The sequence below is a fragment of the Pagrus major genome, chromosome 13, assembly GCF_040436345.1.
Source record: "Pagrus major chromosome 13, Pma_NU_1.0".
NCBI classification, from domain to species: Eukaryota; Metazoa; Chordata; class Actinopteri; order Spariformes; family Sparidae; genus Pagrus; species Pagrus major.
In genome coordinates this window covers 17,011,725-17,300,082 of record NC_133227.1, presented here as the reverse complement: position 1 = coordinate 17,300,082, position 288,358 = coordinate 17,011,725, and the positions used below count along the sequence as shown (strand labels likewise).

Sequence of the window (288,358 nt, the reverse complement as noted above, 5' to 3'; positions counted from 1 at the left end):
ATAACCATAAGTAAGAATTTTGAACAAACATTTCTGAAGTGATTGTATTGTTTTTGTTTATGTTTTTAAACCAAGACAAATGTTACTCAAAAGTACGATTGCAAAATGGTGGCTGGTAGAATTTAGAGCCCACCAGCCACTGGGGCTGGTGGAAGGAAAAATTAATTTCCAGCACTGGATCATCTTACTCTTTCACATCACATCACTCATTTTAACCATCACTCACATTACTGGCAATTTGCGCCATGTTATGTAGTCCCTAACCAAAATGAAGGAACAGAATACAATAGGCCTATATTTAGTTACCAATTGATCAAATTATTGTAATCGTCTCAAAAACCTTAGAAAAATATGGTAGGCTAATCTACTCTCTACAAAAATACATTTTAAATAAAACATTTTTAAAAAATGTAAAGGTGGGTCAACCAACTAAAAAGCACCTGTCGACCCCATTCCCACTTCCCGCAGGCAAGGCAGCCGTCTGTGATTTTTTATCTGAAGCGTTGGGTTGTACGTCACTGACATCACGTTTCACATCACAAATGCAATTTAGCATGTTCACCCAGGTCTTGCATTTGGATCAAAGCTGAGCCAAGGTGATAAAAACCCTGTGTCTACTGCAGAGTCAATTGACCCGGGTGTAAATGCAGAGTTTACATGTTCCCATTGCATACAAAAGCCTGATCTTAGCAGGTTTAAGTGGGATTTTTGACCAGTGGAAAAGGGGTATAGTACATTTTAACTACGGCTGTACGATATGGTGAAAAATTATCTTGCAATTATTTTGACAGATCTTGACGTATAATCCACGATCAGTGGGAAAGAATTTTTGCGGTATTTTTTTATTTTCACTGAAAAAACAATCAACAAGATCTGTAGACTAGATAATCTGTACAGCACTAGTACTTCATTATAATGCTGTTTTGTCACACATTTTACCTTTATCAAAACATTGACACCGCTATGATTTTGATATTGCACATCATAATTGCGATGTGCATCCATAACTTTAACTTTTTAACACCTTATGTAAATTAATTTTAACAGGAATGAAGGTGCAAATAAATGTTTTTCTCATTTAGATCACAGCACACTCAACAAGAAATAACATGACCTCAATTGTTTAATGTAATGTAAATAATGTTACAAGTGCTGATGTTAAAATAAATCAACCTCAAATAATCCTGATATATAAAAGTTTGAACGTAATGTTAAAACTATAAACTATAGCGTTGGCTCTAAATATTGAGGTTTGGGTGAGTAGTAATTAAATAATTTTATAATGTATTGTACTGCCGAGATCGATAGAAAGAGAGAAAGCAAGCTTGTGTGGATGGGTGAGAGAGAGGGAGTGCAATAAGTATGGACAGAAGTTTAGAAGTGTTACAAAAACTTTCTAAGCTCAGTGTCACTCCCAAATCCTCTGGTTGCTGTTAGTTAAGTGTCTAGTGTTTGAACTAGACTGCAGACTGGATTCTCCACCAGCAAACAGAATGACAGCTGATTCACATGAACGAGGGTTGGTCCACGTTATATAGCCCATATCTCCTGTATGATGACAGTATTCTAAATATCCTCCATAAACTATGATAATCTGGTCATGGGTCGCTTCTTAAGCCCTTGTCTGTGTGCCATCTCCCTCCTCTCCTCCCATGGCCCGCTACGGTACACATTACCAGAGAAAACTGCGTAATAGGCACCTCAGGACCAGGGGCAGGTGGAACAAGCACTGCAGTATTTTTCATGATGAATAATCAATGGAACAATTCAAAATGAAGAAAACTGTGTTTTTAAAATTGTGATGTCTCACAAATTATCTTGTTAAAGGGCAAAGAATGTGAATGTCTCACACATGCACACACACACGCACACGCACGCACACACACACACACACACACACACACACACACAGATATACACTGCACATGTGCAAGATGTACATGAAATCCTGCCATACCAACAACAACAACAACAACAACAATAATAATAATAATAATAATAATAATAATACATTTAATTTATATAGCGCCTTTCAGGGTACCCAAGGACCCTTAACAAAGTGGAACATACAAAACAAAGAATAGATGGATAAACAAAAATACATATAAGATAAAGAACTAGAAAAGTTGATTGTTGGGGCTGGACCTAAAGCTCATAGGCATTATTAAAGAGATAGGTTTTTAAGTCTTTTTTGAAGTTCTCCAGAGAAGTCCTCTTTGCGGATTTCAGCTGGGAGAGTGTTCCAGAGAGTGGGGGCTGTCACACAGAAGGCTCTGTCGCCGAGGGTTTGCAGTTTGGTGTGAGGGATGGAGAGCTGGTGTGTGCCTGATGAGCGCAGTTTCCGGGACTGGGTATAGGGGTGGAGGAGGTCAGACAGGTATTGGGGGGCGGGGGAATGGAGAGATTTATAGGTCAGAAGGAGAATTTTGTAAGTGATGCGTGATTTGACTGGAAACCAGTGAAGGCGGATGAGAGTGGGGGTGATGTGTTGCCAGGGCTTGGTGCAGGTGAGGACCCTGGCAGCGGAGTTCTGCACATACTGGAGCCTGTCCAGGGTTTTGGGAGGGAGCCCAGACAGGACTCCATTACAGTAGTCCAGGCGGGAGGTGATGAAGGCATGGATGAGGGTCTCTGCCACAGGTGATGGATTTTATGTGTGCTTGAAAGGATAGCGTGGAATCGAGGATGACACCCAGGTTGTGGACTTCCGTGGATGGGGAGATAGAGCAGCCATCCACGCCCAGGAGAAGATCTCCAACCATCTGGAGCAGCACCTTGGAGGCCACAACCATGAGCTCTGTTTTATTGGTGTTTAGTTTGAGTTGATTTGATGTCATCCAGAGTTTAATATCGTGCAGGCAGTTGACGAGTGACTGTGGGGGTAGCTGGGTGGATGGTTTGGTGCAGAGATATAATTGAGTGTCATCAGCTTAGGAGTGGAAGTTGAGACCGTGTTTGCGAATTATCTGACCAAGGGGGAGCATGTAGATGGTGAAGAGGAGGGGTCCAAGCACAGAGCTCCAGTCAACCAAGGCGTGCCGCCTTGGTTGACTGGAGCTGGGGGGGAACTGGAGTCTCCAATTGTGACAAACTGTTTTCTGTTTGTTAGATAAGACTGGAACCAAGAGAGTGCTGTACTGGTGAGGCCAAGGTAGTCAGATAGGCGGGTGAGGAGGATGGCGTGGGAGACTGTGTCGAATGCTGCACAGAGGTCCAGGAGGATCAGAATACTGATGCGGCCAGAATCGTCAGCGATGAGGAGCTCATTGGTGATCTTGATGAGGGCAGTTTCTGTGCTATGGCGTGCCCTGAAACCAGACTGAAGGGGTTCATAGAGCTCATGGTTGGACATGTGCTGATGGAGTTGGGCAGCAACTGCTCTTTCCAGGATTTTGCTTAAGAAAGGAAGGTTGGAGATCGGCTGGTAGTTATGTAAGTCATCTGGATCCAGACCTGGCTTCTTGAGGATGGGGGTGACTGAAGTCGTTTTGAAGATGGACGGTACCATGCCAGATTCTAGGGATGAGTTGATAATGCCCACCATGAGGGGGCAAAGGGCAAGCAGGCAAGACTTCACCAGAGTTGTTGGCATGGGGTCCAGAGAGCAGGTGGAGGCTTTGGCCTGGGAGACCAACTTAGCAACAGAAATAGTCCACAGGAGAGAAGGAGGAGAGAGAGCACTGGGGCAGGCGAACAGTGGGAGGATCAGCGATCTGTGTCAGAGGTGCATATGGTAGGGGGGTGGCAGACGCCAGGAGTTGCTGGTGAATGGTAGCCACCTTTTCCTGGAAGAAGTCCAGGAACTTGAAGCAGAGGTCAGGGGCACCAGAAAGGTGGGGGACACTGAGAGGGCTAAGGAGCCGGTTAATGGTGGAGAACAACATTCTGGGGTTATTTTGCTGGTCTCCAATAAGGGTGGTGTAGTAGTCTGTTTTGGCCTTGGAGAGAGCTTCTTTATAAGACCTCACATGGTCTTTGTAGGCTTCATGGTGGATGGTGAGACCAGATCTTTTATAGAGCCTCTCCAGGCGGCAACCAATGGTCTTTAGGGTACAGAGTTCAATGGTGAACCAGGGGGCAGGATGGGTAAAGGAGACAGTCCAGGTTTTAAGAGGGGCAAGGGAGTCAAGACCCCAGGAGATAGCAGCATTATAGTGGGCCACCAGCCCATCCAGTGAGGTGTCAAGGGGATCCGAGGCTAGGTGGGTTGTCAGAATGTTGGTCAGGGTCAGTGTGTTCACTGTCTTCATGTTCCTGTATGTGATGGTACGACTTATGTGCTGTTTGGGCACATGGACAGGAATAGTGAAGAGGATGGCATGGTGGTCTGAAACAGCGAGGTCCAGGCACTGCAGATGGGAGGGAGCTGTGCCAGTGGAGCACACCAGATCCAGCGTGTGGCCTTTGACATGGGTAGGACCTTCAACATGCTGTGTGATGTTGAAGCAGTCCAGGAGTGACAGGAATTCAGAGGCAAAGGGGCAGCTGGTGGAGTCCACATGGATGTTGAAATCACCAAGCAGGAGGGTAGATGCAGACATTGAGCAGATGGAGGTGAGAAGCTCAGACAGCTCAGACAGGAAGGTGGTGGAGGCTTTTGGAGGGCGGTAGATGAGGACAACCTGTAGCTGTGTATGCCCAGCCAGAGAGAAGGCTGCACACTCAAATGAGGTGAAATTAAGCACTGGAAGTTGTTTAACCAGGATGTCGGCTCGATGTATGACTGCCAGCCCACCACCACGGCCCTTGGAGCAGGGCTTCTGTATGTAAACATATCCTGGGGGAGTGGCTTGATTTAGAGTTAAGAAGTCCTGCTGATGCTGCCATGTCTCAGTTAGGCAAAGAAAGTCAATTTTCCTGTCTGTGATGATGTCATGGATGAGTAGTGCTTTGTTGTTTAGTGAACGAGGATTCAGCAGCATGAAAGTTCAGTGTTGTTCACAGATGCTGATGCAGGGGATGTGGAGGAAACAGTGCCATTCACACAAGCCAAGGGTCTCAGATTGCTCAGTGTGTGCCCCTTTGGTTGGTTTTGATGACGTTGTGGTGGTGCGATGGAGCAAGAGATTTCATCTCAGCGATGGAGTTTGGAGTGAAGTGACAGCAGAGGTCCAGGAGCTCCTGCGCTGAGTATTTGAAGATCATGCCAGCAGTGGCAGAGCAGCGACCATCCAACATCGCCGCGAGCCGGGGGAGACCACAGTAGGGCGATACAGGAGCCAGGCGGTGAATAATCCTGAGGTTGTGGTGGAGGCAGGACCAGCGGAGTAATGTTGGATAGCCCACAGAGTATTGAGTACGCCGGTTTGAAAGTTAGCGTTGCTAGGCTAACAGCTGATCGGTGGGGCTAACAGCTGATCAGCGGAGAAAGGTGAGTCCATGGAGCCAATTGTTCAGGTGTGCAGCCTTCAAGGTTTGTAGCACAACTTGGCTTTCTTTTTTCAACAGAAAAAGCAGTTTTGCTACAGATTGAGAAGCGGCGATATTCACACCAGCGTCCTCTTGCATCCGGGTCTCACATCCGAGTAGACACTTTTAGGACAAGATGATCAACAGAAAATATCCTTTGTTTAGAATCCTTTTAGACATTTTTTAATCTGATCTGCTGAATAATTGGTGCACCGGTTCAACCAATAAATATGTTTAGTCGCACAGATTTGGGTGCATGTGCAACCAAAATAGTGGCACCCTGGAGTCCCTTCATTTTACTTGCAGGCATCGTCATTAGAATGAGTTAGATAGTCAGTTCAGTTAGACTGTGCTCTGTTAGTGCTGGCCGATTAATCGGCTATTAGCTTCATTGTGCTCCAAACTATTGTTATCCTATTTACCTTTAAAAAGCCACTATTGGTCGATGACAATTGTAAACTGGAAAGTGCAGGCACTTTCAAATCATCTGTCACATCATTGGCTAACTTGAACCAATCAGATCAACAATAGGAGAGCTCTACCACTGGAGAAGTTTGGTAAATCAGTTTCTTGCTGACGCCAGTCAAGCAAAGAATGTAAAAATATTTCAGAGTGCAGTTTCTACTCAAGCTACTTCAAGATGTTTCCAGTGTCCAGTTCTCTAGAGGCAATAGTGCCTTCTGTACTGGAGGTTTTAAAATGCACAAACTACAAAAAACACACTTTGTTTTTTTATATGAAAAAGTGTATAGTTTTTTGTTTTTTTTGTTTTGTTTTTTAATCTATAGTAGTGACTACTGTGAATTTAACTCTGTGTCCCTCAGTTATGTTCGTAATATGCAGGATTTGGTGTTAAGTTAGTGATATGAGATCCACACATATGTTCTTTTCAGTCAGTAATGTGGAGTACTTGCTGAATTACGTTTTGGTTTCCGAGTGCTCTTCAGAAAATCTCAAAGTGAGGAATATATCTGTAGAAAAAAAACATGTTTATGTTTAGGTCAGTAAATATTTAAATAAAATGAACTAGTGCATACATTATACCTGGCTTGCATGCTTCCTGAAATGAGTCTCATCAGTAGTTGATATTGATGAAGACCTTATCTTATGTTCATATAGGTTCAGTGGAGTGTTAAACTAAATCCGAGAGCAGATCTCATGATTCTTAGTGGCTATGTCAGAAAGTGTCTTTGAAAGATGTGTTGGGGTCAGGTACAGGCTAGCTTCAAGGTCAAAGAGTAAAGCAGGCTTTTGAGTAAATCCATCTCCTAGTCTGTTAGCACTGTTGTTATTTACACAGACGAATCCAAGTTTGTCACACCTAGTCTGTATATACAGTACAGCCCGAACAAAGGGGGTTAAGACATTCCCTCTCTCTAATGCAATAAGTTGAAGCTGCCTGAGCCGCATCATCTGAAAAGATTAGCCCTGTTGCTCTGGCAGAGAGAGTCTGAGTCGGTGAATGTGTTCAGCAAGAACAACTAGAGTGGGAGTGCATGGGTGCTCCTTTGCCCACAAATGAAAGCAGTAATCAAGGTCAGATTCTGCAACACACCTCTTCAGCAGGATGGCTCCAGCAAACAGGTACAAGGACAGTTTAGGTGGGGGGAATGTGCTGTAGTTCAAAGGCTTATAGTGTAAAGAGGTGGAAGGTCTGAACATTGGAGTGGATATGTTTCCCTCGGAGCTGTGATCTTACTGAATGGCATAGCAGGTTATTGATTATTAAGATACAACACTGAGAGACTGAGCTAGAGCTTCTCAAAACACTAATAGAGCTGTATGATCTCCTTTATGTACTTCAGCACTGTAATGAAGTCTAATATAGTAGTAGTGTCCTTTCAGGATGGGTATGTGTATTCGGCATATGAAGAATATGGTTGAAAAGTCTTTTGATTATTTTGAAATAAAGCTGCATTTAATGCATTTTTGAAAACAAGCTAAGGCTCTCACTTACTGAGGGACAAACATTAGTACCTTTAAACTGTGAAGAACATATCCAGAACATTTAATTAATGACAAATCAAAGCTAAACACATCTGGTATTGATTGGCCTTAAAGGTGAGAATTTAATTATTAACTACTACTTAGGTGAATTACTAAAACTTTTGATTAATCCTTGGTTATATCAGGTGCTTTTATCAAGTGAAATCAATAGATTTTGTTATGAAGGTGTAGCCCCTGTTCAGATATATTAGTCAATATAAAAGTTTTGATGTTTGATGAATTACTATTCATTTGCTGCAACTGTCGCTATTTCCGGTGACCACTGACTAAGCTTGCCGCCAGCGCTTCACTGCAGCACTGTGAAATGAGTGTTCTGGAGAAGACTAATTGTTGTCAGACTAAAGGCTTTCCCTCAGTTTTTAAATTGTAGCATGCTTGAGTGGCCATTAAAGATTAGTGCATGCACCTAAACATTTGTCCATCCCACTATTTGAATTGTTCTAATTGGCATTTAAAAATTTTGCTGTCAGTTATTTGGCAAAAAACTAAAATACTTCAAAGTCCTGTTGCTGTTACATAAGTAGGTGGTCAGTAAAAAGTTGGTGGTTTTTGTTTCATTCTATCATTACTGTTATCATCAGGACTGCATTGCATTCTTTGTGTGTCTTTGGTACAGTACATCACAATGATGATAAGACAGATATGATGATGCAACAGTATTAAAATTAGCCACACACACACACACACATACACACACACACACACACTCACACACACACACAAAATGGACGGCAGTGTTGCCACTGCTCTGCAGGTGAAATGAAAGCCACTGTGTTATTATTAAGTTCCAGCAGTCTGCAACAGCAGCTAATAGCCAGTGAGAGACAGCGGATGGGAATCGAATTCATTCCGCTAAGCTGACGCTCGTGCCCTTCGCTCTCTTCCCTCCCCCTCTCTCTCATCCCATAACGCTGCCGAGCTGCTCAGCCTGGAGACAGGCGAGAGGAGGACAGGATGAACTGAAAACGAGAGACAGAGGATGAATGAGAGGGAGAGAAGCTAAGGAATGATTAGGGTTGTTGGAGGAAGACAGGCCAGCTGCTAAGCGTTTTTTAGTGTGCGTGTGTGTGTGTGTATTTTGACTGATGACGCATGCTCGGCTCTGAGATGGCGTTAAGAGACCTGATTGCCTTCAGCGCTGTGGAGGAGGCATCCCAATCCTCACAAGGGGCCCACATGCAGTAACGTCTCTCTGCCGTGGCTTCTCTCCCCTGCCAGCATGTGTGAGTGTGTTTATGTGAGCATGTGTGTGTGCGTGTATGTCTTCTTCTTCTTCTTCTTCTTCTTCTTCTTCTTCTTCTTCTTCTTCTTCTTCTTCCTTAGCAGCCCCTGCCTGTTTTTTTTATCATACTCCTTGCTTCTTCACACTGGTATCTTTTTTCTCCATCTTCCTGCTTTTTTCCTCCAGTGGTGATATCAGTGGTGATGAATTTGAGCATAGGTTGAGAGCTCCTTTTTTGTCGGGCCAGCATGGATTGTCTTTGCATTGTCACCACTAAGGTAAGAGACACAGCACGAGTGAATGATTCACTAGAGAGGAGATGAGGAGGAGACATGGACTGAACGCTGTGGGAGAGTGAGGCATGTAGTGAAACAGGAGGAAAGAAGCTCTGCTTATTTGTTATTTCTAAATGTTTGCCTGTGCACACGTGTTTTTGTCTTACCTCACCATCCTGATAGTCTTCATCACTTTCTTTGAAGTGAAAAGTCAAATGAATGATTTTTTATTGTTGCTGTAGGAGGCTTTCAGCATATATTAACTGTGGGTTATTATGGCTTGACAGAGTGAGTTGTCATATTTAGTTTGAGTGTGTATGTGTTTGAGAAAATGAGTCACGTCTTCCCACACAGCATGTGTGCCAGTCAGCAAACTAGAGAAAGCGAGGCTTCCTGTCTGTTGAGATATGGCAGCAGAAGTTGGGTTGAACTTCTGTCAGCTGGCTTTTGGCTTGTGGCTCTGCTGTGGCCCTCTGCTCACACAGAACATGAGCACTTCTGAAAGCTGTAGAGTCCACTTGGCTTAGGTTGTAAGCAAAAACATATTTGCATCATTTTGATACAAATCCAAATGCAGGCTGCAGAATTGCAGTAATTTATTTGAGAAATATACTGAGCATGTACTGTAGACCCCCCACTGTGTAAATGACCACTACATCACTGGAGTGGGCAATCCTTTCATCATAGCATAGCAATGTTTTACTCTTGTGCTTTGACGCTGTATCTTTCTCTTCTTCACTAATGTGAAGAACACATTTGTTTGTCTCAGTGTGCGTTACTACACCAGAAAGCATTGCTGTACTGGAAGTACCATAGTGTTTTCCATACAACACCATTATCAGGTCAAAATGTTCATTTGTCCAGTACTTTAGTTTATGACCTGCAAAACTAGTGACTTTCCCCTCAGCCTCAGCTGTATTTGTATTTGTGTTTAGTGCCAAATGCTAGCATGCTATATCACACAACTAAGATGTTGAAAATGGTAAACATTATGCCTGCTTAACATCGCATGTTGACATTGTTATTGTGAGCATGTTAGCCTACTGACCATAGCTCACAGTTAATAGTGTAAATTATTCAAACAAGTTTTTGAAATACTGAACAAAGCCTGAATCCACTGACATGATGTTGGTCCATCTGGAAAATGTTACTTAACAGGTGGAGTGAATGAATGAAGGAATGGAGCTAATATTAAAAAAGTAAAGTTTATCCTCTTTCTTCTTTTATATTTCCAGCAGATAAAATTCTTTACAGTGGACAAAACCACTTTGCGCATGTCAAAGTTATATTCTGATTTAATACTTTGGGCATATAAACACACATCTTATCTGATCACTTTATTTAGCGTCCATGTAAACAGTTCAGTTGCAATCACTAATCAGAATGATTTCAATCGGATTGAAGAAATATTGTGCATGTACTGCAACTGCAGCTAATGAGAACAACAGTGAAAAGGTTATTCCTTGCCTCCTTTTTACATTACACTAAGGTCACAGTGACTTCATGCATAGACCATTCCAAGTGAAACTGACAGAGCTCTCTTCTTCATTTAAGTGGAAAATTTCCATTGAGTGGTTTGCTGTATAGACAGTCTCCATCCAGCAAGAGAATATGCATACTGTACTGGCTGGAAATGTTAAGATGGACACATACATATCTCTTCCTTTCATGTTGTAGAACACATATGTAGCAGGAGCAGAGACCCCTTTGGTCATTTAGCATGTTGATATCCTGGAAGCCATGATCAAATATTTATACTGTCTTTTGCATGAAAGCCATTACCAAGCCAGGTTTAGTGTGCTGCCCCTCACTCAGCATGCACATTCAAAGTGGTTGCCTTCTGAGAGAAGAAAGTCTTATAACATTAGATTCAGTTTGTTGATGTAGGTCATGATTGCCTTTTTGAAAAATAGATTCTGAAGGTACTAACCAACATCAATTTCATCATCATCAATCTTTATTTGTATAGCACCAATTCACAACAAAAGTCATCTCATGACACTTTCCAAATTGAGCAGGTCTAAACCATACTCCTAATAATATAATATAATATAATATAATATAATATAATATAATATAATATAATATAATATAATATAATATAATTTAATATAATAATAATAATAATAATTTGGATCATTTGGATGATCATTTCTTTTACACACAAAAAAGTCATGTCTGCATGTGTGCCATAATAGACAAGAATAAAAACCTTTATAAACTTAGAGAGGTGTTACTTGCATTAGCTAGTGCTGAAACTGTTAATAAAGTTACTATTTACAGCTTCTGAAATATAAGATTTGAAATTATGTTGTGTATGTTACATAATTTAATACTAGAGATGGCTTTAACCTATCCAAACCTGGATCTGTTTTTTGATTTTTGAGAGGGGTAATGGGGATTGGGTAATGCTGCTCTTCCTGTTATGAAAATGTGCTTACTCAGAAAGACAGCATTGGACTTGAATACACAAACAGGTTAGACGGCACTGCATTTCTTTTTATTGTGCCACAGTTGCTATTAAACGTCCAAAAACATTCACACTGTGAGTGACTTGCTTGATGAGTAGCTCTGTGGTAACCCTGGTAACCTGACTGTAGGTAGCTAAAATTAAAAACAGACAGCATTTGAACCTTACTGTGCACTCATGGGAGACTGTGAAGTTTTAAATGGCTGTATTAAACATGTCACTTACCCTTTGCTGCATGTCATCCCCACTCTCTCATCCCGTTTCCTGTCACCTCTCAATGCTGTCCTATCAATAAAGCCATGAAAAGGCCAAAAACTGCGAGAGAACTGGAAGAAGAGAACCAGAAATCTAACTGTTACTCAGCATGTCTGCTAAAATCAGCTGAAACTTTACCATCCCGAGCAGGGGTGTCATTATTTTGATTTTAAATAGAAAATTGATTGAAATGAGCCGAAATCAAATGCAGTATTGACTATAACCCCACATCCGGACTGAACTGCAAGTCATTTCTCTTGATCAGTAAATTGTTAGTGATGTAGAATACACAGTACAGTTCAAGATGATTTACAGTGATCCCGTTCTCAGATGAATGCGGTTTTAATGTGGCTTACTTCCCTGTCATTGATATTGTGGTGACGTAAACTGCTCGGGAGAGTAGAGAGAGTATCATGTGTTGTTACTGCTGAGTTAATGCACGTTACACCAGAGAATCAGCTTCTAAGTTGCAGATACATAATGTGTCTCATTTTCTCCAGTACATGGTTTCTACAACTAGTGCAAATATAGTTGTATAATATGTCTGAGTCAGAAACAGAGTCCACCAAGTGGCAAATGTGGGCATGATTTTTCTTTATTTATTTTATTGGAGAAATAGCATAACAAAAAAAAAAGAGAGTGGTATTGTGTGTTTGTATGAGAGTCAGTGATATGTATCTGTGTTATGTATGTCACAGCATGAGTGACCCCCCATTAGACTGACGGTTTGTACTGAAAGTCATTTAGTAAAAAACTATGCTTGTAGCTATGTATCTATGCTTCTGTCCTCTGCTGTCTGCCTGTGCCTGAGTTTGACACACTCATAGGGACTTCAAGGTGCATTCAGGTGCACGTCTTAAACTCTGAAATCTGCATTTCATACGGCAAAGGATATGTGTGCTTACAGGGACCTCATGGTTTGTTCAAGTACACCTAAAACAAAATGTAAATGAGAGTTTTCAGGGCTTAACAGTCTAAGTCTAACAACAGCATGACCGTCAGTGCTGAAAAATCGTGGATTGGGGGAATTGTGACACCTCTAATCCTGAGCGTGTACACCACCCCAGCATAGGTTAGATCTGTTTTAAGTGAGACTGAAACTGTTAAGAAAAGCGAAAAACACAATCTTACTCAAATTGATAACAATAAAACTAAATTCAGTACACTTATGGTTACTGCCAGTGTTGGGGAAGCTACTTTGCAAGCGTAGCTTGTAAAACTACATGTAGTTCAGCCTGGCAGTAGTTTGAACAAACTACATTTCTACCCCTGGAGAAATGTAGTTTGTAAAACTACTGCTAAAAAAAGTAGCTTTAGCAACTACTAATACTCATTATACTCATTTAACTCAGCGTTAAATAAATCAACATATGGTGTATATGAAACAAAATATAATAGTTTACAAAAAATTCACATGCCAGCAGAAATATGCCTCTCAACTCAAGTTTTATTTTTTAAAGAACAAAAGCCGACATTTTTGGTCAACATCACAGGAACTTCAGAGGCACTAACACTTAGGCACTAGAACTAGATGCCAGGGCAGAATCACTTGTTGACACGACACATGAGCAGTCTCTCAAAGTTTTTATCAGACAGCCGGTTCCGTTTGGCACTAAAAACATCTTTACCAACACTAAAAAGCCGTCTATATCCAACATGTACATGCTCAAATATGGCCATGGTTGGGCTGGCGCGTTCAGGGGCGCATCGGGGGTAGCGGGAGGGGTGTCCATGACGTACTTGTGCCATATGAGCGCTGCCTTCTTTGGCATAAAGACCCACCCACTCTGTGAAGCAATTGAGTGCTGCCAGGGCAAGCCAATCAGAGGCTTAGCATGTCATGACATGTTTCATGCCTTTTTTCAAAGAAAAAAAAAAAAATTCTATTATATAGGTCTTTTTTTTTATAAAAAAAATATTTCATGTTATTGGCCAAAATTGTAGTTTGTAAATTGTGTAGTTAAACTACAAAAAATGACCCAAAAAGTAGTTGAAATACTTGATGCAGCACAAAATATGAATGTAGTTTAACTACCAGCAAGTTACAGCAAATTGTAGTTAAACTATGTAGTTCAACTACATGTAGTTTAAGTCTCCCCAACACTGGTTACTGCTACATTCTAGTTGGTCTGATATTACTGGTACAGTAGCTTATGGTGGCTAATGCTAGCAGCAAGATTGATGCTGCCTTACTGACTTTAATGAGTACATCCACTGATTGTGTGGCTCTTTTTTACTTGTGCTCTAGTTAAACTACATTTTAACATGCAACAGATCAAAGTGATAAAAGTAACTGATTTAAGAGATAGGCAATTTCAGTGCGCGAGTACCCTGTAATTATCACATGTTGCTACAGGTTGCTGCTATTCAGCATAAGTTACATAGTCTCTGGCAGATTTTTTTGAGTTGCCAAAAGTCTTATTTACCAAATCTTTTTTTGTGTAGTGGACACAGCTCAGCAAAGTTACATTCCACAACAAGGTCATCTAAGGTAGACTTAGGTCTGGTTTTAAACAAACTGATTCCTCCCCACTTAACAGCCACAAAACTATCATTAATGATGCAATCCAAACTGGAGAGTTTGCCCACTCCCAAGGAAGGACGAACATAACACCTCAAACTGATTTACAATAGAGGCCTGGTGATATTACTGGGGCCAAAAGGACAAATGACGGAGATGGGGTCTGTTCTACAGTTTGGGAATAATCAGACCTCATCTTTAATTGGTATTGACTGTTAGTTTAATGGCTGTGGACATCAACATCAGACGGAGCATAAGTAACACTACAGTGTGAAGCTCCCTTTCTGTAACAGCCCTGAAACACACATGGATTCTGAAAACCCCCTTTTTCGACTGGGAAGCCTGGCAGATAACAGCAGGGGTCATAAATCTGCCTGCATACTAGAGTTGGGTGGTGTCCAAATGTTGATACCGTCAAACCTCCTCCATATTTTACCGCTGTATATGGTATTACCGTGACTAATTAAAAATTATGACGTAAGGCTCAGACAGCGTCACCAAACTGTTGGCTTGTGCCTAAACCGTTCAGAAACTGAATACCAAACACTAATACTGAAACAATAACAACATAACATGCACAATATTAACAACTTTTATTAGCAACAAATAGCAGCTTATAAAAAAGTGCAAATACAACAGTCAAACAGAATTAAATTAACATAAACATCCAGAACAGTTTTCGCGCACACAAATCAATTAAATTAAATCACAGCCCGAACAACTTTTAATAACAACAAAGAGCAGCTTATAAAAAAAGTGCAAATAGGCCCACAACAGTCAACCAGAGTTGAATTAACATAAACATCCATATTATAACAAATCAATAGGCCTAAATTAAAACACAGTCCAGTATTCTTTCCAATATTTTTTTTAACGAAAACCAAATAAAAATACCTGAAACAATTAAATAAAAAAAATAATTAAAAAATACACACACACACACACAGTGCGAATAGGAACTGTGTGGCAAGTGGCAACAAATCTAATCAAGATTTTTCGCCAGAAAAAACAGCATGTTTACTTTTTCCGGCTTTAACAGGGCACGTTGTGGACTGACAACTTTACCTGCTGTGCTGAAAACCCACTCCGATGGTGAGCTTGTGGCACAGACGCATAGGTAGCCTACTTTCGGGCCACTCGCAACATCTGGGGAAAACGCCCGGCAGCACATTTCCACCAGAGAAGTGGGTCCTCGTCTCCTTGAATAACGGGCTCCAAACAGTAGGCTGTTTTTTCAGCTCCGGCTTGGTCCTCTACGGTGCCGCGGGACCAGGCAGCTCGTAGGCTACTGGGCATCTAGGACCTTTACCATGTCCTTAAAGGACTTTTTTTCCACCGTGTGGAAAGAGACCATTTCCTTCGTAAGTATTTTGTCACTGCATCAGTACAGGTTTTCCAACGGACACCGTCCCTTTTGTACTTTGTTGTTTTCCCAAAGGCCCCCATTATCGTCGGCTGCATAAAACTGGTGGTGGACCTAGTTGTTGTTGGTCCTGCATTGGTATCAGCGGGAGGCGTTGAAACTGTTGCACTGAGTGAACTCGGGGCCAAATGCATCCTCGCAGCAGTGAGTGGGTGGTTGTTTCGGAGATGCGTCCTTAGGTTAGAGGTGTTTCCATCTCTCGCGGTCACCTTTTTATTGCACAATTTACAAATTGCCTCGTCAGTATTTACCGCCTCTCCCTTCTCATTAGCTCGGAAGCCGAAATACTGCCAAACTGCAGAAGTCGTGTTCTTCTTTGAGACCAGGTCACTCGGTGCGCGACATGCCATCTTTCTCCCTCTCTCTCTCTGTCTCTCTCTCCTCCACGCTGTCACGTGATGACAACCACACATAAGTACTCCTGGACATAGAATCATTTTTAGGCATTAAATAAATTAGATTTAATATTTAATCCTTATCTCCTATATAAGTGCATTGCATTTTTTTTTAATGACGGTATTGAAACTGATACCGTTGCTATTTTTAAGACCCCGCGGTATACCGTATTACCGCCCAACCCTACTGCATACCAAGTTGAATGAACATTAAATGCTTCTACCTTTGCATCAGCCTTTAAGTATAAAGTATATCAGTATTAAGTAACTATTTCATTCATTTTCCATTATGCTCATCACATTCAGTCAAAATTCTTGTTCCTGATAAAGAAAATTCCAGTCTAATGTTCTAACAATTTCCAAGCCTGAGTTATTAATTTAAGATTTACATTGCATTTCTAACGTGTGAAAATACTTACTTCATGTATGGGTAATGGCTTCAACATTGATATGTATCTAGAGTAGTGAGTAACAAGGACAAATCGTATTACAGATAGTGAAGGAAATGTTGTAGTATCCCGATTGATTTAGCAATATAGTTAGGAATTATTGACTCAATTCAATTCAAAGGGGCTTTATTGGCATGAAAGTTTAACAACAATGTTGCCAAAGCATCTGTCCAAACACTCGGACAGAACACAACAAATAACAACATAAACACAACACCAAGATTGACTCTTTGTCTGACAGTTATTTGCATGAAGTTAACATTATTCCTGATAATTTGCCTGAAAGAGGAATTCACTCATGTAAATGTTTTTGTGTTCCTTTCTCTTTTTGTTTATATGCTTTTATATATATTGCTTATTTTTGATATTTTAATGGTTCATGGTGGATGATATATATGTATTTTTAGCACGCAAAACTTTGTGTCTTAAGAATTTACCGTCTCAAACAATGAAAGGAGAACAGAGACTCCTGATTGGTTGACCGACCGTAAACACACCCCGTTCCTCCAAATATAAAACCAAATGGAAACGTGTGTTTCGTGCTTTTTCTGCTTTTTCTACCTTTTTCTACCTTTCGTTTGCTTCTTTTTCTCGTCTTCTTTTTCTTGTTACCCTTTTTATTTTGACTTATTGTCTTACTCTCATTTGTTCTCATATACTTATTTTTGCCTCTTTGTTCTGTGCGCAAGTTTGTATTCTTAATTTGGCAGTCAAGTTTCAATGCCAACTGAGCCTACTATAACTTTGTTAAAAAGTTTATAAAACCTTGCATTTTTTTCCTGAAGATTTTGAAAGTTTTGTGTCGTTCGGCCAGCACAAAATCTTTCGGCAAAGTTATCCGGCAAAGCCAATAACACCAGAGCCACAGCCACAGCCACTAAGCTGCTTCTAGGGGGAAAGTCTGCTGGCAGACTTCTATCGCCGAACCACTGCAGAAGAGAGACTCGGAAGAACCCATCGGCCAGTAACCACATGTCGCCTCAGGGACAACACCACCCAGAGTCCGCTGTGAAGAGGTTTCCATCCACTGCATCCGGTGCTGTGGGTTCTGAACGAACTCAATTCCTGCCCGGCAAATTCATTGAGCTTCCACTTCATCACTTGTTCCCCAGTGTCTGTGGTATCCAAAAAGCTGCTCTAATCAGTATTAATATATGAACAATAGATGAAGTGACTATGGATAATGTGAAAGGTGTCGTAGTGATGAACCCACAGAAAATTATCACTGACTGCAGTTACCTGCAGTTCAACTGAGCGTCATTAGGCTTATTGTTTTGGTTTTATGGCTGACAACTTTCCTATTTTCACTCTCTCACAGTGTTGTTATCAGAGGACGCTGTTGTCAGCTAAGGAGATAAAGCCTATCACAGTTTGCATTGAGAAAGATACAAAGTATTGGTTACCGTTCTATCAGAGGGCTAACTCGAGAAAGCTCCTCCCAGAGACCAAACCGGTGGTGTGTTCAGGCGCTGTTGGTCTAGTTCAGTTTTATATTGTATGTGAGTGACCACTCAACCGAATGCTACCTGATATCATGTGACCATGTGATATTATGAGATGTTTTGAGTCTTTGTAGTGGCAGTGATCAATTTTGGGAATGACGATTTGTTTTCTTTAATTCGCTCAGACAGGAAAATCAAAAGAAGAACATGCATTCAACTATAAAACTATTCAGAAGTTCTGATTTGTGTCAACTGTGAGATACAATTATTTTTTTAAGCAGCTACTCTGCAGCTGTAATTTGGTATAATGCATACTATAGTGTGGAATAGGTCTGGAAGAGTATATATATAGACAGAAGTCTTAATATGCTTTATATAACTTCAGCCCACACAATGCAAAACCTAAGATTAGGTCTTTGAAACACTCCTCCTCAGTGATACAGGTTTCAGGAGACAGGACTACTGTGAAAACAATACTATTGTACTATTTGTGAAGCACTGTAGTGACAATTTGCCATCCTAACCTCACAGTGTTAATATTAACTAAGTCTCCTGATTCATAATGAATACATTAGAGCAGTCATACTGAGCTCTTTAGGAGCACCCTCTCTTAGTGCTCATGTCATGAGATCTTGCATGACACTGAAAATTATATTCAGCTCTCCATGATGAGTGTGCACAGCTTAATGGTATGCAGTTTTCATTCCATAGCCACATTATGTAATGCTTTGGGGCCATGATGAATGCTATGCTACAGGCCAGCATTAGAGGAAAATAGAGGGGATGAAAATAAAAACTTGATACTTGCCATTGTTGCTGTTTATAGATCATCTGTCTCATCTGGATTTTGACACCTTTTTGTTTAAAAAGTGACCATTGATTTCACTGACTATAATGACAACTGTTTCTGACATATTTACATTGTATAGCTGTGGTTATTTATATACCACATGTTAATTAGCCAAACAAAACAGGAAAAAAAAGAAAACTCAGCTGTTACCTGGATAAAATGACTTCTGGTTTCTGTGATGTTCATGCTTGCCAAAGATAGGAGAGAGGAAAACACCACTCTGTGGGCAGTGTTGGCTGTGCTCGTCAGTTTCAGAGAGATATCTGTAGTGTAGATGACAGACAGACAGACAGATGAATGAACGACTGGCAGTACGTAAGACTGGTGAACAGTAGCAAAGCAACATGCTACATTCCAGGGAAGATTTTTCATATAAATAGGTATACATGTACATGTGAATATGTATGTATACAGTGGGAGAAAGTAATTAATAGATAAAGTATTTAACACAAGTCGTCGATCGATATGAGTTTTTCATTGGCCGATGCTGATATTAAGAGAGCAGGTTGCCCTATGGACGATACATTTTGCATGTGATGAAATACAATTTATTAATAATACCAAATTAGACAACGATTGAACTTAAATTAACATTTATTTAACACTAACATTATTGTTTGTATTGTCTCTGTTCATTTAAGTTGATCTGCATTCCATCTGTTGTACACTTATTTTTTTTAACTAATTTTATTAAGAATCAAGGTAAAACATGCATCACATACAATCTTGAACCTTCCTTGACAACAAAGCTCCTCCAACATTTTCAGTTAGCCTAACAATCAGTTCTTCAGAAGGAAACATTTAAAAATAAATAAATAAATAGCACAAGCAAAAAGGGGCACAAATATTTCTCTTTTCAATTGTAATTGTGCAGTTATTTCTTCCATAATGTGCAGCTGTCTCAGTTTCTTGGTCCATTGTTGTGTTGGGACCCACAGATAAGTTGTTCATTGTGGATTCCAAAATGGACTCTGGACTCAGTTCCCCAGAATTCCCCAGTCTTCATGCCGAGGTGCAAAGACTGCCCAGAGACCCAGCTTTGAGCTATCATTGGTCAGGGTGACAGACCCCCCACTGACCAGGTAGTCAAAACTCTAGCTACTTCCTTTGTTCTGGCTCTTCTCCACCTCTTCCTTCTTTCCTCTACATATCTCTTCTCCAGCTCTACTCCCACTGGGCCATGCCCCCAGCCCTCTCCTGAGAGCTGCCAGCTGCAGTTCTAGCAGGGCCAAAGAACTTCTCCCCACAGCAGCGACGCAAGGTCCTGCTAGTATTCCACATCAGTTAGCAAGCAGTTGCAATGCAAAGCTTGCCAGCTAACTACACAATCCAAGGAACAGGAAGCAAGATCGCAACAAGCTGTTCTTCCTGCAAAAGAAAGGAGCGACCAGTTTCCTCCATCCACCTTGTTTCATTGGACATTGCATAGCAAGGATAGCACTGTTCAACATTGGGATTACAACCTTCCTCTGCTTGGCTCATCGGGAGCCACCACCATCTTTTCTTCAAAGAATGGTAATGTTGAACTGGGCCTAGATAGCACACAGCATAGCATAGCACGGCTAAGCACAGTTTAACTCTGGTTGATGTAATGCACATGTTATGAATGTATTTGGTCTATCCACTGTCTGGGTGTTATTATTGTGATCTCTGTGTAGTCAGGTTATTGGTAGTTTGCTTTGCTACACAGCTAATTTGACATTAGTTGAATTATGCTTCACACAGACTCAGGATCTTTGCATGCAACTAACCATCTTCTCTAACCTGGCACAACATCACACACACACACACACACACACACACACACACACACACACACACACACACACACACACACACGTATATAGTACATGTTAATTAGATTGTGTGTTTTCATTTTGTGTTAAATAAAAGACTTTTGAACCTTCATGCTGTCTATTTAATATTGACAGTTTAGTACCTTTTTATGGGACTGATTTAGTGAATTCATATCCCTTCTTCGAGGGTGGTGCTTCCGAGGCGATCTTGTGTGAATTAGATCCTATCATCTATCGTAATTAATAATTATCCCTGATAATCATTAATTATTATTGATAGCCAAATTTAAAACAAATTCCCTATTAATGTTACCTAAAAGCACAACAGTTGCACTGTGGGGGGTAGATTCTGCAACCATCAAATGATTTTTTCATTCATTTTTCGTGCAAGTTATCCCCATATAGTATTCCTTTCGGCATACGTCCCAAAATATAACACACCAGCAGTTTTGGACAGTCCCAAAAAATATGTGCATGATCCCCAATCATTCCACAGCCTCTCCAGCCTAATGGTGAGGACCCTCCAACAAATTCAACACCTGAGGGGTCCTAAAGTACCAAATCGTAACTTTCCAGTTGAATTCTTTTGACATTGAACAATTTCAGATCTTGTGACTACTTGTGTGGATTTCCTCCCATTCCTCATCCCCTATTATGAAATTAGCTTCCAAATGCCATTTTGCTGTAATATGAGATATGTCTCCTGAATGTTGTAAAGTTTTTATAAATGTTGGATGTATACCTTTTATCAATCAAATTATTTTCTTTCAAATTAATAGTATAAAAGAGTATTGGTCCACACCTGTTCTCCTAATTACTTCCCACTCGCTGTGAGCTGATATGTAATGCCTTTTTTGAAAGTATCGGAATAGGTCCTTAGAAGGCAACCCAAAGCAATGCTGAAGCTGTGCAAATGATATCAAACTAACTCCCACCATTAAGTGATTAATGGTAACCAGACCTGATTCTGCCCACCTTTTAAAGCCCCATCACACAAAGATGGATGAAAATCAGTATTACCTACTACCTGCATGGACCTTGATATTGAACTTCGTCCTCTCCCCTTCTTCCTTACATTTTCTCACACATTCAGTGTATTTTGTATCCAATTGTTTTTAATCATGCTTTTATTCCTAATGTGCTTTGCCCAACAATATTATTGATTGGAGAGGGCTCCCTGGAATTGAAATTTACCCATCCTGTCTCCACATCATTATTAATCCATTTCACGGATATACGTAGTTGGGCTGCCCAATAGTCGTTCTAAAGATTTGGCAAACACCTTTGTGTTTTGGTAGAAAGAGTGTTTTAAGGTCTAACTCTGGGTATTTTTTGCTGCCAGATGTATCTTGATTAAAGTTTATCTAACATCTTGAAGGTAGAAGCAGGTACTTGTACGGGCAAGGACTGAAAAAGAAATCTGGGTAGCACATTTATTCAAATTGATTCTATTTGTCCCAATAAAGAGAGAGGTAAAATTCTCCATCTAGTGATGTATGACTTGATTTGTAAAACCAGCTCCTCATAGTTAGCTATTTAGGAATTACTCTTACTCCCAGGAACAATCAGTTATATCAAGCTAAGACCTTCATTAGTCCAATGGAAGTGTGCTACACTATTCAAATGAGGAGGCCAGCTTCCAACTATCATCATGGCTTCTGATTAATTCTCATTCATCTTATAGCCTAATAATTCTCCTTAATTTTTTGAATCATTCATTATGACTGGAATTGAGTCTTCAGGGTTTGTTATAGAGAGTAAAATACCATCTGTGAGTAACACAATCTTATGTGTAATACCCATTTGGTCATCTATTCCTTGCATTTGGGGGTTTGATCTAATCATCTCTGCTAGCGGCTCTATGTTAATCGCAAATAGTGATGGAGACAAAACGTCCCCTTGACATGTCCCTCTCTGTATCTCAAAAAAATGAGAGCAGTGGCCGTTGACCCTGACTCTGGATTTAGGGTTTTTATATACCATTTTAATCCAATTAATAAATGTGGTGATAAATCCCATACATTTCAAATTAGTTCCAGGTACAGATGTTCATTTGTCAAGGAGTATTAAACACATAACAGAACAAACCTGAACCATTCCCAATTAACTTGTAAGGGAAAACATCGAACTTCCAATTCTCCAGCAGGCTGTCTGATGTAATAATCATTGCAACCTGCTCCTGGTGTCTTATTGGTAGAGAGGTGCAGCTATCACTCTCAGGGAGCATTGCACTAAGTGCAAGTAGAGCTAACCACATAAGTATCATCACCTTAAGGGTAAGCCTTTGCCTAGTTACACAGGCTATATGTGATCCACCTATGCCTCAGTCTCTGACCACAAAACCCATTGCATATGAAATCAAAAACAATCATAATATTTTTATTTACCAACACCTCAATATCTTACTAAGAATAAGTCACATTCAGCAGCTTAACACTTACTGAGTTACTTCTTATGTTTAACACACTGTAAACGTGACATGAGTCTGTAACTAACTAGTTTACTCATCTGCATCATTAGTGCTTTTCTGAATGCGCTTAGCCCCAGACTAAGGGAGCTGTTAGACCTGGGCTAAGGGAGCTGTTAGCCCTGGGCTAAGAGAGCTGTTAGCCCTGGGCTAAGGGAACTGTTAGCCCCTGACTAAGGGAGCTGTTAGCCCCTGACTAAGAAAGCGTTCACACTGGCACATTCCAAAGCGGGCTAACTCTAATTTTAGCCTAAGGCTTGCTGACCCCGGGCTAAGAATGTGCAGTGTGAAAAGCCCTATTCATGAGTGATCTCAAGTTTGTGGCAGATAGTGACCTCACCGCATGCCTCTTTCACTGGTCATGCCCATTTCCTTGTATTTTCCATCTGTCTCTCATCAGTTCTGTCTGTAGCCTCTCTTGCTCATTGATTTGGACATTCCCAGCGCTTTCAGTGTTGGAATTGCATCCACCAGGGTTTCAAATACCTTCTCTCCTGAATCTGTAGTCATCCTGAGTTGTGCTGGATAGGGACACTTTGCGCATATCTCCTCTCCCTTCAGCTGTTTAATGACCTGGCGCACTTGTCCTTTCTTCTTCTGTAGTTCTGGGGAGGAGTCGTGGTCAAAGAAGATCTGTATTCTTTGAAACATAACCTCTTGTTCCCATGCAAGCTGCAGTACATGTTCTTTGACAGTGAAGTCCAGATAGCGCACAATGACAGAGCGTGGGTAAGCGCTCCATTCCCTCGGTTAAGCCATCAGGCATCTATGCACACTCTTTTCTATCTTCATATCGAGTTCAGGTGACACTTGTTTTGCTCTTTCACAAACATTTAAGTATAGTGCACTTCTTGATTCTCTCTCCTGAGATCTTTTAACTCCTTTAAAATTGCAGAGTCTTCTCTCATGGCTTCCTCGTTGTAGTGAGAAGAGCTAGCTTTACTATTCTGAGCCACTAGTGTGGATTCTTTCTTTTCTTTTCCAGAGTTGGCTTTCAGTGCATTTTTGCTAGATCTTCCAGACGAACAAATCTTTAGGATTCTTACAGTCACACTCTTGTTCCATGCTGCTGAATAATTCTGTAGTTGTTGAACAATATCTCAGGGGTTTTGCAGAGCAGGAGACTTATGCTGACACCTTGTGCATTACACAACCGGTAGTCTCTGTGGACTTTTTTTTCAATAAAAAGAATATATCAACTAAATAAATGTCCACAGGTAATCAAATGAAGCAAAAACTAAAGGTATTAATGAAAAATGTGTGAACAACAGCGTTTATCAGCAGATAGCAGTATCTGTAGTATTCCTGAAAGGTAATAAAAAAAGTATAAACTTGGAAAAATAGAACAATTTTAATGCATACTGTAGCACCCAGCAGCGTCATTTTGTTTATGGTCCCAGTGAACATTTATCTAACACTAATGAATTCTTGAACATAGAAAAATATTCAACAACAAAAAAATGTGTATTCTCTCTGATTTTTTTTTAATCGACCTCATGAGTGCAGGCATTGTCTGATGAAGATTAGCTCAAAATGCAATCATCTACATTAGAAAGACTCATAATCAAGTTCCGCTTATTGACACATTCGGGTGATGCTGTTCTAAATTACATTTGAAGTGTGTTCTCAAACAATGTTGTCATACAGCTTGACATCACTCTTGGTTCATTTTTTTGATGAAAACTCATCCTAATTCTAATGCTCTTATAGCAGATCTAAATATCATGGAAGCATCCCCCAGCTCTGGTCTCTTATTTGTGTTTATCATTCAGGCACTGTATGAGCTTGTCTAACCTGGCTAATCAGGCTAAGTCAACTACCATACTGTAGCTAATAGACATCAACTGTTGCCAATATTTTTGGGGTAAAACTCATGCTCTAAAATTTCTGTTATGTTCTTGAGAGTAGTATAGATGAATGGATTATTTTTACAGTAACTGTTTAGATCACAGGGCATACTAGACTGAGGAAGTCAAGAATGAAAAGAAAAGAAAAGTGGAAAAAACCCCCCCAAAGAAACAAATGTTGAGTACCGAAAGGTTCGGGATGCACACGTGTACTGTTACACCCCAAGAACATTACCTCTAATTTTGTGAGATCAGCACAGTGCACTTTAGTTATACCTATGTGAAATTACCTTGCTTATAAACCATCTTGTGCACTGATTTTTATCCTTCCCCCCTTTAATCAGCTAGCAGCTTCCATCCCTTTGAAACCTGACGAGTGGCCACTGATCAGGTTACCACTTACAACTCAGTAAACAGGCAGGATGAGTAGCTCAGGGTGGGAAAAAAAAGTTCTTCTTGTTTGTTTTATGCAGTCGTGGGTGAAAGAAAAACAAGCATGTGAGGTATGCACACTATCTTTAGATTTTTTCAAGAACTTCATAATACAATCAGGTGACCCTCAACCCGAGAGGTTCAATAGAACTCTATTGAACATGCTAGTAACTCTTGAGCCCAGTCAGAAGTTGCACATGTGGTACACACATCCAACTGCATACCCAGTGAAGCTACCAGGGTTTCACCCTACTTTTTAATGTTTAGAAGGTAAGCCTGATTTCCTCTGGATGATTGCTTGGTGTGTCAGCTACTGGAACCTCTTCCTGCCTGTAATTTGTGTGCAAAATGAAGACAGAACTGCAAGCAGCCTATCAGTTATGACCAGAAAGTGCATTACCATCTTCATTTCATGTGTTAACACTACACCTGGCCTTCTAGTGGCTGGGGAATTTTGACAGTATTAATGAACAAAAAAATCAGAGAGCACAGGAGAGATCGGAGAGCAGTCGTTCCACGAGCCCAGAGAGCAGCCTGAGTGAGAGGAGAAGGGCTGGAGCTTGAATGCACAAAATCTGTGCAAGCAACAATCTATTTGAGTGCAAGCACACAGCATTTCTAAGGGTGTGAGGGCATGGTGTTGAGGGAAAATGTAACAAAAAGTCATTAAATCATGCTCTCAAATTGTTTAGTTTTGAGCATAAAATAACATTTTGAGAAAATATCAGTAAAAGAAACTACTAGTAATACATACACCAAAGGAGAACCAAGAATATAAGAAAATATGTTTATTTTTGTTATTCCTTTTACATGGTCAGATATGCATATTTTTATGTTCTAGTTTAATGATGACATCTACTGGTAAAGGGAGATTTAGCCAGCTCAACATCAACCACTAAGTACTCAGGATCCTGTTCAGAAAAAAAATTAAATAGTGGCCCAGTCTAATATCAAACACATCATCAGTAAAAAGGGGTTACATTATGAATTGTGGGAGTAATTAGAAATGATAAGAACTACTTAGAAGACCAGACACCACATTTATGTGCTGGTTTCTCATAACTCAGGAAATATGGAAAGTTAAATTAGAGTTAAAGTTAATGTATCTGTCTATCTATGACTATCTCAGTCTATGAATTGCATATTTTAACAGCTAATAATTCTTTTTAGAGCCTGGCCAACATATAAACCCCATCCCCTGCAACAATGATAAAACATTCCTCCCACTACAGGGCAGCCTGCTGGGTAGACTTGAGATCACTCGTGTTGCCTGGAAACAGCACTGCTTCTCTATAGGGGTGAAAAAGACAGACTTCTGTAAAGGGCAAATAGTCAGATGTCTAATGATTTTCTTTGCACTCTTTTCATTCTCATTAATGAGTTCAATAAAGTGGTTAAGTTGTCAGATGGTTAATTGTTCCAAATTGTACCTATTGATCAGAAATGAAGCATTGTTCTCCACTTACTGTATACATTAACATCAAGGTTTGGTGTTTCAAAGATTAGCTGTGGCTGCTGCTGCTTATGGCTGCTGCGCCACAAACTTCTGGATTGGAGTGTTGATCAGAATGTTTATACTCTCTGTGAGCTTTGAGGTTTTTAGTCGGACCCAAGATGCAGAGACTCAAGATACTAAAGAGATGAATTCAAAGGTGATTTATTAAGGTAAACAAATTGATGCTGGGAGTAAGGAGGGCAGGCAGGCAGGATGGACTGGTATGTAGGCAACGAGGAGGGAGTCCAGGCAGGTTGGTGAAGCTGCGAGCTGAGCAGAGAGATGCTGAGGATCTGCACACGTGGAGAGGGAAAGACACAGGGATGAGATGGCGTCTAGCCATAGAAAAACACTGGAGCACAAAACACGTAGTAAACAAAACACTAGATGACACTGAGATAATATACTGAGGTTTAGCAAGAGCACAGGTGTAATCGCCGAACGTGACAGAACAATCTGGCACTGGAGTGGTGAAGAGACCAGGATGTTATAGCCATGACATTCTCACCATAGTGTGACTGACTAAGTCAAACGTGTTCTTACTGCGACTGCATGCACCAAACTGTGACGTCCAACTTTGATGGTTTGGGATGAATACATCTACTACTAAATGACCTCATGGTGGGTTTAGGTTTAGTCTGATATTTGATCACTGAGAAAAGCAGGTGTGAAATCTGCAGCATTGTTTTATCAGGCATACATACAAGGAGAGACATGCAAATTGATGAATCAATTTAAAGATACTTTACATGAGTTCTCCACATAGTGCCACAACCCAGAGCAGAAATGCAACATCCTGTTATTTTTTAGGCAGTGTTGCCTTTTAGTTTCTCTGAGTGATTTTCCTGACATTTAATGGCTCCCAGCAGCTCCAGTCCATTGTCTTATGATTGAAGCAGCTAGTGATAATTCTAGACTCACAAAGGACTTTATTTCTGGTGGCAAAGAAAATAGCAAGGACATAATTTTAATAAACATGTTTGGTGCAGGAAAGTAAGGAAAGCTATATTAAAAGCTTGAATGATTTCCTCAGAAGCAGAATCAGAATCCTTTTATTGTCATTGCACAAGTGTACAACGAAATTTAGCAGCATGCGAGTATTTCACACACATAAATTAAAGTAAAAGTACAAGGTAAGTAAGTGAAAAAGTACAAAAGTACGGCAAATAGTACAATGTATAAAAATATAAATAAAAAATAAATATGTGCAGAGGTGCAGGTTGTAAATCGACTTATTGCACATTGTTCTTGGGTAGTGTGTGTGTGTGTGTGTGTGTGTGCGTGTGTGTGTGTGTGTCAGTGTCCATTTTTGTTCAGTACAGTGATGGCCTGTGGAAAGAAGCTGTTTCTGAGTCTGTTTGTCCTTGTTTTGATGGATCTGTAGTGCCTGCCAGAGGGTAACAGGTTGAACAGGTGATGTGCTGGATGGGTACTGTCTCTTGTGATTGCCTCAGCTCTGTTGAGGCAGCGGGATGTGTAAATGTCTTTGAGGGAAGGGAGGGGGCAACCGATGATCTTCTCTGCTGTCTTGACCACTCTCTGGAGCCTCTTCCTATCTGCCTCAGTGCAGTGGGAGAACCACACCGAGATGTAGTAGGTTAGGATGCTCTCAATGGTAGAGCGGTAGAAAGTCACCAGCAGCTTCTCACAGATGTTACTTTTCCTGAGCACTCTCAGGAAGTGCAGACACTGCTGTGCCTTCTTGATGACAGCTGAGGTGTTTGCAGACCAGGAAAGGATAGCAGAGATCACGGTGCCCAGGAAGGTGAAGGTGTGGGCCCTCTCCACGCAGTCGCCGTGTATGTAGAGGGGAGATGAATCTGTCTTGTGTTTCCTGAAGTCCAGGATGATTTCTTTGGTCTTTGTGGTGTTCAGAGACAGGTTGTTCGCTGAGCACCACTCAGACAATTTCAGGACCTCGTCCCTGTAGGCAGACTCATCTCCCCCCGTGATCAGTCCCACCACCGTTGTGTCGTCTGCGAACTTAACGATGGTGTTACTGGAGTGGGCGGGTCTACAGTCTGTGGTGTAGAGGGTGTAGAGCAGCGGGCTCAGCACACACCCTTGTGGGGAGCCTGTGCTCAGTGTTCGGGTGGAGGAGAGGTGGTGTCCCAGTTTGACTGTCTGGGGTCGGTTTGTGAGGAAGTCCTTAATCCAGGAGCAGGTGAGTGGGGGGAGTCCCAGGTCCGACAGTTTACTGACCAGGATGTCAGGGATGATAGTGTTGAAAGCTGAGCTGTAGTCAATGAAGAGCATCCTGACGTAGCTCTCCTGGTGTTCCAGGTGGCTCAGCGCGGTGTGGAGTGTGATGGCTATTGCGTCCTCTGTCGACCTGTTCGCTCTGTAAGCGAACTGGTGAGGGTCGAAGGAGGGAGGGAGGCAGGTCCTGATGTGGTTTAGGACCTGCCGTTCCAGGCACTTGGTGATGATGGGTGTGAGTGCAACTGGGCGGTAGTCCTTGTGGCTGACGGCGGTTGATTTCTTTGGTACTGGGATGATGGTGGCAGACTTCAGGCAAGCTGGGACGGTGGACTGTGTCAGGGAGAGGTTGAAGATTTTGGTGAAGACCTGCGAGAGTTGTGCAGCGCAGGCCCTGAGCACCTTCCCCGGAACACCGTCAGGTCCAGAAGCTTTCCTGGGGTTCACCCTGCTTAGCATCCGTTCCACCTCCTGTGCCTGCACAGTCAGTGGTTGGGAGCTGGAAGCTGGATGGGGCTGGGGTGTTGTGGCTGCAGACTGTTGGGCAGGGGTTTCGAAGCGTGCAAAGAAGGAGTTCAGCTCCTCCGCTAGTGTGATGCTCGAGTCCGCACCTGTGTTGGTCTGTCCCCTGAAGTTGGTGATCTGCTGGATTCCCTGCCACACCTGCCTTGGGTTGTTGTTGGAGAGGTGGTTTTCAATCCTCTGTCTGTGCTCTGCTTTTGCTTTCCTGATTCCTCTGTTCAGGTCGGCTCTGGCAGCACTGTATAGTTCTCTGTTTCCAGACCTGAAGGCGGTGTTGCGGTCTCTGAGGAGTGTCTTGACCTGGCTATTCATCCAGGGCTTCTGATTGGGGAACACACGGATGCGTTTATCCACTGTTACGTTCTCCATACAGAACTTGATGTAGGATAGTACAGCCTCTGTATGTACTTGTGTGGTTATCGCTGTCACCGGTGTTACATGGTTGTCAGGCATACACCTATAACATTGCTTCCCACCGCCCCCAATGTTGGCTTGCTTTTTTGTTCAAACTTAATTGGTTAATGCACACTACAAGTACAGTGTTGACCATTGTTTTGCTCAGAAGACTCAATTTTGATGAAAAATAGTGGTGCTACACTCACTGAACAATGCATATTATTTAACTAGCATACTTCAACATAAAAGTCAGCCTGTGTTTGGCCAGTTAAATGCTTTAATGTGAAGCTGCAACAGCAGGAAATGTTCGGTTTGAATCAGCAGTAATGGGACAATTATCCTTGTGTTAGGTTATTGCATTGTGTAGATCTGTGTAGTAGCACGCCTGCAGTTGTGAGGGATTCAGTGTCAGTAGTCCACCCTGGTGCTAACGAGCTCAGACAGATATACCCTCTGAGTTGTCCCTTCATACAGGGGAGGCTCTATCAGATACACCATGTTTTAGCCATCCTGTAGATTCAGCAGTGACTGTATTCAGGATGCCAACTTCAGTCATAAATGAACAGTTTCCTCCTCATTCCAACGCATCCACCTCCAAATTTCTTATTCCACCTTCCACCTCCTCATCCAAACCCACTCTTTCCTTCTCTTCCATCTTCAGGTCAGGTTCACACTCTGCAGAAGAAATAAATAAGTAAGAAATGTAGGGGGCGGGGATCTGTTTGGTCTCCGTTCACTAATGCTGCTGAATCGATGGATAGTTACCATGGTAACAGGGAGGCTGGAACCAAAAATACATTCTATACAACATCTTTAATACCTCCCCCTACATTCAGTTTGCCAACTGGTTCATCTTCCCACATACAGCATTGTGAAGTCACTTCCTAAAACAGGATGCATGTTGATGTTGTCTGGTGTAAACACCGTAACTCCGAAGGAGAAATGAAAACTACAGTACATATGGAAGTGTAAAACCTATAACTTACATGTAATATTAGCAGTAAAATTGTATAGGAGTCCTGTCATGTGTCTCTTTTAATGGGAATTAGGCCTGTCGCGATAATCAATAAATCAATTAATCTAACGATAACAAAAAATGAGGTCAATAAGATTTCTGGGGTCGATAATTTTCATTTATCAAAGACACTGGATGTCAAGAGAGTTAACTCCAGTGCATTGATCTTGACTGATTACTCGCGGTTGCTTACTCCTCCGTGGAGTGAACCGTCTTGTCAATCACTCACTCTTTGTCTGTGTGTGTGTGAGGGGGAGGGGCGGGTCTCCTGGCGTACACAGTGCAGCATGCGAGACAGGTGAGGAGTGGAGATGGAGAGAGAGAGATTTGGATGACAATATGGAGTTGGTTGCAAAGCCAAAATCAACGGCAGATGTGTGGGAGCACTTTGGATTCAAGCCGAATGACCGCGGTGAGCCACTAAACCTGAATGAGCCAGTATGTCGCATCTGCCACAAAACGGTGTTAACCAAGAGTGGTAACACAACTAATCTGAACCTGCATTTGAAGCACAACCATCCCATGCAGTATTCCCAGCTTGGAAAAAAAACTGCTACCAAAACTACAGAGAGGCAGTCTCCGTCTTGTCGACAGGCCACCATTAGTGGTGCGTTTGCTAAGCAAACAAAATATAAGCGCGACAGTGCTAAATGGTGCGCACTAACAGACAGTGTAGTTCGCTACATTGCACAAGAAATGCAGCCCTTTAATACCGTCGAAAAGCCGGCATTTCGGCAAATGTTGCAAGCATTTGACCGCCAGTACGAGTTGCCTGGGAAAACGTATGTGTCACAAACTGCAATTCCACAACTTTACAACAGCGTCAAAGACGACATACTTAAGGAGATCAAAGAAATTGCATTTTACTCTGCCACTACAGATATGTGGTTTTATATAACAATTACATTTTAATTTAAAAATAAATGTTCATTGATCTTTAAAAAGGGTGAATTTGCATTTTTATAGAATATCATTATATTTGAAAAATGGTACCTAAACGACAATATTATCGTTTATCGCAATAAATTTTGGGACAATTTATCGTCCAGCAAAATTTGTTATCGTGACAGACCTAATGGGAATGTTTCTTCTCCTGTGTTTAGAGCTTAGTCCTGTTAAAGATTCCAGGAATAGTGAAGACATAGGATCATAATATGCAAAGTGAACTTTCATAGTTTTCCATAAGCAATTGCTGTCAGCTGGATGGTAAGACACTAAAACAATTCCAGCCAACTAGTTTCTTACTGTTTTGCCTCACCTCTCTGTATATTTTAACCTGATGAAGGATTTTAGTCATCGGACATCTAAATCTCAAACTGGCAATGGACAACTTTTGCGCTCGTGAAACGTGAAAAAATAACCTCTTTAGTGGAGGTAATCATGTATATAAAGGAAATTGTTCCCTCTGGACCATCCACTGCAATTAGACAATACCAAAGTGTCTAATTCTTACTTTCAAGAAAGGTTTAGTGTTGAGGGATTGCTGCACAGTTGGAGGCTCAGTGGTGAATGTATTTGAACTCTTTCATGGCCAAACTGCTGCGCTCAGAATCAGCACAGTGATGCAAATCCCCTCGTCAAGTAATGCAAGTAGCAATATAGTGTACCATACCTACCATCACAGTAATCTTTAGGAAGAATAATTCCTCACAATAATGCATATGTCAAAATATATGACAAGCAGGGTTCCTTTGATCTATCTCTAAATACCATGTGACACAGCTTCATGAGCCTATTATTCCATTTCATTTTTACCATTTAGTAGGAAATAAACACTGCAGAATCTGGACATAAACTGTGCAACAAAATACAATACAAAGAATGCGCCATTACAATCTGAATTTTCAATTACTGCCATATAGCTAAATACATTGTGAAGAGAATTGTGAATCTTTGCTTTAACGTACCATTACCATAAAAATACTCCTTTAGGGGCCGATCACACAGAGACTTATTGCTACAGCCACAGCCACTTTAAAAATGCCTCGGAAAAGTGTGTTTTGGACAAAACTGGCAAGGTTTTGCTGGCGACGCATCTTTGTGTGATTGACCCCTTACTACCTTACACACTTCTCTCATGTGTATTTAAACACACACGCACACACTGTGTGTCAAATATTATTCACAACACATTTAAAAGTCTTTGTTTAGATGTACTCCAAGTTTGTCCTATTTTTCTCAGATCTTCCTTTAAATTACAAGTGATTGTTTTCTTGGTTTGCTTTCTTCAGCTGCAACTGAGACACACACAATTTCACTCCCCCCTCTCGACAGTTCAGTCCTGTCTGCTTGCCTGTGAGCCGTGATAGAACCTTGAATTGAATGAGAAGTCTTTTTATTAGTGTTTTGGCTTTGCCACTTTAGAGGAGTATTTCTCTCACTCAGGGATGCTACCACATCTGTCTCATCTGATTCCGCAGCACCTTTCTTTGCTTTTTGTTTCTTAATCCTTGAAAAAGATTTAGCGGTTATCCCCAGGCTTCCTTTATGTTACTACAAAACTGCCATGTTTCTTGCATGCTACTGTGCTCTGAGATCAGACATGCAGGTAAGGTACTGGTAAGAGACCAGGAGTGTGTGCATGTGTGCGTGAAGGGGGAAGTGGTATGGGGAGGATGTGCATGTGATTTCACATGAAGCCCAATGTGCAAGTGGAGCTCTCTTGTTATATGGCTTTTCTAAAAATGGGATGATGTGTGGGTACAACTGTCTAACATCAGAGCTTGTACAATAACAACTCATTTTTTAAACTTCTTTCCAAACTGATCATATTCATTTTAGTTACAACAGTCGTTCTTTAAGCCCGTCAGCACAAAGCCGTGCCCTGTCATCACCTCCACCTTCAACCTTGGCTGATATAGGAGTTAATGCAGCCTGCTAAGCAGGCTCAGTGTAAGCTTTGATCACTCACTACTGCAAAAGCTCAATGGAATTAGCTTCCAGCCTAACAACAGCTTGTGCATTTTATTATACCAATGGCAGGGGTGCATAGTTTCAGTCATAAAATAAAGATTCCTGCAAGGGTAACAGATGGATGTAGACATAAATGCATTAGATATTGTATACTGGTGCACAGCACATCATGTGTATTATCAGTCTCAGTGTGCTTTATATCAGCGCTGGCATGACTCATATCGCTGCTCATCTAGCCCACAAGACACCATCACAGAAAATCAATTTTTTTCCTCTGGCCCTATGCACTCATTAACTTGGAATTGGTTTCTAAAAAATAAAAAGTGAATAAACAGATTTTGTGTTCAAAAATATGTGGCAATCTGAGATTCAGGAGTGGCTCTGGCCTCTTCTGGCTTTGATTTCACAGAGCTTAATGATACTTGAGGAGAATAAACAAGCACCAACCAACATATAACATATGTTCCAAACCAGGTATGAAGAACCTTTTGAAGAAAGTTAAATCACAGTATTGCAGAAACATGATCTGTTTATGCAAACATGTGCCAAAATCTCTCAAGCGTCACATAACCTCTCCTCAAGGAATTACACCTGCACTAAAACACATCTTTTACAGAGAAGTAAATGTGACATTGAGGTTTTTTTTTGTTTTTTTTTTAAATCCGTATTATTCTGACATTTGTTTTTTTTTTAGTTTTACTCAAGTTTAAAAATCAAAATGCCAGTGCCTCTGTAGATCTTATGATTTGTCTGTGAAGAAGTGGCCTAAGTATTAATTTAAGTAAAATATATGCCAAAATAAATTCATAGCTTGAATTTTACAATAATTACAATTTGCACAGTAAACTGTAAGTAACATCAGCAAGCAATTGCATGGTTTAAAAAAAGTAATAAATTACAATAGTGAGTCCTTTGACTCTGTTGCATAAAGTATCCTAGTCGGTCCATCTGTTCACATTGTTTTATAATATCTGTAATTTTGCCACGTCTTGCTCACAAAGCACTGATAGGCTGTTGCTTCTCTTCCACAGTCAATTTCCTTTCCAATCCTTTCAGTTAAACCCCCTGCTTACTTATTTGCCCTTACAGGTAGGAGAAATAATTTCTGTAATTTCACCAACTGGCCTGGGAAAAGGAATCACCAGCCATGGCTTTGCAGATACTGTATCTTTTATCACTATTAAGTCTGTGACAATCAGAGGATGTGAGTGTTACATTCCTGGCAGCCCAACAAGACCTGACAAATACAAGTATCAGTGTAGCACTTGAACCTAATCTGGTTTAGTACTGCAGTGTTGGGTGATGAATCATCACATTTAACAAGTTCCCCATTCCTTTCCCTTTGTTGTCTGCCTTCCTCCTCAGCAGATGGGCCAGAGTCAGCAATGTTCCCATTCCTATTCCCTGCCTCCTTCACTTTCCAAACTGTCCCTCCATGAGCGTTCTCTGTCATCAATAATTGATTGATCCATTGGCACTGTTTTGTGGTGACTTCTGCTCAAACCCAGTTAACTATAGCAGACGTAAGTACTACATTACACATTTCAAAACTAGAATGGCACTTAGTGGAGTGCATACTTCTACCAAGGCCCAACAATCCCCTTTAAATCACTCAAGCCTAATCCAATATCAAACTCTGTTTCACTCTAAATTCTAAACCACCAATAACTGCTTCACCATGATCACTGGATGTAAGATCCACATTAAATTGTACTCAGTCATAGATACAAACCACCTAAATATGCCTGATTTTTATCATCAACATCCATGCATTATTCCCTGTGAAATTAACAAAAATGCCCCATTTCCCTATTTTTTCAGAAAGTAAGAAATATTTGCTGGATCTGTCCCTTTATCTGGATCTGCACCAAAAGTTAATGGGTTCTACTGTGGCCTGAGACCCATCCACCATCCAAGTTTCGTGGAATCTGCTCAGTAGTTTTTGTGTAATCCTGCTGAAAAACCAACCAACCAACCAACCAACCAACCAACCAACCAACAAACAAACAAACATAGGTGAAAAAATAACCTCTTTAGTGGAGGTAATCATGTATATAAAGGAAATTGTTCCCTCTGGACCATCCACTGCAATTAGACAATACTAAAAAGTCTAATTCTTACTTTCAAGAAAGGTTTAGTGTTGAGGGATTGCTGCACAGTTGGAGGCTCAGTGGTGAATGTCTTTGAACTCTTTTATGGCCAAACTGCTGCGCTCAGAATCAGCACAGTGATGCAAATCCCCTCGTCAAGTAATGCAAGTAGCAATATAGTGTACCATACCTACCATCACAGTAATCTTTAGGAAGAATAATTCCTCACAATAATGCATATGTCAAAATATATGACAAGCAGGGTTCCTTTGATCTATCTCTAAATACCATGTGACACAGCATCATGAGCCTATTATTCCATTTCATTTTTACCATTTAGTAGAAAATAAACACTGCAGAATCTGGACATAAACTGTGCAACAAAATACAATACAAAGAATGCGCCATTACAATCTGAATTTTCAATTACTGCCATATAGCTAAATACATTGTGAAGAGAATTGTGAATCTACCCAGATTACTTGTTTTATTATCATATGGTGGTTAAGCTAAGGAAACAAAACCCCTTAGTAAGGGACAGGTTGTAGTCTTGGTCAAGCATAGAAAAAGTCAATGCTAAAATGAAGCAAAAGAGCGGAAAACACTATAGCAGACGTAAGTACTACATTAAACCTAAACCTGTCAAACGTCGTAAAGAATTCAATCTTTTTCACAAATTAATTGTATGAATGTAATTAATGCTATTAAATAATGCTCACCACTTGGTATGCACTGAGATAAATAATACGCTCGTGGTCAAAAGTTCACTTGTAAAGAACATATCATGGCAGTCTTCAGTCCCAATGATTTCTACAGCTCTCATGATTCTGTGATGTAATGAGTGGAACACAAACTTCTTTGTCACAAAAACATTCATGAAGTTTGGTTCAGTAATGAATTTATTATAGGTCTTCTGAAAGTATGACCAACTCTGCTGGATCAAAAATATACATACAGCGACTTGAATGATCAATTTCGGTGATTACAGAAAGTTGTGTGAATTTGCATTGTAGCATGGCCTCTTCCTCTGAATCATAATGATTGATAACTGCTTTTCTGGGCCTATTTTAACAGGGCCTATTAGATACACCCATTAGACTCAGCCACAAACATTTATTTTTATTTTTCACACCTGCTGGAACAAAAGAAAACCCATTATTACCATATTCATCTGAATCTGTGCATTGTCATATACTGACATTTTTAAGTCTTTTCTTTTTATTGTTGCAGGTATACATGCTTTTTATATACATGTTTTCTTGATTAGAATCATTTTTGTTTTTAATGAGAAGGCACATCCCTGTAGCTACAGGCATTTATCATTCATTGGACTTAACTTAATATTCTGTTTTTATTGTATCTTTTCTTACTTACACCATGTTGGGGAAAAAAGCCATTATAAATGGTGTTTTTAAAATTTTCTTGTAATAAACCATGACCAGATCCATTTGTCAAATGATTATTTGAATACTGGTTTTCACTGCTAATCCACCACTTTCAGCCTGGATATCCCCACACAGCCAGAAATGTGACTGAAACAGTAATCTGGCCAGTCTTCTTCGTGTTGCTTCTTGCATGGTTTCACTGACTTGGCGGCAGTTTAGCGGCATTAGTGAACGTAGCCCTAAAGTGTGAAAATGTCATTTTAATCTATCTGCATATGGTATGTGAGTAGCCTGTGCTTTGTGGATGGGGTGCCTAAGCAGGGTGATGAGGCATTCTGGGGTTCGTGGATTTTTTAAAAATAAAAACGGATACAATACTAAAAGCAGTGCCTCCGTTTTTGAAGTGTCATTTTTATTGAGACTGTGTCGGATCGCTTTTGAGGTTGCAGGTTGTGTAGGTGGGGCACAAAACCGGCAGAAGGGGCAGCGTCAGTGAAGAGCTGAAATTTGCGTGGGTTCCATAGAAGAAGGTGATGCTATTCTAGTTTGCGAGAAGGCATTTCCAGTAGGGCTGTGCATCTCTCCCTTATAAGATGATTCGATACATATCTAGATACATGGGCTACGATACGATTCGATCCAGTTTAGGTACGATATGTTACTATCCGATACAATTCTTTGTTTCATGTAGACATTAATTTTCCATTATATAAGGAGCAGTTATTAATGGGAAGGTTAATGTGATCAAATTTCCTAGTGCTGATGGGCATTGAAGCGGATGTGGTTAATAAGTGGTTGGTTGGGTTGTGAAGACGGGCAGGTTGAAAGTGGCCACAGCCACAGAAGGAGCACACATGCAGGAATCTGCACTGAGGCATGCTGCAGCCGAATCTGTTATCAAGTTATTGCAGATGGATTGACTTCCTAATTGCAGCACTGATCTACCTTTTTGTCCATGCCTTGGGGTAAGGGTATGGAGGAGACAAAGCTTGTGGCTTTTGGAATAACATCTGGTGACGGAGAAGTAGAGGAGAGGCTTGTGAAGGAAGAACTTTGGCTCGAGTTTTTTTTTTTTGAGGGGATGGTTCATGCCTTGGCGACATGCAGGTGATCCACGTGTGGCAGATGAAACTTGAAAGAGCGAAGGTGCGACTGTGCAATTGTAGTTGCAGCACCCCGAGTAGGTGTCCTAAATTGCTGAAGCCGTGCTGCTGCATAGAAACTTGTGCCTCTGAAACGGAGGACCAGTTCAAGGACCAGAGTCAGGTAATCATCAAACTTTCACGAGCTGGGTAGAGAAACCCCTAAGACTGTGAGCTCTTTAGAACGAGTTGGGAATTTAGCATCCATGATGAGTATGTCTTTGTGGCTGTCAATTACTCTTGGTTGAGAAGTTTGGTCGAGGGAGGGAAGGAGTAGTTCAGCTAGGTCGATGTATTTACTGGTGAGGATTTGTTGTCAAAGGTATGCTGAGACAGGAGAGGGTTTAGGAGGAGTTTGCTAGAAGAATCTCTGAAGTAACAAGGAAAACCCAATGTTTCTTGTCAATGAGATAGGTGCGTATGAAGGAATTGAGATGGTGCAGCAAGGATGGCTGGAGAGATGAAGAGGATGGGAACTGGCAACTCTGTGCCAGTAGAGAGTGATAGAGGTTGCAACGGATGAGGCAGTGGTGAGAGGACCTGGCAACCTGGTGTCAGTAGACGTTAGTAGAGGTTGTTGCAAAGAGGTAGTGGGGGGAGGAACTGGCAACCCGGTGCCAGAAATGAGAGAATCCCTGCATTCCACTTTTCATACTACCATACTATTTAGTATGCCAGAGAATAGTTAGTATGTCCCAATACGAAGTATGTGAAATGCTGTATGCAAAAATACTATGATGTTCTACAACATCCGGTTTTGTTTTACAGTATGCAAGCCAGCGTGCTTTTCTGGCTATTGTGACCCACAGTCTTCTGTGCAGCGGAACATATGTCCCGTACATCATGGTGTGTCACGTAAATATAAACAAAACCGAGAGAGCACAAACATTTAACGGCTCCCTGACAGATGTCAGTTCATTCAACAGAATGACGGACAGCGAACGACAGATGCATTTAAGTGTCAGTACTTCGTTCTTTGTATTTCGTGCTAAGGCTGCAACGGATATAGGAGCGAGAGGGTCAAAGTTCAAGGCAGACTGTCATGACGAAGTATGTTTCAGTTGTATGCATGCTGCGTGCAACAGTATGTACATTGTAGGGGACACTGCATAGCGTACTAATAGTCAAAACAAAAGTATGCAATTCAGAAAACACCCAATGTCCCAATTGTATGCATACTGCATGCAACAGTTTGTACTTGTTGGGGCCACTGCATTATGTACTAATAGTAAAAAGAAAAGTTCGGATTCAGAAAATACCCTATGTCCAATTGTATGCATACTGCATGCAACAGTATATACTTGTAAGGGCGGCTGCAGTACATACTACTTCATGAAAGTGAAAAGTATACGATTTGGAAGAGGCAATGAAGGTTATTACGAAAAAGATAGGTAGTAGGGAGAGCAACTGGTAACCCGGTGCCATAAGCACCACATTTGATGTGGTGTGACTCGGAATAAGTTATTGGAGGGACTGGGGTATGGTATAGAGCAGAGCTGGCAACCCAGGAGACGCTACAGAGAGTGTGATGACATCACGCATGAGCGCACTCTTGCAGCATCTACCTGAGTGAGGATTGTTACGATTTATGACTTTGTTGTGTGGAAGAGTGAGTAAGGCGTTGGAAAAGTTCTGATTTGTTACCGGAGCGGTGGTGGATGATCCTTCTTTTAACACACTCAAGAAGAAGGTCAGTGAGGAAGGAAGGGTCCTGGTTATGAGGGGCTTTGTAGGTGAGAAGGACTTTGAATTGGATCAGTTGTGGGACAGGGAGCCAGTGGATCTTCTGGAGGACAGGGGATGATATGGTCATGGGAGTGGGAGTGGGTGAGCAGGCGAGCAGCAGAGTTCTAGATGTATCTAGATGGAGTTCAGTAAGGATTTTGGAGCTTCTTTGCAGCTGAACAATGATCTTGTTTTGTAACACGAGCGCTTTATGGGCATGTCTTTATTCCTTCCGTTTTCATTCATTTTAATGGTCATATACTTCTAAATTAGACTTCAATGTTACATATTTCCCATTTCTGAAGGTGTGGAAAGGTATTAGAGACATTACAAATCACAATACCTCAATGACCTTGGTAGAAAGTTATTCTGCATTGGATAATTTGGTAATAATTAATAATTATTCAATCCATATAATGTGCAACACAACATGACGACTGCTGCTCAGAGGATTGTGGGTCAAAATAGCCAGAGAAGCATGCCGGCTTGCATACTGCAAAATGCAACCAGGGGGCATTATTGTACAACACGCTGAGCAGAGGCAGAGTTTTTGAGGTAAAACCAACTGAACACCATTAAACAAGTTGTTTAATGCTACAGTGTGTGTTGGTCAGCTGGTCTTGTTTGTTACTGTGGATCACTGCCCCGCTCCATTAACATTAGTCCCCTGGGTGACAGCCTTTTCTTCGGCCTATTTGGACACACAAAGGTAATTAATCATTCATTAAGAGAAACACTAGGAACCGCTGCCTTTTTTGAAGATGAACTTCAAGCTAACTCTCTCTTTTTTTGCCCACCCCTACTGCATTTCACATACTTCCTATTGGGACATACTCAATCTTTTTCTGGCATGCTAAATAGTATGGTAGTATGGGTATTGGAACACAGGGTTATTTGTGCTTTGGTGTGTATGTCACCGCAGGAAGTGTCCGTGTTATAGCAGTGTCTGTCCAGCCTGTGGTTCCCTCTCTGCTGAACTCCCTACAGCCGGGCAGGGTGTGGGAGGGAACTTGTTTGCCGCAGTTACCGATGCAGCGATGGGGAAGCAATTCATTGCTGTTCCAAAAGATTTGCACACACACACACACAGACACATACACACACACACACACACACACACACACACACACACACACACAAGCAAACACACACCAGCACAATGAGCAGCCAGTTTGAGTGCTGACAGAGAGCAGGCAGTAGTTTGATGAGAGCCCTTCACAGCTAGAGAGATAGCAGGTTGAATCTCCACGCACACACATACACACACACACACACACACAAACACACACACACGTTCATACACAGGCATGCTGTAGGAGAAGGAAAGAAGCATGGAGGTAAGGAAAGACTTCAAGGCCGTTCACAGTTTAGTATTTACAAGTTATATGTTAGAGGGAGAAACAGTAGCTGTATGTAGTCATGTGCATGTGTGTGTTGGCATGTGTGTGTACATTTGCTGCCAGCTCACCCTGCAGTCCGGGGTGGTAAGGAGTAGGAACTCTGTTGCAGAAAACTGCAGCAATGTCTTTTTTTTTCTTCCAGTTCCGTCTTAGCCTCAGCAGCCTCCCTCTCTGCTGTACTTCTTGCTCTCACTCTCACTGACATCTCACCACAGTGAGGTCTGACTATACAGGCTTATAGCCCTCAGCCTCTGAATCATTCATATATGTAAATTGCCGTAATGGGGTTCTGTAGGTCTTTTTGTGTGCTAGAATGTGCTTTACGTGTGATACAGTTCAGTAATATCTGAAAATTTTCAAAACAGACAATGTCATAAGGAGGGATGTCATGCTGAAAACAATTTAATGTTTAATCTTTATAATTTACAATTTTGTTAATCTATTAATTGCTTAAGTCATTTATGATGTTAAACTACAGCTATAGTATGTATATAAAATATTATATATATAAAATATTATATAATATAATACAAGTATATTTTTTTCCCACTTTTTATTACTGTGAATCAAGTATTGAGTATTGTTTTGTTTGTATGTTTTTAAAGCATCCCGTAAAATCAGTTCTTTTAATTGTAGATGAAACTTTCTCTCTATTTTTGATGCTTTGTAAGCAAATGATCAATCAGTTAGTTGAGAAAAACACAATAGATAGATAATAATGGTAAGATGCAGCTACAGCTATAGAGGGATGCACAGCATGCACTGTATGTTTAAGGTAGTGAGCTCAATCTGTTGGATCAGGTAATGACACATGAAATTACATTGATGGAGAGAGACTTATCTCACATATTAAAGCAGCAACACACTGCATTAGTAGTGTTGGTGTCTACCTGCTCAGGAAGTATAGATGGAAGGTCGTAGCTAAATCAGGTATAAAGCATCGCATGTCTTATAATGAGAGGTACTGTACTGTACTTGGTACAACAAAACTGCAACAACATTTAGAACTGCACCGAGTGTAAACCATGACAGGCCTGCTTTAATTACAAGGAAAATATTGGTTCAGTAAAACCTGTTGAAAACATCCACAGTTTACAGACTGGTGCCCTGCTTCTTTTTAGCTTACCTTACTTAACTGTAGTTGTGTACACACACAGTTTCCTGTGCAATGACCATCATTTTGGGCTTTCTCACTTTCAGTTTGACCACCTAATAAAGTGGTTTATATAATCTCAACTCTTCTTGCCTGATCATTTGTCTACTTATGTTTCTTGAACTGTCAGGGAAAGTTGTCAGACCTCAGCACTTTAATTTGCACAGTGGTATCAGACAGAAATTATGGCCAAAACTGTGAAAATTAGCTATGTCACAAATAACAGAAATGATCGTTCAATAAAGGACCTGGTGGAATTTCTGGTGAGCTTAACTGGAATTTCCTTTCTCTTTATCTGTTGTAAATTATTTTCTCATGTGTGTCTTTGCTTGTTTAATCTGTAAATTCGGAAGAAGGTTATTGCACATGCAACATTATGATGCAAAACTACATAAAAACTCTTGAGCAGTATAGAAATTCTCCATGAAAAGGATTTTCTGAGCACCAACAAGACAATCACTTGTCAGTGTGTGATGTTGTTGAGGAGCATGCTGTTGTTTTGTTCTTTGGACAGACTTTACATTTGGGCCAGATGTATGAATTATACTGTAATTATGGATTACATGCCATTTCCCACACAGAAACTGATATTTAGATGAGAAGAATGTGCAGTGAGAATGTGTGCATACTTGTACGCATACTTGAAACCAGGGAACACACAGTTGTTTGGTTGCACATGATATAATATGGACATGGAATATAAGGTCAGAGATGTGACCTGTTGGCCAGTTTAACTGATTGAATTATTTTTTCAGTCAACAGTGTTCTGTAAAATGTTGTACAGACATTATTTAGACATACTAATTACTTTTTTTGTTTTATCTTAAAATTTGAAGCACTTTGTAAGTTCTATTTCTAGAGAACCTCACAGATGAAATATACAATCATTGAAATTGCACTTTTTCTTCTAATTCTCTAATTCTAATTAGATGTAATACTGTTGGAGTGGGCACAAGTATTGATAAAAAAATATATTAAGGGCATTTCAATATCCTTTTATAGCAATCTGTGGGACTGGAAATGGTACCTGTGCACATGTGCCTAGTTCCACAGTACTAACTTACACGCCTCCCGGGGCGTAGGCCATCAGAAGAGGACCTCCAGAGTTTTTGGTCTGTTCCACTGTGATTGAGATTTATTCGGGTTTGTTTAGGTGCTGGAAACCCTTGCTTCTGAATTTAATGGGTGTTTTCAAGGTTCAAAAATTGCCAATTGTCAAATCAAAGTGCTTGAAACTGAGATAGTTTGCTGGAACTGAAGCAGTTCTCTGAATAGATTAGATAAAGAAAGAAATAAGTCGGAGAGAGCATAATTGTTTCTACCTTTTGCACAAAATGAAGCCAACTCCACTTGAGCTTTGCTTGCCAGTCTGTGCATTTGTGATGTGTCTGTCCTTTTTGATATGTGCCATCTAATGGAACAGTGAGTGGGAAACCAAAAAAACGATAACATGACGCATTAAGTGTTGATTGTGGTTGTCATGGGGAAGTGTTTTGTTAAAATTTGTGTTATAGAGAGTGAAGAAGGAGGTTAAGGAGACAGTTACCTGGGGGCTCCAGTGCTACTCAAAAGCCTATCAGACCTGGAATTCTGGATCCTTAGATATGGAGGTCACCCCAAGGAAGTTGTCCATCACACATCCAAGAAGACATATTGTTGAGTTTCTGCCCATGTTAATATGTAGCTGAACAGTATTGACATAATAGTCATCATTACATTTCCAACCCCATGTATATAACATTCTAAAATTCTCACAACACAAAATGTAGAACTCCTGACAGTAAATTAACATAGCATTACATTACCCATCAAAACTATAACATTATCAGTTTTTTGTTCATTTATTTTTTATTGGTGATGAAGTTTACAAAACAACCCAGTGCAGACACAAAGCAAACAAACAAAACAAAAAAAATAATAATAAGCGAATAAACATTTCAGTGAGCTGCAGCAAAGGAATCTGACGGTCGCGCAAAGGAACGCCGTGTGGGAGAAAATTGGTGAAAAAGTTAATGCTGTTGGAAAAAACAGGCGAACAGTGGATGAAGTGAAAAGGAGATGCCAAGACATCAGAAGAAGAACAAAAGAAAAATTGGCGTATAATAAAAGGTCTGCAAATAAAACAGGCGGGGGCACCGTGGATGAGATGCCTCTGACCAGCGTTGAGGAGCAGGTGCAATACGCTCGGAGTTCCTCCAACAGCTCCAAAATGGCAAGGCTGGATAGGCGATATGTTCTAATGATAGTTTCCTCATTCATCCCAAAAGCAAAATTGCTTTCAGGTTTGATAAATCACTTTGTGTGTGCTAAATTAATATATTTACATTTTCTCCATCCAGAACACGCACAATTGCGTGTAAACGCCCCACATTGCATATTCATTGCTGCAAACGTACTAATTGGATGCAGACGCGCTATTTTGCACCTTTGACAGACGCAACCCTTTTTGCGCACTGTTAGTAAATCAGTTTGTACAATTTTTTGCGTGTGCAAGGAGTTTGCACACGTTTTAATACACGCAAACCTTTAGTAGATCCAGCCCTATGTGTTTAAGTATGTTTGGGTATTTGTATAAGTGACAGTCTCATGTATTAATGTGTGCAGTCGGGAGTATGGCTTCTGAGTGGTGGGAAGAGTAAAGGAGTAAAGGGATGAGAGAGAAAGAGAGAAGGAGCAAGAGAGGGGGCGAGAGGGAGTTCAACGTTACCAGTCTTTGAAGAAAAGGTGCTGGTGGTTCCTTAGCTGATGAGCCAAGCAGGAGAACGTTGTAATGTAAACAGTGCTGTCCTTGCTGTGCAATGTCCAATAAAAGAAGGTGGATGGAGGAAACTGGTCGCTCCTTTCCTTTACAGGAGTAGCAGCTCTGTACTAACTTGCTTCATGTTCCTTGGATTGTGGAGTTAGCTGCTGGGCCCAGACAAATCCAGGAGAAAAGCTGGGGGCAAGGCTGCCCTGTGGGGAAAGGGACAGAACAAAGGAAGGAGCTGGAGTTTTGACTACCTGGTCAGTGGGGGTTCTGTCACCCTGACCAATAATAGCTCAAAGCTGGTTCTCTTGGCAGTCTTTGCACTCTTGGTCAAGAATGTTTATAGTCAGGTTTTATTACATTTTCGATAAAGTTTGGTGCAAATGTTATTCCATTTTTAGGCATTATTTCTTTTCCAGGAACTTATTACATTATCGGCTGCAACATGGCTCCATATGTTTTTGTTCATCCTAAATCTGCCACTGCAGCCTAAGGCAACCATAGGCTCGTAAACTGTCTCTTGTACCACTTTTCCACCAAAATTGCTGGGTCTACACAGCGGGTCAACCCGCTAAAAATCGCCTGTCCACCCCATTTCCACTTCCCGCAGGCAAGGCAGCCTGCCTATGATTTTCTATCTGAAGCATTGTGTTGTACGTCACTGATGTCATGTTTCACATTACAAGTGCGCCGGAAACAGTTGTGACAGAAAAGAAAAAAACAATTGTGAAAGAAGCGTCTGTGAAATGGGGGATAAATTCTTTTGAGGGTCACAACCCCCGCAAAATGACTCGTTTCACTATCATAATTTGAGCCATTTGGTCCAATAACATTTGGAAAGTCAAGAAGAGCCGCACAATTAAATTATTTTATCCCCATTCAACTTAGCCAGCTGCTAAACGGGAAGTTAGCCGGCTCGGTCGGCAATCCAGGTATTTTCGTTGCCAGAAAGTCAAGCTTTTTCGTCTTCAAAACACCACTGAGCAGCTTTCATAGGAATTAATGGGGCTCCACCTCCAACGCTGAGTAATAAAACATCCTCAATAGACTGCATCCCAAATTCCTTCCTTATTTACGCGCCACCACCGGATGTTGATAACGTGGCGGAATTTAGCGTGTTCACCCAGGTCTTACATTTAGATCAAAGCCAAGCTGAGCCATGGTGATAAAAACTTGTGTCTACTGCAGAGTCAATTGACCCAGGTGTAAATGCAGAGCTTACACATTCCCATTGCACACAAAAGCCTGATCTTGGCAGATTTAAGTGGGATTTTTGACCAGTGGAAAAGGGGTATTAGAGGAAGATGAGGATGTACTGTGTAGGTGTAGGCTCTTCATGAACAGGTGTGTTTTATTCTGCTGGTAGTCTCCTTGTTCAGTGGCTTTAGTCATATTGTAGTTGAACAGCAGTAGCAGTTTTTGTTGTTATTGTTTTGGCACTTCAGACTGGATCATCTGCTGGCCATTATGAATGGTGTCCTGCCTTTAACTTTATGAGCAGTCTTTTTTATTAAAACAAACTGTCCTGTTCAGTGTTTAACAAAACATTGGCTTTCATTTTGATAATTCTGAATTATTTTGTTCTTTTACATGCCAGTTGGCTTTCTAATTTGTGTTAAGGAACTGTTTGCGATAATGAAATGAAAAGCATGTTGACTCCACTTGTTTTTGTCCCAGGGCCTCCCTTTGTAAGAGCCAATAAAGTGGCCTCTAGCCCATTCATGCTTTGTCTCTGTATTCCTCTCTGGCTGCCTCTCTGTCTTCCCTCTCTGGCTCATTCTTTCTCTTGTCAGAATGCAGGTATTGTTCACATGGGAAAGCCCCCTTGCCTTTTTGGACTGGACATAGGGGAATTCAATAGGTAGAAATGAGAGAGAGAGAGGAGGGTTAGGATCCCAACTGAAGGGAAGGAGAAAGAAACTATTCCCTCTGCCTTTGAGCTGTCTTTGTTTTTCACCCAGTTAGCATAATGAGGAATCAAATTGTGGCCTTCTATCATCTGGTATAACTAACTAATCTTCAGTTGGGATTGCTAGAGACGCAACCCTGATTTCTTTGTTTTTCTTTTGAAATAGTATTTTATTGTGAATCCCTGCACCATATCTCACCCATTACAATAACTTTTGTGGTTATTAAAGAAGATCTAAGAGAATTAGATATGCATTGAATCTTAATTGTATCCTAACTTAAAGCAGTTCAAGGAACTTCTATTTGTTGATTCTTGTGGCCCCTGTGTACAAAAGCAGTAATGAATTACCACCTCCTGTGGTAAAGATCTTGATCTGGCTAGTGTGTGCGTTTGTTTTGGGAGCGACTATTTTTTTAAGCACAACTGTTAGCAGGGTGCATAGCAATGAGGCTGTTAGTGGCTATGCAAGATTAATAACTGTAATATGACAACTGTGAAACAAAGTACACTTTGTTTTAGTGCTGTACTATACCACCAGACTACAGATCAGCTTCTTTCCTCAGGCTGTGAGACTCCTCAATTCATCCTCAGCCCTCTGACATAAATCCAACCCACATAAGTCCAACCTTGTGATAGGCATTAAGAATAACTATGTAGAAATAGCCAATCTTCTCAGTGATGGTCTTGTTTGCTTATGTGGATCATATAGAAGCATCAGTATTAAACTGAGACCGTTGTAGGGTTTTCAACCCTGCTTTAATTTGCATGTGACTAGAAAACCTCTGGTGGACCACTCCCTGAGAGTCACAAGGCGTTTTTACACTGGACAGCAAGCCGCCAATTTGGCTGTCTTTTTAGCGGCTAGGTCCGCGCATTTAGACAGAGCGCGGCATATTGGGGGTCTGTTTTGGTCCGCCAATATGACGCCTCAGAGGGTACACCTTTTGCCGCCTCCATTGCTATGTAAATCCAAGGCGTCAATGTGCCGGCAATTGCATGACATGGGCGGAGGTGTCGAAGACGTGCACTGTTGTGCGAGCCGCAGCCAGGAGTTTTAAAAGCAGGAAACAGCTGATCACAGCAGTCAGTTCATCACTTTATCCGCGGACGTCAAGATGAGCAACTGGAAAGCTGCTGAGATCCGGGAGATGCTAACCATCACAGCTAAGAGAATCATCAATAACCAGATCACGGGGACTGTGAAAGATGGCATTTTGTACAAAAAGGTCGCCGAGGAGCTTAGCCGACGTGGCTTTCGCCGGGAGAAGAAGCAGCCCAACTTCGTGCTTCACGTCACGTCACGTGTTTACGCATACCCCGTGCTGGCTTTTTTGAAAAGGAGGAATATTACGCCTCCGTTTCACAAAGACAAGGCGGCAAATTGCAGCCTTTACCTGGCCGCAAATGTCGCACATTTTCTATCTAAAAGGGGCTACAAAATTGCTCTCAACACCAGGACATGTCTCCAGGATATCAAAAGAACTCAAACTCCAAATGGCAAGACAGTTTACTGCAGCATAGGGCACCCACCTATCTGATAAACATCAGTCATCAATTCCATCTCTTCAGACATGGCCCATAGTTCACAAAAAAGTGTGAACTGCCCTCTCAGGACCTCGGACCCCGCGGTGCTGTGGCCTGTGTAGATGCTAATCTACATGCTTATGTGCTAACTCACTCTACAGTTCTGTTCATCCAAGAGCAGAAGGAACCATCCTGGGACAATAGTGTGTTATTTTTAATTCTAGGTTTCATTTCATTGTGCCCGTTCAAAGATATCAATGTATCAATACATCAATGTATGCAATGCTCATCAGTTGCCCCTCATAACATTTCATACTGAATTAATAATGTTTATCATGCATTTCTGAATATGTGATATTGTGTTAATTCATATATTTGATATTTGGTATCATTTAATCCTCCTCCCTCTTCATCCTCATCAGACGTACCATCTCCTCCTTCCCCTGCAGCTTCAGGTATACCAAACTTTCCAAGGTTCAACGAGTGTAGGCTAGGATAAGAAAACACTAAGCCCAAACTTAGATTCCCTGGTTTCTTTTTGGTTACTCTCAGTCTTCTCAGCTTTGAAAGATGCAAGCGCAGTCTGTTTTAAGGTTCCTCCATTCACGTTCTATTGTGTTGCTGAGCACAGCTCCATTTACACCTGGTCCAACCACCGAGCCGCTTTGTCTTTGTAATGTCTTGTCACCAGTTTGACTATAAAGTTGTTGTTTGTGGTTTCTGTACATTTTACAGTTCGGTCACTGAACGCATTCTGATTTTGCTTACGCTTTACTTAAATTACATTTCATTATGTCCCCTGAATTTATGTGTATTAATAGACCCACTGTTACCTGATCAGCAAGAGGTTTCACTGTGTTATTGTACTGACTATGAGGTCATCTCGCTGGTCAAGAGATGACCTCATAGTCAGTACAACAACAAACAATAGTCTGCATAATAACCTTTATTAATGCCATATTAAACTAATATTTTGAGCTACTTTGTGACCAGCAACATATTAAAGCAGGACACCATACCTGAGAGCAGTTTGCAAAATAAAGTGTTTATTTAAAAATATTACCCAAAATTAACCAAAACAGTTGTCTGGGCCAGCAACACAGTGGGCCATTGGACCCAGAACTTCCCTCCCTAAACTAAGGAAAAAACTACATAAGCTAAAATGATAAATAAAGCCAAGAAAACAGGACTACCAGGGCTCCATCCGAAAAAAAGGGAAAACAAAAGACAACGGAACTCTATGTGGGTCGCAGATGCTTTGCCTGGAGAAAGAGAGCAGCATATCATCCAGTCTCCCTCAAATGTGGGCTGGCCCGCCAATCAATCAGCCCAACAGAAGCACCTGATAGGAGAGAAAACACAGGAATGGGGGAAGGGCGTAACAAAATAACATAAAAACTTTGATCATGAAGTCTATTGTTACTCTACTGTTCTGTGGTTTATCAATCAAGCTTACAGTCCCCTCCAAAACTATTGGAACAGTAAGGCCAATTCCTTTATTTTGGCTGTACACTGAAAACATTTGGGTTTGACATCAAAGGATGAATATGAGACAAGAGATCAGCATTTCAGCTTTCATTTCCAGGTATTTACATCTAGATCTGTTACACAACTAAGAGGATAGCATCATTTGTAACAGAACACCAAATGTTTAGGTGAGCAAAAGTATAGGAACAGGTAGACTTCAAATAGATTAAAGTGAATAATACTTAATATTTAGTTGCAAATCCTTTGCTTGCATAACTGCATCAAGCCTGCGACCCACTGACATCACCAGACCTTTGCATTCTTCTTTTGCGATGCTTTTCCAGGCTTCAAGGCAGCCTCTTTCAGTTGTTGTTTGTTTCAGGGGGGTTCTCCCTTCAGTCTCCTCTTTAGCAGGTAAAATGCTCAACAGGGTTTAAGTCTGGAGATTGACTTCAGTCTAAAAACTTCCACTTCTTTTCCCTGATGAACTCCTTGGTTGTTTTGATGGTGTGTTTTGGGTCGTTGTCTTGCTGCATGATGAAGGATCTCCTGACCAGTTTGGTTCCATCTCTCTTTAAATGGCAGACAAAATGTTTCTGTAGACTTCTGAGTTTATTTTGCTGCTGCCATCATGTGTTACATCATCAATGAAGATCAACAAGCCCATCCCAGCAGAAGCCATGCAAGCGCAAGCCATGATATTACCTCCACTTTGTTTCACAGATGAGCTTGTGTGTTTGGGATCATGAGCAGATCTTTCTTTCTCCACACATTAGCATTTCCATCACTTTGGTAAAGGTTAATCTTTGTCTCATCAGTCCATACAACTTTGTCCCAGAGCTTTTGAGCCTCGTCTCTGTACTTTTTGGCAAATTCCAATCTGGCCTTCCTATTCTTATTGCTAATGAGTGTGTGCATCTTCTGGTGTGGCCTCTGTACTTTTGTTCCCGAAGTCTTCTGCAAATGGTGGATTGTGATACCTTCACTCCTGCCCTCTGCAGGTTGTTGGTGATGTCACTGATAGTTGTTTTAGGGTTTTTACAGCTCTCACAATGTTTTGTCATCAACTGCTGATGTTTTCCTTCGTCTACCAGTTTGACATCTGTTGCTGAGTACACCAGTGGTTTCTTTCTTCTTCAGGATATTCCAAATGGTTGTACTGGCTATGGCCAATGTTTGTGCAATGGCTCTGATTGATTTTCCATCTTCTCTCATCTTCAAAATTGCTTGCTTTTCTCCCATAGGCAGCTCTGGTCTTCATATTGGTTACACCTTTTTAACTATAAATGCAGTCTGCAAAGCTGAAACTGAGACATTCAGCGCTATTTATTCTTTGAATAATCAATGTGATAAGACACACCTGGGCAGCAAAAAACACCTGTCAGTCACATGTTCCAATAATTTTGCTCACTTGAAAAATGGGTGGGTTCAAACAAAAGGTCTATCAAAATCTATTAAAAAGTTGTGTAACAGATCTAGATGTAAATACCTGGAAATGAAAGCTGAAATGCTGATCTCTTGTCTCATATTCATCCTTTGATGTCAAAGATTATTGATTTCCTCCTAATATGACCTCTCGTCATTGTTTATAATGCGGCAGATGATGGTGGTGTCGTCCTCATACTTCACTATAGAGTTCTCTTGATGTCTGGGAGTGCAGTCATGGGTGTACAGTGTGAACAGGAGGGGGCTGAGCACACAGCCCTGGGGCGTTCAGGTGTTGAGCACTAATGTAGAGGAGGTGCGACTGCCAATCCGTACTCTCTGGGGTCTGCTTATGAGGAAGTCCAGTATCCGTGTTGTACTGTGAGTGTTTCATTTTCCAATCAGCTTCATGGGTGAGATTGTGTTAAAAGCTGAGCTGAAGTCAACAGGTATGAACCTGATGTAGCTGTTCTTATTTTCCAGGTACCTGAAGACTGAGTAAAGGGCAGTAGATATGGCATCCTTTGTGAATCTGTTGGTTTTTAAGCATACTGGTGAGGGTCCAGGCTGGCAGGGATGTTGTCTTTGATGTGCTGGAGAACCAGTTTCTCAAAGCACTTCATCAGGATGGGGGTGAGCGCCATAGGGTGGTAGTCATTAGCCCTTTTCACACAGAAGCCCTTTTCACACTTAGACTCCACATTATCTCCACAGCAAAGACTCGCCAATTCTCTGCATTTGTTTGTTCACACAGAACCAAGCAGCTCTGGCGTGAAGCCGCACCAGTGTGTCAATTCATACACACTGCACACTGGCGCTGCAGATCTAAAAAAGGCATGATGGTACACATCATGACGTTGACATCTGTGTACACACATGGTCCAGGATATTTCTTCCTCTGGTGGGGATCTGGACATGCTGGTGGAATTTAGTTAAAACAGTTCTGAGGATTGTTTGATTAAAATCACCAGCTACTATGACAATTCCATCTGGTTGTTTAGTCATGTTGCTGATGATGACATCATACAATTCCTGCAGTGCATTTTTTAGTTTGCATCTGGGGGAATGTACACAACAACAAGAAAAAAAACAAACTGTTGAATTCTCTGGGTAGACAATATGGTCGACATCTTAGCATCAGAAATTCAACATCTGGTGAACACTGTCCATCTACTCTGACAGTGTTTGAGCACCAAGCATTATTTATGTAGACACAGAGCCCTCCTCCTCTCCTTACACAGTCCTGTGTCCTGTCGACTCTGAACAAGGTCCATCCATCCAGTACAATAGCACAGCAGTCTCTGATTTCTCATTGCTGAGTGAGCCTCAGTCGCACGTACATCTGGGACACAGAGAAAGAACTTAATGTATAACATTTTGCTGAATTTACAGGAGGCCCAAATATATATCCACTTACACACAAGATTGAGTGATTTTATAGGGGAGTCAAGGTAATTTCTCACCCTCTTCATCTCCTTGACTGTTGTTGATGTGGCTGCTTGGACTATAGTATGTTAGTGTTCAGTTTGTCATCTGCTGTAGTGCAAAATTCAAATTGTTGTTAATAACTATTATTTGCAAGTTATCCTGGCCATTAAAATTATTACAAAAAAATGTTACCTTTCCGCACTGTTTACAGTGATGTCATTATAGGGTTGGGTGCTATGTTAAAATTTTCCAACCAGCCACCGTCAGCCCATCAATTGGCGATTGCCGATATAGTCACGCAGGTGTGCGCCAGCACTGCATGCATTTTCAGTGAATGCAATTATGGAGGAGCTAGTTGCAAAAAAGAAGACAAAATCACCAGTTTGGGAGATTTTATGTTTTAAACTGGACATTATCGGCAAGCCAAAGGACCTAACTGAAGCAATTTGCCGTGTGCTCATCAGCTCACAGGGATGAAGCATGTTGCACGTCTGAAGAAACATCAGACGTCTGAGTAAGCATCAGACTCCTGATGAAGCATCAGACGTCTGATGAGGCAATGCTACACATTTACTGGTCATCAACTTGCTCAGGCAACTTGCACACAAAGCCCCCAGGCGATCTGCCCGCATTTTTTTGCGCTGGTCAGTGGTGGTCCTCCTCGACTCCTTTCTAATCACAGTAAGAAAACCACTGATTTTGCCCATTCCTATTTTAGGCACTTACAGGTTAATCATTTATTGAGTGAAATTTTCCAGGAGGTGCCCCATTAATTTTGCAAAATAAAATGTCAAAAATAGACCAAAATGTCGGCTCCAACAAACCAACCGGCGATGGGTTGAGCTGAGCCTATCACTGATAGATGATATATTTGTCCAATCGCCCAACCCTATGTCTTTATATAGACTGATCAGGCACAGAAAATAACCATCCACAGTCAGTTTAATTTCAAATGACCTGTGTCCATATAGCATTTTTGGATAGTGGTGGCTTTCCTCACAAAAGCTGCAGCAGAGCAGATTATCTTTCCTATTGAACAGATAACATTACAATAATGCTAACACAGAGGAAAGCTGTCTGAAAGCTGTTATATAAATATATTTAAATATGTTATAAATTACAAATTAGGTTTTTTCCCCCGTTTTTGTGATTATATTTCTTGGGAAAGGGGGAATCCCATTAATGGGTATTTCCAGGAAAAGCCTACCATTTCCCAGATTTAAACCCTCATATGCATTGATATCTCATCCTTTATGGTCTTAATGATTCTTTTTACTATATGTCTACAAATGAGTGTGTAAGAGGTTCTGTTTTATTCTACATTGCTTTATCCTATTTTTGACCATGTATCACCTCACACGTGTTGAGAAAAAAACAGCTTGTTCATCATTGCAGTGTATTACCCCCCGGGCATGTAGCTACTAGTTTGCTGGCCAAAACTTAGCGTTAGACAACAAGATACTCACTCAGTGGCCATCATTCCTCTTGGCCCTACTTGTCTTGTTTTTTTCCTAGTTTATTTTTGGGATCCTGAAGAAGGTCTCTGGCACACCTCTACGCAATCCAGGGTGGTTGTCAGCCACAGTATGTAAGAAAAACTGCCCACACAAAAATGTATTGCAGCAGAAATATTCAGTTTCTTTGGCATCGGAGAGCGATATGAGCAAAGGCTTCAACAGTTGCTGTTTGTTGACCATATTCTCGAACACTAATTTAGCTGCGGCTTGGCTTCTCTCCGCTGGATTTCTTCAGCTTTAAACTGCCTGAATATACGAATCAGCCAAAACACTGTAAAAAGTCTCCCCCTCCATAAACTCTTCCTTTCTCATATTAAATGATTTCGCTTTTCACTTTTTTTTTTTTCCACTTGGAGGCCTTGGCAGAGTAGGAACCCTTCTGGAGGCCAAGCAGGAGGCCTTGGCGTCCTCTGAACTGATTGGATCAGAAGATTTATTAACAAAGAAAGGCAGCACTTCCGTGATATGGAAGTATTTCGGCTTTGAAGAGACAGACAAATTATGTATTTATTTTACACTATTATTACTTGATTGCAGAATGTGCAGTATTTAAATGCTGCTTCTGAGCCTGACACATTTCAGTGTCGAATTGTTGAACGCCTGGGCATTCAGTGGGGAACCAGAGGCTGATGTCAGCCAGACTGCCGACTGGGAACCAGAGGCTGGTGTCAGCCGGGCCAGTGAGAGGGAACCAAAGGCTCATTTCAGCCGGGCCACTGACAGGGTACTAGAGGCTGGACAGGTTTTGACCAAACCAGGGGCTGAAGAGCAGGAGGCTAGCTGGCTCAAGGCAGTAAGGCTGCAGGCTAACAAAACCAAGCCTAATACAATGGCAAGCAGGCTAGTTGCTAGCAGGGTTGGCTGGAGGCTGAGGTGCAGACTGAATGCAGGAAATCTGGGGCTGAACCTGGGCTGATAGCTGGGAACCTGGGGCTGAGGCTTGGCAGGCTCCATCCTAAACCCTGTGTAGCGGGTTAGTACACTCTCTCTTGCATTGTGTAGTTGCAATAATGGCGCGCGCACACAGTCACTGTCCAGCTTGACCAACCTTTATTTCTGATAGAAACATAGAAACAGCGTTCGTCACAGCCAGCTCTCTCACACTTCAAAGTACATCACACTGAAATAAAATGACATGAAATAAATTTATCTTGCTGCTCAAACAGTTACACCACAAAGATTAGCCACAACGACATTAAGCTAACAAAGCTATCGACAACATCATGCTAACAGAGTTACATGTACAACAACTTGCTCCACACACATCTCAATCATCCAACATCATCACAAACACTCGTTGTTGTCGTTGGGAACTTATCTCTACATGTACAACTAATAAAACACACTTTTGTCCGTAAAATTAATATTATTTTGGCGGAGCTCTGTAAAACACAACCTACCACAGGGTCCCGTATCAGCAGACTGTTGACTAACGGGGCGCACCAGTGAAGTCTGCAAGGGCCCGTCTAAGTGTGGCGTTCAAATGCTGTGGTAACTCTCAGTAGCATGATACAAAATAATGAAAACAATAATGGAGACAGCAAGACAGGTAGTATTTGGCAAGTGAGATCATTACCTATATTAACTCCGTTACACCTGCATGGGAGCCACTGGAGGAGTCCTGAATGGACAGCATAATCTCTCTAACATTAGCAGTCATGGAGCTTCCAATAACCTTGACTTAGAGAACATTGTTATTTCTATTTAATCAACAGACTTACATTTGTGTTCAGGATATTTAGTCTTCTTAACCTGTTCGGCTTAATACTGTAAGAAGCTAATATTTTGCAACACAAAAAATACTGTGGTCGCTCCTCATTACCCTCCCTTGTACTGGAGAAGCTGAGGGCAAGATATACCTTGTGTCAACACCGTTGCTGAAGGCATCATGTTGTATGGGTTGTCCATCAGTTCATTTGTCCGTCCATCCATCCGTCCCATCTCCTCTGGAGGTAGTATCAGAGCCGCAGCAGAGGCAAGACGCCGTCTGTGTGAATGGAAAAGCCGGAGGCGCGGAACAGGGTTGTGTCAGTCTGATGGTGTTCACAGTCTGACAGCTAAACAGATCCTTCACTCATCAAATAAAAGAGAAATTACCCACACTTCAACCCACAAAGCAAACTTTACAGGACCAAAAAACAGTAATGTGGTAACTGGTAGTGTCTTTGGCAAATTATATGAGGAAAAAATACTGCATCCATGCGTGGAAAAGTGTCTGTCATCCTGTCACCATTTCTGCGTCACATTTCTTCCTGAAAAACAGCATCATGTCTTTGTCTCTTTCCACTATTATGTTGTTGTAGTTACTGTCTCTGACAACTTGCATTGAAAATAAATCACTGCGATGGTCAGCTCTCCTGACTGAGACTTCAGTGAACTCTCCCCCAGAAAACAGCATCCCTCCCCGCGAGGGAGAGTCAGACAGGGTCCGCTATTTACTGAAGGCGATTATGTAATCATGTAATTTAGAGCAAAAAACATAACTTTGACACTCTCCAGGATGTATGGTGTGTCAGGATCTCAATCATAACACATTATAACTGCATCCACATAATTATAAACGGTCAGCCGATACATGTTTAGATTAACAGGAACACACAGACGTCATCATCATGGTGTGTACCGTCACGCCTCTTCTGGAGCCTCAGCACTGGCGTGCTGTATGAATTGACACACTGGTGCGGCTCTACGCTGGAGCTGCTTGGTTCAGTGTGAACAAACAAAGGTGGAGAAATGGCGAGCCTTGGCTGCGCCGATAATCAGAATCAGAATCAGAATCAGAATAATGCGGAGTCTCTGTGTGAAAAGGGCTATTCATTGGCAGCGGTCACAAGGTACCACCGCCTGCCTGTTTGGAGGAGGGGCAGGCACACTTTGGCCCTACTTCAAAGAAGGTCCGTCATGGCATGGCTTGGCTCAACTCGGCGCAGTAAAACTGGTGATGGAAATGCAAATCGGCGCAGCTCAGTTTGATTCGGTGCAGCCAAAAGCATTTAAAAGTTTTTTTAAATGTCCTGTCAAAGTGTTTCCTACAGGCTGCCTGATTTATCAATCCTCATTAACCTCAGTCACTGTTAACTGTAGTGGTCTGTAATTGGATGTTTAGTTACATCCTCTCTGTGCCATACTTGGAACAGTGTTCCAGTTCCATCTAGTGGTTAAGTGTAAAAAAAACACTGTACTTTACCATATACTGTAGATTTATACTATTGAATCAGGATGCAAGTTCACACCGTACCTGCAAATGTAATTGAAAAGAGCTAGATACTACCCACCCCCCACACAGACAAAAAAGAAAAAACATGTAAAATGTTTTATGTTATTTTTAAAAAGTAACTGTTTGTTATTTTCTTTTTTTCCCCATTTTAAACAACCTTACACAACACGGCTCCTGGCAATATATTGCACCCTGAACATAAATGCACAACCTCATATTGCACTGTATAATCACAGTATTGTACATAGTCCCTATCTACAGTACTGTATAGTCCTCATCTACAGTACTCTATAGTCCTACAGTACTGTATAATCATTATCTACAGTACTGTATAGTCCTTATCAACAGTACTGTACTGCAAGTACTCAGTGATTTGCCAGATTTTAATGATCTCATCCTCTGCAGCTCCCCTGCAGGCTGAGGACTAATGAATAGTCATGTAGGAGAGTAATTTGGCTGTAGAGAATTTCTTGAAGTTTGCACAGCATATGCTAACCAGTGTGTACAGATGCCACAGATACTAGAGCAGAAATCAAACCTGTAGTATCAACCATAAAGTTTTATAAACCACATGTCATATATCTTGTATGTAATATCTTGCCAGCAGAATCAAATTGTTATCAGGATATTCAACCTTCAATAGGGACAAGCAGCGGAATAAAACAAGAATAAACATTGGAGTTGACTTTCCAAGATGGAAATCTCTGATGATAGACAAATGTTTGCAGACAGGCGCTGAAGTGTCCTGCTTTCTGCTGGAAGATTACAACCGACCGTAATATATATTTCCCTCTGCTGGTACACAACCTAAATAATGTACAATGTATTAGTGGTACATTAGTTTCACTGAAAAGAAATACTGCCACGTATAACGTTAAATATTAGCACACCGTAGCCTCAGTTTGTGCCTCTCAGAGAGCTGTGGTAATGTAGCATTAGCAAGATTTATTTAGATTTATTCCTTGTCTGTTGCAGTGAGACAACACATGGAGTGATAACTAACTAAGACATTTAGGTCTGGGAGTGTGCTGAAGACAGTCAGAGTTTAGTGTGACAGATAAACTGAGGAGAAGTCCGCTCATCACCAAGTTAATAAATTCTGTGAATATTTTCACTGCTCCATAATTTCTTTGAATGATCCTATTTTTTTTTTTTTTTGAGTTACAACCTATAGTTTTATAGACTAAATAACTAGATACATCTTCACCTCATCACTTGAATTAGCAGAAACACTCAAAACTGGTGTGGACGAGTCCATATTTAAAAAATTAGTTTCTTGGGCCAATGTAGCTTCTGGAGCTTCTGGAGCTTCTCCACCATCTTCAGAAAAGGAGGGGTGAATGAGGGAGTATGTAGAACCTCACCACTAGATGCTGCTAAATACTTGATATATTGCACACTGTACCTTTAATGATACGCTCGTACCTCATGTGCAATCAACAGAGGCATCTCCACAGTCTCCCACACAAGCCTATACAAAGTTTAACAGCCCCTGCCTATTAATTTTAAAAGAGTAATGGCCAATGGGGAAACTCCAACATTTGTCTGGCCAATTGTCTAACATCACTCACTCAGTAAGGGCATTGTGACCCACATGTGAATCCGGACAAAAGACCATCACTTGCCTGGTTTCTGAATGTGGGCAGTGCAGGATGTTTGTTTGAGGAGTCAACCACAAGCACGTCTTCACTATTGGTTGAGGGTGTGACTTTGCAGGTCAAGTTCACCAAAGTTGAACTCCATGTAAAACCAGATATAAATTTTCTTTGCCACCAGATGTTAATGTGTCATTTGCCCATTCGCTTGCATAGAATGGAAGTGAATTCGCCACTGTTGATTTTGTGTATGTGTGCGTGTGCTGTAAGTCAGGGACAGTCTTTCATGTTTATAGGGCTGGCCCCGCTTGCTACGTTCCAGCCAATAACAACTTGTAGTTGCCAAGAATACCATATTCTTAAATCATGCATGCTTATGGTAGAAATCACTCTACAGTAGAGTCTACAGTATGGTGGAAGTCACAGCCGTCCAAGCAGACATTCAGGAGGCATTACATACTGACAGAGAGATAGAGACTGGCTGCTGCATCTACACGCCAGCAGGATGTAACATAATATTAACCTCCTGTGGTTTTGTAATTTTCACCTTGTACGCACACATTAGCACTTCAGCTGGGGCTGTCATCTCTTACCTGGGCCTAGTGCCAAATAAGATGATTGTGCAGTGATCAAGCTCTGCACACTGTAGTGGGTCTGCCAGTAGGCTGCTTGGCTAATTTTGGATGTGATTTTGTGCTGGTGAGGGATAGATCTGATGATGATTGGCATTAGCTGTGATTAAAATGTTTAATTCTAACTATATGAAAGAATGTACAGTAAGTAATTTTAACTTTTTTGTAGTTACAAATTCAAGTTGTAATATGGATGTCCTGAATGTAGAGACTATGCAAGAATGTTTATTTCAAAAGGACAGTATTATGGAAATCACAGACTGACTCATTCTCAATTATATTCTTAGGCTACATTTGAACAGTGTTTGACCTCCTGGAGGAGATTGTGTGATTAAAATATAGGCAGAGCATCTCTGATTATAAATTCCATCCAAATTGGCCCTGTCAGTAATTTCTAGTGCTAGTGCCCTAATTAAGACTCATGCATCTTGTACTGCAGAGTAAATACCGAATAAAAATAACCTCTGGTTATAGCAGCCCTGTGACAATTGCCATGATTTTTTGGCTGTTGCTTCCATAACTGTGAGTAAATATTGTAAATCTACTATGAGCTCTGGCTGTGACTATACCATTCGCCCACGGTTTGACATGTACCTCGGTTTTTGGATCACAGTTTTGGTTCGATACACATTTTCTGCGAGGAAAACTGAAACTGTACTGTCAAGTACATAAACATACTGAATAAAAATAAAAACAGTGTTGAATGTGAAAGGTGGCAAAAGTGCCTCTTGGCCTTGACTGCTGGTATAATAAAAAAGAAAAATAATTATCAACTATCTATGGTGATGTAGTGTAACATAACCATATAACCATAAATAAGTAGTTAGTGGTTAATGACAACTGGTAATAAGTACTGAGATATTAAAGAATCTAAAATGTGAATGAATCATAAATGAATGGTTAAAACATGTGTTGCTCTGCACTAGTTGATTGAACATGCACCTATGGATTGAATTGATGATTAAACTACTGAATTGTGTTAACTGGGAGTGAAATATAACCACAAATTTAAGAGTGAAATCATGTAACTAAATATACCACACTTTTTATTATTGCTGTTAAAAGAGATGCAGTCAGTAGGGCAGTAGAGCATATTATGGAGGAGAGACAGCCGCAGCACAGGGGAGGGAAGGCCACGAAGCAGATAAGACAGGCAGGGAAAGTCCGGGATAGGCTCGTGGCGATGTTGAATGGTCGCTGCTCCGCCGCTGCTGGCGTGATCTTCGGATGCTCAGCGCAGGAGCTCCTGGACCTCTGCTGTCGCTTCGCCCCGGGCTCCATCACTGGGATTGAATCTCTTGGTCTCCTGCGTCGCCCCCGCTGTGTGCACAGGGCCTCCAGACTCAAGTTTATTATTGTCTATTCTTTGTTTTGTATGTTCCACTTTGTTATTGCACTTTGTTGTTGCATCCTTGGGTACCCTGAAAGGCGCGATATAAATTAAATGTATTATTATTATTATGATTATTATTATTATTATTCTAAGAAAAGTTGCACACACAGAAAATGCACATAAAACAGATGCAAAAAACAGTACAAAGACAACATATATAATGTTTCACTTCATCACCTTCATCGCTTTTTGTAAATATATGGTCATTCTAAATTTGATGCCAGCAACACATTTCACACCAGTCTGGAGAAGGGCAGCAAAAGACTGGGAAAGTTGTGAAATGCTCCAAAAACACCTTTTTGGAACATTAAACAGTTAAACAGGTTCATTGGTAACTGGTAACAGGTGATAGTATCGGTATGAATGGGGCATCATTCACTAACAAGGATGGGGCAAGGTTTAACACTGTGTGATAAACTGCTCAGGCAAATAGTCCAAAAGTTTCAGAACAACTTTTCTCAAGGTATGTAGGGATTTCACCATCTACCATCAAAAATATCGACAAAAGATTCTGAGGGTCAAGAGCAGGGTTGGACAATTAATTTTCCCAAGGGGCCACATGAGAAAGGGATGTTGTGGAGGGCTGGACCAATAGGCTGAACTAAAGTAAATGATATGGTTTTGATAAGTTGCTACTTGTAAGAGTAGATGTTACGATTAGGCAATGAAAATGTGAAGTAGGCATGGTAAAAACAGCAACATTATATCACTATTTAATCAACACAAAACGTGCATGTGCATTTTTTCAGTGTTTCAAAGACCAGCATTCAAAGACCAGCATTACATACAGTGCTATTGCTATTTTGTTTTTTAGTCTTACCACCATTTAGTCTATTTGCTGTTTTTAGGTTCTTTTTTCTTATTCAGTGAGAGAAATCTAGGCTGTGTTGGGCTTGAACAGGTGTGCTGAAGTCAGGTTGAATGTCTGGGGTAGAAATGTGAAGGACAACTGACGGGTGATCATCATTGAGAGGTCTTCTGAAAATGTGACCAAACCTGCTGGCTCTAAAATATACACTGATCAGCCACAACATTAAAACCACTGACAGGTGACGTGAATAACATTGATCATTTCATCACAATGCGATGTTCTGCTGGGAAACCTTGGGTGCTGGCATTCATGTGAATGCCACTTGACACGCACCACTGTTGAGAATTGATGGTAGGGCAGGTGCGGTTATTAGAAATGAATAATTATTGATAATAATTATTAAAATTAGATAAATAAAAATTAATAAAATTAGTTTTCAAATTGTTAAAACGGGGCACCACCCTAGAATCAGGGACCAATAACTAGTGTTGCTTTCGTCAACGAAAATTATGACTAAATATCGTCGTCAATGAACCTTTATCACGTGATGGAAACGAGACGAGACGCAACATAAATGGTGGTCATGTGACGAAAACTATAATCAAATATATAATGCAATTATAATGCAATATCCACGCCCCCCACCTGAAGCCTTCTTCTTCTCCACCTACTCCTTCAGCACACAGTACTGTGTCTCTCACAAGCTCCCCCTGGAAACCAACCCAGGTACTGACACTCTCCATGGTTCAACGCCCCTACCACGGTCCACTGTCTACCACTGGCTGTCATAAAGCCACTTCCACTGCTGTGATTACCTGGACTCCAATTCCTGTTGTTATTTCACATCGCAAATCAATACACACACACAGGTGTAGTCGAACTATCAATCACAGTGTGCTTGTTAAACCAACCAGGTCAGCTAACACCAAACCTCCCACCAGCAATCTAACTTTTGGGTTATTTAACATCCGCTCACTGACCAACAAGAGACCTCTACACCATGATCTACTGAATGACCCCTTAATCTAACTATTCCTCCTGGATTTGTCTACTCATCACAACCCTGTACCTCTGGCAGAGGGGGTGGCCTGGCGATATTATACAATCAAAAATGGAAAGTGTTCTCCATTATAGTGCCTGTGTACCCCTCATTTGAGTCCATAGCTCTGCAAATCAAGGGCCCAACTCCTACTATTCTGGCCACTTTTTATCGACCACCCAAGGCGAATAATGCCTTCCTACAGGAATTCTCTGCCTTCTTAACAACCTTATGTTCTGTGTCCCCAAATTTAATATTATTGGGTGATTTTAATATCCACATGGATAGCATCAACAATGTTTTTACAAAGGATTTTACTTCTTGCCTAGACAGCTTTGGACTACAGCAATATATTGACTTTCCGACACACTCCAAAGGACACATTCTTGACCTACTCTGCTGTTCTGGTGTAACCCCTCAAAACTGTTGTGCCTCAGATTTGCCTATCTCAGACCACAAGCTAAAATCCTTTAATACCAATCTAAGATTATCCAAGACAAACATGCCTCGCTCTATCTCATTTCGAAACATCAAAAATATTGACCTGGCAGCCCTATCTAATGGAATTGATGACTTTCCCAGCAGAGACAACTTATCCACCACGGATGAACTGGTATCCCACTACAATATTGGACTTCATCGACTGCTAAATACTCTTGCACCTCTGAAAACAAGATCTGTTTCCTTTGCCCATTCCGCTCCTTGGTTTACACCAGCACTACGCCAGCTCAAAACTAAAGGCTGTCGTCTGGAACGCCTTTATGCCAAAACTGGCCTAGCAGTGCACAAAGAAATGTACCATGATCACATACTCCAATATAAGGATGCTCTTTCTTCAGCCAAAACCACTTACTACTCAACCTTAATCAGGACAGCGGATGGGAACACTAGAGCCCTATTCTCAACCATCAACAACATCCTGAAACCACCTGATGCTCTACCACCTCACTTACTCACAGTTACACAGTGTGATAAATGCATGACCTTCTTCAATGCCAAAATTGAAAACATCCACCAGACATTGACTGCTTCAAATAACTCTACATTCTCTCTGCACTCTCTGCCCACATTTTCCATCGGCTCTCCACTTGCCAGCTTTAAACTACCAACTGTCTCCGAAATAACCGGACTCATCCTTAAATCTACCTACCTGGTAAAAAGCTGTCTGCCTGCCTTGTCCTCTCTCATAACTGACATCATTCATTCCTCACTGACATCTGGTGTTGTTCCATCATCACTAAAGACTGCTGCAATCACTCCAACTATCAAGAAACCTGGTGCAGACCCAAATGACTTGAACAACTTTCGTCCCATCTCAAACCTGCCATTTCTCTCCAAAATACTCTAAAGAACTGTTGCAGCACAGCTAAATACACATCTGTCTCACTACAACCTCTTTCACAATTTCAGTCCGGCCTTCGTCCCCTCCATAGCACTGAAACAGCCCTGATGAAAATCACAAACGACCTCCTGATGGCATCCGACTCTGGCTTACTCTCCATCCTGGTTCTCCTCGACCTCAGCAAAGCCTTTGACACCGTCTCTCATGACATCCTCCTAGACGGACTGGCCTCCATTGGAGTCACTGACATCCCTCTGGCTTGGCTGAAATCCTACCTCACCAGTCAAACACAATTTGTTCAACTAAAGAACCTAAGATCCGGCTCCTCTCCAGTCTCCAGCGGTGTTCCCCAGGGCTCTGTCCTTGCCCCCCTCCTGTTCACTATTTATCTTCTGCCCCTTGGACACATTCTCAAGAAATGTCATATTCAATTCCACTGCTATGCTGACGATACCCAGCTCTATATTTCCACCAAGCCTACCTCCACTCTACCACCGACAGCTCTATCCAACTGCCTACTGGAAATTAAATCATGGTTCTCACTCAACTTCCTTAAACTGAACAGCGACAAAACTGAGGTCCTCCTCATTGGTACCAGATCCACCCTAGCAAAACACAACCCCTTCTCCATGTCCATCGACAATTCCACTGTCCCACCATCACCTCAGGTAAAGAGCCTGGGTGTCATCCTGGACGGCACCTTAACCTTTGAAGCCCACATCAATAATGTTACCCGGTCTGTATACTTCCATCTACGCAACATCAACCATCTCCGTCCCTCACTTACACCAACCTGCACTGCTATTCTCGTAAACACCCTGATTACATCCCGTCTGGACTACTGTAACTCTCTCCTCCATGGTCTTCCTCGGAAATCACTCCATAAACTCCAACTGGTCCAGAACGCAGCTGCTCGTATCATCACCAGAACTCCCTCCACTGAGCACATCACTCTGGCCCTGCAGCAACTCCATTGGCTCCCTATCAAATTCTGCATTGATTTTAAGATTCTACTCCTCACTTTCAAGATCCTTCACAACCTGCCACCATCATATCTCTGTGAACTTATCCATATCCACACACCTTCCCGCACTCTTCTACCATCCAGCTCTTTGCCCCATCTGCCAACCTAACCACCATGGGGTCTAGAGCTTTCAGCCGATCTGCCCCCACCCTCTCTCCCACCAGACATTCGCACTTCCGACACTGTCTCCACCTTTAAATCCCGCCTGAAAACGCACTTATTCCGAGTGGCTTATTCTGTATCAGACTAATCATACAACCACACCCATGCCTATTTTCTATTATTGCACTATGTAATCCCACATCCATATTTATTTATTTATTTACCTACCTTTCACAATTGCACTAAAATGTTTTCAGATTTTCTTTTTTGATGTATCGTTGTTGCTATGTGTGGTGACCTTGAGTGCTTTGAAAGGCGCCTTTAAATAAAATGCATTATTATTATTATTATCATTATTATTATTATTTTTGTTGATGAATAAAAACGGGACTAAATGTGGTTTACAAAATAAAAACTCTGCTAAAATATCTCTTCATTTTCGTTGACCAAAACAAGACGAGACGAAATGTTATAACGTTATTTCGTCTTGCTATTATTATTATTTTGCAATATTTCTTTTTCCTGAGTCTCAATTCAGGGGCTGCATCAGGTCGCACTGCGCAGACGCAGGCGACGTCGCTTCCTCAATCCCCACTCAACACAAAGTCTGACACAAAGAATTCAGTACTATCTGTTATTTGTTCTTTTCTGTCAACGAATTCCCATCTCATTATATCTCCCTAAGGTCCAAACCATTTGTAGTGTTATATCTTGTAATAGTTTTTATGATGCAAAATCTGACTTCAGTTTACAAGCAATACAAGTCACAGACACACACATTTTATTTGCATTTTTTTATTATGTTATTGTAGCTCAAGCATTCAAGCACCTTGTTTCTCTTTAAGTTAAGCTTGAATGTAATGTCAATTTTTTCTGGCATTGTCATTTGAAGCTATTTTATTTATTTATTTTATTTAAATTTATGTGTGTGTACTTCTTACATGTTTGATAGGTAAAATAAATATGTTGTAAATTCAAATCAGAGCGTTTTCCGTGTCTGGAATTGAATGTATTCTTGAGTCTATAAGGTAACAATAATATAATAATAAGATAACCTTGTTTGACTTGTGAAATGGGCGACTTAAAGAACATTTTGGTTTTGTCTATTCTATACTAGGTACTTGTACTATATTAACTGGGTTAAATATAATTGCATTACTAAAAAGAGACTAAAGTACAATTTTCATTGACTAAAACTAGACTAAAATGTCATCAGTTTTCGTCGACTAAAACTACGAAAATAGTCATGGGTAATTCTGACTAAAATAAGACTAAAATGCTCAGACTTTCAGTCGACTGAAACTTGACTAGACTAAAAAGAGTATAAACGTGACTAAAACTAATAAAAACTAAAATGACAATTTGACACAAAGACTAGACTAAAACTAAAATTAAAACAGGCCGCCAAAAACAACACTACCAATAACCAGACCAAAATTAGTCTCATAAGAAGGGTTCACTTTAAATGTAAATATTTGTAAAATATTGTGACAAGCTTGGTAGAAAGAAAGTCTCACAAGACTGATCTTTAAGTGCAACGCATATCCCGTGCCAGGACCGCTGATTTATTGACATTAGACACACCCCTTAGACACAAACATTTGATGAACGTCATTACCCGCTATATCATATTCGGCCATGGTGGCACAATGTAAAACTTATGTTTATGCTAATTTAACACACACATCCTTAGAACATAACAGGACACAACCACAACACTCGGAACATGTACAGAAAGTAATAAAACGAAACATATCTGAACAATGACAGTCTCATGAGTATTTGACATTACACTCCCATGAGTCATTGCGCCACCTAGCCCTCACTGTCCGTAACAAGTACTCCTCCAGTCACTACATAGCCCCCATCTGAGGGGTCAGTCATCCCCGACAACCCCATCACCCAACACAAAGTCCCTCAAATGTCCAGGACGCTGCCACTGGCGAACAGGCCGCCTGGGGCTCCCAGAAGGTGCATCCAGGGGAGGGTCACACCGGTCGGAGCATGGGTTGTTGCTGTTGCCCTCCTCTCTGTCAGCGGATGGGGCAAAAGGGTAGTAGGGCGAGAGTCTGTCTTGGTGCAGCACCACCACACATCCCCGGTCAGGCATGCGTACCCGCTACACCACCTCAGACAGCCGGTTCACAACTTCACCGGGCCCCTGCCAGTGGCTCTGAAGCTTTGGGGAGACTCCCTTCTTGCGGACAGGACAATAAATCCACACCTTGTCCCCTGGAGTGGAGGCCCGCCCCCGGCACCGTGTGTCATAGGCTCTCTTTTGCCGTACTCCAGAGTTGGCCTGAACTTGGCGAGTGTAGTCATGAGCTACCTGCAGGCGATCCCTCAGCCTGCAGAAGTAGTCCATCTCTTTTCCTCCAGGAATCTCAGGCTCAGGCGGAGCTCCAAACACTAGGTCCACCGGTGTTCGGATTTCTCGCCCGAACATGAGAACAGCAGGCGTGCACTGGCTGGACTCCTGGACCGCAGTATGGTAAGACCACAGGACCAGGGGCAAGTGGCGGTCCCAGTCCTGCTGGTGTTGGCTGGTGAGGATGGTGAGTTGGGTGGCCAGGGTGTGGTTGAACCACTCCACCAGCCCGTCACTTTGTAGATGGAGTGGTGTTGTTCTCGTCTTGCTCACCCCCAGCCGCCGACAGACCTCATAAAAGACCCGGGACTCGAAGCTCCATCCCCGGTCACTGTGGAGCTCAGTAGGTGCCCCAAAGCAGGAGAACATCTCCTCCACCAACTTTTCAGCCGTTGTAATGGCACTCTGGCCTCTGGCCACTTTGTGAAGTAATTCATAGCCATGAGGATGTAGCCCCCACCAAGTACTGCTGCAGTGGGGCGTGGGAGTGCTGGGTTGATCCCTTCTTAGCGGTGCAGGAGTCACAGTAGTGCACATGTAACTCCATGTCTCGTCTACAGCCAGGCCAGTAGAAACGCCCCCTGAGGCGGCGGAGGGTCTTGGAGTCGTGGCACCAATAGTTGCAAGCAATTGTTCCCCTGTCCAGGAACATGCCACCTCCGATACAACAACCAGTCATGGACCTCAAAGTTACCCCATTGGGAGTGGTAGGCTTTTATCTCAGGGCCTTGTGCAGATACCTCTGTCTGATGGCGGTTGTAGTCAAAGAGACAAGATGGCGGAGAGCCAAAATGGCGGTCACCCTCTCTTGGACGGTGACGTCACAGAGTGTTCCGTTGAAAGGACTACAAAAATGGCCGAACCGGAATTGGGGGACTCACGTTCGTTCAACTACAAAAATGGCTGAATCATGTGTCTAGAATTCCAGAAATGGCGGACATGAATACGCCACCTAAAGCTAGTCGAACGAATGCGTGAGATTTGAACAACGGCAATGGTTACACCACCGTTAGCTTCGTGTGTGCTTTGATTGCACATGAGATGAATTTGGAGGGACAGTGACCTACTGTTCCACAAAAGGTGGTCGTGCTACCATGAGGCGTCCGTCTCTGAAATCATAAAAGGGAGATATCACGAGACACACGTATCTTATGTTATAGCGAGGTCATCAACCATAAGTCTCCAACAGGTCGCCCATAAGATTACGTGTGTGCTTGCGTAACCCGTAATATGTGTGTACATGTACATGTGGGTTAGCTAGAGAGAGAAAGAGAGAGGAAGACAAAGGGCTAACGCCCTTAGCGGTGGCTAAGCTAACACTGCCGCTCCACAGAGTGGAGAGGCAGTCCTGCGTTGGCTGTTAACTCAAAACTCAACTCAAAATGTAATTATATAGCACATTTAAAAACAACCTTAGTTGCTCAAAGTGCTGCACAACATACATAGAGTCAAGTGCTAGCAATATAGATAAAATCAGCATAAGTCATCAACATAGAGTAACAATAAGACAGGGCAATAAGTACAATTACTAAGATAAGGTAAAACAAATAAAAGCTATACTAAAAGATGAAAATAACAGGTCAGGGTGTCAGGGTGAGTTGAAGGCCAGTGAGAAGAGGTGGGTCTTTAAAAGTGATTTAAAATGCTCCAGAGTTTCAGCTGCTCTAATATGGAGTGGTAGGTTGTTCCATAAATTAGGGGCCACAACTGAAAATGCTCTGTTGCCCTTGCTCTTTAGTTTCGATCTGGGGCAAACCAGCAGTAACTGGTTGCTTGACCTCAATGCTCTAGCTGGAGTGTGAGGCTTAATGAGGTCGGATAAATAAGGAGGGGCTAGACCATTCAGGCTTTTAAAAACAAACAATAAGATTTTGAACTTAACCCTAAACTGGACAGGGAGCCAGTGAAGAGAGGCAAGAATAGGGGATATGTGATCGCGTCGTTTTTTGCCTGTCAACAATTGGGCTGCTGCATTTTGGACAGCCTGTAGGCGGTTCAAAGACTGCTGGTCCAGTCCAACATAAAGAGAAATGCAATAATCAAGACGACAGGTGATAAATGCATGGATCGCCCTCTCAAAGTCAGGTAGGGGGAGATAGGGCTTCACCTTACTTAGTAGTCTTAGCTGGAAAAAGCTAGATTTGACAATTGAACTTATCTGTCTGTCAAATTTAAAAGCAGAATCAAAGATAACTCCTAGGTTCCTAGCAGTAGGGCGACAGTAGGAGGCTAGTGGACCAATAACACTGTTACAACCATCAAGAAGGTTGGAGTTCCCAAATAGAATTACTTCTGTTTTTGATTTGTTAATATTCAGGAAATTTAAAGCCATCCACATGTGAACATCATTTAGACAGTTCAGCAGAGCTTGGGTGGAGGCAGGGCTATTAGTTTGAATAGGCAGGTAGATCTGTAGATCATCAGCAAAACAATGAAATGATATATTGTGTTTTTTAAATATGGACCCCAGGGGAAGCATGTAAATTGAAAAAAGAATAGGGCCCAAGATGGACCCTTGAGGCACCCCACATTTAAGAGGGGATGTGGCAGAGTTATGTTCATCCATATGAACAGAAAAACACCTCTCTGATAAATACGATTTAAACCATGTGAGGGCTGTGCCTTTAAGGCCTACACACTGGTCGAGACGTGATAACAATATTTCGTGATCTACAGTGTCGAATGCAGAAGTTAGGTCCAGGAGCACTAGAGCAGCTGAGTTACCAGAGTCAAGAGTTAAAAGCAAGTCATTAAAAACTCTAAGGAGGGCTGTTTCTGTGCTGTGGCGTATTTTAAAACCAGATTGGAATTTTTCAGAAATGCCATGAAGGTCAAGGTGTGACTGGAGCTGTTCATAAACCACCTTTTCCAAAACTTTTGACAAAAAAGGAAGTTTAGAAATGGGTCTATAGTTCGACAGAACAGATGGGTCAAGCTTGCTCTTTTTGATAAGAGGCTGCACCACAGCATGTTTAAAAGCAGCTGGCACACAGCCAGACATCAAAGAGGAATTAATCAGGTCGACAATACAAGGCCCTAAGGTGCAAAAAGCATCCTTTAAAAAGCGGGGTGGGATGCTATCAAGGGGACAGGAAGATGGCCGTAGCTTCTGGACTATTTTGGTTAGAAGAGTGAGCGACACCTGCTCAAATGCCTCAAAACTAACAGGAAATAGGAGAAGCAGCAGGATCAGAGGTAAGAGGGGAGGGGATAGATCTGATAGCAGAGATCTTGTCATTAAAAAACTGAAGAAATTTCTCAGAGTGTGGGTGAAAATACAATGGAAGAAGAGTTACAGGTATTTAAAAGAGAATTCAGTGTATTAAAAAGAAACTGAGGTTTATGGCTATTGTTTGACACAACAGTGGAGAGAGTGGGTGGTGTCATTCAGTCATGGTTCTGTCAGCGGCTTAGAGCGTCCATTAAGTCACTACATGTAAAGTTAAAAAGAGCTATGAACTCGTTAACACTGAGATTACAGCGGTCCTCGCAGGCGAGGAGCCCAGAGGAATTAAATGCTTCAGAAAACTCAGACACTCTGGAAGAGTTAATAGTACGCACGCGGCGTGCTGGAGCGCATGGTTTGACATTAGAGGAAGGCACAGTAACAGTAAATAAACCAGCAAAATGATCGGACATATGAGTGTTACAAATGTCAGTGATGTGAATCTTTAGACCATGGGAAAGCACCAGGTCCAGTGTGTGTCCTTTTTCATGCGTCGGCCCAGCTACCGACTGGGTGAGATTAAACGAGTCAATAAGGTTCATAAAGTCTTTGGCCAAGGGCCTTGATTCACAACAGACATGTATATTAAAGTCACCAACAATTAAGAACCGATCATATCTCAGTGCTGTTTCTGCCACAAAGTCAGCAAAATCCTGTATGAAATCCTTGTTGAACTGAGGTGGGCAATAAATCAGCGTGCACAGAATCGGAGAAGTTAAGTTCAACACAAATGTCTGCAGTTGAAAGGTAGAAAAGGAGTCAGATGATGACTGCTGGCATTGGAAACCGGATTTATATACCGACGCTAGCCCCCCTCCTCTGCCAGTGGTCTGTGGGGAGCTGAGGAATAGACAGCCAGGAGGGAGAAGCTCAGAGAATGGGGCAAACTCACCAACAGCCACGTCTCCGTCAGGAACATAAAATCCAGTTCATGTGAGGTGATGAAATCATGTAGCAAGAACGTCTTGTTTGCAATCGATCTAGCATTAAGAAGAGCGAACTGGAGATCCATTTCCTCATGTCCATGTGGCGTGGCACGAGACAGCTGCCGGAGATTCGCGTGGTTCATGCCACCGTAGTGCGCTCGGCTCCGCCTCGGGTGAGGAGTTTCCACCAGTGTGCATGGTTGGTTCCCTGGCAAGTGACGGGGCACAATAGGCTGGATCCACCGGAGTCCCATTGGCCAGGATGCCGTAGAGAATTCCCTTGGGGGATGATGAGGATTGGTTTTTCGGCCAGTTCTCAGATAGGCCTTGATTCTTGACCGGGCCTCCAAATTCCCCAGATCCCAATCTGATCAAGCGTCTGTAAGACGTGCTGGAGCAGCTCTGATCCATGGAGGCCCCATCCCCCAACATACAGGACCCAGAGGATCCACTATAAAACGCCCTGGTGCCAGACACCACAGGACACCCTCAGAGGTCTTAAGTCCATGTTTTGACAGGTCAGAGCTGTTTTGGCTGCACAAGAGGAACCTTCATAATATTAGGCCGGTGGTCATAATATTATGCCTGATTGATGTACATACAGTATAATATATATAATACTGATTAAATGTCTCTTGGCCATTTTCACTTCAGTTACATGCTTTTGATATCCATCTACAAGCTTCTGGTTGTCCTCTGGCTAAATTTTTAACCACTCCTTTTGACAGAATCTGTAAAGTTCAACTAAATTTGTTGTCTTCCTGGCACAGACTTGTTTCTTCAGCACAGTCCACATGTTCTCCATGGGGTTCAAGTCAGGACTTTAGGAAGGCCGTTCCAAAATCTCAATTCTAGCCTGATTGATCCATTCCTTTACCACTTCTGATGTGTGCTTGGGATCATTGTCCTGTTGGAACACCCACCTGCACCAAAGACCCAATCTTCTGACTGATGATTTTAGGTTTTCCTGAAGAATTTGGAGATAATCCTCCTTCTTCATTATTCCATTTACTTTCTTTAGAGCAGCAGATTCACTGGCAGCAAAACAGCCCCACAGCAAAATACTACCAGCACCATGCCTGACAGTAGGTTTGGTGTTCTTGGGGCTAAAGGCCTCTCCTTCTCTCCTCCAGACATATTGCTGCTCATTGTGGTCAAACAACTCAGTTTTTGTTTCCTCTGACCACAGAGTTTTCCTCCAGAAGGTTTTTTCTTTGTCCATGTGATCAGCAGCAAACTTCAGTTGAGCTTTAAGGTGCCTCGTCTGGATCAAGAGCTTCTTTCTAACACAGCAGCCTCTCAGCCCATGTTGATGTAAAACACACCTGACTGTGGACACTGACACCTGTCTTCCAGCAGCTTCTAATTCATTGCAGACTTGCTTTTTGGTGGTTTTTGGTTGACTCTTGACCATCCTGGCCAGTTTTCTTTCAGCAACAGGTGATAGTTTGTATTTTCTTCCTGATCGTGGCAGTGACACAACTGTGCCATGCACTTTATACTTACAAACAGTTGTTTGTACAGTTGACTCTGGGACCTGTAACTGCTTTGAAATGGCTTTAAGTGACTTTCCTGACTTGAGCTGAGCTCCTTAGACTTTTCCAATGTAGTGTTTGTGGCTAATGGCTGTATCAAACAGGTCCTATTAAAATGGGCCCAGAAAAGTCACCAGCTGTTATCAATCAGAGTCACTCAGAAGAAGTTAAGATGCTACAAAGAAAATTTGATTCACACAACTTTCTATAATCACCTAAATTGATTGTTCAAGTTACTGTATGTATATTTTTGATCCAGCAGATTTGGTCACATTTTCAGAAGACCTATAATAAATTCATTACTGAACCAAATTTCAGTAGTATGTGTTCCACTCATTCATCACAGAAACATGAGAGCTGTAGAAATCAATGGAACTGAAGACTGCCATGATATACATGTTCTTTACCAGTGTATGTAAACTTTTGACAACAACAGTATTTAGGTAGATCTAAAGAGAACCAACATCTTCTGTCTCCTCTTTGAGAGAAGAACAAAAGTCCAGTTGACTTACTGACTGAAAGTGCCCTGCCAGTAGTGTATCAGACTGCAGGTCAATGAGTTTGAGCTGAACATCACTGGGTGCATTATTCACACTGCAAGTGAAGGGAGATGAAATCATGTGCATTTCACTCTGAACTGTTTTGAAGTCTTTAAATCACCTTGAAAACTCAGCATACAGTGCCCCTAACACGGATGAGTACCTGCGGAGGTTCAATGTTGGCATGTAGGCGAGAATGTTACCTTCCAATTGGCTTGAAAGAAACCACAAAATTCTCATGAAAGCCTTCACCAGGCTGCACATTTCATGTGCAAATAGGCCCTTGCCTTGCAGTCTGGTATTTAGTTAATTCATTAGTACAGTCACATCAACAACAAATGCAAGATCTGCAATCCATTCTGCATCTGAGAGCTCTGGGGTGTCCTTGCCTTTCTTCTTAAGAAAAATCTAAAATCTCTGCTCTCAGGTCCCATACTTTTGAGCACTTTGTCCAGGCTGAGCCATCTGACAGCTGTGTGGTAGCCTGTCGCCATGTTCAGTCTCATACTCCTCCAAAAGTGCAACAAACTTTCTGTAAATTAAATGCTCTAGCCCTGATGAAGTTAATTATTTTAGTTACAACATCAATAACATGATTAATTTTTAGCACTGACTTACACAACACCTCTTGATGTGTAATACAATGCAAATATACTAATTTCAGTTCTTGGTGCTTTTCAGTCACTGCTTCAAAAGTCCGACATTTTTCCCTGTCAGATTTGGACAAACATTGGTTGTAACACCTGCCAGTTCTTCCCATTTCAGTCCCAGCTTGTCCCATGAAAAAATCACTCCCCGTCGTGGTCCCTTTCATTGACCACATTGGTGCCAGCTCCTCCATAATCTCAAAGTATTTCCTTATTCCCCATATAAAGATGAGTAGCAGGGCTGTGTCGCAGGGACATCACAGCTCTGGTCCAGAGCCAAGGAGAAAATGTCGAAAGTGTCTGCTTTTTTTTGCAGCTGAAGCTCCAGATTTCCCATGATGTCCTCGATCCCTCTTGCCTGGAGAGAGGCACACTCTCAAATGCTTCTTATTTCTCAGGGCGCTTCAAACTTTCATCCAGTCCACCAAACACTATTTAATGAACTCCCCAGAAGAGAATGGCATACTGTTTTTTGTGATTTTGTGGGATATCACAAATCTGGTGTGTTTAGTCTTGTAAAGGCGATTCAAATTCTATATGGGCTTTAGGAACACTTTGGAAACCCATCAATGGTAAACACAGTTCATTGCTGCATCTATTAGTGCAAGTTAAGACTATACCAATGCGAAGTCAAAGCCATATATCAACAACATCCAGAAACATTGCCAACTTATCTGGTCCAGAGCTGATATGAGATGGACTGACGCAGAGTAGAAAAGTGTGTTGTGGTCCGACGAGTCCTTATTTAAATTTTAATTGGAAATCATGGACATCAGGTCCTCCTGACCAAAGCAGAAAAGGACCATCCAGATTGTTACCATGCACCAAGTTCAATAGCCAGAATCTGTGATGGTATGGGAATGTGGAGGTGGGGTTGTACTGACCAGTGTTCTTTTTCAATCAGCTAAGCACTAAGTTCTCTACATGGCCTATACTGTAGCTTGTGTACAGTACATAAATCTTACAACCACTTTAATTCATATTTGTATTCATATTCATAGTATATCGTTATTATTAGGACTGTCAAGTGATTCAAAAATTAATCAAATTAATTACAAGTTTTGTGATTAATTAATCAAAATTAATCGCATCAATCCCATATGCCAAATGTAAGCATTTAAGAATATTTCAATGCAAATGTATTTTGGTGAATCAATGAATAAATGGACATTCTAAACTCTAAAAGGAGGAGATATTTTTAGCTTATAGTTCTCCGATCGATACAAGATTCCTTGCTGCACAAGTTGCACAAACTGGTGCTCCTGTCAACAGTTCCATCTGGGTGTGTTTTGAATCCCCCTCCAATGTGTTTTGGTATTTTTAGGATCTTGCCTGTCAATGTGTTATAATTTTTGACGAATAACTTAACTTTTTTAATAAAAAAAAATTAAGCTGCCGCTAAAAGGAAATGGACTACAGTAGAATCTGGGCCTTTTGTGTCATCCACCAAGTTTGCCTTCTGGTGTCTAAAGAGTGGTGTAGCTCCTTTAAGAACAGGGACATTTGTAGTGAGTGGAGAGTGATGGTTGGTGGCTGAGCTCAGAGCCGACAGCTGTCACTGGAGCAGAAGGAACGTTAACAGTTAAGTTGTCTAGTGGCACTAAATGTACAGTACAGGTTACAGTTTGACCATGAATAAACTCTGTAACTCCTCAATACACAAGAACACCTCATGACTGAGTAACAACTATCACTATCCCTGCTAATATCCTTGCTATTTGTATCCCTGCTAATAACCAATGCTTTTGTTATCCATGCTACTGACGTTAATCATTCTGAAATGACAGCGTCTTGTAGCAATGATATAACATCCGACTATTATGGACTTTTCCATTCAGTATGCTCAGCAGCATTTAGTTATTGCCTCCATCATGTTTAAAAGCTGCTGTGGACGTAAGGTCAAGGGGTGTCATAGAGTGTGATTAATCTGCTTTTGGTGTCATTTTTTCTGTAATTTACATTTTTTGTAAGCAGTAGTAACCAGATAGTGATGGAAATATGTTTTTTTATATTCACATCAAAAGTTTGACATCTGTCAAAGACTGTCCATCCACTTTGACTGCGTTTGAGTCTATGTAACGATATATCTCCCACGCCTTGCTTGATCAGGGTCCTGTGCCCTGTTGGCTTGGAAAACAATTTTGCCCATTGAGTGCAACAGCTTGATCCAGGATGTTGTGGCAGAAACAGGTCTTTGCACAACAGTCTCTGATTTCCCATTGTTTCGTCCATTTCATTATCCTGAAACCAAACATCAGCCAGTTGCAGCATTAACTCCTAGATGGATTAGCATGGCTCCCATCTGTTACTTCTCCACCCGGGGGTGGTCCGGCTGAACTGTTGAAAGGTGTAGTGGGCAGTGATCATCTCAAAGTCTGCTTCTCTTAATCCAAAATCTTTGATGTGTTAATGTATTAGTACATCTCTCCAAACCTTCAAGCCCCATTCACACTGCCCTTTCAAGGCGGGAATTATGTACTCATACTCCGCCTCGTCGTCTATGTGAAAGTTACAGGGTCAGAGAGGGGGGGCAGTTTCATTCCGCCTCTGATCTGCCACCAGGGGTAGTATCAGAGCCACAGCAGATGCTGTCTGTGCAAATGGAAAAGCCGGAGGCGCGGATCAGGGTTGTGTCAATCTGATGGTGTTCACAGTCTGACAACTAAACAGATTCATCAAATACAAGAGAAATGACCCACAAAGCAACGTTACAGGACCAAACAACAGTAATGTGGTAATGTGTGTCTTCAGTATCTCACATTAGGAAAAAAAATACTGCAGTTATACATGGAGAAGCCTCTGTTATCCTGTCTGTCCCACTGATATTTCGTCACATTTCTTCCCGAAAAACAGCGTCTGTCCCCGGAAGCAGAGCTAGGCCGCTCCCTCTGTTGAATGATGGTGATGATGTGATGTGATTTAGAGGAAAAAACTTTAACTCACTATGTCTCTGTCTCTTTTTACTATTGTGTTGTTGTAGTTACTGTCTCTGACAACTTGTATTGAAAATAAATCACAGCAATGGTCAGCTCTCCTAACCAGAAAACAGCATCCCCCCCCACGAGTGAGAGAGTCAGACAGCATTCTGTTTACTGATGGCGATTATGTAATTATGTCATTTAGAGTGAAACACGTAACTTTGTCACTTTACACGACGCATGATGGGTCAGGATCTCAATCACGACACATTACAACTGCATCTATATGATAATAAATAGTCGGCTGACACATGTTTCAATTAACAGATGGAAACCGGGGGAAATTGGTTAAAAAAACAAAAACAAAACACGGATGTCAACGCTGTATGAAATGACACACATAAATGGCTTTATGCCGGCACTGCCTGGTTCAGTGTGAACAAATAAAGGCGCCGTAAAGGTGAGCCTTCGCTGTGGTGATAATGCAGAGACTCTAGCCCCTTTTAGTTAGAAATTGCGCCACATTTACAGCCAGGTAAAGGCTGCAATCTGCCGCCTTGTCTATGTAAAACGGAGGTGTAATATTCCTCCTTTGCAAAAAAGCCGCCACTGGGGTAGGCGTAAACACGTGACGTGATGTGAAGCACAAAGTTGGGCGTGAACAGTGACGAGTGATCTGGTTATTGACGATTGTCTCGGCTGTGATGGTTAGCATCTCCCGGATCTCAGCGGCTTTCCAGTTGCTCATCTTGACATCCGCGGACGAAGTGATGAACTGACTGCTGCGATCAGCTGTTTCCTGCTTTTAAAACTTCTGGCTGTGGGTCGCATAACAGTGCATGTCACGCAATTGCCGGCACATCAACGCCTTGGATTTAAATAGCAATGGAGGCGGCAAAAAGTGTACCCTCCAAGGCGTCATATTGGCGGACCAAAACAGACCCCCAATATGCCACGGTCTGTCTAAATTCGCGGACCTAGCCACAAAAAGGACAGCCAAATTGGCGGGTTGCTGTCCAGTATAAAATATGGCTTCTGTTTTAAAAGGGCTGTAGACTTAGTGTCTCACAAATATATAGTCTCATTTAAAAAAGTCTCTTGAATTTCCTGAAGAAGCTCCACAATAACTTTTGGACAGCAATGGGGCTCTATGGCACAGAGGAAAAAGATATATCAGGCTTCGGGTTGCACAAACAATGCTTAACAGGAGGATTCCTTCATGATAATGATTTGGGTTTGCGCATCAGATTTTACTAATTTACAATGAAATGTTTCCTTGAAAAGAATGTTCTGTTCACAACTTCTGATTTGGACACAGTTTTTCATGTTTATACAACTGCACATGAATCATCATTCTGGTATGCACCTTTCAATACATTTTGTTCATGGGAAACACTAAACTTTTTTTTTGGCCTGTATATGGGTTTATTGATAGAACAGCTGAAGACATGACAGGAAACAGGATGAGAGAGAGGGGAAGCGACACACAGCAAAGAGCCCCAGGCCGGGACTCGAACCTGGGGCCGCTGCAGCGAGGACAAAGCCTCTGTACATGGGATGCCAGCTCTACCAACTGAGCTAAATGGCACACTAAACTTAACATTATACATAGCTGCTTGTAGTTTTTATTTGTCAGGTGAAACCTTGGCCAGTTGGGGGCACCCTACAACATCAATTCTAAGACAGACTGCTTGGTTGACCTGCTACTACACGCACGGCAGCTATATACTAGGAGAAATATTGAACAAAAAAAGACCTATTTCCTAATTTGCACCACTTAAGGACAAGTGATATGGCAGATTATTCATGTAATGACGTAATCCTACAGGAGGATGGTTAGGGTGATCGAGGTAGGTAGAAAAGAAGAGAGACAGAGACAGTGGGCATTGCAGACAGAGAGAGAGAGGGCGGATGTATGGTGGGGACAGTGTGTGTGTGAGAGAGAGAGAGAGCAAAAGCCTGTATGTAGAACCTTGCTCTCATGAAGCGCAAACCCTCTCTCTAGCTTTCTTGTTTAGTGCGACCATAGCTTCTCATGTCTCTGCCTTGAAGCTCTGTGCTACAGCAGAGTCCGTCCAGCAGGAATGTCTCCTATAGTCAAAAGCCCAGAGTGCACCCCAATGCTGTGCCACTGCAAAGTTGCCTGTACCAACAACACTTTGTCGTTGATGTTTGGATGCAAGGTAGGTTGCAGACCACTCTATTTGCTTCAGAGGAACACCGGGACTTTGACAGTTGCTCAACTTGAGTAGTAGTAGATTTTTCAATCAGTGGCTGGCATTGAGTATTACTGTGGTGTCATCTGTATTATTTTGTGTTATACCTGATTGAAGTGAGAATCCTATAAGCTCCACTGGCTGTAGTTCTCTAAGATGAAAACTATTTTTGATTTTTGTCTGAAAGGCTGTGCGTTTTTTCCATCTGAAACCCTTGAAGCTGTATTATGCTTACTGGTGCTTAATGAGGGCATATTTAGAACTGCCGTAATGTTTCTGCATTCCTATACCGTCATCCTTCATTTATCATAGTTACAGGTCCAAATTACTCCTCTGCCTCTAATATGCTGTAAAGCAAGGTGAATACTCCTCCTCGTGCTGCTTTGTCTACCGTATTTCTCCAGGTTTTTGCCTTTAACAGTACACAGTTTGAGTGGATGGTCACTATTATTTAATGATTTAGATTAATGAGAGAGTGAGTGTTGACTTTTTCTTCAAAATGCACCTAACACTTTAAGGGAAGCCCAATTACAACTAATTTCTCATGGTACGAAGCAAGGATATAGAATTTTTCTTAATATTATTCTTTATTTATTTGCTGTGGTGAGCTAACATTGACACATAAAGCTACAGACGATAGTATGCCACTGCCTGCATGTGCTTTACAATAATGTAAAAGGAGTGGTAGGAATTTATTATGAAAGGATGGGTCCCGGCCCAGAATAGACACCATTTACTGTTGGTGCGGATCCAGACAAAGGCACGGATCCAGGAATTTATTTTTTTTTCACTTTCCTCAACATTGTGTGATGGGGCACTTTTCAATATTTTTGTTAATTTCACAGGGAATAATTTATGGGTCTTAATGAAAAAAATCTGGCATATTTAGGTTGTTGGTACCAATTTCCCCTTTCACACTGGACAAAACACCCACAAACACAACATCTGGCAATGTGCATGTGTATGTTTGGCATTAACTTGTGTCAAATTAATCTGCATTAGTCATATGTATTCAATCAACTGTGATGAAAACACAACACCAGGTTAAACATGCTCATATTTGCCCCTCTTCAGGCGCAATGCTACATGTGTGTTGAAGTTGAGGCCGTTAGCTTGTTAATACTGTTCTATCCATCTCTGCTCCGGTAAAAGATATTTAAAAAATAACCATTGTTAGTGGCTTCTGTGCTTGTCAGCTACCTGATAGGAACTGAAACTGCAACTGAAACTGCAACTCTCAACAGAGATGTGAAAGAAGTGTCACTACTTAACAACTTCCATTATCAGCTCCAGAATAAACAATGTGTTTAATTCAGAATTTTATTGATAAATACTTTTTAAAACACATTTTAACAGCTTCCATACTAGGAGTGGGACAAAATGTTGATACAGCAATATATAGTTGTCCTTCCTCGTGCGATAACCATATCGATACACTGGTGCCAAATATAGATATTTTAATTTAAAAAATAAGGCACTCTTAACATATTTCCCTGCCAATTTGACTCCCCAGCATTGCTACTTCATGGCTCCTCACAGTGGTGCTTATCACATGAATGAGGGAAACTTGAACCGAAGTTAGCTGGCCGAAGAAGAGGAAATAATGGCGGACAGCAATGTTAAGAAAGTTACATTAAGAGATGCCCCAGCCACGTTTAATAGGACAAACTAAATCGATAACTACTATGTGATATGTAAGAACTGTCTGGTAAAACTGAAGTAGACAGGCAACACCATGAACATACAAAGCCACTTGCAATGCCACCACCCTGATCTCCTCGCTAAGCGGCTAATGCTAATGTTGTAAGTCAACCTGCAGCAGTGAATGCAATGTTTAAAGTTAAGCTTCCTTTCTCGTCCCAGAGGGTTGCCAGTAATACGGAGTCCATCGCTGGGTTTATTAGCATGGACCTCCGCGCGTACAGTGTTTTTCAAAATAAAGGTTTTTGCCAAATGCAACAAATACCAAGCAGAAAATGTTTCACCGAAAAGGCTATTCCAGCTCTTTATGATGAGACGAGTGGAAAGGTGGAGGATGCACTCCCATCTGCAGAGAAAAATGTGCTCACCTGAGGTGGATGGACTTCACAGGCCAAGGAGTCCTACATGACAATTTTATTGATAACAAGTGGGAAAAGCACTCCTACATGCTACAAAGAGAGGGATGCACAAGACTCATACCGGTGCTAATCAGCACTCAGAGAAGTGCACTCACCTCTGTTAATGAAGAAGAACACGCATATTTGAGGATGAACTGAAATGTGCTCAGCTTTACAAAATACAAGTTACTTCAAAGCACAGAAATGTTGTCAGGTTTATGTAAAACAAGCTGGTAAACTCTGATATGTTCCAGGTTTATATAAAACAAGCTGATATGCAGTTAAATGTGTTCAGATATACACAAAAACAAGTTTGTCATGCTTTAAAAAGTTTAAGCACTGAAATGTGAACAGGATTACAATAAAGACAAGTTTGGTAAGCTTCTACAAAGTATACACATAAAATGTGTACAGGTTTACATACACAAGTTGGTTATGCTGGCAAAGCACTAAAATTTGTATTTTTATATGTGCCTTTTACAAAGAAATGTTTTTTTCCCCACTTATTTGTTTACATAGTTGTTCTATAGTTCTGTAAATTTAATATACAGACTGAAGAACAGAATCAGAAACAGAATTCCTTTATTTGTCCCGCAAATGGGGAAATTTCTTTGTTACAGCAGCCAACGGTCAGGAATATTACAATAGACAATAGTAAAAAATATAAATATAAAAATATAAAAACAATATAATAAAATAAAAAGATAAGAAATAGAATAGACTCATATAAACATAATATTTACAATATGAACAGTGTATATGTATATGGGTATTAAATTGTCCAGTTAGTGCAAACCAAAGTGAGGATGAGAATATGTGTAGAGTTTGAGTGCACATGTGAGGTCTACTGGGAGCAGTGCTGGTTGTACAGTCTAACAGCAGCAGGAAGGAAGGACCTGCGATACCTCTCCTTCACACACTTGGGGTGTATCAGCCTGTCGCTGAAGGAGCTGACCAGTGCGGTGATAGTGACCTGCAGGGGGTGGAAAGAGAGTGCAAAAAAGTAGTGTGTCTCCTTGGTGTTGCTTTAATCCAGGAGTTATTGGCATATGGGACAGTGTGTTGCTGCTCAGTGAACTAATGTTATGTCTCTATGTCCTGTTTATGTATTTTTTTAAACCTGCCCAGTAAGGTGAACCCAAGATGCTCGGTTACAATGTTGGCAGCAGTGTCTCTTTTCAGTTTCTCTCAACTGACTCAACTCAGCCTTTTAAATACAGCATAGGGATGTATGTCAGACTCTTGCCAGGCAGGAATGTGAGAAATAACGAGACTGAGTGTCTACAGTGGTGTGATACAGCCACTGTGACAGTAAACACAACCTTAAATTCACATTTCATATATTCATATATATTTTTCCCCCAACAATGATGTCATCGTCCATCGCAATGTTTCACTGTGGACATTGTCATATACAAGTTTAGTAGACATCGCCCAACCCTATTCCATAGAGAGACTACAGCTTTTACTTTTTTATTTTTTTAACTATGACCACTGGGTTGGTTGTTGGGGAGAGAACAGTTGAACACTTCTTTTCTTTCTTCTTCTTTTATTTTTTATTTTACAAACTGACAAGCATTTATAATGAGTTATCTGTGGCTCATACTATATATATCTCAGCTCTTAAAAATTTCGGACAACCTGCAGCTGATTTAATTGAAATTAGACAAAGGACTATGAAGTTTCTGTGGTTTGACTGTGGTTTCTGATTACAGCTTCATGTACTTGATAATCACTACACGTTCCTTCCAATCACTTCAAATGTGTGTGCTCATTTCGTTTGACTGTAATTCAGCTTAAAGAGTCAAATTGTTCATTGAGGTCACTCAGACCTCTACTTTGTTACTTTGCAGTGTCAGAATAAGAAATACAAGGCTAAGAGGATTTATGCATCTATTGCAAAAGTGCTTCTTCCCTTCTCTGTCTGTCATGTAATTTTAAAACGAATGAATGGTTTGTCTACATCAGTTTAAAGGGAAGTAATTGGAAAGTTTTCATGTTATCACTGTTTCTGTTTTTGAAGATCTGTCTTTAGATCACTTGAGTTGAATATTGCTTGAATGGCTCTGTAATTACATTTTCTGTTCTTGCTGTAATGTACACAAACAGACACTTATATACAGCACCTGATAAAATTTGATTTTCATTCTAGCCACACCGACTGCAACCAGTAGAGGCTTTCATTGTGCTTTCTCAACAGAAGGATTTATGTGCAGTACATAACTATAATATGAAAATAATCAAAAAATCAACAGACATCAACTAAAGTAGATATTAATCTGTTTAGACCCATAGGAATATTCCATATAATCCCATAAATAACAGTGAGGCATATTCACCATGGACTGGAAAAACAAAAATCCAACAAACAAAAAATCTAACATACTCCATCGCTCACCTAAAAAGAGCTCGACACATTGAACCTAAAAAACACTAGATGACAACAGAAATGTGTATGTTTGACTGTAAAAGCAAGAAAAGCAGGAGGCAGGTGCTCTCTTTTTCCCATAGCTCAGCTCTCCCTCCTTCTGTCTGTAGGAATTAGGACTGTAGCAGAGAATGGGGGAAGAGAGTCTAATAGTAGGTATATAAAGCCACAGAAAGAGGTCAGTGCACACAACCGCTAGGAGATTCCGAACTGAATCTACACAGAGGTTCTGAATGTGCCCTCGGCCATGCCACCCCACATTTCCATCTCATCTTAATTCTGCTGGTTAGGGCGGTAGTGAACATCAGAGAGGAGGGATCCTCTCAGTGGAGCATGACAACACCACACATGAGTGGTTACTCCTTGCACACAGCTCAGCCAGAGCAGCCCCCACAGCTAAAGCATATTATAAACCCTCACACTGAGAGGCATGGCACTACAGGAGGAGAAAATTAATAAACTGTTTCTGTTGATCACCAAGTAGTACAATAGCTAAATGACATAATGCTTATTCCATGGTCAGATCAGTGTTTTGTAGGTGATATCTATCATAAAACCATGTCAGAACTCTGGGCATGTTCAGGTCTCAAGAGAAGAGACTGTTATTGCTGTATAGCCAAACATAATTAACATTGGAGTACACCTGTTTGTTTTCTCCTAATTGGCCATAACTGAGGCATCCTGACAACAACGGACTGCTGTTATGACCCCCTTCAGGAGGTACACCAAAAGAAGTCTAACGTGAACAACCAAGTCAAGTTGCAGTTTAAAGAAGATTCATTTATTACATGAACAGCAACCCAGACAAAGGAGAGAAAAAAAACTCCCAAAACAATCAAACAAACAAACTGATGGGCCAGGCAGCCTCCCAGACCAACCCACCAGGGCTGTCGGAGCTGGGGACTAACACTCTACCCTAACACAAAGAAATAACTAAACCTAACAACAAAGCCACGAAAACAGAACTACCACACCCATCAGATAAACATAAAACAAAGCCAGCCAGCTTCTACCTCCTCTAATATCTCAACATAACAAAGGCCTGTTCATGGCTAACATAAAAAACTGTTTTAAATCCAAACAAAGAGCTATTAAATACAAGTTGTTACAGCCCCAAACGGGAACCTGTCCTGCCTGTCTCTCTGACATGCTAAGGAGAGGGGGAAAGCTGTGAGCAGCATCTCATTCTGTGGTGACAGTAGGTGGCCATGTGCAAACTATACTTTCACAATCAAAGAGTCCTGTGGTGTGCACATACATCAAGTAACACATTTGCTTGGGATGTGTAGCATTTAAAAATATTTCGATGTAAATGCATTTTGGTAGAAGAGTGAATCAATGAATAAAGAGACATTCTAACTTTAAAAGGAGGTGATGTTTCAGGCTTGATATACTCCAATTGTACAAAAATACACAGAATGGTGCTCCTGTCAGCAGTACCATCTGGGCATTTTTGAAGCCCCACTCCATCCTTTTGTCGTCCTTTTGCTTTTGCTCCTACCGTTTGAGTTTATTATATTAATTTATTTGTTTTGTTTATTTTACGTATATGATTTATTTCCATTTTTTAATTTAGCTTATTTTATACATTTTTATCATTACTTCTGTTCTTCAGTTATTTGTTTCAAATTGTTTAACTATAAATGTCATTTATTTCATTTGTCCTCTGCAATTTTGCTTTGTTTTGTGAAAGCACTTTGTAAACTGTGTTTTTAAAAAGTGCTATATGAATTAAGTTTATTATTATTATTCTTATATTATTGTTTTTTGGTATTTTTATATTTCATATTTTTCCAAGTAATTTCCTGACAATGTTGATGAGCCACACTGTTCACCAAATAATTTTGACAAATGACTGAACTTTGTGCTCTAATTAAAAAAAGAAAGAAATTCAGCTGGCGCTAAAATGGAATGGACTATAGTAGCAGAATCTGGTCATGTCATCCTCCAAGCTTGGCTTATACGGCATAAAAGAGTAGTGTCGCTGCTAGAAATGGGGCAAATAGCAAGCTACTGTGGCTGCACTCAAGGCAGACTGGTGTTGGAGCAGACGGAGAGTTTCCCAGTTAAGTTGTATAGTGGCAGTAAATGTACGGGTCGCTGCAAGTGCAGTCGACCGGTTAGCTCTTAGAGTAGTTGATTTGTACAGTTTTGTATATTTTGTGTAATATTCGTGAGTGTTTTCGTTCATCTGTGGACATGTTGTCTGCCACGCTAGACACCGACTGACTGGTTTAACTGGCTGCCTTTTTTTCCCCTTTCTTTTAAACTTTGAACTCGCATGAGTGTCTTCGCCGGCTCCACTATTGTTTGTTATTTGCCTACGTTTAAACCATTGGCTCTCTGGTCGCTGTTTCTACTGCTGGATTACTTCACGCTGCCCGGAAAATTACATCGACCTCAGCATGGACACCCGAGGGCCTTTCTGGACTGTTTTTTCTGCTTTTCTGGCTGTCTGTGGAGGTTATCTCAGCTGACTGCAGCGATCTCAATCTTCCAGATGGGCCGCGAGTCACCTACACCAGAGACTTTCTGCTGCGACTCGCTTCGCTTCACCCCCATCAAGGCACTGCTACAGACACGTTTCCTGAGAAAAAACAATGGGACAACTCTTTGGAAAAAGGGGACTCAAATAACAATACAAAGAAGGTAACCAGGAGAGGAAAGAAAAAGGGGGGAATTAGGGCCAGACTGAAGAGGGGGAAATGTAAACACCCGGCACTCCCCTCAGTCATCCTAGCTAACATGTGCTTGGTGATCATCACAACAATCATCATCATTGTTAGACGAGCTGCAAGCCAACGTCAACCACATGCACGAATACAGGACTGCCTCCATTCTTGCATTTATGGAGCCGTGGTAAAAAAAACACCGACAGTGCTGACATGTTGCACATTGATGGCTTTGCCCCCATCCTGGGAGACTTCAACCACTGCTCAGCTGACAAGTCACTGAAAGGATTTCACCAATATGTCACCTGCACCACCCGCTTGGGGAAGACGCTGTATAAATGCTATGGATACGTTCCAAATGCATATAGATCAGTTGCTCTTCCCCCCCTTAGCCTTGCTGACCACAAGCAGGTAAACAGAGAGGTAACGCGCCATAAAAAATGCCAAGCTGAAGTATAAGAACAAGGTGGAGGAACATTTTACACAAGGGAGCCTCCGCTCAGCTTGGCAGGGGATTAAGAACATGGCCGCTGTGAACACTGCTCCCTCCACCCACAGGACAATCCAGGTGATCGGCAGCAGCCCAGCATCCCTCCCCAACAACCTCAACCTCTTTTTTTTCAAGATTCGAGACGGACAACACCACCCGACTAGAAGCAATCATCTCCTCCCTCAAACCTGCAGCAGCTGAACTCTCCTTCAACACGGAGGAGGTGGTGAGAGCCCTCAGGAGAACCAAGGAGAACCCAGAACCTGGCCCAGACAATATCAGCAGCTGGGTCCTGCGGTGCTGTGCAGAGCAGCTGGGGGGCGTGTTTCAGCTACTGTTTCAAAGATCTGTGGTCATAAAGAGACACATCATCACAGTAACTGACCCACTGATGGACCCTCTCCAGTTCGCGTACCGTGCAGGCAGAGGGGTTGATGATGCAAAAACACTCACCTGGAACACCCCAACACCACAGCCAGACTCCTGTTCGCAGGGTTCTCCTCTGCATTCAACACCCTACAGCCACACATCCTAGAAGAGAAACTCTCCACCCGCTTCCACCTGGACGACCAGCTGATCCTGTGGATTACAGACTTCCTGACCAACAGATCACAGAGGGTGCTGGTCAATAACACCTTCTCCGACGTCTCGGTCACCTCTACAGGCTCCCCTCAGGGCTGCGTCCTCTCTCCTCTGCTCTTCATCCTTTACACCGATGACTGCAGGTCCACCCATCCAGACTGTCATCTGGTAAAGTACGCGGATGACACAGTTCTTCTGTCGCTGCTCTCAGGCCCCTCACATCACCACAGCTCAGTGCTTCATGAGTTTGTGGAGTGGTGTGATAAATTGGCCCTGGAGTTACACACAGAGAAGTCCAAAGAGATGGTGGTGACCTTTTCCAGCAAGCAGAGGGAGCTGGCTGCAGCTGCCATCAGCACAATCCACGGGCGGAATGTAGAGCTGGTGGAGGAGTACAAATACCTGGGCACAATTTTTGACAGTACTTTTAAATTTGCCTCCAACACTGAGGAGATCCTCGGGAAATGCCAGCAGCGGCAGTATCTCCTGAGGAAGCACAACACTTTTGAGGTCAATAAGAACATTCTTCAATATTATTACTCCTTCATAGAAAGTGTCATCACATTCTCCATCACCTGCTGGTTCCACTCCATAAGCCTGCAAAACAAGACACGCCTGCAGAGCACAGTCAAAGTCTGCTCTAAAATCATAGTGTAGGAGATACACCAGTAATAAATGTAATGTATTAATCACTGTATTAATAAAACACTTGTTAATGGGGCACCACCTCCGTTGTTTTATCTATTTGAATAATCCAGAGGTAATTAATCAAATTCGACTGGACAAGGTTAACTTGTATCAATTCTAAACAATTTCAGATCAATTTATTCAATCTCATAAATGAATTAGTGAATTCTACACAGATCCATCAGTTCTCCACATTAAAAAGAAACCTGCACATACAACGACATACGGTTAAATAGGTTTATTTACTATAAAATGGAATAAATGAAATGGCAATTTATATGAACAACAAAAGTTAACAGACAATGTGGAGACTATAATGATCAAATTAATGGGGTTATGTGAATATATACGATGGTGAAGTCGTGATTTGGGTGAGGTAATTAATCAAATATTACGAGAGTAATTTTTAATATTAACAAGACCTTAATTGAACTTCTCTTAAGCTAAAATTAAGAACCAGGAGCTAAAAATGACACCAACCATCTCATGTGTGCAACCAGTAGTGTACGGGTTAGCTTTGTCCTACTTTGTTTGGAGAGTGGAGGTCTGCGATTTTGGGTCTCTTCTCCGGTATTCGTAGCTTGACTGCGGGCTCGCAGTGTCGGTCCAATAGCCAGAGGGGAGCCGCTGTTCGTCCGATGTCACGGTGGGTGACGCCCTTGTTCCGATGTCGGATGAAGAGCGCAGTTCGTCCAGCACTCAGCTGATGGCAATCTTGGCTCAATGCCCAGCGGGATGGTAGCTACCGCTAGCGAGCGTGGGGGCAGAGCTGGTCTTAGCTTGGCACAAAGTCTTTCTGTCGTTGCAAACCGCTTGCACGGTTTGTTGAGGCAGCCAGTTACTGCAAGTCTTTATCACTGATGATGGTCTTAATAAAGATGTTCTTCTTCGTTGCAGAGTGGTGGTTCTTTAAGCTCTGATTCGTGAATTAATTCAATTACTTGAATAAAATAACTAAAGGATGACCGCTGACCGGGCAAATCTTCCATGGTTACTTAAGACAAGATAACTTAAACTGAATTCACTTCCACTGAATAAGGTCGTGATACTTAACGATATATTTAAAAGAATCAAAAATGAAAGCACTTAGAGAATGTGCATCAATAGACTACCGCAGGTTATAAAAATGAAAAAAGATCAACACGTGGTTGATTCTGCGGAGATCGCTGTCTTGGAGCGTGTCGCAAAGAAAAGAGTAAAGGGTTTAAAAATTAAAAGAAAAAAAATAAGAGCGTTACAAGAATAAGAAAGTTTCAAAAGAAGAAAAGCAAGAGCAAGAGAGTGAGCGGAGTGAGTGGTGTCTGCCTTTTTGTTGTCCCGTCTGGTAGGCGGAACCAAAGGGCGGGCAGACAGCGTTCACGCTTTAAATGATATTATAAGCCTAAACTCGCGGACTTAATTAAACTAAACTATTGTTTTTAATGTTTCAAGATCGTGTTTCACCTTTTACACAATTTCACCATGGCAAAATATGTGGATTTTGTCTAACAATGAAATAACATGACATGATTAAAATCACTGAACATTTAAAGGAATTAAAACTGGATCAAAAAGTAAAACACACTTGAATATACTGTAGAACTGGTAGAATTGATCACTTATACGTATTCCTCCTAGATCTAGCTTAATACTTGTTAAAAACAAAACATATCAGAGACATTTACTGGTGATAACAATAAACACATAAAACAGAATATTTCTTAAACAGCTCGTCCAACTGTACCAGGACTCACCGTCAGGAGGCGCTGTGGCTCCACCGAACACAGGCACATTAAACACAAAAATTGATTTCTCAGCAAAACTTCATCTTAGAAAGACCTGGGAAAAGTCATTTATATGACCTTCTTTCACTGATTCCAAATATGTTAAAATTAAACAGATTAAATCCTGGTTTAATGGTTAATTAGATCTGGTCTGAAATTTGGAAGAATACAGAGGCCATTTGAGTGGAATGTCCCACAGATAGTGAGACCAGATGTGTCGTAAATAACAAAAGAGAGCAAGAGCATAGAACAACAAATCAGGAGGTGTCTGGTGTCCTTTCACTCTGGAGAGTGTGTTTGTGGATCAGAAGTCAGAGAGACAGAGAGGGTGAGAGAGAGAGAGAGAGAGAGAGAGAGAGAGAGAGAGAGAGAGACATCAGACGTCGTTACCTAATTTGCAATTGCAAAGACATTTGAAATTAACACTTCCTTGTCACAAAATAGTTCCTGTCCCTCCTGATGTGGAGAGAGTAGATGTCTCCATGCTGGACTCAGAGTGACCTGTGAAAGAAGAATTTGTCTGTTTTGGAGGGGGAAGAAAGTCCAAATGGGAGTAAAGGTCGTAAATTAATTAAAAGGGTCATATCTGAAGGCTTTATGGTTAGAGAAAACACTGTCCTCTCTGCCAGGTGATAAGGTGGCAGACTGAAAGGCGCCTTCTTTCTGTGAATAGTCTTCTTGCAGATGGAAAGAGTTAACAAGAATAAACAGGGCCTCAATGCAATGCAGAGGCGATGGACATGTGTTCCTACAATAGTATAGTACATAAAGTGTCTTACCTGCCAAGATTAGATGCAGATGTTTGTGAAGGTAATCTTGTCAAATTTTACATTTGACAATAAACAATAACAGCAATAAATTCTTTGTTCAGGAGAAAGCAGCCACCCAGACTAAGGGTTGGGCACTGCTGACATTTGAACTGATACCAGTACCCAACAGTAGCTTGTAGGGGTACTTTAATCTCTCTGTAATGACAGAAATTGAATATCAGTTATTAAAGCAACACTAGGTAGTTTGGACTCATTACTACCCCCAGCTGGTTGAGAAGCGCAATTATCTGTTACCAGTGTCATAAATACTGTCGCTGTATGAGCATCCCTGGGGAAAATGAATACACGTGAATTTGTTGACGGAGCTGGCGAATCACAAAGCCTCGTTTGGAAACATCAAAAACATGAAACCTCAATCGAGTGCCAACAACAAGCTAGATTCAGAGATAGCAGTTGGTAATTTGTTAGCATATAGGCTACACAGCATATTATCATGCTAGAATTATTCTCATACCGAGTTGGTCTAGTGATTGCACCGACTAAGTTACTTCCAAAACACGACGCTTGGGCGTGAATGTGTTTAGTAACGTCTGAAAATATAACTATGTTTCCGGGAGTTACTAAATACAATCGCAAGTTGACGTTGTGTTTGGTACAACCAACTCGGTACGACAACAGTAAGTAGCATGCTAACGTTACCGATAACAACAATAGCCTAACGTTACCTCCCGACCACACTGTTCAACAATTATGTTGATTATCTGCATGAACTAAGGAATCTGCTACTTTTCAAGACAAGACGTTCATAGTGTTTTAGTAAGTTAGTCATCGTTTACAGTCGCTACATGAAAACGTGCAAGCTATCGAAACGGACAGCATTAGATTATCTCCCGGCTTTATTACGGTTATAAACTGTGGACAATAGTGCCCCAATGAACACCACATAACAACAAATCAACTCAAAGTAAAAGTCGGTAAGATAATAATATGTATATATGTAATATATGACTTAGAAATCCAGTAGTATCAAGGCTCAGTCTTGAAACCCATTTCTTCTCTCAGCTCACGCCACCGAGTGTAAGCTGGTCCAATATTTATCCGTGTCCGGGCTCGTGTCCGATCACTTTCTCTTTTTCTTTTCTTCGTCTCCTCAGACAAAACCTTTTTGGCTTTTTTAGCTGGCTCGGCCATGGCGTTGGTTTACGAAAAATCCAAGTAGCTGCTGGCTAAATCCACCAACGAATAAACATGTGACGTATGCCGTAAAGCAGGTCGCACTAGACGTCTTTACGTCAGGTAGGCTCCGACCCAATCTGGGAAGTTACACAGTGCGGTTGCTGCCGGTGCGACCCCCTCAGGCTGCAGAGACGTCACCATTCATCCTATTAACCATTTTTCTACCACTTAACTGAGTTTAGAAACATTATTTTAAGGTCAAAAAACTACCTAGTGTTGCTTTAAATATAAGATGCCAAATGAGGTGTAACACTAGCATTTCTTCAAAAGAGGAAGCAGTTTGAAAATCTGGAAGTGGCTGGACAAACTGCTGTTACTCTGTGCACTTTACTCAACCTGGATAACTGAATAGAAATGTAGAAACTGATGGAATATCGGCACAGTATTGAACTATATATAAAAAATATACATAACTGTCAAAAGGAACAGTAGTACAACAGTAGAAGGCAGCAATACGCTAATGCGGCATCTCATCAGCCTTTTCCAAAGTAGAAGAAGCAGCTCCGACATTGTCTGTTTTATTGTTGTTGTCCGTATTGCAGTGCTTGCACATTATAGTATTTGCCAGTAATTATTATGCAATTTACATACTACCGGCTTCATATCAAGGTTTCAGACATCGTAAAATAATCATTTTGCTTTTTGATAGCTTTGGAATGGAACCTTTCAGAGTTTAAAATGGCCCTCAGTGTTATTATTGTCAGCAAATTAGGGAAATTTTAGAAAGTAACAAATGAGAAATGAAAAATGAGTTTTGAAACACAAACTCCTGACCAAATATGACAAGCAAACTGATGGACATGAGGTTAACCCCAGAGTTCTGTTTATTGTTTCATTTAGCCAGCATTATTTGGGCTTTGTCAGTAATTTTAAGGACTCCTTTCATCATAAATCTTGGCTGCCTGATCTCAAAACTATTAAATCTCAGCAAACCAAGTAAGTTAAGCAATACAGTGGTTCAGTGAGCTCAGTGAACACCCAATGAAAAAAAAGTAAATGAAAAGAATAGAATTTATTTTCACTTCATGCACACCCAACAAATCCCCAGTAGTGCTCCACAGTCCTCTAATATGGTTGTGTAGGCAGACTCTGTGCTGTAGTGATTCTCTCACACAGTATATTGTTGGTCACTGGGCTTCTCTTAGGCTTGAGGTCATGGTCCCTATTGGACATGGTCCTGAGCTCCGAGCTTTTCTTTATCTTTTTTTAAATCTTATCTAATTTTCTTTATCCCACAGGAGAATTGTACAAAAGGGCAGTACGTAGTAAAAACATTTTACAGTGAATAAACTACATATTCAGCAAAACATACCTGACAGAATGAGTAACAAGCTCCTATACAAATAAATACAAATAAAATAAAGATAAAGATATCGACAAACCGGAAGTTAGTTCGGTTTGTCATAACTTCAAGCTAGCGGCTTTCAACTGTTAAAACTACTATTTTTAAATGCTACTCTGTTGGCATGTACACATTGTTAGGCAGGAACAGACATAATAATAACGTTGAGACCAGAAATACATAATAATAAACAAAGAGAAACATTAGGATGGTTTACGATTACAATGACACCCACCTCCCCCACAGGAGAATTGTACAAAAGGGCAGAGGTGGGGGACCCAGAAAACATTTATAGTAGGGACCACAGAAGAAGAAATTAAAGAGGAGGAGCTCCGTGCTACACACACAGTCTACACACATTGGATTTGGAGGCATTTTCTTGTCAGGCAGTAACAGATTTTGTGTAATTATATACACATTTGATTTAACACACAGGTTGACCTGGTTACATATACCTGCTCTCGTATGTGCTGTTTTGACATCTGTACATTTTAATATTTTGCTAATGTTTCTTTTATTGTTTTATTGTAAATAGTATAAGTAACAAATATTTGTTTTTTAATGCCTTTTCTATGTTTTTGTAGCAAATATTTTGCTAAATCTATGTTATTTGTTGTTTCTTGTGACATGTACAGCCATTTGAGGCATGCTTTGTGACATTGGGCTAAATTACACTTTGACTTGGCTTGATAAATCTCATAGGAATGTTAAATATTGGAATAACAAAACAGTGCAGGGTTTAGAAATCATTTATCATCAATTTTATGTGTTTATTTGACACATTATTTTCGCTGAAATCTGAATGAACATAAATTTGAAGTAGAACTTTGATATGTTGGTATAGGTAGAAGACTTATGGCCAAGTGTTGTACATCAGTACACCCTAGGCAACATCACACTGGAAAACATAGGTTGTTATTACCAGCACACCACAGATTCATGTTGTAGAGACAACTCTGAGCCTTAAATATATCATTGAGAAAGTTTATTGATAAATGGACATTTAAACTCATATGAAGCAACAGATAAGCCTTACAGGCTGGGCACACAGGATGTGTGTGCAGTGCTGCTGTGTGGTATTACCTCTCGCTTTTCAATTCGCCGTCCATGTTAACAGGTTGGACTGTTCACACTGGATGCCTTAGATGCACTTCTCACGCACGTGTCAAGCGTGGCTGCTGTGTCACGTCATCTAGAGATTTGGAGTCTTTCCTATTTCTACCGCCACACGCGTGCGGTTCTCGGCAAAAAGCGACCTGAAAACGACCTGTACACAGTCATATGGACATCATGCCAGCATTTTACTACAGTTTTAATGTCTGGTTGTGTAGAACATGCCATAGACATGAAGAGAATACACACAACAGTTGTGTGAGTGCACTCTCTTTCTTTCATTTTCACTTTCTCTCCCTCTCGTTCCTCCTCCGGCTTCTCGCTCTTTCAGCAGGGTAAAGGAAAATCACATCATCATAATTATCGATAATTATCAAAGTCAAACTCCATGTAAACACAAAGGGCAGGCAGGAGCCACACGCAGCCTATGTGAACGCAAATATGCAAGTGAGCCCCAGCAGCCACTCGGTAATGCAGCCACCACGCAATACACAGGCATCCAGTGTGCCCAGCCTTTAATTATTGTTCCATGTCTTCCTGCTGGGGTAGTTGAGACCTGCCAACCTGTATGCATTTTAACATCAAAGTACTCTGGTACGTTTAGTCACTCTAAAGTGGCAGCAGCAATAAACATGTAGCCTTCTGAAAATGAAGAAGTAGAAACATTTTTCTGTCTTGTTCTCCCTTCTCACTTCGGCTGGCTGTTTCCTCCACACAATACTGTACTCTGAACTCCTATGCAAAGGTAAGTGGATAGAGGTGTGTGGGGAAAGTTCAGTTAAGTTAATGAAGGGTTGGGGAACAAAACACGGTGTTAAATGGGCCTTGGGGATTTAACATTTTGTGGACTGTCGTCCCTGATGCAGACTTCTCTGGTCTCCCAGCCCTGTCTGTGTTGAGGAGAGCAGAAGAACCCCTCATACTGACGTCTATTACTGTAAGTGCAATAAAACCTTCATAAGTTAAAAGCCTTTACTTACTTTCCCTGTATCATTCCTGGTTTGTACAATTGCCTTTTGATTTGATACTTTACTTTGGTTTCTACTTTGTTTAGCTTTTGTGGCTCTCCTTTGTGTTTTGCATTTTGTATTTTTTGGATCTGGACTTCAGCTTTATTTTATTAAAGCACGCTTTTTGTTCCTCACCTGCCAGCTTGTGTGTCTTGCATTTGGGTCCCATTCTGTGTAACCTGACAAATCCAGCCTGTGACATCCTCCAAAAAATAAAACAATCTCCAAAAAAACAATAAGAGGCATTTCTGTCAGGATGCACAGAATGGGTCCTAAACACAAGACACAGGCAGACAAGTACTGAACCAGCGTTTAATAACAAAAAAGCAAGAATACCAAAATACAAAGACCAAACACAAAAGCTAAACCAAGTACAACCATGAAGCAAAGTATAAACCAAGAATGCATCAGCAAACAGAAACAAAAACCCAGGAACAAAAGCCAGAAATATACCACAGGGAGACTGACAAAGACAGCAGGGAGCACACAGACTAAATACACAAGGGCTGATTAACTAATAGGACACAGGTGAGCACAGAAAAAGGGCAGGAAATCACACAAAGGGAGGAAATCAAAAGCAAAACATGACACGTCAAAATAAAACAGGAAATAACAAAACCACAAACTCAAACTTTGACAAGGAGCAATAATAGAATGTATTAATATGGATTTTCCCTTGTTAGAACCATGGACTTTACAGAGCAAAATAGCCACATGATAGGTTGGTAGGTCACAGTCCAATGACGGTATTGCAGCATTTTTTTTATCGTGATATTGTGAAATTCAGTATATTGTTACATTTCTATTGACTGTGGATAAATTCATTTATATTATCAGCATTCAGACACACAAAAAAAACAGATACCGTTAATCGGAAAAATGGTGAATATTGCACTTGATAATCAGCCAGGCTGGCAATTGGTCCATCACTACCAGAGATGGCAGTTGTATGATATCGTATGATCACATATCCAACCCATTAACCCCAAAAGCCAATTGTCTGCTTTATCTCAATCTGACAGGGAAAATATCAGCCAATGGTGTTGTTGCACCAATGTGAGTGCACAGTTGAGAATTATTTTGATAGGGGCCAAGACATAATTCATTTTTATCCAGTGGTAGCTGTTTGTTGGTGTGCATTCTCATTGGCAGGTATAAAAAGTAAACAGGTAGAAGGGTCCTTCGGGAATCCCACAGCTTTTCACATTACATGGACTGGGCTTACCCGGCTGTCATGTTCCTTGAACTATTGACTACAAGAAAAGTACTATTTCAGCTATGGTGTGCTTGGAGTTTTTATATTTAGATCCTCTCCTCTTGCCCATTAATTTTGCTGTGGAAAGCTTGCTGCAGACACCTGCCTCCTTGCCCCTGTAGCAACACCCTAATGCAAACATCTGTGTTTGGGAAGTGCCTATACAGCCTGAAAGCAGACACTGCTCCAGGCCTCCTTGTGTCCATGTCTCTTGAGAGAACGGCAGAGAAAAGTTAGGTGCACTATGTTCTGTTTGTGTGGCGGCTGTGGCTCAGGGGGTAGAGCCAGCATCTTGTTATCAGAAGGTCGCTGGTTCAATTCCCCTGGTCTGCATGTCGAAGTGTCCTTGGGCAAGATACTGAACCCCAAACTGCTCCTGATGTGCTGGTTGGCACCTTGCATGGCAGCCACAAGTGTCTGCTAAAATGCCCTAAATGTAAGTATGTGTATGTGGTGTTGTAGCTGCTGTATGTTCAGAGGAATCAGTTTGACTTGGGAAATGTCATTGACTGCAATTAGATTGCTGGCCCTCACGTTGTCAGGAAGTTGATGTATAATTTTGATTTATGTTGCAGATAAAGTATGGTATCAAGATTAGGTTTAGGCTAAGGGTAGCCATGTAATGGTGTGAATGGACAGTGATGTAGTAAAGATGTGCACACAACCTGAGAAGAGGGTGTAGGAGATACACTACTAATACATGTAATTTATTAATCACTTGCGATTAATAAAGCACTCGTAAATAGGGACACCACCTCTGTTCTTTTATCTCTTTGACTAATCCGGAGGAAATTAATCAAATTCGACTAGACAAGGTTAACTTGAATCAATATCAATCAATTTATTCAATCTCATAACTGAAGCAGTGACTTCTACACACAGTTACCATTGGTTATCCACATTAAAACAAACCTGCACAGACAGCGACATACGGTTAAATATATTTATTAGCTAAATAATTCAGTAAATATATGAAATGGCAAATTAAACATATGTCAAGATTAACAGGTAACAGAAAGTCTGTAATGACTAATGTAATGAGTTTATGAGTGAAATATGTGTGGATGGTGAAATTACGGTTTGGGTGAAAGCATTCAAATATTAAGAGAATAATTTAATGCTAACGGAGCCCTGACCAAATTTCTCTTAAGCTCAAAGAATCTAAATCAAAGCCAAAGACACCAACTCATATTTCATACGTGTGAATCCAGCAGGAAGATGGATGTTTAGCCTACTTTGGTTTGAAGAGTTGCCTTGTGGAGTCAGCAGGCTGGCAGTCTCGGTCCAATGCCCAGCGGGATAGCACAGCTCGTCCGGTACCCAGCGGGTGATGGTCTCGGTCCAATGCCCAGCGGGATAGCACAGCTCGTCCGGTACCCAGCGGGTGATGGTCTCGGTCCAATGCCCAGCGGGATAGCACCGCTCGTGAGCATTGGGGGCAGCCAGTTCAGCTTGGCAAAAGAGTCTTTCTTTCGTTGGAAACCGTCTTCGTTAATGATGATGATCTTGATGAAGAGGATGGTCTTCTTCTGTTGCTTTGAGTGGTGGTTCTTAGGGTCTGACTGATAAACTAATTTAACTTCTTCGCTAAAATAACTGAAGGATGCTCCGGTGGCCTATTGAATAATCCTGAGTTACTTAATACGAGAGAATTTCAAATTAAAGTTCACTTCCTCTAAGTAGGGTTACGATACTTAACTGGATAAAACAAATTAAAACAGAACTTTGTTCTGGTGGAAACTTGACGAGAGTTCAAGGACTTAACAGAAATCGATCGCTATGGTGAAAATATGAACGTAAGAAAATTAACGCATGAGCAACTCTCATGAGAGTGCTGTCTTGAAGAGAGAAAAAGTAGAAGAGTGACAAGAGAGTTTCAAAAAAAAGAAGAGCTCGTAACAAGAGTAAGAGAGCGAGAGAGGGGGATGCCTCTCAGTTTTATTAACACTGATATCAGGCGTGACCCAAAGGGGCAGGGCTGCCAGTGTCTGCACTTTAGGCAAGATTATAAGTCTAAAACTCACAGAAACTAGTGGACTTCTTATTAACACAAATCACATGGCATCACTAAATCATTAACATTCAAAAGAAAATTAAAACTTGGTCAAAACATCTAAACACACTTGATTATACCGTAGAACTAATCACTTATACACATTTCTTTTAGTTCTAGCCTAATACTTATTATAACAGGGAATATTTTAAACATTGACTGGTAACAAACAAAAATGTGTTTGACAAAGTCTTTTGAAACTTGTCCAAATCATACCAGGACTCACCATTAGAGAGCACTGTGGCTCCAGGGAACACAGGACATTTTCACACATTTCACAAATTTATTTCAGTCAATTTTCATCGCAGAGAAATGAGAGTAGAATCCGTTTCATGAACTTATATGTATGTGTGTTTAAATCCAGAAGATTAGGTTCTGGCTTAATAGTTATTTTAACTTTGTTGAAATCTGGAAGAGTGTAGGGGCTTCCACATTGGAATGTAGGGAGTGTCGGGTCATAAAATCACTCTGGCCTGCATGTATTTCCTTATCAGGCGAAGGTGAGAGGATTAGAAAAGGGGGAAAGAAAGTTCACTCTTGAAATGTGTGTGTGTGTTAATTAGATACGAGAGAACACAGTAATATTTTTTAGTCTCATTTACAAATACAAAGACATTCAATTATAACATATAATTGTCACAATCTCTGATGCTTCACAAGCGTGGATTCAATTGTGATCAACTGAACCTAGCTTGACCCTTTAAGGCAGGGGTTCTCAAAGTTTTGATAGCTGAGGGCCAATTTAGGAACCCAACATTGGACTGAGGGCCGCCGAAGGAAAAAAAATGGAAAAAACAGAAAAAAATCCCATTTGTAATCATTTTAATGACCAGGTTGCATCTCTACAGTTTACATTTATTGGTCTGCATCCAATAATGTGCAATAAACACATTTTAATTAATAAATGAGGCTAAACCTGGCAAAACTTGAGAAACATTGTAATGCACACAAAATCCCTGGGGTTTTCTGCCCTCTACAGTCAAATTTGGGATATAACAGTCCTGTGTGCAGTCCATTTCAGAATATATGTCAAAACTTATTTAAAATAAACAGTCGGTCTCAGTGTGCCTTGCTTCCTGTCTTATCAGCATGGACCTTATTCAGAAGCAATTCCAGCTACCAAAGCACCTCAGGAAAACCTGCAGAGACAGACAGACAGACAGACACACACACACACACACACACACACACACACACACACACGGAGAGAGAGAGAGAGGGAGGGGCAGAAAGAGAGAGAGAGAGACTTTTAAAATACAAGCTTACCAAACAAGTCATCATCATCATCATCATTAATATTTATCATTGCCTGTCATCAATAAGCTTGTCATTAAGTCACATGAAATATTTGTTACTAGGTTAACATACCTTTTTTTATTGGCATGGGATTTGTGGTGCTGTTTTCGGTTGGCCACGATTCCTCTGATGTCCGGCTCCATCTCCGTCGTTGCGATACGCAGGACAGCATGTAGATGGCCATCTGTCAGCCTGGATCTCAGCTTGGATTTGTTGATGGCCATGGTGGAGACTGCATTTCTGCAGGCTCTTCCTCAGGGACACATGAGAAAGGATTTTGGAAGAGGTTGAATGACTTCTCGTGGTCCCTGAAGTCGGAGAAGCGGTGGTCGAATTCAAGTTTTTTTATGAGGTTTTGGTTCTTGTCTGAACGCAGGTGACGTAAAACGTGGCACCCATCTGTGTCTGTGTCATCTACGAGCGCCTTGCAGATAGGAAAATGGGTTAGATCTCCCTGTTTGAGCTGTCCCTGCAGAAGTTTTCACTGGAAAGCTTTGACGTATTCAGGTCAACAAGGAGCGCTAGGTCACAGAGCCATTTAGTGTCACTTAACTGTGTCACATCTTGTCCTTTTGACTCCATGAACTCTCTTATTTCTTTCCTCAGGTTAAAAAAACGCTTCAGTGTGGCATCTCTGCTCAGCCACCTGACGGCAGTGAAGTATATGACGTCACCAAAATCTGCCTCTGATTGCTCCAAAAAAGTCTTGAATTGGCGGTGATTCAGACCTCTGGACTTCAGGAAATTAACTGTCTTCACAACAATTTCCATGACATGCTTCATTTCAAGTGTTTGAGCAGTGAGGGCTGCTTGGTGTATTATGCAGTGATATTTGATTAGTTTCTCACCTCCGTTGTTGGCCTCTTTCTCAGAGAGCAGCGACACGGCACCTGTCTTTCTCCCGACCATTGCCGGTGCTCCATCTGTTGTGACACCGACCATAGACGGCAGCTTCACATTGTATGCATCGAGACTTCGACACACAGCATCACAAATGTCAACTCCCCTTGTTCTGTCTTTGATACTCTCCAAGCTTAGCAGCTCCTCGCCTATTTCAAAGTCCTCCGTGACTGTTCGGATGAAAATCAGCAATTGCGCTGTATCGGAAATGTCCGTGCTTTCATCCAGTGCGATGGAAAAGGCTCCCTTTCCCAGGCCCTCCACACATTGTCCCAGTTGCTCTTTGAGATCGGTGGCCAGATCTTCGATTCGACGTGTCACTGTGTCATTCAACAAACTTATGTCATACAATGTCGGCCACTTTCAAAATGCAGTCTCGCACAAATTCTCCATCACTGAACGGCTTGCTCCGCCTGGCTATTTCTTGAGCTACCACGTAGCTAGCCTGTGTTACAGCTTCACCAGATTTGGCCAGATTTGTGAAAACTGACTGCTGTGCAGTGCAGCCTCTTTTAAGTTGTTCAAGCTTACTGGTGCGCTCCTCACCGGTGAATTTGTCGTAGGTTTTATGATTGGTATCATAATGTTATGTTGAAGTCCTTGAGCATTGCATTAACCTGCTTGCAGATCAGGCACATGACTTTAACCGACCCGTGAGGTACGACAAAGTAAGCGTTTGTCCACTTATCTTGAAACCGCCTTTTCTCCTCACCGACACGTTTTTTTCTCGAGGGGCCTGGCTCCGGCTCCCGCTCCGACTCCATCTTCACAGCTGCGGTCACGGTCTCTTCCCCGAGGCAGAGTGAGGCGGGAGACGGAGTCAGCATCCCAGTGGTGAAAAAAAACATTGCACCGTGGACCTCTGGGAGTGAGGTCAAGTGAGGTCTAAACCACACCTGTAATTACCGCTTATCCCTATAGATGCCGCTAAAGACCACGAAACGGAGATTCATCCTTTCAAAGCAATGTACAGTTGGAGTAAAACTAACAACTGTAATTCATTGCGGGCCACCAGAAATGTTTCTGCGGGCCACCATTGGCCCGCGGGCCGCACTTTGAGAACCTATGCTTTAAGGAAAGGGTGTGAGTGTCTCTGGTTGAGCAGTGGTAAATTCAGTTTTACAACTTATGAAGCCCTCTGCAGATGAGTGCGATAGAGGAACCAGCCTACCATGTCTGTCAAGCATCCAAAGTGATGTCTTTATTCTTAAGAAAATAAAGTTCCTTTGTCCAGATAGAGGTAATCGGAGACTGGATGGAGGGACGAAGCCTCCTGGTACAAGGGGTCACAGGGTCAGTTAAGCAATAAAAGATGTTTACCTCCCAGAGAAACAAAGCCTCAATTAATAGTTCAGACGAGAGGCATGTGTCCCTACAAGAGTGAGTTTCATCAGCTGAGAATTAAAAACAATTCAGAGACACATGGTTTGCAGGCTGAGCAGGGGCTGGGGTGGGGGCACCATCACAATAAAACTGCATGTACATCTAGGTAAACCTATGTATGAGTTTGGTAACTACTACTAGAAACTGAAACAAGTCCAGTTGCCTACAATATAGATCTTAGAATTACTGCTAGAAACCACATTTACTCTGATTTAAGACAAGACAAAGATTTTTAAGAGTACAAAGTATTGAGTATTTTCTAAGTTCCAACTGGTACAGTAACATCTTATCTGCATAAGAAACACAAACAGGTCCACATGTGAACTTGTCTGTACACAAGATTGCAAAAGAAAACCAATGGAAACACTGTGTTCTTCTTGGTATCAGGTGTTTTTACTCAAACTATTGTTAGAGAGGGGTTTATTGATAAAAGGACAGGTTGCCCATCCTTCCTGCTGCATCCAAACCACCCTTTCATTGTCAGTGCAGTGCTTTATCTCCTGCTGCCATCTTTTGATTAGTCGTGTTAGAAGGAACTTGAATGAAGCTCTTACCTGTGCCCTGATAACCCCCTCCAAAATAGCAGCAACACAATGATGTCCAGTGTGCCCTGCATACAGACAACTTCACACTTCCTTCCTTCATCTTGACAATGGCTGAATGGAGCTGTCAACACCAAAAGCAGAGTGTTTAAGGTTTTGTTAGCTGAACACCTGAGCAATTATTTTTTTCCTCTTATTTACTTTTCATATTTTTTCACATTTCCAATATGTATTAATGAGCATTCCAGTGTTTTATTAAATTTGAAAGGTCTGTCTCTATATAAGGTAGGCTGTGACATCTTAGACTTGACAGTTGGCTTCCAAACAAACTTTTTAATCCAAGTAGCCACCAGATCTATAAATGTAAAACATTTTCACTGTAAATGTTGTAAATGGCACGTTTGCTGAGAATTGTGAGATGCAGGCACAAAACAAACTAGAATGACTTGTTTTGAGAAAAGTAAGTAAAGGTGGGAAATGGTGTCCCAAGAGGGGAACCTTCAGTGATCAGTTTGATGCTTAAAGAAAGGGGGGCAAAAACCCACAATGAGTCTTCTTCATTATTTTCATAATAGCTTGCTTATTCCATCCTGTTTTGGCACTGACACTTTGATATGAGGGAGGTTTTGTCATTGTACACTGCCAGCATCTGTGTTTTTTTTTTAATAACACATCTGGCATACTTCTACTTGTATTGCCCGGTTTATTTGAGCATTAAATCTGCCAATCAGCCTGTTGATGGTTTCGGACACACAATTCACTTCTCACTGCCTGTAGCGCTAACATTGTGTGGTCTGGGTTACTGTTAATACTGCTATTAGCTGTCATTTCTCAGTGGAATTCCATATGTCCTGTTAGCTAGCTAAAGCCGACAGATTTATATGATAATGAACACATAAGGCATGAAGTGCTACACACAAATTCACCTCTCAAGAGTCATTTTTTAGAGGTGTATGAGTTACTCTTTTTTGAAATGATGAAAACGTCTGTATATAAACTATCATGACACTGTGGCAATGTGATTTCAATGCCCGGCTGTAGCATCCTGGATTGTAAAAGAGAAAACTTCTTTATTGTTTCAGCCATCTGTACGGACTAAAGCACTGTTGCCTCATAGGAAGAAGGTCCTGGGTTTGAAACCTGACAGGGCCTTTCTGTGTGGTGCTTGCATTTTTTCAGTTTAGGTTAATTGGTCAGTCTAAATTGCCTGTAGGTGTGAATGTGAGTGTGAATGGTTTTTGTCTCTACTCTGTGATGAACTAGTGGCTTGTCAGGGTGTACCCCGCCGTTCGGCCGATGTCAGCTGAGAGGCAGCTCCAGCCCTCTGTCCCCTGACCCTGTAAAGGATATGCTGTTATTGACAATGAATGAATGTACTGACTTCTCCTGTGCAGGGTCACATTTAATTTTGCCGATTGTGTGTTTAAAATTACAACTGTAATAATGAATAGAAAATGACAATTCTTTTTTTTTTAAAACAGTTTCCTTTGGCACTTAACCCTTTATTTCTCTACATTTTACAGGATTATGCAGTAGATAATGTATGCACAAGAATACAGCTGAGCCATAAATTACAGAATGTAATGTACTTCTATTTTTAGTAGACCTGGTAGCTGATGTATCACCAGGCTCAAGCTTAGTCTTCTTAACATTTGAATGCATGTCTTTACGTTGCTGCCTTAAGGCATCATCAAAAATAGCTGTGACCACTGGAGTGCTCCAGTTGGTTTGCAACTCAGCTCATGTGAGCCTCTGACTTAAAAATGATACAACCATGTCGACTACTGTAGTGCTGCTGTAATAATCCTCTTATTTGGTTAAAATAGGAAATGCCAGTATGGCTGTTACTCCATTGTCTTTTCTAATAGAGAAATAGTAGAGACATTTGATTTGATACAAATTGTGTCTTGCTGTAGTTACTAAAATCTAAAAACAACTCAGTTTTATTCGTGTGTGTAAGCGTGTCATGGGATGACTGTTTCTCTGTGTTTGCATGTGTTTCAGTTTGTGCTCACCCTGACCACATCTGTCCTGCATGTACTGACATCTGTTGTGATAGTACACAATAATACAGCCACCTACAGCGCTGTATCTGCTTTTACCTCTGAATGAGCTTCTCAGCCTCCTGCTGGTTGTATGCTTGGGATCTCTGACATGATTGATTTTCTTATGGACTTAACTTTCAGTGACTCCTGTTGGTTTTGCTTGTAGTGGTTACATATGATCCTGTTGCTCTCTCCAGAACAGGCCACCAGCAGTACAGGGGTCACCCCACAACGGCCAGTCCCCACCCTGCATGAACCCTGCCTTGATGAACGCTCCCTGGGTGAGAGAGGGGAGGAGGGGGATCGTCATGATAAGTGACAAATTAATTTTAATTAGTTTTTTCATGACTCATGGTTAGAAGTTAAAAGGAGACTTCATCATGTTAAAGCATCGTAAAGCTCAGTCACTCCATCTTGTGTTCACTGGGTCACAACACACTTAAGAGCCATTGTCATGACCATCTTTTTTATTGCTATATCTATATTGTCCATTTTTTAAAACATGTTTTATGTTAACTCTTTACTTGTTAATCAGACCAAACCAAATCAAACCATTAATGAACCAAATCATGAATTTATCAAATTATCAGTCAAGTATCCAAAGATGTGACTTCTCGTTTAGATTGATCTCCGTTCTCCACTCCAAAGGTAACACATGACAACAACAGGGTCTAATTGAAAATATGTATTAACTGATTAAATACTAACCCACTAACTGAAATACTGAATTGGGATGCGAAATTTAGACCTTGAATTATTATCAACATATTGTTATTATTCTTGTTATTATTGTTGTTGTTGATGGTTGTTGTTATTATTATCATTGACATCAGCCCAGTCATGAGCAGTTATAGAAGATAGTTCATGCCTACTTTGAGCTACAAAGGCCGTTGCAGAAGATGAGCTTGGTTGGAATCAACAGTCCACAGACTCTGGATGGTGTTTTCCCTGGTGACTCCCTAACACACTGTTTATGCCGGGGGTCAGTGCCTTACAGAACGTTGTGTGCCTAATGCGTGTTTTCTTTAGCTTGCATTAGGTGTCTTGTCTCTTGTAACTTCAAACAAAGATGATTTTTATTTTTGATGATCACTGATGCTCCTGTCCCGTGTGAAACCGAGTGAAACCTGATTTATTAATTTAATCCAGACCATCATCATATTTACAGAACCTAACCCTGTAGTTTATTTCCTAAATCTAAAATGCCATTGATTTACAAAAAATTCATGTAAAATTCCTCTAGTGTGCAACATACCAAGCCATGTCAAGCCATCTAAGTCAACACAGTAAAATATATACCTATGAAATAAAATCATTGAATGTAATATATCAGTTTGTGAGAAGCATGAAAAATCAGCTCATTTCTCAGCTTATTGTTTTATGTGTTTTCAATCATTATTTAGATTTTCACATTTAAAAAGTTTCAAGGAAAATAAAATAATCCTTCTTGGGAAAATCTGCTGTCAAAATATCTTAAGAGTGTGTTGCTCAAAGGCAGTAATTAGCAGGATCTGTAACACTACCATCTGTGACACTGTTTTTCATGCAGGACCAAATAAAGCGAACATTAAAAACAAAGATATGAATATGAATTTAATATAATAGAGGTACATAGTTCATGAAAATTAATTGTTATTTGCCTTTTCTCTTGTCATTTCTGGGGACAGTAACATAATCCCCATACTTACTTTTCTTTGGATCACATCACTTTTCTTTGACTATGTATTTCTTTCTTTCAGTGTCCCCACCTTTACCTTTGTCTCTATTTCTGCACTCAGCAGTACCAGTACCAAGAGGATGACTCGCCAAACCTTGACCAGGGATTCCCGCAGCTCACCAATGAGGTGCGAGCCCCTGAGCTCGTGCACGTGTCCGAGAAGAACCTGTCTGAGATTGAGAATGTCCACGGCTACGTCTCCCATTCCCACATCTCTCCTCTCAAGGTTAGCACGCCAACCGATCCCCCATCATTCCAAGTATGCTTCTACACCTGGTGTAGAAAGCATGACTCTCTAACCTTCATCTCAAATCAGCTGCATGAACAACTGCCAACATGGCCTCTTTCTCCTTCTTGCTCCATGACCGCAGACTACTCAGTGTTTTTTTATTGCTCATTTTATATTCACTCATACTACTTTGGTGTTTTTTTAGGCCAATAAAATTGAATTACTAAAAGACTAGGATAAATTATAGCACACATATAGTTAACATTGTCCATTTTGCATAAATGGGTGTGTAGGAAGTAGATCATTGTTGAATTCAGGCCAGATTATACTTTTTTAATGCTTCTATTAGATCTGAATTATGCCAGTGTTTTCGCCTTCATTTTTTTTTTTTTTTTACTGTACCTTTCTTTTGATATGCTTTCCTGAGCCATATAAGCAAGAATTGGTGGTATTAATATGGTTGTCAGTTTGTAGGTTTTGTTTTTGTGTATCTGTAGAACAGGAAATTGTGAAATAGTGTCTTCACATCCCTTCTTCACTGTGCCTTTACCATTCTTTGCACACATTTTCCCTTTGCATCATCTTGATTCATAAAGTGCTAGTTTGTTTGTCCAAGCCTCTAACATCTCAGTGGCTCTCTCTGCCCACAAAAGAGCATGCCTCCATCTGGAGTCCAAAGTTGGAGAAAAAAGACATTCAAGCTGTGTTGAAAGGTCTTAGGTACATTATACAATCTATATTGTTGATCTCGGTCAATAATACAGTAAAAGCAGTTCAGCTTGCAGATGGAGTTTGTTGAGCAGTGGTTTTGTTTCTACTCAGGTTTGAGCCAGCAGAGGGCAGTGTTGGAAATTAGGGGAAGTGTTATTGTGTCAGCAGTTTATTCCAGGCACTGTTTGAACTGCTTGGCAAACCTAGTTTCAGTGAATGGAGAATGACTTTCCTTCATATTTCATATGCTTTGGTTTACAGATGCACAGGCAGAACATTGAGCAGCACTTGGAAAATGATTTCTAACTGAGATTTATAGTTCTTATATTTATAATTGTCAAAATGTAATGACTTGATGTTAAATTGATAAATGCAAGGATTTTGGATCTAGCCTTTTTTTTTTCGAGTTCTACAAATGTTTTTTATGTGAAATTTCGACTTGCCGTCTCTTGACCAAGGAGGCTTTTTAAAAAGTCAAGCCAGAATATATTTAGGAATGCCATAAATAGCTTTGCCATGACAGTGAGAAATAGGCATTCACTTGTTTTATTGGAGTAGAAATTTCAACCTTAACTAGAATCATACTCTTCAGTATTGGGAATTACAGTATGTGAAGACATCTCTTCTCTGGCCTAATTAACTTTAAAGCCTGTGGTTTACATTGTAATATATATATATATGTATATATATATGTATACATATTATATATTATTGCATAAATGATTGACTTCCCTCTGCTGTCAATTGGCTCGAAATGGTTATAAGATGTGATCATAATTAAAACAAATGTGTATTGAATTATGGGGTAACACTTTATAATAACTATCCTTGATAAATGGTAAATTTATAGTGATTAAACTTTAATTAACACTTATTTCACTGTTAATAAACAGTGAAATGCTTTATAAAACATGTATTAAGCAATTGTTTATCATAAAGTTGCAACTGATGTTTATAATACTTAAATAAAATGGTTAATAAATACTATGTAGTTCATCTATACACGTTGATGTTTAAAAGATTATAAACCCATTATAAACCTTTACAAATGCTTATTAAATTGTTAATAAAGCATCTATTGTTCTGTTAACAGTGAAATAACTATTTACTTTATTTAACTATAAATTTATAATTTATTGGTGATTGTTATTCAGAATGAATCCATGGCTGCTGCATAACAGCAGAAACTCAATATGATTAGATGTGATTTAACACAGTACTTATCCATCAGTATTGTTGTTAGATGATGATGTTAATGCTTTTGCCCTTGCATATATAAGCAAATCCCATAGTCCTCCATCCAGTTTTGACATGTAAGAAATGATTCACCGTCGCCATTAACTGTCAGGAGCTCCAAGAATCCTGTGTTGTGTCATTAAAGTGAAACTCTCGCTTTTTTTGTGAATGTGTTTGAGTCAAACCTTCATGTAAAAGCATAATTACGACGAAAAAGCCACTTTTAAGATTCACCGTAGTTTCGTTTCCGGGTGAAACTCATTTTCAATGGGTTTTTTTAAAATCGCTATTTTTAAAACACTAAGAAGACTCGACACAACATGACACTTTGCTCGTAGCACCACCAGGGTCTCTACACATGAACACGAGCATTGAGAACATCGTTTGTGTACACAAAGTTTGCTAAAAAGAAGGTTTTTGAACAACTCATGTTAGCAGTAGCTTGATCCGATCGTCGCCGTACTGCCAGTCTAGAAGAGTCGATCCCCGATCCCCGGTGTAATATGGCGCTTTTTCCTCCATGTTACGCCGCACTCGGGGATCGACACATCTCGACTGGCAGGACGACTGCTAACGTGAGTTGTTCAGAAACCTTCTTTTTAGTAAACTCTGTGTACACAAACAATGTTCTCAATGCTCGTGTTCATGTGTAGAGACCCTGGTGATGCTACGAGCAAAGTTTCATGTCATGTCGAGTCTTCTTAGTGTTTTAAAAATAGCGATTTCTATGCTACCGTAAAGCTGCCCCGAGCACGCCATTGAAAATGAGTTTCACCCAGAAACGAAACTACGGTGAATCTTAAAAGTGGCTTTTTCGTCGCAATTATGCTTTTACATGAAGGTTTTACTCAAACATATTCACAAAAAAAGCCTAGGTTGCATTTTGGCGAGAGTTTCACTTTAAGTAATACTTGTAGGAGCTGTGATGTAATCCAGCAGACTGTATGACAATAGGTCAGATGCCATTGACAGTGTCAATGGCATCTGACCTATTGTCATACATTGTAAAATGTAGGTAACAAACCGGGAGAGGCATGCCAAATGTCTCACTGATGGTCTTCATTGTAATGACTCAAAGTTAATGAGGTCATTGTTGATATAAATGTAACACCGAAAAGTGATACAGCCCAAACAACCTTAAACTAACCTTTGGGTTTGGCAACTATTAAGTTGCACTGTCATTTCTAAAAGAAAATTACCAGTTGGGGACTGATATTCAGCACCTTAATGGCAGTGGATTATCACAGGAGTGATATTTTCCAGTATGGGTGCAGTATTGTGAGTGTTGACAGTTGACATTCAGCCATTGTTGGTCTGTTTATTAACAAGCTGAGAACACAAAACTGTGTTTTCCTGTACTTATTTCTGCTTTAAAAACAGTTTTTTTCTTATTAGTGCAGTAGTGATCATTAGTGAATTTCACTTTGCACATGTCAGTCAATCTGTGATGGGAAAATTTCCCACTGGGTAAGAGGCTCTTCCTCATTGACAGAAATAATGCAGGAAGCCAGAGTCATCCTCATTCAATCTTTACCCCTTTGTACATTTCTCCCCTCTTCCACCTTCAACATGTGGCAGGGTAACCATTACTAATGCTTTTTATCCTGATGCATCAGGCTCCCTTCTTTCTCTCTCCCTACCCAAGTATTCTGGCTAGTGATCTTGTCTTTCGTTTCTTACCTGCAGCCTGCACTGGTTACCCGTTTTGATCTTGCATACCCAGGTGTGACCACAGCAAACTACATGGCAAGTTTTATTTAATTTTATTTTTATTTGACCTCTGGGGAAACTCAATCCCCTGTATTTTATTGTATTATTTTTTTTTAGTATTACCTTAAACTCCTCCCTTATTTCTGGGTCCTTCTATCCAGAAGATTGATGTCCCATCGGTGCTGCATGGACTTTGTTCTGTTGTTGCCCTTCTATACATTGCCTTAAGAAGCAGTCTTTCCATTACTTGTGGGTCGCTGCCCTTCTCTTGTCTTACCCATAATTTGTTAAAATAATTCCATGCGTCTTTGTGACCCATTTGCCTGCCAGCAAATCCCATGTGCTTGCTGTGGTGTTACTGTGGTTATCTGGTGTGAAGCCTGTCTCTGTTATCAATCATGTATTATTTGTTGAAGAGCTTACTGTACCCAGGTCATGTGTTTAGGATCCCCATACCTGATTTAACCTGCACTTAACAGAATAATGAAACATATGCAATAATATTCAAAGGCCAAGTTACTTTTAAGACACAATTACAGCATGCTCAACGGTGTACTGTCTTTATCACTTCTGGTGGTATTTTTTGAATTGATTATGCATTATTATTCAGAATCAGAATCAGAATTCCTTTATTTGTCCCGCAAATGGGGAAATTTCTTTGTCACAGCAGCCAAAGGACAGTAATTACAATAAACAATAAATAGAATTGACTCGTATATACATAATATTTACAATATGAACATTGTAGTAATATTTACAATATGAACAGTGTAATTATAAACAGTATTTTTATTTACAAATTATAAATATGAGGTATTAAAAATTGTCCAGTTAGTGCAAACCAAAATGTATATGGGATATGTGTAGAGTTTTTATGGCATAGTGCACATGTGAGGTCCACTGGGAGCAGTGCTGGTTGTACAGTCTAACAGCAGCAGGAAGGAAGGACCTGTGATACCTCTCCTTCACACACTTGGGGTGTATCAGTCTGTCGCTGAAGGAGCTGACCAGTGCGGTGATAGTGACCTGCAGGGGGTGGGACTCCTTCACCAGCAGCAATGACAGCTTATCCATCATCCTGCTCTCTCCCACCACCTGCACTGGGTCAAGCGGGCATCCCAGGATGGAGCTGGCCTTCTTGATAAGTTTGTCAAGTCTCCTCCTACCTGCTGCCGAGATGCTGCTGCTCCAGCAGACTACACCATAGAAAATGACTGGTGCCACCATAGAGTCATAGAAAGTTGTCAGGAGTGACCCCTGCACTCCAAAGGACCTGAGCTTCCTCAGCAGATGGAGTCTGTTCAATTAACAGTTTGGGTGTAAATTGCTGGGGTGGATGGGGGGATTCATGCTTTGCGGGGCCGAGGTGAAGTCTGAACAAGTGAGTCTTGAGTCTTTTGCGGAAGATGGCGAGTGATTCTGGTCATTCTGATTCTGATATTGGTCAGAAGTTCGTTCCACCACTGGGGCGCCAGAGCAGAGAAGAGTTGCGGCTTCGCTGAGCGGCCTTTGTTTGCTCTTAGCGATGGCGGTACCAGCTGGCCAGCTGATGTAGTAGAGCGAAGTGCTCACGCTGGGGCATGTGGTCTGACCAGTGTTTGGAGGTAGCTGGGTGGAGTTCTGTTGACGGCCTTGAAGGACAGCACCATCGTCTTGAATCTGATGTGGGCCGCAACAGGAAGCCAGTGGAGGTCACGGAGGACGGGGGTCACATGGGAGAATTTGGGTAGATTGAAAACGAGGCACACTGCAACGTTCTGGATACATTGCAACGGTTTAGTCACAGAGGCTGGGAATCCAGCCAAGAGCAAGTTGCAGTAGTCCAGGCGGGAGATGACCAGCGTTTGGACCAGGATATGCATTGCGTCCTTTGTGAGGAAAGACCGGATCCTATGGATGTTGTAGAGGGCAAATCTGCAGGATCGGGCCACCGCGGTGATGTTGGGGGTCCAGGATTGTCTGTTGTCGAGGATTACGCCCTGGTTCCTCGCAGTCAATGAAGGCGATACTGTGACATCCTCGACAGTGACTGACAGGTCCATGTGAGGGCAGTCTTTCCCCGGGATGAAGAGGAGTTCAGTTTTACTAAGGTTGAGCTTGAGATGATGCGCAGTTGTCCAAGCGGAGATGTCTGCCAGACATTCTGAGATGCGCGTTGCAACGTGGGTACTGGAGGATGGGGGAAAAGAGAGGAACAGTTGGGTGTCGTCAGCATAACAGTGGTAAGAAAATCCATGTGATGTGATTGCAGAGCCTAGTGATCTAGTGTATAGTTAAAACAGAAGTAGTCCTAGTACTGAGCCTTGAGGGATACCAGTTTCCAGAAAGCAGGGTTTAGACAAGGAGTCATTCCATGTGACCTGAAAAGTGCGATTTGTCAGGTATTATGTGAACCAGGTTAGAGCAGAGTCAGTGATGCCAAGTTTGGCCAGAGTGGAGAGGAGTATTTGGTGGTTGATAAGTCGAGGAGAATGACTGATGAGTGGGACGAGGCTCTGGTGGCACGGAGTGATTCAGTCACTGTCAGGAGGGCCGTCTCAGTGGAGTGAGCAGTCCTGAAGTCTGACTGATTAGGGTCAAAGAGGTCGTTTTGTGAAAGGTAGGAGGACAATTGGTTGTAGACAGCGCGTTCCAGGGTTTTCGAGAGGAATGAAAGAAGAGATACAGGTCTGTAGTTGCGGATGTCAGCTGAGTCTAGCTGAGATGATCGTGCTGGTCGGGAGGTGAGGGGACAGAGAGTGTTTAAAGAGGAGGAGAGGGAGGATAACAGAGTGGAGGAGGCTTTCCTCGGTGGACAGTAGAGATAATTGTTCTGTGGATGGTAGCGAGGAAAGAACAGTTGAGGAGAGAGTGGAGGGAGAGAGGGATTTCAGGTTGTGGCAGGTGGTGACTGTGCGAGGTGTAGGGGCGAGGAAAGTGGTGAACTTCAAGGGGAGAGAGAAAGCGACAAAGTGGTGGTCGGACACAGTGAGCAGGGTAACAGAGAGTGCCGAGGTACTACAGGACCTTGTGAAGACAAGGTCAAGTTGGTTCCCGGCCCGGTGGTTGGGTGGAGAGGGGGGGAATGTGAGGTCAAAAGTGGAGAAGAAGTTGATGAATTCAGATGAGTGCAGCTTCTCTGGGGGGATGTTGAAGTCACCCAGGACAACGAGTGGTGTGCCATCGTCAGGGGAGCAGCTTAGGAGGACGTCCATCTCATCAAAGAAGTCGCAGAGAGGACCGGGAGGGCAATAGATCACCACAATGTTGAGCTTGAAAGGAAGGGTGACAGAGACAGCGTGGAATTCAAATGCAGATCTGAGTAGGTGGTCGAGGGTAAGGACCTGGTAGGACCATGTGGGTGAGATAAGGAGTCCACTTCCTCCTCCACGACCTGTTTGTCTCGGGGAGTGTGAGAATGAGTAGTCAGTTGAGAGGGCAGCTGGAGTGGCAGTATTTTCTGGAGTGATCCAGGTCTCCGTAAGGGCCAGGAAGTGGAGAGTCTGCAGGGAGGCATAGGCTGAAATGGTGTCCACCTTCTTGACTGCAGACTGGCAGTTCCATAGCCCCCCTAGTACTTCAAGTTCAGTACCGGTGGAGAATGTAGGGTAACAGAGATTGGCTGGGTTACAGCCTTGAGCAATGGGTCTCCGGTGAAATCTTCTCCAGTTTGATGTCCTGACTGGGATTGGGTGGGACTCATGGCTGCAATCTGTGGTGGACAGTGGGTTACTTGGACTTCCTTGATGGACTCCCACAGAGAGACTCCCTAAGTCTTCATTCTGCTGTCCTGATGCTGCAGCTGATGCTGTAGCGACTATGTTCTAGATTTACCTCATGCAGGCTTAGCTCTGCCCTGCAATCAAGCCTATTCACCACACCTGACTTGGCCGAAACTCACTGATAGCTACTCAGCTTCAACAGTTTCACAAGAATTTACACAAAAAGTAACTAGACAAGATAACATATTTCAACTAACTCTCCTCACAGAATGCCTAAACACTGGATCTACAATTTCTCCTTACTCACCAGCAGTAGTTCACAGCTTCCTTCACCTGGACAAAATGTAACTAAACTCTCAAAGAGTTTTTCAAATTGACGTTCAGTTAAGTGTGTGATATAAGGTGTGTGGTTACCACAGGCTGAACATATTTACACATTTTGTTCTACCACATAAAATCCATCATTAAATGTCCCACAGTTCAATTATAAAGCTCTTCCGTGTGTTAAAATGGTTAGCAGTTGCTAACAAGTGTCTAAATGAGACTACAGAGATTGTCAGGGACATTAAACGTCATCACAGCGAACACGTAGACTAGTTACAAACTATTCTAACTCTGACTTTACAACTTGTACATTGATCAGTTTATAGAAAACCTGTATAGTAATTGTGTAGTAAGATGCTTAGTGGTGGTGACGTTGAAGTCATGTGACCGTGATGTCGTCTGTTTATAGCCTAACATTAGCTTTTTACTGCTACACATTTAATTTACGCTTCAAAAATCAGAAAGTGGTGTTCATCTGTGAAGATTATCTTGATGAACATAACCTGGAAGTGTCATAAACTTGTGTTTGCCATTGGGATTATTTTTGGCAATATTCCAAAATCCAGTGGAAAAATCCCATTGGTTTTTTGGTGAAGGAACTAGGACGATGCTAACTTTCAGGTTGTACTACAAAAAAACGTCATTGGTATAGCTCTCTATGGACCACAGTTCTCACAAGACCAGCCACGCTCCACCTGTAAAACTATTAACTCACACAGAAGTAATGTCTGCTCTTCTCACGGTCTGATACATCAGCCAAAAACACCAGCCCCTTCAGCCTCTGTGTTACGGCCCTAACGTAAACAAAAACAAAGACTCGAACACAACAGGGCCAGTAACATATAGAGGACGCCGACTCAGCACAGTCATTAACAAAAAGGTTTTTATTTAATGCAAACAAAAACAAACGAAGCCAAACACAACCAAACCCCGATAATTAAGCAACTCAGAACAAAACAAAAAGGGACAGGAGTTCCTGGCCAAAATGAACAAAAGGAGAGGAGACCCCAGACCAGCCTGCCACGACCGTCGTATCCGGGGTTCCTCCCGACTGAACTACCTAACCACAACTGATCTAATAAAGAGAAAACAAAGACACGAAAACAGGACTACCAGGAACTCAAACCCAAATGGAAAATAACAAAAACCCGGACACTCTAACAGGCCGGGGAACTGAAATCAAATGCAACTCAGGGGAAACCACAAAAGACTGCGCGGCCAGCGCCACCTCCCTCCTCCAGCACCACACCTGCAAAGTGAGAGAGAAAGAGAGAGAGCCGCCCCGCTGCTGTCTCCTTTTAACCTGCTCAGGTGATTGCCAGCACCTGAGCTCAGACAGAGCAGGGCGGAGACACACACACACACACACACCCAGGGTACTGCAGTTTTGGCCACACGTAACATCTGTCCCCACCCTCTGCTGCTCCTCTAGGCGTCACCCATCCTCTGGAGCTGCTCTTGGCTGCCAGAGTGTGTCTGGGCTCATTAGGTCAAGTGGACAGGAAAGAGCAGGTCAGCTTGCCAGTATGACTTTAATATGTATGAATTAAATTTTTTTTTTCATTGTTGTGTTAACATAATTAAAACCAGGAGCACCCCGGTAGCTCAGTTGGTAGAGCGCGCAACCCATGTGCAGAGGCTCTGTCCTTGCTGCAGCTGCCCAGGGTTTGAGTCTGACCTCTGGCCCTTTGCTGCATGTCAACCCCCCTCTCTGTCATCCCATTTCTTGTTATTTCTAAGCTGTCCTATCAAAATAAAGCCATAAAATACTTTAAAAAAAACCCAAACCAAACAAAACAAAAAAAACATAATTAGAACCAGTGTGCCTTGATAAAGTGGTTAAATTCAAAATAAAGAAGTTAAATTCGACCTTTTTCACCTGGTCTTTAAAAATGATAAAAAATAGGACAGGTCATTAAAAATGATCGATATTGGCCGATATGAAACATCACTATCATGAAAGAGTTTCGCCAAGGCCTACCCTCACCCAAGAGAGGGTCCATATGAAATCTGAAAGAAATCGCACATTGTTAACAGTATTTGATAGTAACGTTTAATTACTCACTTATCAAGGTCATTCTTTAATGTCAGCTGTTAGTAGCTAAAGAAAAGTGAGGCCTGTCAACTATTGTAGTTCCAAAAATACAGACTGTTTAATAAAGAACAGGAGTCATCACTAGAAATAGTAAGTAGAGATAATGTGTGTATGTTCACTAGGAATGCAATGATACAGTTCACCATGGTTTGATACGTACCTCAATTTTTTGATCACGGTTTTGGTTCAATACACATTTTCTGCGAGGAGGAAAAAAAGCTACATTACTATTCAAAATCTTCTATTTATTTTGCTTATTATATTTCTGGTGTATTGTACAATGTCAAATAAATAAAGTTATATAAAAATAAAAACACTTTCAAATGTGAAAAGTGCCAAAAACGCCTCTTGGCCTTGATTACTGCTATAATAAAAAGCTAAATAATAATCAACCATCTATGTTGAGTGCAAGGCTCTGTGTTTTAGCCAATTCGTATTCTATGACTTATACTGTTGGTGGTGACGTAGATGCTTGCTCATGTTTGAAGTGTTTCCATTCGTGTAGGTGACATGAGTCAAGCTGTGCTTGCAGACAATAAGTTTTCTGTCCACTGTTTTTGTTCCCTCATTGTTGCATTCAATACCAAAACCAAAATGACAGAAGATTTGAAAGAAGACGATGCTTCCTCAAACTGTTGTATCTCCTTTCACTATGCTGTCTGCAATGTTCACTATGATTTTATCCTACCTGGTGCCACCTCGAGTGTCATTATGTCATTTGCATACTAACAGTGATTGGCCATTAACTGGTGGAGAGGGGTATTCTCTGGTTACACACCAACCTGCTCTCACTGCAGGACACAGACACACACAGCCAATTTGGAGAGAAATGCATGGGAAGTAGTTATGCAAACATTTTTTTGCAAAAGCTTTCATAAGTTCTTTAATTATCTGCTGAAGGGCTGATAGAAAAAAATAATCAAACATGCTTTTTAATGCACGCTTGCACAACAACCACCTGACCTCTCCTGTTATGCATCAAATTCAACACCAATGCTGTCTAGCGCAGGGGTTCTTAACCTTTTTGACCTTGAGGCCCAATTTTTTCAGTGCAGAGTGGCCCGGGGCCCATTAAATATTAACACTGTATAGGTTTAATTGATCTCATTCTTGGTTTGATTTGTATTCAATAATAAACCAAATCCACTTACAGTTTAACAAGGTAAAACCATAATAAAATTTAATAAATAATAAAATGACATGTGATCACCATGAAGATTTTTATTAAACTTTTATTAACGTTTGCTGATAATTCATGGAATAAATCAAGCAAGAAAAAATGTAAAGGCTTAAGTCAGGCTTATTAATAAAAAAAAAGACCAATATTTAGATTTTACTTTTAACAAAAAAGGAGAGACTCAATAAAAATCAAACAATCAATCAATAAGAAAGATGTTGATAAAATAAATACATTCAAAATAATATATTTTTTAAATTAAATAAATAAACTGTAAATAAAATTGAAATAAAGTTCAAATGACACTATAGCCTTATAATCTGCAAATTAATTTAACAATTGCTTCAGCAGTCTTCTATTTTGCATGGCAGAACCAGATGTTGCTCTTTATATCTTTGACAAATGAACAATCAAATCAATGAACAGTCAAACAGTAAAATAGTTTTTTATCTTCACCTCTTAATGAGATACTTGCCTCTGAGACACAATCAGATCCAGTCTGGGTGGAATGGGGGAAAGGCTCACTGTGAGAGTAGCCTCCAGCCTTGCTCTGAGTCTGTTTCGGGCTTTGGTCTTAGTTGTGGCCACAATGGAGAATCCTGATTCACACAGGTATGTAGTCGTGAATGGGAGAAGGAGTTTCACAGCCCTCAGTGCAAGACATGGGCACTCCTTTGAGACAGCAATCCAGAAGGAGCCCAGGTCCAGTTTGCCACAGAAAATGGGTCCAAAATCCACGTGTCCCTCTCTGGGATCCTCAGGAAAGTATTCATCAAATTTCTCTGCCAGTTGTGAGAGGTGCTGAGAGACTGAGTCACTGATCTTCACCTGAGGGGAGTTTTCCAAAATGTCAGACAAAATTGGAAACATGTCCACCCTCTTTTCCTGGGCCCTCTTGGTCCACAAAGCAAGTTTCCTCTTGAAAGCTTGAACTTTGTCTGCAACAAAAAATATGTTGCTGTCTCTTCCTTGAAGAGAGATGTTCAGCTGGTTCAGTAGTGAAATAATGTCACAGAGGTAGACAAGTTTTGCTGTGAACTTTGTGTTGGCATAGTAATGTGCAAAAGGAGATTTTTTTTCTCAGTGAGAAAAGTGAAGACCTCATTCTTCAGTTCAAACAAACGCTTGAGGACCAGTCCTCTTGAGAGCCATCTCACTTCACTGTGATAGAGCAGCTGGACATGATCTGCTACTATGTCCTCACAAAGCTTGGCAAAACATCTGGAGTTCACAGCATTGTTTTTAATAAAGTTGATGGTTTTAACACTCACAGTCATCACCTCGTGGAACTCTGGTGACATCTTTTTAGCTGCAAGGCTTTCACGGTGGAGAAAAGAGTGTGTCCATTTAGCTTCTGGTGCACGATCAAGTATCTGTCTGATGACACCGTGATGCCTGCCAGTCATTGACGCTGCACCGTCACTGCACACCCCAACACACTTCTGCCAGTCCAGGCCGTTCTCAGTGAAGTAGTTATCCATGCAGCAGAAACATTCCTGAGCCGTAGCTCGTGTTGGTAGCTCTCCACAGAACAGTATGTCTTCGTGCAAACTACTGTCCCAGAGATAGCGAACAAAAACCAGCAGCAGTGCAGCATTCGTGACATCCGTGGACTCATCTATTTGCAAAGAGAAAAATGGACTCCTTTTTATTCTTTCAAGAAGTTGATGCTGTATGTCTGAGGCCATGTCTGCGATACGGTGACTCACAGTGTCGTTCGAGAGTGGGATGGTCAGCAGCTTCTTTGCAGTGGCCTCTCCAATCATCTCACAGCACATATCCACAGCATTAGGGAGAACCAACTCCTCCGCTATGATGAATGCTTTTTTACTCTGTGCCACACGTCTGGCTATGAGGTAGCTAGCTTTTAATGCACATTTAGAGTTGCCAGTCAGTGACACGATAGACCTTTTCTGCATCTGCAGCCCATTTTCTTTTCTCTCAAAAAATTCCACCGGCTTTCCCACGAGTGTTGGATGCTTGGTCTCTAGATGTCGCTGTAGTTTTGAGGGATTTAATGCTTCGTTAGATAGCGTCAGACCACACTCCACACACTGGGCTCTCGGCTCTGCCTCGCTACCTTCGTTTACAAAGCCGAACTTGATGAAGTCAGCATTGTACTTGCGTAAAATTTTAGTCTTTTCGGGGGGGGGGGGGGGGGTCGGCACCACTTTTGTCTTAATTTTTTCGTTTTAAAAACTTCTCCATCACTTTACGGCTAGCTCAATGTCTTCTTCTGTTCTTCTGTGAGCTTGTTAAACAACTTACTGATGCATTACCACCACCATGTGGTCGGAAGCTGCATTGTAACTGAGCGTCTCATGGATAACATAGCTTATCTCTGTTGTCTTCAGTTGATAACCTATGCAGTCCCGTGGCCCTCGCAGCCCAAAGGTGCAAAACTGAAAGTTTTTTGCGGCTCTCTAGGTGGCGCTTGCAGCCCAAGTTTGGGCCGCGGCCCTATGGTTAAGAATCACTGGTCTAGCAGATCTGCAGAGAGCCTCTTCAGCCTGGGAAGTCTTGTGCTGACTGCCAGTAAGAACAGACGATTTGAGAGACTTCTCCACATGAGATATAACCACTGCTTTAGTGACAAACAAGTCACATAAGTTGGACTAGTGAGCAAGTGACTCGGGTGTGTTTGTCTGAGTGTGTTTGACCTGTAAAATGCAGTTCATATGCCATTTAAAGAGCATAAATTACAAATGTAGACATATGTAATATTTAATGTTCGGCTATGTTTTTAACTGGCAGTTACATGAAATGCATGTCAGGCAATATTGCAGAGGAACACAAATGTAATGTAACGAGTAGTGAAATGCATTATGTTTCAAAAAAGTATTGAATAATTTGTATGTTACTTGTTTGAGTAATGGTCCCAACACTACTAATCAGTGAAAATAAACATTTAAAATGAGGACATACTGGTAAACACTCTTAAATTGCTCCTGTGATGTTTTACAAGATTCATCAGATACATGCTTAATTTACAAAGAGAAATAACTTTGATGAAGAAGAAATCTTTTTTTTCCAAGTTTGTCCTGTCCTCAGGACATGCACACTTAATTAAATTTTACATTTACATTAAGCAGACGCTTTTTGTCCAAAGTGACTTAGTTACATTACATTCATACATACATACACTGATGGTGGTGGCTGCCATGCAAGGTGCTGACCAGCACATCAGGAGCAGTTTGGGATTCAGTATCTTGCCCAAGGACACTTCGACATGCAGACCAGGGGAATCAAACCAGCGACCTTCCGATAACAAGACGCTGGCTCTACCCCTGAGCCACAGCCGCCCCATATGCATATGAGTTATGCTCCATAACGCAGATTTATTTAAGCATAGTTGATGAGATACCATGAAATTTGTTGTTCAGTTTTACAAGAGCTTTACAGGAACACATTGGAGAGGAGCCTTTTAGAGGACATATCTCTGTGTCAGATACTGACGATTTGTGTTTAAGTAGAGCTCATCATTTCCAAACAACCACTTAAAGCTGGGGTTGGTAATTCTGTTCAATAGCATTTTTGTATTACATTTGTATAAAATGTCTTAAGATCCAGACAGCATTCAAAATATAAAATGCTTTGGGAAAAAAAGGAAAAAAATCCATTGTCTGTGGCAGCGACAGGGCTGTAATAACTTCATCCAATCAATTTTAGCGGCCGAAGATATTGTATGGACAGCCTACCTATCTATCAATCTGTCCTTACCTGCCCACCCTGCGTTGACTCTGCCCATCACTCACTGCGCATGACCGGAGTCTACGCAGGGCACTGCTGGAGCTGTGGTGGAGTGAGCTCATTGTTTATGGACAAGAATGGCAGAGAAAGTACAGCTACACTTATCATTAGCAGCTGTACCTACAGCAGCTTGTACTGCCAAACAGAGCAAGAAAAGGAAGACCGAACTGGAGAAGGCTACAAACAAAAAGAAGTTGGATAGCTCAAGAGGTGAAACAAGAGGCAACATTGGAGTGGCTGTTCAACAATGGTGACAACTGATGGAGTTGAAGGCCTGAACATGGACGCCATGGTAGCTGTGTCTCTGTTGGACAGGTAATGAGCTGGTTTGTTTTGTTGGGGAAATGTATTATTACTCTGCATTATGTAGTCAACGTAGCTAACGTTAGCTCCTTATGTTGCTATCGTGTGTATTAGCCCAACACTAACATCGTTAGCATTGTTAGCTTGTAGCTAACGTTAGCTAGCTAGCTATGATAGACTACTCCCATATGAAACACATTTACATGTTACGTCACCGTTTACACACAGGCCATCTATATAGCAGTGTTCACACATGCACTGCTACCCTGGGCTGTTTGGACATTGGCCAGACAAGCTGTGTGTGAGAGGTGGACTAATTCTTGTGTGCTACACATGTGAAAGGCCAAGTCCACTGTTCAGAGGTCCTGGGAAGATTACATATATCTAGGGTTGGGTATCGTTTAGGTTTTATCCGGTGCCAAACCGGTACTTTTGAAACAGTGCCGGTGCTTAAACGGTGCCCGAACCGGTGCTTAAAGAATGGAAAACATACAAACTTTGTCCAAAAACAGTGCCTTTTTATTTTAAGGCATTTTGTGAAGTGCAAGTTGAACAGAATATTAATTTAAATCTCTACATAATATAAATACAACTAAGTGTAAGAAAGAAATTAACCAATATAAAATACAATTCACAACAAACTGTCATAATCATCATAATAAAAACAGCAGTGTATCAAAACCAGCAGCAATACAGAATACAGAACATACAGAACACAGAGAACATGCAAAAAAAATCACAAGATTTTACAGTACTTTCAATCAACTTTCAATTTTTAAGTGTTTCAAAATCACCTAGCAACTTTAAACTTTCAGCAGTTTTTCTGCAAAAAGATGACCATGTTAGCCTTTTCTGGTGATATGCAGCATCGCTCTTGGCTGATGGTATGTCCAGCACAAGAGAAAACCCTTTCGGAGGGCGTTGATGAGGCTGGGACACACAAGTACGTATCTGATAGGGCAGATAAATTGGGGAGAGTATCCCTCTTACCCCACCACCAGGCCACAGGGTCTTGTCCAGAGGGAACTGCAGGCAGACCTTTGTAGATGTCCAGCTCCTTCTGCACCTGCTCTGTGATGGAGGGGGCACTAAATGCTGTTTGAGAAGCTGCCTGGAGAAGCTCGCTGTCCTCATCCTCAAACAGCTGTTCCAAGGCTGACTTCCTCTGGACCTTTCTTGGCTGGAAAACAAAAAAGAAGTGTAAGGCTTATAAAAAAAGAGATCAGTTTTAGAATATAGTGGTACATGGTTCTTCTGATTGAAAAATTCTGAACTTACACATTTTTCTGGATTGTCCATCTCATCATCATCAACCTCAAAGTCTGCCTGAGGGCCCTCTATAGGAGGCTGTGGACACACAGATAGTAAAAGAGCATTCATTCAACACAGAAACTACAACATGATGCAAAAGAACAAAGATGTACACATGCAGTGAAATACCTGTGCAACTGCATTTGCCACTGCTGCCTTCTCCAACCTGTCCCAGACGTCAGCAGCCTCACCTACATCTAGCCTGCCTTTAAAACGTGGGTCCATCAGTGTGGCCTCCTTCAGAAACTTCTGAAGGTTTTCGACCTGGAGGGGAAACAAGATATAATACCTGATATTGAAAATGCTGTGGTTCCCCTCCTTTTTATGAGCATAGATATTGTCTGCAAATGGAAATACCTGGTGTCTGTTCTGCAGACTACCCCAGACCTTCCCTTTTATTGAGGAGGTGAAACCAGTGTCTTCATCACATTGCCTGAAGTGTGCCTCCAGCTTGGTCAGGATGGGGATGATTTGGCTGCATGTGGGAGACTTCTCACTTGACACACATAGGGTCGACGTGTACAGGACTTGCATGCAGTTAATAAACTCCTCTGCCTTCATTAAATCGGTCTGTGTGAGCCTTTCTAGCCTGTGATTAACAATGTTAAGCATAAATGATAAATTGACATTGTAATTTAGCTATAACAAGTGACCCTCTGGTCATTCACCTGTCCTTCTCCATTGACTTCCTCAGCCGTTGATCCAGAGCAGCTGCCTGGATTGCATCAAACTGCTCCATAAATCTCTCCACCATCAGGAAAAGAGAGTTCCAGCGCGTCTTAATGTCAAGAATGACATTATGCTCTGGCAAATCTAAAGCACAAACAGATATACACAAATATATTTTGAATTGCAATAAAAATGATAGAATTAAAAACAATGCTTCTTGATCTATAACTGCATATGCTACTTACTGAGGACTCGCTGCTTCTCTCTGAGCACAGTTTTGCTCAAGGATGAACACTTGAGCCACACCACAACTGCACAGATTTTGGCACACCAGTTGGAAACTGCAGGAATGTCATAAAACTTTTGTGCTGCTAGGTTGAGGGTGTGAGCAAAGCATCCCACTTTTAAAAAATCCAAACTTCTCAAAGCAACATCCATGTTGCTGGCGTTGTCGGGTCTACAGTGGCAGCAATTATTTTCTCCCATAAGTGAAATTGCTCCACAACGCTGGCTATTTCTTTGGCCATAACTGGTCCTGTTTGTGACTCATAAACCGCTTAAGTGCTCAGCGCATTCTGCTCCATTTTGCCTTTGTCGATGTAGTGGACAGTGACTGTGAGGAAGTGGTCCTGTGCAACACTGGTCCATCCATCACAGGTGATAGCTACCTTGTTAACCTGTGCCAACTTCTGGATGACGTTGCTTTTCTCTACGGAATACCATGCAGGTATAAATGTATTGGATAGGTCATCCCTGGATGGGGGTTGGTACCTAGGATTAAGGGCAGTGGTCATCTCCCTGTATTAAAAAAATTACATATGAATTGTCTTGATAGCATGTAGGTACAGTCTACACAACAAATACTATTTTTACATCATAGCAATGTAAAATTTTTTACCTGAATGATGGTGACTCCACCGTTGGATGGAGGTCTCTCACCACAAATTTTGTGACTGCCCTGTGAATTTCCCTCACCTTTTCTTTTGTCAATTGAGCCTTCTTGGCCAGGGTGAAGGGAGTCACTGCCATCAAACAACAAGAAGACCACTGCATGAGACAACTATGTCATGATTCTGTTTAAGTGCATACATTCTGCTGCCTAACCCTGGTGAAATAACTTAACGTCATTTTACTTTCAACTTGAACGTGGCACATAGTGTAGCCTATGGTGAAACACAAGGTAGGCTAGCCTATCCAGCCGACAGGTCTCATTTCTGATTGAATGCATAAATTACGTTTTTATGTATAAAACATGATGTTAAATGAAAGATCTGAAGTAAAAAATTTTGCGATCACACGCACTCAAACTTTTGCATTAAGCAGAGACAGCTGACATCCAGTAGGAATTTCGAACGTAACAGCAAATTGATACACAATGCTAGTGACGTTAGCTTGCCATCACAATGGTGTTTGCTAGTTCATCCTACATGCAAGTGCATGTAGGATGAATGTATCAGTGCATTAATTTAACAACATTAAGTTACTTACTCGACATAAATCACACATTAACAACATTAAGTTACTCACCCGAGGAAGAAAGGCTGCTGTCATCATCATCTGTGATGTCTACGGCACTGGCAGGGCTCGGACTCTCTTCTACAGGGATGCTAACTCTGCTGTCGGCGGCAGATGTGCTTGGCGTGGGGTCTCGCAGGCTATCAAAGATGGTGCATTTCTCGGCTTTTAAAAAAATGCCATGCGTCGTCAGATGTTTAATCAAATTTGGGGTGTTACCTCCCTTGCACAATATTGCCTTCAAGCACTTGTTGCAGGTAGCCGAGTCTGCATCTTTTGACGTGAAGTATAGCCAAACTTTTGAACGTTTCGCCCTAGGCATTTTGAAGGTACACTTCCATCCATGCAGGTGAAAAACTGACGTCACGTGTAGCGTCGGCACGGCAAATCGCTGTGCTGGCCCTACACGTGACGTCGGTCGGCAATAGCGATAAGGGGGCGGTAATTAAAGATTCAGTGGCACTGAAATAAAGCACCGAAATCTGCGTTGCTTTTCGGTCTGGTTACTACTGTTTACGTCAGCACCGGTGCCATTATGGTACCGAGTATTGGTACCCATCCCTACATATATCTGTGAATATGGTTTGCATTGTTTTTGTGAGCTGATGTCATTAGATGGTATTTATGTGACGTTCATTATAGTTATGAGAGGGACGCATCAACTTCCACACCTTCAAGGCGTCAGTTCACAGCAGAACCATGCCCCACTGTTTCCATGATTTCTGCTGAGTCTCTCTCTGACAGGTGAGTGTAACTTGATGCTGACAGCATGGATCAGACCACTGTTATTCATGTAATATGTAGCTTTGATGGATACATCCCATACAGTACCAGTCAAAAGTTTGGGCACACCTTCTCATTCATGGTTTTTCTTTATTTTTATTATTTTCGACATTGTAGATCAATGCTGATCCAACTAATCAATCAATCAATCAATCAATCAACTAAGAAAGAACACATATGGAATTATGTAGTAAACAAAAATCCGGAAAATTTCAAGAACTTTATATGTATCCTCAAGTGCAGTCGCAAAAACCATCAAACGCATGATGAAACTGGCTCTTATGTGGACCGCCCCAGGAAAGGAAGACCAAGAGTTACCTCCGCTGCAGAGGATAAATTCATTAGAGTTACCAGCCTCAGAGACTGCAAACTAACAGCACCTCAGATTAGAGCCCACATAAATTCTTCACAGAGTTCAAGTAGCAGACACATCTCATCATCAACTGATCAGAGGAGACTGCGTGAATCAGGCCTTCATGGTTGAATTGCTGCAAAGAAGCCACTACTGAGGAAAAACAAGAAGAAGAAGACAGGTGTTTGGGCCAAAAACTCAAGGAATGGACATTAGAACAGTGGAAATCTGTACTTTGGTCTGATGTGTCCAGATTTAAGATTTTTGGTTCCACCCACCATGTCTTTGTGAGACGCAGAAAAGGTGAGCGGATGGTTTCTACATGTGTGGTTCCCACCGTGAAGCATGGAGGAGGAGGTGATGACACTGTTGGTGATTTATTCAAAATTCAAGGCACATTTAACCAGCATGGCTACCACAGCATTCTGCAGCAATATGCCATCCCATCTGGTTTGCACTGAGTGGGACCGTCATTTGTTTTTCAATAGGACAACGACCCCAAACACACCTCCAGGCTTTGTAATGGCTATCTGACCAAGAAGGAGAGTGAAGGAGTGCTGCGTCAGATGACCTGGCCTCCACAATCACCCAACCTAATACCAATTGAAATGGTTTGGGATCAGTTGGACCACAGAGTGAAGGCAAAGCAGCCAACAAGTGCTCAGCACCTCTGGGTACTCCTTCAAGGCTGTTGGAAAACCATTCCAGGTGACTACCTCATGAATCTGATTGAGAGAATGCCAGAAGTGTGCAAAGCTGTCATCAAAGCAAAAGGTGGCTACTTTGAAGAATATAAAATATTAATCATATTCTGGTTTGTTTAACACTTTTTGGTTTACTACATAATTCCATATGTGTTCCTTCATAGTTAGATGTCTTCAGTATTGATCTACAATGTAGGAATTAATACAAATAAAGAAAAACCATTTAATAAGAAGGTGTATCCAAACTTCTGACTGGTACTGTATATGCATGAGTCCTTCTTTCATATCAAGTTTGTTTGTTGATGAAGGTTGTCAGTCATCCAGTTCATGGTAATTCTAAGTGCTGTATCGTAGTCAACTGGACTTGTTTCAGTTTATTGAAGATGTTTCACCTCTCATCCAAGAGGCTTCTTTAGTTCTAGTTAGTAGAGGATTGCGACAGCACCAACATCAGCAGCCTCATCTGTTGGCCAACACTGGCCTGTGTTTATAATCAGTCAAGAAACCTCTGGATGTCCTTCCTGTATATAGTTGTTTATGCTAATTGTACTGTATATTGTCTAAATGATAAAAGGTATACTATTTTTGTAATTTTATTTTTTTACATGTGTTCTAAAAGATTCAATAAACAAGAGTCTTGCCTAATTCAGTTGTTATTATTAGTGCATCACGTAAAGTGAAAGAACTGTAATGGGATGGTTGTTTATGCTGGAAGTGTAAAGAAAAGGCATTTATCATTTTCAAGACTTTATTCAAACAAGTTAGAGATAATGCACAACAAGGAGTAAATACATAACGACAAATACATAGGTGTCAGGCAGAGTTCCAGCACTTGATGTGATTACTCCACACTAGTCCTTTAATTCTGGCCTGTAAAGCAACAGATGAGCAACACGATTTAGATATTTTAATGGAACAGAGCTCGACTGTCCTCAGCATACTGTGAACATACACTTTCAATGGTCAATACTTTAGACATTCCTGGACAAAACTGTACAGATGTCCCAGTTTATATAACATTGTTTTGAAGTACCAGCCCTTTATCTTTCTTTACATTTTTCTACTTACTGTGTTTATTGTTATGCACCAAAACACAAATTCAAATGGTGGAAAACTGCTTGGCAAAAAATGTGATTCTGATTAGGGCACTTTAGTTGTAGATGGTGTTTATCAGAAAAAAAGCACAAGTAATGTTCTACTTTAGATACTTGCTCATGTGCAATCTTTTGAGCTTGAAGATCTTCTACTGTATGTCATCATTTCTGAGAACATCTGCTCCTTGACCTGTCGCCCTCCCACGTCCATGGCCTCTGCCTCCACTTCGCTCTGGCGTGTCCTCGTCATCAGAGTCAACTATGTTCTCATCGTGGAAGCTCTAACATTAAAGCACAGTATCATCATGAGTCCAATACAATATTCACGTTCGTCTGTGAATCACTGAATCACACCACTAATCTTGTTGTCTTAGCTTTGCCATGAGGTAGCTAGTTGTAGTTAGATGTTGTGATGAAAACGATGCGCAGATACACTCTCCTCCCCACCACTTGTGAGGACTCGGACTCCGTCGGCGGTATTCAGCAGTTGTCGGACAGTGCGTGTTCATGGTTTGGGGGGAGTGGCTTTGGAGAGAGGCCTGAGTGCAGGGGGCAGGATTTACTGGCTGGATACTTTCAAACTATAACCTGGGCTTGACGGTTTCTCCATTTTACCAACCCTAACTTTAATTAAAACAAAAAGATCAGTTTAAGCTTAGTTGTAATGTCCTCTCACTCATAAGAGAGTTGCTTGCTTGTCCCAGTTTCATATCATTATAAATGTAATACTTCTGGTTTTTAGCTTTTGTAACTTTTCTAGCAATTCTAACACATGACTTTGTGCTGTGGACATTTGTCATTATTCTCAACATTTTGTCAATTAAATAAAAATCAATGGTAGTCTTGGTATGATAAGGAGTTAGTTTCACTTTTACTTTCCTATTTTGTCCTCAACATTGTCACACATTAACATCTGCTTAGATTACTATTGACTTTCTGCAGGTGTAATTTCCTTGTGGGCTGGTTCCCTCATGACATAGAGTCGGACCTGACCTGATCCTTAATGTGAGTATGGGAAAGGCAGAGGGGGAGAGACAAGTGTGTAAGGTAGTTGTGAACAGGCCCAAGATCAGGAGTTCTGTGCTCAGGCATTTTTTTTCCTCTCAGCCTTGGGACTTTTGAATGAAAAATTGCTTTAATACAGCCGGTGTAATTGTAAAGGCAGCGGGGAGGTAAGAATCATGGTTTGTCTGTGAGCAGAGAAAGTGTAACCCCTCCCTTGCTTGTCAAATGGAGCACCACTGGTTGGAGAGCGTGACTCCGGGAAGACATGATTGATCCTATGTACTGTGATGTTTTATCGATCACCAGCCTCTTTTCATGGTTATATCAGCCTGTAAAAATACATGATTTTTTAAAAATCAATTACTTCTTAGTTAATCAGGCAGGGTGAAGTTTGTGAGGAACAAATAGCAGTTTAATGGTTTATGCTTGGCGAGGGGTATCAGAGGTCAGAACAGTGCAACAAACTTTCATCCCATGGGGAAAAAGATCGCTTTCTCTCATACACATCCCTGTTTTCATTATGTGAGGCCATGATTGCCCCATGACAACTGTTAGATGGCAAATTGGCTTTTGAAGCCACTGTGGGTTAGTGTGGACCAGGGATGGAAATTAACTTTTTTGTCCACCTGCCACTGTGGCTGGTAAATTCTAAAATCTACCAGCCACTCAACATTTTTACCAGCCACTTTTATATTTAAGCGTTGATGTGTACAGTACAATGCCTAGAAAAATATTTTTCTTGTACAAGACATGCACATAGTATTTCCCAATCAGTACTTGTTACCAGAGTTGATTATTCAGTAATTATGTGATACCAATGAATGATTACAGGGGTAAAACTGTCCAAGGGTCATCTACTAGGTCGTGAAATAACAGGAAATGAAGTCTGAATAGACAAAGTGGTTCAAAATGAAGGTTAGATGGTTAGAAATCTACATCAATATCTCCCTGCAACTACAGGAATTTACAGTAAGCCTACTTCAACTTATTTCATATGTTCAACTGCACTGGACCCACACAAAGGAAGTGGAAATTGCATCATTAGGTGATTAGAAGGTTAGTAATATATAGCAATATCTACTTGCAACTATAGAATTTACTGTACTTCATTATTCCCTATGTTTAACCATACTGGACCCACACAAAGGAAGTGGAAATTGTTATAGAAAAGTCTGCCAAAAGTAAGGAGAGAAGTTACCACAGTTCAGCTATTAGACACCAAGTCCTTACCACAGTACAGAACAATTACCGATTAACCTCAATGTCCCAATTCCAAATGTTGCACTATAACTGCCAGTGATAAAACTGTTCGATTTTTGAGTGTCCGATGCATGTTGACAACAAACCGAGCAGTACATCAGTTGACTTTCCTCCTCATACACAAGCCAATACCGGCGTTCTCCACCCTCTGCTGTTCTCCATTTTTCATTAAAAAATCTCTTCTTGACCTTTACCTCGCTTGGCTCCCCTTTCTCCTTCACACTCTCCTCAGCGGTTCTTTTAACTCCCGCGATGTAACGCCACAATTTAATTTACTTCAGTTCTTGTAAACTCCGACAGAAAAGTAGCTCCCGCTTACCTTTAGTCGTGCGCCACAATAAATAGTTCCAACTTAGAGTCGATGGTTGCCAAACAATGGGGTAGCCGGCTCCATAGACATATATACGGCCAGCTCTGTTGACCGGAGCACAGAGTAATAATTAGTAGCAGTGAAGAGTCCAAGTGAAGGCTTGCTAGTGAAGTCCAACTGACACTTTGGTCCAATCAGAAACATATAATTTGACACTGTTATGCCTTAACCAAGATATCGATCATTAAGATTAATTGGATCAGATCTGACTGGAATGAACCTGCCACAGTGGCTGGTAAACTGATTCAATTCACCCGCCAGCACACAAATTCACCCGCATTTGGTGGGTGGCGGGTGCTAATTTCCATCCCTGGTGTGGACTAGGAAAACAACAGTGCCACCAACAGTGCAACCACGAGGACAGGAGAATTATTTTTTCAGTCAGACACTGCACAAATGCACTTCATGATGACATTTGTGGATAGTTGGTAAAGCCAAAGACTTTTTTCAGAATCACATCTTTTTAGGGCAGTTTTATCTGTACTCGTGGCAGTCACCTTACAAACATGGAGGCAATTCAAAGTGCCAAAGGAAAATATGACACACTGACTTTTTTTTTTACAAACAAACCAGAGGAGTAAACATGAAGTTTTACAGAATGAACAGGTAACTCTTGATTGGACAGTTTTGACGATTGTAATCCTGCATCATTAGCACTTACAAGCAACTTACAGTAATTCATACACTGATGGCGGTGGCCACTATGCAATGTGCCAACCAGCACATCAGGAGCAGTTTGGGGTTCAGTATGTTGCCCAAGGACACTTCGACATGCAGACCAGGGGAATCGAACCATCGACCTTCCGATAACAGGATGCTGGCTCCACCCCTGAGCCACAGCTCACAGTCCCTTTGGAATCAGAGTGTTGAGGAAGCGTATCCAATAGGCTTCTCTCTGGAGCAGGATTCTGTCCCTGTTGCCACCTCTCTGTGGCATTCTCACTGTCTCAATGCCCATATAATGTAGTTCACTCAAACTGTGGTTATGACTGTTGAAGTGCCTGGCTACTGATGATTTAACATCAAAGTTACAAATAGAACATTTATGCTCACAGATTCTGGTTTTTAGCTCCTGTTTTGTTTTGCCTACATAATACATATTACATGGACATTTTAACAGGTAAACCACATATTTAGTGTTACATGTAATTCCCCCTTGACCTTAATGTCGACACCTGTCTTTGGATGGGTAAAATGATTCCCCTTGATCATAGATTAACAGTGTACACAGTTATGACAAGGGAAATTACCACTGGGGATCTGAGACAAAAAATGATGAGTAGGCCTCTTAGGCAAATCTGACTTGACTAAATAGTGCTTCAAGTTTGAAGACCATTTATAAAAATATCTAGGCAGAGCTTGAAATGAGCTGGTAATGTAATGTGCCAATGTCAACTCACTACAACAAACTTGTATATAGGACTGTAGGTGGATACAGATGTAGGACCCTGAGAAGATGTGTCTCTTGACCTAGATTCGAGTAAATCAGACTGTTGAACTTGGCGTACTCTGTTTCAGATGGTTCTTCAACGAGTTTTTACCCATAACCTCTCATCTTAAAATTTTTACAAAGATCTTTAGCATGCTGCTCAAAAGATTAATCAGAATTGCAAATGCGTCTTAACCTTAGTAGCTGATTATATGGAAGTCTTCTCCTTAAAGGGATAGTTCGGATTTTTTGACATGAAGTTGTATGACATCCTCACCATCAGTGTCGTGCATCAGCAGTGACTTTTCCCCCACTGCGTCCTGTGAGCCGAGGTCTGTCCCGCTGTTGTTGCTGAAGAAAGTAGTTACGGCTAGTTTGCGGGGTCACGAAGATAAAGCGTTTTGCTTCAAAAAACAATATCCGTTCAAAGGAGTAAAACATTTGCATCACAAAATCGTTTACGACAAAAAAGTCAGACCTCACGATCACCTGGCACTATTTCCCCTCCCTTCGTATCACTGCGCGCTTCCGCCTGTTGACACACGGCACCGCTCCGTCAGCTGTTTCACGATGTTTACATGCTCGGATGGTAAACGTAAATATGTCTGACTACGAAACGAGTGATGAAGACATTCCTTTTACCACAGAGCCAAAGGGATATCTTTATGAACCCGAATACACAGACACCGAGCTTTGTCAAATGGAGTTAGAACGGGCAGAGAGAGGAGAGAGACAGAGAAGCGGTCCAAGTTGCTGACAATAATAATAACAGTCATCATATAAAAAGGCACCATCTTTAGCTTTTAGATAGTTGTTCTTACCTGGGGTCGTGGCACAGCAGCGCTCTTCAAAACATGTTTCTTCCTCTTTCCTGGGCGTGTAGGAACATAATCGTCCTTGCTGAAGTGTGCACTACACACACGAAGCTTTTTCACCCTTGGCAGTCTCGCTTCAATGTTCAAGCCTATGGCAAGAAGCCAAAGTTGCCTAATAGCACTGTCCGTGACAGGAAAGCGGTGAAATATATACGGCGACTTGGTGTGATCTTTGTTGTTGCAACCCGGATAATAACCAATCCGCACCATTTTCATATATCCTCTTGTCTAATAATCTCGCTAGTACTCATGTTAGCTCTCTCGCACATCCGAGCATGTAAACACCGTGAAACAGCTGACGGAGCGGTGCGGTGTGTCAACAGGCGGAAGCGCGCAGTGATACGAAGGGAGGGGAAATAGTGCCAGGTGATCGTGAGGTCTGACTTTTTTGTCGTAAACGATTTTGTGATGCAAATGTTTTACTCTTTTGAACGGATATTGTTTTTTGAAGCAAAATGCTTTATCTTCGTGACCCCGCAAACTAGCCGTAACTACTTTCTTCAGCAACAACAGCGGGACAGACCTCGGCTCACAGGATGCAGTGGGGGAAAAGTCACTGCTGATGCACGACACTGATGGTGAGGATGTCATACAACTTCATGTCATAAAATCCGAACTATCCCTTTAAAGCCGGTGGATGGTAACTACCAAACTGAAGGAAAGTATTTCTGTCAGTCTCTTTTTTATACACTTAAGTCTGAAAACAATTCATGTCTTTTTTCAACAAAACATCCAAAAATGAAATACGCTCAAGATCATAACACAATGTGAATTTTATAGACTCCATTCTTGAATTAATGAAAGTATGGAACTCATTTAAATCTTTCGTATTTCCACTCCAAATGAAAAATAAGTCGTCTATGTATTTCCAATAGCTTTTATTAAACTTTGAATAGGGATTGTTGTTGTAAATAAAGTCCAACTCAAATTTCCCCATAAACAAATTAGAGTAATTTGGAGCTACTGGTGATCCCATAGCAGAGCCTCGAAGTTGAAGATAGTATTGATGAACATAAAATATTTTTTTGTCAACACCTCATTAGTTAAAGATAACAAAAACTCAGTTGAGGGATGTGATTCCACTCTTTGATTCAAGAAATTTTTGAGAGGTATACTAGGGCACAGGCTGGACACGTCCATAGTACATAGAAGGTTATTAGAGTTCACATGACAGTCTTTCAACTTGTTCAAAAAGTCTGTAGTGTCTTTGAGGTAAGAGGGTAATGTATATATCAAGTCTTTGATGTGAGAGTCCACATACTCGGAGAGTGGCTCTGTAAAAGATCCATTGCCAGAAACAATCAGCCGTCCTGGAGGATGTAGCAAGTCCTTGCTTTCAGAGCACAGACAAACCACACCAGAGTCTGCTTGGAAGCAGACCGATACCCACCTTTTAAGCAGTATCAGTCCGGTTATTTGGTCCACACCAGGGTTCGATTGATTCATTATTAGTCTATATACAGTAAACCTAACCCAGGCTGCAGCAAAGTAAATGTTTGTTGTCAATATTTGAATTTAATGTGACTTTATATACGGAAGACTTAAAACACCGAAGAGCAAACCTTTAAAATGGAGTAAGGCAACATGTTGCATCTGTTTAGTTATACTTCTCTGCTGTACAGTTTAACCCTTAGATGCATGAGTGATTGGACTCTACACTCTTGCATAAGACGGTCAATAATGACCGTATTAGAATCAATGGGTTTTTATGCCATTTTTGTCAGTTATGTTGAGAATAATCATTAAATTATATTTTGTTTTGTACTTTGGTCCATACAAGAATGATTTCATTTTTGAATTCTTTTTTTTATATTATTATTTTTTATTTTTCACTGTTTAACATTTTGAAATTTTGAAAGCATGTTAAAAACATTTTCATGATGAAAGCAAAGAACATTTATTGTACGGAACACAGCAATAGAAACATATCAACATCCATTCTGTGTGTGTGTGTGTGTGTGTGTGTGTGTGTGTGTGTGTGTGTGTGTGTGTGTGTGTGTGTGTATCTGGCAGGCCTTATTATAAAATTGCCAAAATTTGTTGATACATGATAAGAACACATACTCTTTCACATAATAGTCATGAATGACACACACCCACACACACACAGAGTACAGCAATGTTAGCTACCTAAAGTAGCTAGCTAATGTTAGCGAACTATAAAGTAGGCTAATTTGTTGATAAATAATAATAACACATAACGCTTTTCTTCATAATAATAATAATAATAATTATAATAATAATACATTTATTTTGTATAGCCCTTTTCATGGTACACAAAGGCAGCTACTGAGAAGGGGGGGGGCCTGGTTGTGGAGGGCTTTGTGAGTGAGGAGGAGTATTTTAAATTATTTTTTTTTTTTGGCCTTTTCATGGCTTTATTGACAGAACGGCTGAAGAGAGACAGGAATCAGGATGAGAGAGAGAGGGGGAGTGACATGCAGCAAAGAGCCCCAGGCCGGGACTCGAACCCAGGGCTGCTGCAACGAGGGCAAAGCCTCTGTACATGGGACGCCTGCTCTACCAACTGAGCTAAACAGCGCCGAGGAGGAGTATTTTGAATTGAATCCGTTGTGGGATAGGGAGCCAGTGGAGTTTCTGGAGGACGGGGGTGATGTGGTCACGGGTGCGGGTGTGGGTGAGTAGGCGAGCAGCAGAGTTCTGGACGTATTGGAGTTTATTTAGGAATTTGGATGGTGTGCCATAGAGGATGCTGTTGCAGTAGTCAAGTCTGGAGGTGATGAAGGTGTTGATCAGGGTTTCTGCAGCAGAGAAGGAGAGTGATGGGCAGAGACGGGCCATGTTTTTGAGGTGGAAGAAGGCAGTTTTGGTGATTTGATTTATGTGCTTTTGAAAGGAGAGGTTGTTGTCAAAGATGACTCTGAGGTTGCGACTGTGGGGAGGGAGAGAGGGTGGAGTTGTCCAGGGTGAGGTGGGATTTGGGGCCGATGATGACCAAGTCCGATTTGTCACAGTTTAGTTGGAGGAAGTTTGTTTGCATCCAGGACTTGATTTCAGTGAGGCAGTTGGTGAGAGTGTGGAGTGGGTGGCAGTGGTGATGGATTTTGTGGAGATGTAGATTTGGACGTTGTCAGCGTAGCAGTGGAAACGGAGACCATGACGGAGTATGATGTTGCCAAGGGGGAGCATGTATAGGATGAAGAGGAGTGGACCAAGCACCGAACCCTGGGGACAGAGGAGCAATGGAAGAGGTGCAGTTGTTGATGTGGACGAACTGTTGTCTGTTTGTGAGATATGATTTTAACCAGGAGAGGGCAGTGCCGGTGATGTTGAGGGAGGATTCTAGGCAGGAGAGAAGAATGGAGTGGTTGATGGTGTCAAAAGCTGCAGTGAGGTCCAGGAGGATGAGGATGCTGAGGTGGCTCTCCGCCCTCCTAGTGTTTCCCTATGGTATTACTGTTGGCGCTGCTGCCATAGACACAGCATTAGCAACATGGTTATCACTAGCAGCCTGGCTACTGTCCTATGCTGTTTTTACACCAGCACTTTTGGCCGTGCCGAGTCAAACCGAGCCACGCTGATTTGCTTTTCCATCACCAGTTTTACTGAGCTGAGTTGAGCCTCACTGCACCCATGATGGACCTGTTCCAGTGTAAGGCCAAGCCGCGCCTGCCCCGCCACCAAGCTGGCAGGAGTGACGTCTCGCGACTGCGGCCAACCCGTGACAAGCACCCGTCTCCCTCCCAGACAAGTGTGTGTTGCACACTTGTCTGGGAGGGACAAGTGTCCCTTGGATTTAACTATTTAAGTCAATGATGAGTTAATCAAAGGAAGATAATTAACAAAGCCAAAAGTTGGGTTTTTTTGTTGTTATTTTTTTTGCAAAATATCTGCTGGTTTGAGATGAAAGTGATATAAAGCAGATGATCATGTCCAGTTGGACTGGGGTTGCTTAGAATAAATGAAGATTGTAGCATTTTAGAGTTAGAACTGAGTTACAAGCATGGTGATGGAGTCAATTTAACCTTAACAAACATGTTCTTATGGCAATGCAAATATCTCCAAGTAGCAATGGTGAAAGGAGAATCTCTTAGGAATGAGGTCTGAGTGGATTAATGGGTGTACTGTACAAAGCGTGTGTCTTCCACACTAGACAATATAGATGTTGATCGATTGCATCCTGTCTCCTATACCAGCACTCAACATCTTGTTTCTGCAAACCTAATCTTACAGAATTGTTTCACTTTGTTGCAAAATGGATATAACCATGGCACTAGCAAAACTAAAGCTAAAGAATAACTTAGATAGTGTTAAGTCCTTTGGTTTCAAATATATTATTGTCACGTTATAAAAACTACCATGCACTAGCTGAGATTTGCATACCCTATAACATCATATTTTTTTTAATTGTGTCATAAGTTGTCTATAAATGAAGACGCATCAGTTATAGTGCTGCAATATTAAGGGACAATGCGCCTGCATTAAGACCATGGGAAACTTGCTCATAAAAGGTTTTTAGAGAACAACAAACTGAACAATGGCTAAGATGGGCAAGATTTGGGTGAAGAAGCTTCACTTAAAGTAAATAATCATCTAAAGGATACACAGTTCCATTCATCATAGCAAGAGCATGGATATTCATTACACAGTTGTTAAAGCAGCACTTTTTAGTCTCTTTAATCAGGTCAGAGGAACTGTCTAGTCTCTTAAAAATGTCTCCTGTCGATAGACTGTTATTAAAGTGCCCATCTGCTTCAGTCTAATTTGGACAGTTCTTGAAATTCTGCCCAAGCTTGTTGTCTTACAGCCTTCTCAAGGAAAGGGAGTCTCTATCATCAGAATTATCTCTCTGTGATAACCTGAGATGAGCACTTAAAGGTTTTAGGGGGCCAAATGAAGTGAAATCATTTATTGCAACATCGTAGAGTTGGGTTCTGTTCTGTTATCAGAATGCAAGCCACTTGCAAATGAAGCATGGTCAGTCCCAAAGGGCAAGCATTCATGTAGCAGCAGTCCTCTGCTGGCATTGGAAAGGACAAAGACATATTTGTAGTTGAACATAAGAAATGCTTACAGTCCAAACCTTGTCAAAAACTGTACAGAAGAATCCTGCAGGAACACACTTAGTAGCAGTCAACTCCAGAAACTCAAAACCTCTTTGACTTTAAACGGTTATTCTTATAGTATTAGTAGTATTATAGTAGTATACTAAAGTCGTAGGCAGTAGTTGTAATGCTTTATTTCTGTTGGATTTGATAGCTGTGACTGAAGGTGGTAAACAGTTGACTTGGTACCTTCGTTCTTTGAGCACACATTCGTGGATGGCCCTTGTATTTGGGCATGTGTGGTCCATATGGTGACAAAATAAAAAAGTCGGAACTGAACTGCGAGGGTAGTGTAGCATTACATTTATCTTGGAAGTTCATCTTCAAAAAAGGCAGCGGTTGCGAGTATTTCAGTTAATGAATGATTAATTACCTTTGCGAGACGAACGTGAAGTAGGCCATATGTTTGTGAATATTTTTTATGCCGTCATTTAGGGCCTAACATTAACAGAGCGGAGTGGCTGACCAACACACACCGCAGCATTAAACAACTTAGTAAAACTTTGAGGTGAAGAAAATAACGAGGCGTTCAGTCAGTTTTACCTCAATAACTCTGCTTCTGCTCAGCATCTTGTTCAACGATGGTCCCCCCGGAGCTAACAGTGCAGCAGAGAGGCTGCTCTCACTGCTGGACTTATAACGTTAATAACACCGCAGAGCACAGCCCCTATTTTGTTATCACATACAGGCATACATGTTTTAAAGTTATTCATTAATTAATGCTGATAACTTTGTAAGATGAAAAAGGCTGCCGATTATGGGGAGTTTTTCCTCACTCGAATTGAGGGTCTTAAGACAGAGGATGTCATTCACTGTACAGATTGTAAAGCCCACTGAAGCAATGCTGATTGTGATTTTGGGCTATATTAATAAAATTAGTTTGATTTGCAGCAAAGGGGATTGCAAAAATAGAGATAATCATCAGTAAAAAAACAAACAGTGAGAAGAATATAAACAAAAAACAAACTCAGTATACTACATAATAATAACATAATACTGTATGTCTTAATATTGCCTCTTGCTATTCTCTGTCCAAGCTCTCTCACACTAAAGGGCTTTGATTGTACTCTCTCAGCTGCAAATACTAGCTGATAACATTATTTTTTTCCGTTGCTTTGTTATTATTCTAATGACAACAAGCAACTATACTGTCTAATCAAATGCTAAACAGCTTTACAAGATTAACTGACTGGCAAGGCAACATTCAGTCAGAGACGGTCTTCAGAGTAATCCATCTCGAGGAAGAAAAAAAACAAAGGGGTGTGATCTTCTAAAATAAAGTAAAAAGGATCTCTTACAGGGGATACCAGTCAGACGCTGGCATGCTGGTTACTCGAGTGCTCACTATCTCAACCCCTTTCCTCAGTGAAATGAAAGTTATTACATCAACTCTAAAAGCAGTAAAAGCAGTTTTTATCAGTTTACAGTTTACACTGCGGCAGATATGACTTGTTCCCCACACACTGTGTGTGATACATTTCATTCAACGTCACTACTAAATAATACGAGCTGAAATACCTGATATCTGGGGATAATGCTGTTATCTCCATGTTTATATACACTATGTAGGCCTAGACAAATGGCAGCTTAATCATGTTGAAGGATATCTGACATTACTCACTCATATTGCTGTTATTATCTGCTCCAGCCTCCCGGTAGTTCTAACACTAGGCAAAACAGGTGAACAACTTTACTGGGAGATAAATCTAGGTGGATGAATCTAGATCTATAGACACAAGGGCAGTTACAAATAATACAGAGTAGTATTTGGAAGAGATGGGGATAATGGATATATTGTGAAACCTACATCCTTTGGAAAAAGATGTGGTGATAGCCACAGCGTGAAGGAATGCAGGATTGGAGGGTCAGATGTGTCAGACCATAATCCATAATCCACAATAAAAATATGCCTAAATAACAGGAAAGGACAAACTGTGTGGTAGATTGAATGTTGACTAATGAACAAAGAAAAGAGAGAGTAAAAGCAGAAATGAAGAGATTTATTGAGGAAAAAAACAATGGAGGAATAGATCCAATTGATGCATTTTAGTTCATCTGATTAACCCAGGTGAGAAAAGAGATTTAGGAGATGTGATGCCTTACATTGAAGTATTTAATGAAGCTCAATCGAGGAGAACATAGCGGAACAGTACGTGTAGAGACACAATGCAATGCTGCCAGTCCTGAAGGACACTTACTGGTATGTGATATGAGATAGTTTACCTATGTCACGTTAAGATTCTGGAGGAACAGAATGTGACCTTGGTTGTCTGGAAGGCAGCATCTTATCTATACAGCTGCTCACTGTGATCCAGAGCGTGACCTCAGGGCAACTTTACCTCCTGGGTGAGCAGAGTATATAGACAAATTAATGACTATGGCCCTATAAGACTTAACATATGGAAATTCCATAACAGATCCAACAATATTCTGGGATCAGAATCAGAATCAGAATCAGAAATCCTTTATTTGTCCCGCAAATGGGGAAATTCCTTAGTCACAGCAGCCAAAGGACAGTATCACACTTAAACAATAATAAAAAGTAAAAAATAAACAATATAATAGAGATAAGAAATAGAATTAACTCGTATATACATAGTATTTACAATATGAACTTGGTATTTACAATATGACATAGTATTTATAATATGAACAGTGTAAGTATAAGCAGTTTTGTATTTTATTTACAAACATTAAGCATTCATGGGATGCCATGAAGGTGGTCATTCGGGGAAAATTGATAGCTGAAACTGAACATGCAAAAAGGGTTACTACAGTCTAGGGTAACTACAGTCATATACAACATGTTGCGAGAGATTGGGGGAATTAGAGCGAGATCATCAAAATACAAAGGATCCAAATATATATCAACAAATCAAGGTCATGAAAACAGATAAATGACATACTAGTTGACAAAAAAATACATTTCTGAAACAAAATGATTGTGAAGCAGGCTCAAGGGCCACTACATTGTTAGCAAAATGTATACCTCAACAACATGTATTCATTAATATACATAAGATCAGGGACACTCGTACTTGACATACAGTATATACCAGAGAACATCGAGAAAATATTTCAGGGATACAGCGAGGAATTATATACTGTACACAACTGGCATCCGCAGATGAATGGAAAATGAGAGCATTTCTAAATTCACAGAATTTGTTATTAATTGGTTGTATAAAAAATGAGACGCTAAAAGCCGATATCACAATGGAGGAGATAAAATGTGAAATAAACACCTCCTCTACATTAGTGCTCAACATCGGAGCCCCCCAGGGCTGTGTGCTCAGCCCCCTCATGTTCACACTGTACACCCATGACTGCACTCCCAGACATCAAGAGAACTCTATAGTGAAGAATGAGGATGACACCACTATCATTAACAGTTATAGGTTCCTCGGAATTACCATCACTGAGAACCTATCTTGGTCACCATACATCACCACCCTGGTTAAAAAAGCACAGAAAAGTCTCTTAAGGAAATTTAGGAGGAATTCAACTCAAAATGTTTCTAAAATAGGTGTAGCACAAAGGACTCAAACATTTTTTCATTTGTTTTTAAATGACAATAAATTAACCTTGTAACATTGTAACCTTGTATTATAAGAATATTATAAGTAGCTCATAATCATTAACCCCATAATCTAAAATGTATGTCAACAAGAAAAGTGCTGATATGAAATTTAAGTACAGTTATTAGGGCTAAATTTATGTTACAGTATCTCAATAATTGGTAGAAAATCAGTCTTTTATTAACGACTAATAAATGTTGTCTAAACAAAGCATTGATGATCAGAGATGTGTTGTTATGTTTGGTGTTTTGATGCTCTTTTGAAAGCATTTCAAGACGTTATAATGGTTTTCCTTTTGTACCATTTTGGAATGGTTGAAGTATCAGTGTACTTCAAAGTATGCAATAATGACTGTAATGCCAACTGTAACTACAGTGTAATCCCTTGGTGAGAATATAAATCTGGTAGTTACTGACCTGTGTGTCTATAGCCCCATTCACACTGCCCTTCCAGTGCGGGAATCATGCGCCAATTCTCCGCATCGCTGTCGTGTGAAAGTTTCAGATGCAGAGAGGGGGGACAGTTTGACTGTGGCTCTGATCCGCCTCCAGAGCTGCTTGGTTCAGTGTGAACAAACAAAGGGGGAGAAATGGCGAGCCTTAGCTGCGGCGATAATGCGGAGTCTCTGTGTGAAAAGGGCTTATCTGCGTTTCTTTGTCTATGTGCTGTAATGTGTGCTTGCCTATGGCACATCATCCAAAGCAAGTCAAGGTCAATGGCTTGGTTCAGTATGTCAATCTCGGTCAGCTGCTAGCTCTAAAAGTGTGTGTGTGTGCTTGAAGTCTTTCTAGCATCCATGGGAGTAAAGCATGTACTTGCTCATTTGTATGTTTTGCAATGAAAAAGCTCATCAATTTGACTGGATTGACTGGATGCATGATACCGAGTGATTAAAGTTACATTTTTTCTGCCCTTTGTTAAGGATGCAGGATTTTTGATAAAAAAAATGGGAACCACAATACCACTTAAAACTTAGAGCATATTTTTATCTCCAAATTCTCAAAGAAACAGTTCATCAAAACATGAAAATTGATTTATAATCTACCCACCCATAAAGTGATGGAAAGCTGGGGAAAGTGTTTTAGGTTGTTTTTAACGTTTAAAAGTCCCATCTACTTCAGTTGTTTAGGAGAATGCTGCAACACTGTTTTGCTGTGAAGCTCAACAATGTTTTGTGGACTATGACATTTCATCTGACCCTCCATTGACATGGGGGTGAGTAGATAATGACAAAATTTTCATTTTGGTGTGAACTGTTCCTTACAGGAAACTATTTCAATAAACTAGGCACTAGCTACAGTGCTGCTCTGTGTCATGATCAGTTTCTTGTGACACAACAAAGGACAGGTAGACACGGGTAGGATAATTCAATAACTAAAAGATAAATACATTTTTACAAAAACATAATAGAAAAACAAAAATAAAATGAGATGCGGTAGCCAGTATACTCAGTAGTGAAGGTGTGTGTGCGTGTGTGCGTGTGTGCGTGTGTGCGTGTGCGTACATTTGGGTGGGTGGGCATGTGTGTGTGTGGGTGTGTGCACATGCTTTGTAGTATTGTATTTGGTGGCGATGTATCAGGTTGGTTATTTTCTTTTAATCCAATCCAAAAAAAGAACAAACCGTACCACACAACAGAACATTACCAGAACATTAACAGCACCATGTTATTGTCAAAATTGGCAGAAGATACATTTATTTCCTCTTTTTCACCATGATAGGTGAGGTCTTGATTTTTTCTTCACAGGGTTATTTTCTTCCATTGTTACTCAAAACCGAAACACAAAATTGATTTTCTTTGCCTTCTCCGACTCTGTAAGCTTCTGTTCATGTGGGTTGAGGCTGTCTTGACATCTGTTGATGTTGTCATGTTAAAATGAGAATGCTGAAAGGTGTGGATTTGATAGAATTTATCACCCCTCATGAGCTATGCTCCGTTTCTGTCTTACTCTCTATTGGTATTAATAACAGAGCCAGAGCACTCAGCTGGAAGTTCTTAGCTTTACTCAGATACGCAGGTAGATTGTTTTATTATTCTAGCTTTTGGGGATATTATGAATGATACTGCTACTCTGGGAAAATAATAATCAGCCACTGTTAGGGATATAAATGCACTATAATACTTGTTTTGAAGACAATTATTTCTCACTTTTTTTTTTTTCTCAACGTTTTATGATCTGATCTAAGAAGTACATTGCCATATTAGAGCATGTCCCTTTCTAAACATTACACATAAATACACCCTTGTCAAAATGACTTCAGATTTGGGACTTAACATACTTTTAATAACAATTTGCTGTGTGGATGTTTTAATCATGCTTTACAAGCCCAACCAAGGACAGAGGTGATAATTAGCAATAGCTCTAAGCTCTCTGTGCAGCACATCGGTTGCATTCTCTGTATTCAATCAATTAATCAATCAAGCAATCAGTCTTTATTTATATAGCGCCGCATCACGACAAAAGTTGTCTCATGACACTTTCCATTTGAGCAGATCTAGACCATACTCTTGAATTAATTCATTTACAGACATTCAACTTTTCCCCCATGAGTAAGATGCACAGAAGCCACAACAATAATGTAATAATTGAAATATGAATATGATAATTAATGTTAATGTTAATAATAACAATACTATTACTACTACTACTACTAATAATAATAATAATAATAGTAATAATAATGGTGATGATAGTAGTAGTTGAGCAGGGCCGCAGCAGCAGGGCCAACCATGATACCTGGGAACCTGGGAGATGAGAGAACACAGAGACTCTGGGCGCAGTGTTCGAGTGGGGTAATAGGGTTAGGGGTTATGGAGCTATGAGTTCTTTAAGATATGCAGGTGCCTGGCCATTAAGGGTTTTGGATGTGAGGAGGAGGATTTAAAATTCTATTATAGATTTTACAGGAAGCTAGTGCAGAGAGGTTAATATGGGAGGCATAATCTTTATTATTGTATTAATAGTATTGAAACTATATTAAACTTAATAGTTGTTTCTGCTTCTCCTTGCTCTTAATGCATTTCTAAAATCCAGATAATACTGTATACAAAAATATCATATCTCAATTATCTGTTTTGCAATAAAACATACACCGATCAGCCACAACATTAAAACCACTGACAGGTGACGTGAATAACATTGATCATCTCATCACAATGCGATGTTCTGCTGGGAAACCTTGGGTGCTGGCATTCATGTGAAATGCCACTTGACACGCACCACCCATCCAAACACTGTTGTGGACTAAGTATACCCCCTCATCACAACAACACTACCCGATGGCAGTGGCCCCCCAGCAGGACAATGTGCCCTGACACACCGCAAACACTGCTCAGGAACAGCTCGAGAAACACAATAAAGGGCCGAAGGTGTTGACCGGGCCTCCAAATTCCCCAGATCCCAATCTGATTGAGCATCTGTAAGAAGTGCTGGAGCAGGTCTGATCCATGGAGGCCCCACCCCCCAACATACAGGACCCAGAGGATCCACTATAAAACGCCCTGCTGCCAGACACCACAGGACACCCTCAGAGGTCTCAAGTCCAGTAGGCGATTTGAGGGGGGATGCCGTCCCCCTTGTTAGCAAAATTACCAAGAAGCATCCCCCTTGTTAACCTGCCATCACTCTCCATCCCCTAGTAGCAGAAAGTGTGTTACAAATCACAAGCGGCTGCGATCAGCTCCGGCGCACAGTGGGGTCAAGCCGTGCACGGCTGCTTTGCGTTCCGGCTGCCTGGTCGATTTTTGACGGAAGCCACAACAAGCTGCACAGAGCAGATTGCGCCGGCAGGAAGTCAGAGACACAGGAACAACATAGAGCATCCGGTCAATTTTCAAAATAAAACACCCTGTGCAGACTCCCGATTGTATAAAAACGAAAAATGACCAGATCAACAAAATCTGAGCAAGTCAACAAAATCGGCCAGGCCAAAGGCTCGGCTTCTGAAACGTTCCCACTGGGTTCTCTTTATACATTCATGGTATGATGCCGTGCGGAGGGCGGAACAAAACCTGTAGCAGACGCAACGTCATAGAGCAGCGTCCGGTGGATTCCCAGCGCGTCTCTCGTGTAGAGGAGGAGCACAACAAGTTTGCTTGTTGTAAAACTAAAATGTTACTTTTTGTAAGTGTTTTTAATGTGTCTGTTCAGAACACGGTGGCCTATGTTATGTTGGTCATTTTTGTGCTGGTTTATAGTTTAACCATTAGTGAGGTAGCTGTTACATTTCCTGACACCAGCTGTTTTATCCCCCGTTGAAGCGCACTCTGCTGGACAAACTATGTCATTACACCAATTTTATATTACCCCAAGCATGTTTTTCTCCATTATAGTTTTTAAATATAAGGTTTTCATATCGGTGCATATCGGACAATATATACGCCGAAACCGATATATCTGTGAGAGGCTAATATCGGCCGATAAATCGCTCAGGCTCTACTATTTTGCACAATGTTCATTGTGTGTCCTTCAAGGAATTTAGATGGTAAGGGGTCATGTGGGTCATGTAACTTAAAATGACCCTGCTTGTAGTGTATTGTGAGAAACGTGAGAAAACCCTGCCTGAATAAACTCAGTCCACTGCCTACAATTTAATGGTGTATTTACTTTACTTTAATACAGTTATAATAAAAAGACAATTGTAGTAGGGAGAGAAGGAAGATAACTGGATAAAATGGAATTGGAGAATTAGAAAATGTCACAGTTATGGTTAAGGCGTCCTGCAACAGTGTCCTTTGGGAGGTGTACATAGGTGTGTCGGGGCAGGGTGGTGCTCCCATTGTGCCATCCCCTCTGTTAAAAATTAACAAATCACCTACTGCTTAAGTCCACATCTTCTATGCCTGATCGGTGTATACAATGTCTTGCCATAGTATTCTCCAAAGTATGGCCCCTGGAAATTTTGTCTTGTTTTTGGAGAGTAAGAGAATGCAAATGCAGGCTGCCGACCTACTTGAAAAGGCCACGGGTGGCCTGTCGACCTAATCCTTGCTGGGTTCTCCTCCCCACCATATAGACCTTTTTCTCATACACACAAACTTGTTTGTGTACATACACACCAGGCAGAATGTTACATTCCTCCTGCACACAAATATAACTTGAGTGCAACCCTGGGGACACCAGGACCCTCCGCTCCAGATGGCCAAGGCCACTCCAGCCTTTCACAATCCTCCACAGTTAGTGAGGATCCAGCCACCCTGGACTAACCAACCTTGACATGCCAAGCTCTCAGTAGTAGACACATAAAAATACAGCTCTGTACCAGACCGAAAAAGAAGTAACAAAATATTCTGTGATCCCAGCATGTTATGTGCTCCCTTGACTGCTACACACACTGATGTGTTCATTTGTTTCACAATAACAATGTATTTATAGACTTACATGTATTAAAATATCTTTATTTAAGTTTGAATTTAGATGATTAAATGATTAAAAAATATGTATGCCATACTACGTTATAAAACAGGTGGGGTTCATTCTTAAATTCTTTCTTATAATATTTCACGACTATTAAACGACTATAACTTTGTTATATATTTTGTTGAGTTGTTTACTTACATTATCCCGAATGTTTCCAATAATTTTTACTAAGAAAACAGAGAAATCTGTAAATTTCTTCAAGGTAACAGTGCCTTTGTTGTAGTCGTTTGTCATTACAAAGAGAGTCAGAGAGTGAGGAGGGAAGGCAGCGAACATGACTAAAACGTAAAGTAAATGTAGACAGTTTCATGAGCAATGGTGGTTGTTTTACAATAAAAACTCCCATGATTCACGCTACTTATGTCTTATGTTTTGATTGAGGGATCCCACACGACAGAAATTGCACACTGTACTATGTTAAAGCAGCTACAGTGAACTTTAATTGTCAGTTGATTCTGGCTCAGTAATAGAAATCTTGTCGGGAAAGCTAAAGTTAGCAACAATCCCTACTAATGCTATGTCTTCATAATAATAAGCCAACAACAAGATATAGCTCAGCTAGGCAAACATACAATGTAACATTAAAACATCAGTTGTATTACAGTAATATCCACTGTGGCCTATACCAACAAGAATTCATATATTGCTGTAAAACCATGTCTGGCAGTAGGGAAACGTATCATATCCAAATTCCACAAAGTGTGAATTTCCCCACCAGAGGAAACAATGTACTAGACCGGGTTTACACAAATATTGAAGGAGCATTCAAAGCAGCTCCATCTCCATACCTCGGACAGTCTGACCATATTTCCCTCACTCTCACCCCAGCTTACAGACCCCGGATCTGTAGAATTAAACCATCTATCAAGACAGTACAGGTGCGGTCTGAGGAAACCACCTCAATGCTGCAGGACTGTTTTGAGAGCACAGACTGGGATATGTTTGCACAGGGAGCAGACCTTGAGGAACACACTGTATCTGTGCTGGGGTACATAAACGTCTGCACAGAGACTGTAACCGCACAAAGGACAGCCCTGGATTAACAGCACGGTAAGGGCACTGCTCAAGGACAGAGATGCAGCATTCATTTCTCATGACAGACAGGCCTACAGTGATGCACGGGGGAAGTTAAAAAGAGGCATTAGGGATGGCAAGCGCCAATACAAACAGCGCATTGAAGAACAGTTTAACAACAACAACCCCCGTAGCATGTGGGAAGGTATCAAGGCTCTGACGGACCACAGAGGGAATATTTTGTGCCCAGTGAAGACTTCAACCTGCCTGATGTCCAGTGTTGTACCTGAACGCGTTCAGTGAACGACCGTTCATTAACTCGTTCATATTTTGGGCAAACGTGAACTGAACGTACTGTATTTCTGCCTGATGAACGTTATTGTGAACGCGTTCATTCTGGCATTTGTGAACGGCGCTCTCTCAGTTTAACTTCGTTCAAGAAAGTGCCAGATTTTGATAGAGCCTTCCAGGCGAAAACCCAGCTAAAACACACCGTAAACAGGCCTCAATATGTAGCAGAAAAACACCCAATCTGGCAACACCAGCCACCACAGAGTCGCACCGCCTCATGCGTCATCAAAATGCGAAGCATGGAGGCAAACGCAAATGAAGACAGCAGCACTACCTCAGACTCTGCCTCCACCATTAATACGACATATTTGTATGATTACTTAAAACAATCTTATGAAAAGGTCAGTGATGATCCAGGTGGGAGAAATCTTAACTTTTTGTGTAAACTTTGCCCGCCGGGTTTCGAGAAGCAACTCTGTACATCAACAACGTCAACAGCAAACCTGAAACGGCACATTGAATTAAAGCACCTGGCTAGCCTTTCAAGGTATGTGTGAGTGAATAAAAAATCAAAAGACACGGCAACGGCGAGCCAAACAGATCCTCTACCACCCTAATCGCATTAACGGTGTACAGTAGCGTCTCCGTTGTCTTCATCTCCCAGCCGCAGCTGGACAACCTGGTTTTGCAGTATATTGTCGGAGACCTGCAGTTTCAGTGTTAGAACTGATAAAATAATTGCTGTCTGTGGTTCTATATGGGCTGTGGCAATAATTTTGAAAAATAATAGCTCGCAGCAACATATTGAAAAAAAAAGAACTACGAACTAGTTCATTTTTGGAACTGTGAACTTAGTTCAAAATTTTGAATTATGAACTATGAACTTAACTAGTTCATTTTAAAATTTGTGAACTGAACTTTGAACTAGTTCATGTAGAAAGTGAACTTTCCCAACACTGCTGATGTCCTCAACCAATTCTTTGCTCACTTTGACACGCAGAGAGAGGTGACTGCCCCACTCATCAGCCCATCAGCTGGAGAGTCTAACCTGGTTCTCCAGCACCACCAGGTGAGAGCGATGTTTAAGAAGGTTAATGGGAATAAGGCAGCAGGCCCGGACTGTGTACCAGGCTGGGTACTGAAGACATGCGCTGAGCAGCTGACAGAGGTGTTTACGAAAATATTCAACCTCTCCCTACAACATGCCACTGTTCCAATGTGCCTGAAATCTTCCACCATCATTCCTGTGTCTAAGAAATCACCTGCAAAGTGCCTGAATGACTACCGCCCGGTGGCTCTAACACCTGTAGTCATGTGGTGCTTTGAGAGGCTGGTGCTCTCACACATCAGGAGCATCATTCCACCGGACCTGGACCCACACCAGTTTGCCTACTGGGGAAACCGCTCCACTGAGGACGCTGTCAGCACAACTCTGCACAGCGCCCTGACACATCTGGAGAAACCAAACTGCTATGTGAGGATGCTATTTGTGGACTTCAGCTCCGCTTTTAACTCCGTCATCCCTCACAAGCTGGTCAATAAACTCGAGACCCTGGGCTTTGGTTCACAACTGTGTTCATGGATCATGGACTTTCTCTCACATCGTCCACAGCAAGTGAGAATTGGAAACAACACCTCCTCCATCCTCATCCTAAACACAGGCACCCCACAAGGCTGTGAGCTGAGCCCAATGCTCTTCACACTCTTCACACATGACTGCACCCCCATCTACACCTCAAACTCCATCATAGAATTTGCTGACGACACAACTGTGATGGGCCTGATTGCAGACAATGAGGAGACAGCATACAGGCTTGAGGTGAACCGTCTTGCGAGATGGTGTGAGGACAACAACCTGGTCCTTAACACCTCCAAGACAAAGGAGCTGATTATTGACTTCAGGAGAACTAAAGAAAGAGACCACCTGCCCCTCCACACACACTATATTGCCAAAAGTATTCACTCGCCCATCCAAATAATTGAAATCAGGTGTTCCAATCACTTCCATGGCCACAGGTGTATAAAATCAAGCACCAAGGCATGCAGACTGTTTCTACAAACATATGTGAAAGAATGGGTCGCTCTCAGGAGCTCAGTGAATTCCAGCGTGGTACTGTGATAGGATGAAACCTGTGCAACAAGTCCAGTCGTGAAATTTCCTCGCTCCTAAATATTCCACAGTCAACTGTCAGTGGTATTATAACAAAGTGGAAGCGATTGGGAATGACAGCAACTCAGCCACGAAGTGGTAGGCCACGTAAAATGACAGAGCGGGGTCAGTGGATGCTGAGGCGCATAGTGCGCAGAGGTCGCCAACTTTCTGCAGAGTCAATCGCTACAGACCTCCAAACTTCATGTGGCCTTCAGATTAGCTCAAGAACAGTGCGTAAAGAGCTTCATGGAATGGGTTTCCATGGCCGAGCAGCTGCATCCATGCCATACATCACCAAGTGCAATGCAAAGCGTCGGATGCAGTGGTGTAAAGCACGCCGCCACTGGACACTAGAGCAGTGGAGACGCGTTCTCTGGAGTGACGAATCACGCTTCACCATCTGGCGATCTGATGGACGAGTCTGGGTTTGGCGGTTGCCAAGAGAACGGTACTTGTCTGACTGCATTGTGCCAAGTGTGAAGTTTGGTGGAGGGGGGATTATGGTGTTGGGTTGTTTTTCAGGAGCTGGGCTTGGCCCCTTAGTTCCAGCGAAAGGAACTCTGAATGCTTCAGCATACCAAGAGATTATGGACAATTCCATGGTCCCAACTTTGTGGGAACAGTTTGGGGATGGCCCCTTCCTGTTCCAACATGACTGTGCACCAGTGCACAAAGCAAGGTCCATAAAGACATGGATGAGAGAGTTTGGTGTGGATGAACTTGACTGGCCTGCACAGAGTCCTGACCTCAACCCGATAGAGCACCTTTAGGATGAATTAGAGCGGAGACTGAGAGCCAGGCCTTCTCATCCAACATCTGTGTGTGGCCTCACAAATACGCTTCTGGAAGAATGGTCAAAAATTCCCATAAACACACTCCTAAACCTTGTGGAAAGCCTTCCCAGAAGAGTTGAAGCTGTTATAGCTGCAAAGGGTGGACCAAAATCATATTAAACCCTATGGATTAAGAATGGGATGTCACTTAAGCTCATATGCGAGTCAAGGCAGGTGAGCCAATACTTTTGGCAATATAGTGTACATGGTAATGAGGTTTTTACTATATATTTTATTTGGTATAGTTTACCTTTCTTACTTTGCACTATTTGTTTCTATTGACCTGAAGAGGAAGTCACGCACAATTTCATTGTACATGTGTATAGTGACAATAAAGACTATTCTATTCTATTCTATTCTATTCTATTCTATTCAGAAATAAAATAGACATATTACATACCTGTCTCAGAGGCAGAGGGCCAATTCAGGATCAGTTTTGAATCCTTTCAAAGCTTGCTTAATCATGCACTAAGGTTGACTTGTGCTTTTGTCTTGCTCACTCTTATAGGTCCAAGCTAGGTTAGCTTAGCTACCGGCTCTCCTTCTCTCCCGTGGGCAGTGATCTTTTCAGAATCCTCTGCACTTAATGAAATCCCTGTGCTTCCTTTTCCAATGTTGATGCGTGTACTATATAGTTGTCATTGCCTACTAGGGCTGTTCAGGCTCCTTGGCCCAATTTAATCCCTGATCCTGTCCCATTATCAGCCATAATCACATAATCTAATATCAAAGATATATTTTCCAATGAAAAACCTCTCACGGAGAGCCTAAAAAGGGGTGATGAGCAAAAGTGTAGTGACAGGAAAATAACCCAAAGGGGCAGGAGTATGAACACGTTTAATAGTCTAGGGGGCTTGTTTTGGAAGAAAGGAGATCCTTGGTGCTCTTTTACTGATTACTAATACATTCCTTTGTGTGGAAAGAGAACTGGCCTCATCTTAAAGGGGATCAATTACATTTCTAGATAATATTTGAATTACACGCGGTTGTTAATTAGAAACTTGCTCATTCTGTTGTCAGTATATGTAACATGTCATAAGAACCAATGGAGGCACTCAGAGCTTGTAAGATGAATACATGAAATAACACAGAGTAACAAGTAAAATATCAAATAAAATGTTCTTATCTGTATCTTAGATTATGTAACAGTGAGGCACATCTAATATAATAAATGATAACAGAAGTGATTGCATAAGTAAATCATACTGGTCATTATCAGATACACTCATGAGGTATTGGCATTTCCTGATATCATTGTGTTAAAAGTTATTACCAAACTCATTAGATAGCAAAGTGGAATCCTGTAAATTAGCAGATTTTGAAGCAGAGTTAGAATTGTTCTGAAACTCAAGAGAAATATATTTACACATCCAAGTAGATAGTTCTGACCATTTCAGACACTTAGGGTGAAAAGAAGGCGAAGAAAGGGAGAGGAGCCAATTTAGTGAGGAATGTGGTCTAATTATGACTCTTGATAGGTTTAAGACACAAGGATGAGGATGCAAAGTCTGCGTTGGTGGAACGAGGCATGTCTTCTCAGTTCTGTTCCTTGTCTTTCTTGACATCCTTCCTCCTTGAGGTCAGAGGTCATTGGGTCTGTGTGTGTGTCTGTGCACTACAACACAGGCACAAAGAGCCTTTCGATTAATCATCAAAATGTTTATGGAAGAATTTAGTTTTTTCATATATTCCTGTATTCGATCCGCTACACTTCTGTGTTGGACTTAACTGAAATGTACTGTATAACTGAGTGTATGTACTGTGTAACAATAAAAAACATTTGCATGTGGTTTAGGATGCCCAATAAAAAGCATCCAGCAAGTACAAAATCAGCGCTTAAAACTCTGAGATGCATCATAAATAATCAGTGAAACAGAGGAAATGTAATCAGCAATGCTTCCTAAACGCTCAGTTTTGCTGGGTAAATGTCAAATCTAACAACCTTTTCACATCAGGTTCAAAAGGTATCAGCAGCATTTTACATTTTAATAATCAGCACAATCTCCTGATTGAGAGCTGACCTTAGATCAGCCAAAATATATACTGAAATCTGAAATCACCATTCATCAAAAGATGATTAGCATTATCTATTTTCCTTATCAGCAGGTCTTGCCTGAATGCCATGTTTTTAGATAAAATGTTAGATCTCATAGTCTGGAAGATGGTGAAGTCAGCTACAACTAAAAGCAAATCATCTCCTACTGCCCCCACTGTTACATTGCCAGTGATATCTACAGGACTGACAAACATTCATTTATTCTGTTATATTCAAAGAGCACAGTATTAGCACTGAAGTTATTGTTACAGATCTGATCCCATTTGTTCTTTCAATAACAAAATGTTTGATTTTTCTCGCTGCTACCACCAGTTTAATGCATAACGAACAAGTGAGAAGTTCTTTATAATTTAAAGTAGGCTTGGTTTTGTAGGGTTATTGTCCTGGAAGCTCCCACCCTTATTTGTGTGGAGAAACAATAACAAAGGTTTTGTGTGTGTATCCTTTTGCAGGTAGAAAGAAGCTGAGATGTGCTGAGCTGCCAATACCAGCCACCTGATTGTTCATTTGTTTTTCAAAACAGTTTATTCTGCTTTTTCAGTCAGTGAAAGATATGCAAAAGATGTGTATACTGTACGTATATACTGTAAAACATTATTGATCGCAACCATCTGCAGTGATTGCAAACAGAAAACTCTTTTATAGGTCAAACCTGCACAGGATGAACCAGGCTGAGGCTCTTGGAGGCCATGTCATCCTCCTCATCCTGTAGTTTATCATTGTTCAGCTGTGTGGTGTCATCTTTCCTGGTAATTAGCCTGCATCTCTTTAGTGATGAAGGGGAAGTCGTGTTATTATAGGAGGTTGGTCCGGAATACGTTGTCAACACACATGCTCTAATGTGATATTCTTCATGGTCCTGGAACTATTTGAATGCAAAGCAAGATATCCAATTGATCAGAGAGGAATTCTAAATTGAAGCCCAGAAGTAAAAGGCAGAAAGCCTGCATTCTGCATTCTCCTTTTTTCCTAAGGAGCACATGTGCAAAAAATGTAGTGCCTGATGCCTGGTGAGTAAGTTTTTTTTATCATATGTGTCTTGTTCCATACATCACACCAGTATCAGGCCAAACAGTGGCAAAAAAGCCATTTTGAAGGTGTTTTTACTGGTATTTTAGAGTTTGTAACTTAATGGAGAATCATAAAAATTGGTAATCATTCATCCTGCACTCAGGGGCATATATTAATTATTTGTCCAATGAACGCTTTCTTTATTTTTATGACGTTGCCATGGATGTTTAAAAAGAAGAATGACGTGTTGCTATGGTCCAGATCTCACAGAGAACACAACTCTATAACTAGAAAAAGAAATCACAATGTCAGATCTTGGTTTGAACTGGGACATGTCTTAGGGAGAAAATACTGTCTGGCTTTCACTTTAATGCTCCCAGGCCGCTCTGCCTAGAGAAACTCTGGACAAATAGCTGTACTTGTTGCTAAAGTAAGTGCTAACAAACATACTGATAACCAGCATTTTCTTAATGAACACCTCCAGACTGGGGCTGTACGTAGCCTCTGACAGCACGGACGGAGGTCACTTACACTTCCGTGGTAATTTATGGAGTTTCCTGGTAGACAGATACCAGTAGCTTTGTTGCTGAAGTAGGTGCTGATTGCTACTAAATGTAGTAAGCTGCAATTCGCTCGGTAGGCAGTCCTAACTAACTCCACCTCCACATTTTACGCTATTGGCTGCTGCCTGTTTTTACAGGAAGCATGTAACTATGGCGAAACAAATAGCATTCTATTAGCTGTTACATGGGGATTTTAATAGAGATAGCCGTGCCACGTTGGTTTATAAGCTACACACTGTGTGTCAGTAAGAGAGAGGGCTATCAAACTGACCATTTTGGCTAGCAAAGTCCAAACTCTGGTGACAAATTTAAACTTTGAATCACTTTTCTATATTAAGGTATGGTGAGGCAACAAGGCCTAAAAGAGGGGTGGGTTTGAGCTAATTTCACAATGATTTTCTATTATACCTAATGGGAAATTTTATTATAGGAAATACCTCCAAAACACCTGTTTGTATACCTGCTATTGGCAAAGTTATTGAACGCATTGATGTCAATTTTCTTTTTGTAGATCCAAAGATGAGGGAATGACAGTGAGTTAGAAAATTTGTACTGTCAGCATTTCTCCAGAAAAAAGTTTCGGAAAAAGTTCCAAATGTTTTCCCGCTCTTCTCCACTCTAGCTCCTGCAATACACACACATTAGCCTGAAACTAAAACTGTGATATTCAAAAACTGTAAAAGATTTTCAAAAGCTGAATACAGGGTAAATATTTGAAAGTCTTGTGACTTCTTGAAACTTTCAATTTAAACTGTAGGTTGTAGCAGACTGGACTGCTTCTTTCCTCTCCCTCACAGCAATCTGTGAGGGAGAGGAGGGGCTGTGAAAGTGTGGGTGTGGCTAAAGTGATATAATGAGTGCACACCTGTGGGTGAGAGGACAACAGGAGAGTGTGTGGCTGTGTCCAAATTCAGGGGCTGCATCCTTCGAAGGGCACATTTGAAGGCCAGGAAAAGCAGAGACTGGGAAAGGGGGGGGGGGGGGGGGGCTGAAGCATTTCAAAGTAGCATGGTTTGAAGAGGATTCGAAGATGCTGACTCAGCATTCAAACTAATAAGTATGACCAATAATGTATAGTGTAAGATGTACTTTGTACAACAGACACTAAATTGTGTAAAGATTTAAACTTTTTAAACTTTTATACTACATTTTTTTATACTACATTTTCAAAAGTAAATTCAAGCACTTTTCAAGCATTTTCAAAGTGTATTTCAAAGCTTCTCCAGCACCTTACAGCTGTGACAAATAACATATTATATAGAGACAAAATTATTATTTGACTTTCATCACATTAAAATCAGATGTTTTTGTGCTGTAAACAACCTAAATTATCTTTTGACACAAAAGTACAACAAAAGGGTGACAGATTTAAGGGAAAATAAAAGTTTCATTTTTCTAAACGTGTCACCTGGCATCTTAAATAACCTGACTGAAACTGTATGAAAAAATCTGGTTACCTTCATCTGACATGGAGTTTGGTAAAATGATGTGAAGTGTTTGTAACTGCAACCTCAAAGTACTTTTACAAGCCAAATTTCAGTACATGTATTAAGTTTAAACTCATGTTGTTGCATTAATCTGCAGTTGCAGGACAGGAAGCAGGGCAACGCCTCATGTTCCTCTGAACAGAAACTCTCTGTCCTGCAGTGTGTTTAACATTAGCTCTCAGGGCTGCCAACTGTTCAGAAAACCTTGGAGTGAGAAAGGGAGAAGTTGGGCACGCATGTGGGGGGGGTCGTCTCCTGCCTGTCCTAAACTATATAGTAAGTCCAGAGTCCAAATACATTTATACATACCAATATCATGAGTATAGTCAGAGTCATCAGAGTTATTCTGAACAGGAATACATTGACAATTTCCGCAAAAAACTCTTAATGATTCATTTTGAGTCCATTGCTGGCTATGAATATAATATCTTGCTCATTAAAGATACTTTTTTTCACCCACCAATACCCCATTCCCTATTAATCATGCATGAAAGAGTTTTATGACCTGTTTTTTGACAGTTTTTATGACCTGTCCTGCTGATTAGTGGATCCGCACATCACATTACGCAGTGCAACGGTCCTCCTCCTACAGCTAAATAGAGCATTTTACTCATACTCAGTCAAACAGAGTTGTTGTCATAATCTTTATTGATTATTGATCACTATCAAAGGCAAAATCCATGTCGAAAGATAGGAATGCGAGTACCTGCACTTGAAAGCTATCCATGGTGCCTCCAGCTGATCAATGAAAAATACGTAACCTGAAATCCCTCTCTCCCTCCACTCTCTCCTCAACTGTTCTTTTCTCTTTTCTCTATTCTCTTTTCGCCTCCTCCACTCTGTTATCCTCCCTCTCCTCCTCTTTAAACACTCTCTGTCCCCTCACCTCCCGACCAGCTGTAAACCAACAGATCGGTGAGAAAATGGAAAAAATCACGTCATCCTGATGACCTTGCTCACTACCACCATCTCCTGTCCGACTTCTTATCAGCAGCCAAATCTGCCTTCTACCTGTCAAAGATCAACTCCTCTGCCTCTAACCCCAAAAACTATTCTCCATGTTCTCTTCCCTCCTCACCCTTCCTACCCCTCCCCCTCCCTCCTCCCTCATTGTTGATGACTCCCCCAACCCTCACCTATGACAGCCTTACCTGCTTCACCCTTCTCCTCTGAAGATGTTCACACACTAGTAACGTCTAACCGTGCCACCACCTGTTCCCTCAACTCGATTCCCTCCTCTCTTCTCCAAAACATCTCACACGACTTCTTGCCTTTCCTTACCGCCCTGATCAACTCCTCCCTCACTTCAGGCCGTATTCCAGCTCATTTCAAGACAGCTACAGAACTGTCCTCCTACCTTTCACAAAATGACCTCCTTGACCCTAATCAGTCAGGCTTCAGGACTGCTCACTCCACTGAGACGGCCCTCCTCACAGTGACTGAGTCGCTCCGTGCCACCAGAGCCTCGTCCCACTCGTCAGTCAACTTATCCTCTGCGTTTGACACAGTCAACCACCAAGATCCTCCTCTCTACTCTGGCTGAACTTGGCATCGCTGACTCTGCTCTAACCTGGTTCACATCATACCTGACAAATCGCACTTTTCAGGTCACGTGAAATGGCTCCTTGTCCAAACCCTGCTCCCTGGAAACTGGTGTCCCTCAAGGCTCAGTACTAGGACCACTTCTGTTTTAACTATACACTAGATCACTAGGCTATGCAATCACATAACATGGATTCTCTTACCACTGTTATGCTGATGACACCCAACTGTTCCTCTCCTTTCCCCCATCCTCCAATACCCATGGTGCCATGCGCATCTCGGAATGTCTGGCAGACATCTCTGCTTGGACAACTGCACATCATCTCAAGCTCAACCTTAGTAAAACTGAACTCCTCTTCATCCTGGGGAAAGACTGCCCTCACATGGACCTGTCAGTCACTGTCAAGGACGTCACAGTATTGCCTTCATCGACTGCGAGGAACCTGGGTGGTAATCCTTGACGACGGACTATCCTGCACCCCCAACATCACCACAGTGGCCAAATCCTGCAGATTTGCCCTCTATAACATCCGCAGGATCCGGTCTTTCCTCGCAAAGGACGCGACGCAACTCCTGGTCCAATCACTGGTCATCTCCCGCCTGGACTACTCGCTCTTGGCTGGACTCCCAGCCTCTGCGACTAAACCGCTGCAACGTATCCAGAACGCTGCAGTGCGCCTTGTTTTCAATTTACCCAAATTCTCCCATGTGACCCCCCTCCTCTGTGACCTCCACTGGCTTCCTGTTGCGGCCCGCATCAGATTCAAGTCCTGGCCTTCAAGGCCGTCAATGGAACTGCACCCATCTACGTCCAAACACTGGTCAGACCACACGCCCCAGCGCGAGCACTTCGCTCTATTACATCAGCTGGCCGGCTGGTACTGCCATCGCGAAGAGCAAACAAAACCCGCTCAGCGAAGTCGCAACGCTTCTCTGTTCTGGCGCCCCAGTGGTGGAACGAACTCCCAACCAATGTCAGGACAGCAGAATCACTCGCCATCTTCCTCAAAAGACTCAAGACTCACTTGTTCAGACTTCACCTCCCCAGCATGACTAGCATGACTCCCTCCCCACCCCCCCACCCCCCCAAAAAATAAATGTATATGCACTTGTATGTTCTTACCCTTAGCACTTACATCATAGCACCCTTTTTTACCTAAGGTATCCTTGATAAATAGCAGCTACTTTGCTCGGATGAGGGCTTGAGAATTGTTTCTATTTTTTCTTTTCTACTTTATCGACGATGATATGTTGTGGTTTCTTTCTTGTGACAAATGTACTTATTGTAAGTCGCTTTGGACAAAAGCGTCTGCTAAATGAACTAAATGGAAATGGAAAATGACACTAGCTCCAGAGAGAGGAGGACTGATTCTGTCCTCTGTACAGCCCCACGCATTTTAAAATCCTCCTTACTGTACACATACTGATTGCAATGTCATCCACCGTGCTCAATAACAGCAAAATCTCACCCTGTCTCACCCAAGCATGAAGTAGAACATAATCATATTGTGTAAATGAGACACTATAACAATATAAATATATTGTGTATATATATATAATATATACTTTAACGTGTAACTGTTCACGTTATTACAATAAAATGTTAAAACATGATAGTGTGTTTCGATACGATTCAGTACTTTTATCCTGTTATTATATGCAATCAAAAAATATACTTCTTCATTTTCATTTGTAGAGGTATAGGAGGTATGACGTGAGAGCATGTGAAGAGAGTAATTTGTGTGTGTTGGCAGCTCTGGCTCTGCTGTAAGCTATTTGCTTCGTTAGCTGTTAACCCCACAAAGCTAATGGAGCTAACCAGCTCACCTCCTGTTGATTCCAGTACAGATTTTCAGTGGCCTCTTGGTTTAATCAGTGCAACATATTTGCAATTCTCATAACATTAGATCTTGGGCTGAGTGGCCAAACAGTGATTATAACTAGCGCTGACAGAGCGCTGTGGAGAGAGATATTACCATGGTAACAGCATGAGAAGACGTGCTCCGTTGCAGTGAGCGTAGTCAGCTCAGTTTGTCATTTGATAAACAAAAGTCTGTTTGTCCCAAACACATGTTCTGTATAGCTGCCGCTCTGTGGTACTGGTGCCTGGAGAGCTTTTCACGCTGATGAGTAGATCCTGTGACTTCTTCAACAGACATCGATGGTTCTTCTTCTTCTTGTTTTGTTGCGGATTGGACAGCATTGGTCCAGCGTCATGACGCTATTATATTCATTGTTGTTTGATGCATGTTTGACTGCTTAGGCTGAATTTTTTATTCACACACGTTCCTAATTATATTTACAGTTTGCACATATCTATTTTTAGTTGCAAATGCAAGTGAAATGCTCGCACTGTCAAGCCCTCAAATGTATGCTCAAAGTTGATAGATGGGAGAGAGAAAGAGGAAGGTGATTAAACATTAATTTTGGATGGATGAGGGGTCATAATAGGCCCCATAAACTTTTGGTGCAGATCTAGATAAAGGGATAGATCCTGGATTTTATCAACTATCTTTAGGGCGCCCTGGTAGCTCACCTGGTGGGGCATGCACCCCATATTTGGAGGCTGTAATCCTCAGCAGCAGCCCAGGTACTGTTACAGCGCACTCACGCTCTTGGCTGTTCTATGTCAATAAAGGCTAAAAGTAACAAATAATCTTTAAAAATATTTTGAATGCTGACTCAGCATTCACAACCAATAAATAAATAAACTATATTACTTCAGAATCACATTAAGAGTTTGCCTACATTATAGTGTTGCTGTAATTGTCCACCTTAATGCACATGCACTGGCTTTCTTCATCAGCAGTATGTTTTATTAAGTCATCGAAAAAACACACCCTGCATTTTAGGCTTTTTTAACCTGCAACTCCATCGCCATGATGGCAGTTGAGCCTGGTGTAACACTTACAAGTTTGTACTAGACAACAGCATAAACAGGCCTATATTAGATAGAAGAGGTCGCATCACAATCATTGCGTTTACAGGAGGGATGTAGCCAAATACCAGAGAGCATCTCTATGTCTGCAGAGGGGTATGATTCTCAGTCAAGAGAGGTCCCATGAGGGGTCCCGGGTTCAGATCCCGGACGAGCCCCCACTTTGTCATGAACCAGCTCTGGTTCGGACAAAATATGGGAGACCACACCAAGATTGCAGTTACTTAACAAAAGAATTTATTGTTTTAACTGAACAACTATATAAAAAATAAAGTAAAGTATGTACGTCAGTATTATCAGTGGTGTCTGAAGTGTATGGGTGTGTGTGTGTAAGTGTAACGTAGTTTACAAAATAAATCTTACCCAAACATAACCCAAACAAAAGCCCTGCATGCTGGGAAGGAGAGAGAGCCAGAGATGACTTGATTGCCCAAACTGACACAAACTGGACAGGGTCATCACAGTGATTGACAGTAGATGGGAGGGGAAGAGCAAAGGCAGATTGTCCGCTAGTTAATCCATCATGGATGCCGTCGTTCTCTTGGAAAAAAAAACAAAAAGTCTTTAAAAAGCTAAAATGGGTCGACAAATATACTTGGGCAGCCGTGTACCGTTGGTACATGTGTAGAATCTGTAGCTACGCCGTTATGCTTTGTAATTACATGTGACGTACGGTAGTAATGGAGAGAGACCAATAGGGAATACAAGAATTGTGATCAACCATGTGTATCAACCACTGGGGGCAGCAAACACCTTGAGCAGCTGATCCGTCAGAATTGTGATATAAGAAAGCAGCTGGTGTATCTGTTTTAAGTGCAGCCAAACAAACTATCTGCTGAGATTCTTCATCAGCTCATATTTTGAATTTGAAGACTTAAGTAGACTTTAAACAGTGTCATACCAAGCTTATGATTCAATCCATATTTTGTGAAATGTGTGTATGCAGTAGGTTTTGTAATACATATCATGTCCAAAATGGGCATGCATTATGCAAGTTGATCCCATTCAAGACAGGCAAATTATGTCAGTAACAGTGAAAAGTACGACAGTGTATAGATGCAGTTAGAAGATGCAAATATGTTGAATGGCGAATGCTGTAGAAATGTTGTACATGAATATTAAAATTGGAAGAGTAAAATCTTAACAATTATAACTTCAAAAAATAAGACTTCCATCTGTGAAAAACATTATTTTTCATCGTAAAAATATGATGTTTTTCCTCTTTGTTGTTTATCGGTGGTTTTCGGATGATGAGTGGCTGTTGCCATAGGTAGTGAAAGCAGAGCATCACCCACTCCCTTCCACCCCCACCTCTGGAAACTGGGAGCTGCCGACAACCTCTTAGCAGGTTTCAATTGGTGCTTAAGATGCTGTTTCCACGTGGAAAGCAGTGGTCCCTCCTCCCTTTCTCTCCCTCAACCTCTCTTTCCCTCTGTCTCTGTCTTCCTGCCTCCCTCCCCTTGCTTTTGTGGCTGACGAAGACCTGACTTTGCTGTGCAGACGCTTTCCATCCCTCAGCATCATCCCGTCTTTCCTCCCTCCCTCTCTTTTTTTGCTCTCGCCTGTGCGCTACAGTCTGCTGATAAGGAGCACTCAGTCCAGATGGGCAGCAGCTAGAGCCATTTGGGCTGTCAATGCAGACCTGAGAACATTATTTCACCTGTCGTTATGTTTGCCTCTATTTGGTATGCCAAGAAGCTAGGGAGGCGACTTGTACAGAATAGCCGGAAAGCTAAAATGCTGAAAGACAAGGTAGGTTCAACACTGTGTCTGCTTTACTGATGTAGTTGGGTTGACAACAGAGGTGGAGAATGCAATTTCATGGCAGATCTGTATGTAAGACACTTCTGCTGAGGTCAGCCTTGCTATGGCAATTTTCATGAATGGTGTTGCTTTTTATAGTCAAGATGTCCAATTTCGATTGTGCTGCAGCAGATAGTGCTACTTCAGTTCACCTGTTGATTAATCATTTTGTTGACGTCGGTGTTAGTGCTTGACTTTAGGGGTAAATTATTTGACTTTGCTCAATTGCGTCCTTTCTGCCTCATTTGCGTGGGAGAGTGAGTAATGAGGGACAGACCCTGCTGCCAGGAAATCGAAATCCTGTATTTTGACCCTGCCCACATACAGGGGAACTCAGCTCAGTCTATGTCAGCTCATTCAGCAAAAGCAGATCGCCTATCCCAGTCATTTTGTCCCTGAGTACCAGTTTTCTTTACAACATATTTCAAGTTATCTGCCTTTAGCATGTTTTGACACTACTCTCACAAGCAAATTCTCCTGCTGGTGTCATAAGATGGATGAACTTGACTGCACATTTACTATACTGACAGGACAGAGCGCTTTTCTCTGATGCCTATGGATACTCAATTTTCAATGCTGTTTACAATCTTGAGCAGAGTGTTGCCTGGGGGCTACAGATATAATGTGGCCGAATGTAAAATGTGTACACTTAATCAGACTTTTGCACTGCAAGGGGCCTGGCCTAAGGCTGGTGATAATGTGCAGTACTCAACAACTGTCGGACCAATTTTCTTGAAATTTACTGTAGATTCCTGATCCTCTATTTAGCACCACCATCAGGTCAAAATGTCCCATATTTACTCAAGTACTGTACTTAAGTACAATTTTGAGGTACTTGTACTTAATTTCAGTATTTTCATCTTCTGCTCTTTTATACTTCCACTTCACCACATTTTGGAGGCAAATATTGTTTTTTTCCTCAAAAATGTATTTGATAACTTAAGTTACCAGTTATTCTGCAAATTACAGTACATGCTGCATCTGAACCCACTTTTGTCATCACAAGTGTGATCCCACTACTTCCAATGTGGTCTGGCTCACCAGTAATTGTAACATCAGTCCTACTGATTATACTTTAGCTACACATGTAATCTGTGACCCCCTGAAGTGTGTGCTTCAAGGCCACATTCACATGAACAAAATGCAGTGCGCTGCTTAGCAACAAACGTGTGCGTGCATGCGTGTGCATGTCATATGGAAAGGATGTGGTTGAGGCTAAGTGCTGAAGTAGTCTCTTTTTTTTTTTTTTTCACCTAAAGGCCTAGGGTGAGGGGGTGGAGGGGACCGGTAATGGACATAATGCATTGAGATGATAAATTTGCAGACAACAGACAACATAACTTGCTGTACAACAGGAGACTATTGAGATCATTAGTGTCCTTGATGTTATCCAGACACTATATTTAAGCAATAAAACTGATAATATCAGTTGATATATCAGAAATCATTATTTCCAATATAGACTATAACCCTTGTACTTGATTTTCAATACACAAGAGCATCCACAGAAAGTTAATCATTTTAGAGTTTCTCTCTTTTTACCCATTAAAGTGTGTTTGTAGATCTTGGTGAGTACTGCTACATACTACTGTGAAAAAGTAGTATAAAGCCTTTTGTGGCTTTCAGGGGTGCTGAACATAATCTGATATATTCCCATCAGTGATGTCACACAATGGCTTAGTTGTATCGTGGGTAACGTAGGCCCCAGGCTTTCTACTACCTTTTTCACATATGCAGTAGTACTTCCTAAGACTTTAATGTAGAAAATTGGTGGAGTTACCCTACCCTAGAAGAGAAGCTTACAAGAGTGGGCCATAAGTAAAGTTACTGTTTAGCAGGATGTCCATGCTGTCCTACTCTTTGATTGTCTAGATTTTATCCTAATAACAATAAAAATAACAAGAATAATAATAATAATAATAATAATGAACTTTTTTTATAGAGCACCATTAAAAACAGTGTTAACAAAGTGCTTTGACAGTCAAAGCAAAAAGCAGGACCCCCCCAGGAAGATAATACTGTATAATAGGATAAGTGAGTCAAACCGAACACGTGGAAGCCAGATTAAGGAGAATATCTCTGCTTTCAGTCTGCACAATTAATGTGTAGTGCTAGTGTTTTGGTAACAAAAGGGCAACGCAATGGAAAGAAAGAAAGAAAATGAAGGGCTATATATAAAATTGGACTACAGATCAGGTTATATTATGGTCAGTGAGATGAGCAAAGCACTGCTAGTGAGGTAGGGAATGAGTCAACAGCTGACATGAAGGAAAGAATGCGTTTTGCCCGACATGATCAGGTTCTACAGTATGATGTTGGCCCTTGTTGTATCCACATCCTTAAAAGCTCTTTCAGGTTCATAGCTGGAGAGGAGGTCAGGAGTAGTCCCCTCCAAAACTATTGGAACAGTGAGGCCAATTCCTTTATTTTGGCTGTACACTGAAAACATTTGAGTTTGACATCAAAGGATGAATATGAGACAAGAGATCAGCATTTCAGCTTTCATTTCCAGGTATTTACATCTAGATCTGTTACACAACTAAGAGGATAGAATCATTTGTAATGGAACACCACATTTTTAGGTGAGCAAAAGTATAGGAACAGGTAGACTTCAAATAGATTAAAGTGAATAATACTTAATATTTAGTTGCAAATCCTTTTCCTGTGTACCCCTCATTTGAGTCCATTGCTCTGCAAATCAAGGGCCCAACTCCTACTATTCTGGCCACTATTTATCGACCACCCAAGCCAAATAATGCCTTCCTACAGGAATTCTCTGCCTTCTTAACAACCTTATGTTGTGTCCCCAAATTAAATATTGCTGGGTGATTTTAATATCCACTTGGATAGCATCAACAATGTTTTTACAAAGGACTTTACTTCATGCCTTGACAGCTTTGGACTGCAGCAATATATTAACTTTCCCACACACTCCAAGGGACACATTCTTGACCAAATCTGCTGTTCTGGTGTAACCCCTCAAAACTGTTGTGCCTCAGATTTGCCTATCTCAGACCACAAGTTAATATCCTTCAATGTCAATCTAAGATTATCCAAGACTAACATGCCTCGCTCTATCACATTTCGAAACATCAAAAATAATGACTTGTCGGCCCTCTCTAATGGAATTGATGACTTTCCTAACAGAGACAACTTATCCACCACGGATGAACTGGTATCCCACTACAATATTGGACTTCATCGACTGCTAAATACTCTTGCACCTCTGAAAACAAGATCTGTTTCCTTTGCCCATTCCGCTCCTTGGTTTACACCAGCACTACGCCAGCTCAAAACTAAAGGCCGTCATCTGGAACACCTTTATGTCAAAACTGGCCTAGCAGTGCACAAAGAAATGTATCATAATCACACACTCCAATACAAGGATGCTTTTTCTTCAGCCAAAACCAGATACTACTCAACCTTAATCAGGACAGCTGATGGGAACACTAGAGCCCTATTCTCAACCATCAACAATATCCTGAAACCACCTGATGCTCTACCACCTCACTTACTCACAGTTACACAGTGCAATAACTTCATGACCTTCTTCAATGCCAAAATTGAAAACATCCACCAGCCATTGATTGCTTCAAATAACTCGACATCCTCTCTGCACTCTCTGCCCACATTTTCCATCAGCTCTCCACTTGCCAGCTTCAAACTGCCAACTGTCTCTGAAATAACCGGACTCATCCTTAAATCCAAATCATCCACCTGCAAGTTAGACCCCCTACCTACCTACCTGGTAAAAGTCTGCCTGCCTGCCCTGTCTTCTCTAATAACTGACATCATTCATTCCTCACTGACTTCTGGTGTTGTCCCATCATCACTAAAGACTGCTGCAATTACTCCAACTATCAAGAAACCTGGTGCAAACTCGAATGATTTGAACAACTTTCATCCTATCTCAAATTTGCCATTTCTCTCCAAAATACTAGAAAGAACTGTTGCAGCACAGCTAAACACCCATCCGTCTCACTACAACCTCTTTGAACAATTTCAGTCTGACTTTCGTCCCCTTCATAGCACTGAGACAGCCCTGGTGAAAATCACAAATGACCTCTTGATGACATCTGACTCTGGTTTACTCTCCATCCTGGTTCTCCTCGACCTCAGCGCAGCCTTTGACACCGTCTCTCATGACATCCTCTTGGACAGGTTAGCTTCCATTGGAATCACTGACATCCCTCTGGCTTGGCTGAAATCTTATCTCACTGGTCGCACACAACTTGTTCAACTCAAGAACCGAAGATCCGGCTCCTCCCCAGTCTCCGGCGGTGTTCCCCAGGGCTCTGTCCTTGGCCCCCTCCTGTTCACTATTTACCTTCTGCCCCTTGGACACATTCTCAGGAAATTTCATATTCAATTCCACTGCTATGCTGACGATACCCAGCTCTATATTTCCACTAAGTCTACTTCCACTCTGCCACCCACAGCTCTATCCAACTGCCTACTGGAAATTAAATCATGGTTCTCACTCAACTTCCTTAAACTGAACAGCGACAAAACTGAGGTCCTCCTCATTGGAACCAGATCCACCCTAGCAAAACACAACACTTTCTCCATGTCCATCGACAGTTCCACTGTCCCAACATCACCTCAGGTAAAGAGCCTGGGTGTCATCCTGGACAGCACCTTAACCTTCGAAGCCCACATCAATAATGTTACCCGGTCTGCATACTTCCATCTACGCAACATCAATCGTCTCAGTCCCTCACTTACACCAACCTGCACTGCTAACCTGATTACATCCCGTCTGGACTATTGTAATTCTCTCCTCCATGGTCTTCCTCAGAAATCTCTTCATAAACTCCAACTGGTCCAGAACGCAGCTGCTCGTATCATCACCAGAACTCCCTCTATTGAACACATCACTCCGGCCCTGGAGCAACTCCATTGGCTCCCTATCAAATCCCGCATTGATTTTAAGATTCTACTCCTCACTTTCAAGATCCTTCACAACCTGCCACCATCATATCTCTGTGAACTTATCCATATCCACACACCTTCCCGCACTCTTCTACCATCCAGCTCTTTGCCCCATCTGCCAACCTAACTACCATGGGGTCAAGAGCTTTCAGCCGATCTGCCCCCAGCCTTTGGAACTCTCTCCCACCAGACATTTGCACTTCTGACACTGTCTCCACCTTTAAATCCCGCCTGAAAACACACTTATTCCGAGTGGCTTACTCTGTCTCAAACTAATCATGCAATCACACTCTTGCCTATTCTGTATTATTGCACTATGTAATTGCATGTTCATATTTATTTATTTATTTATCTTCGCATAATTGCACTAAAATGTTTCCTGATTTTATTGTTTGATGTACTGTTGTTGTTATGTGTGGTGTCCTTGAGTGCTTTGAAAGGCGCCTTTAAATAAAATGCATTATAACTGCATCAAGCCTGCGACCCACTGACATCACCAGACCTTTGCATTCTTCTTTTGCGATGCTTTTCCAGGCTTCAACGCAGCCTCTTTCAGTTGTTGTTTGTTTCAGGGGGGTTCTCCCTTCAGTCTCCTCTTTAGCAGGTAAAATGCTCAACAGGGTTTAAGTCTGGAGATTGACTTCAGTCTAAAAACTTCCACTTCTTTTCCCTGATGAACTCCTTGGTTGTTTTGATGGTGTGTTTTGGGTCGTTGTCTTGCTGCATGATGAAGGATCTCCTGACCAGTTTGGTTCCATCTCTCTTTAAATGGCAGACAAAATGTTTCTGTAGACTTCTGAGTTTATTTTGCTGCTGCCATCATGTGTTACATCATCAATGAAGATCAACAAGCCCATCCCAGCAGAAGCCATGCAAGCCCAAGCCATGATATTACCTCCACTTTGTTTCACAGATGAGCTTGTGTGTTTGAGATCATGAGCAGATCTTTCTTTCTCCACACATTAGCATTTCCATCACTTTGGTAAAGGTTAATCTTTGTCTCATCAGTCCATACAACTTTGTCCCAGAACTTTTGAGCCTCGTCTCTGTACTTTTTGGCAAATTCCAATCTGGCCTTCCTATTCTTATTGCTAATGAGTGGTTTGCATCTTCTGGTGTGGCCTCTGTACTTTTGTTCCCGAAGTCTTCTGCAAATGGTGGATCGTGATACCTTCACTCCTGCCCTCTGCAGGTTGTTGGTGATGTCACTGATAGTTGTTTTAGGGTTTTTACAGCTCTCACAATGTTTTGTCATCAACTGCTGATGTTTTCCTTCGTCTACCAATTTGACATCTGTTGCTGAGTACACCAGTGGTTTCTTTCTTCTTCAGGATATTCCAAATGGTTGTACTGGCTATGGCCAATGTTTGTGCAATGGCTCTGATTGATTTTCCATCTTCTCTCATCTTCAAAATTGCTTGCTTTTCTCCCATAGGCAGCTCTCTGGTCTTCATGTTGGTTACACCGTTTGCAGTCTGCAAAGGCAAAACCCAAAGCTGAAACCGAGACATTCAGCGCTATTTTGTGGGAATAATCAATGTGATAGGACACACCTGGGCAGCAAAAGCACCTGTCAGTCACATGTTCCAATAATTTTGCCCACTTGAAAAAGGGGTGGGTTCAAACAAATGATGCTATCTTCCAAGTTTTTTAACAGATCTAGAAGTAAATACCTGGAAATTAAAGCTGAAATGCTGAGCTCTTGTCGAGTGTGAGTGCGAGCTATTGAGGGCTACCTGGCTGTCCACTTCAAATGGTTGCCTGCTCTGCAAACACCCCAAATTAATCTGTCTCTACAGCTGTCCACAGCAAACTCTGCCTTATTTCAAAGGATTCAGCCTGGATCACAGCAACCCCTGCAGCCGTTGGATGGCTGTCTGCTGTCGGAGATAGTGTAAATACAAAATTAAGCCAACATAAATACGCCAACAAAGTAGTACATAAATATGACAGGTGAGGGCTTTGGATAATACTGGAGCTGCAGAGTCCTAACACTTGCATCAGTTTACAAATTAATTACCTAAAAACAACAACAACAGGAAGTCCTTGAAGGTCCTACATGCCAAAATTGAGACTCGCAAAATCACAAGTCCAAATGTATGATGGGCACCTGAAGATGCCATTGTGCTGCATCATTCGCTGAGCATGGACATAGGAGAGCTGCCATATCTTAACACTCCTACAGTCTGCTTATTCTTTGCACAGCCATTGCCGCTGAATGGAACAAGTCATGTTTAGATCGCATTCACTGTCAGCATCACCTGAATATGTTATTCAGGTGATGCTTGTCCTTGAGCTTCTTCAAACACACTCACCCACTCATCACCATGAACCATCCTGTTCCCTCCTAGTCTTTGTTAGCATTGTGTCTGAACTGAACAGTAATTGTTGTCTTGCCCATTTCATAGTTGGGCTGCACATTAACTCTAGATTTTAACAAAATCACAGTTTGGAAAAGTGCCATTATCCAAATTGCGGAAGCTGACATTTTTAGATAAAGTTAAAATATGTGACAAGACAGCATTATAATGAAGTACTGTAGTGCTGCAGAGGTGTCCTAGCCTACCTATTAATTTCTACAGATGTAAGAAAACATGTTTACAGTACAGTCACCAACAAATGTCACGTCATCAGGACTTTTATGAAAATGTAATTGTGAGGCAAATTCATTCCCACCAATGATGAGTCATATCACAATTATAATATATGTAAAAAAAAATCACAATATGATTTTTTTTATCATATTGTGCAACCCTCGTTTTCAGTGAACTGAACCCTTAAAGAAAGCATTCATTTTCTTTTGTTTTTGTCAAACAGGTGATGGACAGCTGAGTACTGAAAAATAAGTTTATTTGAAAGACAATCAGTTTAAATTTTAATAATAGTTTTACTTACCTATCTGGAAAAAAACATTAAAGCTGTGCTTGTTGTTGCTCCACAAATAATAATAATAATAATAATAATAATAATAATAATAATAATAATAATAATACATTTAATTCATATTGCACCTTTATAACCACAGGTTTTATAAACAATAAAGTGTAAAACAAAATGAGAAAGTAAATAATATAAATATCAAACCTTTGGGCTCTGCTCTTGACATTGTAGACACATCTTTTCTCTCCTCTTCTGCCTCTCACCTGCATTCTCATGGATTCATTCCCCCCCCCCGAACTGGTCATTTAAGAATAAATAACAATAATGATAACAATAATAACTGTCTCTCTCTCACTCGCTCTCTCTCTCACCCTCTCTCTCTCACCCTCTCTCTCGCGTCCTCTCTCTCTCTCGCCCCCCTCTCTCTCTATCTCTCTCTCACTCTCTCTCTCTCTCTCACTTGCTCACTCTCCTGTGGTTGTTACACTCACCATGTCGTGGTGGCAGGGCAGCCATTTGTTGTGTTGGAACTAGCCGTTTTTGATAATGAATGTGCACCAAATGGTTCTTTGAGATGACTAATGGTGAGCATCTGGAGAACCGAGTGACATAGAAACATGGCGGTGTGTGGTCAGGTTTTCTATTAGAATCTTTCTTATATTTTTAAGTAGTTCAACATGTCTGCTGTGAGCAGAGTGCAGTTTTCACACACAGCTTACCCTCTACCTTGTTTTTTGTATACCTGCAAGTTGTTATCAGTGTCACACCAGGCACATCTAATCCTGCAGTCATCCAGCACTGAAGCAGGGAGCGTTGCTGCTTCCAGGCAGCTTGGGCCTGAGGCCTGAGTTGTTCCAACATCCACACATCCTCCTGCAGCCTGATCCATCAGAAGACAGGCAGAGAGAAAATGAGAAAGACACATGAGAGGCCAGTGTGTGGGAGGGAGATGGTCATTGGCTGCAAGCAAGGGAAGAGGTCATTGTCAAATAAACAAATGAAAGAGACTAAGAACACAATAGGAGACATAGAACAATACAAGGAGACAGACAAGTAGATGAAGCCACTCATCTCCCTCTTTTCTGGCTGAACCTCTTGTTTCTGATTGCTCCAATTACCAAAGAGTAAGATAAAAGGTTAAAGCTTCTCTATTCTGAGAATTTCAATTAGCCTCAAGCCAGTGTCCAGCATTGTATTTGATTTAGCCCACTGCAGCTACTGTGTTGTTGTTTCCATTTGTTTTTTTTTGGCTCATTTGGTGTGTTTGGATTGGTGTTGGATGTTTGTTTGGCATGGGCCACTGTGACTCCACCTCTTTTCCTGACGTGCTCCATCGATCTGTCTCTAATCTCGTTTTGGCTTCCTGACAGAGCTCACTTCCCTCAGGCATTAATTATGCCTCCATGTGATTTATATCAGTGGGCTCCAGCACCCAGCACTCTTCCCTGTCTAATCCAATCGGATCCACGTCTGTGGCCCAGCCACTGCAGCTCTCACCCAATCAGATATATTGAGTATGTGTCGCAAGTGTTTCCCCTTGCTTACACCCCCCTAGAGCAATATCACCCATCAGTCCTCAACAGCTCCACTGCATCCATTGTTCTAAAGTCCTCCTGTGTAAAGAATGCATTGTGTTGCACCAGAACACAGCTGTGAAGAGGGCAGATGTGTTCAGTGCAGAGCCTCTAATCCACACACACTCCAGCTCATGGATGAAAAGTTGATTTTAGAAACAGGATAAACTGGTATCTAGAGGTACAGCTGATCCATGGATTATTTTACTTCTGAAGATGCTGATGCAGGAAATTACTGAACTTTTTTCTTCAATGGAATATAAAACTGAAACAGGATGACTGGTTGGATGTAGAAGCTGTCTAACCTGCTTGGTGACCTCTGTCAGTCAGGATATATTTGGATGTACAAAACCAGGTTCAAAATGAGCTTTATAGGCAAGCGACGTTGGGACAGCATGATTAACAACTCATCTCTGGGCTATACTCTACATGGAGGAAGTGTCCCGAACCTACTGTCCCCTCCACGTTCCGAGGGCCTGGGTACCCTCAAGAAGAGACTGTCCATGGACATCTTGCGGAGCTGGGCACCGGACCTGGGGAGCCTCAGTATGGGGCTCAATCTCAATTTGAGCCCAGTAAAATGGCCCTCACTAGTTACTGTGTGCAAGTGGAAACAGACCTTAACAGAGAAGCTAAAGAAGAGACACTGTGGCACTGTTGACAAATCACAGGTTAGAAAGCTCACACTTGCTAGATGCCTGGACCGTGTGTTGGAATGTTTTAATTGTTTACTTTTAGAATGTTTAGGCCTTTTTTGCACCTTTCTTTCAGACCCTATAGCTAATTAATTTCACTGATTGACCATGCCTTAAATGTATCTATAAAAGCACACAGATTTTACCTCTTGAACTTTTATTTAACTGTATTTGAATCCCACTTAGATTTAGACTCCTCTTCAAAGGCAAGCTGGCCAAGAAAGCAGCATCAAGATAAACAAGATGCAGACAAACAAAAAATACAAATTAATGTCAGTTAAAAAGAGCAAAAGGCAGCAGGCTCATAGTGCAATGCTATTTTAATCCTGACTTAACAAAGATAGCACCTTAATGACTCTGCCAAAAAGTCCCTCATTGTTACTGTAGGTTTAAACACAGTGAGAGAGCAGCTACATATAATGAAACCATCCAGTACTGACGTTTCAGCCTGCTCCATTTGTTATATGTAGCGTACTTAGAAATGTAGCTTTCACACAAGTTCCTTAAATGTTTGGAATTCATTAGGTAGAAGATATTTTCTATTAGACTTAACATGTATCAGTTAATAGAATAGCTGACTGGTGAGCTGTCACATCAACTTCCATTGGTTTTCTGCAGGTTTCACAGAGTTGATTTCCACTGCTGGGTTGTGTCATTAATGACATAATACTCATAATGTTTTAATGTTTTCAGTATCTTCCACTATACTTTGGAGGTTAGGGTATAGAGTATAAAGAGAGAATGAGGAATTATGTTTTAAATGACATTTTCTTTCACTCTTGAATTGACTTTGTAGAGTCCCCCAGTGTGCAGTACATGCTTAAGAACAGTTCATTTTAGAAGGAGATGTTTTAGCTGGTGAAGCTGTTGGATTGTAAGGATGGTCGGTCCTTCGGGTGCTCTTTTGGTTGAATCCATTTTGATTTGGTTGGATGTGAGCAGGGAGCACAGCCTCTAGCTGTTAATGGGACATTTAGTCTTTTTTTTCCTATGTGAAATGGCTTTTCATGGCAATGTTCGCTCATGATAGAGCTCCTAAAAGCTGGTATTCATCAGGGTAATATGATATTGTTGTTAATGTAACTTATTATCTATTAGTATTATTATTTTGCATTATGTTTTTTGTAAATTATTTGTTGTAGTAGTCGTTATACTTCACTTATTTTGTGGAAGGGTAATCTAAATATATTTAGAATAATTATGACAATGAATAGATTTAATACTAAGAATATGGAAGACTTTTAACATGTCACTGGTCACTGTTACATCTTCGAAAAACTTTGAGAGAAAAGATTTGAGGTTTATAATAATAATGATTCATTTAAAAGAGCACTTTTCAAAATAATCAAAGATGCTTTAATTAATTAATGAAATAAACCTAGAAAACACAATACAGGCACAAAAAGGCAACAGATATTGAATAAAACAGTTTTAAAAAGGTTAGTTTTGTGTAATTCAGATGTGTTTGTGAAGAGAGTTCCAGAGGGGTTAGCTGTATAATCTAAATATATTGTTTGGTCCTGAATGATGTGCGATGTTTTCCACAGGTGGAGAATTGTGGTGGTGGGTGGCTTGGCTTTGCGTGGCATACCGTGACATGGCGTGGCATAGCAATCACTTCTGGGTAGAAAAACCCTGCATCACGCATTAGCTTAAATAAAATTTTACGGTCTCCTTTTAATGATGCTATTTCCATGTTCAATCCAAACTGGCAGTTAGACTGAGAAGCACTACTGTGTAGATATCAAAGATGCTAGCAATGTCACTCAGTACATGAAATAAGTACAGCAGAAATGTTAGATAGGTCGTACCACTTTGTTTAACTATATATCTTTAAATGTTACAGCTACGACTGATAAAAACAACAGAATTCTAGTTCTATGACAGCTGGTTGCTCTGTTCATCAATCAATGCTAATTGTATTAGCTGCTTAGGCCTATTCACTTGCCCTAGCTAGCTTAGCCTCTTGGTGCTGTATTCATTTTTGTATTTTTGCTGCAACTCACCAAACCAGGAGTTCCTCTGCCACTTAGCAGGTTTTAGTGAACAGGGCCTCTCTCACACACATGCTCTCACACACACACATGCTCTCTCACACTCACTCACACACACACACACACACACACACACACACACACACACACACACACACACACACACATGCACGCACACACTGTCACTGTCACCATTCTGGTTTGGTAACATTTATATTCCTCCCCATACAGTGATACCCAGCATGTGATAAATGCTCTGACATAAACACCCATCAACACACCCTTCATTTGACTAACTAACTAACTTTGATTGTGTACATTGAAATTACATTGTCTTGATTGAAAAAAAAAGAAAAGTTTTGAGATTTAAAACTAGGCAGATTATAATCTAACTGGCCAGGCTGACCAATTACAGCCTATGGACACATAGGTGGGAACAGGAGGTTGGTGTCAGGATTGGAGGCTTGGAGGAGGCCTGCTTATGGAGGGCTTTGTATGTGAAGTGAGTAAGTTTGAATTTAATCCATTACGGGACAGGGAGCCAGTGGAGTTTCAGCAGTGGAAAGGAAAAGGATGGACGGAGACAAGTTTTAATGATGAGAGCTGCATGGTGTTCTCATAAGAAGAGTCAAAGATTACTTTAAATTTGTGGATGTGCCGATGCTGCTGAGGCAAAAGTTTGGCAAGAACTTAGGGACTAATGATGATCGTTTGGGATTTTTCACTGTCCAGTTTGAGAAAGTTTGCTTACATCAAGGATTTAATTTCAGTAGGCATTTGGTCACAGTGGAGTGAGTTGCTGTGGAAGTTAACACTGTGTCAGTGGGTGATGTTAAAATCTGTTTTTGTTTGTAATCCACCTTTCACAAATTTACAAGTAAAAAAGCTGTGATGGCCTGAAGCTCTTGTTCTGTCTCTCAATATAAAGTGCAGTTTGTAAGTATTTAAACTCTGAAACAAGTTTTCTTGATGAAAACTTTTTGGTTTTAAAGAACACTGCAGAACACAAAGCTTGGGGTGATTTGTCATTTTAGACAATAAAGTGTATTGTTAAACTGTAAGATATTCTGACTCCTTTATATATTTTTTGTCACAAGTGTTTTATAACAACAGTTGAGGGATCATTGCAAAAACTGTGTGTATATCGGCCGATCTATCGATATCGTAATTTTCTACTCTCTAATATTAGAATCAGTATTGGCGCCAAAAAGTGCATATCGGTCTGGCTCTACTCAATTTGGGAAACCCATATTCCTTTATTTGAATCTACGGCAGCATCAGTGGTTGATGCTCTCCTTGCTATAGGTGTAACCAGGTTGCCTTGGGCCTTAATTTATATTGTTTGTGTACTTCCAATTTTGTGAGCAGTCACATTGGTCTAGCTCTCTACTGATTTGAATAGAGAACCTCTATTATTGTACAAAAATGTTTTTCATAACCATTCAACTAGAGTTGGTTATTTTGGGATATTTTTTTGGACCAATATCCAGAAATATGTCAATACTGGTATGTAATCATTTAAACAAGTTTCATCTCGTTTCCTCACAGGTGATATTTTAAAAAAAAATCATTATAGTCAATAATTTGATTAGATATTCGTTTTTATTGTGTGACCGGAAACAGACCAAACATGTCTTTGCAGCAGAATGCCATTAGCTAGAAGGCTGCCAGATTAAATATATAGATTTTCCAAATTTAGATTCTGACACAATGTGGTGTCAGTCCTGTGTGTTTTTGTGTGTGTGCATGCATGCTTTAATGGATATGTGTATCAGATTTAATTTAATTTTCAAACTTTTATTTAAACTTGAAGAACCATTGAGGTTGCCTCGAGGATAAGCCAGTCAGTTGTGCGAGTTCGATAAGTTCCAAAGTTCCAGTTCAGCGTCATTGATAGGTATGGTGGTAGCTTTTCAACAAGGGCTTTATAGATAAATAAATACTGATTATTACGCCTCTCTGTAAGTGAACACCAACCCAATTTTTTGAACAGTATACAATGGTAAGTACCATAACTATCAAGAGATAAGAGCAGCAGTACAGAGGGAAATAAGTAGCAGCACAAGAGTAAGTCTCAAAAAATAGAGACAATAATAAGGAGAGAATAAAATAAAAATTTCAATAAAAATATAATAAAAACTATTAGAATAAAGATAAACATACTATATACAGTAACTGTCCTTGTGTGTACATGATGTGTGCATTACATTATAAATGTGCCTTTGCAATATGTGCAATGTGCAGGGTTCCTGAGATAATAAATAACAACAGAACAAAAAACAGTCAGTCTTTAAGTGAGTCTTTCAGCTCGGCGTAGAGAGGGTGAGAGGGATTGTCCATTATAGCTTGCAGCTTCAGTAATAATTCTGAGAGCAGAATGATAGACAGAGTCGAGGGGTTTAAGAGTGGTAGATTACAAGATCATTTGGAATTTGGTCCTTAATCATCTAGGTCATCTCTGTCTCCTCCTTTATCTAAAGGGGTTAAATGAGCCAACTTCCAAACAAAAGAGAAGATGCTTGTTGTGATAAAAAGATTCAATATATGTGCTAATGGCTCTGTGATAAGTGGTGCAACAGTCTTCAAAAAAGAAAAGGATCTAAATTGTCCTCTGCAATTGAACTCCTGGAGGCGATGGCTTGCAATGATTAGGAGAGACCGGCTGTAAGGTAAACTGAATATCGTGGTTCATGGTATATACACGATCATTTTTAATGCTGGCAGGCCCTGTGTAAACCTTTTCAAATAAATGCCCAGCATCAGCAAAGGGTTTATTGATAGCAAGGCAAACCTCTCTCTGCTCAGAAATCAGATGGTCACCATGTTTAATATTGAAAGGTAGAGATTTCGTGGTTATGTTTTTGTTTGAGATAACTGCTTCCCAATAGTTTGCAGGGTTTGAATAGCAGCTGGTCATTAGGTCTGTATAATTATTACATTTGGCAGCTCTCACAGATGATGTGCATTTAATTCTAGGCTGTCTGAATGATAACCAGAGTGTTGGATCTCTGGAGGGTCTGGCAAGTGACCACACACTGTTTCAATAAAGCTGATAATTCAGGTGAAAACCAACCAAAACTGGAACTGCATCTAACTTTGCATGCAAACTATGTACAAATGCCTGTGTATAATGCCTCCACTAAACAAAACATACACATATACATATAGTATGACCAACGCACATGGGTGCATGAATGCCCACCCGTATAAGTATCACCACTGAGTTCATAATGAACAAGCCGTAAAAGGAAAACAATCCATTATGCTGACTGTACCATAATGTCAGTCTGTTAAATTGATCACCAATCCCTGAGACAGATTAAACTTTGCAGTTTTTTGTTTTGTTAACAGTGAACAACGTTCTGTTCATAATGTTTTCAAAATTAGAATTTGATTTGTTTGAATCGTTGTGTACACCGTTCACCAGGCAGTGGCTGAGAGGAACATCCCTGCTCAGAGAACAGACAGGTGAAAACAACATCGATATGTATTTTACGTTTGCATTCGGGTCAGTAATAAAAGGCTGCTGCATTTCTAAAAATAAAATCCTTTTATTCCCTTCCTTGGAAAGACTGTATGACTGAAAAGAGCAGCAGATTTTCCTCCAGCATACTCCTTAAGTGCTTCTCGTTAGTCAGGCCTACAGCTTGAGGATGATCTGTAAGTGCCCTCGTGTGGCAAGATCGATGTATTGCATAAAATGCAAAAATATTACTGTACTAAAATTACTGTTTCATATACAAGGTTTCAATCCACCTTCAGTTCATAGGCAGTTAAAGGGTTCTTTTCTTTGTTTGTATGTCAGAGTCAAGGTGTACTTCCTCTTACAATTGATGCATATAATGGCATTTACATTTTGTTGTGAATGTAGGCCATATACACCTGAAAGTTTGACCAGAGAGGTTGTTTGCATCACCAGATCATTGTGCATTTACTCTGTTTGCACATGGATTTGATACTTTTTCTTCAATGTACATATGTTTTTCTTTGTATATATTTTGATCTCAGGTAGAAATGTCACCATACCTCCATAAAACCAATGTTTCTGGCATCACTGCTTGCACACTTGAGTGAAGCATTTTGTTGCACATTTTGATTGAAATGCTCTGTAAAAAAATAGCTGGGATTGGGGGCCTTAACTGGTAAATCATTCTTTTGTGTCCTGTAATCCTACTTCATGAATGAAAAGCAGGTCACACATCAATGTCACAGGAGGGAAAAATGGCCAATTACAGCAATTCAGCTTTCCCACGACCAGTTCTCGTACTCAGTGTAGAGAAGATTGTCTTCCTTAGCGCCAGCGGCCAGAGTGGCTGAGTGCTGTTCAATCAAGTGGCACTGACACACTAAATGACCTGTCAGATTTTGATTGGCTCCTCCCGAGTTTGTGTCAAGGGTCAAATGGTATCTGAGTGGAGCGTCGATGGGTACGTCCCATTTCACCTAAATATCATCCACGTTTCCCTAATTTGTGTCTTTTCCTTGGGTATCATTCCCTCCTACTGATGAAATGAGATGTCCTTTCCTCTGAAGTGTCACATGAAGCGATCCATTATCTATATATATTTAAATTATAACACAGAACTAAAACTTGTCGAGAGATTTAACTAATCAATAAGTTAAACTCTGTATAATTACTGTGTGTAATTACGCAGAGCTCTGTTAACGTAGAGACGCACTTCTATCGTTTCTTATAGTGCAGGTAATGTGATGTTTTCCTCATTAATGACATGTATTATTTCACCCACCAGCAGCCCATCTGATATTAATCACAATGTTTAGTTTTATGACCTGGACTGCCCAACACAGATTTCCCGCACTGTCCATGGATATAGGCCTACCTGTGATCCATCACCACTGTGATAAAATCAAACGTGTGTCTGCACTTTAAGTGTAATCAGTTCAGATACTTACATGATTAAAGTTATAGTGAATATAAGTTAGACCTACACTTGGAAATAAGACTGTGATGAACTTGATTCACAGATGTCTTAAAATAAAGCTGTTATTTCTTTTGCAGTTAGCACTCTGCATTATTTCAGCTGCTGTCTGTGCCCTACATTATTACCAATCCTGTCCTTTATACCTGTTTAAATATCTTTGAAGCGGACGGCAGTTCTCTTTAGTTTTTCAAAGGAAACTAACAGCTGGATCTGCATCTGCTTTGCTGTCTGGTTTTGTGGTTTGTTCGAGTTCAGTTCCTGTTTCATTCTCACAGTTTTATCACTCACTGGACATGTTGGGATGTGATGCTCCTGCTGATATCCTGATTATTCATTTTCATACAAACGAAGCTTCTGTAAACACAGTAAACTTCTTCTGGATTTTCTTTGTGAACCCACAACCTTAAAGTTCAAACTGCAGTCTGTATTTATACTGTGTACTGTATATTTATACTGTGTACTGTGTATTTATACTGTGTACTGTGTATTTATACTGTGTACTGTGTATTTATGCTGTGTACTATGTCCTGCTCAGAGGCACAGGCACCATTTCAACTCGCACATGTGTTTATATATTTATTCATTATTTTCCTGTATTCAGTGATATTCTGATTGTGAAATAATCATGGAGCGTTGAAAGTCAGCGCCCAGTGGGCTCCTATCTCTTGTATTACAGCGAGTGAAGTGCGCATGTACATCTTAGAACGAGGAGCTATGGCCAAATATTTTTGCGCCCGGGGCTGGAAATACATCGCCTCTCAGTAACTTTGCACAATGTAGAACATTTTGAATCTATGTTTTTATTGCAGATTATACATGTTACTCACTAGGTTGCTCATTTAAACTTATACAATGAAGGTCTATCTGATTCTTCTTCATGTGGGACAGGTGGGGCGGTGCCCTAGCGCCCCCTATTGACAAGCCACCACTGATGCTGATGTTCTTCACAAACACCCTACCCCTGTTGTCTCATAGTAGACAGAGTACAATTTCTCTCATTTGTGGCTGATCAAGGATTTATATTTTTTAACAATCCAATTTACTGCCATAAAGTACTTATAAAGTACAGTATATCACCTGCTCTTCTAAATCAATCAAATTGCAGTCATCTTTATTTACTAAAAGACCACAAGTAAAATGGAAGAAAAGCAGCCCTGCTGAAAATTGCGTGTTTCATGCAGTATGGTTTAAGGTGCAAAATATGGTAGGAGAAAATGGAAATTCATTTTAACAACCACTACATCCGATTATCACTCCTGACTGACCACTGCCGCAGAAGAAACTGTGTCTGAAATTTTACATCTAGAAACCCAAGTGTAAATGCTGCAGCACTTTTTTTAAATCAAAAACAGAGGGAGAAAAGAAAACAGTGATACAATATCCTAATAGTTAAGAGGATGAAAACCTTCCAGTTTCAGCAGTAAGAATATTGAAGTAAATGAAAAGATGCATCATAATGTTTCTTTCCAGCAGCTCTAATATTCAGATTGTAGTTATCTTTAATAACACAAATTCCTGGTGTGGTATTATAAAGGATCTACTACTATTTAACCTATTAACCGTTTCTGTTTTTAAAAAAAGTAGAAAAATGGAAATAGGAAAATGTCACCATAACAGATTTTCTTCATCAAGACATCCTAATAGATTTTATCACTGATGACTTTGTGTACTGACATAATCTCGCAATATCTTATGGTTCAAGATTTATTTTGCAATTCAGAAAAAAATGCCCCTGTAAATTCAGCAGTGTCTCTCAAGTCAAGGCAAGTATATTAGTGCCGTGAGCTATATATAGAAAACATCAGATTCTATGTTACATGCAAAGGATTTAGAGGCTTAAACTGATTGGTCCCTGATGCAGGTCAAGCACTCTTAGAAGTAAAAACTTAATTTAAAAACTCAAGAAAAGCTCATTCAAACACAAGAGTCGCTTCTCAGAGAGCTGAATTACTGGGTCAGAATTTGTCACATAGCTGGTATATAGTTAAAAGTAATCATTTCAAAATGAAACACAATAAGGAAGTGATCATCGGTGTGGCAGGATTTTAAGGTAGTAATACTCACTCACACACAAGACCTGTGAGTTGAGTTACTGCATCAGTGAGAGCAGGAAAAGTCTTTTTGAGGGGATGTGACAACATCTTTGTGGGCTGTAGCTTTTGGAGAGGTAGGGATTAAAATGTGGCATTATTATAGGTCTCACTTTGTTGGAGTGTAGTTACCATCTAACGCAATATAACACATCTGATATCAACAATCTACAGAGAGGAGGATTAGAAGTGTAAAGAAGCGTCATAGATTTCTGTACAAGTCACTAAAAGCAGGCCTGACTCTACACTGGCATGTGTGCATATTGTAGACTTTAATGGAAGCAAATAATTTAATGTAAGAGATGAGTCAATTAATATGTTTATGAATTTGTTCCATAGACTATAAATAGAAGCACGCCACAACATGAAGGGACAAACACAAGCCTGCACTAAATACCAAACCTTGAGCATCAAGATCAACATCCACCAGCTAATTATCTGTTTTTTGTGTTTCCATAGCCTTAATCTTTAATTATATAAATGTGTATTTATGTGCTTTAGATTTTAATTTGGGGCTCCCATTGGAAGGGAAGTAATGTCGTGCAGTATGTGACAATTGCATGAAGTATAACAAATTATAAAGCAATTTTCACTCAGGTTGTGAAAAGTTTGGAATTCGTATATGATCATTCCACCTGATTAATATGTCTGCAGGGAGCCAATATTAATGTTACAGCGGGTCAAATTTAAATGTTTTCATTGAAGTGGCATTGACTCTCCTTCGTCACCAAAAAACAATAGGTGTGTTGATGACTGTGGCTTATTACTGAGACTCAGACTTTGATCCTTTGATGCATGAATTATTAAATCACAAAGAAATAATTGTTTTTAGTACAGTATAAAAAGTGATTCTGAAATAACTGTTAAATCCTTTTATTCTCAGAAAACCAGACAGGTAAAATCAATATTTTCAACTAAATAAGATGTGAGAATTTAACCAGATTTTAATAATAATTTTATCGTATATCTTTTTTCTGTGACTGAATCTATATCTGTCTACTCCAATGGACGTTATTCACCAAAGGGTATTTTCTGCCTACTGGGTTTACATTTAGATAAAACGGGCCTATCTGTTGAAGAGTATTAGATATTGCTGTTAAATGTAACTATTCAAGTGTAAATTACATCATAATTTTAAATAAAACATGCAAAATAAGGCAGATATGTAAATGTATAGATATGTAAATAGGCAGAATGTACCCTTTGGCACATAATGTCCACTGGAGTGGGTAGATGTAAAAGAAAACATGATATATGATTACACCTTATTTAGTTTTTTTTATTTCCCTGTCTGGTTTTCCGAGAATAAGAGTATTTCTCCCAGTGGTACTTGGTACTACTTTAACCCTCTTAATATGACAAAGAGATGCAAAGACAATAATCAGATGGAATTGTGGACAAGGCTTCGGGGCCTTCTGCCACCCGGGGGTTGAACATGGTTCTCCAACTTAGATGGTTTCCAAAATATCTGTCCACTGTAGTGGGCACCATACATGAAAGATATACAAATTATATTTCTGGCTTGTCTTGTGTAGGTTTCCTCGATGTCTGATAATGCTGTAAATATAAAATCTAAAGGTCATACTGTATCTTGATAGTTGGTTATGATTCAGCCTCTAATGCTGACCATCCTCTATCTTCAAATAGGGTTGTGTTCAAGAACACAGAAATGCAGGAAAGCAACAACATCCAATATTAATAAAATTAGGCACATGAACAAACCTGTAAACAAATGGAAGAGTGAAGAAGGGATGTCAGAAATGGCAACTGAACTGAGAGGTCTGCGCTTGTTCATTTGTGCATCTTTTTCTAACTGACCAATCATCCATTCAACCATGCCCCCTGCTACCCACACACACTCTAAATCTCTCATTGCAATAAAACACACACACACACGCGCGCACACACACACACGCACACTCAGGCTACCCACTGATGCGCTCTCTCCTACGAGGGCATGCTGTTTGCTGCCTCAGTCAGCTCTGATGAGATATTATTCTCCATCACTGACTGTTTTGTGGCTGTCGCCTCTGGTAGACAGAATGGGTAATGATAACGCCCACATACATACTACAGCATCACGTAACAGGATACAAAAACCAGGTATCTCTCCATAGCTAAACCTTTTTTTGTTGTATCACAGTGTGGAAAGCTGTCATGTTGACATCATCACCACATGAGAATTCAAAATAAACACAGTGTGTGTTTGTGTGTTTCAAACATCGTGAGGCACACAGCTTGTTTCCTGTTCTCACATACGGACGACGTTGATGCTAAAGCAGGCGGATGTTTAGGCATCATTTGCTCTCAAGTAAAAGCCCTGTGACCCTGGTTCCATCTGACAAAAGAAGTGGGGGAGGTCAGGGTCAAGAAATGCAGTTTCTGATGACACTGAATTAGCATGCTTTCAGTCTTTTATGACAAAATATAAGTCCAGTGTTCACCCATTCTTTTAGCTCTTCTTTCTGTCTCTACCAACTCCTATATCTGTCTTTTGTTTGGTGCTGGGATAGAAGGCATGTTATACTGTGTTCACCAGAGACTTTCACTGAAAAAAGATGCCTGCTGCTAGTGGAAGGCTGATGATAAATTTCTTTGCAGGCTTTAAAACAAAAACTGAGCAAAATGAGGCCAAATAGCCCAGTATAGCTGAGGGAAATTAATCGTTTGTGGGTTTGTTACAATGGGTAGGACAAAATATTGATTTGCCAATATATGGTATCGTTTCCTCTTACAATATGACTATGTATACACTGGTGACAAATATTGATATTTTTATGAAACATGCAGGTGCTGTAAACAGATTCCCCTGACAATTTTCCTTAGGCACCACTCCATAACTCCTTGTGGTTTCAACTTCTGTAAACTGAATTTACACAGATTGAAGAGAATTTAATGAGCCAAACTTTTTTCCTTTGTTTAAACATTTTAACTCCAGAGCTGTTCTCCTTTCCGGCAGTTCAGCCTTTTGCTAGTTTATGGCTGTTTTACAGTTGAATGATGGCACACATGGCCAAATGAAATTCTGTGAAACTGACACCATAATGCAGAGAACAAATACATAATTCCTGCATTTTGTATTCTTCAGTTTGACAGATATTATGATGTATCATTTGATGATTGTCTTGCAATGTATTGATTACAGCAGAATCGCTGAATCGTAATGCAATCGTTATCGTGGACAACATTTTATGAATGCTATCGTATTGTTAGTTACTCTGTGATTCCCTTTTCTATTGCCTTGTTCTGACAAATGTCTTAGGTAGCCATTATAGTTGCTATGTATTTAAACATCAAGCAGACACAGAGGAGCATTAGCATTGATTAGTGCTAATGTTTTTATTAATGCTAAGGCTAATGCTTTTATTTGTCTTGTGCCACGGCTCAGATTGCTGTGAGCTAGACACATGAAACTTGGCCTAATAACTGGAAATGGTTTGCAAATGCTTCCCAAGAAATATGAGCCTAATCGGCCGTATGACGATGCTATAACAAATGCAATTTTGGAAAGGTCACCCCCCAAAGACAGTCAGTCCAGTTGAAATTGGACACGCAAGTCCAGCTCAAGTGCTCAACAAAAAAGCATCCTGGTCCATACAGGTCTGCGATGATGGATTTTGTGCTGTGCTGTGACTAAGACACACACTATTCCAAATGAGCAAGATTAGTCAATAAAAAAATGGCCACTATCAATCAAAATATCTTTGCAAAGGGCTGGGCTTTGAATAAATTGGCCATAACTCACTAACCATAGGTCCAATACCAGTCAGCATTAAAGGTGGATATATTCATAATCATACACGAGTTGTCCTTGAAATATTTGATGACACTTCATTTGTTATGATGATCTTCTTTTGGATTTCTTTAGAGCTCAATTCAGTTGAGCATTCCTTTATATTCAAAACTCAGAAACACTTTGGTTTGGTCATTCTTCTGTAATGCGGTCAGAATGATTTATAATGACATTATAAAACCAGGCAAATATAAACACAAACATGTATAAACACAAATACCAGAGACTCTTACTGAAAACAGATGCCTACTCCTAGTGGAAGGCTGATGATTGTGGCTTTAAAACAAACACTGAGCAAAATTTAGTCCAAATAGCTTTGTAGAGCTGAGGGGAACAAAAAGTTTGTGGGTTTGTTACTACAGACAACACCTAAAAATATGCAGCTTTAGATACAGAACTGGTGTCACCAAGCTTTATTTCCAAAAAATAAAATCAGAATGTTCAACTCTTCTTTAGCTTTTTGTCTGTGATCCTTCACATCTAGCCATTCCCACAAAGGCAGTCTCGGGATTTGTATTCCATGCTCTGGTTGCCCCCAATTCCCAGCAGCAAGACCATCAATTGTTTCTGCCTGGAGGTGCGGATGCTGTCAAGCAGCACTGCCAGTTGAGTCATTTATTGACAGAGGGCTGGCAGCTACAGACAACTCTCTCTCTCTATCTCATGCTGTTCTTATCTGCCTTTCTCCTTCCCATCATTTTCTCTTATTCATCTCCCTCTTTCTTCCCCTCGATCACCCCCATTCCTCTTTCACTCAGCTCTCCTCCCTCCATCTCACTCTGTTTTCCTCTTGAGTATCTCGCTCCATCCTTCTCTATCTCTCTCTCCCCTCTTCCTCCCTCCCCTTTCTCTCTCTCTCATTTATCGTTCTCACACTCCAGAAGCTCTGACACACACACACCCTATGTAGCCTGTACAGCTACAGCAGCCAGCCACTCGATTCATTCATCATTCATTTTGCCAGAGCAAGCGACTCATACATCAGGCAGGATCGTGTCTTGTGTTTGATGACTGTAACAGTAACCTACAGAGGAGGAGCAAAAAGAAGCAAAAGACAAAGTGTTGAAGTGAGCAGAGGTTAGTGTTGCATGGCAGCAGCATGACTGCTTACCTGAGCAAACAGCAGAGTTGCTTTGCGGACCTGGATGGAGGGGGGGGCTGCGGGGAGGCGCCATGTTCATTCAGCTGGCATCATCAGCACACCAACAATCAACTACATCATCAACACCGTCAACTGTGCCAGCGGTACCAATATGGATCTGTCCTTGGTGGTGCCACCCTTCCCCGAAGGGGGGGCCAAATGACTGCCTGGCACTTGGACAGCACGTCCAGGAGCCCCAGACGACTGGCAGCAGTAAGAGCTAAGGGGGGGAGCTGTGACCTGTGGCCCTCTGATTGTAGCTGCATCCAGAGCTGGCAGGATCCCTACCAGGTAGAACTTTGCTATTATCAGGGTACATCAGCAGTGTCCATGTGGACCAGTGAGCTGTTGGGCAGATTTGGACTCTGTTTGAGAGTTCTGTAGTGTTAATGAAGAATATGTTAGATGATGTACTATTTTGTTGCTGCACTTTTTCATGAAGGGAACAAATGTTGCATCACTTTCTGAATGTGTTGACTTCTATCATTGAAATATGATGGAGATTCTTCCTTTCCTTATAAGTGGCTCAACAGGGGTCTGTCTGTAAAATTTTCATTTCATTTTTGATTCAGTTTGACTAATCCTAATCCTAATCTCATTAGATTCAGTTTCAGTGGAGACTGGAACAAAGTGCAGTTTTTCAAGGGTTTCCACCCTGAAACAAAACTGAATGCTTGTCTTTTTTCTGGCAATAAACAGATGTGTATCACTCATATTGTCCAGCCACAGAGGAGAAACAGCCAGTATAGTTTGGTTTCCTGTTGAAGTGTGATCTGAAAGATGCCAGACCCTCCTGTTCAGGTTTTTTAAAAGGCTGTAGAGCTGTTTGATTGACTTGATAGTAGGTTTCATCCAAGCTAGGCTTCTAGATACTGTATTTGTTTTATATGTGTTGTGTTAGTACTACCGAAGTCCACCTCACTCCACCTGACATATGCTGAAACAGATATAGCTGTGATAATCTTATCGGTCTACAGTAGTTCAAAAGTCAAATTAACTACAGTGATCTCTTGGACGTGCAGCAGAAAAGAGTTCATCACCATTGACTGATGGATGCATAAAAATAATTAAGGATACAGTCAAAACATGATGGTGGCCTCTCCCATACATTTTTAATTTCTAAAGATACTATTGCATAGGAGTTCGCAGCTCTAATGGCAGCCATGATGCCACAGTCTTCCCCTTTATAATAACTGTGAAACCTGTGAGACCTGGCCATGAACCTGTGTAGCCATCTGTTGGTGGTATGAAATGAAGAGGTGCCATGCAGTGACTGATGTACATGTTTTCCACATGTGCTGCACATGTTATAGCCTGTGATAACATGTTTTCCACATGTGCTGCACATGTTATAGCCTGTGATAACATGTTTTCCATATGTGATTTAAATGGTACCTCATGTTACGACATGTGGAACCATAATTACCACATGTGGCAACATGTGATCACGTGTTCCACATGTTACCCCATGTTGCATCATGTGTTAACTTGTGGAAAACATGGGAAACTCATGTAGGGTCAGTTTCTCATAAGCTTACAAACAATCAGACTTGTTGAAACCAGTGGAGTTTTCCCCTGCAGGTCATAAGAAGGAATGCAGGTTTAAGGCACTTATGCAGCGGCTTCACTTTTCAGACCGGAAAGCTCTGTCCAGATTTTATACAGTCACTTTAATTACCTGCCATTAACCTTCCATGTTTGGTAGAGGGTCATTGGCTGTTTCTCTTTTGTGTGATTGTTATTAGCAGAGCAAAATGAAGCTTTATTTTTAGATGAGATGAAATTGCTGAGTTAACAGGGGCTTGCTGATCAATAAATGTGATCCTGTATGAATTACACATAATTTGTATGTGTGTAACCGATGGACTGTGAAAGCAAATCATGATTGTGGATTTAATTATTGTAATATGTGGTGTTTGTGCAACCATAGCACAAGAGAAATTACCTCAGGGAAGGCCAAAGGGTACTGGGAGTCCATCCATCATGTAGCTAAGGGAAAAGCAAGTCAGGGAGATTGCAAAGGGGTGGGGGTGTAGCCAGCATTAGCTGCTCTCTATCCCTTTGAAATGGGTTGAGCTGGACAATGAGTATAGGCTGAAGCCCAGGAACCCATGAGGACATACTGAAAGCAGACATGTAGTGGTTGTAGTAGTGATGAACTGTAAACTGTAAGATTTGACAATTTAAATCACTTTGACAAACTGAACAGGACCTGTGTTCACCTGTCTTGTTAATATCTGTCAACCAAAATTGGTGTTCTTCATTATTACTTTCCTTTGCTAAAACTGAAGTGATACATTAAGATTCATTATTTCCAATTAGACTCAATATTATCTCTGCCGGCCGGAAATTAGGACGGACGACCCCCTAGTTTGAACATAGGTCCAATCACCTCTTAAGTTTCCTTAAATGTCTAGCTGAGCTTATCTGTCCATTCCCAGCACACTCCTCTGTTTTCTTCTTCCCCCTCACTTCTAAACTACTTCTAAAGCATTCACATTTCACATTGTGTTGTTGACTATTTTTTACACGAGATGTCAATGAATAATTTATACACTCCCCAGTTTTCATGAGCCACTATACATAGAGGTGCCACTGAATTATTGAGCAAAACTAAATTAGAGCAGAAGTCTCATCTAGGATATACAAGCAACACATGCTGTAACATCTTAAGTATTTGATACTGCATCGTCACTCTCTGCAGCTTGATGACAGTTTTCACTATAGGAGCAAGGGTTTTACACCTTTCTCATCATCCAGTTATGTTTTAGCCGATGAATGTGTTGTTTCTGTTTTTTTAGCACAATATCCGAGTGTAAGCTCATGAGAGAAGACAAAATACACACTCAGAGGGTTCAGTTCACAGGTTTTAGTTGAATGTTGCTGAATAATACACACAAGGAATTAGGAGGGCATCCGGACTGACATCACCACAAGCTGACCTGATTAATACAACACTCTGCATTCAGCCTTCAGTTAGACTATACAGCATTCAACTGTGAATGTATTTTTTCTGTGCTATATAATTCATGATTCAGTATTATTAGAGCATGATATCATCACTACAGTTTATAGCTCCATTAAAGCCCCTTAACATATCAGGCACAGGCTTAATAAGTTGTTGGAGGCAGTTGATCACGTGCCAGTGTTAGGATGCATGAACAAGAAGAGAAATGAGCCTAAGTGCAGTTAAGCATGCCATTTATTTGCACAGTTGAATAGCCATTACCTCTTGGGCTCTGTGTGAGTGCATACATGGGGATTCATAGTGGCAGTGGTAGCCACGTGATGTTGGATTGGGTACTGAGTCGTAGAATGGTGCAAAGAAATGAAAATGTATAATTTTAGATTTAAGGAATAATATTATTTCAGTATCCAGTAACAGAAATAAGATGAATAACAGATCCTAAATATATAGGCGTTTACATTACACTTACAGAACATGTACTGTATATCATGGCAGTCGTGAGTTCCAGTGGTTTCTGCATCTCATTTTTCTGTGGTGTAATGAGTGGAACACAAACTACTTTGTCACAAAAACATTCATGAAGTTTTGTTCAGTGATGAATTTATTATAGGTCTTCTGAAAATGTGACCAAATCTGCTGGATCAAAAATATACATACAGTAATTCTAATATTTGGTTAAATGTCTCTTGGCCATTTTCACCTCAGTTAGGTGCTTTTGATAGCCATCCAATTTTTAACCACTCCTTTTGACAGAATCCGCGAAGTTCAACTAAATTTGTTGTCTTCCTGGCACAGACTTGTTTCTTCAGCACAGTCCACATGTTCTCCATGGGGTTCATGTCAGGACTTTAGGAAGGCCATTCTAAAATCTCAGTTCTAGCCTGATTGATCCATTCCTTTACCACTTCTGATGTGTGTTTGGGATCATTGTCCTGGTGGAATGCCCACTGCACCAAAGACCCAATCTTCTGACTGATGATTTTAGGTTTTCCTGAAGAATTTGGAGATAATCCTCCTTCTTCATTATTCCATTTACTTTCTTTAGAGCAGCAGATTCACTGGCAGCAAAACAGCCCCACAGCAAAATACTACCAGCACCATGCCTGACAGTAGGTTTGGTGTTCTTGGGGTTAAAGGCCTCTCCTTCTCTCCTCCAGACATATTGCTGCTCATTGTGGTCAAACAACTCAGTTTTTGTTTCCTTTGACCACAGAGTTTTCCTCCAGAAGGTCTTGTCTTTGTCCATGTGATCAGCAGCAAACTTCAGTTGAGCTTTAAGGTGCCTCGTCTGGATCAAGAGCTTCTTTCTAACACAGCAGCCTCTCAGCCCATGTTGATGTAAAACACACCTGACTGTGGACACTGACACCTGTCTTCCAGCAGCTTCTAATTCATTGCAGACTTGCTTTTTGGTGGTTTTTGGTTGACTGTTGACCATCCTGACCAGTTTTCTCTCAGCAGCAGGTGATAGTTTGTGTTTTCTTCCTGATGGTGGCAGTGACACAACTGTGCCATGCACTTTATACTTACAAACAGTTGTTTGTACAGTTGATCTTGGGACCTGTAACTGCTTTGACTTTCCTGACTTGTACTCCTGCAGATCAACGCTGAGCTCCTTAGACTTTTCCATTGTAGCGTTTGTGGCTGAGTCTAATGTCTGTATCAAACAGGTCCACCAGCTGTTATCAATCAGAATCACTCGGAAGAAGTTAAGATGCTACAAAGAAAATTTGATTCACACAAATTTCTATAATCACCTAAATTGATCATTCAAGTTACTGTAGGTATATTTTTGATCCAGCAGAGTTGGTCACATTTTCAGACCTATAATAAATTCATCACTGAACCAAACTTCATGAATGTTTTTGTGACAAAGTTTGTGTTCCACTCATTCCATCACAGAAACATGAGAGCTGTAGAAATCAATGGGACTGAAGACTGCCATGAAATAAATGTTCTTTACAAGTGTAATATAACCTTGTTACCATGACCGTATGTTTTATATGTGTGTGTGTGTGTGTGTGTGCACGTGTGTGTGTGTGTGTGTGTGCTTGTGCATGCGTGTGTGTGTGTATATATAACATAAAAGATCTTCCTCCATGGAGCCACAGGTGCTCAGTGATGCAATTGTAGAGAAATAATAAGAAATAGAGCGATTAAAGGCTTAATTTACTCTTGAAGAAATGATTACCTATTTTTTTTTTCAAATAAAAATGTGAATACTCACCTAGCAGTAATATAAAGAGCAAGCCAATCCTGTACAGTATAGTGAGGTCATGTAAGCAGTAGTTTTAGCTGTATGATGATGTGATGGAGACATGAGTGGACAGGAGGAGTCTCTTGACATGATGACTTGTGCTGTCACTGGACTGATGACCGAGCAAACTGCCCCATCTTTCACAGCATTGTGTCAGTCAGACAGTGGGTACACAATCTGTAAGGTGCCCTCAAACTACACAATAGCAGTGACATAAATCTGTGTGTGAGTGTAGAAACTGCATACACTGTGATATGCCAACAAACGGAGGATTTGTGAAAGAATGAGTTAATTCAAAAATGTTTAATTATAGTGGTGCTCTCATGTTTTACACAAAAGTATATACTATTTGATATGCATAGCATTCCTTTTTATTCTAATTATTCACAGGAGAATGATTAGACCTTTCTTTGCGTATTGCCCTTGAGTTCTATTCATCTTGTGGGGACATAATCAAAGGACAAATGTCAAAGAAATCTCCAGATACATTCTTGAGTATCATCTTCTGAAGTGCATCTCATATGTCAGGCTTGTTGTGTTACCAAATTGTTCACATTTAGTGTTACCAAATGTGAACATTTACATTTACCAGGCATTCTTGGCACATTTTAACACAAGCTGCGCTGCTGTACAAATCATGGATTGGGCAAACATAATGCTCTGTTGTCTTTGTTATCAGTAAGGTGCCAAAATTGCATATCTGCAACTTGACATTTACTCCATCCACTCATTTCCTGCCAGTGTTTCTGCTGTCATCTAGCAAATGGAAGTCTGTTAAATTGTTGATGATGCAGAGATCCACAAGCCTGTCCCCTTGGATACATTTATGGAAATGGACAGTGGTGAGCCCAGGCATCTCTCTATTACTAAAACCTTAGTCTCACCCTTTTCTCCCCTTTCTCTGTCTCTCTTACAGGCCAGCCCTGCTCCGATAATCGTCAACACAGACACTTTGGATTCAGTTCCTTATGTGAGTTTGACATTTTGTCTTTTTTAATGCACCATTTAGTGTTTTAGAGTGGACAGTCCATTCCTCTTACAGCACACTTGAGTAGCCGCACATTAAAAGGAAGAATCATTCCTTCCCTTTCTGCTTGACTACTGAGTTTGAGGTGAGATTGTATGTGTGTTGTATACTACTTTTTGATTATGTCACTTAGTAAAACCACTGCAGTGCAGTGGTCTTTTACCTCACAGCAAGAGGGTCCTTGGTTCACGACCTGGCTGGGGCAGGCAGGGCCTTTCTGTGTGGAGTTTGCATTTTCTCCCTGTGTCTGCGTGGGTTCTCTCTGGGTACCCCGGCTTCCTCCAACAATCCAAAAACATGCACGTTAGGTTAATTGGTCACTGTAAATTGCCCATAGGTGAGAATGTTATTGGTTGTTTGTCTCTATATGTCTTGTCTTGATTTGTGATGAACTAGTGACTTGTCCAGGGTGTACCCTGCCGCTCGCCAAATGTCAGCTGGGATCGGCTCCAGCACCACAACTCATTTACACACTTTTGGATCGTGTGACTTTTGACCATAAACTAAACAGTCAAAATCAAATTGTAACATCAGATAACCCATGCCTCTTTCACTTCTGTTGCTTGTTCAGTCGTCAGGTCTTTCTTGCTTCTACAATTATATGAAGTTCCAATAATATCTGATGCTATTTAGACATGATGTCCAACTGGGAATATAATATGCAGCATCTCATATGCTCGTGTGCTATTCCTGTATGAATGCATAATGACGGAAGCGCTCGCTGCTAATTAATCATCTCAGTGAGATACAGGATGAGACTGACTCCTCTGTAGCCAACCTCCATGTTGCAGAAATAGCAAATGTTTATTAACCATCACTTTAAATTGTTTTCCTTGAGATAGGGCCACTTTTAAGTATAAGTGGCAGTCGCCTTAAATTTAAGTATGTAGAGTGTTCCGTTTGTATGGAGCCAATGTATGACATCATCCTATATGAATATAATTCACAATAATTGTCAAGCGGTTGTGGCATGTATTTTCATTTCAAGTGAAGGTCATAGCTCAATCTGTTGTCTGTTTCCTCAGGTCAACGGCACAGAAATTGAATATGAGTTTGAGGAAATCACTCTAGAGCGGGTGAGTATCTCAGATCCCACAGCTATGTTTAACCTCAGAAAATCTATGAGAACATGCCTCAGCACAATGGTACAGTGAGATGGTCTCCTGAAGGCTTTATATTACATGCAAGACGGTGATATACATCCCTGCTGCCTCAAGAGAGGGTTTGCACTCACACACTGTGTGTGGTTCTATGTATATGTAATGAACTTCTATCTAAAATGGATGAGAGAGGTCCTTTCTATTAGTGGTGCCCTGAATGGCCATATGTTGGGTTGGATGTGTAAGCTTAATGCTACATCTGGTAGGCATGTTACCCAACTTTTCCCTGTTTCCTCCATAGCCTTCCTTAGTTTTGCTTTAATAGTTCCATTGTTTCTTTCCACCAGTCCTGCTGACTGTGGATGATAGCTATAGTGGAACCTGAGTTGGATTGAAAATATGACCAGTTTGGACTTATGTACCCAGACTAGTGTTTTTCTTTAGTTTTAGTTTTTTTCTTTACCACCACATCAACGCAATAACAATGTAGGATCTAACTCACATTGAGATTTGTCTACTGGCATTCTACACCAGTAGCCTTTGTAACATTAAATTAGCTCAATATGTGAATATTAATATGATGTTTGTAAGACTAAAATTATTGCTCAAAACATGTATGACATTAATAAAGGTTATTATGCAGACTATTGTTCATCTCTTGACCAGCGAGATGACCTCATAGTCAGTACAATAACAAAGTGAAACCTCTTGCTGATCAGGTAACAGTGGGTCTATTAATACACATAAATTCAGGGGACATAATGAAATGTAATTTAAGTAAAGCGTAAGCAAAATCAGAATGCGTTCAGTGACCGAACTGTAAAATGTACAGAAACCACAAACAACAACTTTATAGTCAAACTGGTGACAAGACATTACAAAGACAAAGCGGCTCGGTGGTTGGACCAGGTGTAAATGGAGCTGTGCTCAGCAACACAATAGAACGTGAATGGAGGAACCTTAAAACAGACTGCGCTTGCATCTTTCAAAGCTGAGAAGACTGAGAGTAACCAAAAAGAAACCAGGGAATCTAAGTTTGGGCTTAGTGTTTTCTTATCCTAGCCTACACTCGTTGAACCTTGGAAAGTTTGGTATACCTGAAGCTGCAGGGGAAGGAGGAGATGGTACGTCTGATGAGGATGAAGAGGGAGGAGGATTAAATGATACCAAATATCAAATATATGAATTAACACAATATCACATATTCAGAAATGCATGATAAACATTATTAATTCAGTATGAAATGTTATGAGGGGCAACTGATGAGCATTGCATACACTGATGTATTGATACATTGATATCTTTGAACGGGCACAATGAAATGAAACCTAGAATTAAAAATAACACACTATTGTCCCAGGATGGTTCCTTCTGCTCTTGGATGAACAGAACTGTAGAGTGAGTTAGCACATAAGCATGTAGATTAGCATCTACACAGGCCACAGCACCGCGGGGTCCGAGGTCCTGAGAGGGCAGTTCACACTTTTTTGTGAACTATGGGCCATGTCTGAAGAGATGGAATTGATGACTGATGTTTATCAGATAGGTGGGTGCCCGATCGTGCAATAACCTGTCTTGCCATTTGGAGTTTGAGTTCTTTTGATGTCCTGGAGACATGTCCTGGTGTTGAGAGCAATTTCATGAGTCTCGGGGGTGTCCTGAAGACCCCGGGGTGGCTGGGAGATTTCCCAGTCACAAGCAACTGAAAGCAGGGTTGATGATCCTACATGTTAATACAAGTTATACAGACTCCTGTTAACTCGGCCAGTGATATGACCTCATACTCAGCAGAATAACACTGTGAAACGTCTTGCTTATCAGGAAAGAGTGAGTCTATTAACACACTTATTAACTCAGGGGAAATTAACTGTAATTCAAATAAAGCAAAAGCAAATTCGACCGAAATGTAAAATGTACAGAAACCAAACAACAACTTAATAGTCAAACATTTACTACTACAGAGACATGAGACAACAACAAACACAAAACTAAGCTATGACAAAACAATGAACAAAGAGGTGTATTACACTTCACTATAAGCTCAAATACGGAAGTGCAAGTACACGAGTAACACTGCTGGTTTGAATGTTTATGAAAACGTGCTCACAAAACTTTTCTCATGAGCGTTTTCATAAACCTCGTATTTGTAATAGCCTCGTATTTGCGCTTATAGTGAAGTGTTATAATTATTTCATAAACACCTTTCAGTTGTAAAAATATCAGCCAACACAAATCTTAAATCAATATTTCCCCATTGAGCGCTGTGCCATCGTCACATTCCCTGTCCTGGAGTGCAGCGGAGAGGGCCGGACTCTTTGGTAACTAACTGGAATAATTATTACACTTCACTATGAGCGCAAATACGAGGCTATTACAAATACGAGGCTATTACAAATACGAGGTTTATGAAATCGCTCACGAGAAAAGTTTCCTGAGCATTTTCATAAACATTCAAACCAGCAGTGTTACTGGTGTACTTGCACTTCCGTATTTGCAAGTGCAGCGTAGAGGGCTCTTTGATAACTAACTGATCCAGTAATCATAATCGATGGTAGTAATCCAAGATTAAATCACAAAGCATTAAAGAATGAATAGCCTACTGTTCATGTTTCACCAAATATGTGTTTTCATGTAGTTTGTGTGTGAAATTGCTGCAGTGGACAGACTGTCAGGTGCACTCGGTGCGCTCTGCCGCACAGAGCGCACTGGAGACACAGAATCGTTACACTCCATATCCTCATTGTGAGTCCTAATCATGATGCAGTCCGAGTTCACCGTAACTACACTTCAATGAATAAATAGTGTTCACGTATCAAACTACCATTTACAAACGATATCCCAGGCTGAGGGATACCACTGATTGTCGCGCATGATTTGGGCACGTGAAGAAAAAAAACTTAAATGTTATAAGTCCCTTTAGGGGCTCCGTAGATTGCTCACTACAGCTGAAAGATATACATGAAGAAAGTGACGGCCAGAGATGGTAATACTTTAAATCTACCATCTCAGAATCATTTATAAATGCACTGGTGGGTCGGCTATGCAGACTGAGCAGGCTGCCTCTCCATACAATCTGAATCAGAATCAGAATTCCTTTATTTGTCCCGCAAATGGGGAAATTTCTCTGTCACAGCAGCCAAAGGACAGTAATTACAATAAACAATAATAAAAAGTAAAAAATAAACAATATAATAAGAAGATAAGAAATAGAATTGACTTGTATAGACATAGTATTTACAATATGAACAGTGTAATTATAAACAGTGTGGTATCTTTATTTACAAATAATAAATATGGATATTAAAAATTGTCCACCGAATTAGAGTGACTCGGTTTCGGCAAGGTGCATGTGCCATTTGCCTTTCTGCTCTCTCTCGCCCAGAGGTAGACTACTCCGGCAGCAAAAATGGCTCGGCAAGGAAGTATAACCCAAGAGGGGCAGGAGGGACTGCAACAGCCGAAAGGGGTGGTGTGTTTACTAGAGAAAGTGCATATTACAACCGTCGCTCTGCACCGGAGAAAAAACCGAAAATGCTCCCTTCTGATGTGATACGCTGGTATGAGCGCTTCTAAATAGTCTTTTTTGAGAGGTAATTTACTTGATTCAAAAAGTTCGGTCATGTCTGTTATAGCATCTTCAAACACACAGACAGTGGTGCTGCTGGACACACACTCTTAAGGCATCTATCGCATGCTTACATTGCGCTGCAGAATTTGTTCATTTTGGAAATGCACACCATTGCAATCTTGGAAAATATCCCAGGATAAAATATTATCTTATTACCACCTAACCCTACAGAAGAGTATTAGGGCCAGGGGTGAGGAAAAAAAATGTCAGGAGGAAGTTTTTTTTATTTTCATTATGCACTTCAAGAAAAATGTCCAGAATAAAGTAGAAATGTCGAAAATAAAGTTGACATTTCACGATTAAAGTTGACCTTGTGAGACCACATCAAACAGCACGTGACTGCCTCAACAAAATGCCTTGTGTAGATCAACTGGTGAAACTGGACTTCAGAATCGGCTTTAGTAACAAAGAAATGACTTCTCTTTTAGCTCATAAACACAGTGTAGTTGTCAGTATTAGACTTTGAAGAGAATGTGCCGAAAACCTTTTCTGTTCAGAAGGAAAAAACACAGAAGCATAGAAGAGGTGGCCAGTCACTCCCCTAACTGGATTTGAGGGACCAGAAGAGTTTACTTTATTCTCGACATTTCGACTTTATTCACAAAATTATATTTCAACTTTATTCTCGACATTTCGTTTTATTCGTGAAGTGCATAATGAAAAAAAAACAAATTCCCTCATCCTTGGCCCTAATACTTTTCCGTACAACCCTCATATGGAGCGGGTGTTAAACGGAGAAGGAAGAGTAGGAAGTTTAAACCCTGCATCCCTGCAGTTATTACGGGAAATGTAAGGTCCCTGGCTAACAAGATGGACGAACTGGAAGCGCTCGCCAGGACGCAGAGGGAGTACAGAGAGTCCAGTATTATGTGTTTCACGGAAACGTGGCTACACGAGCAGATACTGGACTCCAACGCCACCACCCCCAGCTTCCACACGGTCCGAGCGGACAGAGACACCACCGCGAGCGGCAAGAAGAAAGGAGGAGGGCTCGCCGTGCTCGTTACAACAGGTGGTGTCACCCCGGCACATCTCTGTGACAGAGCGTCTGCAGCCCGGACACCGAGCTCATCGCCATCGGACTGCGTCCATATTATTTGCCATGAAAGTTTACCAGTGTCATCACCATCACTGTTTACATTCCGCCATCTGGGAATGCAGAAGCATCGTGTGACGTCATCCACGCTGTGACCGCGGGACTTCAGACAAAATACCCCGGAGCCTTCATCATCATCATCATCATCACAGGCGACTTCAACCACATTACTCTCTCATCCACACTCCCAACGTTTCGCCAGTTTGTTAAATACACTACAGGGGAAAACAAGACAATAGATCTGCTGTATGCAAATGTTAAAGATAAAAATATCGCAGTTACGTGGAGAAGTGTCTGTCAGCCTGTCGGTCCTACCGACTCTACGTCACATTTCTGCCCGAAAAACAGCGTCTGTCCCCGGCAAAAAACTTTAACTCACCAACTGTTTGTCGCGATGTCCCGCTGCTCCTCTGAGCAACCACTCCAGGACACAGCCCACACAGCCCCACACCAACCCCCCCCAGCAGACACCAGCTATCACCAGGAGTTCTTCAGAGAGTGTCAGTGCTTTGGAAAACATCCTGCCTCGTTCCAGTGCCCAAAAAAGGACGGCCTGTGGCACTGGATGACTACAGGCCGATTGCACTGGTTCTAGCACACCTCAGACCCATAGTGTGCCCATCACAGGACCCTGATAACCTGCTATGATAACCTAATTCCTAAGATCTCTCTCACTCTCTCTCTCTCTCTCACACACACACACACACACACACATCCTCGGATAAGCCATGCATTTCCAAGCCGATGTCCAGCACATTATTATTGTCTTCATTGTGAGTGGCCAGTTTTTGCTGCGGCTGGCTAGCACTATCAGAGGGCTCCAGCTGAAGATCAGCTAACCCATCAACAAGCTCCATGTGGTTAGCCCAGTTACCAGTGAGGACTTTGACCAGAAGCTTTTCCCCGTCAGGTCCCTCAACTCAGAGAGGAGGGGGTCATGCCATACTACACTAGTCTTTCCCAGCACTTTCTCTACAAACAGGGTTTACCTCTCTTGGGTCGAGCACTGAAGCTGGCAACAAATGCAGCTCCTGCTCTGGGAGACATGGTGTGGTCCTGCTGCCTTATAAATACAATATTTCATTGTAAAGTCATGATAATAAGGAGCCAGGAGAGAGGATGTGACCTGCACTTACAGCAGGAAACCACAGTAATTTGGTAATGGCAAATCATGCATCAATATTTGATTGACTCTTAAAGAATGCTTACTTGTGCTTTCTAACGGAATTAAAAGTCTTTCTAAACATTTAGAAGAGGAATGTCTACTAAATGCATACCTAAAAGCCAATGAGAATGCTTGAAAAGGACATTCTTTGATTGTTTTCACAGTGCTTTTAGATGCACAAGATTTAAACTATCCTGCGTGTCAGTGATTTCAAAGCAGTGATACTTGTACCTTCTGTTATAAATCACCAGTTGCTAGGGGATATTTAGAAAGATTGTCTCACACGAAAAAATGGAAATTATATAACTGAAAAATTTCATCCACATGTTTGTGTTAAGGGATAAAATAAACTCACAAATAATATTGCAAAGTGGTGAGCACTGTGGATCAGTGGTTAGCGCCTAACTGGGTTCAGTTCCTGGCTGGGGGAGAGCCTTTCAGCGAGGAGTGTGCATGTTCTCCCTGTGTGTTGGTTGGAGGGAATCAACACACAGGGAGGGAGGTGCGGTTTCCCCCGCCATCAAAATATGTATATTAGGTTAATTCTCCTGTCAGCGCCCATGACCAAGGGGCTGGTATAGAACTAGAACTGGTCCCAGGGCGCCATACAGTGGCTGCCCACTGCTCCTCAGGGATGGGTTCAATGCAGAGATGATTGTCAATATTATATGACAATCATCATGTGGTTTTACAATCATGTGACCTATAAAGATTCTTCAAACAATGACAATGGGCATTCAAACAATGACAACGGTCACACCTCCAACCAACCTGAGTCAGCTGTAACACCTGAACACCATTAACAAAAATTGAAACACAGCAGCAGGTCATGTTTCCTCTGTTACATCTGCAGTTGAACTGTTTCTATAATAAGGATGCTTAACTCAGCCTGCTAAAGGCAGTTGTCATCAAACTGTGTTGGAAACATGCAGCTGATGTGTTAGCATTTTGGAAACCTACACAGAGACTAAGTTCTGCCTGCTAAGTTTTTCTTGCCACTGACTGCTTTCCATGGCTGCAGGGTAACTCAGGGTTGGGCTTTAGCATTGCCGGAGGGACAGATAACCCACACATTGGTGATGACCCCGGCATCTTCATCACCAAGATCATCCCTGGAGGAGCTGCAGCAGAGGATGGACGCCTGAGGTCAGTCACTTACTCATAATTTTTATGAAAAACTAACTGAAAATCTTCTGACCTGACAGGAAAAAATGTTTTGAACATGCAAAAAAAAACCTCAGACAAGCAATCTCCTTAAAGAGGATGATTTAAAGATAATCTTTCTCACCACTCACTGGAGACTGGATATATCAGTGCTTACTCCAACTACTTCACTGGATTACCACAGTGTAACTTTTTTGTGTATCTCATGCATTTTGAAGTGTTTTAAAGAAATTAATCCTGCAAATTCACCTTATCTATAATAAACAATCCATATGAACATGGATTAAATTCTGTTTGTTTAATCTAACAAAGCACTAGCCATTTATTTTGGCAGCTCTGTGGGGTTTTTTTCCAATTAAAACATACCACAATGAACCTTTAGTACTCTGCAGCATCAGCACTCACTGAACTCTGATGGTCTACACACTAAAATAGTAGTTTAGGTAGTGGTGGTATACATTATTTAGGGTGACCCACCATCTGTAACAGTCCTATTAAATGAACAGAGGGTGTGTAAATACAGTTCATCAGATCGTTTTCTATAATGGTCTATCAAGGAGGCTAAGGCAACCTGGGCCCACTCATCACTTTACTGGAGTGAAAGGCATACTGGAGACACAACACTGCTGACACTGACTGTACCTGACACCTTGGATCATGCCGAGTGAAGTAACTAAACAGTTACCTTAAGTATGAAACTAGAGAGCCACAGCTTCATTTGACATCAGTTTGGCCTTTCAGGACATTTGTTGGTGGTTTTCTGGTATAATGCAAAGGTGTAAACGTACTTGATTGCATCTCAACATCCCTGACTGTGACACCACAACAGGTCTTCCATGAAGTTGTCATTCAAGAAGCACCATCAGAATGTCCCTGTGTAATTTCAGTGAACTGTAACAAGTGTGTTGTGGAAATCTGTTCTTCACATTTAATCCCTGTACCCGCAGCTGTGTAGCGTTACTGTCAGATTACAGATGCTGGCGTAACACATTCACAGAATCAATCACAAGCTCTCAGAAGAAGCAGGCTGGGCATAATCACATTTAATTGATGGTCACCGTCTCCATGGTGGGCAGCAAGATTAATGCATTATGGATGGAAGGGAAGTCTAATCTCTGAGGAAGGATCTCTGATAGGACTGTGGTTCTCTATGACATTATAGAAGCCAGACACACTTCCTGTCACTGTTCTGGGACACTGTGGCAGAGCACTAAGCATACTTAATGCACCAGCTCCACTTAAGAGACTGCTTAGAGCATTCCAGCTGTCTCTCATGAACTCTGTTTTTTTGGAGGTAAAATTATGGATGTAGTCGGGACTGAACCCGCAGTAATATAGTAGTAGTAGTAGTAGTATGTCTCTGAAAGATTCTATAAAACTATCCAATAGAAATTGTCAATTTATATTTCCATTTGTCTCAGTTTTTCATTATCACCAACAGGAGTTCTTTGTTTACCTACTTAAAAGAAAAGTTCAACCAAAATGTCTACAGAGTTCTGCCATTTAATTTAACAACCCCCCCCCCCCCCCCCCCCCCCCATAACATCCAGAAATGACGATTGCAATAGCATTCTTTATAGTACATCATCCAAAGTAAATAAACTCCAATACATCCAAAACTCTGCTGCTTGCATGCTCAGCTACTCCTGCTCCTGAGATCACCCTGTCCTCCAGAAGCTCCACTGGCTCCCTGTCCCACACCACATCCAATTCGAAGTCCTTCTCCTCATCTACAAAGCCCTCCATAACCAGGCCCCTCCCTACCTCATCGACCTGCTCCACCACCACACTCCCTCCAGCAGCCTCCACTCCTCTGATGCCAACCTCCTGTCTTCACCTCTCAGGACCAAGCACCAAACCTTGGGCGACAGAGCCTTCTCCATTGATGCCTCCTCCCTCTGGAACTTTCTCCCCAAATGCATCCTGCACCGACCCATCAATGTTTGAAATCACTGATCAAAACCCACCTTTTCAGAATGGCTTTTAATCTCTTCTGATGTTTTTCTATATTTTTTTTAATATGTTCGTTTTATCTCTGATGATGCTGTTTCTGTTTTCGAGTGGTTCTTAATGTGTTGTTCCTTTTATAATGTGATGTAAAGTGTCTTTGAGTATCATGAAAAGTGCTAAATAAATAAATTAAATGTATTATCATTATTACCAACGTTGCAGCATTCTCCTACACAACTGAAGTAGATGGGGACTTGTTTTGAAATATAAATAGATAATAATAAGAAACTACAAAGAGACTACAAAACGTCACCCAACTGTCCATTTGCATGGGGGTGAGATAATTGTGGGTAAAATTTCATTTTTGGGTTAACTGTTTAAATACTGACTACATAATAATCATATACAGTAGTTATACTACCTCACCGAATTAAATTATAGATTATAATAATATTTAATGTTTTTATGGCAGCAGACATTTCTTCGCTCTGCTTCAGACTGGTGGAAATGGGTGTGTATGTATGCAGAGATGTAATGTGTGTGTCTGTGAGTTGGATCCCAGGTGGTGCAGCCTTTCTCTTAATTATTAGCAGTAATTATCCTCAATAATCCACACTGTACCTCTTCCAGAGTAAACGACTGCATCCTGCGGGTGAACGATTCAGACGTGTCTGAAGTTTCTCACAGTAAGGCAGTTGAAGCCCTGAAGGTTGCAGGCTCTATTGTCCGGCTGTATGTGCGGCGCCGCAGGCCAATGCTGGAGACCATCATTGAGATCAAACTCATCAAAGGACCAAAAGGTGGGCTCAGTCACACACACTTACAGTCATGCTAAGTCAGTAATATAAGTTAAGTTAATAATATTCATGTCTGTTCTGTGGTTGATGCTCACCGTCATGGTTTTAGATTGATTTCACTGGTCACTGTTACTGCAGCATGTTGTGTATAAGGAGTGTAAATCAGAAGCTTCATCATAATACCATTTATTATCGATACTTTGAAGAAGAATAATCTTTATTTTTTGAGATGATATGAGATGATATCATCTACCCATTCAGCACAATCCTTTACAGAATAAGCTGCCACCACGTTCTTTTCTGCTTTTGGTCTTAAAAGAGAAAAACAACATATAAATAGTTGTAAATCATTTACTTCAAATCGACCTCAGTAGCACACGTGTTTCATATTAAGTGGCAAGGACAAAAAACAATTGTTTCTTTCTAGTCGCCATTATTAACTGAGGTCTATGGTAATGTTAATTGTATAAATTAGCTCTCTGGAGGCTGGGCAGGAGGCCGGCTAAGAAGGCACAGGTCCTCTGGAGGCCTAATGGGAAGCCGGCAGGGAAGGCAGAAACCCTCTTGAGGATGGCTGGGAGGCTGGGAACTACTGGCAGATGTCGGCCAGTCGGCCAGACAGAGAAACAGGAGCTGGAGTCAGCCAGGCCGCCAACACAGAACCAGAGTCTGACGTCAACCTGGCCGCCGACCGAGGAACAGGAACAGGAGTTGGCCAGGCTGCTGACCTGGAACCAGAGTCTGATGGGACATTGGCCAACCCAGGAAGAGGTTCAGGGTCACAAGTTGCATCAGCTAATCCAGAGACTGACATCCGCCGGGACCCCCGACGCCGGAACTGGGACACTGGGAAGGCTTGGCTCTGGGGCACTGGGCAGGCTTGGCTCTGGGGCACTGGGCAGGCTTGGCTCTGGGGCACTGGGCAGGCTTGGCTCTGGGACACTGGGCAGCGGCGAAGATGAGCACCTGGGCAGCAGGGAAGGCAGGCAGCTGGGCACTGGAGAGCCACGCTTTCTCGTGGGGCAAGTCCCCCAGACTTCAACGAGCTCTGAAACAGTCGCTGGCTGGAAGCTAGCCAGCCAGTGGCTAGCTGACAGAGGAGCTGGAGAAAGGGTAGCATGCTGGTGGCTAGCAGATGCATGAGCTGGCTGGAGGCTGACAAAACCCACCTGGAGAGAAGGGACTGAGAAGCACAGGCTTGCTAACAGGCCAGGGTTCTTGCACCATTTTAAAAGTCAAATTTAATGATTTTTAAGACCTCAACAAATATAATTTAAGACCCAAAAATGTCATAACAATTTCTTTGGTAGAAAATACTCAATTTATTTTATTGTAAACACAATCAAAGCTCACAGTTGGCATTTTCATTTTTTTTTCAATTTTGTTCCATTGTGATGCAGAACAGAGCCAACATAACATACATAAGTTGCATTACGTTAAACAACACACTGCATTGCATGTAGGAACCATACAGAATAATAAAATAATAACACTTAAAGCAGTCTCCATCATGGCTCACTAGGAGCCATTTGTTAATCCTGCAAAAAGACTTTTTCGTTAGGAACCTTTTTTTTTTCCAAATAAGGAGACAGAATCTACACAGACAAGGAGACAGAATAATAACACTTCCAACACTTAAAGCAGTCTCAATTGTAAATACGCTCAATAATGAAAGTCCTCAAAACAGCCTGTCCCAAGCCAAAAGGTTGAAAAATAATGTACATAACTGTTTGCAAAACAACACAAATGTTATCACGACTCTTAACGAGAGAAACCAATGAACAGAGCGGTCCATTGTTTTGCAACATCCCAAATTCTCCTCAAGACATGTGGCGTAGCTCTGCCGCTCTCTTCTCAATTTCACAGTCTAGGTCAGGGGTACTCAATTAGAAACTCAAAAGGTCCACTCACCAAATTTCCAATCTGTCCAGGGTCTGGAACAGTGACGGTGTAATTCCAAAATAAGAACTCCGAACAAAAAAAGGCAGTAAATCCACAAAGAACACTTGAACTATGCACAAAGGATGATGTGTTCTGTCCACATCAGTGTGAAAAGTGACACTTTTTTTGTGCCACCAGTTCTTTAAACTTGGGCACAAAAGGTGTGAAGGCCAGGCGTAGACACTGGTGTAAGTGTTCATTAGTGAGTGTACTCCTGTATTTGTTCTTCACTGTAGTCATTGTTGAAAAGGCTGACTCACAAGAGTATGTTGAAGGGAAGATGGTGAGAATGTTCAGGGCCATTTTCTGCAAGACGGGGACACCTGCTGCAGGGACCATCTTCGTCCAAAGGGTTGCAGGGTCACAAAGAGATTCCTGCAGTGCAAGGTTTTCCTGAAGTTCGATCAGCTCTGATTGAAGAGAAGCAGCACTAGCCCATGGGCAGACCTTCAGGGCTTCAATCGAGAATTCTGTGATATTTTTCACCAGGAATGGATTTTCAATGCACAGTAAGACCTGTTTTCCCAGAGGGAACTCTCCAAACCGGGTTTCAAAATTTTCAATCAATTTGTCCAGGAATTCCACATAACTGTGATGCTGTGTTCCTGAAGCTTGACTTTTCAGTTTTGGGAAGTGAAGCAGGCCCTTCTCCTGTATGTCACTTTTGAATATTTCCAGTTTCCTTTGAAAGGCACGGATAGCTGACATGAGGTTACACACTGTTATTTTTGCCCTGAAGTTTCAAATTCAGATCATTGAGGTGGCAAGTAATGTCTGATAGAAATGCAGCAATTTCCATTTTTTCCTTGTTTTGCAGGAATTCCAGAAATGGTTTTGCTTTTGGACTCTTCTGATTCAACAGAAATGTTTCTAGGTCTTTCCGTAGTGTCCAAAATTGCTCCAGTACTTTGCCTTTACTGAGCCACCTGACTTGTGTAGAAGCAAATCATCAAATTCTGCATCAACCTCTGTGAGGAATGTGCGCAGCAAGCGATGCTGCAGAGCAGATGATGCCCTCAAAAAATTGACGAGTCTCGTTACTGTTGTCATGATTTCTGAGTACTCCTTTCCAAGGCTGGCACACAAAACCATCTGATGAATGACACAGTGGCATGCTATGAGGTCAGGGTGATGAACCTTTAAGCGGGACACTAATCCCCTCTCTCTCCCAGTCATACTTGGGGCTCCATCAGTAGCAATGGAAACAACATGCTTCAGGTCTATCTCTCGGTCTCTCAACATCTCCATCACTGCTTCATAAATGTCATCCCCTCTTGTATGCCCATGAAGGTTTGTGAGGCCTTACACATCTTCGAAGAATTCCCCCTTCTCTTCATCAAAAAATCTGACATCAACCAGAAGTTGGGCATTATCTGTGTTGTCTGTGGATTCATCCAAAGCCAATGAAATGCATTTAGCCTTTTTAACAGCAGATTTCATTTGGTCCAATAAATCATCAGCAAGGATTTCAGTTCGTCTTACTGCAATGGTATCAGAGAGGGGTATTTGATTTATTTTTTGTATGATGTCATCTTTTTGAGTTCCCTCAAACAGAGCGATTGCTATTTCATTCATGCACTCCGTCACGATTTCCGCATCAGTGAATGGTTTTTTGTGCTTGCCCAAGACCCATGCCACTCGCAGTGAGGCTTCAGTTCCACGCTCCTGTTGTGTGGCTGACCTGACTATCATAGTGCGTGTTGCTTGCTATGATGCTTGCGTTTGGCTTATTTTTCTGGTCCTTACCTCGGAGTTTTGTGGGTAATTCTGCTTGAAGTGGCCATGCTTTGTTTCATAATGACGTTTTACGTTTCCACTTTTGACAAGGGCAACTGTCTCATTACAGATTAAACACATTGGTTTCGTGCTCCCCGCAGGCAGCACAAATGCATATTTGTCGGTCCACTCTGTCTTAAATTCACGATTTTCGGAATCCACCTTTCGCTTTTTGTCAAGTTTGGAGCACGCCATGATTTTTGCTTTACTAAAGAAACAGGTACCGTTCGCAAATCTGACCGCGTTGTTGTAGCTAATGATGACCTGTGTGACCAAGGTGAAGTTAGTTTTAAGTTGGATATTCGATAGGTTTACCCGGAGCGAAGAAGAGCGAATGTCTGTCAAATATCCAACTTAAAACTAACTTCACTGCGGTACTGCGCAGGGCTATAAATTTCATGGTAAATTTTTCAAATTAGACTAATTATTTTCTATAGGTTTACTAACTGGTAAAATCATGTATTCTGTGCTAAAATACAACATATCTAATCTGTATTTACAACATAGCTTGATTCTGCATCTCTATTTACAGCTCATTAGCCCTTACGTGAAAGTTTACTGTTGCTATGGCAACAAGTGACAGCCGACATTAAAAGCTGTTAGCTAGATGTGCCCAACCATCCGAACAACAGCAACCCATAAAATCACAAATCGGCATATTTAGACACAATCAACTACAACTACCAACAGTTACACCCCTTAAACTCTGAGATAATGTTTTGTTACCTGATAGATTGTCAAAGTGAACATAGACTGTGACGTGAATAGAATAATAGTATGCGATTTCAAACACAATCATAACGTTACTTACACTGAAATGACCCAGCATGTCCTCGGCTCTGGAGTGACCCATGAACTCCGACCCATAGTAGCGGGAGATGACATGGTGTGTGCCCGTCTCATCATCAGTAATCCAGAACCGCAAATGAAGGTCCATTTGTTTGCTCTTTGTCGTTTTATTCATGCTTTCGTCAAACATGATAACATATGGCTTCTCACTAATGCTGTGCAATAGCTCCTTCTTGATGAAAGAAGCGATGCAATATTTGGCGACATATGCCATTTTATTTTCACCACAGGTGAATGACTTTGCAAGCTGGGAATCGGGGAACATGGCAGCAAAGACGTCATTTATGTCCTCGTTAGATTTAAATGAATTGTGCCTCATCACAGTATGGAGAACCCACAGTACCTCTGCCTTTTGGGTCTCTGGCGGTGAAATGAAGCTTTTCATAGCCGACTGAGAGGTGCATCTAAACTTGTAACATTAGGTCGTGCTGCAAACAATGCAGGGATTAGCCTGGCCCTGCTATGGCTAGCTGCTGCCATGTACCGCTGGTGCTTTCCTCCTTTCATATGCGACACGACGGCTTTGAGCCCCATGGTCCCTAACGAAAATGTCTTTTTGCAGAATTTGCACATTGCCTCATTGTTGTTGTCAGCCGGCACCAACCACCTCCTAAATACATCCTCTTCCATCCATATGTCATTAAATTTGCACTTCCCCATCTTTGCATGTTTAACCGCTCACCTCGACAACCGTGTAATGGCGACACGCAGCCTGACACTGACGTACCGTAAAACGGTGGAGTTAATCGCTCAGTTAGTCTCATTTACTACACGGTCTTTGTACTAAGTTAATCAAACAAATACACACTATTAGATGTTTTATGGTGGGCCACTGTGCTTTCCCATCGGCATTAAATGACTGTCTGGAAATATAATACCTACATCAAATTTACAGTAAATTTAATACAATTTAAGACCTTAATTACCCGGATTTTAATTTAAGACATTTTAAGACTTTTTTAAAAAGGACCCACGGGAACCCTGCAAGCTTGGTTGAAGGCTGAAGCTTGGGCTGAGAGCTGGGTGCCCGGGACTGTCTTTAGCCCACTCAATTAGAAAATTCTGCAGCAAAGATTTAGAAGAACACCTGCATGCCATATTAAGGGTTTCCTGTCTATATTCCCTGGACAGGGCCCTTCTCCAATAACTTTGGATGCACAGGAGGGTATAAGACAGATCATAAAGTTCTTCTTTAAACAGCGTCCGCTGGGTCCCCGACTGGACAGATTGTACTGTAATGTGTAAAGTAAGGACCCAAATGCAGCATGTGGGTAACCAGGAGTAGTTGATATGCAGTTTTAATGATCAGACTCAGCAGGATCAGAGCAAGGTGATCAAATTACAGAAATGTCTCTTAACAAAGTCTCTGATGGATTCACTGATATGGCAGACGGAATCAGGAAGGATATTTGCCAGGTGCACAGTGCATTTAGCCCAAACACACTTGCAGTACAGAAGAACGAGGGTTAAATTTACCCGGCAGAGGCAGACAGGTGACAGGCTCTTGAAGGCGGAAGCCAGCAGGTGAATATGCACACCGTGTACACACAACAGCAAATGAAGCAACACAGTAAGAGTCTCTGCTCCACAGGAAGTCACATAGAAGCCGAATGGAGAACTCACTCTGTAGCGTAGCAGTGGAGAGTTTACGCTGGGCAGTCACAGATAGAACAGTATCCAAGGAAGTAACAGGAACTCTCAAAGCCGGGGACAGAAGGCAGGTGAGTTTACTGGGGATCAGACGAGATGAGTTGGTCAGAGGCATTCAGGGTTGGCAGCAGGAAAAATGAGTCCGGAGAAAAGTGCTGGAGAGTCTTGTCATGAATGACAAAGAATAATCTGGCAATGAGTGTCTGTGAGGCTGGAGTATATATACCGGGTTGATTGGTGATGAGGAGCAGCTGTGAGAACAGGAGAGTGGAGTTGGCTGATTAGGTGAGAATGGCTGGTGACAGGGCAGGCAGAAATGAGCAAGTGACCAGCTATGCCAAACTGTGACAGTTAAAAGAGATTAACAAAAAACTAAATAGGATAAAGAATTTGGGAAAAATATCAGTCTCTCAGTCTCAGTTGTCTCAGTCTTTACACAGAGGTCTTTGTGCCCTGAAGCCACTACTCCCCCACCTGGTCACTGCTTGTACCAGGTTACTTTAATTGCTGACACAAGTTTGATAAAAATGTACACTGATGTGAAGTGTCTGTAACTCCAAACTCAAAGTACTTTCACCTACAAACTACTTAAAATACTTCAGTACATTTACTTAGTGTAAACTAAACCCTAACCACCGACGGAGAAACAGGAGCTGGGCATGTGACAGCACCTTGTTGTGTTATCACATGAAACTGCAGTTTACTTAACAGAAACTCTCGTGCTGCAGGGCTCAAAACAAATGGTGTTGCATCGTCCTCCTCCTCTGGATTGACAGAAAATGTACTTATTGAGAACAGACAATCCCAAATGATAATTTCAATTGACTATGACAGAGCACGTTTTCTCAAATCAAATCAAATCAATTTTAATTATATAGCCCAAAATCACAATCACATCGCCTCAATGGGCTTTTGCAATCTGTACAGTGAACGACATCCTCTGTCCTTAGACCAGAGCCGGCCCTTGGCATAGGCTGTATAGCCATCATCTACGGGGGGCGCTGCAAACGGGGGGAGAGAAAAAACAAAAACTATTTTTTTTACCAGTGCTATTACTAATACTATGTCAAAATATTATATAAGCCCACAGCAACATAACTTCATAGCAAAGCCTATTAAATAATGGAGAGGCCTTTTTTCTGGGTTCCTGGCTGGCTCGTTGCACTGTACCTGCTCTCTGTCTGTGAGGGTGGGGGGCGGGGTCGAGAGGCGAGTTGCATGAATCTGACCGGACCGTGACATTTAGAGACATTTATTGATACTGTACGGAACTACAATGTCCAGAAGATTGAAACCATCCGCGACCAGGGAAGAAAAAGGAGGAAAGAGGAAGAAAAACATGAAAAAGAAAGAGGTACAGTAACGTCAATGTGATGAAGTGAATGAAACTAATATGCATCGTAGTTACCGTTGTTGGAGCAGAGTGTTAACTTGCTAGCTTACTTTGGACGATAGTAGCATTGTTTAATAATCAGTAAATAGCTGAGTCGACGTAAGTTAATGTTACTCCCACCTTAAATTCATCAGGGACATTTGGAAAGTTAACGTCAGGCCTGTTCAGGTGTTTTTTAAAATATTTCAAAACTACCTCCAGTGACAGAGCATCAGGTGCTCCTGTCCCCTCTACCTCAGCACAGCAGCGTGACAATATTCTTTAATATGTAATGTTATATGCAATACCTTATTTATATTGTATTTTTAATTCATTTTATGTCACTTGTTTTCGTGTTGACTGTTTTTATTTTGTATGTAAATAGAATATTCTTTAATATGTTTGTGCAATGCCTTATTTATATTGTATTTTTCATTTGTTTGGTGTGATATTTTTGACTTAAAAGAAATAAAATCTTGAATACATACATGCAGTTTCTGTGTGAGTGTATGAAAATTGATTGTGAAAATGACTGCAATGCAAGGGGGCGCCAGCCAAAATCTTGCCTGGGGCACCAAATTGGTCAGGGCTGGCACTGCCTTAGACCATCGATTCGAGTGAGGAAAAACTTGCCATGTTGATGGAAAAAAAAACCCTTTTAACAGGGAAAAAAAGAAGATGGAAGAAACCTCAGGAAGAGCCACAGAGGAGGGATCCCTCTCCCAGGACAGACAGACATGCAATAGATGTCGCATGTACAGAACAGAACAACAAAATCACAGTTTACAAGTTGCAATGACAGAATATCTGATACAAATTATAATATATGTAAAGTTTGTTGATCCAGGAGACGACTGAGCAGGCCGAGGCATCGCCAAGTGGTGTTGGAGCCACACGACCTCCTCTCCACCATGGTGACCTGGAAGAGGGCAGGACACACAGGATAATTAGCAGTAAAACAGAAAAGATCAGAGTGAAGAGGCATCAGCTGTTACAGAAATACAGATATAAGGAGATAAAACAGGAGAGCAATGATCCAGCAGAGCGGACAATGTGAATTCTAATACTATAGGTAACTCATTGAGATTGAGACCAACCCAGCGACGAAGGCTAAGTCAAAGAAGTGAGTTTTGAGTTTAGATTTAATGGCGTCAATAGAGCCAGATTGTCTGATGTCAGCTGGGAGGTTATTCCAGAGGAAGGGGGCCCAATAGGAAAGAGCCCTGCAGCAAGCTGACTTCTTCTTAACATTTGGGACCGTCAGGAGCCCTGAATTTTTCTCGTAATGCACGAGTTGGAATATATGGTATAATGAGATCGGACATGTACGACGGGGCAAGGCCGTGTACAGTTTTGTATGTCATCAGCAGCACTTAAAGTCTGATCTTATATGTATTGGGAGCCAGTGCAGTGAGGCTAGGATTGGTGTAATAGGATCAAATTTTCTTGTACGTGTTAAGACTCCAGCTGCAGCATTCTGAGCCATCTGAAGACCTTTAGTGTTCTCACGCCGAAGACACGAAAATAAGGCATTGCAATAATCCAGCCTAGACAAAACAAAGGCATGAATCAGGATCTCTCTATCAGCCGTGGACAGGAAGGACCTAATTTTAGCTATGTTGCGCAGGTGGTTAAATACGATCTGGGTAATTTCTTTAATGTGGTGATCGAAAGAGAGGGTAGAATCAAATGTAACACCAAGATTCTTGACAGTTGAACTTTGAGAAATAACACAATTGTCAAGAATTACAGTCACCTGATCAAAGTGGTGTCTCTGTTGGCCAGGGGAAATGACCAGCACCTCAGTTTTATCCGAATTCAGAAGTAGGAAGTTTTCTGACATCCATTTTTTCACTGCATACAAGCAGGTCTCTAATCTCGTGATTTGAGATTTATCATCAGCTTTTATGGGCACATACAGCTGAGTGTCGTCCGCATAGCAGTGGAAATGTATTCCATAACTCCGAATAATTTGGCCAAGAGGTGAAATATATAAAGAGAAGAGCAAAGGGCCCAGAACAAAGCCCTGGGGAACTCCATACTTCACATCAGTAAATATTGATGTAGTACTATTGTAAGAAACACATTGTGTTCTTTCGGACAGGTAAGATTTTAGCCAAGCGAGAGCCAGGCCAGAGATGCCAAATTGACTTTAGTCGGTCTGACAATATGCCATGATCTATGGTATCAAATGCAGCACTGAGATCCAGTAAAAGAAGCACTGAGGTAGAGTTTGAGTCTAAAGTAAGTAGAATGTCATTTACCACTTTAGTAAGGGCAGTTTCGCTGGAATGACAGGCTCTGAAAACTGATTGAAAAGGTTCCAGGAGATTATTATTAAGAAGGTAGCCTGAAAGTTGCTGGGACACAACTCTTTCAAAGACTTAAGAGAAGAAGGGAAGGTTGGATACTGGTCTATAATTATTTAGAGATCCTGGGTAGAGGCTTAACCGCAGCAGACTTAAAACTAGCAGGGACAACATTGTTCATGAGTGATAAATTAACAATAATTAACATTGTAGGTCCCAGTGCTGGCCATAGATCCTTAAACAGTTTTGCCGGAAGGGGGTCCAGGATGCAGGTAGTTGGTTTTGAGGATGAAACAATCTTATCAATATCTCAAGGGAGATATTTTCAAAAGTGTTCAGAGCTGAGACTACCTGAGAATCAGCAGAAGGATGTTTTATAATCAACTTTGACGAGGAAGCCAGAGATGATGAGTTAATTTTGGTTCTAATCTCATCAATTTTATTGCAAAAGAAATCTAAGAAATCATTTGCATTAAAGGGTGCACAGCTCACAGACTGTGGTTTTTGAGTTTAGCCACAGTGTTGAAGAGAAATCTAGGATTGTGTTGTTTATTAGGCCGGAGAAATATGCTGTTCTAGCAGCATTAAGAGCACGCTTGTAATTAAGTACACTATCATGCCAAGCAAGATAAAACGCGTCCCATTTTCCTGCAGGCCTGCTTGAGATCTCGGGTTTCATCAGTAAACCAGGGAGTAGATTTCTTTGGTCGTCTTGTCTTGGTATAGAGTTAGTATAATATAATAATATAAGAGTTAGTTGGTATAAGTGCCACAGAATCAAGGAGAGATTCTCATGTTGTTATCATAGTTACCTCTCTCTCCGCAGCACTATTCAGCACCTATAGACCGTCATATGGACATCATAACAGCATTTTACTACAGTTTTAATGTCTGTATGTGTTGAATATGTCACAGACATGAAGAGAATACACAAAACAGTTGAAGGGCAGTTTTGCTTCCTGTGTACTCCTGTGTATTTTTCTTTCTCTCCCTCCCTCACTCTTTCCCCCTCCCACTTTCTCACTCTTTCAGTGGGGTAAAGGAAAATCACATATCACACATAATTTGATAATTATCAAATGTAAACTTCATTTAAACAGATAGAGCAGGCAAGAGCCACGCTGCAGCAGCTCCAGCTGCCTATGTGAACTCAAACACGTGAGTGAGCAGCAGCAGCAGTTCAGCAATTGGGCTTTGGGCTTTATAGAGACCACCGATCAAACTTTTTACAACTTATAGCGGGCAATAATGATTAGTGTCTGATCAATTGGAGCACCCTTATCAAATACTTCAATACATATACTGTATATTATGATACACATCATCATATGGTGGTGGTATTGTCTGTTGCCTTGCATAAATCTGTCATACACACACAAACTTGAAACTAACCTTCTACTTTCATATACACACACACACAGGGCTTGGCTTCAGTATTGCGGGTGGAATTGGAAACCAGCACATCCCTGGTGACAACAGCATATACGTCACTAAGATCATTGACGGCGGGGCAGCACAAAAGGATAGCCGGCTACATGTTGGAGACAGGTTGCTAATGGTGAGTAAAGATGAGTTCGATTTTAAAAAGAGTACATTTCATTTTGCAGATGTTTGACTGATACTTCTAGTATATTTTTAATAATATAGATTATTGCACATGAAAATACAACAATAATCTCAATGACCCTCAGTCAGGTAGTAAACATGAACTTTCTCGAAACTTCCAACTGTTGTTGGCACTTTGTCTGGGAGATGTTTATTCAACTCTCTGGTCATTTTGAGGCTGTAGTGCTGTTGTGGAATTGGATTAAACATTCTATACAATCACACAGGTGTTTTAGGTCACTTAGTGTGCATAAAAATGCATACAAAGATTCATTCATCTATTCAAAATTCATAATACTCTTGTATTATTTAGGTCAATAGCAATAATATGCAGGTGCACAGCGGTGCGATGTATTTACAAATGCCCCATGTGTTCTATAATGGAAAACAGTCAAATGACTTTAATGTTTATATACACCCATGTTGCTTAAAATTGTTTTCCTTTTAAGTATATTTATAGTATAACATTTTGCTTTTGATGTGCTCACAAATGGTCACAATGGGATGGTGATTCTCACCCAGCAAATAGTCAGAATAATTTATGATGCCCATGTAGCCCAGTGACATCACACTGATCCTGCTGGTGAGTTTTACGAATGACAGATTTCTAATAAACTAATAATGATTCCATGAACCAGATTACATTACATTAACCAGCAGTGAATTAATAACTGTGCTTGGAGCGGATAACATTCTTCCTGCATCTTAAGTCTAAAATATAAGTGAATAAATGAGTCTTAGGCAACCATTTTGAAAGCAAGACAACCTACTGGCTCAGTAGTGTAACAGCAAGCTTTTTCTTGAGGAAGGAATCCCTCTTGCTTAACCAGAGCTTAATTTAATTACCTTGCTACTGTTGGGTTCTCACCCGAGCACCATCTGTCATAATCCAGTCTCCTGGAGGCAGGGAACATGCTGGACTAATCTAAACAGTCTGTAAAACTCATGATTGAATAAACAGGGACTGTATCTGTGCCTGGACAGGTGAACAACTACAGTCTGGAGGAAGTGTCTCATGAAGAAGCTGTTGCCATTTTGAAGAACACATCAGATGTGGTGTACCTAAAGGTGGGAAAACCCACCAATGTCTACCTATCAGATCCCTATGGGCCTCCTGACATCACACACTGTAAGTCCTCACCTCTTGGATTTGAACTGTTTAGTCATCAGTTGACTCGTCATCTGTTTGTTAGAAAAGTTTAACCAGACTGCGGAGAGCAACATTTATTAAATGTAAGAGATAAGTGTGTCATGTGTCACCTACCGATTTTTGCACATGAGATTTGCATGCACTAAATTCCTACAAGACTGTGAATTATGTATAACATATTAGCAAACAATTGCTTACTTGGGTGTCCAGCTGAAACAGAAACATTAACATTAATTTGAGGTCATGTTTTTGTCCACCACTTTAGTCTGACACTCATATTTACTCTCCTTTTGGCTCCGGTTGGCTTCATTAACTACTACCTAAAGTATCTGGCTCTTCAGCTGCTAAATGCTCCACTAGCTTCAAATTTTGTCTGTTGTCAATTTGGTACTAGGCAGGTAGCGTACTGTGGATTGATCAGAGCTTCCTTTGCTAAAAGGAACAGCTGAACAATACAGTAAGTGTTATGTTAAATCAAAATAAAAAGCTAAAGGAGCCAAAAAAGCGCCAATTAACTGCACAATTGGGTGATAATTCGCTAAACCCAACCTCAACTTCACCCTCTGGGCTATGAACATTGGTGTCAGCATTTCATAACATAGGAAAGTGATTTTTTGAAGCAGTACATTTGACCTGTTGCTTGCACACTGTATTTTGCATAGTCATAGAGAGACTCTTTGTATGCCGATATGAAACTTTTTTTTTTCATTTGGTTGGGGTGTGTTTTAAAGAGATGAGCAGAAGGAGATGCTTGGGGTTCACAGTTGGCTTATCAAGGTTCACAAGGTTAATGTTTCAGTGCACCAACGTAATTTTAGAGACAATGGAATTTATTGTTAAATTTGAAAATATCTTGCCTCCATTATATACGAATCTTCGTCACAAGTGTTTAATCATGGTAAAACATGTGTATTTAAATGTATATGTAAAAGAATATCGGCTGATGTATCGATATCAGAATTTTTTACTCCCTAAATTGGTATCTGCATCTGCCCCAAAATTCTTCTTTTAAACAGTATAATTTTATGTTACGAGAAACTGGTTTTATTGATTTTATCAGTTTTGAGTCCACCTCCCCAGATAAAAATAAAGCCCTTTTGTCAGATTTTAACACCAAATCACTGTATTTTGAAATTAAATTGGAATACAAAACATTGAAAAAAATCAGAAAGTGTGCAGTAAAAACTTTCTTGGCATCATGGAATTGTGTCAGCTATTTTGCCTGTTGCCTATATGCAGCTGCCAATGTACTCTCTTCTTCTTCTTTTCATCCACAGCTTTCTCTCCAGCAATGGAAAATCATATCTCTTCCCCCATCAACAGTGGCACTCTGGAGTATAAGTCTGGTCTCCCCCCTATCTCCCCCACGAGTTATTCCCCCCTCCATAAGCACTTACTGGGAGAAGAGGATATAAACAGGTTGGATGGTTTTTCCTTCTTACGGTAATTACCTCCCTTCTGACACGCCTACTAGAACCACAGGTAGAAACTCTGTCCACCCCACTCTGCCTGTGTCGCCCTCACTAATGTGTGTCTGCGCTGGTGTTTGGAAAATAACTAATCCCAAATTCTGTATCCAGTCTGTTTCCGTGCAGTGTTTTTCAAAGATAGCTTCAAGACAAGAGATCTTGGATGATAAAGTGGATCTACATCATTATTCTGATCACATTTACTAAAACAAATATTTAAATAATTCTAATGAAATAGAGGATCCCCAGAAACAGCATTTTGAAAACCACTGATCAGTCCTGCATTTCTGTTGCACTGTGTTGTGTTTGTGGCTGAATGTCTCTTTTTATGATCTCTATCTGGACACCGTGCTGTTTTGGGCCATTGTGCTGTATACCATGAAACCATTGGCGCATCAATTAATTGCTTTATTATAAAACACAACAGTGCCATGATACTTATATTTTGTTTTGGTGTTGGCAGCGGTACAAGCAGTTGTTTAGAAAGGTTTTGGTAATATTGGTTATCAGAGGAAATATTGCCTCAGGTCAAGCAGCAGTATAATGACAGTTACACAATGACACGTTGAGATGTTTTGATAGAAAACCGTAACCGCCTGTCTTGCCTGTTTCTGTGTTATTGATGCGGCAGCAGTGGTAGATAGAGACAGATGTTGTTCTGCTGTTTCATCAGTGCCTTGTTGTACTTTTCCCTGGGATCAGTTGAGTGTTGTTAAAAAAAGCATAACATAAAACAGGTTATATATATTATATCTTCTGCTGTGTTTGCACTCTCTGTCTTTTTCTCTTCTTCATGTGGTTTTCTACATTTAGTTTTTTCAGTCAATCCTTTCTAACAGCTGCTCCCATTTCAAACAGAACTAAGCTTAAGATCTCTTACTGGAGTGAGTCACAGCCAAACATTACCAGCTCCCCACCTCAGCTGCCCCAATACCTAATCCCAAAGCAAGCTGCCATACGGCTCTGGACCAAACGGGCCAAATTTTATATCAAGTCAAATCTAAGAACGAAGCTTATGTCTTTTTGTTTTGCAATTTTTTTCCGATGGATGTTCCACTTGCTGCTTGTCAAACACGAGGCTTGGTTGGTGAGTGCCAGCCTCAGCTGGTCGATTTATTGCTCAGTTATATCAGATATTTGAGGGCACATTTGTAGGCAGCACAACAAGGACAAGTGGTGGATATCACAATGAACAAATTAATGCATACACTCCATATTGTTGCATGCTGTTGTTTTGTCATATTCCATTTGCAAAAGTAAAGACCGGTGGAGGAATATTGCAGCAGAGTGATAACAAATACTTATTAGAGAAGATAACTGAAGGACCCCTGTGTTCAGCTTTCTTGAGTTAAGGATTTGTCCTCCGTTCACTTTGGAGTTAAGAGGTTTACTGTTTGCTCTTGGTCCAGGTGCATCCCTAATAGCTTTTGAGATTACTGTGCTGACCTAAAGTGTAGCACTCTGACAGTAGCTTGTGTTACTCTTGTTCACTGTGTTCTACACACACAGTTAGAACAAACTGTGTGGATTCTACAGATCCAAGTGGATCCTCAGTTTCGGTAATAACTGACATTGTATATCCAGTATAGCTTCATTTATTTTAGTACTGGAAGTGTAAAGAGTCAAAATGTTCCTAATTTAATAAGCTTAATTCTTAATATCAGAATTTTGAACATTGATGTTTCTCTTGAGGATGAGTTCACCAAAAAAAAAAGATTCAGTCATTAACTACTCAGCCCCATGTCGGGTGAAATTTCATAGTTCACAAAACATTTCTGGTTTTGCTTCACAACAAAACAGAGTTGCAGCATTCTCCTAAACAACTAAAGTAGCTGGGGACTTGTTTTAAAACGGAAAAACAACCAAAGAAACATAATATGGCTCCTTTAAGCTCATCTGGTGTAATCAAAGTCTCTGGAAGCCCAGAGATCCCAAATTGATTTGAAAAGACATCCTTTACACCTTATTTGAAGCCAAAATCTTCACTGTAGCCAGTCACTACGATAAAAGCGTTGGAATGCACCCCGCCTTCCCCTGGCTCATGGAGAAATGGATTAGGCTGGACTAGCTGTGTGCAGCCATATTATGTTTTATTGGTAATTTTTTTACATTTTAAAACAACATCCATACCAACTCACCCCAAATCCAGAAGTTTTAATTTAAATGTTTTAATTTAAGTTTAAATTTCACCATTTTTGTGATTCTGTGTATGTGTATGTGTCACTGGATTCGTTTGAAATGTGTCCTGAACATCCAAGACACCATAAGGAAACTTGGCACATGTATTCATAAATAGTAGTCAAATTAATAACAGGAAATCATTTATTCATTCAAAAATTCATATCTTCACTAGTTTTCTTTTTCTTGCATCAAACTTTTTATAAACGATTGAGTAATACAACATCTTTGAATTTTTGATATAGATAGTATGCCATGAATATTAACACATACAAAAGTTTCAAGGAAATTAAAATAATCCTTCTTGGAAAAATCTACAGTCAAAATATCCCAAAAAGTTATGTGTCTTTTCAGCTCTGAAGCTTTATTTAGCTAGATCTGTGGCTATACATTTTTTATGCAGGACTAAAAAGATGTGACAGAGCTACATTAATACTACACAGAACCAAAGTTTGATTGCACTACAAAGGCATCATGGACAACAAAACTTCGCCTGACTTTTCATTGGCATGCGGGTGAGTAGATTATGACTGAATTTAAATTTTTGGGTCAACATGCCCTTCAACCCAAGTGATAGAAGAGGACAATCCCTTCTATCATGCAAGACCAGAATGATTGAAAAGGTGTTCTGGCCGCTCAGACCTTTGTCCACTTGTTTTTTCTTACCCTAGATATCCTGTGCTCACAATAATTTGGAGCTAAGTAGCTCATGTACTGAATGAAGTCCTGATGAAGATACTCTACCAAAAGGAAAGCAAAATAACTTAGATAGGAAAGTACGAATGGTTGTGCTTAATGTTTTCAGCTTTTTCAAAAAACTGTCAATGATAATTTTATAATGACACACATTACTTTATTCACTATAACTACCAAGAGCAATGCCTTACTTCTATGGCTGTTATAGAGCGTGAAGTGCAAATTTTAGGCAATGTATTGCTGTACCAATTTTTATGAAGTGCAGCGTGTTATTTTCAGATCCTCCTTTTAGCAGAATAGCTGCTTCAGATCACCACCATTCTCCAACAGTTATCTGTTGAAGCTACACTGCAGGGTTCCTATGTAGTATGGAAAAGTATGGAATGTGATTGAGTAATTTCCAGTTGTGGAAGTATTGAAAAAACAAAAGCATAGCAGTTAGTAGTAGTAATAGTGCAGAAATGTTGACATATTTTCTTTATAAGGAAGCTATACCTTTATGTCTGTCGTTATACTTGCTCAATGCACACATTTGACAAGGCTGCACAGAGGCCGCAAAAATTAAATTACTTAACTTTTTTCAACTCATTTTCAGTTATTATTCATAAATGAGACTAAAGATAACAATAATATACTATAATTTATTTAATAAAATACTATGAGTATGGGTAGTGTTGCTTAGTTAGTTTACTTCCTCTTTGGGCAGAACTGTTTGACAGTAGAACATTGTCCAATTCCAAGTTTACTGAGGGCTGGCATTACCTAGCTACAATCTTCTGGCATTTATTCTGGCATTATTATTCTGGTGATCCTGGTGTTTTCTTTAAGACTAATATGCAGATATCTCTGCCTGACATTACATTTACTTTTTTTTAACTTTTCTAGTTTGAAAAGAGCTTCAAAAATATACAAAGTTACTGTACTTTCAAGTGTCCAAATTCTACAGCCTTACATAGTCAGAGTTAAAAGCTATTAAATAAAATACATGGGTCCTTACAAGGTCACTGCATTTTGGTCTGATCTGGACTGACTGGCTGCCTCAGCTCAGCTCATTGCAGTATGAATGATTCAGCAAGAGAAACGAAGCCAACTGTCCAGACCTCTCTGGCTTCTGTATCTCACCAGTGGGTCATTATTGAGACTCAGTACACGCACAGAATCCAGGAATCTAAGTAGAATAGCAGCTTGTAGAAAAGATTTGGTTCTTTTTGAACATTTTCTCCAGTGTCATCATTTACATTTCTTATCTTTGACCTTTGCTATGCCTTAAGCTTCAACCCCGCAGTGGTCACCCACCTCAGGGTCTTGTGATCGGCTTTCTGCTGTCAGAAGAAAAACACTGCGCAAGCAGATGAAGTGACCTAATTTTGTTTTCGTGTCAAGACATTCTCACTAATACTTTCGTTGATAGCACTACCATGCTGGTTGGTCATGTTGAAGAATGATAAGTGAAACACCCTTTCCTAAAAGGCAGCTTGTATCATCAGGTGCAGTGGAGGTTTACACACCCAATCTCTGTTTAGCTCTTGTTTTTGTCTTCTATTTTTTGAGATGTGATCTGTGAGGAAGGACTATAGTGTGTGATTTAGTGTAGCTGGTCCGATGATGACAGCAGATAACTTTAGGTCTGCATTTTGCTTTTCAGCCACAGTGGCTTGGTGATGTTTTCATAGTGCAGAACAAACACACAACAGTTAGTCAGAGAGAGAGAGAGAGGATGAGGAAGAGAGGAGTGTGTAGGTGGCAGTATGCTCAAGTAATAATATATCCTTCTACTCTAAACTTGTCTGCAATAGTAGTCTGACTACCGGCCTCATATCAACACCTTACACACACAGACCAGTGTCTTAAACATACACGTTATGCATAAATTACTTCTTTGCAAACTCACATACTGCACTGCACACTCCAGTTAACATACTTGAATCTGCATCAAACGAACAGCAGACAAGCACACTGTGTGTTCACTGAATGTTTAGCTAACGATATGAATTTGTGCAGAGTAGCACTGCCTCTCCATGCAGGCACACTGTGATGGTTTGTGATGATGTTGTTGATGACTCTATAAATAACTGACATGGACATTCACTTCAGTACTTTCAAGGACATGGATTTTTCAGGTTCCAGTCGTCCCATTTTCTTCTGTGTAGCATGTCTCAGTGCGTTTCTTTGATCAGTATCTTAATGTATAAAAAATGTACAGTGTTAATGTAAATAGCAGAACTTTTATGACGAAATACAGTTATCAGTGGTTGGTATTCAAAAAAATACTCTTTCCATCCTATTAGAAATCCCTCACTGGATGAAGGAGAGGGTCACAGGTTTGATTCCCAGCACTTCCAGCTGAGGTGAGATATTCAGTGTACTTGGTCACCTACTGCATGCTCTTGCATGTTTTGTCATCAAGTGTTTTTTTGTTGTTTTGTTTTTGTCACAAGGAATTGTTGGACATAGAATATTACATCATGAGACTTGTTTTTTAAGCATAAGCACCTTTTCATTTAGTTTTGGGGGCCTGACTTAATTCTGAAGTACTGCTGATTGTTTCTACTTAAATCTTTCCCCTCGGAGATAACCTTTCTATCATAGATAAACTTTCTTGTTTAAACAAAATACTATATCTATGATTGTACTATTACTATGGCTCTGATGTACATCTATATATGTCACAAATGTGTGCTATAGTGGTGATATCTCGAGTCAATGTCAAAAGATTCCCATAACCTAACAAAGTTCATTACATAGATATATTTTGTTCAATCTGATATTAATTATTTAAGCTTTCAGATGTCAATTAATGTTAATTACATGTTAACAATTTAAATTAGCGATTAATCATTGAAGTCATTTATCAAGCAATGATTGCCCAACAATTGTGAGGATTATCTGCTTTCCTCTGTTTTCCCATCATAAATCTATCCTTTAGACAAAAAAAGCTTTTTGGCCTCATCACTATGCTGTGTGAATCATCTGATTTTATAGACTGAACAATTGATCAAAATAATCTTTACACAGATCAGTCAATATGAAACCATTTGTAAGTAGTAGCCGTACATTTATTGTAACTGGTCGTTCAATGAATTATATTATTATTGGAAATAAGGAAGTTCAACTGCCTTTTCCTTTTCTAACATTGTATGTGAAGCATGCCAACTCTCTGACTTTTGTGCTCTGAACCATGAACCATTTACACCATATACCAGTACTTCCCCTGCTCACTCGGCCACATCTCATTCTGCTTTATTTCTTTTTTGCTTCCTGTCGTTCATCTGTGTGCCTGCATCAGCTTTGTTTATCCCAGACCTTCATCCCCTTCTCCGTCTGTGGGCACTAACCTCTCTGCTCTTGTCTCTCACTCTACTGTAGGCCTCCTGAGCCAGTTTACAGCACTGTGAACAAAGTTTGTGACAAAGCACCCTCCCCCCGACACTATTCCCCAGTGGAGTGCGACAAAAGCCTCCTCCACTCAGTCCCCCTCCCAAACTTTCACTTAAGCCTGTTCCCTGACTCGGACTTCAACAGGTACTTTCCACCACCACCATCACCACCACTTTGTGCTCTGCCACTGTAAATTGCATGCCATGTCGCCATGTAATGCTTTATACCCACTTAATTTCCTCCAATACATTCAGTTGTTTGTGCCCTCCTTTGAGCCTCAGACAACATCTTTGTGATGTTTTGTCAGGCTAGCATGTCTTTCTTCCCTCCATGTCCTTTTTCATCATCAGGGCTCTGATTTCGCAGGAGCCTCCCAGCATTATGTACCACCAATACATTGCCTGGTTTATCCGGTGGTGGGAGGAGCACTCACATCTTTTACCGACTGTACATTAGGTAAAGGTAGCAGTACCACAGTGTAGAAGTACTTTTGGTACTTTCAGTATGTGTATGTTAATACTTATACTCTAAATGCATGATTTCTACTTGAAACAAGAGAACTCATTGTACAATACAGTACAACAACTTTAATGCTCACACTCGCTGCAATTAAGAGCAGCTTGTTGTACCCAAAAAACAGTAACATGCAAAATAATAAAGATGTGGAATAGAGCCTCTGAATCATATTGATAAATAAAGTTGATAATACAATAAAACTTTTATTTTTAGTGGTAAAAAAAAACTTGCAGTGGGAGTGACCGTTTTAGAATAACAATAAAACATACAACGCCTATACAAGTCCTGAGAGGCAAGTAAGACAGAGAAAATTCTTCGATCTTTTTAGTTATGATCTAAATTGTTTTCTCTCCTGTGTTGATGACTTAAGGACAGGTGAAAAAGGGGGGTTGTCAGGATAATTTAGGTCTCCTTATTTTTATTTTTATTCTGTTAAATGGGTGGGTAAAAAACACCTGTTTTTAGTAAAAGTAAAAAAATAATTGAAAAAACTTTCAGCAGTTTGAAGAATTTGGTCAGGATCAATCATGTTTTTTAAGATGCTGAAGTGCCCCACTATCCCTTATTCTGTCTTTTACTGCGAGGCTGTGAAACCAGCAGATTAACAAAAAAAACCTCAGGAGACTCTTAAAGGAATAGTTCACTCTAGAACGAAATTCAGTCATTATCGACTCACCCTCATGCTGATGAGAAGTCCGGTGTATTTTCTTATTCCTCAAAATGCAGCTGGAGACCCGCAGGGGTACCCTCCTGCAGCAATAATCCATATAACAGGCATAAATGTGCCCGAGAGGAAAAGGTCCATAAAACTACACAAAAACTTTGTAATATTCCTCCATACTGCTCGTCCGCTGCAATCCAAGTGTCCTGAAGTGGCGACATCCAGAGTTTACTCGAAACGATGTAATTTAGTACATTTTTACAGCCTAAACAGTCACTATGCTATATTTGCCTGGAGGCACGCTCCCGCGTTCACGCGAGTCTCCCTCACAGCCGTTTGCACTACGGAAGCCACGCCGGACAAGATGAACGAAACTCGTGATAAATACACACCGGTATTTACATCCTGCTGTGAGTTTCAAAGTTTCAGATCACTAGTGCAGGCAGATCCCTCTTGTGTTTGTGTGTCGCTCACAGCAGGGGGTTGGTTGTTGATTGAATCTGCACCAAAATTCAGAAGTTTGATAAGAGTCCTGTTCTGAACACATTTCATGCCAATACAGTCACAGCGTCCCCTAGTGGCAGCAGGATATAACATTTTTAAACAATTGACGTCTTCCTGCTCTGAGCCAGAGACTCATGCTGAGAAAACACTTAAGACCTTCAGGATGCTGTATTGTGAAGATAGTGAGTTTTCATTGAAAGGCGTGGCTGTGGCGGCACAGCGAAGCTCAATTGAAACAGGAAGTTCATGTAACTCCACTTTATATGGTTGAATCTGTCCCAAACTTTACATGATAAGGTTCTCGCCTGAATACGTTAACATGCCAAATTGTACTTGCAGTTGCAGCGCCACCTAGTGGTAACGGGAAATTGCTTTTTTTTTTTTTTTTTACTTCTATGTACTCCTGCTAGCAGGTTGACCGAAGAGAAAATCCTTAAGGCCTTTATGATGGTATATGGTGATTCTGAGTTCTCATTGGATGCATTGGATGCTGATGTAGTAGCATGGAATTATTCACCATGAAACAAGAAGTTGTTTGAATTTCTGCAGTCCGATCTTTCCAAAATTTCACATTTGTTATGAGTCCAACCTGAAACACTCTTACAAGCCAACTAGGATGTATAGTCATGGCACCACCTACTGGCAAAGGAACATAAGCCTTGTCTGATAGTCATTATTCCATTTCCATGAAATTTTCATGGTGCAGTTTATACTTACACCTAACGTGTAATTAGGCAGCTTTCTCTAGTGGACACAGGAAGTTACAGTGACCTCTTTTGTGCAGTGTCCAAAATACATGGAAATTCAGAGGCGTGTCAAATGACCAAAGTCTGTCAACAATCTTAATAAAAATTTAAAACGGTGATGAATGGGCCCTTGCACCCCTGTATTTTTTTCCCACTGAAAAATGCAATTAAGTTTGCGCAATAGGTATAATTACATGAAATATAATTAAAATTGGTCCAATTTTTTGTCCAATCTTTCTTACTGTATTGTGTTTGTCCTACACAGCTGATTTTATTGTTCCCTCACAGTATGTCTAACCCCTTGATTCCACTGGGCACGTCTGTAACCTGGTGTGTGCACTGCTGTTTTGTTCTGTCGTCCACACAACGAGAGTGTCATGACTGCCTGATTTTGTTGACTTGCTCAGATTGTGTTTATTTCATAATTTTTCTTTGATTTTGTGTTTCTACTGTGGTTGAGTAGGCTATGTAGTTAAATCGTTTCTTTATTTGTCTGTTTTAAGTGTGTTTTAAGTTATTGTTAATATTTCCGACTTTGTTGTGCTATAGATCCTGAGCTGGCACACAGTGGGTCTCATTCATGAAACGTGAGCAGAACGAATTTGTGTGTAAACTGTTCGCAGACGGAAATTTACGTGCATCTCGCATTCATCAATATTTTAGTAGCTCCGATCTTTTCGTAGCTACTAACAAAATCTACACATGCTGCTGACCACGCGTAGTGCTTGTGTAAATTTAAGAATGCACATAAATAATGCTTGTCACTATTGGAAATTACAATTTAAATTCACATTGCGCTCTGTTATGTACACAATACGCAGATGCCTTTGAAACACGTGATATAGCCTAAACATATGATAAAAATATAACACATTTAGTTAAAGTAGTTGGCAATTGGCAGGTTTAAGAAGATCCAGATTAGGTTCATGATTGTGAATTATCTATGTAAATCGACTCAATAGATTACACGTTCTTTCTACATGTTGAATGATGATAATAAAAATATAGGCTCCAGTGGAGGCATGTCGCTGTCTCCGCCAGGTATAATTCCTGACAGAGAGGTCTCCCCAGTTATCCCCGCGATGCGCTCGTCTGCAGGTGATAGCTGCGACTGTGAGCCTCCTCCTCCTGTGGCTGATATATTTCTTTTGTGTGAGGTTATGCGTTTCTTTGCCTCCAGTTTCATGTCAAATCATTTACGCTTCACCTCGGACATGGTTCTTTGGACTACAGAGACAATATTGACGGCATCTGTCACCTCCCTCCAGGCCTTCGCTTTGCCTGTCCCTGTCACACCACTGCTAACAGATGAAAATAATTTTTTTTTTCTTAATTCCACTTCACCCAAAAGTATTTCTATCTCCACTTCCGCAAAGTTCTTTTTTCTTTCTCTCCCTTTCTTCGTTTGTGCCATGACTGACAGGTCGACTGGATGCATCTACACCTCCTTATATGGTGGTCATTGGCAATTCATGGGCGGGGATTTATGCTAATAGATGATTACCAGGAGCGCGCTGTCACTTTACGATGTATTGGCATTCACGATCATACACACGTGTTTACGATCAGATCTGAGTTTCCCGCAGTGTTCATGAATCCGGAGTAGGTTTTTAGTAGTGTAGGCTTTTATGTGCAAATCTACGCACAAATTTACTAACGTTTCATGAATGAGACCCAGTGTTTACTTTGAAAATTTAACTGGATACATTATTCCATTCTGCTGTCTGACTTCCTGTCTGGCTCGATCTGCTGTGCTAATTGGCGCGGCTACACACCGCTTCTGTGTGATGTATTATATTTTATACAGATTTGGTTTACCCATGTTCATGTGTCTGAATATGTTTTCAGAGATTTACAAATTATACAGATGTATACCTGTAGTGTGTTTGGAGGGGCACATATAGACAACACAGTAACTATTTAGTAGCAGCAGTGTAGCAGTATGTAGTAGTAGTGGTATCCACTGCCATCGTAGTAGTAATATGGACATGTTATGATGGTTCATTTTAGTTTTAATTATTTGATAGATCATATATCTGGCTTTAATGTGAATCCTCTGCTGACCAACAGTTGCAAGCAAGTCTGAATGATTGAAAGATCTTCAATAGTGAAGTAGAAGGTATTTCAGTACTGTGTATATGATTTTATTAAAGGAAGCAATCATCTGTCAGTTTGCCACATAGCAAAAGAAAGTTTTTTACTGCCTAAACACAAAAATGTTGCTGTTTGTAGTTTGCTGTTTATAGAATACAAATGACTTAAAACTTTTTCCTCACTTTTCAATCAAAAATTATTAGATTTTAAAAATGACAGTAGTGGTAACATAAGGCCGCCTTAATTGTTGCCAGGCTTTTGTTGACCTTAAGGTTTTCCTTATCTGAATGGAGAGTCTAAGAATAAAGGATGTCCTATGATGTACAGATTGTAAATCCGATGATTTAGATGATCGTAGACTATGATAGGGTTTATTCACAGACATTGTGCGAGGTAGGATATACATCTGTCTCTTCTGCTGTTTGCATGAATGATTTCTTTATCTGGCCCACAGCAGCTTTCTGTAAACTCTTATCCATTTGTAACTTCGACAAAATGTCATTTCAGTCTGTAGGGCATCAAAACTGCATGGCTGCATGATCAGAAAATGTTCTTGTCATAGAACTTACAGGGTTGCAAATATGGTTGAAAATAGCTCAGAATCAGGGTGTGTCTGCTCCATGAGAAATGCCTGAATGTATGCAAATCAACCTGTTGTCAGGGATGGTTTAATTCTGTCTATTTTTAAGGTTTGAATTTATAGAGGGGGTGCTGTCACTAACTACAGGATATGTTGCATTTTATCATAAAACAGCATGTGTTTGTACATGACACTGGCTTGTTTAATCAAGACACTAGAGTGCTGATGTGTCTTTAAATAGGTGGTAGGCTTTGTTCACAGTGAAACACTGTATGGGGTTCTGTCTGGGTAACTGGTGGACCACAAATGACATATGACTAGTAGTTCTGAAGAAAGAAGAGAGAAATGCCTCAAGGAAAATCATTCATTCACCAGCAGATGTCAGTGTGCTGCTTACATTTATGATGTCATTCCCACACCTGGTTGTCTCCTGGAAGGGTAATATGTTGCTGCTTTTAGATGTGTCAGATGTCACTTGATATTAAATTTGAAATAATTTGATTTCATTGCTGTTTACTTTTGCGAGATGTTACTTCTGTTTGGCAATAAAGAGAAATGACTTCTGTCACCATTCAGTAGGTTTCACTCCTACCGTTATCTCTTACACTATAGGTACTAATTCAGTGCTATACAACAAAAATATTTTCATATGGGATGTCTTGAACCAAATCGTCTTAACGTGAGAGTCTTAATCCTAAAGTATAGCTCTATTTGATTCTGTACCCTGAAAGTATACTGAAGGAGCTAGCATCCTTCAGTATATGTTTGTACTCATTCCATGCATCCTGGTGTGTGTGCATGTGTAAGAAAGAGGAAGAGAGAGAGAGAAAGCAAGCCAATGTGTGTGTTAGCATGTGATGAGCTTCCTTCTCCGTCAGAACTGAATTGGGGACAAGTGATCCTAAGTAGAACACCATCCCCCTGTGGTCTCCAGTAGTCTTTGAGCTCTGTAGACTGAGCAAAGCATCACTGAGGCTTTTGTCGAAGTACCGAGCAGTTGCTGCCCACCTCTGTGTCATCCATTGCCTGAGCTGAAGATGCTGAAACCCACCGACTCCCCCGAGCTGATGTATTATCTCAACTGTCTGTACAGGGAACCCAGGAAGGTCGTGCTCCACAAAGGCTCCACAGGCCTGGGCTTCAACATAGTGGGCGGTGAAGACGGCGAGGGCATCTTTGTGTCCTTCATCCTGGCAGGAGGGCCTGCTGACCTGAGCGGAGAACTGAGGCGAGGCGATCAGATCTTATCGGTGAGTGAACCACCTCAGGCTGATTTTATAGACACATACCTGTGTCGGAAAACATTTTGTGTCATGTGTTGAAAATTAGTATAATAGCCTTGAATAACTCGAAATACAAGCTCTCTAAATACAAATTCAAACAATCTGCTTACCGGTTACAATCTTTATACCAGAAGTGATCACAAAAAGCCCAAACTGATCAAAACAAAGGCTGGGCAGCTGGGTTTCAACAAAATTCCCTCTATTTTTAAAATGGTCGACTCTTGCTAAACCTGTGTGTCCCTGCATATTAATAGAAAGTGTCATAGTCCCACTGGCCTGGATTCATTTTCAAGGCCAAAAACTAAGAAGCTGGCATTTCATTATTCCTGCAGTATTTCTCCATTACTACAGAGAGGTGTAGTGTGTCTGTGGTAGTTAGCAGTAAGTCTATTCTGGGATTTTAAAGGTGAGTAAACAGTTCCCCCCCAAAACGAAAATTCCATCATTTTCTACTTAGCCCCATGCCGATGGCATGTCTGATGAAGTTTTGTAGTCCACAAACATTTCTGAAGCTTCGCAGCAAAACAGTCTTGCAGTAGCTGGGGACTTGTTTTAAAATGTAAAAAGAAACAACCAAAAAAAAAAAGTAAAATGGCTCCATACAGCTTGTCCAGCATAAGCCTCCATAAGCCCTTAGATCCCAAATTGATTTGAAAACAGAATACTTAAACCCTAAATGCGTAGTTGAGCTTGTGCACCTTGCTTACACTTTTAGCTTGGCAACTGCAGAGAAAATTTTGGCTTTGAAAAGGGTAAGTGGGACTTCCGGTCGGAACACCGTCAAGATGGTCGCATAGCGAGAGAGCTCCCAGTTGAACCAGAGCAATTGGAGAAATTCCCCCAAACAAACCAAGTAAATCATTCTGTAAAAAACGTAGAGAAAGGGGATAAGAGCCATATCACCACTTTGAGCAGTAAACGTTGTCCGAAGACAGGTGGGTGAGAAAGACGGGGCGCAGCAACAATTAGCAGCTAACAGGTTTAAGCTAGCAAACAACGCGGTGCAGTGCAGAGAAATGGCCGACATGGAAGTGATTCTGCGAGAACTAAGAGGGTTTCGCCAAGAAAATAAGGAACAATTAGAGACAATAAAAGAAGAAATTGTAAAGGTGAATACCAGACTGGAGGAGGTGGAAGGACGAATTGAGAAGGCAGAAGAGAGAATCCAAAACACAGAAGAAGTTATCACGGCTATGCTAAAGCTGCACACCAAGCTGGAGGACAAGTTGCTGGATCTGGAAAGCCGCTCCAGACGCGAGAACATAAGGATCCATGGGGTGCCGGAGGGATCCGAGAAGGAATCAACAACGATGGTCTCATTTGTGGAGAATTTACTCTGCGAGGGTCTCAAGCTAACTGATGACATGCCTGACCTGCAGATTGAGAGAGCCCATCGTTCAGTGGGACCGCAGCCGCTGGTGGATGCGCCGCCAGGCTCCATTATAATTAAGTTTTTAAGTTTTAAAACAAAAGAGACATTACTCCACAAGGCATGGCAGGGGAAGGGGTTTACCTGGCAAGAAAAGCACATCTGGATCATGACTATCCACCTCTAATACTCAAAAAACAAAGACAATATACAGAGATCAGCAAAGTGCTCAAGGAAAACAAAGTTCAGTTCCAGACCCTCTTCCCTGCCAGGCTGCGCGTGAGACACGACGACGGAACCAAAACCTATGATACTATAGAGGAGGCATCAGAGGACCTGCTGAGAAGAGGCTACACCGTGACAACCACCAGACCTCCGGAGACGCTCATGGAGCAGGTGCAGCGGCTGTCCTGGAGGAGAGTGGATAGACAAGCAACGAAGGGCACAGCCGGACGGGATTCAGGCTATAAGGAGAAGCTCCGAGCCTACAGGAGACCATCACCGGCCCCCTCCGGGACCTAAAGGACCTAAGTAACACCTTGAGGACGGCAGAGTTAATTGTGAAATCTCTTGAACTGTACTAAGACTGTAATTAGTGGTGGAGATCCACTATTGAAAAGACTGGTTCGTTCGGGCCCAATTTTTCACTTTCGATTTTTTTTTTTCTCTCTCTTTTTTTTCGCCATGCGACTGTTGCAGGTAAGGGCCTCTCCCTCCAGACGGAGGAGGGAGACTTTTCCCTTTGAGCCACCTTGGGGGGCTCAACAGGGTCAGACTAACAGACCCCTACACAGGGAGTCATATGGACAAATTGTGTTCAGTTTGATGTTTATTAATATGTTAGTTGTTCATTCCCTGCCGGTTCTCGCGGGGAGGGGGAAGCGCACCAGGTTTTTGAGTGAGATGGAGGGGGGAATCACATAGATGCAAAACAGGTCTTTAAAAATAGCATCATTTAATATAAATGGAGTACTCAATCCAGTTAAGCGGGGAAAAATCCTGTCAAAATTAAAGAAAGATAAAATCCAAGTTGCTTTCTACAAGAGTCACACCTCAACGACTCTGAACATGCTAAATTGAATAAATCAGGATTTAAACATGTTTACTTTTCTTCCCATGGGTCGGGGAGGCGGAGAGGAGTAGAGGAGCGACTCTGATATATAAATTACGAACATATATCAGAACATAAGGACAGGGAAGGCAGATTTGTTATGGTTACAGGCAAAATAGAAGGTATTGTGATAAGTCTCCTTAATGTGTATGTTCCTCCGGGTAGTGACTGGTCCCTCTATAAACATATAGTTGATTTAATGACAACAAAAAGTCAAGGGATTTTAATTTGTGGCGGAGATTTTAACATCCGCTTAATTTCGAAAATTGCCTCATCAAACGGGAAATCTGACGCGAAAAACATTAGCAGAAGATTAAATGTTTGGATGCGTGAAGTTGGGATTATGGATGTGTGGAGAGAGATAAACCCGACGAGCCGAGACTACTCACATTACTCGTCCGCTCACAATGTCTACTCGCGCATCGATTACTTTTTTATGCTTAAAGGAGATCTTTTTAGGGTGGATAATTGTGAAATAGGACCCAGTACTTTTTCGGATCATGGTCCCATCTATATATCAGTCCATCTGAATAATAATAAGAAGTCCACTCTCTGGAGACTGAATTCAAACATCCTGAATAACCCAGTTATTAAAGATAAATTGAAAAATTAAATTAAATTGTATTTGGAAAATAACGATAATGAAGAAGTGAGCCCACCCATTCTCTGGGATGCATTAAAAGTGGTGTTTAGGGGCAAAATAATAGCCATCTCCTCATATGATAAGGAAATTAGACAACAAAAACTCAAAAAATTGGAAGAGGACTTGAAGAGACTACAGAAAGAACACGCAAAGTCTCTCAAAGATGAAAACAAATTAAGACTATAAAATTAAAAAAAGAAATAGATGAAATAAATACTCAGGAAATCCAAAAAAAAGTTCCTTTTTACAAAGCAACAATACTATGAGATGGGTGGAAAATCACTGAAACTTCTATCATATAGGTTAAGAAAACAACAAGCAGATAGAAATATACATAAAATAAGAAACTCCGCAACAAATGAAATAGAAACTAGTCCGGAGAAAATTAAACAGTGCTTCCAAAAATACTATAAAATATTATATTCCCAACCACAGACAAATAACAACAACCAGATCAATGCCTTTCTGGCCCAGATAAATCTTCCAAAGATCACTGATGAACAAAACGGAAAGTTAATATCTAAAATAACAAAAGAAGAAATTCAATCAGCAATCAGGAGAATGAAAGGGGGGAAGTCTCCAGGGACAGATGGTTTTCCCACAGAATGGTACAAAACAATGCAAGATCAACTAATTCCAACATTATTAAAGACGTTCAACTGGTTTTTGGAAAACAAAAACATCCCCCCCTCATGGAAGGAGGCAATAATTTCGATCATACCTAAGGAGGGGAAAGACAAATTGGAATGTGGGAATTATCGTCTTGTAAGTCTATTAAATAACGATTATAAACTATTCACCTCCATACTATCTAAACAAATAGAACTGATATTACCAATATTAATACATAAAGACCAGACTGGCTTTGTCAGACAAAGACAGACCCAAGATAGTATCAGGAAAACATTGCACATTGTGAGACAAGTCACTCAACAAAGACTGGAGACACTGATTTTAAGTTTGGATGCAGAGAAAGCATTCGATTCAGTGAGGTGGTCATTTTTATATAAAGTACTTTCAAAATTTGGCTTCCATACAACTATAATCGACACGTTTGCAGCACTATACAACAAACCAACGGCTAGAATTAAAATCAATGGAGATTTTGACCAATTCATTCATTCTGGAAAGAGGAACAAGACAAGGGTGTTGTGCGTCGCCGCTCCACTTCACCTTATTTATAGAACCCAATGAGTCAATTGATTAGGCAGAGGTCAGATATAAAGGGGGTAACAATGACACTTAGGGAGCAAAAACTGGCCCTATTTGCTGACGATTTATTGATAAGTGTAACACAGCCTACACAGACACTCCCAAAACTGATGAAATTGCTAGAGGAATTTGGTTTAATTTCTGGTTATAAAATTAATATTAACAAAACTCAAGTATTAACATTTAACTACGACCCTCCATCTTCAATTAAGAGTATGTACAATTGGAATTGGGATGCTGAGTCCATTAAATGTTTGGGTGTCTCATTACCTAGGGACTTCTCAAGACTGTATGACATTAATTACGGCCCATTAAATTCAAAGATAAAATCTGATATGCATAGATGGAATGTCATTCCCTTTTTAAGTTTGAGCTCCCGGATAGAGTCAATCAGGATGAATATTCTTCCATGGATGCTGTATCTATTTCAATGTTTGCCAGTTAAAATACCATCTAACCAGTTCTTAGAATGGGACAGATTAATAGTGAGGTATTTGTGGCAAGGGAAAAAGGCCAGAATTAAATTTAAGACGCTGCAATTAAGAAAAGAATAGGGTGGAATGGGCCTTCCCTGCTTACAGGAATACTACCATGCAGCCCAACTGAGACCTTTAGTCTGCTTGTGTTCACCATCATACACTGCAATATGGAAAGAATTAGAAGGCACGATGATCAAGGGAATCCCAATAACAGCCCTTCTAAGTGACAACAAATTACAAAGAGAACAGGAGATCCCAGAAGACTCTATAACAAGCAGTCTTCTGAAATCCTGGCAGGAAATAGTCAAAATTTGCAGATTAAAAGACGCATCTAAAATTATGCGTGGTGTGCCTATGATTCAGACTTTACACCAAATAGGATCGACGGCAGATTTAAGATTTGGATCACAAAAGGTTTAACTACCTATTATTCATTTGTCCACAAAGGGGCATTTCAGAGTTTTGAAGCCCTGCAGAAGGACCATGGTCTGGGAGGAGATGATTTTTATAGGTACCTGCAAGTGAGACATTATTTTAACAAAAATCTTAAAAAGGTGTTAGGAAAAGGTGAGTCAGGGTTCATGGAGGTATTTTTATCATTAACTAAGCCCGGATCATGCAACAAAATTATCTCTAAATTATACAATGCCATACAATTATCTAAATAAGAGAATACAGAACACATAAAGAAAAAATGGGAAAAGGAAGCAAGGGTAATGATCACACAAAAGAGCTGGGATAAAATATGCCAGCTACAATGGCTCTCAACCGGGTCAAACACATGGCGGGAGTTCTGCTGGAAAAACATTGCAAGATTTTTTATCACACCCATTCAGAAACGATATCAAGGCAGCGGGGACGCTTGTTGGAGACTTTGTGGGTCTAATGGAGCCAACCACTTCCATATTTTTTGGGACTACCAGGCAATAAGACCTTACTGGGAAGAGATCCACAAACATATTAAAAATGTATTTAATGTAAACATTCCATTTAAATGTGAAACTATGTATTTGGGCAATATATTGTGTGAAACATGGAACATCAATGATAAAAAACTGCTGGCTATACTATTAGCAGCCAGTAAAAAATCTGTCACGAGGAAATGGTTAAAAGTAGAACCTCCCACCATTGATGATTGGATTGAAGTTGTCTATGAGATTTATGTTATGGATAAGATATCTTTTTCCCTCAAAGTTGAAAAAGAAAAAAATTATAAGATCTGGTCCAAATGGACTGAGTATGTAAAACCAATTAGATCTGATTTCATTTGAATGTACTTGTGCTTTGGGTGAACGACTATGGCTGTAATTGATGTATGTGACACTGGGGTTTGAAAACTACTTCCGCTACATTCACAGAGAAAAATAAACTATTTCATAAAATGAAGTGCTGAGTCTCACCGGAGTGAAGCTGCTCTGTAGTCTGGTGGTACGATAGCAGCTACTTCTGTATCTTCTGTCAGATAGCAGCAGGGTGAACAGACTGTGGCTGGGTGGGTCTTGTCTTTTAGTATCTTTGGACTCTGTGCAGACATCTCACTTCACTGATGTCAGCGATGCTCTTTATGGTACCAGTGATGTTCTGGTGGTTTTAATCACCTGCTGTAGAGCCTTCCTGTCCTGGGCCGTGATGAACCATGCCAGTTTGTGATGTTTCCAGTCAGGATGCTCTCTAATGCTCCTCTGTAGAAGTTGACCAGAATCTGGCTATGGAATTTAGCCTCCTTAAGTTTCTGTAGAAGACTTTTCTGTGCTTTTTTAACCAGGCTGGCGATGTGTGACGACTAAGATATGTTAATATGGTAGTCCGACGAACCTATAACTGTGCACCTGCTCCACCTCAGCTCCACTGATGTAGATAGGGGTGTGTGTCTTTGCCTCCTGTTTTTTTAAAACCAACACTCAGCTCATGGTTTTGCTGATGTTGAGCAGTAGATTGTTCTCTGTGCGCCACTCTGCACGATTGTTGATTTCCTCCTAATATGAACTCTCGTCGTATGCGGCAGATGATGGTGGTGTCGTCCTCATACTTCACTATAGATCTCTCTTGATGTCTGGGAGTGCAGTCATGGGTGTACAGTGTGAACATGAGGGGGCTGAGCACACAGCCCTGGGGCGTTCAGGTGTTGAGCACTCACATAGAGAAGAGAAGTAGACTGCGTCAGTGTTGTATTTTCACAGTAGAGTCATAATCACCTGACTTAGTCAGCATATTCTCCCATTAAATCAGTATCTTTACAATCTTAGGTTTTAAGAACACATCCTGCATTGTTTACAACATTGTTTGTACAACTAATAACAAAATTGAATGTATGTATGATGGCTTACTGAGATGATGAACACCGTCTTCCAGTGGCTGGTAGGAAGTGATTATTCTGCCTCATTATAGTTAATTTTAACAGTTTGCCTCCCACACTATTGCCACAATGTGCAACAAATTACACTGCCTCATTTCATTGTAGGGTTGTGGTATTATATAAACTGCACATTGTTAAATCATCATTGAACTGCTTACCTGTTAATTTGCAACCAATCAGAACCTCTGTCTGCCTTGATGAAAGCAGGCAGTTAAGGTGCCTGGTTATGAAATCTAACAACTTCCCCTATCTATCCCCACATATTGACCTGACATTCCTCTATCTGTACGCACACTATGTACATGTCCAATGTGGCTCTATTTGCACTTACACCTGAGTCTCTTTGGTCTGTTGCATTGCCACAGCTGTCTTAACACTGAAGGACAGCACATTAACTGGTGAAGTGTCAGACATAAAAGTGTAAAAAGTGTGTTAATCATCTTGAGTAAAGCAACAGAAACTGAGCCATCCTTGGGTTTCCCTCTTTGAGATGACCATTTCAATGTGGCTTAAATGAAGCCCACACTTCTTCATATTTTGTCAAGGAAGATTTGGTGTCAGCAGTAGCTATTGTGATGGTGTGACAAAAATGAAAGACACAAAGAAAAATACATTCAAAATGGTAAATAAATATAAAATAGAAATGAAAACTTGTGGAGTCCTTCCATTTAAGGGGGCAGTTTGTGAGCTATGGAAAAAAAAACTTACATTATCAGCAGAATGTAAGGAAACAACAGTATTGACATTATGTCTAAGACGTCTTTGTTCTTTGTTAAGATATCTACTGAAGTTAGCTTGCTAGCCAGCTAGCCCTGGCCCATCCCATCTCGTAATACTTACTTTGTACTTCAAGAAGAGTCTGATAACCCCTGTAGTTGGGAGATGTACGCCAGCAAAAGCTCTCTCAGCTTTTACTTTAATAAATGAACAAAATAAACTCAGAAAATGTGAAGAAACGAAATAGTTCTTCCTTACTAAACAGAAAATACAACTGATCCCAATTGCTGCATTAACTCGAAAAACACGATTCATTCAAACTAGACATTGACAAAATAAAACTCACCAACAAGTTACTGTAAACAATCTGCAATGTATCCTTGGTTGTCAAACCAACCTCTGTCAGTCTTGGGAGCAGTGTCCGGTCCCATTTTGGTGTCCAGCTGTTTTCACTCTCAAGCTGATAAATCCCTGACACCCGTGGTGACTCCCCCTGTGATCCGAGTTCTTGGTCCAGGCAAACTCTTGGACCACTGGCTCCACAGCTAACTGAGCCATGAGCTTATGGTAGCTAGCTATAGCCAAGTTAGCAAGAGGGCAGCAGTTGTTGTTCATTCTGGTTACCTGCTAACCCTTGTGTTTTTGGAGCAACCTTCGGATTCTGGCTATATTCTACAAATAACACCTGTAGAGGATGCCATGCAATTGTACTGGTGCGGAATAAAGTACGGCTCATTTGTGTTGCAGTTGTCCAATAAAACAGAAATTCCACAAAAATATTCCTGTGATTGTTCCCTGTTCAGGTAAATGGCATTGACCTCCGAGGAGCGACACATGAACAAGCTGCAGCGGCACTGAAAGGAGCTGGACAGGTGGTCACCATCATTGCCCAGTATAGACCTGAAGGTGACTCCACACAAACATACACAGGACAATGCTTAGGCATGTCTCTCCTACCCATTGAGTGATATGGTTGTAATCAGGCCAAGCATGGCTCACCATGTGTTTCACTGCTAACTTTATTCACATATCACTGTCACAACACTTCCAGTATTCAGTTCTGTTGAATGTTGCATCCCACAGAATACTCTTTTCAGATATGGTGAAATAAAGAGCTAAATTAAGAAGACCGCACTATATTTGTTGGAAACAGCCAAGTCACAGTATCTGGGACAAAAGACAAACAATATAAGAGCCTAGAAGAATATTTTGATGCCTACATACTATACTTTTAGGATTCCTGTCCACATAAACCTTGCAGGAAAACTGTCTTTTGTATGGATTTTATATTAAAAATGTTCATTAATTAAAGTGTCAAACATATAAATAAGAGGCAGTGTTTTAAAGACTTTATTGGTCTCTGAGGCGGCTCTGCCCCTATGTTGTGACATCTTCATCAATCTGTACCATAGCAGTGATGTTGGGATCTATGTGGCACAAGAAACATTCTTCCAGCGGGCTCCAACTCTCTTCAAGCTCTTTCTTAAACTGGGAAACAATGCAAGGTCACTTCTCACTTCTCACTCCTAACCCTTCTCTTATGGATACAATTTAAGTTAAGATGTCACTTCTTCTGTCAGGTTTCACCTTCAGAATAAGAGCTCCATGAGCCTCAATGAAAGTGTCCATTAATGGTTTCAGTTTTTCACAAAGGTATGCACAGTGTTCACTTCAGTATCATGAATAATCAGATATCTGGAAAAAGAAAAAAAAATGTGCTTAAGTCTGTTACTGTAGGGGGTGGTAATGGGAAGTAGTCTTTATTGAGTTTGTGGATCTGATTAGTGATTGAGAAGTTTTACAGTTTAAAAACAGTTTTACACATTTTCTCTTTCTGTGCTATCTTTAAATAGACAGTGATTTGAAGTATTCTTACTGACAAAAAGTTGTGAGTCTGAAAAGAGTTCTGAGAAGTATGTAATGGTAACATATTATTCAACAAACACAATTGTATTTGTTTTAAATTGGTTTGTGCTTTCTTTGTCCTGTAGCTTCAGCATGTACATTGTAATAACCCATGCAGGGCATGTTCATGCTAATTCACATCTACCAAAGACTGCCTGCCAACCCTCTGTCAGTTAACATGTAGTGGATCAGACAGCTTTGACTGGTGACATGTCTCCTCTGATTAAGGTCAGCAGCAGCACTATCTACTCGAGGGCTGTAGAGACAGTGACTCATGGTCAGAGACCTCTCAATGTCTCAGAGGTGCCAAATTCTCAAAGTGTCCAGGCCCTGGGAGCTCTGGTGGGTGTTTGCATCAAAAGGTTCTATTTCAAGGACTCTTTCTCCTTTATCTAAAACCTAACACTGAAGAAGCTTTATCTGTTGAGTCAAGGTTCCTTCATACATTTCTTGATTTATGCTGAGAATATTAGTCATACCTGAGCCACAATCATTGGCAACAGCTGCCTCAAGAGAGTGGTATTGGTGTTAGATTGCCTTTGCTTCCAAAACATGACCTATTTTTTTTTTTAGGATCTTGAAAGCTTTTGCACATTTTATAGTTCAGAAGCTCAGGCTGACTTTGCTCAGTCTCACAGGAGACTGTGACAAGTAGTGCGGGAAAGATCAGTAGGGAAGCATCAACTTTTATCTGAAGCCCTCTGTAATCAAGAGGATGACAATGAAATCTGTTTCATCGAATGCTCACACCTCACTCATCAAAATCGTTGCCTTGTTCCTGTCTGAGGTGACATCTTAGTGCTGACTAACTGGACTCTCGAGCCTTCTAGGACTAACCACTGCTTTCTCTTCTTACCCATCAGAACTTGCTCTATGCTCACCACGACGGGCCCACTCTCCTGCACCAGGTTTGTGCCATTGGCACCTGTGGCTGCTCTGAGCTTTAGCATGATTCACTAGGGCTCCTCTAAGTGAGGGTCATTGAGTGAATGTGACCACAGACAGTCTGTTCACGCCTCTTCACCGAGCATTAAAGCACACCTCATCCTTTCCTCTCCTAATTTGTTTGACTCTTACTCCTCCACTGTACATGCACTTTTGAAACCCTCCTGACTTTACCTTTTGTTTCTGTGTTCCCAGGTCATGACCCTTCCAATAGTGTCTTTACTTTTTTCTCTTTAGAAATGTATTTAAAATGATGTGCTTTCCTTAAGATTGGTGTGATATTATCATCAGTACATGCAGACACTTACACATGGTTACTCTTCTGTCACAGCTCAATGTAATTGCTTCATAAAGTCTTTATTTTGCTTCTTTACATACCTGCATTTTGAGGAACTTCACCCAAAAATGATAATTCAGTCATTATCCTGAATATACCCATATACCCATATTATCATTACCCCCATGCAGAGGGAAAAATCAACTTTGGTAGTCCACAAAACATTGCTGGAGCTTCACAACAAAACAACGTTCTAGCATTCTACGAAACAACTGAAGTAGCTGGGGACTTGTTTTAAAATTAAAAAATATAAGTGAAAAAAATGGCTCCATACAGCTCATCAGGCTTAATCCAAGTCTCTAGAAGCCCAGAGATCCCAAATTGATTTGAAACAAGCTTGACTGTGCATCGAGGGTGTAAAAAGCATCTTTTCAAATCAATTTGGGATCTCAGGACTTGTTCAGGAGAATGCTGCAACGCTGTTTTGCTGTGACATTCCAAAAATGTTTTGTGGTCTACAAAATTTCAACCGACTTTCCATTGACCAGGGTGAGTAGATAATGACGGAATTTTCATTGTTGTGTCAACTGTTCCTTCGATGTTCAGTTGAGCTGTCATCAGTTTTCTCTGGGGGGTAGTATAGTTATTATTGTTATCCAAAGGTAAATATAGTTGTAAAGTAAAGTGTTGATAGTGTTGTTTTTGGATTATCCAGATTAACAAGGATATCGTCTCTGGACAGAGACATTCTGGGTTTTTTTGTGTTTTCTTTCTTTCTTTCTGTTTTTTTTTACATATATAAGTTGTCATTGCTCTTAGTCACTCACTCCAATTGTATTGAGGTGAAGATAGAGGTGTCAGCAGTAAATTTCTTATAACCTCAACAAATTATTCCAAAACTATACAGGGTGCATGGCTGGATAGAACTAGGGATAAATGTGAACTTCAGGGTTAGTTAGTTTTATGTGCAATATGTCTTCCGTTTTAAAACACAAGTGATGTTGTGCTTTACGATTGACAAATGTAAACAGCCTGCTGAATGGCAGTCAACACCTATGTAAGATTTGATGAGACTTCTGCCTTCAGAGACACAGGAAGGAGCATGCAGAGGCTGCTGGGTACCATGATGCTGATATCACAGTCATGGTACTCCAGCAACTTTGCAAATTCATAAAGTACAATTGCTTGAGAGGGATCAAGTCACATAAACTGCATGTGAGATGTACAGTACACAGATAGTATTGCAAAACCAGTTGTAAAAAGAACCCAGAAGTTATACTTCAACAAAACTAAAGATATCATGTTAAACGATTACTTTGGTAAAAACGAAAGTCATCCATACGAATAGTACTTTAGTAAAAGTCTGATAGTAATTTTCTGGCAATAGATTTCTTTAAAGCAACATTGTAGTATAGAAATTGGCATTTTGTGTGATTTGGCGCCCCCCACAGTTTCTGAGTGCAACACCACTACAATATACCTATACAAATAAAAATAACAGGTCTGTAGCAGTTTGTCAGATGTAATGTAGGTCCTAACTACAAACAAAAATGTGTTGAAAACTTGAATGCTGAAGTAATCATGTATGTAACACTGTGATCCTACATATACAGATCCTACACATAGTGCAGAAACAAGTGGTAGGGGGCAGAGTGGCTGTGACAGAGACACCATTCACACTATTAAAATACACTGTACCATCAAAATGATTTTGAAACTGTTATTTCAAGGTAAAAAAGTTACAAAATGTTGCAGGAAGTATCAAAAGTATATTGATAGATATATAGTGTGTATTTACTATATACACTGGGTTGTCTATCTGGCTGATTATCCGATCTGATATTCAGCCTTTTTATCTAATTGCCAATAAAATACATTTATTTAAAAATGTGCTACTTAGGCTCTGATACTGCATGCAATCTGCAAAATAACTAGTCACTAAAGTTATCAAACAAATGTAGTGGAGTTAGGTATATTATTTGCCTAGAAGATGTAGTAGAGTGTAGGTACGAAGTGGGAAATGGAAATGCCCAAAATCATACTTAAGTACAGTACTTGGGTAAATGTACTTAGTTACATCACATCCTTTTGCAAAAGAAGCCCAACAGGTAGAAGGCAAACAAACAAGTTTGTCTGGTTATACTGTATGTTCATACTGCATGTCATAAAAGAAAACACAGAAAAAATAACTTATTTCAAGATATTTATTGAACTATTAAGGGACAGGGATGATGAATAGAAATCACTAAACATATTTACATATGTACATGGATGCAACTAGAATGTACGAATGATAAGGAATGACTGAATAACACATTTTGTTATTGCTGACAGAATGAAGTAATGAGTGCTATCAAAGCCCACAATAAGGGGACCAGTTAACTAAGATAAATCAAGGCAAAAACCTTTTTAATTAGCTCTGCATCAACTCTCAGACAGAATGCATGAAAGATTAAAATCACACTTTATTTGTATAGCACTTTTCATTCATGAAAGTAACACAGTGTTCACACAGTGAGAACAATAAAAACAATACCTACCAACCCACCCCCCCACCCCCCCCACCCCCCCCACCCCCTCACACACATATATACATAATAAGCAATAACCAGCAGAGCCCAAGCCCGGCTGACAAATGCCACCATCAAAGCAAAAGGGAACACATCAAACACCAAGACACCACAAGACCCATGCACGCACCCCCAGAGACTTAGACCCCCATCCAAACCGCCAAAGCCATACCATCATCCACAATGAAAAAAACAGTGTCACACTCGAAACAAATGCAAAACAGAGACAATCCCAACAAGCAGTCCCAGACTCCTCGACATCCCCAATGAAAGAAAAAGAAATAAATAAAACAAACAGAAAACATAAAGCTAGTATAGATAAAGTACAAAAATACATCAGAAATGAAGTAGATAAATAAAATCAAACAATATCATAGATAAAATACATCAATAAAAACCTAACAAGAATAAAATACCTAAGTAAAATGCCATACATAAAACACATGAATAGATAGACAGATACAATTCAGTCAAAAGCCAGATTAAAGAGGTAGGTCTTGAGTTTGCTTTTATACCTATCAACATGCTCTGTTGCCCTTAGGTCTTTAGGCAGGCTGTTCCAGAGACTGGACTAACTATGGGTTTTTGTTCTGACTTTAGAAATGATTAAAGACCACCATCAGAAGACCTAAGGGTTCTAGACGGTTCATAGGCTAAGAGAAAATTTGATAAATAGGTAGGACCAAGACCATTAAGAGCTTTATAAATGAGTAAAAGGATCTTAAAATTGATTCTGAAGCTCAATGGTGGCCGGTGGAGAGATTTTAAAATTGGTGTAACGTGCACTCTCTTTTTGGTCCTTGTCAGTTTGGTCCAATGCACAGCTGAGTTTTGAAGTAATTAAAGCAGAGTGATAATCTTTTTAGGGAGAATAGAAAGTAGAGCATTAAAATAGTCAAATCTGCATGTAATAATAGCATGCATTAACATCTCTGTGTTGGCTTGAGAGAGAAGCGGCCTGTTACGCTCAGCCTAGGGTTGCCAAAGCGTGACATAAAACAAATGACCAAAGAGTGTATTTACAACAATAATTAAAAATATAATAATAAAGTGCAACTATACAGAGTGTGAGTGACAATATATATACAGTGGTGAAGCCTCTGTTCAGGGTGAGCTCAGGCCAAAATAACAAACAAAAACCCAATCTAAACTTCCGATCTGTAATCTAACTAAACCCTATGAATGAAAAGGAACAAAAAGACATTTACTTACCCTACCTCCCTAACCTAACCAAAACAGGAGAAAAACAGGGAGTAAAGAAAAGGCAGCTCACCCCTACTACTTCTTATCTATTTTTAGACAGCTTGCTCTGGAAACAAACACAGAGCACTCTAGCACTTAGCTAAACACTCTCTAGTTCTCAGAATCAGAATCAGAATCAGCTTTATTGGCCAAGTATATGAAATACAAGGAATTCACTTTGGGTTTTTTCGCACACGGAGTACATAGACGTAAACATGAACATAAACATGAACATAACATAACAAACATTCAACTAGAAAGAACAAGAACAACAAGGAACAGTAAGTTAAAAACGCGTTCAGAGGTCCGCTCTATTTTAAATATATATTTAAGTATATATATTATACTCAGTGTTTCCCCTACCGCGCGCCGGCTCGTTTGCCCCGTCTGCGTCTCCTCCTGAGCATCCTATAGAGAGCTGCTGCTCCTCCAGCTAAAAGTTCTGGAAATATTCCAGGATCGATGGAAAACGGCGAAAAAGTGTGACCAGTTGAATGTTCAGACTTTAAGAGTTCCTCCCAAGTGTATTGGATGAGGGAAGAACAACTTATTACATGACTGTTTTATTACATTACTGTTCTCAAAAAGATATTAATTTATCAAGCACAAATACAAGTTAGTCACAAGCAAGGAGGATGCTGTTTGCTGGTAGCAATCCTCTGCATCTTCTGGGCGGAACCGATTTAAATATCCCCGCTCTCTTGTACCAGCCAATCCCTAGCTGCCACGTCACCTGCTCTTGGCCAATGCCGTGTGGGACCTGATGAGTGGAGATCAGCTATGGAGGGAGACAGGAGCTCTCACTCAGCTTGGAACCTAAACACACAAATTAATAGCACAACACAAATGCAAAATACGGCTGGAGCCGTAACAGGCCATACTGATTAAAGGCAGTCTTATGGTGCGTTCAGACCAAACGCAAAGATAATTCTGTCTGGATGACTGCAGCTTCCTGCACTGCCTGAGGCTGACTGGTGCCCATTTCTCAGCTGCCGGGCACCTGTCCATCTGTCTCTGGTGAATGGCAGTTTCTTAATAGGTGTGTTAAAATCAATAAATATTAACTGTGACGAGCAAGTAGACATAGACTGAATTAATCTGTTTTATCAGTATGAAGCCAAAACAGAGATTTTGCCGTGATCTGACTGCAATTAAAACGATTAATGATTATTATCCTCTCCTCCATTGCTGTTCATGAATGTCCAGACATCAGCATCATTAATGTCATGACGTCAGTGTGAATGTCAACGCCGATAGGCTCTCACGACACAGCATCACACGAAATCCTTGCTTGAGTTCAATATTTTCAGCTCACACAAATGCTTTTCATTGACTTTGTATGTAATCGAGATTAGGGATAGACCAATTATCGGCCCTGGTTACACGCAGAGCCACGGCACAGGTAACAGCCAATCAGCAGTGAAAGCTGTGCATGCACAGTGCTCACATGAGTTGTAGAGTTTCGCTACAGTCTGCTGAGCGTGTAGAGCCAAGCGGACCGGTGGGCTAACGTTACGCTAATGCTAATCAGCCTTCACCTCAACGTGCTTCCCTGCAATAAAACTGGACTGAATTGAGTTCATTAGGTTTTTACTCTCTCACTCACACACACACAGACTTCTACTATCACGGACTATTTCCATATCGATATTATCAGCAACCTTGTTTCGAGTGATTAACACGCACGTCTGGAGGGACTGCGAGCGAGCAGAGCTGCCGCTTATGTTTATATAACGTTAATGGGCTCACAGTAATGTTACTAGTAGTTGTTGTGTGTAGAGGACTGGGATGTTTATTACAATTTCAGGAGAGTCTGCTGCCTTAACTTACCTTCGAAACCAAGCCCCCAGGAACAGCGCCGGTTCCGTTCGGCAAAACTTTTTCTCCTCTCCGCTCGCAGTCCCTCCAGACGTGCTTGTTAATCACTCGAAACAAGGTTGCTGATAATATCGATATGATAATAGTCCGTGATAGTAACGTAGCCCGCTGGTAGCCCCACCGGTCCGTTTTCTCCTTCTGGCTCTAGACGCTCAGCAGACTGTAGCGAAACTCTACAACTCACGACTACTGACGTTACTGTGAGGCCCAATACGTTAGCGGCAGCTGTCTGTTCCTATGATAAACACTGATTATAGAAGTGAAGATGCTGTAGGCTATTTAGTGTTTTTAACGGTTTAATCACTTGAAACAAGGTTGCTGATAATATTGATAGGGAAATAGTCAGTGATCAAAGTAAGAAGTGTTTGTGTGTGTGTGTGAGTAAAATTCAGTTAGTTTTATTGCAGGGAAGCACGTTGAGGTGATGGCTAGAGAATAGTGTGTGTGTGTGTGTGTGTGTGTGTGTGTGTGTGTGTGTGTGTGTGTGTGTGTGTATGTGTGTGTGTGTGTAAGCCACATGAGAAGCTGCAGAAACTGACAGCAAAGCACCGTCTGTCTGAGAGAAAACTGTAGGGCAATAATGGCTGTTTAACTACCAAGTTATTTTACTGTACCTTTTTCTGTTTTGATTGAGAGATCCCAAGCAGCAGAAAATGACATATTGTTAGGTGAAGTGTGTCCTGAAACTGTCTTTGACAGTTTCTTGTAGAGAGGAGCAGGATATTGCTGTTCAAGACTTAAGACATAATGTAACTGCATCAAGGCCAATATTTTCCCTTTTACTGCAAATGAATATCGGCTCCAAATATCGGTTATTGGCCTCCTTGACTAGTAATAATCGGTATCGGTATCGGCCCTGAAAAAACCATATCGGTCTATCTCTAATTGAGATGCCCGAATAATTTGTCTTGCGTGGTCTGAACGCAGTTATGTTTCTTGTGTGAGGCTCAAAGCTCAGATCAAAGATAACTTTTTTAAACTTGTTGAGTTTTTAACTTGTTGAGAGGGATTTAATGCCAGTGCTTCCAGTTTCACATTGACTTTGGCTCTCTGGGCTTCAGTACCAATGACCAAGACTTCAGTTTTGTCCTGATAGAGCTGTAGAAAATTCTCATTCATCCATAGCTTGATATGTAAAATACAGTTAAAAAGGGAATCTACTGGTCATGAGTCATCGAGAGACACAGCAATGTAAAGTTGTGTGTTGTCAGCATAGCTATGGGAATTCATGCCATGCCTCCCACATGGCTCCATGTTGGACCTAAAGTCGTTTACAACCTTGACTAGTTCCTTCTCTGTGCTATGATGCGTCAACAAACAAGATCCTCTAAAATGTTATTTAAAAATGGAAAATTGGACACTGGTCTGTAGTTTTTTAGAAGTAAGGCATCTAAATTGTTTCGCTTCAGATAAGGTTTTACTATAGCAGTTTTCAGAGCAGTAAGAAAAACACCTGTCTGAAGTGAATAGTTTATTTATTTATTAAATCTTCATCCAAAATCTGTTTTAAAAAAAGGTTGTGAGAATGGGATCTAAAAAACAAGTTACTGGTTTTAATTAAGAAATAACTCTTATAATGATTATCTGTTATTAATTTAGAGAAGTGTTGTCTTACATGTTAAATTGCCTTATTGTAGATATTCAGCTGTTCACGGAAAATGTGATCATTGATGGTTAATTTGTTCTTTCTCCATCTTTCTGCTGTTGGACAGTTTCTCTTTAATTGTTTGATTTTGTGCTTTCTCCAGGAAGGGTATTGGATTAGAATTATTTTTTTCAGTTTTAGTGGGGCAGCTGTGTCAAGTGTTGTCGTAAGTTTACTGATTAAACTATCTACAATAAGATCACGAGAGGAGGGGAAAATGTCTGCAGGGGTGTCAAGTAGAAGAGCAACAAAATTTGCAGCCACTTCAGTAGTAAGATAGCACTTCCTCACAGTTCGTTCTGGATTATCCTGTTGTATAAAACCATTGACAGTGAAAAAAACACAGAAATGATCAGAGAAGCCTACATCCACAACCAAAGTAATTTTGGCAGACAGGTCGTGTTATCACAAGGTCCAACGTGTGGCCTCTGCTATGAGTAGGCTGAAGCAAAAGAATCTGATTGATTATCCAAATGCAAGTTAAAATCACCTAAAATAATAATTTGGTCATATTTGGTGTGGATAACCTTTCCAGGAAGAGAAATTGTAGTTTGATGATGAGGCTTCAATAAGAATTGCTGGTCCATCTGTATTAAGCCATGTCTCAGTTATAAACATGCAGTCAATTATTATCTAAAATCAGGTCAATAATAAGAATTTTTTTGATTAAAAGTGATCTAACATTCAAAAGTGCCATATTCAGGGTCACTTGTAAAGTTTTCTTATGAGGTAGATCAGTAGATGATGATTTGTGTATGGATCTGATATTATAAAAATGTGTTAAAAACAGGACTGATTGGACACTGGGTATTCAGCAGTACCGTAGGGGAGTTAATCGACCCATGAAAGTTTGTGGAAGATTTATGTGAAACAAGGGTGCATTCCATTGCACTCGGAACTCAGACACTCAGCCAAGATTTACATAGCCAGCAGTATGTCAGCACACATAGTGAACAATTACTTTTTACCTCTTCATCACTTTTAAGTTATATATTGTTTGTTTTGTGGAACGTGCAGTAAATACAACTTTGCCATTTTTTTACTACCAGGTGACAAACAGAAACCACCCCCCATCTGCCCTCTATAATGGTGCATTGCATTGCAAGTCAAAAGTCTGAATTTCCCAGTTGGTATTCCTGACTAAAAGCTTCGCATCTGCTCCGAAAAACATGGACGCTTGTGTTTGAGTGGCAAGTCTGTGAACTTCACAAGCAACTACAGCAGCTGACATGACAGTTTAACAGTAACAGGGGCACTTACTTTCTATAGGGCACAAATCAACTGAATAAAAGTGAAAATTACAACTATTAAGTTGGATAAACTGCAAGTTTCACAAGCCAAACACTATAGGAGGTTAAAATTGACCGCCATACTACTGTGATGTCATCTGTGTATATGAGTTTCCGACTTTGAATTCCAACTCGGATGGAGTTTGTGTTGCACTTCTCCGCGTGTGCGGTGGTTGTTTTACAAAGGACCACACCAGCAGCCTGCAGCAGCGTCAGGTCAGGTCAGGTCAGGTCAGGCCAGGTGTGAATAAAAGGCGCAAGAAGGATGGAGGCCGTCAGTTACAAAAAGCGGAGGACTGTGTAACAAGTCAGTACAATTGTTCACAAAGTGACTGTCTCTGTTCCTACAATAACCTTCGAGCCAGATGTAAAGTTGGCGTAAGCGGCTGAACTTTACTTCACTGAAACGTGGAAAGGAGAGGGGGGGTGATTACCTGCTTCCCACTAGCTGTATGAATTCCTGCTTGAGACGTTTTATGTCATTTGTTCCGGCTTGAACAACAACCAACGAGGCAGAGCTGTGGTCGTGAATCACCTGCAGTGCAACTGGTGTAATGTCAATTACGCAGGTACCTGGATAACACCTGGAAGCACCTGGATAACACCTGGAAGCACCTGGAAAGTTCGGCCACTGTTCACAGCGACATGCCAAAGCATGGAGGTGCCAACAACAAGCACCCCGAGTGGGTGCCACACTTGATTGCCTAACCACCTGGAGGGTTTTGCCCTGATTGCAGCAGGTTGGGTGAGGACAGAAGGCAGACAGTCAGGGAGCGCAGCAGCAGAGGAACCCAGCAGAAAAACAGCAGCAGCCGCCGAGTGGAGTGGAGCAGGCTTGTGTGTTAGGTTTAGCCCTGAGGGTGGGCCACATGTCATCATTCAGGACCAGGGTATCAGTTGAGAGGATCAGTTCACCTCCAGTCATGGCTAATCTGGACCAGGGAAAGCATGGAAGGGTGGCTCTGCCAAGCTGAACAGCAGCTGCACACTCAGCGTAGCAAGAGGCGTTAATGTGGAGGGTTGTTTGGATTGAGCCGCGGCCACAATGATGAACTCATTCTTGCTTCTTAGATCCTGTTTCAACCATCTGATGTCCTCCTGTAACTGTAAGTAAGCCGGCTGGCAGTCATGACAAAAGTGTCAAAAGTGCCCGTAACCAGCTAAAAACAGACCTTGCTAAGCTAGCATAAGCCTAGTAAGGTACAGTAATTTACTTTGACTTAAAACAAGTCCACAGTTAATATCCAGCATGTGTTCTCCGGTCTTGTTGTGCTCAATGACAACCTGCAGAGTTAGGACGGATGGAGCCAAAAAGTCTCAAAGTTAAAACAGAGTGTGAAGAAGTAGCAGTTCTGGTATTATGTCCAAGATGCCTTTGTATTGCATTCCAGAGATATCTACTGCTCAGCAAGCCCGCAGCCAGGACGGCTGTCCCTTATGTAATACATGCTGTAATAAATCCTCCTGGCCTGAGAGGTAATAGTGAGTTACTGCAGCCCAACTGAAGCAGGAACTGGACGAGACCAACACTGAGTGTGACTTCTGCCTCACAACAATTACTAATAAAGTTAGCCATTGTCACCTGAAGCTAACATCTGCAGCCATAAATAATAACTGTTACAGCAAGCCCAGCTAATCAGCCAAGATCTGAGGAGGCGCTGTCAGCTCTGTGTCCAACTCTGAAAGAGGTGTGTGCAGCATAGTCAATAAATGCCTTATCTTAAAGCTGCCATGTGAAAACAATATTATTGTAGATTACAACAAGATGGATAAATGTTTTGGGGTTTTTTTTGTGTTTTATTTTCTTTCTCCTCCTTACCTTCCCAATGAAAATTTCTGTTCCATATTTTACATTTCAGATGAAAATTGTTCATTCACATTATTATATGTTAAATATATGGGTGTTATATGTCATTGTTCTTGGGTAGGTAGTCGTATAATAGAAATACAAGATCTGAAATGAAGCTGCAATTGTGAGCTGGTCAATGACATTACTTAATGTGGTACAGTGGCTTCTTTGCAGTTCATCAGCTGCGGAATTTGTTTTCTCTCTTTGTTTTCTCTTTCTTCAAAAGAACAGTATTTCTCTAGTTACTTTATTTTGCAACTGTCAATTTTGATTGCTCGGATATTGTCCACTGATATGAAAAGTTCTCTGAATATTGTAATAATACTAATAATAATAATAATAATGGGTTTTTATCCACTTTTCCACTCAGGTTTGGTCTTAATTTAATTTAAAGTGGTATTAAAAAAGCCTTAAATTTAACTTGTTTGTATATGAAGACTCCATTAGGAAGCTTTGCCATTTTTCTTCTCAGTTCAGAATTAATTCTGGAGTTTTGTTTAGCTTTCAGGTAAAAGTGAAAAACAGCCAATACTCTACAATGCCTGTTGGCTGCATGGCACCAAACATGGCAAACAGAGAGCCCAAAGGATGATGAGCAAAAGCCAAGAGGTTGAGGACAAGAACCACAGAGACAGAGTCCGAGTCAGCAGGTGTTTTATAGTCGTAGATCTGTGTTTTGGAGGAAAGACGATACTTGTGAGAAGCCAATAATCATCTTTTCCTCCCTTATGTGTCTCTTAGTTATAGATTTATGATACATCTCATTTTGTATGATCAGATATACACAAAGTAAAATGAAAGGAGTTGTCTTGTTGGAGTTTTCACATCAACTGATAAAGCACGCACCGGTTTAAAAACAGTTAACCTGTTTGGCGCTTGTCTCCGCCCCTGTGCTGTTTAAGAGCAGCCACAGGAGAGAGAGAGGTGGTTCCCTTTCTCTACTCAGTGTTGCATTTAGCACAGAGTTGGACTGTGTCTAGAGAACAGAGAGAAGGAGCACAAGGGGGACATGTAATAAGAAAGAGATGACAGCAGTAGAAGAAAGAACATCAACCTGACATGCAGAGAGGTATGTGAGACATATCAGATGGTCATGAAAAACAAAAGAGAGATGAGGTTAAATCCAATAATGTAGAAATGTCTTTTTCTAAAAAAAATTGATTGTGATTTTGCATTTTGAATTAGATGATTGTCTAATATTTGAGGGAAATTCCCCATTTTTAGTTACCTTGGTTCACATGTATCAGCTCAGCCTTTATTTCTTTAGTAGTCCAACTCGTAGATGACAAAGAAGCACATCAGTATCAGAGAAAGAAGAAAGAGTTTGATGGAAGCGCAGCAGTTATCGCTGGGGAACATGTTTTCTTGGAAAATACTGAAAAAATATTACAATATATTAAGTATTTTTAGCTATATTCATAGTACATCTAGTCTTTTCTTGCTTTGATGTGTAGAATACAGATTGTGCTGTCAGTGGTTGGTTGTGTCATGACAGAACTTTATTTGTTGATCTTCTCAAAGTTATCTCAAGTCATCTCAAAGATTAGCCAGCGATGCCTCAAGCCAGTGTTTTTTCACCCTTTCTGTAACTGCACTGTCAGGAAAAGCGGACTTGTCAACAGAGTGATGGGTTTTCAAATCCTGACATCCCCTTTGTTTTTTGCCAGGAGCAATTCAGTTCATGGCTTCAGACAACTCAGACTGGAAATCCAGATGGGTCATATGAAATGCACCATACAAACAAACTAAATAATACAAAGCAAAATAATTGCTGTGTAGGTTTGAGTTGTTCATTACATACGGTCTGGCAATAATTGCTTGATGATTGTGGAAACGTTGACATGTTGACACTGGTAACTTGACACTTGAATTGTGTTAGTATTGCATCTGTAGAGTGATTACATGTCACCAGTATGGAAACACATTGGGGACTTTATTAAAGTGATAATGTAACGTTAAAAAGTAATTCTACAATAGCATTTTCTACATATGTATGCATTGTTTGAGTAAAAATTAAAATGCCAAACTTATATTATAATTATCATTTTAATAAAGTCCGCTATGGGCTTCAATACACCATCTTAAGTTAAAAGAAATGGCAAAAACTCAGTGCTGAAATATTACTAGATGTGCATCCAGTGCAATGTTTAGAGTTCACAATGAAAATCATCTACATGCCACATTTGGAGTACAAATCTTCCATAAACACACTTTGTTTATCATCATCCTTTTTCATTTTACTGAAGTAAGAATATACAAGAAATTAAATCATGATTTTTTTACTTAACAGGGGACACTTTCAGTTTTAGTTCCGTCATCAGGTTGATCTCCTCTTTCCCATGAAGCACTGGAGTCTGGATGCAGGCCTGGCTGTCACTCTTGATTCATTTTAATCTTGTCTTGCAGAGTACGGGCGTTTTGAGGCCAAAATCCATGACCTGCGGGAACAGATGATGAACCACAGCATGAGCTCTGGGTCAGGATCCCTGCGAACCAATCAAAAGAGATCGCTTTACGTGAGGTTGGTCTTTTTTTAGATTTTACTCTAGTTTTTTATGTTCAAGCTAAATTCAAATAAAATATAGAAAATGAAAAGCCATCTATTATAAGCTGTCCTGTATTTATGTAAAGATGAACACACATACATGTAAAACCAGGTTTGAAATCTGTGACTGAGAGAAACATTTCTTATTATAGCAACCCCCATGGACCAACAGTCACTTTTTCTCTCTGACCTGGTAAAGCTGTGCTTCTAGTCTCTCTCTGCCAAAAGATACAAGACCTCACATGGAGCTATGACAACGAAACAGTCGGAATTTAGTGCATTTGCAGTACTAATCCTGATAATCCTGTCATCTTCTACTGAATAGGGCACTGTTTGATTATGAGAAGTCAAAGGACAGTGGCCTCCCCAGCCAAGGGCTGAGCTTCAGGTACGGGGACATCCTCCACGTCATCAATGCCTCCGATGATGAGTGGTGGCAGGCCCGTCGTGTTACCCCACAAGGGGACAGTGAGGAAATGGGTGTCATCCCCAGCAAGAGACGGTGAGCAGTGCACAGAAAAGTGTTTCTAGCTGTGGCTATTCTAGATGTCTGTGGAATGATTTGTAAGAATAAAATAGGCACAATTGTTAGTCAGTGACACTGCAGTGCCATATCTGGAAAAAACTGTGATTTTTAAAAGCATTAGTAGCAACAGCAAGTGTGTCCTTATCAATTACTAGGTTGTGGCCTAAGCACACATCTACTGTACATCAGGATGACTTGACTCACAATGAACCCAAATCAATTAGTAGTCGAAATCTTTACACTTGCATAAAGGTGACCTGAGCACATGCATGGACATGGTCAGTGATGTTGCTAGGTTTTCAATGTAGTGAGTCCCTGGGAGCCACTCAAACGTGGGTCCAAAATATAATTTGTGATTTCTGACAAATTGTAGTGTTAAACTCGTGTTTAATGTTATATGGTTATAATCATGGTTATATATTTGATGAAAATGTCTCTTAAAATTAAACAAATAAAAACAAATAAAATCACAAATCTGAAAACAAAACACTGGCACATCTTGCGCTGTCCCCTGACAGTTGATGAGTCAGTCGGTCAGAAACTGATTTTGTCATTACAAAAACAGAATAAAACATAGAAGCTTACAAAAATGCACAGGGATAACATCTCAATGAGGAATTATATATAAAGGGAACCATAAATATACTTTTAAATTAGCTGCTGCACTAGTTAAACAAAATCCAACTGACAATGTGTCATGGTGTTTAACAGATGAGTGAAGCTGCAATTTGGGTGCACCAAATCCTAATCTGGCCAGGAGCAGGATGCACACTTTGACTTTCTCTGACTGTGTGGAAATCTGATGTTTTCACATCACAGATGATGAAGAAAGGCGCTAAAACACAAGTCTGAGGCTGCAGGTAATCCCAATGTGGGCTGATAAAGAAGTTTAGTGAGGTGCTGAACTTTAAAAAGATGAATAGTCAAATCTTTTTAGTGAACAGCCAAACTGCATTCACCCTATAAAATCCTGAGTCAGGTAATCCTACAGCCCTATCACACATCCTGATACACTTATCTACAAAATTCAAACAGACTAAATGGTGGTTTATTTCTGTGATTTCAACACAGCACGTCTCCTGAACAGCAAAGCATCATCCTTCATCATTGTGACAAGAGAATACAGAATCGATCAAGAGCTGATTATGCTTGACAGTGACCCAATGGTTTATTAACCCACACCAAGTCTGTAGCTTTGATTGTTGAACTCTGTGTGTCAAGGATTTGTCTTTGTTGCAGCGCAAAGTATCACGTTACGATGACTGAGTCATGCACACAGTGCACAGATGGTCAGAAGCAATAGTGATTTCTCTGCGTCCTTCCAGAATTTAATGCGTCAGAGATGCATACCTAGCAACATCACTGCATATTTGATGCAAGCACATATAACATAGCTCACTGAAAACATCTTGATATTCCTGCACATACATAGTTTGTAGCAATGGCTGAGGAGAAATGAAATTTTAAGATACTTGTACAAGTAGACTTACTCTGTGTAGTGGAACGTAGTGTCAGCATGAGTAATATCATTTCATCTCTTGGGTTGATACTGACTGACATGGCTCTTTGCTTGGCAGGGTTGAAAGGAAAGAGCGGGCGCGTCTGAAGACTGTGAAATTCAATGCCAAGCCAGGGTCATTTGATTCTAAAGGGGTAAGTGACTTTATGAGAGCTGCAAAGTGGCAATTTACCGCATTGATTTGATGATTCATAGTGTAGCTCAAAAGTAACTGTGAACTTGCTGTGTGAAAATTTAAGTCTTTACAGTCACTGCATGGCTTCCTGTGTAACCACATTTACCTGTGCCATGTATATGTTCTAGTGTTCTTACTGTTGTTTGATGTCCATTCATATTTACTTTTGATACTTTCAGGTTTTGTGCTAAATGTTTCACTTTTCATGCAGATATTTTATTGATACAAATGTATTAAAAATACAACCGTATTCTACCAACTTGAGAGCTAAACCCACCATAGCATATGTGAGATTTTTATTAAGTAACATGAACTTTAGGAGTAAATAATGTCTGAGCTTTGAACAACTACCACACTCATGCATGACTCAAAATGGAGCCCTCAAATTCTGTTGCTGTATAAAATTACACATAAGCAGCAGATTTTGTCTTCAAATGATTATATTCAGCATACTCATCATTATTTGAAGACTCATTCTCTAAAGTTCCTTTTTTCTTTCCATCACTGCATGTGTTTTTGTGTGCATATGACAATCTTATCTATGACTATACCCCACTTATGTTACTATTCTCATAGCATGGTCTCTGTAACTCTTTTCTCACCTTGCTCTTACTTTAAATACCTCTTATGCAACTGTGGCACATCAAGAAGTTCTGGTACCTATGGTATTATTACCAAGAGGGTAAGGATGATAGTCTTACACTTTGCTTTTGTAGATGACAGGCCCTTTGTGAAGATTTCACAACATTTTTTGGCTCATGCTAAAGTTTTACTGATTCCGACAATAAAAAATTATTTAAAAAAATGATTTGTCATTATTCAAATCAGTCTTTGTTCGTGTACAGACGCAGAACTGCTGTTCAATCAAAACATTTAGTATATATAGCAATATAGAACCTATTCAGATATTTTATATCAAGTTATTAAGATTTAACTTTTTTAATTTTAAATTAATGTTACATCATATTTTTTAATTTTTTTGATTGTTTAGTCTATAACATGTCAGAAAATGGTAAAAAGGTAGTTAAAAATGCCCATCACACAGCAGTCCCCTTTAATTCAATCAGGCCTAAATCAATACCAAACTTGACTGCCCTTTGTCACTCAATATGTAACTGTAAATAACTGCTTAACCATAATTTAAGATCAGCAGATCAATGATCCACATACACTCATAGATACCAGCCACCTTAATACACGAGATTTCTTTCACCAAGATCCATGAAAAACAAAAATGTCACAAAGCGCCCTATCACAAAAAAAAAGAAAAAAAGGAAAAAAGATCCTGGATCTGTCCCTTTATCCACACCAAAGTTAATGAGATTGTTTCTGGGCTGAGACCCATAAGTAAACTGCTTGGCAAAGCTAATAATATAAAAAAGACAAAAGCATTAAAACCTCACATTTTAGTAGCTGGAGCCAGCATATTAGCCTTTTTTGCTTGAAAACTGATTTAATCGTTTAACTAAAAATAAAACACAGCATCATTGTAATCATGATTAAATAACTAATAAAATAAAGAAAAATAACTACTTTGATAAAAAAAAAAAAACAATATGTACAAATATTGGAGTAGAGTGAAAACAATTTCACGCTGGAATTACTAGAAACAGATTCAGCGTTCACTAGAGAACTTGAACTTCTTGACATCCCACTTTCTGCAAAGCAGTTGTTTTGTCTGCATGACCGTGACAGATATACCTGTTTGCCCCATGCTTTCTCTCCCTTCACAGTCATTCAATGACAAACGTAAAAAGAATTTCATCTTTACACGAAAGTTCCCATTCTACAAGAACAAAGAGGGTGAGCAGGATGGCAGTGATTCAGACCGTAAGTAAGCTCACAACACACATGTAACTAGTAGTAGTTCAGAGAGTCAGTGTAGGTCACATGCAGAGCTGACAGGGGTCAACAGGTGTATTTCAGGGGCAGAGACTTCTTGGAGGCCTTTCCTGCTTCCTCTCATGATAATTTCATGTCTTTGATTTCTTTCTCTTTCTGTTGGATCACAATCAGAGATATTCTGGCTCGGATGCTGATCAGTCAGCAGGAGAGAAGCCAAGTCAATGCTTTCATTTGTCCTGTTATATGTCCCCATTTGGTGATACTGTACAACCCAGTTTCCCTTCAGAGATCATTAAGGTTCAGCCAGCCTACATGCTATCGTGCTGTATTTGCTCCCCCCTGCTGGCTGCTCAGTGTTTGGACAGAGACAGATCTGTGGGCCCACAGCTCCCTCCGTTCATTGCCTCCAACCTTTTGCTTATGTTGCGGCTGTCCTCCTTCCTCTCTGTCTTCTGTTCTGGCACTCTTGGGACGGCTAATAGGACATCCTGGGAATGGGTGATGATGGGTATGGGACAAAGACATTCAGTAAGTCGGTCCAGGAATGATTCCTTATTTCTGTGTTATCCCCACGCTCTGAACGGTTGCATGCCGTGTTTGCTTGGTTTGTCCTGCATCCCAGTTTGCAGCATGCTATGAATCACAAGGGGTAACATGAGTCCTGAAAAATATTGTTTTTTATATTTAATTGTATATTTGATACAGTAATAGAAATCATTTTGTAGAGATTCACTTTTTACATTTTTTTTAATTATTTTATTTAGTACATTTCAAAGAGGCTGATTCAAGTTAGCTTATCTTCCTGCTTTATGAAGTTTGATGTCAACCAGTCCGTTTTTGGTATTTTCCTTGTTGGGTGGTTTTGATTTACATCCATTTATACACTTGCTGTGAACATGGGAAACATTTGGGCTGTTTGGTTGAAGTGGAACAGACACTACAGGCCTCCTGTAGGGTTTTCACGCGCTGAACAGACAACATTTGTTTTTAGTGTTGCACCCCTTACTGATGCATTTCTTCAGATGTTAATTATGTTAAATGCATGTTTGCATGACATAAACAGCCATAATGTTTTTTCTTTGCTTATGAGCATGTCGTCTGAAGTAGCCTTGTGTAGCATGTCACTATTACTTCTGATTACATTCTGAGTTACAGTATGTTGTAATTTGTTGTGTACTGTAAACATTTCAGTCATTTGGGATATAGGCATATATTGCCGTTTCTCCACTAGCGCTTTTGGCCACACCGAGTCAAACCGAGCCGCGCTGATTTGCCTTTCCATCACCAGTTTTACTGCGCCGAGTTGAGCCGAGCCGCACCAGCAATGGACCTGCTCTGGAGTAGGGCCAAGCTGCAGCCGCCCCGCTTCCAAGCGGGCTGCAGTGACATCTTATGACTACAGCCAACCCATAGCTAGCTCTCTCTACCTAAAATCCATACTGAACTCACATCTGTGCAGGAAACCTGAGAGAAAGAGGTTTTTAAAAGTCAGCATGTTCCGCTCTCAGTATTTTTGTAGCTTCTAACTGAATCTCTTTAGTTTCTCTCTTCCTGTTTGTTCTTTCGAACATCTGCTGTGTTTTACTGTTTCATCATTTTGACACCTTCAGGCAGGTAGACCAGTTGTGATGGAAAAGCAAAACCCCAGCCGCGCCAAGTCAAACCGAGTAGAGCCAGGCCGGCAGATGTAATGGAAAAACAGCATATGTCCATGTTAATTTAAGTGAAAAATTAATTAAAAGTTGTGTTTCCTGCACCCATCACTTGATGAAGAGGGAGAAAATATTTAAGTGTTTTTCAAATAATCTCATGTCAGTATTTTTATATTGAAACCATTTTGAATACACTTAACCACACCATGAGCTGAGAAAGAGAGTAACTGTTGTACAACAAAAATTCAAATGATTTGTTAAATGGAGGTTACAATGAAGTTACAAGAACATCAAGTAACTTTGAAGTGATTAAAATCACCACCTGTTTTACAGCGGTTTATTTGCCAGGTATCTTTAAATTCTATATGAAATTTTATGACATATTGTATGAAGTTTTCTGAGGTCCTGAATTCATTCAATTAGGAACCTGGAGAGTGAGAGATACTCAACTGGAGTTCAAAGTATGAATAAATGTTTAAAAGTGAATGAAATATTTCTATAATATTTTCTATTTCTATAATAAAGTATTTGGTCTAATTTGAAATGTGGCAATTCATCATGTGATTAATTAAAGCTTTCATCTTGTTGAACATCACTAAGATAGATCAAAGATAAAAATAATATTATTTATTATTATTATTATTACTATTATTATTATAGTTATATGCTTCCATGTATGATATGTTGTTTATGTCAGTAATGAGTATTTGTCCACATAACATTTTAAAAAAATGTCACTATTCCCCCCCCCCAGGGAGTCAGGAGGACGTGATTCTTTCATATGAACCTGTGTTGCGGCAAGAAAGTAAGTAGTCTACACTAGGGCTGTCACAATATCAGATTTTCACTGGTAATCACTGATTATTATGGCCAAAAGAATTCACGAGAAATTATTATCACAAACACACAAACAACTGTAGCTAACATTAACTGTTACTGCAGCTTTTTCTTCTTCTTTTTCCGTTGTATGATGGTTGGCAACTAGTTGGCAACTTAAGGCGCATTACTGCCACCTACTGTAAAAAAGCGAGAACAGAGAAAAAACAGTAACAACTACAGAGGCGGTGGATTATTTACATGATTTTATCATATGTCTATCATCAACACGATATCAATATTTCAATTTTTGAATATCAGTTATTGTCAATACTGGTTATTGTGACAGCCCTAGTCTACACACACACAGTGAGTGAAATAATACAATTAAAACCCACATCAGGAATTATTAGAATAGCTTTGTGTTGTTTATTGATCACAAGAGGGGGCATCAGTATTTGACAGCCTGAGAATGAGACTCTATAATCAACTATCTTTCTTTAGAATTAATTTAAGACTTCGCCTACATATCACAGTACTGCTTTAATTGTCCAACTTAATGCATGCACACAGGCTTGCTTCTCCTTTCTGTTTGTCTCTCCTGTCAGTTTTCTTTTTTACAAGTAACATTACCTGCTTTCTTTGTCAGCAATACATTTTATAAAGTTGCCCAAAATAACACACCTCACATTTACGATTGTTTCACCTGCAATTTTGTTGTCATAAAAGCAGGTGAGTTGTGTGTGGGGGAAGCTTGTTGTTAATGTAGCCAATCAAAACCAAAGTGCATTGAGCAACATCACAACAACCAGGTAAACGTACAAGTTTGTATAAAACAACTGCATAAGTAGGCCTACATTTAATAGGAGAGGTCACATCACAATCAGTGCGTTTACAGGACAGATGATATAACAGAGCATCTCTCTCTGTCTGCAGAGCATGTGTGAGTGACAGTAGATGGGAGGGGAAGAGCTAGGGCTGATTGTCACCTAGTTAATCGATTGCAGATGGTGTTGTTCTCTCAGACAGATTAAAAAAGATTAAAAGTATAAAATGCTAAAGATATACTGCAGGCAAATCATATGCTCATGTCTATGTCCATGGGCAGCCTGTTATAATAATAAGTTGTATCATGTATTGACTGAATTCCACCAATCAGGCCTAGGATTTCAGGTCAGTGTATTTTTATTCTTCACGTTGACAACTATATAGTTTGTATGTTGCTTCTATCGACTCTGATGCTGTGTGCTGAAGAGACAGGAGAGAGCTAGCTCAGCATGAATGCCATTGACTTTGGTCCACGATTGTCCATATCTCGTTATCCAGACTTGGTATTCAAATTTCTGTTGTATACTTATGCATATGTCTTGCAAGCACGAGAACTAAAGCTCCCCTGCCCACACAACTTATGACAAAAAACCTTAATAGAATTTACCTTTATGCACAATAATCATGAACTGTTGTCTTTTAAAGAATTTTTTTTTTTAAATGCAGTTTTTCCTTGTTTTTTCCTTCCAGTTCACTATGCCAGACCTGTCATAATCCTTGGCCCAATGAAGGACAGAATCAATGATGATCTGATATCAGAGTTCCCAGACAAGTTTGGCTCTTGTGTGCCACGTAAGTAGTTAATGGAAACAGAGCAGGAATTTATTTCGAATTGTTCACAGATGACAGTGAAACAAAAAACATGTGAAATTACAGGTTGTTTTCATGTATTACATAATAGCTCTAGCATGACATGATGGTACTGACAATGAGTAGAAATGGTGAAATCATTGTCTGTGTTTATCAGTGTGTCTACCTGCTACTAAGTCAGTCATTAGTCCTGAGCTTCATCGCACGCCAACATCACCCACTCATCCCACTAGTGTTCTCTAATGTACTGCATTTATCACTTTAAATCACTGATGGCTGTTGGTCTTTAAAATACTTAAAATGTCTAAATAAAAACAAATCAAACAAAAAAATGTGAAATACAAAACACACAGTTAAATGTATTTCCATTTTAAGGAGTTATTAAATAGAAAACACATAGCCACATAATCTTCAATAACCATGCCTAATCAAAAAAGCTTCATTGCGTGTCCTGTTCAAACTACTAACAGCCATTGTTGCACATAAAGCCATTTATCCAAAGACTGACAGCTACAGTTAAATACTTACAGTTACAGCTATATTTCACAGCCGTTGAGTGGCAGTAAGAGCTGATAATGTGGCCTTTGTGTGTGTTCTCCCATTCACACTGACACATACTGCTGGGATGTGGGTATGTTGACAGATTTCAGTGGTCAACTGAAATGTGACATATAAACTTCTGTTAAGCTGTGATGGGGTTCATGATTTCAGTCACTGAGATGGCTGTTGGAGGGACAACTCGACCATTACTCTTAATTTGACCAACCTTTCTCAGTATTATTACTCACAGATTTCCACACACCACTCTGTAACTACAGGCTCTAATCTCTGACACAGTGCAAACGGAATGGTATTTTTGAATGCTGCATATTTACGGATAAAAATCTCTAACATCATGGCACCTAACCCATTCTGACTCACCGTTACTAGATCGTCCCATTCCTCTGTGCCTTATGTAATGTGTCCTTCATCAGCCAAAGCAGATTTTATTTTGCATGTTTTAATTTACCCATCTCTTTTATTTCAATGTACCTTTTAAACCATATAAAGCTGCCAACAGTTCAGGGCACCAAGGTAAGTGAGCGGATAATCTGAGTTGACTTTGTCATCCCTTTATGTAGAAAGTGAGTCTTATTTATCCCCTTTACTTCGTTTAAGCTGTTGGATGTCCTGTTTGTGTGGCATAAGCTAGAATTTGTGTGTGTTGGACACTAGTGTTCAGACAAAAGTCCACTTCCTGCCTTTGTAAAAGCATCCATTATCAGACATCTTCTTTTCTTTAAAGATATCCAGTGAAATTTGCTCAAAAACTGTCTAAAACATTGTGTCCTACAATTAGGAATTGTTTCTTTGCCAAAGCTCTAACGCCTTCCATACTTAATAACATATAAGTGGAGATTCCACCTCATCTGTGTATGTTATCTAATTAGTTAAATAAATGAAAAGGTCAACAAAGGTGCTCTTTTGTGCAAATTTCATGACAAGCACTTAAATATGTGAGTGGATATCTTCAAGGTAAATGTGTACCACAGTTAGCTTCAGTATGTTTTGCCATGAACAACTGAACAAACTCTGGTTGCTACTAGGTCAGATTGGCAGGATTGTTTTTCCTGAAGAAATAAAAGTTATAGTAACACTATTATTTTTGTGATGAAAGAAGCATTAGCACTGACAATATCATCTCCACAATTGTTTGTGTGGTAATTACAACAAGGTATCTCAACTAATTTGACAATGATGTACAGTGTTAATGATTATGTAGAGCATTGCTATGTGTATTATAGACTTCAGTGAGATTGAAAAGGAAATGTTTTTGTTTGTTGTAAAATAACTACTAAGTTGTAAAAAGCATCTTGTCCTCCTTGCACCAAAGATACCACTCGGCCGAAGAGGGACTACGAGGTGGACGGGCGAGACTACCACTTTGTGATGTCCAGAGAGCAGATGGAGAAGGACATCCAAGAGCACAAGTTCATTGAGGCGGGACAGTACAATGATAATCTGTATGGAACCAGTGTCCAGTCTGTAAAATATGTGGCCGAAAGGGTGAGGCTCTTCCCTTGTTTATAAAAGCTGCATCATATAGAAACAAACTTAATGTATAGAAGTTCTTGTATTGTAAGGCCCATACAGCTCATGTATGTCAACCTGGCTGGTGTATGATTTCTATACCAAAGGGAAGTGTAACATCCTTCTGTGGATGGAGCTTTTACTTGATATACTTTAGCTCATCAGATTTACACCATGTGAGATTTGTTTTAAGATTTAAAAAATCTTGCATTATGCAGCTTCGATATTATAGCCTGAGAGATCAGAGTTTGTGAGTGTGATCTTAAGTGGTGCATCTCTTGTAAATTCATGTCTGTCTCAGGGGAAACACTGCATTCTGGATGTGTCTGGAAATGCCATCAAACGACTACAAGTAGCACAACTCTATCCCATCGCCATCTTCATAAAACCTAAATCTATTGATTCATTAATGTGAGTATTCATTTTGTCTTGTATTACAAACCACATAAAGCACTAATTAGCTTCTAATAACACTTCTTTCTGTAATGCTACATTCTTCCACTAGCTTTCATGTTCACTGTATATTTTTTTGCATATTACTGAAAGGGTTTATTGAAATTTTCAACACTTTAAGGAGCAATTTGTGAGACATGGCCAGAATTTCAGTTTAAAACATTCGAAGAAACAACTGACATTATCAACAAGGTTTGAAGAAACAACAGTGTTGGCTTCATCTCAAATATCTTTTAATGAGTTTACTGAGTAGCATGCTAACCAGCTACCCCCAGCAAGTCCTGTTCTTGTAATACCACCTTATACCTCAAGAGGTGATAGTCAGATAGCCCCTATAATTTCAACTGGAAGATGTATGTAGCAACGAGTTTGCCACTTAGTAATAAGTCAACAAAATAAACTAACAAAATGTGAAGAAAGGCAATATTATTATACCTACAAAAACAGAAAAATACAATCATGCACCGTCTTTATACACACTTCATTCAAACATAAACAAACAAAACTCACCAGAACAGTCTTGGTTTGTCTCCACAATCACCTCTGGTTTGGTCCAAAGAAATCCTCAGTTCACAGAGTAAGATGTGAAAATATTCTGGCTCTACATGCCGTTTTCACCAGTTGCTGATGCCCAACTCTCTCTCTCTCTCTCTCTCTCGTCTGCCGCTTCATGCCTCTTCTGTCCTTGCTTGCAGTGTCTTTTTGTCATCGTCATAGTCTTGATTGGAGCCACTATAAATCACCTACGCACTTTACCCCTGTCTTCAAATTGACATTTGTTGGTCTAAGAGGCGGTGTTCAGTCCCAGTCAGGTGTCCTGCCATGTTCACTTGGAAGTGGATGAGCCTGGTTGAGCTGAACGTGGTTGACCGTGCAGACTTCTGTCAGCTAATAGGGCGACTGGCTCCACAGTTAACTGAGCGACTTGGTAATGGCTGCTAATCACCACAGCCGAAATTGCTACAGCAAAGAATATAGTGAGCAGCAGTTAGCGGTTATGCTGTCCCCTAAAGTTTTGAAGCTGCCTCCGAATTCTGGCTATTTCTTACAAATTACACCTTTCAAAAAAGTGTTACTCCAAATTTTGTTCACAGTTGAAGCTGAAATAAAAATCATGTGTGTGATGATTTGTGTCCTTTGACTCTGTGCAGGGACATGAATAAGAGACTGACAGAGGAACAAGCCAAGAAAACATTTGACAGGGCTATGAGGCTGGAGCAGGAGTTTGGTGAATTCTTTACAGGTAGGATATTAATAAAAGCACAAACAGAGAAGAATTCTTCTATATTCAGCTTGTCTGTTACCGTCACTCACTGCTCAAACAGTATTTGAGCACACAAAGCTAGCTGGGTCCTAGATTAAACACAACTGCTGCTTTAAAGGCTCTTCTTCCAACTTAACACAGAACAGTAGTGAGAATGGTGTGCTCACATGGCAGCGTGCAGATGTTAAAATTAGTATTGTAAAGAGGTTTTCTTACGTTGGCTTACTGTCAGGTTCTCGACATGTTTTGTGTACTACAAAACTTTACTCACTTTCCATCAGCTCGGGGGTGAGGAGCTAATGACTGAATTTAAATTTTTTGGGTGGACAGTTCCTTTCACATTGCCTTTCAGCATCTTAAATCCAACTCATTGACCGCAATCAGTCAAAATGAAATGCGTAACCATTTTATGTTTGTAAGACAAGGTCATGTATTTTTTTTATATGATAATAGCATATTTATTTTTTCTGATGGCAAGAGAGTATGTTTATAGAAAGCACAGACAATGTGATAAAGAGGCTCCCTTTTTACCCTACCAGTAAGTAATCTCTAAATCCTGTACATGGGGGCTTTACATCAATGAGGCTTCAGGAGTGGATAGGAGCATGTGCAACTGTAATGATTTAAACTTAAATGTACCTGCTTCATACAAAGTTGTATAGTACATAAATAGTTCCCTTTGCTTTGCAGCCCTGGTTCAAGGAGACACCTTAGAGGACATTTATAACCACTGCAAACAGGTCATAGAGGAACATTCAGGACCCTATATCTGGATCCCCTCAAAGGAGAAACTATAATAACTCATCACCCTGGAAGGGAGCCTGGACTGCTAGAAACTAGTAATAACTTGTAACATATGATAACTGTATGGCAATGAATAGTCTTAATAATTATTGTGAATATGTTTGTTTTTTTTCTTTGTTTTTTTTTCTTTGTTTTTTTTGTTTTTTTTCTTGTCTTTTGTTTGGTTATTGCTTCACTTTTCACTCAACATGAATGTTCCTGAATGTAGACCACAAGGTGTTAGGAAATTTAGGTCTTGAGACATGAACCGTTTGTATATTTGTTGATTTTAGTTTGAACAAAAAGGAAGAGAAATGTAATCAAAACTAAATAAATATGGGGTTTGTGTCCACATCGGCAAACTGAAGGTGGTATACACAGCGCAGCTTTCATTGCTTCACTAACATAGAAAGGAAAGTGGGTATTCCAATTGTGACACCCTTCCTTTACACTGCAACAACTAGTAAATAATCATATGAAATTTGATGTTTTGTCTGATTTTGCATCTGTGCATCTCCTAAACACAGCTTGCTTTGTGTTTGTTTACATGGTCTGTTCTTCCTTGAGTTACTGTTTCTATTTCTGACATTTTATTTAAACTTTATTTTACCAGGAATACTCCCATTGAGATTCTGAATCTCTTTTACACGGGAGTCCTGGCATTACATTGAGGATATGTGAGACACGTGGATTATTTACTGTAAGATTTTTTTAATGCTTTTTTCATTATTTAAAAGCAGACATTTCTCATCCAGCTGTTGCATTGACAATGACAAGTAAAGGGAGAAAGCTGCTATCAGCAACAGAGATGTAACACTATATTTTGCTACTTTAATTGCTAGAGGGCACAAAAGCACAGAATTATTTATTATTGAAAATATAACTTTGGTTAAAAGGTCATTTACAGAACTTATTTTATTTGAGTGATGCAGTATGTTGTGACTGTGTTAGGGTGGATGGTAAAATAATGGTGAAAGAGACATTTGATGTTCACAATGTTTTTTAGACTTAGAGAGTAAAGGTTGGTCAAAGTAGTAATTAAGTTTAATACTGAAACACATTTTTGTCTTTTGAAACTAATAGCAGAAAGTGAATAATAGAAATAAAAACAAAGGACCAATACTTTTTGAAAGTACAAAATGATCTGGCAGAAAAGCCAAAACCAGAGCAGGCAGAAAATGAAAGGAAAGTTAAAGTAGAGATTGCATGAAATGCAGTTGAGGATCAGATATGAATATTCTGTAGCAACATTAAAAAACTATTAGAGGGGGATTCCAATATTTTCATTCCTAAGCCCTATATTTACATGTTTTAGTGTGTAAATGATTCATGTTTATCAAAGGTTTTGGAATCGGTCCAGTAGATTGACACAGCTGCAATGGCTGATTAAAAATCCTTTGGGGCAACAAAGTTATGTCCACCAAAAGTGCTTGTTTTTGCCACTGACAGGCTGAGTTTGTTATTCTAAGTGTCTGACAACATTATTGAAACCATTCCTACAGAGCGAGACCTTTTTTCAAAACGTTTTTAAACATCCAAGTATGTTTTAATAACATGTAAATATAGGCCCCAGCTTTAAAAATACCAGAATTCCCCTTTTAAGGATTTGAAAAATTTAAAAGGTGAGTTTTTCACTTTGAAGAGGATACTGATTCAGATGGGTTGTTCTCCTCAGGCAGGCTGTTCCAAAGTCATAATGAGAAAGGTCTGATAGTAATGATTGGATTTATTGCCAACACACAGTGTGACCCCCGAGTCTGCTCTCTGGTTCATATACAATTTCTATACAATGTCTCGGTGTTTCTCCAGACAGTGTTTCCCTGTTGAGCTGCAGTGGAGAGCTAGTAACACAAAGCAAGATTTTTTTACTAAAAGACATAAGTTTCAAAGATACCCAACTGATTTGTCTATTTTTATTCCCCATAAGTTCTAGTGAAAATTAATTTGGAAGGGATCTCTTAATGTCCAGTATGAGCAGGAGGAATGATTACAGCAAGACAAATCTGTTTCATTGCTGGCACCTGACTAGAGAGACAGTCTTGAAAAATGTGAACCTGTCCTTAAGTTGTTAGATATTAAAATGTAAACGTTTAAACATACTAATCATGGACATAATATACAGTATTAGTCATTGGTCACCTCAGCCTAAAACAGTAATATTGACCCTCAGGTGGCATATCAGTGAGGCCTAATAATTACATCTCCTGACTGTGGTTCAAACAGAAAGCTGTTTGGTAAGACATGTAATAACCATCATTTATAAATGGTAAATTAATAGATAATTCAACTGTAGTTAATAGTTATTTCACTGTTTACAAACAGTGAAATGCTTTATAAACAATGTATTAAGCAATTGTTAATTATGAAGTTGCTACTGATGTTAATAATTTCTAAATGGTTAATAAATACTGTGTCGTTCATTATTTGGAAGTTACAACGGATGTTTAGAAACCGCTACAATGTCTTAATAAATGGTTTATGAAGCATTATATTGAACATTGAAACAACATTGAAATAACTATTAACTTAAGTTTAATTATCTATAAATTTACCATGTATAATTATTATTAAGTGTTACTAGCTGTTTTAATAGCTACAGTCATGGCTGACCTTCTCTAAGATGCCATGAGACAATTACAATCTGACTTATGAGATATTTCTGAGGTGGAAAGAAGGCTTAGCAAATCCGTTTGAAATCACTTGAAAACCTTTAAATGCTCAACAGAACACCTGATAGAATAACAAGGACTATCATGGATCAGCTTGAGAGAGTCAGGAGGCCTTAATGAAGCAGATGTATTACCGTTTGCTCAGGACATCAGGGCTCATCCACTTCTAAAGCAGACGCTTAACTGATCCAGCACGATACAATATATCCACCAATAGTTTACTCACCAGTGGGTTGCCTTGTTTGAAAGGGCATACAATTTATTACCTCGCTTTGTTAAAAATATTATAAATAAAAATCCATCATTTACTTAAAGCACTTGAAATGACTAATGCATCTACCAGTGTGATAATCTTCCTGTTCATTTTAACTGCAATGCCATTGGTTGTTAGATTCCCATGACACTAATTTGTGAGTGATATATATATTCTAGTATTCCTGCCATTTAATTTAGACAGCATGTTTCACCCAACCTGTTCTCAAGTATATATAGTTGTGACATTAAATGCAGGTGTGTTTCTAATCAATGGGACATTTCAAAAGTGCACTTATTTCCCTTTTTTGGTAAGGAAAATAGGCACTGTATGATACCAGTAATTAATACAGTTTTTAAATCAAATATAAATCAAATCCACTGATTATTGTTTAAGATGGCACAGTGAAATCCAAGAAGACTGACCCCTGACCTATTTGAATGGACCGCATACTGTACCTGCAGTAGTTGATAAGCACTTAAAACACATGCCATTTCTGAAACAAGTGTGTGCTTTGAAGTTGAAAATGTTTTTATGTACGGAAAGGATCATATTTCTATTGTCCCTTCTCATAGATTGGTTGAGATTACTTGCTGATGGAAAAACACATATTTTCAGCACTGATGTGTGTGAATGAACACAAGTGTTTCCTTTTATTTTTGCAATATGTTTCAAGACATCTGCCATCATTCTTTTGCAAGTTTTCCATAACGTATTGGTCACCACTTGCCTTAACAGAGAAGGTTTACTGTATAGCAGAAATTCAAGCTTATAAATGTTCCTTTGAGAATAGAACATTTTATTTAATCCTCCTTCACATGTAAACGTCAGTGAAAGAAGGCAGAATCAAATCTAAATGTCATTATACTGAGGGCGTTGTTGCCTTGTACTGATGAAGTTAAAGGCTGAAGAGATATTTTATATTATGTCATTTAATCTTAAAAACAAGCATTTCTGTGTCAGCAAAAAAACCCAAAACATTTTCATCTGATTATAATGAGACACCTAGTATTTTGACCCTTGTTTTGGCGTGTTATTGGCCAGCAACATGATGAGATGTAAAAGAAAAAAAATGTTACATTCATACCGGCTTGATATTAATGCTAAATTTAATACAGTACATCCGAAGTCATTGTGAACATTGTAACACATGATATTACATGATACAGGCCAGTGGGGATTTTTTTGTGTGGAAATGTAAAGGATGTTTGACCTATGCATGTTGCAACAGTCTTCTGTTTCCTGTGGATGTGCAATATCAACCCAAATGAAGCATTGGGATACTTGCTGTCTTTAAGGACATGATCAAACTGCAGATTTGAATCATTCAATCAGACTTCTGTCTATTTTAAACTTAAATAAAAATACTGTTGTAAGAGCTGGTGTCCAAGCAAAACTTTGTTAAGTCTTAAATACACGGTTCACCAGAAGGAAGTTGTCCACAAAAACACTGACAAAGTGGAAAACTGTGGTGAACTGGAACAATGTCCATTGTAAGCTGGTTTTCAGAATGATTTGTGTTCAACACAGTACAGTTGATGCATGTTTTCATCTGTTTGCACCCTCCATTTGGTCCAGTTCAATGATTTACCAGTGATGACTACAGTATGGTAGGACATGATAATTCCTGATCGTGAGTTGGTGAGGTTCGCCTGAACATTCCACTAAACAACTGACCTGCATGGAGTGATAAAATTGAGATGGGATGTTAAAGGATATTTTATATGGAAATTAAAGCTACATTTCTCAGCCACATTTAGAGTTCAGGCCCTGACATTTTAGAAATGCAGACTTTTAAAAAGGCAACACCTTAAGTGGGAAACAGCTAACATGTTAGATTCAGTCATGTTGGCGATGATGGTGTTGATGAAAATTAATGTTTGCATTTTAGAATATATTCCAGGCAGTGATTGAAATATTCATTTTCAAAAGCTTAAAGCCTTAGAATGTAACTTCCTGGAGGATGATAGTTGTTTGCTGAGTCCCATCACTCAATACATTTTTATATAATTTCTCTTTTACACCCTTACACTTAAAATGTGCTTGTTTGAGATACATATTTTACACTTGTGACAACTACAAGTCAGTCTCAGTGCTGCATGAGTCCCATGTATTCATTAAGGAGTACAACACAAATAGTAATGTGCGTTTCTACTTTTTATAGGCACTACACACTAATTTGACTAACGTGTGGAGGCCTTCTGATAAATTGAAAATATGTGTTACGGGTCCCAAGGTTGGTACCACAGCAACAAAATACAGATCTGTAAAATACAGAAAAAGTTCAGCAGCAGTGAAGACATGGAGTGCTCAGTTCTTTGTCCAGATTGCAGCGGAGGTGTTTTGGCGGAAGTTCCCACCTGAGACATATTTCAAGACGTTCCACCTGGGTGCAGCTTACATTTACTGTGTTACTCCACAAGACATATGAAGAATAGAATGACGTGACTGTCATCTACATTTTTTTTTTTTTGTTATTTTGATAATGTTAAACCCTCAAAATCAAAGGAAATTACTTTCCTGCTGTTTAAATTAAATAAACAAGAATTTGCACAATTTTGGGTGTACCACACACTCCCCGCCAAACACAAGTAGCTCCCGACACTTGCAATCAATAACAGAACTTTAAGGTTCCCCTTTAACCTTGCAAAGTCTTAATAATATACCAAACATCAAACAAATATGGATACCCAAAATCTGATGTCATGTTGCTCAAGAAAATTATGTGTTAGTATACGATGTCAGTAGGCTACTCAATAGCAGTGGATGGGATAGGTGACTGGTTGGTATGTGGGAGGGATGATAGGTGTGGATTGGAATGGATCAATTGGAAAGACTGTGGATACTGATGAGTGTAAACTGTGGGCTATCACATTGACAATGAGGCGTGGCTGGTAGGTTGGCTGACCAAGGGAGGTGTAGGTTAACATCTGGCCTGGGCGTCTGTCTCTGGTAGACCTCCTCAGTGAAGACTCAGTGTCTGGTTGAGTCAGCTGGACCTCTCTGTCACGGCCATTAACCTGCGACAAATCCTGTTCCTCGTGAGGCTGAGGTTCATCAGTACTTGACTCACTTTAATTTTGTCCTTGTTCCTCCTCAATGACACTTTCTCTTTCAGATGCATACTCAACAGGAAAGGTTTCCCCAAAGTGAGCGCCTATCTGCTCAGGACGGTTTTGTGTCTCACTGGTAATCCTTTGGTATGGTATGGCATTTTCATCTCTTTCTGTTTCCCTTGGTATTTGCAGCCAGTCCTTCCTCTTCTTCGTCTGATTCACTTGTTTCATGGATCTGTTGCTGTTTGTTTGTGCTCAGTAGCATTGTTGATCTTTTATTCCTCCTTTGTGATCTCACAGGTGTGTATTCCGCATGTGGCCCTACAGGTAAGTTGTTTACTTGGAGCAATAAGTTTCAGTGGAAAGTGCGGATGGGACGACTTCCCGTCTCAGGGCTCACCCTATAGACTGGGTTATCACAAAGTTGCTCTCTGACAATGGTGATTGTCTTTTCCCAATAGGGTTTCAGTTTGCATGGACCTCCTCTTTCAGCGACATTGTGGACAAGGACTCTGTCTCCTAGCCAAAGTCACACCTCTGTTCTTTCTGTCATAATAATATTTGCCTTTAGCACTTGCCTGTTGACTGTTGGTGTTTGCTATCCTGTATGCCTTGATCATTTTCTGTGCCCACCAGGGGCCGACTGGCCATTGGGAGTACCGGGACTTTTCCCGGTGGGCCGATCAATAATGGGCCGATGGCTACCCGTTTTTTATTGGTATGGTAACTCTCCCGGCCCAGGGGCAGAGACATGCACCGGCCCACAGAGCTCCGCTGCAGCCTGCAGACACAGCAGAGGCCCACTGGCTTGTCTGTCTAAAGAATACCTGGCCCAATGGCCCTATGATAGGCTACAAAGGCTATCTAGGCATGTTCTAGACCCCCCCTCGTCCAATCACCTTTAATGACAAGCAGTCATGATGAGAGAGAGAGAGAAAGAGAAACAAAAAAACACCAGCACATGAAAAAATGAGAATTACGAAATGGAGAATGTGGGTAAAAAACGGAAAGGCGGAGCTGAAAAACAAAGAGGCAAGAAAAAAAAAAGCTCTCATGACTGACGCTGCTAAGAGCAAAAAAATTTCCGAAATGTTTGCTGCGGGGGCCAGCGTGGCCGGAGCTAGCAGCAGTGATGGGAGGGATATTGTTCAGTATACTGCTGTTATTAAGGGCTTGTGTGTTTATATGTACATCAACGTGGCGAGTTCAAGGTTCAAGGTTCAAGGTTCATTTATTGTCATTCAAAAACATGCTTTCACATGAACTGAGTTGGCACAGTATCTGTGTGCGGATTGTCGTGGGCCAGTCTGGACCAAAGAGTCCAGGGCCGAATTTTTGTCCCAGTCCAGGCCTGGTGCCCACTGTTCTGCGTACCCTCTTGCTGTGTTTGTTTCTTCCCCTGCTACCAACCTGAACAGTAGGTCAACCAGAAGACAAGGATGGTGACCATACAACAGGTAGTATGGAGCTTGTTGATTCATGCATGGTACAGTTGTACACATGAACGACAAGAGGCAGGTGATCCTTCCAGTTCTCTCTCTCTTTGCCTACAGTCGGCAGTTCAGCACAGAGCAGATAGGAAGTCAGACATGGAAACAACACATCCGGCTAATTTTCAGAATAAAACACTCCGTGTTGATGCCAGCACAAAAATCTCAAAAAAGAGACAAATCCAAGCACTTATTCTAATCCTTTGGTTGGGAACACTAACCTTTTGTCTGTTTTTAATATGTATAGCTGCACTCACGCGTGTTTCTGTAATTACCACGGGAACTCCTTGGTCTCTCAACTCCAGCTGTCTGGCAGTGCTGCGCCATGCTGCACTCAAAACTCAGCTGGTGGGGGTTGACAGACGAGGGAGCATGGAGCAAAACTGTAGCGAAGTCGTTCCGCAATGTACGTGCAACCAGTGGAATTCCTGGGTCAGGCTGGAAATTGCTGTGTCATTGAGAGAGAAATGTGGAGAAAACTGAAAAAACTTTTTCCACTTACTTCCATTGTAAATTTTTTTTTGAAAAAGTTGAATAGCTGAAAAGGCAGAAAGGCTGAAAAGTACAAGGCTGAAAGTTCTTAAAAAGCTGAACATTTTGATAGCTGAACGGTTTCTCTAGTTAAACGTATGCTGAAGCAGTAGCAGAAGTAAATTTGAAAAATTCCCCATAAGAATGAATGAGCAAAATTTAGCAGAAAAAGCTGAATATTTCTAAATGTATAATAGACAGAAAAGCCAAAATGAGAAACCATAATGTCCTCAAAAATGTGAATATTTTGATAGTTGAATGGTTTCTGTAGCTCAAAATTTTTTAGGAGAAGATTATAGCTAACCTAAGCAATTTCAGTAGGGTCCTAGCCCTTTGGGCTTGAACCCTAATAAATAGAGTGTGACCAATTTTAAAGTAGATGAAGACTGTCCAGATTTATCCAGTGGTGCAAAAAGTTTAACCTGGATTGTGCAAGGTTGCAATAGATACTGATATTGCAATGTGCAAAATAAGAGTGTCTGGTAAGTAAAACTTACATTAATGTAATGTAAGTAAAGGGGGAGGAGGAGGGTCAGTGTCAGTGGGGGTCACAGGCCTTGTTAATGAGGCTAGTTGCAGATGGGAAGAAACTGTTCTTATGGTTCTTTTGGTCCTGATGGGCCACAGTCTCCTGCCAGAAGGGAGAGTCTCAAAAAGTTTGTGTCCGGGATGGGAGGGGTCGGCAGCTATCTTACCTGCACGTCTCAGGGTCCTTGAGGCGTGCAGGTCCTGGAGGGATGGCAGATTGCAGCCGATCACCTTCTCAGCAGAACGAATGATTCGCTGCAGTCTGCCCTTGTCCCTGGAAGTGGCAGTGGCGTACCAGATGGTGATAGAGGAAGTGAGGGTGGACTCAATGACGGCAGTGTAGAAGTGCATCATCATCGACTTTGGCAGGCTGAATTTCTTCAACTGCCACAGGAAGTATATCCTCTGCTGGGCTTTTTTGAAGAGAGAGCTGATGTTCAGCTCCCACTCCAGATCCTGGGAAATAATGGTGCCCAGGAAGCGGTAGGACTACACCATGTTGACAGTGGAGTCACCCAGGGTAATGGGGCTGGGTGTGGCTCGGCTCTTTCTTAAGTCCACAGTCATCTCCACTGTATTTGGAGTGTTGAGCTCCAAGTTGTTCTCGCTGCACCAGGTCACCAGATAGTCAGTCTCCCACCTGTAGGCTGACTCATCCCCATCTGAGATGAGCCCAAACACGGTGGTGTCGTCCCTCACATCTCATGTGATGAAGGTCCTGGAGAGACTGGTCTTAGCCCAGCTGAGGCCACAGGTGAGGACGTATCTGGACCCTTTGCAATTTGCCTATCAGCCCCATTTAGGAGTCGATGCTGTCATCTACCTGCTGCAACGAGCCCATATGCATCTGGATGGTGGAGGAGGCACTGTGAGGATCACATTCTTTGATTTCTCCAGTGCTTTCAACACCATTCAACCTCTGCTACTGGGTGAGAAGCTGCAGGTGATGGGTGTTGACGACGCATGGATCTCCTGGATTACTGACTACTTGACAGGCAGGCCACAGTTTGTCCGTCTGGGCAGTGTCCTGTCTGATGTGGTGGTCAGTGATACAGGAGCTCCACAGGGAACTGTGCTTTCTCCCTTCCTCTTCACCTTATACACCACTGACTTTCAGTACAACTCTGAGTCGTGTTACCTGCAGAAGTTTTCTGACGACTCAGCTGTTGTCGGGTGTGTAAGAGAGGGAGAGGAGGGGGAGTACAGGACACTGGTAGACAACTTTGTTGAGTGGTCCGAACAGAATCACCTGAGGCTGAATGTCAACAAGACCAGAGAGATGGTGATTGACTTCAGGAGGAAGAAGATGCCTTCACAGCCACTACGGATCAGGGGGGAGGTGGTGGAAGAGGTGGATGACTACAAGTACCTGGGAGTGGTGATTGACAACAGACTTGACTGGAAAACTAATACCGAGGCTGTGTACAAGAAGGGGATGAGCAGACTCTATTTCCTGAGGAAGCTGAGAGCCTTCAACGTGTGCAGCAAGATGTTGGAGATCTTCTACCAGTCTTGTTGCCAGAGCAATTTTCTTTGCTGCTGTGTGTTGGGGCAGCAGCATCAGAGCCAGCCACACTAACAGACTTGATAAAATCATCAAGAAGGCTGGCTCCATACTTGGTCTCAGGTTGGACTCTTTTGAGACCGTGGTGGAGAGGAGAACGCTGAAGAAACTTTTATCCATCATGGACAATGATCAGCACCCTCTCCATCACACAGTAGACAGACAGCGGAGTACCTTCTCTCACAGGCTGCTTCAGCTCTGCTGTCGAAGGGACAGATACAGGAAATCTTTCCTGCCACATGCCATCACACTGTATAATAACAGCTAAAACTCTGGTCATAACATACAGTCTCTACGCACTTTATATGTTTTTACATTGTTCTGCACCTCATCTGTTCACTGCACCTTATACTTTATGTTGCACTACCATTAATACTGCTTGTGTATACATCAACACTGCTCATTTATACAGTTTTATACATATTTTTTGTATATATAATTTTTTTATATTACATTTTATATTGCTATGTTAATATGTCTAGGTTATTCTTTTTATTTTACATTTTATATTGCTATGTTAATATGTCTAGGTTATTCTTTTTATATTACATTTTATATTGCTATGTTAATATGTCTAGGTTATTCTTTTTATTTTACATTTTATATTGCTATGTTAATATGTCTAGGTTGTTCTTTTTATTTCACTGTGTTGTCATTCGTCTCTGTGTGTAATGCTGTTGCTACACCTTAATTTCCCAGCTTGGGATCAACAAAGTATATCTATTCTATTCTATTCTATTCTATTCTATTCTATGAGCTTGACAGACTGATGACTGGAAGTGCAGCTGTTGGTGTACAGGGAGATGAGCAGAGGAGAAAGAACACAGCCTTGGGGGGAACCAGTGCTGGTGGTCCTTGAGTCAGAGACATGTTTTCCCAGCTTCACCTGCTGCCTCCTGTCAGGGAGGAAGTCTCTGAAAGAAAAACGGGGATTTCTGCTGAGGTGGTAGAGGTGGAGATCCTGGGCTGGAGCTCACGAAGGGTGTCAAGGATCAGCTCAAGTTGGGAGGGGCCGCTCGTATCCCCCCTTAATATGCAAAATATTAGATTGACCCAGTCTGACGTTCCACTCTGTGCCACCTGCGGCCGTTTTATGGGGTAAAAAAATGTTTCGACCACCGGCCGGTTCGGCCTGGAACAGACCGTCCGTTCGGAAATACTCCTGAACCTCCCTATGGCCAGCCCGCCCCTGCTGGTGTGTGATGGTATACAGTAGTCCTAATAGAAGCCACAGCCTCTGTGTACTCTTCCAGACTGTTTGAAGCAGACCTGAAAGCGTCCCAGTCAGGTCGCAGGTCTGCAGAGCTTAAATTTCTGTCTGTATGCAGGAATCAGAGTGGCCCAGTGCAGCGTGGGTAACGGCATGACGGGTAACAGTGTTGGGAATTGATGGTAGGGCAGGTGTGGTTATTAGAAATGAATAATTATTTTTAATAATTATTACAATTAAATAAATAAGAATTAATAAAATTAATTTTCAAATCGTTAAAACGGGGCACCACCCTGAAATCAGGGACCAATAACCAGACCAAAAATAGTCTCAAAAGAAGGGTTCACTTTAAATGTAAATATTTGTGAAATACTTACAATTAACAGGAACAGTGAAGGAAATGAATCCGATCACTGACCATCACAACCAGTAAATACCACAAGACATATGCACAAAATAATCACAGAAAACTGCTATGTACAATATAATAGACTTTATTATTGTTAACAAATTGATTAAATCAATAATAACATTTTTTTTAAAAAAATCAATCACTCAACTAAAGCAGCTAAACTATGAAACTAAACTAAGACAAACTCAAACACAAATAAACAAGCATGGATGTGTGTGTGTGTGTGTGTGTGTGTGTGTGTGTGTGTGGGAGAGACAAAGAAAGGAGAGTCAAGATGGTGGTCGTAGTCAAAGAGACAAGATGACGGAGAGCCAAAATGGTGGCCACACTCTCTTGGAAGGTGACGTCACGGAGTGTTCCGTTGAGAGGACTATAAAAATGGCCGAACAGGAATTGGGGAACTCACGTTCGTGCACTTTGATTGCACACAAGACGAAGTTGGAGGGATAATGGCCTACTGTTCCAGAAAGGTAGTCTAGCTACCACGAGGCGTCCGTCTCTGAAATCATAAAAGGAAGATATCACGACACACATATCGTATGTTATAGCGAGGTCATCAACCATAAGTCTCCAACAGGTCGCTCATAAGATTACGTGTCTGTGCACGTAACCCCTAATGTATGTGTACATGTACATGTGGGTTAGTTAGAGAGAGAGAGAGAGAGAGAGAGGAAGACAAAGACAAAGGGCTAACGCCCTTAGCAGCGGCTAAGCCAACACTTCCACTCCACAGAGTGGAGAGGCTCAAATCAGCTTGTGATGCACGAAAGGGAAAAGCAAGCAACAACGATTTTGCCAACGTAAAACTAACCTAAGCAAGCAAATAAAAAAGGACTCGGCAGTCCACAAACTCAAAAACAAACAATGTAGTTTACAAGCATACAATACACGCTAACTTACAGTGTCTGCCCAGACACTAATTAAGCCTCACTTGTAGTTGTGTCTTCCTTAATCCAGCTCGCTTCCTCGGCATGGGTTAAAGGCATCTGCTGCGTAGTTGACGTGGTCATTAAGAAAAAGGGCAAAGCGGGCGTTTTCTGAGGGAAAATCCTCCTTCTGCAGGCAGCGAAAGAGGCTGGTTGCACAGCGTCTTTTCTGGATCCGGAGCGTGTTTGGTAAACACGGGGCAGTTTTGGCTCATCTAGCGAGATGAAAGACTGCAGCCTAGGCGGGTAAAATCCAGACGTCTGTATGCTCCCTTTGAGTAATAGTTGCGTAGGCGAAAGCTGATGGTTCCAACAACACGTAACTCTGGGACTGCGATGAAATGATTCTGCCTAGTCAAGAGCTATCAAGTTCAAGTTCAAGTTACTTTATTAGTACCCAGAGGTAGATTTTGTTTGCAGTAGAGTCCTCATACAGACATACGGGAAAAAAATAGAGGCACATATCACACATCATCCAACTTAGGACAGTGGAAATAAAAAAATGGCAAGAAAACAAAATGAATCAGTAAAAATTGTTTAGGTTGTAAAAACATACATAATGGGTAAAATATATATAAAAAATAAGTCAATTTAAAAAAGCATATATATATATAGGTCAGTTAATATAACAACTGTATATGGAGGGAAGCCTACGTTACCGTCAACCTATTTTCCTATTTTGGCATGGTGACAGCTAATGGTGAGCATGTTCTGTTTGAGCACAAATACAGATCATCAGCTGTAGTTAAGTTTCTTATTCAGGGTCAAGTGTAACTGATCATGAAATAACGTCAAACTTATCATGAAATGACGTGAAACATCATGAAATGTGATACTGATCATGAAATAAGGTGATACTGATCATGAAATAACATGATACTGATCATGAAATAACGTCAAACTTATCATGAAATAACGTGAAACATCATGAAATGTGATACTGATCATGAAATAAGGTGATACTGATCATGAAATAACGTGAAACTGATCATGAAATAACGTCAAACTTATCATGAAATGACGTGAAACTTATCATGAAATAACGTGAAACTTATCATGAAATAACGTGATACTGATCATGAAAGAACGTGAAACTGATCATGAAATAACGTCAAACTTATCATGAAATGTGATACTTATCATGAAATAACGTCAAACTTATCATGAAATGTGATACTTATCATGAAATAACGTCAAACTTATCATGAAATGTGATACTGATCATGAAATGTGATACTTATCATAAAATAACGTCAAACTTATCATGAAATAACGTGAAACTGATCATGAAATAACGTGAAACTGATCATGAAATAACGTGGAACTTATCATGAAATGTGATACTTATCATGAAATAATGTGATACTGATCATGAAATAACGTCAAACTTATGAAATAACGTGAAACTGATCATGAAATAACGGCAAACTTATCATGAAATAACGTGAAACTTATGAAATAACGTGATACTGATCATGAAATATTGTAAAACTGATCATGAAATATCGTAAAACTGATCATGAAATATTGTAAAACTGATCATGAAATAACGGCAAACTTATCATGAAATGTGATACTTATCATGAAATAATGTGAAACTGATCATGAAATAACGTGGAACTTATCATGAAATGTGATACTTATCATGAAATAACGTGAAACTGATCATGAAATAACGTGGAACTTATGAAATAACGTGACACTGATCATGAAATGTGATACTGATCATGAAATAACGTGATACTGATCATGAAATGTGATACTGATCATGAAATAACGTAAAACTGATCATGAAATAACGTGATACTGATCATGAAATGTGATAATGATCATGAAATAACATGATACTGATCATGAAATAACGTAAAACTGATCATGAAATAACGTGATACTGATCATGAAATGTGATACTGATCATGAAATAACGTGATACTGATCATGAAATATCGTAAAACTGATCATGAAATATTGTAAAACTGATCATGAAATAACGGCAAACTTATCATGAAATGTGATACTTATCATGAAATAATGTGAAACTGATCATGAAATAACGTGGAACTTATCATGAAATGTGATACTTATCATGAAATAATGTGAAACTGATCATGAAATAACGTGAAACATCATGAAATAACGTGATACTGATCATGAAATAACGTGAAACATCATGAAATGTGATACGGATCATGAAATAAGGTGATACTGATCATGAAATAACGTGAAACTGATCATGAAATAACGTGAAACTTATCATGAAATGACGTGAAACTTATCATGAAATAACGTGAAACTAATCATGAAATAACGTGATACTGATCATGAAATAACGTAAAACTGATCATGAAATAACGTGGTACTGATCATGAAATAATGTGATACTGATCATGACATAACGTGATACTTATCATGAAATAACGTGAAACTTATCATGAAATAACGTGAAACTTAGCATGAAATAACATGATACTGACCATGAAATAACATGATACTGATCATGACATAACGTCAAACTGATCATGAAATAACGTCAAACTTATCATGAAATGTGATACTTGTCACGAAATAATGTGATACTTATCATGAAATGTGATACTGATCATGAAATAACGTGATACTGATCATGAAATAACGTCAAACTTATCATGAAATGTGATACTTATCACGAAATAATGTGATTCGTATCATGAAATGTGATACTGATCATGAAATAACGTGATACTGATCATGACATAACGTGATACTGATCATGACATAACGTGATACTGATCATGAAATAACGTGATACTGATCATGACATAATGTGAAACTTATCATGAAATAACGTAATACTGATCATGAAATAACGTGATACTGATCATGAAATAACGTGAAACTGATCATGAAATGTGATACTGATCATGAAATAACGTGATACTGATCATGAAATAACGTGATACTGATCATGAAATAACGTGACACTGATCATGAAATAACGTGATACTGATCATGAAATAACGTCAAACTTATCATGAAATGTGATACTGATCATGAAATAACGTGATACTGAACATGAAATAACGTCAAACTTATCATGAAATAATGTAAAACTTATAATGAAATAACGACACTGATCATGAAATAACGTCAAACTTATCATGAAATGTGATACTGATCATGAAATAACGTGAAACTTATCATGAAATAACGTCAAACTTATCATGAAATAACGTGACACTGATCATGAAATAATAGGTGTTGACGAGATGAGAAGGACACACACCACACAATTTAACTACCGTTATATTGATACATGTATGTAGAATTTGGGTACTGCCATGGCCAAAATGATGAAGTGTTGAAGTAGACAGTTCGGTGCTCCATAACCAGATTTGGTGCCTGCTTAAAGTCCTCTGTACCCAATGTTGAACCCACATATCGTAACAACCTTAAAGGCCTCAATTTCAGCAAGAAAACACATCTACTAACGTTATGTCAACACAATCAAGTAAGGCTTTTATAAACTGCTAATCCCCCGTCAAAAAAAAATCCAAGTTCCATGATATTCAGTTATTTTCACAGGCAAGGATGGATAATTAATTATATTTATATATATATATATATATATATATATATATATATATATATATATATATATATATGTATATATACATATATATATATAAAAAAATAATAATAATAATAATAATGATATAACTATTAAGAACTTTTAAAACAGAGTTACAAAGTGCACAGCTTAAAACTCAAGTCCCCAGTATGGTTGTTAAGAGTAGCCAACATAGCTGCCAACTCTGACGCTTTCGCTGTGTGACACACAGTTGAGTGCGTGTGAAAACAGGCAAAACCGTGTGTAGCCAAGGGTAGCGCAACTGTGTGTGTGTGTGTGTGTGTGTGTGTGTGTGCGTGCGTGCGTACGGGTGCGTGTATGTGTGTGAGTGTGCACATTAGAGGTACCCGACGGATCACATGGGTGTTGTGGTAGGATGTTGCAGGTGTTTTCGGTCCTTGATTTGTAAATGTGTCTGTCTTGACAGGTTGATGCCACAGTCATCGACTTCATGGATGATGACACTCTGGCTGGCTACATCCCAACATGTGGAGATCGGATAGCAGCAAGACGTTTCTGTTTGGAAAATCATAGCACAAGTGCAAAAGAATCAAAAAAACATTCACTGCTTGAAAAACTAAAGCAAAAGATGGGCGTTGATTGGAATGATGATAAAAAAATCTGATAATGAGGAGACTTCTGCTCCAAAGCGGAAAAGGAGTTATGCCAAAAACAACAAATGGGCTAAAAAAAATACCAGAAAAGTTGAGTTGGGGTGGATTCATGAAGGTAAACAAGTAAGAAAACGCAGAGGAGGGGGGACAAGGAGCCTTGATGTACCCAAAGAATCAAAAAAAGCTGACATATTACAGTATTCCAAAAACCTTTTCTTTCCAAATGGAAAAAGTAAATTTGGAAGATTTGAGACATTTAGTCATGACATATTAGACTTTCAGGAGGAAGCTGTATTTGATGAAGATATCACAGTTTGGGAACTGTACATGGTACTAAAAATGGAAGTGTTAAGATTTTATCTGTGCACCAAGAGCCTGACAGATGAGGATGATGAGGAATATGATGGTGAAAGATCTGATGTAAACAATGAACAACTGAGAGACACACACAAAGAAGATGTGGAAGATACTCAAAACATTGTCATCCTGTCACCAGATTTAAAGGAGGTTGATGCAAATGCATTATCAGACACATCTGAGGTGATGTTTGGCCCCTTCCTTGGAGAACCCATGGCTAGTCAACTGGATGATACTTTGATACAGCCCATTCTGCAGTTTGAAGAAGAAGAGCTGGTCATCACATCCATCATGCTTCCCCAAACAAGCACAGCACTCATTACTTCAGAGACAGCATCTATAGGTGACGAAGCAAGCAGTTCTACGGCTTCATATGATGTTGTATGTGTCACCATAAAACTTCACAGGGTGAATCTCCTGGAGGAGATGATTAGCCAGTTCAAGGATCCAGCACTTCTCAAGCACCCCCTGAAATACACTTACACTGATGAAAAAGGAGCTGACGCAGATGGTGTCTCAAGAGATGTGAATGAGACCATGGATACTTTCCCTGTCGCCTTGCCTCTGTTTTCACAGTGGCACTTATTTTTGGTGAGAGTGAAGTCTCAAATGATATGCTGTTTGAAAGTCTTCTCCTGTACATAAGTCAGTCAGATAGGGACCTGATAACCACTGCCTTAAAAGAAGATCTTTTAGATGAGGACAGGAATGAACTACTTGATCTTTTGGATGTAACAACACTTCTAACACGAGAGAATTTGAAAAGCATCCTTCTAAAAGTGGCACATAAGCAGTTGATCCAAAAACCAAGATATGCAGCAGAAAAAATTGCATTAATTACTAGCCACTTCATAAAAAAAGAAGCATGTGTGAGCCCACAAGATGTCCTGCGAATGTATGAGGACAAAAAGCCAACAACAAGAAAGCTTATGAAGTTACTGGATGCATCTCCTACAACTCAAGCAGAGAACCAGAGCTTTCTTTTTCTGCAACAGTACATCAGAGGGCTGGATGATGCAGGACTCAGAAGGATGTTAAGGTTTGTCACAAGGTCAGATATTATCTGTGTTAACAAGGTTGAGATCCTGTTCACACCAGTAGATGGACTTGCACGACGACCAGTAGCGCATACCTGTGGGCCAGCTCTGGAACTGCCATGGACATACACTTCCTACCCAGAACTACTCACAGAAATGGACAGTATACTGGCGTCTAAAAGCTCCTATAAGTTCAGCATAGCTTAGGTCAGGAGGTTGAGATATATAAAACAACAGCTTGACAAAATGAATGTGTGAGGTGAAATATGGTTATCAATAATGCAGCATTTATCTGGCTGTATTGTTGAGGATACTGTTGGACATTTCAAAGTTTTTTACCTGTCAGAGTAATGTTTACATTGAAGTACCTGTCTGCTTGAGAGCTGGAGGTTCACGTAATGTTTATAACTATAGAAAGACACACAGCTTTTTATTATGTGCCAAGTTTGTTCAAAACAGGCCTGTTACTTTTCAATCTGTTACCTGTTGATGAGTTCCCAAAGACAGCAATGAGTACAAGACCTGTGTGTGTTTGTGTTTGTGTGTGTGTTTGTGTGTGTGTGTGTGTGTGTGTGTGTATGTGTGTGTGTGAGTGCCTTTGCATGCATGTGTGAATGCGTATGTGTGCGTGCATTTGTGTCCTCACTTATTTTGTCAAGTTAGATGCATTCAAATTACACTGAGGTAAAGCCATTTTAACATGAGGGTGGCAACATTTTCATTTCCAATAATTCATGTATCAGTAACATCAAAGACCCGTTTTTGTCACCTTTTTGTTAATTTTAATGAACTTACCAGCATTTAATGGTTTTGATTTTTGAGGAGACACATCACTTTGTGATACTGTGATGGCTGCTCTGCATGTTCCTACTATGGTTAACTGAAAATAAATGCACAGATGCACCTTTCAAACTGAATATTTACTGTCTTCTTTGGTCTGGCAGAAAAATTCATTTTTGTTTTCCCGTATGTGTATTCATAGGGGGTGGGGCATGACATGACACCATAACAAGAATAAAGACCTCTCTTTTTTCTTTATAAATGAAAATCATGAAAAAGAAGATCCTTTATCTCTGAAATGGTGTATTTCTTCTTAAATATATATATATATATATATTACAGTTTTTAAGACATATTTTAGCAGTGTGCACATTTTTAAATACCTTAGCAAACCAATTGTCTTATTTTTTATATCCTATTCATCCCTCTTTAATGAACTCATTAGTAAGTCATACTTTTAAATGATCTGTTGCTAGATTCAAATAAGCTCTTAGCAGACTAAACCCTTTATTTTATCAGCCTTTCAGTTCAGGGCCAGTACATCCCTACAACTTGACAAAAAGTGATTTGTTTGAAACTCCAAAATATCACATTTCTGATCCATCACTTTGGGATCACC

General features: G+C 40.6%; 1 protein-coding gene and 1 pseudogene across 1 annotated transcript; both read left to right on the top strand.

Annotated features, from left to right (window-relative positions):
• Positions 1-80,109: 80,109 nt before the first annotated feature.
• On the top strand, positions 80,110-268,719 carry dlg2 (discs, large homolog 2 (Drosophila)). The gene is made up of 22 exons (XM_073479714.1): positions 80,110-80,208; positions 107,689-107,850; positions 194,165-194,218; positions 195,301-195,351; positions 202,286-202,410; positions 205,009-205,178; positions 216,494-216,630; positions 217,662-217,806; positions 219,105-219,246; positions 225,537-225,692; positions 231,743-231,899; positions 240,623-240,725; positions 255,826-255,940; positions 256,290-256,466; positions 258,068-258,143; positions 259,918-260,014; positions 262,436-262,486; positions 264,016-264,117; positions 266,009-266,181; positions 266,507-266,616; positions 267,810-267,901; positions 268,613-268,719. Exons 1-22 carry the CDS (start codon positions 80,110-80,112, stop codon positions 268,717-268,719), a joined length of 2,601 nt encoding a protein of 866 aa, XP_073335815.1.
• LOC141007204 (uncharacterized) lies at positions 155,641-160,337 on the top strand (annotated as a pseudogene).
• Positions 268,720-288,358: the final 19,639 nt, after the last annotated feature.

Bases quoted from the DNA above. Each gene is read 5' to 3' on its own strand.
- dlg2 (XM_073479714.1), top strand. From the start codon at position 80,110: ATGTCTCCTATAGTCAAAAGCCCAGAGTGCACCCCAATGCTGTGCCAC. The intron at 202,411-205,008 runs GTCAGTCACTTA...TACCTCTTCCAG, and splicing joins GCAGAGGATGGACGCCTGAG to AGTAAACGACTGCATCCTGC. The intron at 266,182-266,506 runs GTGAGGCTCTTC...TGTCTGTCTCAG, and splicing joins TAAAATATGTGGCCGAAAGG to GGGAAACACTGCATTCTGGA.